This window comes from Hippocampus guttulatus, chromosome 12 (genome assembly GCF_054856545.1).
Source record: "Hippocampus guttulatus isolate MCC_2025c chromosome 12, RoL_Hgut_1.0, whole genome shotgun sequence".
Classification (NCBI taxonomy): Eukaryota; Metazoa; Chordata; class Actinopteri; order Syngnathiformes; family Syngnathidae; genus Hippocampus; species Hippocampus guttulatus.
The window spans coordinates 2,046,467-2,302,905 of NC_141272.1; the positions used below are offsets into that span (position 1 = coordinate 2,046,467).

General features: G+C 44.8%; 14 protein-coding genes and 1 non-coding gene across 30 annotated transcripts; 10 read left to right on the forward strand and 5 right to left on the reverse strand.

The window, feature by feature from the left end:
* Positions 1-21,700: 21,700 nt before the first annotated feature.
* Positions 21,701-42,914, reverse strand: cog6 (component of oligomeric golgi complex 6). 2 transcript variants are annotated; one of them, XM_086124940.1, is made up of 19 exons: positions 42,710-42,914; positions 41,654-41,797; positions 41,509-41,580; positions 41,349-41,407; positions 34,705-34,816; positions 34,293-34,375; positions 34,101-34,171; positions 33,332-33,425; positions 32,402-32,530; positions 30,677-30,768; positions 29,909-29,973; positions 29,745-29,836; positions 29,533-29,650; positions 27,903-28,034; positions 27,645-27,812; positions 26,688-26,795; positions 25,222-25,275; positions 24,326-24,405; positions 21,701-23,463 (listed from the first exon to the last, which is right to left on the reverse strand). In XM_086124940.1, exons 1-19 carry the CDS (start codon positions 42,851-42,853, stop codon positions 23,316-23,318), a joined length of 1,965 nt encoding a protein of 654 aa, XP_085981066.1. In that variant the 5' UTR covers positions 42,854-42,914; the 3' UTR covers positions 21,701-23,315. The 2 variants fall into 2 exon arrangements, with proteins under 2 accessions (XP_085981066.1, XP_085981065.1); XM_086124939.1 differs by having other exon boundaries at positions 27,645-28,034.
* A 936-nt stretch (positions 42,915-43,850) lies between these two features.
* Positions 43,851-81,919, forward strand: LOC147196924 (LHFPL tetraspan subfamily member 6 protein). The gene is made up of 4 exons (XM_086126323.1): positions 43,851-44,184; positions 44,948-45,432; positions 79,249-79,347; positions 80,213-81,919. Exons 2-4 carry the CDS (start codon positions 45,048-45,050, stop codon positions 80,329-80,331), a joined length of 603 nt encoding a protein of 200 aa, XP_085982449.1. The 5' UTR covers positions 43,851-44,184; positions 44,948-45,047; the 3' UTR covers positions 80,332-81,919.
* A 4,516-nt stretch (positions 81,920-86,435) lies between these two features.
* Positions 86,436-86,508, reverse strand: trnak-uuu (transfer RNA lysine (anticodon UUU)). Its single transcript has one exon. It is a non-coding gene; the product is annotated as a tRNA-Lys (tRNA).
* An 18-nt stretch (positions 86,509-86,526) lies between these two features.
* Positions 86,527-91,031, forward strand: nek3 (NIMA related kinase 3). 2 transcript variants are annotated; one of them, XM_086126266.1, is made up of 12 exons: positions 86,527-86,645; positions 86,986-87,079; positions 87,393-87,490; positions 87,683-87,766; positions 87,886-87,953; positions 88,046-88,132; positions 88,471-88,525; positions 89,332-89,532; positions 89,643-89,748; positions 89,834-90,079; positions 90,394-90,517; positions 90,637-91,031. In XM_086126266.1, the coding sequence occupies exons 2-12, from the start codon at positions 87,037-87,039 to the stop codon at positions 90,698-90,700; spliced, it is 1,176 nt and encodes a 391-aa protein (XP_085982392.1). In that variant the 5' UTR covers positions 86,527-86,645; positions 86,986-87,036; the 3' UTR covers positions 90,701-91,031. The 2 variants fall into 2 exon arrangements, with proteins under 2 accessions (XP_085982392.1, XP_085982391.1); XM_086126265.1 differs by having other exon boundaries at positions 86,636-86,875.
* A 6,949-nt stretch (positions 91,032-97,980) lies between these two features.
* On the reverse strand, positions 97,981-100,810 carry LOC147196927 (lysophosphatidic acid receptor 6-like). Of its 2 annotated transcripts, XM_086125927.1 has the most exons (2): positions 98,945-100,810; positions 97,981-98,806 (listed from the first exon to the last, which is right to left on the reverse strand). In XM_086125927.1, the coding sequence occupies exons 1-2, from the start codon at positions 99,629-99,631 to the stop codon at positions 98,543-98,545; spliced, it is 951 nt and encodes a 316-aa protein (XP_085982053.1). In that variant the 5' UTR covers positions 99,632-100,810; the 3' UTR covers positions 97,981-98,542. The 2 variants fall into 2 exon arrangements, with proteins under 2 accessions (XP_085982053.1, XP_085982052.1); XM_086125926.1 differs by having other exon boundaries at positions 97,981-100,810.
* Positions 100,811-100,956: 146 nt separating this feature from the next.
* On the reverse strand, positions 100,957-119,318 carry rcbtb2 (regulator of chromosome condensation (RCC1) and BTB (POZ) domain containing protein 2). Of its 5 annotated transcripts, none has more exons than XR_015102510.1 (13): positions 111,921-112,326; positions 110,804-110,945; positions 109,530-109,680; positions 109,066-109,232; positions 108,825-108,983; positions 108,331-108,438; positions 108,116-108,258; positions 107,551-107,741; positions 106,593-106,719; positions 105,423-105,562; positions 105,215-105,345; positions 104,486-104,721; positions 100,957-102,069 (listed from the first exon to the last, which is right to left on the reverse strand). XR_015102510.1 is itself a non-coding variant. In XM_086125924.1 (12 exons), exons 2-12 carry the CDS (start codon positions 110,927-110,929, stop codon positions 104,581-104,583), a joined length of 1,584 nt encoding a protein of 527 aa, XP_085982050.1. In that variant the 5' UTR covers positions 110,930-110,945; positions 119,239-119,318; the 3' UTR covers positions 103,675-104,580. The 5 variants fall into 5 exon arrangements, 3 of the variants coding, with proteins under 3 accessions (XP_085982050.1, XP_085982051.1, XP_085982048.1); XR_015102509.1 differs by having other exon boundaries at positions 100,957-102,880; XM_086125924.1 differs by lacking the exons at positions 100,957-102,069; positions 111,921-112,326 and adding an exon at positions 119,239-119,318 and having other exon boundaries at positions 103,675-104,721.
* On the forward strand, positions 112,740-157,749 carry fndc3a (fibronectin type III domain containing 3A). Of its 6 annotated transcripts, none has more exons than XM_086125917.1 (27): positions 112,740-112,788; positions 113,258-113,395; positions 117,773-117,916; positions 130,844-130,919; positions 140,323-140,399; positions 140,874-141,120; positions 141,709-141,981; positions 143,252-143,310; positions 144,511-144,653; positions 144,820-144,879; positions 144,955-145,093; positions 145,786-145,839; positions 146,053-146,177; positions 146,860-147,034; positions 147,768-147,854; positions 148,464-148,602; positions 148,669-148,737; positions 148,824-148,942; positions 150,300-150,405; positions 151,363-151,538; positions 151,725-151,838; positions 152,064-152,213; positions 152,395-152,759; positions 153,077-153,289; positions 153,816-153,982; positions 154,117-154,241; positions 154,888-157,749. In XM_086125917.1, exons 3-27 carry the CDS (start codon positions 117,806-117,808, stop codon positions 155,242-155,244), a joined length of 3,726 nt encoding a protein of 1,241 aa, XP_085982043.1. In that variant the 5' UTR covers positions 112,740-112,788; positions 113,258-113,395; positions 117,773-117,805; the 3' UTR covers positions 155,245-157,749. The 6 variants fall into 6 exon arrangements, with proteins under 6 accessions (XP_085982043.1, XP_085982042.1, XP_085982045.1 ...); XM_086125916.1 differs by lacking the exon at positions 112,740-112,788 and adding an exon at positions 112,837-113,028; XM_086125919.1 differs by lacking the exons at positions 112,740-112,788; positions 113,258-113,395; positions 117,773-117,916 and adding an exon at positions 123,920-123,995.
* A 1,262-nt stretch (positions 157,750-159,011) lies between these two features.
* On the forward strand, positions 159,012-161,708 carry mlnr (motilin receptor). The gene is made up of 2 exons (XM_086124924.1): positions 159,012-159,795; positions 161,042-161,708. The coding sequence occupies exons 1-2, from the start codon at positions 159,012-159,014 to the stop codon at positions 161,383-161,385; spliced, it is 1,128 nt and encodes a 375-aa protein (XP_085981050.1). The 3' UTR covers positions 161,386-161,708.
* Positions 161,709-165,472: 3,764 nt separating this feature from the next.
* LOC147196931 (capZ-interacting protein) lies at positions 165,473-176,324 on the forward strand. Of its 2 annotated transcripts, XM_086124925.1 has the most exons (6): positions 165,473-165,629; positions 171,502-171,585; positions 171,665-171,730; positions 172,129-172,209; positions 173,038-173,289; positions 174,666-176,324. In XM_086124925.1, exons 1-6 carry the CDS (start codon positions 165,624-165,626, stop codon positions 174,996-174,998), a joined length of 822 nt encoding a protein of 273 aa, XP_085981051.1. In that variant the 5' UTR covers positions 165,473-165,623; the 3' UTR covers positions 174,999-176,324. The 2 variants fall into 2 exon arrangements, with proteins under 2 accessions (XP_085981051.1, XP_085981052.1); XM_086124926.1 differs by lacking the exon at positions 171,502-171,585.
* A 203-nt stretch (positions 176,325-176,527) lies between these two features.
* Positions 176,528-182,441, forward strand: c15h3orf52 (chromosome 15 C3orf52 homolog). 2 transcript variants are annotated; one of them, XM_086124928.1, is made up of 8 exons: positions 176,528-176,849; positions 177,784-177,855; positions 178,132-178,200; positions 178,486-178,618; positions 178,827-178,987; positions 180,255-180,325; positions 180,480-180,689; positions 181,497-182,441. In XM_086124928.1, exons 1-7 carry the CDS (start codon positions 176,787-176,789, stop codon positions 180,673-180,675), a joined length of 765 nt encoding a protein of 254 aa, XP_085981054.1. In that variant the 5' UTR covers positions 176,528-176,786; the 3' UTR covers positions 180,676-180,689; positions 181,497-182,441. The 2 variants fall into 2 exon arrangements, with proteins under 2 accessions (XP_085981054.1, XP_085981053.1); XM_086124927.1 differs by having other exon boundaries at positions 180,480-182,441.
* A 451-nt stretch (positions 182,442-182,892) lies between these two features.
* On the forward strand, positions 182,893-185,701 carry guca1c (guanylate cyclase activator 1C). The gene is made up of 4 exons (XM_086124930.1): positions 182,893-183,341; positions 183,415-183,564; positions 184,221-184,308; positions 184,599-185,701. The coding sequence occupies exons 1-4, from the start codon at positions 183,147-183,149 to the stop codon at positions 184,730-184,732; spliced, it is 567 nt and encodes a 188-aa protein (XP_085981056.1). The 5' UTR covers positions 182,893-183,146; the 3' UTR covers positions 184,733-185,701.
* A 610-nt stretch (positions 185,702-186,311) lies between these two features.
* Positions 186,312-187,224, reverse strand: ndufc2 (NADH:ubiquinone oxidoreductase subunit C2). Its single transcript, XM_086125504.1, has 3 exons — positions 186,994-187,224; positions 186,653-186,796; positions 186,312-186,431 (listed from the first exon to the last, which is right to left on the reverse strand). The coding sequence occupies exons 1-3, from the start codon at positions 187,130-187,132 to the stop codon at positions 186,382-186,384; spliced, it is 333 nt and encodes a 110-aa protein (XP_085981630.1). The 5' UTR covers positions 187,133-187,224; the 3' UTR covers positions 186,312-186,381.
* A 770-nt stretch (positions 187,225-187,994) lies between these two features.
* On the forward strand, positions 187,995-193,112 carry rab30 (RAB30, member RAS oncogene family). The gene is made up of 4 exons (XM_086125762.1): positions 187,995-188,172; positions 189,061-189,159; positions 189,666-189,933; positions 191,176-193,112. The coding sequence occupies exons 2-4, from the start codon at positions 189,067-189,069 to the stop codon at positions 191,424-191,426; spliced, it is 612 nt and encodes a 203-aa protein (XP_085981888.1). The 5' UTR covers positions 187,995-188,172; positions 189,061-189,066; the 3' UTR covers positions 191,427-193,112.
* A 647-nt stretch (positions 193,113-193,759) lies between these two features.
* prcp (prolylcarboxypeptidase (angiotensinase C)) lies at positions 193,760-201,900 on the forward strand. 2 transcript variants are annotated; one of them, XM_086126360.1, is made up of 9 exons: positions 193,760-194,003; positions 196,823-196,963; positions 197,156-197,257; positions 197,508-197,689; positions 197,775-197,932; positions 198,276-198,448; positions 200,323-200,490; positions 200,660-200,847; positions 201,395-201,900. In XM_086126360.1, the coding sequence occupies exons 1-9, from the start codon at positions 193,824-193,826 to the stop codon at positions 201,618-201,620; spliced, it is 1,518 nt and encodes a 505-aa protein (XP_085982486.1). In that variant the 5' UTR covers positions 193,760-193,823; the 3' UTR covers positions 201,621-201,900. The 2 variants fall into 2 exon arrangements, with proteins under 2 accessions (XP_085982486.1, XP_085982487.1); XM_086126361.1 differs by lacking the exon at positions 196,823-196,963.
* Positions 201,901-206,816: 4,916 nt separating this feature from the next.
* On the forward strand, positions 206,817-209,119 carry fam181b (family with sequence similarity 181 member B). Its single transcript, XM_086125555.1, has one exon. It carries the CDS (start codon positions 206,898-206,900, stop codon positions 207,783-207,785), a length of 888 nt encoding a protein of 295 aa, XP_085981681.1. The 5' UTR covers positions 206,817-206,897; the 3' UTR covers positions 207,786-209,119.
* The last annotated feature ends 47,320 nt before the right edge of the window (positions 209,120-256,439 follow it).

A 256,439-nucleotide genomic window follows, 5' to 3' on the forward strand; every position in this document is an offset into this window, starting at 1 on the left:
AAAGCGCCGCAAACGCCTCCACTTGCTCGCAATCATCCCGCAGCTCAATTCGATAATCATGAGGGGTGCTTGAAGGTGTTCCCTTGACTGAACTGTGATGCGAAGGGTGCGCGAGAATCACTACTTCAAGCATTTCAATGTTTTGTTTTGGGGTTTTTTTCCGAGGATTTCAACACAAGACTTAAAAGCGCACAATTGAATCACTCTTGAAACGGGGGTTGTGTAACATTGAAGTTTGGATATTTTGATCCTGAATTGCTTTTTCAACTCAAGTTTTACAATGGTACACAGGACTAAAATTATCTGGTCATTGTGCAGAGAAATGAAATTTTATGAACCCTATTTGTCAATGTTAAGTATAATATACAAAAAAACGACCATGTATAGTAAGGCGTTTTAAGCCGAAAATAACGGCCATGTATATATAGTAAGGCGTTTTTAGCCGAAAAAAGGGACCATGAAGAGTAAGGTGTTTTAGCCGAAAAAAAACGACCATGTATAGTAAGGCATTTTTAGCCGGAAAAAAAAACGACCACGTATAGTAAGGCATTTTGACCCCAAAAAAACGACCATGTATAGTAGGGCGTTTTGTGCCGAAAAAAAGGACCATGAAGAGTAAGGTGTTTTAGCCGAAAAAAAACGACCATGTATAGTAAGGCGTTTTTAGCCGAAAAAAACCAGACCACGTATAGTAAGGCGTTTTTAGCCGGAAAAAAAACGACCACGTATAGTAAGGTGTTTTTAGCCGAAAAAAAACGACCACGCATAGTAAGGCGTTTTTGGCCGAAAAAAAAGACAATGTATAGTAAGGCGTTTTTGGCCGAAAAAAAAACGACCATGTGTAATAGGGCGTTTTTAGCCGAAAAAAACCCCCAACACTTATAGTAAGGTGTTTTTAACCGAAAAAAATTACCATGTATAGCAAGGCATTTTTAGCCGAAAAAATGACCATATATATAGTAAGGCGTTTTAACCCGAAAATAACCTCCATGTATAGAAAGGCGTTTTAACCCGAAAAAAACGACCATGTTTAGTAAGGCGCTTTTAGCCGAAAAAAAGGACCATGAATAGTAAGGCGTTTTTGGCCGAAAAAAACGACCATGTATAGGAAGGTGTTTTTGGCCGGAAAAAATGACCATGTATAGTAAGGTATTTTTTGACAAGAAAAAACGACCATGTGTAGTAAGGCGTTTTTCGACGAAAAAACAACCAATAATAGTAAGGTGTTTTGAGCCGAAAAAACGACCATGTATAGTAAGGCGTCTTTAGCCGAAAAAAACGACCATGTATAGTAAGGCGTTTTTGGCTGAAAAAAACGACCATGTATAAGTAAGGCGTTTTATGCCGAAAAAAACGACCATGTATAGTAAGGCGTTTAGTGCCGAAAAAAACGACCATGTATAGTAAGGCGTTTTTAGAAGAAAAAAACGACCATATATATACAGCAAGGCGTTTTGACCCGAAAAAAACGACCATGTATAGTAAGGCGTTTTGTGCCGAAAAAAACGACTATGTATGGCAAGGCGTTTTTGGCCGAAAAAAACGACCATGTATAGTAAGGCGTTTTGTGCCGAAAAAAAACGACCATGTATAGTAAGGCGTTTTTGGCCGAAAAAATTACCATGTATAGTAAGGCGTTTTTGGCCGACAAAAAAATGACCACGTATAGTAAGTCGTTTTGTGCCGATAAAAATGACCATGTATAGTAAGGCGTTTTTGGCCGAAAAAATTACCATGTATAGTAAGGCGTTTTTGGCCGACAAAAAAATGACCACGTATAGTAAGTCGTTTTGTGCCGATAAAAATGACCATGTATAGTAAGGCGTTTTTTGCCGAAAAAAACGACCATGTATAGTAAGGCGTTTTGTGCCGAAAAAAACGACCACGTATAGTAAGGCGTTTTTGGCCGAAAAAAACGACCATGTATAGTAAGGCGTTTTTAGACGAAAAAAGACGACCATGTATAGTACGGCGTTTTTGGCCGAAAAAAACGACCATGTATAGTAAGGCGTTTTGACCTGAAAAAAACCACCAAAGCGCTTTACTATACATGGTCGTTTTTTTCGGCACAAAACGCCTTACTATACATAGTAGTTTTTTTCGGCCAAAAACGCCTTACTATACATGGTCGTTTTTTTCAGCCAAAAACGCCTTACTATACATGGTCGTTTTTTTCGGCCATAAACGCCTTACTATACATGGTCGTTTTTTTCGGCATAAAACGCCTTACTTATACATGGTCGTTTTTTTCGGCCAAAAACGCCTTACTATACATGGTCGTTTTTTTCGGCTAAAGACGCCTTACTATACATGGTCGTTTTTTTAAGGTCAAAACGCCTTACTATACATGGTCGTTTTTTTCGGCCAAAAACGCCTACTATACATGGTCGTTTTTTTCCAGCCATAAACGCCTTACTATACATGGTCGTTTTTTTTCCGGCACAAAACGCCTTATTATACATGGTCGTTTTTTTCGGGTCAAAACGCCTTACTATACATGGTCGTTTTTTTCGGCCAAAAACGCCTTACTTATACATGGTCGTTTTTTTCGGGTCAAAACGCCTTACTATACATGGTCGTTTTTTTCGGCCAAAAACGCCTTACTTATACATGGTCGTTTTTTTCGGGTCAAAACGCCTTACTATACATGGTCGTTTTTTTCGGCCAAAAACGCCTTAATATACATGGTCGTTTTTTTTTCGGCACAAAACGCCTTACATGGTCGTTTTTTTCGGCCAAAAACGCCTTACTATACATGGTCGTTTTTTTTCGGCCAAAAACGACTTACTATACATGGTCGTTTTTTTTTCGGCACAAAACGCCTTACTATACATGGTCGTTTTTTTCGGCCAAAAACGCCTGACTATACGTGGTCGTTTTTTTCGTCTAAAAACGTCTTACTATACATGGTCGTTTTTTTCGGCTAAAAACGCCTTACTATATACATAGTCGTTGTTTTTCGTCTAAAAACGCCTTACCATACATATGGTCGTTTTTTTCGTCTAAAAACGTCTTACTATACATGGTCGTTTTTTCCAGCTAAAAAGGCCTTACGATACATGGTCGATTATTTTGGGCTAAAACATCTTTTCTACATGGACAACTGTCACTGGGAACTTGAGAAGCCTATCCCAGCTTTAGGCCATTGGGAAACGACATAAATGCTGCCACTGGACGGGGTTTGAACCCGCGCTGCCTGGACGGAAAGCCAGCGTGTATACCTCTACACCACCAGTGACTGTGAGTTGCTTTGCACGATAGGCATATTTGACATGCACTCTGGAGGGTTTGCAGGAAAAAGTAACTGTTTGGTGTTGTTTTTCTCACGTCACTGAGCTGGGTTTGAACTGGAGTTGCCTGGACGGAACGTCGGCGTGTAATCCACTACACCACCAGTGACTGTGATTTGCTGTGCATGATAGGCATATTTGACATGTACTTTGGAGGGTTTGCAGGAAAAACGCCTTAGTAGACATACTCGTTTTTTTTTTCAGCTAAAAATGCCTTAATATACAATACAGTACATAGTAGTTTTTTTCGGCTAAAAAGGCCTTACTATACATGATTGTTTTTTTCCGGCTAAAAATTCCTTACTATACATGGTCGATTTTTTCCGGCTAAAAACGCCTTACTATACATGGTCTTTTTTTTTCGGCTCAAAACGGCTTACTATACATGGGTCGTTTTTTTCGGCTAAAAACGCTTTGCTAAAAACGGCATACACATTTGGTCATTTTTTTCGACTAAAACGCCTGACTATAAATGGTCGTTTTTTTTCGGCTAAAAACGGCTTACCATGGGTCGTTTTTTTCGTCTAAAAACGCCGTACTATACATGGTAATTTTTTTCGGCTAAAAACGGCTTACATATTTGGTCATTTTTTTCGGCTAAAAACGCCTGACTATAAATGGTCGTTTTTTTTCGGCTAAAAACGGCTTACCATGGGTCGTTTTTTTCGTCTAAAAATGCCGTACTATACATGGTCATTTTTTTCGGCTAAAAACGGCTTACTATACATGGTCGTTTTTTTCGGCTAAAAACGGCTTACTATACATGGTCGTTTTTTTGGGCTAAAAACGGCTTACTATACATGGTCGTTTTTTTGGGCTCAAAATGCCTTACTATACATGTTTTTTTTTTCGGCTAAAAACGCCTTACTATACATGGTCGTTTTTTTTTTCCAGCTAAAAACACCTTACGATACATGGTCGTTTTTTTCGGCTGAAAACGCCTTACTATATATATGGTCGTTTTTTTTTTCGGCTAAACACACCTTTCTGTACATGGTTGTTTTTTTCCGGCTAAAAACGCCTTACTATACATCACTGGTGTCAAACTCATTTCACATGGTGGGCCACATACGGCCTCGGTAGACGTCAAGTGGGCCGGACCATTAAAATTATACCATACTTTGCTATAAACAACCAAAACAACATGTCTTTCCTTTGTTTTGGTATAAAGAAGCACAAGAACATTTGGAAAAGGTTTCAATTTAATGAACATATCTTTTACAAAACATTTCATGAAGCACCTTACATTTCTTTCAACAAATGTGCAATTTACTTTTATCATTCACATATATGCATTGCAACTGATCCCCTTGATTGTACAAACTTTAACAAGTAATTGGTATTGAAAAATTGCCAAGGACCGGCTCGAGGAACACATCACTGGTGTGGAAGCATGCCAGAGCCATATGCGATCCTTATGTTCCCTCCCCGATCCGACTGCGAGCGAGGCCGAGTCAGGACACAGCGTGAGAACGTGCCGTGTCATTGAGTTTGCGTGCGTGCGTGTGAGTTTGGATGTTCGCGTGCCTCGTTGGACAACATAAAAGCTGTTTGCCTTTTTATTCCCTTAAGTCAATATTTGTAACGCAAGGTTTTATTCAGTCATTCAAAGAGCCAAACATCTTGCAATGTGCATGCCAGGCCAGTAGTTGGCGACGAAAGACATGCTTGGAGAGCAGCGCAATAACAACAAGAGTGAATGGAGGCGTGCAAATCAACAGCAAAAGTTGAGGTATTCACAGTACATCTCCACTCAATGCTGTCTGAACTGTAGACTCCAATTTGATGCGTGACCATGCTCGTAACTCAAAAGAATCATATCTCAATTCATCTTTCCCCCTTACATTGAAATGGATGGACATGACCGAGTCGAATTTAAAAATACTGGGGAAAAAAGAAAAAAACAAAACAGCAAATAGGTGAACCCACGGGTGCCAAAGCAAGTCCAATGTACTCCACTCCAGAGCCAATAAAACGGCATAAAAAGTTGTAACACTTTTTCTGACAAAAAGGACACTCTGCAGTATTGTACTTTATAACATTCATCCAAATAGCAGAATGTAATAGATAGCTCAAACGGTTTGGTCACCACAGCAATGTTGTTCAAACACGGAGCGGGCTACGTTCTAACAACAGGGAGCACGTCCGTTTGATATTTGTACGGAAATATTTCTAGCATCCTTATTGTTTTATATTAATTATATACATTTGGAGTTACTAGTGCACTTGTCGGTTCAAAATTTTGAGACAATAACTGGTAACAATGTCATCAACAATAGACTGATATGATGCTGAACAGCATGAACGCTAACATGGCACAAGCGCGCATGCCGTGCAAGCGTGCATGTGTGTGTGTGTGTGTGTGTTTGTGTGTGTGTGTTCTGTGTCTCCAGGGTGGTGCAACTCTGACACAAATAAGTCTCAGAGAGACTTGGCACCCCAAAGACATGGTTCATGTCAGCACTGTTTACCAGCCTCACTTGTAGTGTTGATATTGTTCATTCCTATTGGTTTAGATACTGGTCTGGTTTGCCATGAAAATGACCTTATTATTATGACTGATATGTATTAGTAACTACCGACAATGTTTGCGCAGCCACACACACAGACAAACAAAAAAAAAAATCTAGTTCACTGTGGAAACGATGGGACAAAAGGTTGTGGGACTACGGTGGAACCCTGAGGCATACCAAGAGGCAGTATATTTCCTTACCTTCCCATTTATTATGTCTTATGTTTTGACATACGTTTATAACGATACAGAGCCCATTTTTTCCTCCTACTGTAGCTACAACGATACTACGTTTCCCAGACTCTCTCTTCTTTTCGTTGTTGTTGTAAACACAAGTTTCCGTATTTCTCCTCAAGCACGGAACGGGACTACTTTTGCCATCTCTACTCCAAGAGCGACGTGCCGTACCGAGGAGGGAGCGAGCGAGCTAAAGAGAAACAGATGGGACTTCCACCACTGTTGTGTAAGTTGGGAGGAGACGGACGGGCCAGCCGGGCAGGCGTTTGATTTGTGTCCTGACATGACCTCCAATAAAAGCACATTAACGTCACAATCTGGCTGTTATTTAGCCAGACAGCACGTAGATGGTGTGAATGAAGCGGGCTGTGGTTAAGTCTTCAAGTGGGGTCAGTGTTCTGTGTGAGTGTGGCCCCACAGAGGCCAAGGAGACGTTACAGGGGCACTCCAAATGCATGAAAGCCAGAACTCAAGATAAGGAAGGAGAAACCCGGGATAGCGCTGAGCCTATCGACAAAGAATGCTCAGGATCTTGTTGAAAAGGCAGTATTGTTGGTGTTCATACCAACGATTTTTAAAAATGGTAGAAAGGTTAAAAAAAAAAGTCACCAAAGTACTGCAATAAATCTATGACTGAATGACTTATTTATTCCATATAAACAGTAAAAAAGAGGGTGAAAAGTCAAAGTGCATCAAATAATGCTAATTTAGAAAAAAATTAAAATATTTCAATAAGTGTTCCAATAAATGATTAATCAAGAAAATGGTGACCCAAAATGATGAAAACATTTTCTGATTTAAATTAAATTAAAACAAGCTAATAATAAACTAAATAAATACAACTTCAAGAGCGAAAATGGAAATTCAAATATAAGAAAAAAAGAAATCAGATGACTCACAAAATAAATCAATGCAAGTAAAAAGTATTTCTCATCTAAAATAACAACAACAACACGTCATATCGGATGAATTCAAATTTCCATCAAACCAATAGAAATAAAAAGCAACCGTACGATTCATCTGACAAACTTAAAATCCAAGACCAAACATCCGAGCGCGTATCTCATCATCTCAATTCAAAGTGGAGCCGAAATCGTCTTTGAAACACCGTCAATGCCTGCCCCATCTGCAGTTAAGTAAAACAAACGGCCCTTGGATCCTCCAACTGACATTGAGAAGGAGACTAATTGACACCACGTGGAGCAGTTTTCCTCCTCGTCGTGGTCCGCGTTCAACCGCCGGAGCGGAAAAGCCAAGCCGAGCGGATGCCTGAGCCCTGACGCTCCGAGCCGTGAACTTGACAACCTGCTCTCGTCCCATGACTGTGCCGCACGCACACACAAACAACACAAGGCCTTTGAACAGCAACAGCAACAGCAAAAAAAAAAAAAAAACCCCAGAATCTTTAAATTCAAACACACAAGCCACAGGCCCGCCTTTGTGTTGCTCGAAGCTGTTACGACACGCAACGGCCTTCTATTTATGGCAGCCGGCTTGCGTGATTTACACCCAAAATGCCCCGGCGAGGCTTTGCGGTGAGCTGCGACTGGCACGCGACTCCTGCTACGCTCCTCAGCGCGTACGTGGGGAGCGGCCAGAAGCAAGGAGCGGCGCATCGCAGGACAAACAAGGTGAAAGGCTCACAGGATGTAAACACAGCCGTGAGGAAGGCAACAAAGAGCGAGCGCGACGCGGCGAGGAGGAGGAATGCAAACATGGCGTCAACGTGAGGTGAAGGCCACGTTTGGAGACTCGCGCAAGACTCTTTCAAAGGGGGGGCGGGGGGGGGGGGATGGCGTGTGATGGAAAACCAGCTTTTTCATGGTTTGCGCAGTCGGGGGGTTGTACAAGCGAGTCAAGCTGAATTGGATTTGTACAGCGCCAAGTCACAGCAGAAGTCATGTCAGGGCACCCTATGCATTTAGTAGCCACAATATATATACTATATATATATATATATATATACTTCCATTCAAAGATTTCCATGAAGCACGTCTTGTGTTGACAATAAACGCTGAGGTAATCAATCGAATGATCGCACAACACCTTCATAACGCCCACTTGCCGGTCACAACATTCGGTACGCCACCTCATGACAGCCAATAATACGTTCAGCCTTTGCAAAGACAAGACAGTAACTACTCGTCGTCCCGCAACATCATTTTTGAGTGTTGCTGGGCTAATTTAGTGCTGTGAGTGAACACACACTCGTGCACAAACACACACAAATACAAACACACACACAGATGCATATTCATCCGTTACTTGTGTTGCAACAAGTCATCAGCGTTGCGTATCAATGGCAGAGGAAAAAGGTACAAAGTCTCCCACGCCAGCCGTGTGGCCCTCATGCGCCTATTCAAAAGCTCGATTAGATGTCATAACGTGCTTGTTTACCTTTTTTTTTTTTCTTTTAGCATGCAGGGAGGGGAACATATGGGTTACCTGAGCCTTGCTTGAGTCATCTGCATCTAGCACGCTTATGTGTGTCGGCAGGACATTTGAAAACAACACCTACGACAACAACATCATCGTCAGCATCATCATCATCATCATCAACACGCCTGACAAACATCAACAAAGCGGCACGTGCTGGATGAGTTCCCCTTTATCCTGACCCCATTGTTGTCGTGTCCGACATTTGGCATTCGCTCGAAAAACACGCGCCTCGGCTTTGTTTGTCAGGATCTGGGATTTCCCTGGCACAAAAGACAGGGCGCTGTGATGTCACCGAGCGATGTCACGCTGGAAGGATGTGGATGAAAGTCATGATGAAAGTGTTGTCGGTCGCATCAGATGACACCTTTTGCGACGTTTCTTGTCCTCGGCGAAGAATGACTAATATTACTGACGCACTGAGAATCCAAGAGAGGAGCATTTGAAGACTAAGTCTTTGAGGTGTACTCAATTAGAAAAAGGTTGGAAAGGAATTGCAAGTCACCGTATTGGGTTTGCAATTGACATTTTCTTCAGTCTCACGTCCATTAGAATTGGGATTTGCGTGTCCCATTAAAACGACGGCGCCAAGTTACAATGCGTGCAGAGTTACTTGGCAGCGCGCGCGTCATATCACGCACTCTCTGGTGAATGAAGAAGATTGTTTACTACGATTTTGATCCCCCTCCTCCCGCGCTTGCATTTACTTCGTTCATGTGCGGGAGAGTGGGAATGCTGGGCGGGGCGCTTTTGACTCACTTGAAGTCTAGACTGTGAGCGGAGAGACTTTTTTAATTCATTCCATTCGTGTGTGGTTTCTGTTTTCATTTTTATTGTTTGGCTCACCCGCCTTGAAAGGATGACACATTTGAATAGTTCTCTTTTCTTCTGCCATGATTGCAATTCTTTCATGATGATTATTTACTATTACCGCCGTGGGCGTTAGTTCACGCGAACAAACGAAAGCGCGGTGGGATTAAAGCAGCGGGCTATTGTGGCCAAATCCTGTGAGTCGCGTCGAAAGTATGTGAAACTAAGGGAGGTCGCCATGGCAACCGCAGCGCGAGTGGGTGGTAACGCCACACCTGCACGACAACAGTGGAGATTGACGTACGCAAGCGAGAATGGGAGTGACAAATGCGCTCGGGTCACTTTATTAGGTACACCCAAGGAGATCCCATCCAACCTCCAAATATGAAAAAGCGCTCTCAGTGCAAACGGCGATAAACATGTCGCCAACGTAATGCTTCAAAAGCAAAAGTACTGCTGAAGTCAGGCAGACAATTTTTCTTTTTTTAATTTGAAGGAAAATAGCGGCATCACACTAGCGTCCGATAATCCAACTACAGATCGACACGATAAAACTCACACTAACACACACGCACACAAAAAGATCCCATGTTCAAAACAAAACCCCCGTTTTAGCACCAATAGCCGCGTCATGCGGGCATTGTAAGATCGCAATAATAGCAGTAGAAAGAACAAGTCCAAAGAATAATTTGTCAAGAGTGCATAATCTGCCGCGTCGCGGGCTGAACTCTGGAAGACGAGACATTTTAGAGGACAAATAGCAGCACTGTGACGACGTCACACGACCCCACCACATTAACCGCGGTGGTCTGTTAGCTTGACGCGAAGCTGTCATGCAAAAAAAACAAAACAAAACGTTGACATGCTAACGGGAATTAGCATAGTTGTTACGGCGCACGAACCAAAATTACTTTCGGCCTTTCAGGCTCATTTTTGGGGATGTTCAAGCACCCCTAATTGAAATCCCAGCAGCCCAAAAAGCTTTTCTGTTTTCCAAAACACTTTGATCAGTGCCAAACACTTTGTGTTTGTTTTAAGTGACATTTGGGGATGGCACTGCATCAGGGCTTCAGCCCCATCGCAAACCTGTGTCGCCCAAGATGAGCCTCTCCACATTTTATTTTATACTCTAAAATATATAGATTAAGTTTTCTAAGCCCCCCCCCCCCATGAAACTAAACACTCACTCGATCAAACTCCTAAAAATGGCCCCTCCCACAAGACTTGTGCACTTTCTCCTGTTGTAATTGAATTTGCCGGTTTCTCTTGTGTGTCCCGTTATTGACTCGGAGTGGAACAAGAGGGGCTTGCCGGCCCCACGCTGGCTGGCTGTAGGCGGGAGGAAGAGGTGCAGGGGTGGCCGTGGGGAGGCGGGGTGAGGGGAGGTGTGGGGGGGGGGGGCATGCTGGTAATTCGGGGACAGGCCGGGGGCGCGGTGCCAGCGAATTAGAGAGGCGGCCCGCAGGACACGTTTTAATTTGCGCTGCCATGTGCACAGGCATGCGCCTCGGCTCGTCTCATTAGGCCGGCCGCCGTCTTCTGAGAAACACAGAGGAGTCAAGACAGCCCAGTGCCAGTCAAACGCTCACTCCACATATTACGCGCCTGCTTTATTTACTTAGCGGTATTTCGTGCTAACGTCAGGTGTGTTTTAGAGCCGTTTGTTAGTGAGTGAGGAGGAGCGCAAAAATAAAATAAATCTATTCAGTGCTTTTTTGGTAACTTTGTGAAGGCTTCGGGTAAGAGCAAAGAGAGAATCCATTAAATTCCGGGGCAGGTCTAGTGACGGTAATTTGTTTTTGTTTGTTACTTGTTTTGTTTTGTATTTTTTTAATTACATTTTAAATCATGTATCTGTCCATCCATCACCTCATCCATTTTCTGAACCGCTTTATCCTCACGAGGGGCACGGGTGTGCTGAAGCCTATCCAAGCTGACTGTGGGCAGCAGCCGGGGTACAATCTGAAGCGGTTGCCGGCCAATCACGGGACACACAGAGACAAACGACGGTTTGTGCTCACAACCACACCTCAGGCCAATTTCGAGTGTTCCATTAACCTGCCATTCATGTTTTTGGAATGGGTCAGCTAACCGGAGTACCCGCAGAAAAGCCACGCAGGCACGGGGAGAACAGGCAAACTCCACACAGGAAGGCCGGAGCCTGGATTCAAACCCACAACCTCTGCACTATGAGCTGGGACATGCTAAGTCGACCACTGTTGATGCATCTGACATCAATATTGAATCAAGATTGAATCAACGTTAGTATTCAATGTTGACGCAGATCTGGAAAAGTGCGGCCAGCATTTATTGGTCAACATATTATGAATCTTCTTATTATTATTATTGCACTGTGTTATCGGCCGCATAGAACAACAGCGGTCATGAAGCTGCGCGAGCTGAGGCGCGATGCCCGGCTGGAAGCAGGTTAGCGCTAGCGTGTCATCCGTCAACTAATTGGGCTACATTAACTTCTCCGTCTGCGATGATCATCTCATCATCGCGTAGATGATGGAGAGGATGGCGAGGCCTGCTCGGGTCCGGCGGGAAGCGCCGCCACGTCTCCGCTGACTCGGCCGGGAGGGAGAACGCCTCGTCGTCTCCGTGGCGACAGATTTGTGCCATGAATCCATGAGCCAGAAGATTTCGCTTTTTTTATTTGGAACAATTTTGCTTCCGATTCTACCCTTTTTCTTTTTTTTTGTAAAGGCTACTGAGAACTTCATCAATCAAAATAAAGACAATAAGTCACACGCTATATCGTGACAGTGATTATGAGAGTGTCGTGAATATCGTGTAGAGGGAACGAACTGCTGTTCCTTAGCGCGGGGGATGCTAATTAGTACTCAGAGTCCCACGGGAAGACAAAAGCGAGTCCAAAAGGACGTGCTCGCTGTGTCTTACTTCATGTAAGAGGTTTTGGTTCCGGCTGGAGTTAAGTTGAGGATATTGGCTTGAGCCGAAAATAATTGCATGAATAATATAGCGGTGTCTGGTTAGCTTCATGCTAACAAACGAGGCAAAAATGCCATAGACAAGCTAATGATCAGCATTGTCTTGCAGTGTTCAAACATTTTAAGCGAGGCATATTTGAATACAGTGGAGCATGTAGATTGATGAATGAATCGTATTACTGCGGCTTACTGGGGAGTGACTACGGCCATGGACAACCGTATGTTGGACTGTATTTTAATAGCCGCAAGAGACCAATGCGCACACTCTCCAAATAGCACAACCGTGTCCGTTGAATTGAAACAAAAATGTGGCCAAAACTGTTCTTCGTAATTGTTCCCTTGGGGGCGGGGCGGAACAAATTCATGTCATATTCATTGACATCAATGGGAAAAGATGGGGTGCTTTCAGTTCCAAGTGTGGTCAAAGTGCCGCTTTAGTTCCAAAAAGAAGACCAGAGTCACTCCTGAGGGACACTTGGTGTGGGCGGTTTTCCTTCATGCGAGAGTCTAATGAGCCTCACTGTTGTTAAATGTGGGCTGCGAGCTTCATCCAAGATGTCTGCCGCGGAGTCAGCGGTGACCACCTGGCCAACCCCCCGCCCACCACCCTACGGGAGCTCCTCCAGCTCCACCCGTCAATCACCGGCCTGACACAACACAGCCTGCTGGGCAGCCTGCGCCGGGGCCGGCGCGGCGGGAGGTCTGCGGACACCTGCGACCCGTGATGGGAAACAGACCGGCTTCAAGGTGGCGAGATGTTTTGCTTTCCACCTGCTCGTGACACCGGATCCGCGTCAAAGCCTCAAACCTCAAACCTCGGGGCCCGACTCCCACGCTAGCAGCTCTGCCTTTCCCTCACACGCTGTGCTGCGACAGCCGGCGGCGATGCCCAGACGTCGGGCTCGCTTTCCCCGCTCATGCCCGCGGCTCCATCGGAACATTTCTTTGACATTTGGGGGACTTTGCTTGCGTATGCTTCTGCATCCTTGCTTCGAGACTGGATGAATTCAAATGAAAGGGAAAAAAAAAAGTGCCACACAGACAAAAATAAAAACAACAACAACAACAAGCACCATGGAGACAAAAATGGAGCCACCAATTTATATTAACTTGTAACTCACACTTGGAGATGCTCGTTCTTGCGTTTTTCGTAAAGACTAAGGGGTTGGAGGGTTAGCTCATTCACTCCCAATGACGTATTTAGACGTCTTTTCAGACTCGCGGGGAGCTGTTTTAATTGGGAGTGGGATTTGCTTTACTGTATTTTCTGTGGGTGTGGGATGCAACGGGGGAGGAAAATCCACTTCCGGCTTCTACCGTTGGGTAGCTCATTCGTCATGGATTTGGGTGAAGTTATGGAAAGGTCAGGATTCAGGTTTCTGATTGAGAGAATTGAATAAATAAGGATAAGCGTTATAGACATTGGATGGATGGATGGTAATGTTCAGGATCGGGTAAGGGCTGGGGTTAGGGGATAGTGATAGATGCTAAATAGTTACCCCAAATAATTCTCAAGATTTTTTTTTTTTAACTCATTCAGCACCAGCCAATTCTAGACACAAGTCTGAAAAGACGTTTAAAAACGTCTTTGGGAGTGAATGAGTTAATCGTGCTGCTTTTGAAGCTTCTAGCTTGAAGTTGCTATGTCAAACGGACTTTAGGGCCTACACGCGCACACACTTGGCTGGTGGTGTCTCAGGTGTTACAGTTAATCTTGGTGTCATCCCAGGCGAGGCTGCAGGCGCAAGAAAACAGGCCTGACCTGTAACGGTGGGACGGCGCTTGGACAAGTCCAGACAAGGCCCCTCGTTCTGTCGCCTTGACGCTCTCGCGGGGGAGAAAGCGCAATGAGGCTCCCTCGGGTGCTCCAGCCGGGGAGCAGGTGCAAGCAAGGCTGAGAACACCGCCGGGACTCCCACAGCTCATCACGAGCCGGTCGGCGGGTTGAGGAAGTCAAATGCTGCAAGCAGCGTCGTGTCAAAGACTTAAGTCACGCGACGATTCTTGACATAAGGCAGAGTTGATTCAAATCGACGTGTTTTGAAACTAGGAATGAATTCCATGTTCAAGGCAAGCGGGAATTTCTGATCTCCGATGGGGATATGAGTCAATTCCTGAACATTTCCCATTTCCTTCTCCTTCGCTCTCATTCTTTTCCCATTTCCTGATATTCAATCTGATTTGGTTCCTCATTCCTACCGTTCATTTTTTCCCCTCCAAAAATATGATCGTATGACTAGTCAAATCTTATAGTTGTGGTTCGAACGCAAGAGTTCAAGAAGTCACGACTGTATGTCACGGTATGAGGCGTCATGGTAATTTTGCTCCTTCTCTGAGACATTTTGGCATGCTGAGAACTGACAGACAGATGGGCGATGAGGCACACGAATGTCACGTAACCGCTTTGCTGAACAAGAGCAAAAAGTACAGTGGCCCGAAAGAGACAAATGGGGGTGGGGGGGGCATTTTTTCTGAGCTTGGGAGTCCGTTTGTAGTGACCAAGACCAAGTGGGGGTTTTTGTTTGTTTGTTTGTTTGTTTGTTTCGGACATTGTGCATTTTTGCCGAGCAGTCATGTTGAGTCGGATTAAAGGAAAACGAGAACATACGAACGCTCTCCAGGCAATCGAGAAGAAGAAAAAATATGATAAATAAATAAAACGGTGACAGCAGATGCAGTCTTGAGTGGTCTGTTTCGCTGACTCATGGTTGGTCGCCGCCCACAAACTAAAACTCGGACTCTTGTTTCCACGGCAACCATCATTTAGACACTCCAAACCAACAATTGGCCACTTGCCCTCACGATGCGATCGACAAACTTTTGGCCAGTTGCCTCGGAGGCGCGATTCTGTCAGATTCGGTCGCCGATCCGAAACTGAGTCGCCGCTAGTTGACGTGTTAGCATTTTAGCTAGTCGTCGGTCAGTTAGTTTAAAGTAAACCGTGTCTAGGAGTATTAAAGGAGACACCATCTTCCAGATGAATGAATTTTCACAGCCTCGTGCTTTTGTACATTTCTCTCAACATTGTTAATGACAAGAAAGGTGGCACGAACATGATCAGCATTTGTCTGCATGCGCCCACTGCGACTTTGCTGGACGTGAAACAAAAAAAGAAAAACGGCAGCAGTGGCGAGCGCGCGCATAAACACGGTCATCCATCACCCGACGTTAAAAACAAATCAAGTTTTTATGACGGCCTTTCAGGTTTTTATCTGACTTCCCACTCGGTGGGCTTCCTGGTTCCTTAATCAACGCGGGGGCAACGACGCACGACGGACGCTCCGGAGAAAGTCGCGACCTTTGGCTCGCATGAATGGCAGGAAACGTCTGCGCGGCGAGGCCGCCGTGCCATTCGCCACATGAGAGCGCGGCACAAAGCGAGAGAGTCGATTGCGCCGTTTGATATCGAAGTGAAGCGCAGAAGCCCCCGCGAGGACCCCCCGTGCGTCTCTCAAGAGCCCCCTGCAGGCGGCCGGCTTGTTGGGACAGCTGCTGGCACGGCTCTCCGCGGGCTGCCTGATTCATTTTCTCAGTCAACAGCACAAACTTGCACGGCGGCCACAATGCAGTCAGGCGTGACTCACGGGCCCATTTGGACGTTTGGGCAATGACCGCGCACACCCACGCGCATGCACACGCACGCACGCATGCGGGCACATACAAAGAAGAGAGTGACCATGTCATCATCTGCCATTGTTTTCCTCTGTCACTTTTCTTTAAAATAAATAAATAAACCATATAAATAATCATTTTCATCGACATTCGTTTGATATAATTACTTGGTGACTTAGTTAGTTAGTCAGTCAGCAAGTTAGTTAGTTGGTTCATAATAATAGGCAACTGAATATGACGCTAGGATTTCAGTTGAGTGTTATTGTCGTCGGTTCGTCTCAATTAGTATTTTGCCGAGTTGTTGTGTGGTAATCGAGTTACTCATTTAGTCAGCTACTTACTTGGCAAATTGGTCAGTTAGTCTATACTAGGTGATTGAGTTGGTCGATCAGTTAGTTGGCTAGTTAGCAACAGTAGGCGACTTAATATTAGGAATAGTTTAGTTCATATTTTAGTCCACTTTTAGTCAATTTGATCATCAATGAGTAATCAATTACTAGACATTGAAGACTAGAAAGCAGTAGAGGGGCCTAGTTAGTTAGCTAGCTAATGACAGTCAGTCATTATTTAGTCAGTTGTTTGGTGAGCTGGTTTTTATTTATTGTTAGTGCTGGTTAGTCAGCTACTTATTTTGGATTGGATTGGATTTAATTGGTAAGTGAGATAGAAATTAGTACCTAGTCATCAGTCAGTCAGTTTTGTTACTTAGTAGTTGACCAATTGCTTATTAGTTAGTCTGTGATTCAGTTGGTTGTTCAGTCTGCTGGATAGTTTGCAAGTTGGTTGGCTAGCTAGTTTGTTTGGCAGTTGTTTTTTTTACCCTTCCAGTGAGCTGATTGTTTGTTAGTTAATAAGTGAGTAAGTTGGTTGTTAGTGGGTCAGTCAGTCAGTTAGTCATTACTTTTCTTTTGTGAATCAATTTGTTTATTTGGCCTATATTTAGTCAGTTAGGTAGTTGTAGTAGGTGGGTTAGTTAGTTGGTCAGTCAGTGGATTAGTTTGGTCGGTACATGAGTTACTTCATCTTTAATTGGTTGGTTAGTCCTTTGTCATCGGTTGGTTTTCAATTCTTCTATTAGTTATTCACGGAGTTGGTTACTTTTGAGGTCATTGAGTCGATTGGCGGGTGGGTGGCTGGGTCGGTAGGTTGGTTGAGAGTCACTCCAGAGTACAACGAAAAAAAGATGTTTTGGGGAACAAACGTGTCCCCATGACACCGAGACGGTGGACATGTGACACACGTGTGCTGAGCCTTGAAATAGAACGAAAGAAATCTTAATCTGCCGTGGGCGTCACCACATGACACAAGTGTTGCGCAACGACGACGAGAAGAGAAGTGAAAGACTGTGGCGTGAATCACAGCACCAGTGACCTACTTTTGATTGTAAACAGTCCCGCTCAAACTTTACAAGTGTTACTAAAAAAATTAAAAAAAATTACGATGGGCACATAATGTACCGTATATAAATAGTACACAAAAGGATGCGTTTCAACAATGTAGACAACGATGAAGAATTTGTACCGGACGGCATTTGATTACCCAAGTGTACCGAAGTTGTCGTCCACAAACAGTTGTGACAGGATGAGAAATACAAACACAATTCCTCTTGGTGTACTTGAATTATTGCTCCAATAGTTCTTTTGACATGTTTGAAAAAGCAGGTCAATGAGCAGGCCAGATGGGCGTCGATGCGGGGACTTCTGAGGGGCTCCGCACAATGTTTCGCGAGAGGGCCTTTCCTGAGAAGTACATACAGTAATGCTACTTTCTTTTTTTTTGTTTTATTTGGAATCATTATGCGTCATCGGGATATTAGTCAGCCCCCACCATCGATGAACTGCGGCGGCGATTAATTATGGGGGTCCAGATTTTGGTGGCCAGGCAGAACCGTCTCAATTGGCGTCGCCGGTTCTGCCTCGATGGGTCTGATGTTGGCCCGCACTGACTTGACCACATTATTGCCACTCCCATTAAAATAATAATAATAATAATGATAATGATAGTAACACCCAGCACACGACTATGATGCTAAAAAGAAGCGTGCAGGCTCGTTGGTGACTCACACTTTCCATTTGCATCAATGACGACGACGACGACGCTACGGGCGCGGGCGGGAGTGGCTACGTGCTGACTCAGAGCTACGCAAACGGCTCGGCTCATCATAAAGCTCATGAAGCCCCTTTGGAAACGCAGCAACGCCTCGAGGGGCTTCCTCTGACTTTGGAGACGCCAAACAATCTCTTCATCAATAACGCCAACTTTTGAATGACACGCTACGACCTATTCACTGAACAATGTCCTTATCGTTGTGCTTGCGGGTTGTGACAAGAGACACGTTGTGACACGTTGCTGACACGAAAAACGACATAACCGATTCCGAGACGAGAAGTCATCGGAATCATATTCATGTCGTCGAAACGTGACAGAAACCAGTAAAAAAAAACGGCATTGAACTTTCATTATTGTTAGACACGCCATATTTCAAAATATATATTACCGCGTGTTATTTGCACAGCTCTCGCGGTCGGAACGGGTTGTGCGGGCGTGTCTCAATCAATTGGCCGCCCAGTGAGCAAGTCAACAAGGTAAGATGAACCATTTGGAAGCACCCCGTGATGAATATTAGAGTATTACTCAAATCATGAGGATTATTCTTGCCCGTTGCCAATCGTGTACTTGGTACGCGTGCAAGTTTACGGGAAGGAAGCTCCTTCGGCAACGTCGGCCAAAATGGTTGCCAAATGTTTGAAATTTGGTGCATTTCGGGCCGGTGCCTGGCAAAAGGTTGCCAGGACTCAGTACCTGGAACATTTCACCCCAATGAAAAAACAAAGACGGATCATGAAACCGCAGCCTCTCCTATGAGCACAAATCAGGCGGGAACGTGTCCCACGTTCTGAAAAGACACAAAAAATAGTGACGCAAGTGCTGAGTCATGCAGGCTCTTCCAAATGATGGAACAATGCAAACCTTTATGGAACCTTTCACAAGTCGCTATCCAGGGAAATTCCGTACTTCATGCGACCGCACTCTAAGTGTGTGTGTGTGTGTGCGTGCGTGTAGTCAGCATGCAGGCGCGCGTCACGTGGTGAGCGAGGTGAAGGGCTATTAGGGCAAAGGCGACTGCTGCGCCGGGTTACTCAGTAACCTGCACGCTCGTCTTCACATCCCAACCGTACCAAACACACTAACACATCAACACACACACGCATCACACGGAAGCGCACGCGCACACACCGCAGTGCAGTGCAGCTGCACGGGTGAAGCAATCATTTTGACCTCGAATGTGTTTCTTTTAAGGGAGCACCAAGGAAGAGGTATTGCCAGATGTGCGACCCCAAAAACAAATATGGACGCTTGTCACCCAAATGAGGCCTTCCACAACTCGGCCATCCGCGCACAACACTTGGGTGTCAAAGTGGACGTGAGATGCTGCCGTTTTGGCTAGCAAACTCTTTCCGGTCACAGCACCGACGAGCGGATGCTTTCTTCCGCCGGGTTTATTTGAGGGAGGCGTTCATTTCCCCAAGTGGACGCTGTCTTTTTTTTTTTTTCGAGTAAGCGTCAGTGTCCGCGTAATGAGTAATGATTGACAAGCGCGCGGCATGACTCACATGCTTGTTAGCGGTCATGTTCTTGTTCCTGACTGGGGTCCAAACTCCACGAAAATATGACAGTTTGTCCAAAGCCAAGCCGTGCACATGTCACGGCTGGCTAAACAACAACAATTAGCATTGGAGTGATGCGGGCTGAGGGAGGATGAGGGGGGCTTGTACAAAGTGTTCCTGACAAAAAAAAAATTTGGGGGGGGGGGGGGGGTTAGAGAAGCCGACACAATGATACACATGTTATGGCCACGCTCGCCAATTCCCACGTTGCTAGTGGCGGCGCCATTCGGAAAGGAGCACGCCATATTGTTGCCACCTGACTTTAAAAAGTGAATTTCGGTTTATATTTCATTACTATCAGATTTTTGTTCACCATCAAAAAAAAAAAAAAGAAGTTTGGGACAAGAATTGATAAGAATTTAGCGATTCCAATCCCATTGCCAGTTCTCATCCGGGGTGGCAATGAAACGGAATGAACGTAAACGGAACTATCCGACGAGCAGTTTCTAGAAATGTAATTACAGTGGATCTCTGCAATTCACGGAGAGGGAGTGATTAACGAAAATACGCATTTAACTGACGGAGAAAAAAAAGACAATCATTTGAAATACGTTTCTCATTTGGACGAGAAAGTCCCTGATCCAAATGAGAAAGTTTCTCGTCCTAACGAGATCACTTTTTGTTCTCTTCTATTAACGTGTAGGCGTTCTTCTTCTGCTGTTACCCCTTCTTCTTCTACACTGCTGCGGTCAAGGAGAAGAAGAAGGTGGTCTCGGTGTCAATGCGAAACAAGCTCGAGGGAAACAAACTACAGTCGTATTGGGTTTCCCGACTTGTGTTGAATAAAAACATCATAAAAGATCAGATAAAGGCTCATTTTCTGTTTTTCAAGCTCCAATTTTGAAAGAACGGGAGAAAACTCAACCCCTTTCACTGGAGACAACACTGCCTCCTAGCGGACAGAGGAGTCTCTCCAATGCGGGAATGTTGAGGCGCAACGTTTGTTCAAAAATAAAAACAAAAACTCAAGGAATTTGAATTTCAATTAGAACTTAGGGTGCATATTTTTGATACAGATTCGTTTTTTCAATGTTTTTCTTTACAATTTTTGATGGTACAGAATTAGAAATGAGAGGGTTAAGATCTTGAGATTAAAACACAAACAACAAGAAATTGAATTTAAATTTGACACCGATTTTATGATGAAAAATAAAGTGTGAGAAATGTGATGGTAAAAAAAAAAAAAATCTAAGGATATCATCGGTCAAACCACCTGATTTTGGAATCAATTCAGATGCTTCAGATCCCCTTTTACACGACGATAAAACGTTGCAGGGGAGAGGTCTGAAAAGTTACATCTGGCAACTGGTCTCAAATTTGCGTTTGATTGAGGGAAGTTGGCAGGGTGCTCCATCATTGGCTTTGACAGGCCGGCCAGCCAATCGGCGCTGTGCAAACAGCGACCTGGCCACCGCAACTTTGTTTTTATGGGGCCACCTGGACATGCATCTGGTCCGGCCGAGGGTGCAGATGGACGTGCATTAATAGACCGGCCGTCGCTTGCGTCCAAGCACACTTCGAAAAAATATATGTATATAATAATAATAATAATAATAATAAAGAGGACCGATTGTGGCGGTCTCAAGTTCCCAGCGTTCCTCTTCCGAACAGGCGCCTGTTACATAACGTCCTCCGCTGAGAAAGGGGCCGTTGACACGGGGTAACCTTTGCCCGATAACAAAAGCAACTTGGACAAATAATTAACATGCAAAAAAGGGGGAAAAGTGGGCGGAGATGGGGGCGGGGCGGCGGGTGTGTTCATAATTGCGATTGTTATGTAAAAATGAATCACACTGCATGAGCAAAGACATGAAGAGAGCGTTACAGATGTTTTCATTCATGGCACAAACAACACGGCAAGAGAACCCAGTCAGGCTTTTGGCGCTGCGCTATCATAATGTTTAAATATCTTTCTTTTTTTCAAATGACGGTAAATTACATCGAACGGCCAACACCGTGAGAGTGGCCTGTTGGTGGTAAATGTGGGCTAAAAATCCAGATTTATATAAAGACCAGTAAAATGAATCAAAAGGCATCTGTTGCATACCAAATTAAAAATTCAGTGGAAAATGTGTACATGTTATGAAGAAAGTGGATTAAAATAAAATCTATTCGGGATAAATTACAATGAAATGGGGTGGTGGGGTGGGAAGATAAATTAAATGATGATAAACAAACAAACAAAAAAATTATATATTTTATATATGTATGTATATATATATATACACATCACACATATTCCACAATTAATACAATTATTGATAGTCTCAAAAAGAATTGAAATAATTCAGTCATTTATCCATCCAACAAAAAAAATAAGCATATTGCAAATATTAAAAACGAGGAAAAAGGAAATCCACCTGTACAACGAATTGCCAACGTCATCCTGCCGCATGTTGCGGCCCGTAGTGGGACTCACGTGCCCGCAAAACAAATCCTTGTTGGCTGTTCTGATTGTTTTGTGGTCAAGAAACGGGGTGGCGATAAAATATTTTCTCGGGTTTCTCTATACGGTGGATTGTCCCCCCGATGACAGGACAGGACGATAGAGAGCATCGGCCATGGTAACGGGGCGCTTTATTCTGGCCGGTTAACGGAACTAGCGTGTCTATTTAAAGGAACGGCGTGCCGATGCCGAGGCATTCCGCGTCATCCCAGAAGGCCGGCGAGATGCGACCAGCGTCCGCTGAACTGCAGTGACCCCGGCAGGGCTCCCTGCTACCATGCCTGATGTCATGACCTGATGCTGCATATGTGTGTGTGTGTGTGTGTGTGCCACCGACATGCTATCAGACGCAGTCGTGTCAGCACGGTGGTGCAAACTTCTCTGCGAGCTGCAAGATGCCACACAAACGTTGTGATATTTGGACTGTACGCTATGCCAGACAATTTATTCGGTCCAGTTTAACAAAGATGCTCACTTTTTGATTGTACCCCTCCCACACACACACACACACACACACACACACACACACACACACACACACACACACACACACACCCGCCCCCAAATCAATAAATACCGGTACCCGTAATAAGTCTTTTTTTTTTTAAATAAGATTTATACACATGAGTAAAAAACTTGTCAAAAATGTCAATATTTTAATATATTGAGATGTCACGCACATCATACAGGTTAACTTCGGCCTCGAGAGTCACAAGAGGTGCTGAAAGCGGTGGCCATTAGCTTCCACACAAAGTGCGGTGAAGGCACAGGGGCCGAACGGAGAGTATGCAGGGCTCTGCTATACACACACACACACACACACACACACACACACACACACACGCACACACACACACGCACAAAATTCCTTGAATAAACCACCAATAACTGTTAAATTAAAATTAAGACACTAAGGGGGAAAATACCCGTGAATAGGTGAATTTGTTGTGATGTCATGAGATTTTTTTTCCATGTCAAATATCTGCCTCTGCTCAAGTGAGTGGAAAAAAAAAACACGAGAGGAATAAAATTGATCTACGGCAAATGTCGAAGAATGACAAAAAAAAAAAAAAAAGTACTTTGTGATGGGGCATAAACATCTGTTTTGTATCCGATCCAATCATCTAAATAAAAATTAAAAAAAAACTCTTGGTGACATATTAATGCAATGACAATATTGGTGAGCCGTCCACAGACAAGACATGGGAGGTGACTCACCGGCCGCAGAACCCCACCTAAAGCGGGCCACACGTGTCCACGCCAGTGTTATGATTACCCATGACGACGCGCTGGAAATAACCCGCAGCGGGACCGGACGGACCGGTGGGGACCAGGCAGCGGGCGCGTCTCTCACAGCAGCAAGGCCCGGACCTGCTGCGGGGATCTGGGAAGGAGGCGCTCGGGGTCTTTGTAGGCGTTGGCCGGGCCGTTGAGCGCCGCGTGCACCTCGCCGTATGCCCGGCACACCAGCTCGGTGGACTGCGAGAAGATCTGCTCCCTGCCACGGGAGAACACGGCATTTCGTCAGCGTTCGCACTTTTACAAACTCGAAAATGCCTTGAGGATTTGCATTTTCACAGATTTGTACAAATTGATTTTTTGTGTGTGCGTGTGTTGGGTTTTTGTTGGTCTTCCCCTTCCCACCCATTCTCATTTTGTCCTTTTCACAAAAAGAATCATGAATCTTTATCAGCGCGAGTTGAAAACGTTTTATTATTCCCCCCTCGCCTCTCCAAAGTATTTTACTGGGCGCCAATGAAACTGGATTTTTGCTCATTGCCGGCCATCGCGGGAGTCCGCTCTATTTCCAAAATTCCCCGTCGTAAATTCCCATGGAGGTTTATTGGAGACTTTACGGAAATTTACCAGAAATCCTCCACCCCCTCGCAACCTCAATACGTTCGCCATCTTGCTGGAGAAGAACAACCAAAAAGAAAAAAAAAAAAAAAAAGAAAAGCCCCATTTACGTTATTTGTGCTTTCGTGTGTTGATCAGCTCGGACGTGCGCGCCATCGAGACGATTTCAGGGAACCGCCGACGTGAGTGAGAAATGGACCAGAAGCTAATTAATGGCGTCCTGCCCATTAGGCCCGCGGCGTCCATTAATAGAGAACATTAACCTGAGGCACAGAGTGCTCCTCTCGCCGGCCGTACTTGCCGGTAAACGTGACTCACAGCACGCGGCGGCTGGATGGAGGCAGCTAAAAGCATATGTGCGCGCGCGCGCCGCCTCGGCCAGGCAAACACCAAACGACCCGGCGGCTTCGCCGCTTCCGCGCGGCCGATGAAAAGTCGCCGCGGCGTCGAGTGGAGTGTTTTGCTGGCAGCGTACGCCGCGCCAGGGTGGGCATCGCACTCACTTGATGGCGGCGCTGAGCAGGAAGTTGAGCTGAGGCATCGCCAGGCTGTCGGGTGACGACAGGTAGCGGTCGAACTGGACCTGTTGACGGAAGGACGACAGACGCCATTTTAGGGTTTGTGCAAGTCTTCCGGGGACAGACTCGTCCTTGAGATTTTGGTTGGATCGCTACCAAAGCTGCGAAGACCGGACGGCGAAGAATGTTTTGTTTGAGCCATCGCATGAGGCCCGCACATTGGTGACCCACGCAAAATTTCTTGCTGCCGACGTGGAGTCGTTGTAAAATCCAGCCCCTTATAGCTTGTTACCTTGAGCAACGTGGAATTTGGTCGGCATGTCTAGCGTAAGGAAAACCACCAAAAAGGCTCAAGGAGCCATGCCCTAAATGACGTACGAAATGCTAAGCTAGCACCTCTTTGTTCGCGCGCCATTTTCCTTCAAACGGTGCACAGCAGAGAGAGAAAGGGGAGAAAAAAAAATATCCAGTACCTCCATAAGCAAACAAAATTTCAGTCAAATTCAAAAATCAAATAAAAATTCAGAACCCGACGCCAAATGAATTCAGCAACACGGAATTTGGTAGGCATGTCTATCCGATGTAGCCCCGCCCCAAAAAATTCTCAAGAGGCCATACCCCGAAGATGCAAAGAACGTGGCCACAAACAGCGTCTCTGTAGCATGCAATTAGAATTATTTTTAGAAATCCTGCCACCTTAAATCCAACGGTCCTTCCACTCACCATGAAAACTGATCCAGAGCTGTGAAAAAGTATTTACCCCCTTCCTGATTTTTGTGTTCTTTGCGCAAGGGGACAAATACTTTCTCACGGCACGCTCACTCAGCTTCTCCTTCCGGTTTTGCTGCTGATGACGAAGGTTCCTCATGAAATGTACTCACCATGGCCGCTTTCACTGAGGAGACGTCCATGCCGGGCACGAGGGACAGAGGACCCTGACGACAACACAAAACAATACTTGTTACGCCAAGTTAAAAAAAATCACAACATGACTGGCTTATCACATGGCGGTTGTCAAGACAGGCGTTTTGTTTTGAACGTAGCAGCCTCGAGGGTCAGCCTCGAATACAGTCCGGGTACTTGGAGACAGAACATTTGACAGAAGCACTGCATGTTGCAACACGATTTACCGTACGGTATATTTGTAATTTGAGTCTGAATACGAATTTTCAGGTTGAGATGAGTTGGCCGATCTGGACCACATTGGGATGAAACTTGCTTTGGCTTGAGATGTTCCAACCTTGCATCCCTGCAGCACTTTCCATTCAGGAAATGATATAAAATTCTAAGATTATTGATGTCTTTATTTGGGGACGGGGGGGGGCGGTGTCGGTTTTTGGGGGGAAGCAGATTACTTAACTGTATAGCTATGAAAATAAAATGAAAGGGAAGAAACATAAAATGTGCATGATTAAAATACCCCCCAAAAAAGAAAAAAAATCGGAATTCTTATTAGTAAAATAATGACAATAATTCTGTTATATTCATACAATTTAAAAAAAGTTTTTTAAAAAAAGGCTAATTTGTCCAAAATAAATATTAATGCATAAAAATAAAATATTTGTATCATTCAAATTATTTTTTATTAAGGTTAATTAATAAATTTAAAAAAAAACAAATAAAACAGAGACTTATTATCATTCAAAAAAACTGTTACATATAAATAATAATAAATAAAAATAGCATTTGAGGACGTTTTAGCAAGTGCTCGGCATTTGGAGCAACGACATAATCAACAGCCGCCTTCTCCTCCTCCCCGATGAAAGAAAATGACAGGGCGGAAACTTTTTACAGATAGTGAATGTCAACCTTGAAGGCCGGGAATAGACGCTGTGCCGTGCAGACGCAGACACACAGACTTGATCTCCTCAAACACACGCTGGACTATTTCAGGCGAGGCCACCCGGGGAGATGATGACGCTTGGCGACCGAGTTTCGTGCCGGGGAGCGCCGCTTCTGTCCCGGCGTGACCTGCGTCGTCACGACACGTGACCGCAACCACGGCCGCCTTCCGTGGCCGTCGGTCTGCAGTGGGCGGAGACTGCCGGATGCTTGACTTGTGTTCATAGCATCGGAAAGAAAAGCATACAAGCGCGGATGCGGGCCATATGGTCACCGTGGCGACGGCATCGTAAACAACAACGCTCGCCACGGAGGTGTTCGTGGAAATAAGTGGAATTTCAAATATCTCCGACGCGCCGCTAGTTCCAATGGCGGGTTTTGGGGATATAACCACACTGATAATCCATTTGCACAAGTGCGCACACCCTCTTACACTGCCCTAGCCTCACTGACGTCCAATGAAAAATGTGCCCTGCAGTGTGAGAAGAGGAGTGTGTTCTGGGACCTGCTTGGCGTCGTGCTGCTGGACACAGTTGTAGATGTAGCTGAGGCCCGCTCTGGTCAGCACGTAAGAGGCCTGCTCGTTGATCAGCGTGTCAAGGTGAGCCTCGATCTGCGGAAGCGGAATAAGAAGCAGAGCGGGGTGAGTGGTTGAACCAACAACGAGGTGCCATTGTGAGCAAATGGTACTGGTGCCTAATGGAGTGTCGCCGGAGCCGCGTTGCATGACACAAAGGATGTGATCCAATTAGACGGATAGATGGACTGCCGTAACACGAGCTCATCATGAATGGCAAAAGATATGAATGCATCTTGGTTAGTTTTTTTTTTTTCGGTTCCAAATTAGGGTCCACAGAGCTGTAGCTTGGAGGGCCACGAAATCATTTGCTGATGATTTTCAGAAAGTACATACCAATAAAGACAGGTGTGCAACAAGCCCCCCCCCCCCAATCAAGATCATTTCATTTTCTAATAACAATATAATGTCATCGTTTTTCCTTAAAATGCGACATCTGGAATATTTTCTTCAAATACTTACAAAATACAGAAGAAAGATAGAATAAAAAGTTCATTGTTCCGTTTGAACTCTCCTATTGCCATAGGCAGCTCATGTTGTCGGTGGGTGTAAATAGAACCATTTACTTATTTATTTGGGACATCAATCGAGTACAAATGTATCCGCGCGAGTATGCTGCAGTTAGTGCAGTCGCTCTCTTGTCTCTCTCCCTCTGCTCGGCGTAACTGCTCACCCCTCCCCTCGATGCTCAATCGAGAAAGAGGAAAAAAAAGTTGCTGACCTCCAACTTCAAATGGTCGCCTTGTATCGTGAGCTCCACAACGAGCAAATCATATTAAAGAAAAGTCAAAGCTCATGACCGGCGACAAGACAGTTTCAGCGCTGATTGAAACCTTGATTTTTTTTTAAAACCGCGGTCAACACCGGCGATGGGTCGATGCCTACCTGGAACTCAAGCATCTCCAGCCTCTTATCCGTGAACTCAAAAAGCGCCAGCGTGGTCTTCATAACGTACAGCGAGTTGACCATGTAGGTGGCCATGTCGGCCGTGCCCAGGTTACTGGCCGAGACCGTGCACAGCTGCAGGAGAGGGTCCAAAATGCACGAGAGCACCTGAGGGCGGGCGAGAAGGGGAGCACGCGAACCATGAAGTTGATCACGGAACAGGAAGGGACGGCGGGTGAAACCGACAAAATTGTTTACTTGGGCAAAGTCGGCCTGGCGAGCACCCACGGGGACCACGGAGGAGTCGTGAGAGGCCAGAACCTCCCTGAGGAGGGCCAACGTCTGGGTGAGGGAAGTGGTGGGGCCCAGGTCGGGAGGGGGGAGCTCCACCTCCAAAAAAAAACCAGGATCCTGAAATGTCTTCGGACACGTCACTCGAAGGGAAAATAAATGATTCAGAAATAGTCAGCCACATGGCTCCAGGTGAACTTCTTTTGGCCCTCTCTAAACTTTTAAATGGCCATGACCCAACTGCTCAGCGCTTCTCTGCGCAGCCTCTTGTTGTGCAAAAAGTACAAAAGCATTGGACGTGCACTCCAAAGTTCAGAGAAGGTCAAATGAAGATCACATGTAAAAAAAGTGAGAGCACCTCTTAGGTTCCTCCTGAAATTTTGCACGGCCGAACGTCTCTTTGAAAATTGCGCCTCACGGAAAAATGGACTTTTTCATTTCTGCTCCACAAAACACTTGCGTCTCTGCGCCTGGCCGCCCGTCAAGTATGTAATTGAACAACCGAATCGATATCTTGTGAGCCGCTCATATCTGAGAATGAGTCTGTGAGCGAGCCATTCAGAATTTTGCCGAACTGTTGCCGCCACAGTTCAATTCCTTGACCTCATATATTGTTTCTCTGAAGACGATCTGACATTTTCAACAAACGGCAACATTGTGCACAAATGATCCCAAGAACGGAGGCTGCAAATGTGCGTCCTCCTCCGAGTTTTTTTTTTCCCCCCCTCCGGGTGTCCCAATACTTTTCTCTACATCTCAGTAAATCCGGTAGTCAGTTGTGCTTCAAATGAAAAGGGCCGTGATTAAATCTTCTCGCGGAAAAAAAAAAAAAAGGAGGCGGGCAATCTTTTGTGCGCCTAATGGCCGTCATTATGAGAAGAGCGCGTTCCCGGCTGCGGCTGCAATCGACACTGAAACCCGGAGGGGGCCATCTATCGGATTAGCAGCGGGGCCAGCGGGCTCATCGGCCTCGTGGCTATCGATCGGGAGCCGGCTGGACCCCCCCCCCACCGCTACGTGGAAGAGCGCGTGCCGCCGTGCATTTGGACGGCAATTTAACCAGAACGCCAAGGTGTACGCTGTGTTTTTTGGGTGGTCAGCAAGGGCCACGCGGACGCGGCGGGGCTAAATGTTTTCAAGAGGTCCAGAAATAGACAAAGTCCATGGAGGAGGGGGTGATACGCAATCTCTGCACGATCCCTACGGCAGAAAACAACAAAATCTCAACAACACGGATGGGACCTTGTGTGACTTATAAAAAAAAACAACAAAAAAAAACTTTTCAATGAAGCGTACGTTCGTGTTTTGTAAACACTGATGACAATTTAGCCTTCAGCGAACCTTACGCTCCAGTTTCCCGTGAACCTGAGGGGGATTTCGACTCTTCTATGAATCTATTGTACGCTATTTTACGCAGTGGTTAAGTAATTGATTTCCCTGCGATGACGACTAGAAAGAGCCCAAGAGCTGGCAAAGGGCTTATTATGGATTACATCCTTTAATTCGTGAGATAAAATGGTGACAAATCTGTTTTATGCGCCGTGTAATTTCCCCTCGGGGAGGCCAAACGGAGGCCCTCCTTCTTGAATTAGCCTACTTTGTCCATGAGTCTGCTTGCGTGAAGGCTCAAGCTGTTGAAGAACATCTTTTTGCTGAGCGTGTGCATCTCCTCGATGGTCATGAGCAAAGCGGCCGCGCCGGTTCCCACGATGGAGCTGCCAACACACGCGAATTCGACAGGGGGGGGGGGGGGGGGGGCGTGAAGCCGTGACAAAAGGCCGAGAGGAGACAACGGACGCGGCGACAGACCTGATGGTGTGGTGGTAGAACTTGAGCAGGTTGGACAGCTTGTAAAGCAGCACCGCGCCCGGCTCGGCCACGATGACCTGCTCTATCCGAACCTGGAAAGCGTGCGAAGGCGTCGGAACATGAACGGCAATAAGGAGACATTCGGGACTATTTTAGCTGCTCACTTTCAGAGGGCGACACACTCCTTCCGTGATGTGTCCGACCACCTCCTGCATGTTGTCCTCCGCATCTGGACAAAAAAAAAAAAAGGCGCTGCATTTAAAACCACTTCAAATGCGATTTCTGACCACACATTTAGAGTAATGTAGCCCTTCATTTGGAGTCCTGGCTTTCAATGTTCATTTTTTAAATGTGTCCACCAGATGGCGCTGTATCTCCCCATTCAAAGCATGCAGCAACAAAATTGAACCGTTTACTGTTTTCGCCAACTAATTCAGCAATGATAAAAAATCTCCCCTATAATTTGTATCTGATATTTTCTTTTCGACTAAAGAAAGGAAAACAATACATATATTTTACATTATTTACTCTCCCCCAATAAAAAGTGGATTTGTGTAAATTTACTAGCCTTTAAAGAAAACAAACATGCTGTTAGATTGACTAACAAAGTGGAACAAATAGCGTACATTTACCACCAACTTGGGGGAAGTTGACACGTTTTTTAATTCAAATGAATTAACCGTTTCACAGAAATTATTTTACTTTTTTTCTCCCCCGAACAAAAGTGGATTTGTGGAAACCAAACCGGCCTTTGACAGATTTCAAAACTAAAACAAAATTAATATTTCCCATACCCTGGTTATTTCTAGCCGTAGTGGAAATCAAAGAGTGCCTTATTGAAGTGGAAAAGCAAACTCGCGTGAATTACTTTTCGACAGAGTTTTGGGAAACGGGACAGTTTTGGAAGGGTGATATTTCACCCGTCGGCGTACCCTGCAGAGTGACCTTCTTGAGCAGCGCTTCCAGGTGCTCCCTCTCGGAGGCGGTGGCTTGGTGCAGCCAGGCCAGCATGTCGCCCAAGTACCTACGAGAACGGATCATGTGAATTCAATCCCTCCTGGCCGGCGGGAGGCTAATTTTAACACGTCGGGAACACAAGCGCCCGCAATCATGGGCCATCATGTTTCATTTCCCCTCCAAAGACAACAGCGCTGTATTGCTTGTTATATAATGCTCGCAAAAACAACGGGGGTGAAGGAGATTGACTGTGTGTGAGTGTGCGCGCGTGTGTGCTTGCGTGCATGCGGTGAACACGGTGAGAAACAACTCAATGTTCTCAGAATCGCTGATGCCTCCGACTGACTCCTAACTGAAGACCATTCCGCAGACCATTCCGAGAAAATCTCCCGGGAGGACGGCGCTGCGGCTAATAAGGACATGCGTTGATCCAATATCCGCCATGTGAGAGTCATTCGCCGTCAAAAGGTGGAAGCCGAACCGTCCAAACGGTCATCGCACCGACTTTACCGTTAATTTGGGGAGAACTTGGGTCAAGACGGCCTACTTAATCCAACATATCAAACATGCTGTCACTAGCATGAGTACAATTGCTGTAGGACTTATTTCTTGCACATTTCAACACAAATATTCACAGCGTGCTTCGCAGAAAGATAATCAACCAAATTCAAATGAATGATATGTCACAATCATCTATCGTTACACTAACAACATGGCAACGGGACCGCGGATGGACATATCAATGGACTATCATTTGGAACCCCGTGGCTGAAACCAGAGGGCGGCCATCTTAGGTTGTCACTGTTACGATCAAACTTATTGGTCCAACTTAATGCCACAGAGACAGAAAATAAAGTGATAACAGCACGGCGATAGCAAGGTATTCATGTCAAGTGGGCTTAGCGTTGGCAACGCAAGATGGCCGCCGGCCGCTCCACTCCTCACTGGGTGTGTGCGCTTATGATGACTCGGACTACACACGCTCACCTTGATTGCCAAGTTTAATTCATGACGTGACCGCAGCGCTTGCATCTCAAATCAATGTTCCCCATTCAAAAGTATGGAAATGCAATGAATCCATTCCAGCCCCTATGACGCAACATTATTTTTTGCTGCGTGATTATTGACAAGAAAATCACTACTATACAGTATAGAATCAGCAACAACAAAAAAACTGTTTTTCCTTAATTGTGACATTTTCTTCACTTCATCCATATTGTTTTTTTTCTTGCCTTTTCCACTGGCCTATGCTCACTCTCACTAGCCTCCACATCTTTCCAAGGACAGAGGTTGGCAGCTGCAAAATCATTTGAATGCCTTTGGCTGGCCTTCTAACCTTTAGTTTGAGTAACAGTGCCCATCGTGGAGGTGCTACGCTTTGCCAAGCCTAGATTCAATCAACACCATCGACAGTTGGAAATGTTTTCCAATATCTGCAGGAAAAATGAACAATGCAAGCAAAAAAAAACAAACAAACAAAAAAAAAAACAGCCCAACTAAGACTTGTACTTTCATTGCCAAGTAACCACATGAACTGATGGTGGTGGCCTGACGCGTTGAGGTTCATTGCCGCCATCTACTGGCGAAGTGTGAGAGCTCACTGGTAAATAAAATAAAACTCCACCAAAGCTCTTGTAAGGCAAGATGCCACAGTTCAAACGCAAAATGGATGGAAGTTGGGGTTTGAATTGCCACGTCACCTCATCGGGTCATGCGAGTGCATCTCAATGGGACGGGGGGTCCCGCCCGGCCCCCCGCGCGTCAGGGCATCGATGAAGCCACGCACCACCGCGCTCCTGCGCGCCGTCCCAAGCTCATCCAGGGTGTACCTGCGGGCAAAAGGGATACAAAGGCCGTGTGGGAAGCGGTGGTGTTTTTCTACGCTGGAGGTCAGTTGTGAAACAAATCAGGCGCCCGAGCAGCGCTTCCACAAGGAAGCCGACGTCTCTGTGAGACTAAACACCAGATAGCGCGGAATCAAGAATCCAGGAAAGGCCCGTCTGTGAGCGTGACCTTGCACACAGTCAAGGAAAAAAAAAGGGGGGGGGGCGTTGAAAATAAAATAAAAATCAAATAAACACTGGATGGGCACGTGAAATGACGTTCAAGTCATAAGTCATCTTGAGTGCAGTAAGTAAACTGGATGGACAAGCAACACTAATGGACACCAAAGACCTTTTTGAAACCTTTCCAAGGACACTTTCAAGCACTTTTCCTAGAATTTCAAGTCCAATGGAGTACTTGACATCATTTCCTTGCAGATAAAAAGCAATTACGCCTTGGCCCTCAAAGCTATTTTTAACGGGGAGTAAATAATTTTATCATTCTATGATCAAATATGACATGTAAAACAGAGGTGCATTTATTGCCTGTGTGTGCAATAAATGTGTACACACACACAATGTTTTGTTAAATGAGCATAAAACTGCCTTCGACTTTACATGTTGCAGCAGCTCCCACCGAAAAGCAGTAAGAATTCCAACCAGTCATTCAAAGTCCTCAGCCGGTTGACATGTGGAGCTGCACTTCCCCCTAGTGCTGGTTTGAGACCCAGCAACACAGCCATCATGCAGTGCTTTTTTTGTGTGCGTGCGTGTGTGTGCGTGTGCGTGTGTGTGTGCGCGTGTTACTTGTAAAGGACAGGCCGGTCCTGTAGGGCCTCCATGGCTTGAGTCAATATGGGGCTGATATCGCACATCTCCTGGGTTAATCCTCTGCATTCATCTGAGGACAACGTACGGAAAATGCAACTTCATTCTCTTGTCTTCTTTTCCCTTTCTGTATTGTGCGCGTACGACATTTTTACATTGACTTCAAATGTGAACCCGAAGGCGTCCTTACAACGCTTGCACACCGGCTCGACATCGAGTGACACGCGCACACGTCACGCGGCAGCGCTAACAGAAGTAAATGTGGTCCGGCATGTAGCAGGGGCTCATCTTTTTCATCATCTCATATCGACAGAGCAGCGATACGGGAGGAGGTAGAAATATGTTGCGGAAACGAGGCGGCGCTTTCCAATCTCCTCGTTTCACGGCGTCCGCTGAAGATGACGTCACATCACTGCCGCGCGAAAAATAAATGTAAACGCTTGCGTCGCTGAATCCATTGGATCACCACAAAGATCAACATTGTGCTTCATGTTTCGAGTGGGATGAAAGTCAAATGCAAAGTCAACACTGTTACTCAGAACAATGCAGAGTCATGGAGCGTTATCGTCAGGAGTCTCCCTCCCAAGCACCCTCAATCGCCTGCATAGAGGGCGCGTGTTGGGCTTTTGATGACGCACTTACTCGCTTATTGTGGAACAGTGTCTACTCCGCGGATGGCCGCTGTTTTAAATTGCAATCAGGTATGAAGTATTCATGGCATCGCGAGGTCGCGGCTCGCCGGACTTACTCTGTGCCCAGCGGTAGAGTTGCTCGTACGCCGCCTCCTGCAACACGGCCATCTGCTCCATGATCTCCAGCCTACATGACATTTAGGTTACAATCGCACTTCAGCGGCAGTGCGGTGGAGTCAGCGGGGAGGAAAAAATAAATAAAAAATAATAATAATAATCACAAAATAAATAAACAGGCCGGCCGTTACCCTGCAGTCTGCTGGTTGGTCCGCAACAGTATTTTAACATCCTCGTGGATTTGCTTCACTCGACTCAGAGCTTTGAAGAAGTCCTGCAAAAATAAACCAACAAATAAATAAATAAAACAAAGCACGCATCGATCGAACGCGGACTAAAAACAAACTCGTGTACACATGCTGTATACCAATTTAACATCTTAACTGAATATTACAAATGTGCAACACTCAACACCACCAGTCGAGCATCCTTTCGGCATTAAAGTCGCCTCCAGATTGGCGAGTGTTCTGTTGCACGTTACGTCTACGGAGTCGGTGCCCGGGCCCAACTAGCTGCTGACCGCAGACGTTTGCGAACGGAAATATTAAACACAGCCCACAGCGCGGGACAATCCTCACTGAGAAGTCTAAAAATGAATCTTACCTCTGAAATGGGTGCGTCTCTGGCCCCGCGCAGTGTGCTCATCTCCTCACTGGACAGCTGGAACTTGGCCAGGAAGGCCTGCGCCACTTGGGCCCTTACCTCGAGACGGCGGCTAAAGGAGAAGTCGGATGCGTTTTCATTTAACACACTCGTTTCAGCTACAGTATTTCTAATCCACAGTCTCATTACACATCTTTAATCCAGACGCATTTCCCCTTCTCGCTCTCCCATTGTGAATTGCGATGAATGGCTTTCTTGCATTATTCAGAGTGTGCTTGCTTGCCTGCCAGGCTGTTAAATTGGCGCAAAATTACTAGCTTTCATCAACAAAAAAAAAAACAAATAGAGAACAGCTCAGAGTGTATGGTAGTGTCATCCATCCAGCAGGTGGCAGTCACACGCCTAAAAAAAATAAATGCGTGAGGTGGCAGGGACCCATAAATGACAGAGAGTGACAGAAAGAATTTAGTGGGTGGTGTTTGGAGAGCAGTGGCATTGTTATCATTGTGTCTCTGCAGGATGATAGTCTCCATGGTAACAGGCTGAATCACACTGGCAACTCGGGGTCAGGACTCCCTCCATCCAGATCCAACCGGGTTGGATCAGTAAATCACGATCCGCTTTTCAAAGTGGGGAGGGGAAGCCAGGTCACTCAACATTCATACTCAGGGACTGTCTGTGCTTCCATTTGTTGATCTATAAACTGCCCAAATAAGAAATCATGGAAATGGAATTTAAGAGCAACGCGGGTCAAACTTCATCACTTTTATATACTACCGAGCCACAGAAATGACATATATTGGGGATGGGGGGGTGTGTGTGTGTGAACAAAGCATAACAAATAACATGCACATAAAATGCTAATTTGTGTGCACAAAAGATTTAAAGCCAAGACCTGCATGAACAAAAACCATGTTCCACGTTGGAAGTCAATTTCCTGTTTCAATTCAACTTCCACGCTCCATCATTAACACTGTATACAGAGGCCCCCCCCCAAACAAAATGTGTGGGGAGAGAGGGAGGGGGGAACCCATTTGTTAACATGCTATTCTACTGCATTTTCTATGAGGTATGCATACAATATGCTAGACCAACATGTTCATTACTCAAATGTAGCCATGCGAGCATTTTTCAAAAGCAACTCCGTCTCAGCCATCCTTATCCTCACACGACACAAGCGACTTCTGTATATTTTTTTTAGATTCTTGAAATGCAAATGCGCAGAGATCTCAATGAATGATTCATTCCTTGGTGAAAAGCTGCACACAGGAACAGTAACAAAAACACCAGGTTCACAAGCCTGCGTCAGGTGTTGAGGAAAGAAAGTCTAAAATAAATGACTTTGTCTCGGCCTGGCTGGTCCGCATCTTCATTCCGTCTAGGTCTGCTGAGAGACACGTGTGAAAATTGACCGAAGGGGACACCAATCTCTCAAGAAAGTGAGAAGACCTAAAGCATTTCCCTGAGGATCTCCACTCCAAATTGTGTCTGATGATTAGGTTTGGAGCGTTGCAAAATCAGATTTGAGAACCACTCAAAACAACTACTGGAAGTGACAACTAAATGCAACCTGGAGTGGATCCCTAATTTTCACTCTTCTGGGAACACTTTGAACACGATACCAGAGTCTGTGGGAAATTTTGGCCAGTCATGGTGTGCTGTGAGACCTGATAGGTATTCTTACTAAAATGACAAGCACAATCCAGATTTTTTTTGAGAAAAGCTATGAGGACCTCAAACATTTCCCTGAGGGACTACACTCCGAACTACACTCCAGACACTGTCTGGCACCACGTTCTTGCAACAAGGGTGTTGAGTGTTTTATAAAACTACCGTGGACCTAAAGCATTTCCCTGAGGGGCGCCAATCTAAACTGAGACCAGCTGGGACTTAAGTATGGAAATTGGAAGTGCTGTTCTGCAAAAATCTTAGCGCAGGCCATTGAGCAAACTTGAGGCAGCAGATGTGTCAGTTTCGCTGAGCTTTACCCATACCACTGGACAAAAGTATTGGGACAGTCCACCTACAGGAACACAATTTGGAGTTGTTCCCTCCATCGGCAGGCTCACTACGAGACTTTTGGAGCGTGTCTGTGGAAAATTGAGCCCAGTTGTGAGGTCAGAGGTCAATCTTGTGAGACACGTGGGGCCCAAATGTCTTGGTATCATGAGGAATTAAGATTCGGTTGGTCCAAAACTATTCATCTTATATATAAATGATATCTGCAAGGTCTCAAAACAATTTAAATGTGTCCTATTTGCTGATGATACAACTTTCTACTGTTCTGGAATAAATCTGAAACAGCTCCTGACAACCGTAGAAAACGAATTAAACAAATTAAAAAACTGGTTCGACAGAAATAAATTGTCACTTAACCTGAAAAAATCGAAGTTAATTGTTTTTGGCACAAGACCAATCAAACACCAAGCTAAAATTATGGTAAACTCAATTGAGATAGAAAGAGCGTATGAAACCAAGTTTCTCGGATTAGTAATAGACTCAAAACTATGTTGGAAGCCACATATCGATAACGTAAAAAGAAAAATAGCCAAAACCGTAGGGATCCTCTACAAAACCAAGGAAGTGCTAAATAAGAGATCTTTGTATACATTATACACTTCATTATTATTACCATATATGACCTACTGTGTGGAAATATGGGGAAATGCCTGCAAAACAAACACACTCCCTATTCTCAACCTACAAAAAAAAGCAATTCGAATTATTAATAGATCAAAATATACGGAACCCACAAATCCACTATTTATCAAATTAAATACGATGAAATTTTATGACCTGGTTGACTTTAAAATCGCCCAATTAATGTACAAAGCACACAATAACCTGCTCTGCCAAAACATTCAGAAGTTTTTCGAAATTCGAGAAAGCAGCTATGATTTAAGAGGTACCAACTTATTCAAAAAACTCAAAACAAGAACAAACATCAAGCAAAGAAGTGTATCTATCAAAGGCGTTAATCTGTGGAATAATCTCGAAACGGACCTGAAAATGAGTAAATCGCTTGCTGAGTTCAAAAACAAATTCAAAAAAATAGTACAAACAACCTACATCAATCAGAGTTAAAATGATAAATTCAAAACATTAAATATAATGATAAATCAGAACTAAGTTGATAAATAGAGAAAGGTATATAAATATCCATTATGAATACAAGAGAAAATTGACACAAGAGTGTCAGGGTGTGGAAGTATATAATCCCGATACAAACCAAAAGTTGTAAAAATATCACGGTTAAGGGTAAAGTATGAGCCTTAATGGAGACTTCTTTCTTCTTACTTTTTTCTTTTCTGATTGATATAAAAATGATTTATTAGATACAATCACATAACGGGGTAGGACTAGATAAGTTTTTTACTTCTTCCTACTCCCTTGAACATAATAACTGTGTTGTATGAAGATTGATTTCTTTCTTTTTTTATCTACCTTATTTTCTGTCAAATTATTACTGTATATATGTTTTATGTTCAATAAACAAACCAAACCAACCAAACCAAAACCAGGGGACCTACCCCTGATTGATGAATTGATTGATAAATGGTTCCCCAAAGACTTTAGTGTGCAGTACCTTCCGGAGGTGAACCAGGAACACCATCATGCCAGTTGAGTGCCAAGTAATACACAGGATGAGCTCACCAAAGTTCCAGACTACTTCACGTGCAATCGCGATGTCACGTGACGCCGCGGCGATGACTTTCCACAATGCAATCCGACGAAGGGCAAACGACGGTTATTTTGCGGTCACTCTGTCTCATTTCGCCAGCTTGGGCGACAAGCCGATAGAGTTTATCTATCTTGGCGCGACAATGACTGAAGCTGTACCATACAACCCCATTAATGGCTCTGTCACACCGAAACGCTCACGTTACCGGTGCAGACTCAATCTCGCTAAGAGACCAGTTAATAGTACGGACCAGAACATAAGGAGTCCATTTTTTGGGGCGGGGCATGATTTTCATATGGCATGATGAAGGGTTTGTTATCCACTCAAATGGACAATCTGAGGATGTTAAGTCCAAGGAAACACCTCATTTTTTTGATTAATTTAAGTTTGAGTTTGAAATAATATTTAGGGGGATAATACTTTAGGTCGTTTTAGAGTTTAAACTATGAACAAAGGCAATTCTATTCTAAATGCTGTTTATGGAGGGGGGGGGGGCAACGGTTCACTGCAACAGGCCTCCTTTTCAAAGTGTGCAGCACACAATGGAGAAAATATTTGACTCGTTCGTCATTTCAGCTCCGACGCCTTTGGCTCAGCCTGCAGTCGTGTCGGGAGTCGCAGGGGCATGTTCCGCATGACGATGTGAATGTAAAAAAAAAAAAAAAAGAGCCGCGGTGCGGCCCAGGTGGTTTGTTTCATTGGTGCTGACAGTGTCTTTTGGCAAGGGGACGCACCTCCGTGTGTAAGGATGACAAAAGAACACCGGCGGGCAAACACAGCCCCCCCCCCACGCCCCTTTAGACTGGTGGCCCAGCGCCTTTGCTCGTGCAATCTGCCGCTCCTTTCCGTTTCATTAGAGCTGACAAATGACACGGTGCCGCCGGCTGATAAGATAGCCAGCTACTCTGGGGGGAGGTGACGGGGGACGGGCCTGCTGGGTAAACACGCATCGCCGGGATCCACGGAGCGGGTCGCGCTCTCCCCGGCCCGGCTCAGATTGAGAGATTATGCGGCAAAATCTAGCTATTATGCGGAAGAAAATGAGAACGGACGGCGGCGGTGGCGCGCACAACAAAAGTCACTCGCGACAAGGTCGAATTCCACCGCGTTGTCCTGTCTGGCTGGGAGGTTAGTGCAGCTTTCTGTATGAAAATGTTACAGAATGCGAAGATGCGGTGCCAAAAGGGTGGGAGGGAAATAAACTACAAATACGTTTCTCATATATTTCATCGTTATACTGTTTGCTTGACATTTGGTCGGGTTTGCCCTTTGACGGCGGCTCTTTGGGTTTACTCCAGAAGGGGCGCTAAGTGGAAGTGCTCCATGGATAGAACCCGAGCCGGACAGTCGGATGCGACGTTGGCCACTTGGGGCACCGTAATCATGTGCCCCACCATGGCCCTATCTCTTGCACTGCAACTTTTAACAGGTGTGTCATATAGCGCATCACCAAGTGCATCACAAAATCACGCAAGAGACACGAATGAAAACTTCACTTAGCATTGACTAGATACTATATATTCTGCTCATCTGGAAAAAAATAATATCCATATAGTTTAAACATACTTTCATTTTATGATGGGCATTTTGTTTGTATTTTTTGCATTCAAAAACAGTAATGTGGCGAGCATTAGCATCAACATTTTGTCGCGTCATATGGAGACTTCCACACAAAAAAGAAAGCTCTCCTTGCCCACAATGTGGGAGCATTACTGTACCCGAATTGCTGCATTTTTTTCTCACAATTTTTTTTTCCTACACGAAAAAAAAAAAAAAAAAGACGACTAAGTAACCGGTCATTAGTAGCTCAAGGTTCCACAGTATTCGCATGAAAATATGGTCAATCAGTCAAAATTCTGCAAAAAAAAAAAAAAAAACATTCTGTGTCTTTTTAATAAATTGAATTCTCTGAATTTTGCGACCCCGGTTAAGATAAAGGGCGTACTAGTAACCGACTTAAACCGAGATGAAATAATTGCTGGAATGGCTTTCTGAAGTCTAATCTTACGTCGGTATTTGTACTTCTACTTGAGTACACAGCGCGAGTAGCGTATTCCCACTGGCCATCTCAATTCGGTATCAAGCTACAGTCTGTATCCAAACTGAGCCTTCATCCCTCCTTTGATTGACATGTCCGTCCTTTTCGCTTTAGTCAAGCAGGCATTCGGGGAATTGCTGCTGCTGGTACATCACAGCGGCTGTCACCGCTGCCTTTTGTTGCCAAAAACCCGGACGCATTGCCGTCAAGGTCACTGAGCACGGAGGTCACAGCCACGCATGCAAATGAGGCCTGGCTGCAGCTTGCAGCCAACCGCAGGCAAGGTTAGAGCAGCTTTTGGTGGAAAAGATGGATCAAAGCCAGTCGTCTGCGCCATTTGTTGGTGCCACGCTAGCTTTTACAGGCAAAGAATAGCTGACGAATGAATGGTGAACAAACAGGTAACCTGACAAATGAACGCACAAGTGGAAAAAAAATAAGTGTGACGAATTAATAACAAACTACCATATTTTTCGGAATGTAACTCATAAATAAATACTTTCTTATGGTTTGGTTGGTCGTGCAATTTATAAGTCGAGGAAAGACTTTGACTTGGCATTCAGAAGATTCAATTAGACTTAAAATCGAATTGACACGGTAAGTCCTGCCAAGACAGCGTGACTTTTTTTTTTCTTCTTTTGAAACAAATGTCCTTGTTTTGGTGCCGTGCGCAGAAACCTGGCAACCTACCAGTAGGCTAGGATACAGTGCAGAGGCCAACTCACTGGCAGATTCAAAAGATTATTACATTTGGAATCAGGGACAACCAAGGAGAAGGAGCGGTTGGCACATTTGACTTACAATTCTGAGGTGGAGATTGCTTTTTTTTTTTTACGGGCGACCAAGGTTACACGCAACACCTGCCACTATAATGAGAAGTGCTCTCGAAAATGGATGCACGGATAAGAATGAGTGAATGCTCACTTTTCTCCTTGAAGCTTGTTGGTTTTGACAATCAAGTCTTGAGTTTGCTCCTTAGCGGCCTGTCAAACAAACAAACAAAAAAAACAAGAGTCACAAATGCACATCATTTAAAAATGACTCATAATTGAACAAAATGCCAAATTGATGCATTTTACTGCACCTTTAACCTGCTGGTCATCTCCGCACAGCAGGTGCTCATGGCCTGAACGTCCTCGTGAACACTCTCGAGCTCCTGTGGAAAGAAATGAGGATTTTTTTTTTCCCCCCACTCCCAAAGCTTCAAACATATCCTAAGCATCTTTTACCTCCTTAACGTCTTTGAATATCTGCGCAAAGTCCTCGTTGATGGCCAGGCTCCTTCGCTCTATGTCACCGCGCAGGTTCCTGCGTGTACGCAGGCTGTTCTCAGTGAAGAACTCCGACAGGGCCGTAAGAGCCTCCAGCATCTCCTGCAAACGTGACACAAACACAGGATGATCCAAATGGAAAATGACAGACACTGACATAATTCACCAAACGTAATGTATGAATGCCTTAAAACACCCCATCAATTTTCCACAGCGCTTGTCCTCATTATGGTTGCGGGTGAGCTGTGGACTGGTCGCCAGGTCATGCAGACACAAGTAACCACAAATTATATATGATTAGTAGGATGGCGGGTGTGACACAATCAACTAATCCCTCGCGCTGCGGGCAATGACTGACACGGCGACTATGTGATGTCACCAAACAATTATAAAATGATGACCTCGAGTGACCAGAGTAAAATGACAGAAACAACTAATTGCTGATGTTGTGTGGAATGACTGACCTGTAGACTGCCGAGATGTTTCCCATGAGAAACGCATTACAGGTTTTGGTGCGAAAAATTAAGTACAACCGCGGTGTGAGTACATATAAAATACAAAACAAACTTTTCTGTTGTGTATTTTCGCGCGAAAGTGGCGTTACAAAATGTGGAAAGGTGACGCGTCGTATGCCCCAGTGAGCTTGCCGGACAACCGCAGTAGGTTCAGTGACGAGAGCATATTGGGGAAAGAAAATGACAATGTAACTCTGATGAACTGAACCAAACACGTTCACTAAAAGTACCGAAATTAACAAATGTTCAAGCAGAACTCAGATGGTCTGGAAAAAGTGACGCGATGGTCGTCTTACAACAATGAATGTGCTAACTAGCGATTTATCTTAAATGTTGCACAGTTTTATGACCAGTGGTGAATTGAAACTGAAAACCACACGATGTTCTGTTCCCATTGTGCGTACCGTAACCTCAGAAGCCCGCTCTTCAGACTATCCCTGCACTGCGAGCTCGCTTAGCAGTCGACCAGAAGCCATGTTGCATTGAGATTGACTGTTACCTTGTCATTGTCAAGACGAGTCTCCAAAATTTTATTCAGCTTCCTCGACAGCGGGTTGTTGGGCTGAGACGTCGCGTTTGTATTCTGTAACAAAGCAGCAGTAGAGGAGCTGTCGGCTGCTGATTCTACCTTAGCGTCAGCCATGGCACGTTATCGAGCGTCTTTCTTTCCACGTCAACTGCTTTTTTGTTTTGGTCCGTGCGGGATCAACGTCCGGTCGGTGTGAGGGGAAAAAAGGGTAAAAAGAAGAAACGTTCCGACGATGAATGATTTTGTGTCCCCTTTCAAAAGTGACAATTCGCTTTGTATTACCATACAGTGTCAAAAATATATTGTAGTTATTCTAATATTAAATCTATGCTTTTGAATGCCTAATATGTAAAAAAAAAAACGTTTTTGGAAAGCTAATTATACAAAGAAAATCTCATATGATTAAAATAATCTTATACAATTTCCTGGATTTGACGATACCACCGTTAAACAATAAAAATATTTTCCATAATGATTTTATCCATCCATCCATCTTCTACCGCAGCAGCTTTAGCAGGGAAGCCCAGACTTCCCTCTCCCTAGCTACTTCTTCCAACTCTCCCGAGGCGTTCCCAGGCCAGCTGGGTGACATAGTCTCTCCAGCGTGTCCTGGGTCGTCCTCGGGGTCTCCTCCCGGTGGGACATGCCCGGAACACCTCACCAAGCAGGTGTTCAGGAGGCATCCGAATCAGATGCCCAAGCCACCTCATCTGGCTCCTCTCGATGTGGAGGACACTTTCAATTTTGCAAAAATACATTCAATTAATCCAGATAATCCAAAACAGATTACCATTCCTGAATTGATTTCTATTTTTTAATCTGCAAGTGGCCACATGCTGAGTTAATCTGAACCCAAAATTTTGCTGGTATTTCTATTCAATCCAAATGACTAGATGGATTGTTTATTAATAATATATAATGCTGTGACATAACAGAGAGGTAATCCACTGTGCTTTATACAAAGAAGATTGAAGTATTAAGGATACAATGCCGCAATAACGGCAACGCCGTTCTTTTGAACAAAACAAGGGTGGGAATGGAGACCAAAAGTGCATTTCACGAAGTGTCCTTGAACGCCTCGTGGCGCGTTCAGTGACCGCTCGTTGCGGCGGGCCCGGCCCCTGGGTGGGGATTAGCGTGATTGATGGTCACATCGAGAGGCGCGTACGTTCGCTCGCTCCCCCGCTATCTCCGCGCATTTGTCACTCGGTCCTGCGTCTCTTCCCCACGCGAACACGCAGCCGTGCATTTTAATCGGTCACCCGCTCGTCGTCCGACGTATCGATGAGGACGAAGTGACCTGTGCAAATCTTCGAAGGAATTTCTTTTTTTTCTTTCTTTTTTCCGTGGATTGTGGAAAAGTTTCCAGCGACAGCAGCTGGAGTCCGCGGCTGGGGAAGAAGCCGCTGCGAGAGGCGCACTTGATTCCGGAGCTCTCGCAATATGTAAGCCGAAAGAAGTCTTTTTCAAATCTTTATTATTAACATTCCAACGGTGTGAGCACTGCGATAAATCAGCGCTGAATCACTTCCCGCAGGGGATGGTATGTGTGTGTGCGTGTGTGTGTGCGTTGCGCGGCAGCTCGAAGAGAACGTCCACTTAATACATTGTAAACTGTTTTTTTTTAATGCAACTTTCAGGTCAACAAACATCTTATTTTCGTTTTGCGAACACTGGAGAGAATGTTGGAATATTTCAAGTTGTGCTTTCACGGCGGATTGTTTTGAGTTTACCAAGCTTGCTTGCACTCATAAAGTGAATGTGTGAACAATAATGGTGACGTTTCTTTAGAATTGATGGCAGAGAAGGAGAATATCGGAAATTGTTGGGTACTATTCTAATACGTATTGAATGCAAGAGCGGAAGTATCAATATTAAAAATAAATATAACCGCGGAGAAATACTTTTTTGAAAGCCTGACAAAAAGTAACACACACACACACACACACATAAATAAGTACAAGTATATTTTATCTGATGTTCATTTCGTAAACGTAGCCGAGAGAGAGGGAGGGCTGCGCTGCTGTGGGAGTGCTCACAGCCAAATTTAATCTTGGCCAATTAAAGCATCTCATCACATTCCCTGTAAATGTCACATACTTAAGTCTTGACATGGCGGAGCACATACCTGCACTGTGAAGTCGGCACTTGGATCCGGTCGCGTAGAGAAGCCATATAAAACTGCTTTTTTCTCCTTCTCGCTGTCAGGAGGTGAAGACGTCTCACCTAAGCGACGCGCCATCTTCCCTCAACGCCTCCCTCCCGCAACTCGGTCCCGGCACCAGTTTGCCCTTGCGTCTGACCCCGCATGGCGTCCAGTCTGACGTGCGCCGGCGCGGTGTGGGCGCTGCTGTCCCTGCTGTGCGCCGCCGCGTCCTGCGTGGGCTTCTTCATGCCCTACTGGCTCCTGGGCATGCAGATGGACAAGCCGGTGTCTTTCGGGACCTTCCGTCGCTGTTCGTACCCCGTGCGCGATGAGGAGCGCCAGGCCACCGTCATGCTGGAGCAGTGCGGCCGTTACGCCTCCTTCCACGGCATCCCCAGCCTGGAGTGGCGCATCTGCACGCTGGTGACGGGCGTGGGCTGCGGCCTCCTCCTCTTGGTGGCGCTGACCGCTCTAATGGGCTGCTGCATCTCCGAGCTCATCTCGCGTACGATTGGTCGCGTGGCCGGGGGCATTCAGTTCGTCGGAGGTAAGTGTGTAGGGATCGAGACACTTTGAATTGTTTTTCTCCGATGCTGGCGGAAGAAACGGAAAGGAAATTCTATTTGGAAATTTTTGGACAAAAGCGTTGGGACTCAGTCATTGATGACTGGGCATGTACAGTAGACTGACCAATGACAAGTGACATGTCCAACCAATCAAAGGTGCGCCTTGGTCAGTCTACGTTTCAGTCATCCCTTGAAGCCTCAGTGATTGGTCTATCGGTCTGCGTAAAATGTCTTTCATTCCACATACCACCAGTGATGGGGGGTTTTTTTTCACCTTTCATTCGTCAGTCTACACATCAGTCATTATAAGTAGCACCGGTGTTGATTGATAACAGACCATTGACATGCGATCGATCACTGCTGCTAAGTCTAATGATTGACATGTTGACTAAATACTGACTGAGTTGCATACCTGTCAACTTTTCGGAGCGCCAACCTGTATAAACTACCAAAAAAAATCCTTATAAAGAGCAAAAAATCCTTATAACATACCAAAGAGTTTTATGTGTCAAAATAACGGCAGAAAAAACCCCACAAAATGTTCAATGATATTTATTGTAGATCTCCATAATACAATGTCTGGTTAATGTCTAATCATCATTCTACTTAGTGGCATTACTGTGTTCAGAGTTGTATTCCTTCGTTACTTTTTTCACCAACGGAAATTTTCAGAATCCGTATGATTTGTGCGATACGGCCATATACGTAAGATTCACCACAAAATCCGTATGAACTATGGCTAAACCGTATGAGTTGACAGGTATGGAGTTGTGGACTGACAAATGACAGACATTTAGATAGGCCAATGACTGGCATGTGGAGTGACCAATGCCCACCTGTAGACTGACCATTGTGTTTGTAAAAAAATATACATATATATTAAATCCCAATCACAGTATTGAGTTTAAAAAAAATCGCAATGATCTTATTTTCCCAAATTGTCGAGTCCTCTTGTGTACTATTGCGCCATGAATGACATGTAGACGCACCAATGCGCTGAGTTTCGCTCGCATCGCGTGCCTCAAAAGCAGCTGACTTGTCACTCGCTGTGTTTTTTTCGCCGCTATGTGCATGTGCCGCAGACGTGCCGGCCTGGCGCTCGTTCAAAAATGTTGTTTAGACTTCAAGTGGTGTGCAGAAGCGTCATGTGGGAAAGCAAGACCACGCCCGCGCCTTCGGAGGCCTCACTTGAGCTCTCCTGCCATGAAAGCATCTTTTTTTGCCAGTTTGATCATTGCCCGCCCGCTCCTGCGTGCGCTTTTGTTGACGTCTGTCGGGCGTCTTCATGCACGCGTGTGCCAGCGGCACCCGAGGGCCGGCCTTCAGCCAGGGCTTTGTGGCCTACTTTAAGATGCCGAAAGCCCTCTCATTAACCGGGCGACGCTGGCATTCTTGCGGCGGGCCAGCGCTGCTATTTGCAATCCCCGTCGCGCTGCTCGGCTTGGAAAAGTGACAGCCGGGCAGGTTGCGGGCGGATTTGACGGAGCCTGCGGATGGGGATGAGGATAAGGACCACCGTTTAAAAAAAAAAAAGACTTGCTTGCATCACCCGAGCGCAACAACAAATCACACTCTTGACTCAGTAACATGAAATAGCAAAAGGAGTAGGTGACACGATTGCGTTGATTGACATGCGGACTGACCAATGAAAAGCGCTCACGCCGAAGAAAATGGCGGACGAGGCGCCGGTCAGACTGCTTTAGACAAGGGTTGAACTACTTTTGTTTGTGAACTGTTTTCATTGTAGTTAGCTCTTTTTATCCTTTTTAATTCAGTTGGTTTTAATTCATTTTTAGAAGCAGGTTTGTTAGTTTTGATGAGTTTTTTGAAAATGCTTGATTTTAGTTGACAACAGTAGCATAATACGGACCACGCAAGCTCATGAATGATGATTGACAAGAGACAAAAACAGTGCTACAATTGCAGTTCGTTTTATAAAGGTACGATGTTTCAGTCGATTTTAATTATTATTATTATTTTTTTTAAACTTAAACGAAAATGTTTTTTCAACTCTAATAACCTTGCTGTAGATGAGAAAAGTAAATGAAATGGAACCTCGCTTTCATGTGAGGAAAGCTCGTTTCAAGATCAAAACTTGCTATTTTCAGTGAGCGGATTAAAAAAAAAAAAAGCAATTTGCCGCTCTTCTTTTTTTTTTTTTTTTTTGCAAATTTTCCTAAATCCAGTCACGCTCGATGGCCGAATGGTTCCAGTACAAAAGTGCGAGTTGGGTGGGGGTGTGGGAGTGGGGTGATGGCGGCGAGTGCGCTCAGATCTTTGAAAAGCAGATGTCTCACAAGGGCTAATTGGAAGTGACACAATCGGGAAGCTTGGCATTGTGCTGGCGCAGACGCGGAGGATGCCGGGAAAGCCGACGATTGGAACGCTCTGTGCGATGAGAACGGCTGTGGGACAGTTTGCGTGGGTGGCGTTGAAGAAAAGATCATTTCAATTTTTTTTTTTTTGTATCCAATCTCATTAATACAATGAGAGCTATTGTTGCCAATGTTGTTGTTTTGCGCCGCGGCTCTTTTTCTTTTCACTATTGACGCAAAGGCCAAAATGTACCATTGAGTGTGTTCCGCCTCGCCGATCAAAACTCCAATGACAGACTTAAAAAAGATTCCTGACATGGATTAGGTTGTTAGGGATTTGGATCCGCTGGCTCCCCCCCCCCCCCCCCCCCCTTCGTAGTTCTCCCCATCCAGCCTGGCCTCATTGGGAGCTTTTTTTCCCACCCCCCGTGGCTTCTTTAATTGTGTCCTGTTTGTGTCTCTACTCTCTATTTGCTTCTAATGACTAAACTTGAGTGCAGTGTCAGGAAGTGTTAGGAGGAAAGGTGGCAAAATGCTTGCACTGCTCAAATGTGACCAGCAGGGGCGCTGCTGCTCCTGCCTCTCCTTCATCGTGGAGGGCCGGGCTCGAGCCATCCGCGCACAACTCGATCCATAAATCATATGGCGATGATGAAGGCGAACGTGTCGGCTGACCAATAAGAACTCATTTATGTAATCGACCAATCGCCGGACCGTTTCTAGTGATTGACACGAAGACAGGCCATCGGTGACGTAACCAACCAATTACTACCGCTGCGTGGATGGACTCAATGAAGCAAATTAGGAAGACGCTAACTCCGAAATCGGAGGGGATTGCTTCAATTGAGGCTTTAGGAAACAGATGGCGCTTGAGGAGTTTTGTGGAGGCACCCGTTGGCGCTGGGTTTTAGCATAGATGAACGAGACGTAAAACAAAAAGTGTGCTATGGGAGGGTTTTTAAAGGGCTGCTTGAGTCATTGAGATGGCTGCAAGCCAATCAGCTGCATTTTAAAAGAGAGTAAGAAGCTACTTGAAAAATAGTGGAGGAGCGCCAGCATCACTGCGGTCCACCTTGAAATCGGTTTTGTGGTGGCAGAAGTACTCACATTCTATATTCCCTATTTTGACAACGTCTGAGGAGGAAAAAGCACAGATAGAGCGGTTACAAAAAGTCTACACACCCCTCTTCAAAGTCCCGGTTTTTGTGCCCCCACCCAAAAAAGGGGGGAACGAAGATAAATCATTTCAAAACGACTAGAACAGCTGAACTTTATTTTGGTTGGGCACCACTACTTTAAACGCTCACCAAAGAGGTTGAAAACGTCACAAATACAAACTACAGATATCGACTTGCAATTACTGGTAACAAAAGTCAAGTTGTGAGAAAATAAATATTCAGTTACCTTCAAAGTATTTGTAGTTTTTCCATTTTCCGACCACTAGTTTTCAGGCCTCCATTAAAAAAAAAAAAAAAAAGTGTTGTGTTGTGTCAAGGCGGCTTGCATTTTACACAGCCGCAGCGTCCTTGAAGCCCAAATGACAGGCTATGACAGGATGCAGACAGGAAGTTGTGTGACATACACCTCCCGCAGCCATGTAAAAAAAAAAAAAGGAGTTTGGAGCCACATATTTATGTATGCGGCGTAAATTTTGGGTTGTAACTCTAATTTTGTCTCTCTGGGGAAAATTGAGAGCCCCCACCAGGCGGGCAAGGAGGATTTATTATAGATGAGAGGCATTTAATGTGTATTAAATTACATGTGACCGCCGGGTTGTGACGGTTCCCGCATGAAATACGAGCAGCGGACGTGGCGTCGCGCGTGCGTGCGACATTTTGTCACACAGGAGACGCTAATGTGGTCTTATCTTGTGGGTTTGCAGCCCTCATTGGTTACGTTTCCAATTTTGGGGCAAGTTTTGCATCCCAATGGGCATCGGATGTCAATGACAGCATCGATATGGCATCAGGATCCGTGCAGACACGTCGGCACGTCACAGATGGAACGCCTACATTGTGCCTTGCACGCTCTCGTTGCCGAGGGCTCTTTGGCACGCCAAAACCTTGTCCTGTTTTTCACGGCATACCGGCACAGCCGGCCTCTTTTGTCCTTGTGCGAGCGCTTCCAGCTGGAGGGCGCCAGTGGCGTTCCGACGCCCCCGAGCATCCTAACGTGCATTCAGTCCTTTTCGATAAAGAGCGTATCGTTCCTACCTTTTGCCAAGCCACCCTTCTCTTAGTTACTGTCGCTAAGACGGACGAGCTCGTAGGAACTCAATTTGACCTTCTTGTACTCAACTGACGACGCATTTTGTGCTCAATTTGTTGCTCGCCAACACAGAGTTTGAACCCCCGCCAAGGTTAGAATGTCATCAGCGGGTTTTAATGGAGATCCAAAGCAACTGGAAGAGTCACAGAAAGGCATCAGGAACGGACATCCTTGGAAATGTTTCTGAATCAAACGCCTGTCGTGAATTTTGTCATTCAACTCCTTGTTAGAGGATGGCACGGTGTGCACCGGAAATGTTGACATTCAAACGTTGAGAGAAGGTCAAATGAAGTTCGCCCGGAAAGGCTGGAGCCCATTTTAGTCTGACCCTGATGATTTCATCAAGCCCAACGTCACCAACGATTGGTTAGAAGCGTATCAAACGGATGCAAGATGATTGCTCGTTCAAACAGATTGCTGAGCAGTTGCCCGATACAAAGTGCAACCAAGAGAGCTTCCTTGTTTACGCGGCTAGCAACATCGCGTTAGCATGGAAGCGCCGATCGAACATTCATAGCGCGACGTTAGCATTTTGAGCTAACCGCAGCATTATTTTATGGCTAGCACTTTGGAGCACTTGACGACTACCTCACCCTCAATTTGACGAAAGAATATTCAGCGTTTATTTCACCCTAATTAACCGCACACCGCAGTCGACTACACATTCAATAGTGCAACGCCGGAGTTAGTGTTAGGACCTCTGTCTGTGCTGCGCTGTGATCCCGCCTCCTCTCCTCTTCGTGAGAGACGAGTAAATACACTCTGAGGTGCCGCGTTCTTATATCGACAAACACTTGTATCATTTGTATTCCTCCTCACCGCTGATGTGATGATGATGGAGCGCTTGGCCTCATCGTCCATGCGCGCGTGAGAGGGAAAAAAAGCGATGAGACAGCGGCAGAGCCCAGAGCCAAAGAGAGAGCGAGAGCGCCCGTCCCGCGGACTTCTAAGTAGAGCTTTTTGGCAACATTTCCTGACTCGCTCAGGGTTATAAAGTGGACGCCGCTTCCGTTTAGAGATGGATGATGGCCCCGGCGGGCCCTGCGCAGTCCTGTTCTACCCTGTACTGCAGTGGCTCTCAAACTGGTCCCTGATCTCCCACGGGGGTCTCTGAGCTGGATCATGCAGGTCTGATAAAAGGCACTTCCTACGGGGTACATGTAGTAGTTCTGTTTATTTGCCGTTCGGGATAACAGAGGATCCTAATCACAGGGATGGCAATGGCTAGTGATGAAAAAAGCGGAAAGGGGCGTGGCCTGGACGGGGCGACCAATCACAACAAGTAAGACATCATACACGTCCAATCGCAGGGCTGTTTACAATCGGAAGATGGAAAGACTGATCGGGAGAGCTCGTGAAAACTCGACGATAAGGTACCTGACCCCCCCCTAAAATTTTCTCAACGGATTTAGACGATTCACAAAAACGATCAATTTAAGAAATAAAACGGTGGATTTCCGCGTATCCGCGGAAAATTGCCATCCCTGTAATCAAACTTCTCCCCCTGTAAGAAATCCATGGACCCAAAAAGTTATTTTTCTTTTCAGAGCAGTTTTACAAATCAAAGACTTCATTTGAGGAGCAATTTTCTAAATTTGTGGAGCGTTTTTTTTTTTTTTTTGCAGGTCAATCCCAGGAACCCAATAACAAGACAATGATATTTTTTTTGGTATAATGAACAGTTTTTTGATTGCATTCTGTATTGCAGAAAATGTTTTTTCTCTAGAAGCAAAGCTATATCGATTTAAAAAAAAGTTGAGCTCTCCTCCCTGTAAAATGGACTCAATCATTTAACCACGAAACGCGCTAGCTGCTAACTAAGTTAACTTAGCAATTAGCTTGTCTTCTCCATCTTTTCTTGTCATCCCTTTATAAGAACGGTAATTATCACAAAAGTGTCTTATTTCACCGGCAATGATTCCTGACTTCGGAGTGACTCCGCCACGAGTTTCGCCGCAGCAGTAGCCAGCCGAAGTTTGTTGCTAGCTAGCGGGTGCAGCATCTGTCGCGCCCAACTGCTCGAGCTCTTGCTCCACTTTTAACGCGTGTATGTGAGCTCAGTGACTTTCACAGCATCCTGTCCTTCTTTGAGCTTCCACAGTGTGATTCCCGATGGCCTTTGCGCTATTTCACCCCCCACTTTGTCTTCACATTGAGGCGCTGTCCAGTCACCCAGAGAGGACTCGGATGCAGACAGAGAGAGAGGGGGGGAAGCTTGCCATCAACGGGGATTTACTCATGTCAAACAGGAAGTCTGAGGGAACCAAATAGCTGACAGAAGTGTTATTTCAAGCGGGTCCTCTCTTAAGTCTGTCTGGACCGACTGATGCCCACGTGGAAACAAGACGGACAGGCTCATGAACGTCTGAGGACGCCGTTAAAGCGCAAATACTAGCCCGACCCACAACTTATGAGTCAATCCAATTTTTTTTTCCTCACAAAATGAAATTCATTGGTGAGGCAAGCAAACCGAACATAATTCACACATTACTTAGGATCGTTGTGGCCTCGAGCCATACGTCAAGCGATTTGTAGCCTTGCGCTCGGTTTAACGATGATAAATGAGACGGTTTGTTGAACGTGTTTGCGAGGTATGACGGCTAATTCGAAACATGCGCCTTAGTCGAAGATGGTGATCCCCAATCGGTGAGTCGCCGACAACTAGTCAATAGTGATGATGATGAGAAGAATAATTCAAGCTGGGGGCAGCGATAAATGAGCCTTCAGACTCCCGACAAGGCGAGGCAAGGCAGCTTTATTTCTCTCGCGCGTTTCATACAGCGGGCAACTCAATGTGCTTCACACGGGCAAAGACGCAACACCTCAAAGCATTTACAAACGGAACCATTCAGGACATGCAGAAACAAAGCAGAAGAGTAGGCAAAAGAAAAAAAACATTTGGGCAAGTTAGCGTCGGCCATCCGTCTGTCGAGGATACCGGCTTCCGATTGGGGGCTCGTTTGGGCCAATGGTGTCAAATTTGTTTTCATTCCAGGCCGGATCGTAGTTATGGTTGCCTGCGTGGGGCCGCTCATACGAGCCAAACTACATAAAGATATCCTCGTGGTTCAGTACATCATTCGGTTGTAAAATCGCGCTTCTTTCATATTGTGTACACGAAGGGAATAAAATGGAAAACACGCCGCTACGGTTTTGCGTAAACAGAACCAGAATTAATGCTTCATTTGGAATGAATCATCAACAGGATCAGTCTGAGGAAATTGAATTATTAGTTTGTGTACTTGTTCGGGAAATGAAGCAGACAAGCGCAACCGTTGGAATTATATGAGTTATTGTGCTATAAAAACACTAATAATGGCATTTGTTATTGCTTTAGCTTCATCTAAAGAGCCCGGGAGTGGCATTTTAAATGCCAGAGGTAATTTCATGTGTTCATCATAATTTTTGTTTTTTTAAAGGCGTCTTATTAATATTCACATCGTCGTGGTGCCACTGAAAATGAGTTTACAAATGAGATGTTGTGGCAACAGTAGGCGGCCACTCATGTTATCCTTTAGCCGGAAGCTGTGCTGCGGTGCGGTGGCTTACGGACACGTGACTGGACCACGAGGCGCATCTCGCCCCTTTGCTAATACTACAGTATATGTTCTCCGCAGAACCCATAAGAATCGCCTGATCGTATTCCGGTGCGGAACCTTGCCGCCGCATTTGACTGTTAGCGTTTTTATTGCTCGTTTTGTCAAGGAAAAATCGCAACCCAATTTCGTGAGCGAGATAAACCGGATCTGGTGCGTGGAGAGCCTCGAGTCCGACACCGGTCGCGGCAAAACACGGTTAGCGCGTCCGCAGCCTATTCCCTTCTGACTTGATGTAAACTTCCCTTTTCAGACTGAATAACGGCTGCGACAAGCAGGCCGGCATCAAGTTGTGACAGGCGTTGTTCCTTCATGAGGAATACCGCGCGGGGCGCTTGACAACATCTACATTTTTCATCTTCCATATCCATGTAATATTCATGCGTTAATATTTCATTCTCGAGGCCCACTGCGCTCGGTTGTTTATTGCTTCTTTGCTAAGAGACCAAAAGTGTACAAAAAAACCGCTCAACCAGTGTGGGTGAAATTGTTTCCATGCGTGGGGTCTTCAACTTGAAAGTAGCCCGCTAACTTGGATTGTGCCATAATCTATATCTTAGTAAGAAGAGGGATGAGAATGAGCCATTGAGGAAAAAAGAAAAGTAATTGTCGGATTGGAATTTGGCCATATGTGCTGTCTCATTTGGACCAAAGAAGATTTGACAGTTCATTCGGAGCGAAGCAAGGATCGCCCAGATGAGGTCCAGATACGGAGTAATCATTGCCCCTTTTTACAGTCTCGGAGGGGCCATTCCTTCAGCGCGACAGTTAATTATACCCCCGGTATTCCCGGCCAGGGGTGGAATGTGAGGGTCGGTGCTGCTTTTGTGCTCGGGTCAAATAGCGGGCCGGCGAAATGGAAGACGGGCTCAGCGGGGTTCTGCAAATATCGTGGGACGTTTAACCCCCAAACACGGTCGGATTCGTTTTAGCATGGCTGATTTTTTTTTGTTTTCTTTTTCGACTGTCAATTACGGTTAGATGAAATGGCTGAGCTCCCGTCGGAAGTATTAAGTGGGAAAATGATGCTCGGCGAGGCCGCGGTACTGTGGTGACTCTGTTGACGCTTAGACAAATCCAAGTTTGAGACGAAAGCAGAGGCTTTTAAAAGTCATCAACAGAGAATTCCATTTTACTGCATGAGGTGCGACGTTAGCCGTCCACCGGTGGAGTTTCTGGCATACGTCGGGAGTATAATTCAGCCTCAAGGTTCGGAGTCTGCCGATGGCTCAGCTCACGATCACATCGTTTGTTTGGACTATTGACTGGATTTTCACATGTGCCCGTCGGCGGCGCGCCCGAGAGGAATTCTGAGTCTGCCGGCGCTTCCGCAGCGCATGCTGAGAGGCCAATGACTCACTCACAGTAGCTCGCGCGTCCTGAGGAATGCTGGGAATTCGGGGTCGAGATATTGGACGCCCCCCCCCCCCACCCCCGCACCCACATTTCCTGCGCGCGGGGATTGCAATGAGCTCTCTTGCACAGATTTCTATTTCACGGCGGTGCCAGGTTGCTTTTTTTTTTTGTTATCTTGAACAACATCCTGACGTCTATATTTAGCTCAAAAGCGTTGTTTAGAGAGCCTTACGAGTTCATCCCGAGGAGTGACGCCGGCATCTCCGACTCGTTATTTGAAGCTGCATCAAAGACACCTCGGCGCTGTAATAAGTGCAACGTGAATCCTGTCATTAGCGCTCAGTGACAACCTTTGTCATTGTGCCGCACGGCGTTTATTTCTCAGGCGAGGAAAAGAGCGACAGGCTGAGCGAGTCGAGGGTATTTTTTGTGAGAAGGAGCTCTCTGGCGCGGGATCCCGGCTTTTGCGTATTCCTTTCCAGCTGGGTGGGCTCTTTCCATTTTAGCATCTGCTTTTTCTGCCTCACACGACCCAGAAGGAGGGCGGGTAAACAATCGAAGCCGTTCCCCAAAGGTCCCGCAGTGGTCAGCGGTGTGTTGAAACATCACCGCCTGCCGCCTCCTGTTTATTTTTTTCCCTCATCGCGAAGCGCACCGGTGATGTGATGTCAAGTACAAAGGCTTTGTTATTGTACACCAGTAGATTCTTTTGGTATCTGTCCTGTGCAACTCAACTCATCCGTGCGGACTAGGGCGTAACACAAAGTGGGACGGGAAGTATATTCCCCGGTATTTCCTAGCATCTCATACTCGCCTCCTACACGTCTTCTAAAGCTAAGTCATGTGTTGATGTGCCCTACAATACCCGCCATAGCGTACCCCTTTGCAACACTCGGGGATCTATTTTCCCGCCCAGCGCAAGTGTAGCGCCAAGTGCAGCCGAACTGTGCGCACGGGTGGAGTTTTTCTTTGCCGCAGGTAGAAATGGGCGTTTGCGCCGTTGTGGGAGTGAAGACAGCCGACTTGATTCCTGGCCAATTGAAGCGACTCCTCTCGTTTTCTTGCTTTTTAAAAAAAAAAAAAAAAAAGAGCTCATCACTATTTTCAGTGTCTGCATTGGATGAAACAATGTGGCAAAAAAAAAAAAAAAGATGTCTCAACAAAGAGAAATCAACCGTGGATGAGATTTTGAGTGATTTGAGATTTTGGGGTCTCATAAGGCAGAAAAAGACAGTAGCAACATGGAGGAACTTGTAGCAGAGAGCATTAAGAACGACAAGAGATTCATTGACATATTATCCATGGCCTCATTTCAGAAAATTGTTTGATGGCGTTGGCTTCAAAAATGATTTGTGGGCAATGTGTTGTGTCCTGAGCCAGCCTGAAAACCAGCAGCTCCGAGCATTCAAAAATTCAACATCTAAAAAAAAACAAAAACACACATTCAGCTAAAGGTGTATTTGTGGCTAATTTAGCATTTTTGCATAACGAAAATTAGCCAAACTATAGAAACATGATTTGCTAACTAGCTCAAACACCGACATGTGACATGTTACTTAATAAGACAAAAACTATTTTGTGTGTCGCGGACACATTTTTTTTTAAACAAATAATACTTCTACTTTAGTAACGACCGTGAGTACTCCGAAGTACAACCACTCAGCGCGAAGCCTGCGGTACCTTGTCGACTGGCCCTCCACTGAACCCCAAAGAGGAATTAGAAGCAATTCAGCTGCGACAGCGAGACATAAACAAAAAGGAGTAAGAGAGAGACAAGAAAAAAAAAGTCACGTGAGAAGTTGAGCATTTACAAGCGGGGTGGTCGACTCAACAGATGAATTCCCAACATAATTCTTCAGCTTGGTTACAAAGTCCAACTCTGAAACGAAGAAGGGGCCTGTGGCTGCCAAGCACCAAGCGTGACTATAAACAGCACTTAAGACATCCTGCAGCCATATTTGTATACACCCGACAAGCCAGTGCCCAAATATGGACCTGTTGTGCATGGGCGGAAGATGTTTGAAAGCCGTGAAATGGGACTGAAACAGTTGATGCAAGAAGTAGAAAGCACGTGAAATAGCTCAGATCTTGGTTTGTCGGGCTTTTCTTGTCCCCCCGCATCAAGCCCTGCCGACAGTTATTGATGCCCGCACCCAAAATGTTCATCATTGGATATCAGTGGTGCTCAAACTTTTTAAAAACACAGATGGGAAAAAAAAAAAGGAGCTCTCCATCTACCAAGGTACGAGATAGCGTACAGTGGTACCTCTACTGACAAAATTAATTGGTTCTGGAAGAAATGTCTTCACTAGAAAAATTTGAAAGTAGAGACGCGTTTTCCATGTAAATGCCCTAATCCGTTCCAAGCCCCACCAAAATTCAGATGAAAATGTTTTCTAATGCGTAAAAATGCATCAAAATATGTAACAAATACATGTTACGATTAAATTATTGCACAATAAATGAGCGTTGTGCATCATGTAAAAAACAAAAAATAGAGTAAAGAATAAAAATGACGGCCATATGAGTTTGAACTGCGTCCTCGTCGTTTTTGTTGCCCTCTTCAGTTCATGTTCTCTCTGTGAAGTGTTTTTTGCCCGATTCAAGGATGTTTGCTTTTGTCGGCTTTTAACAATCCTTCGAAAATGTCCAAGGCAAACATCAGCATAGTGAGCAATCGCCCGACGGCTGAACACTTTTTCTGGGTGATTGACATTTACGCACGAACTAAAAATGTAAATTGTGAAAAGTGATTCACTGCGTTTTATTTCTGTCATGTCACGCAGTGTATTGTTCAGACTTTCGACACAGTGACTTGAGGGCATCGCCTGCACTATTTTGGAGCGCCGCGGCAGCGCAACTCTTAGTTATAGTTAGCGAAGCCAAAGCGGCGCTTGATTTAGTGTGATTGCAGCCCGTGTAATCACACGTTGCAGGTAGAGCGGGAGCTGGAGACGCCTCCTGTGTGTGCGCGGCGAGCAAACTGAACTGATTAAATGCGAATGCTTCTCTATCTTTTGGGGACGAGACGGGCTAATGGGAACACCAATCTTAAGGGGGGGGGATTGCAAACCTTCCACAGCGTCCATCTGTCTGCTTTGCGTTTTCCACCCCAAACAAAATCCATTCCTTGGAAGGAATAAAAGTTTTTTTCTTTTTTGCTTTTTTTTTTAGGACCTTGGCTCTTTAATCGCGTCGGCCGCGTACCGATTACCTCAGGCCCCGCGAGAGCCTCGTAAAGAAGCAATTCAAAGAAATCAAATCAAGCCCAAAATCATTTCGACCACAAATGTTCATAATCTGTCATCAGAAGATTTGTTTGCTCAAGTATGTGGTTAAAACGGCCCAAGCATTTTCTTTTCAATTTTCACTTGACTTTCCAATTATGCACCTGTGACGCCGATGGTCTTGTGTCTTGTAGTATTTGTGAGTTGAACGTGTGCTCTTCAGGGGCGTGGCCTTGTAAGTGACGTCACGAGCGGGAGTCAGAGTCGCTCCCTGCCAGTGTTGCCATTTTCTATTTGTGTTTTTGAATGTTTTTCCCGCTCAATAAACATCAGAAAGGGCATCGGTGACTGCGGCTCTCCTTACCCACAAGGAAGGGCAACACACCACTCCTCCTTTTTTTTTTTTCTTAACAAAACTCGCTTGCAACACACATGTTAGCCCGCGACGGCTTGTAACTTGAAAACCCCGTAAGCAAAGGTCGCACCGCATTGACCAGAAGCCATTTGGCTGATGTTTGCGGTCTAGACAAGAAAGTTGTCAAACACAGCTTCAGCAAACAAGAAGGAGGAGGAGAAGAAGAGCAGATGCCGGCGCTTGGATTAGCGTACGCCATTCGACGTTCGTTTCCGGTGGAAGGAGCCCGTTTTCAAGCTCAGCAACTCTCGCTCTCTCTTACTCTCTGCACCATCAGCTCAACGCTCTAAAAATGTATTCGCGTCAGGCTCATAGCGCGAGGGCATTTTCTGACTGGGATTGGATTTCATGTCGGTGATGGCCAAGATGACTTTGCCTCCCATTAGCGGCTAATATTGTCTCGGAAATGTTCTTCAAATGTTCCGGAATTTTATATTGCACCGTTACGGTGTATAAGGAGAGCCATGTAGCCATGTAGCCATCCTTTTAAAAAAAATGCCTGCTAACGTGAATTAGAATATTTGATCCTTTGTTCTTTATGTCCCCCATCTACCCATCTGGACATGCTTATCTGCCTCTTTCTTTCTTTCGTTCTTTTGTTCTTCCTACAGCACCGACGTATACCTGCCAACCTACCTATCGAACTGCCTACATTTAGATGGACATCATTTTCCATGCCTCGGTTAGGGTTGCAATAGGTTTCAACTCATGCCAAAAAATGTGTTCCACAATTAGCTTTTCACTCATTTTAGGAGAAGAGCTTTTAGCAAAACTCGCTCTCTGTTTGTGTACATTCTTTCTCGCCTGGTGAAAGTTTAAGATGTGTTTTCAGCTGCCCCCCCCCCCAATGACCAGACTCTCTGCTGCCACCAGTTCTCTGATGAAGGGTTGACAGACAGAGGAGGGAGGGGGGAGCATGACACTGTAAGGGGTGGGGGGGGGGGGGGGGTAGCAACAGGAAAAGGGGGTAGGAGAGGGAGTAAGTGGACTACTCTGGAATCTGTGTTTACCAGCAAAGAAAGTGGGAGGGCTCGCTTCCAGCCCGGCATCATAAACCTGCAGCAATAGAGACGCTTAGCTATCGGACTCGCCATCTACTTAAAATAAGGGCCGGCCTGACGAAGATTACACACACACACGCACACACACACACACAGAGAAAGGCGGCGGAAGATGTGGTATCAATTCCTGGAGCAGTGCTAAATCAGGTTGCGCTTACTATAAATACACAAACAAGCAGACACAAGGCTGCGCACATGCGATTGTGGTCAACCTCGGAGCGTTGGTGCGCCATATTTTGCATTTTCCACTCAGAGAGTTTTCAAGACTAGCGGCATTAGAGGATGACCGTATTGTTTTGATCTGTGACCGTGCTCATAACTACAGAAATCACCTGTTCTGCTGCACTTAACGACATTTCCTTGACTTCACTCTCACTGTACTAAATCCTCTTCACTGTTTTTTTTTTGTTCTTAAAGGCCCATACGTTTATCGCGCACACAAGCAGTCCAATAGGTATTTCTATACATCTTCAAATACCTCTACATGTTAAAAATAATGCTGTTTTAGTTTGATTAAATGTGTTTCAAGCATGTGGAAGGGGCAAAACATATTTTTTTTAAGATTAGTACTCTTGCCATATTGTGGATTTTCACTTCTTGCAGTGAAGTCTGGAGTGTAGCCCAAGAAACAGGGGATGACTGTACAGCTCAGCTTGGTCCCTGTCGCTATCTGCCGTACAGTTGTCTCTTCAAGTTGTGATTCAATCTTGCCCGAGTTAGCTGCAGTGACGGGGCTTTCCTCAGAGGATCAATTAAGTCCTCGGAAAGCGCTAGACGCTAATAAGACGTGTAATGGAAGTCTCAGGGCTCCCTCGGGGAACCGCTGTTCAATTCATCACCGGCTGCTGTTTTATCAGCGACACATTACAAGTTGTAATCAGTCACACACGTCCGGGCGACGCGTCTGCTATCAATCACGCTGCGTACCGCCTCGAGTACACGCGTGTTCCTGCCAAATAAGTTGGAGGATGTCATGCGGCGAGGTGAGATGAATGCTGCCTGTCCGAGTATTATGGCTGGCACGGAGTTGGAGTGGCAGCTGTCAAGTCGATGGCAGGCTGTGGGGCCAGGTCCACGAGTGCGGTGTGTCCTCACTGTCGAGTCGTCCCCAGTGGGGGTTGTCGGACAAAATGCTCAGTGTCCTTCAAGAGACTGCGAAACTTAAATGGACCCTGGCCGAAAGAACATTAAACTGTCTTGATTGAGAGTAATTATTTAGTCGAGCGGGGAGAAGCGCTTGAGACATACGCCGCCATCTTGTTTTATTGCACGTATCAAGCGAGGTTTTTGATTGAACGGGTGCATTTGAAATATAATGATTTATTTGTCTGATTGGACCAATAGCGCTAGCAGTTAGCTCGCTAGCTAAACCTACACAGCAAAAAACTTCCCCGGATGCCACAATTTACAGAACAGCTCGTTGTCATTGTTTAAATTCCCAAACAAGGAAGTGACACTGCCCCAGAAGCCTATTAGCTTGTGAGCTCGCTGATGGCTAGCACCGCTCGTTCCGGCATTTCAAGCCAGGAGACGATATATCCCGCTCAACGGAGTCTTTACTGTCTATATTTTAGCTCCCCAAATATATAGGAATGTGTCGGCATAAGAAAGATGCTCAAAAAAAATCGCATCCATATTTTAGCAGGGTGTGTCTTCACACATTCAGCAGACACGCCCACAGCACGAACCCCAGGAAGGTTAGCAAAGTGCTACAGCGGAAGCTAGATGGGATCCTATTGAAACAATCAAATGAACACATATCACAGTGGAGACAATTTTGCAATCGACAATTTTTTTTAAAATCCTTCAAATTTGGTAATGCTCAACAAGCAATTACCAATTCTGAGAATTGGCTGATACAGAGAGAGTGGAAGAGTCACTGAAAGACATAGAAGTGTTCGGCCTGGGAAATGCGACTCACAAAAACACTTGCTGTGAATTTTGCCATTCAGCGTTGTGCAAAGCAAAGCACTAAAATATTGGACAGTTGGGCATTTGAGAAGGTCAAATTCATTTCAGCTGTAAAGGTCAAAGTGCGCATTCAGTTAATCCTGAAATGTCACCACGAAGCCCAACATCCCAAACTTTTTCGGCGGTAGTGTTATGCGGAACGGATTCGGCTGATGCCAAGTTAAGTCATGTCCGATCCTTGTTATTCCAGTCGTGCCTTTCACGCTCAAGGTTGCATTCTCAATGTCGCTGTCGCTGCTTCCCCGCATGAGCGTTCGCTTGTTTCCAGCACACGCCACAACTCGTAAACTGTTGCCTTTTGTTGCCGTGATAAATTAGTGCCTGAAAAGATCCGCACTGAGTGGTTGGAACGCATTCCCATTTGGAATAAATCTGCAGCAGTTAACAAGGGGTTACCTTTGCAGTCGTAGGGACCAAGCCCGCCTGGAAATAGCGAAAAGCGAAATTTTACAATTGACCATGTCAGGGGTCTGCAAACTGTGGCTCAAGAGCCGCATGTGGCTCTCTGTCATTTGAAATTACATCGATGGTGAAGACGATGGTGCTTTAGGAACATATAAATACATTTTGAGAGGTTTTTTTTTTTTTTTTTACTGCTTAAAATATGTGTCACAAGCGCTGAAATACAACACCCGGCGGCAAGATTTATTCCAGTCGGTAATCATCGGTTCTGTGCTACGTGAAGGATTACTAACAACCGTGGCTCGCAGATTACGATCATGGAAGAAAATGAAGGGGATGTCCGCGCAAAAATCACATTCTAACCAGGTCAAAGGAAGATTCATTGTAATTGGCTGTTATTTTGCAAATACGTTTGACATCGGTGAGTCAAGTAATCCTTTCGAAGTGTAGTTCAAAGCAATGCTTTATAATTCCAGTTGACAGCTGACTGCATGCAGCACAGGCGTTAAAATGACGGGCGCGGGTGAATAATTGAAGTTTGGCTTTCATGTGAATGAATGAAGAGGAGGAAGACTCAAAGTAAATGGTGATGATGTTATTTCAATGGAAGTTTCAACCAGGCCAAAAATGGCTTTTTTGAGGATCTTAAATTGTCAAGCCCTGGATTAAATTATTAATTTAGGCAATTATCAACTTTTTTTCTTAGTAGAGGGGTTTGAATTACTGTCAGCTTGCTGAATAGCAAGGGTTAACTGTACTTGCTAGATTCCCGGTTCTATTGTGTGTGTGTGGGGGGGGGGGGGGGGGTGAAGCTGTTTGGAAAGGGAAAAACATTAACTCAGGTGTGCAGTGCATGTGTGTGTGTGTGTGTGTGCGTGTGCGCTAGACCAACCGCTTGCAATGCACCTCAACCCCCAGACTGAATGTGTTTTCGTCGCTGAGGTGAAGAGGACCAGCGGTAGGCTTTTTGCACTTCGCCAACAACTTGCCACCATCACTCAGGCCTCGTCGTAAAGCCGTCGCGCACCTGACTCGGCGTCTCGCCTTGTTGTCTTTCATGTGAACAACAGGCGCCCGTAACCGTCGTCACGGCCAACTGTCCCCCGAATTATCCAGTGAACCTGGCGGGAAATGAGGCGAGCGGTGGCAACGGCAGTTTTTTTTTCATTTTTTTTTTTTTTTTGCTCTGCTTCCCACATAACCCCCCCCCCCCCCTTCCACCTCCTACCCGGAGTTGTAACGTCAACGAAATGGCTCCTGGGTTGCTCTGGGATTGCTTTTCCAGCTGTCAGCCGGGTTCCCCGCGGACATCTTTCTCTTTTTTCACAACTTCCGGAACAATCTGAAATTCGTTTTAATAATGGATTGCAAGGCGACTGTTGTGCAGGGGTTCCCAACCGACGGTCTCACGGAATGCTTCCCATTTGGTCAATTTCCAAATTTCCACAATTTAACTTCTCAAGTAAATTTACCGTAAATGTCACAGAAATGTTACACCCTTTTGCAACCCGAATTTTAAAAAAAATTAGAAATGAGTAAGTGGTTTTATAAAATATATTTATGAGGTTACAACAAGAACTGTACCCCTGTGTGACTTTAAGGGGGCGTGGCCAATCGAGTGAGCCTCAGACTTCCTTGACGCCAATTATTCCTCGATTATTAGCCAAAACTACAAATAAGTCCAACAGCTGCCAGTAGGGAGATTCAAAGCGCCGAAAGAGGCAAATTCACGAATAGCAAGCCGCAATGATGTTGGACTTGCAAGTGTTTTTCTTCCTCCTTTGGGCTTGCCCTGGCTTTCTCCGCGTTCATTTTGGATTCCTGAAGTGTTTTGTGGGACCGCATGGCAGTGCTGTGTGAGTCCTCGCGAGTTGGCCTTGCCAGATGGTGTTGGGAGAGGAGCAAATGCCCGGGGGAGGAGGCCGCCGTATGGTGGCAGGAAACGCTCTGACATGACTCCGGCAGGGAAACAAGACAGACCCGAACGCACACGGGGCATCCTCAACATTATGTCATAAATAAATAAATAAAAAGAAATAAAACTGCCAAAGAGAGCTTGAATAATGAGTGGAGCGCAGACCTATTTTTTGTCGGGTTCTTTTTGGTCACAAGAACAACCTAAGAAGACCTCAGGAGGCTTTTTTTTTTTGACAATATGTGTGAAATTAGCCATTGTTTGAACTTTTATAATGATCATAACATCCATGCTAAATTTAGTTAACCCGTTAGGCATGATACGTTAGCGTCAGACTTTTGTGAGATGTGTGTGACTGCAAACACACACACACACACACACACACACACACACACACATACCTGTATATATATACAACATGGCACCAGGGTTATAAAGAAGTTTAGTTCCCACAATCAGCCTCCTCTACAGTTGCCACCGAGTCTTTTAGCGATATCAAAACTCAGCTCCTATTTGACATTTAGTGACATTTCTACACTGTTCTCTGTCACAGCGCTGAAAAGAATGATTGTGCTCTGAGGATTGATGAGCACCTACAAGGGTGGGGGCGGGGGGGATTGCAATGATGGGGCGCGCTGGAAGGGATGGGGAATAGCTGTCTCTTTGCTGTATTTTGTGACCTTTCCGCAACGACGCTGAGGATTTGTGTGCCATCTGCAGCCCCGTGGGTATCGTCTAATCCCGCCGCCGTCGCTGTAAACCTTTCCACCTTATCTTGCTCGCGCACTCTCTGGTGTGTGACACGTCTACCTGCCCGTTGCGACGTCAACAAATACGTACCGGGTCGATAAAGAGTTTTAGCCGAGATCGAGCGAGGCCGGACGCGGGTGTGAGGGCGTGGATATGAAACAGATACGCATCACTCGGGAACAACCTCCTTTTGACCCGCGCATGAATACGGCCCATTGTCGCCGAGGTATTGCTTTCCTGCAGTTGGGAAAAAAATTGCAGATTCAGCTGAAGGATTCCTCGGGTGGATGAACTGGGAAGTTCTTTGTCCTTTCCAACGTGGGCGCCTTCTATTTGACTTGCATTTATTAGCAATGCCCGTTTCTTTTTAAGCTTTTTGAAAAGCAGATGAAATGAAATAAATTCATACCGGTAGTAGTTATACTTGTAACTCGGACTTGATGTTTTTTTTTTGTTTTTTGTTTTATTGCAGCTCAGTTTCAATAGGCGATACCACAAAAAGATTGTTTTCCCAGACACAAAAAAAAAAAACCCTTATCTGATTTTCAAATGTGCGTTACACTCGGGTCCAAGTGGCAGCATTTTGACCTAATGTCATTTTTGAGAAATCTTTTCACATCGCTACATATAATCTTTATCCTCTGCAATAAATGACTACTCTTACTGCGGCTTACTGAGAATCTGTGACCGTCTCCGCGTTTATCCATTCCTCTGTATTATAGTGCGCCCAGAGGACCAAGAAGAACCAGCACGGTTTCCATTGAATTGAAGCAAAAGGAAATCTCTTCAATGATGTCACGTATGTTTTTATAAAGTGCAATTCTAGAGTCCTATTTTTCTTGCCGAAGAGCACATTCTAAACATTTTTGTTGACTGGAAGGGCCGTAATGGCATTTCCATCCCTTTCAACTGGGGAAAGATGATTTGACATGATCGCGGTCACGGAACGAATGAAGCTCTCAGTCAATGTAACACCGCATACGGAAATGTCAACATTGATTTTAAGTGGCTCGCCATTGCCGTTGTGTCCCTCCTATTCCTATTTGCACAGAAATATCATTGACGGTTTCTGCCGCCTTCAAAGTATACTCGAGTGGCCAGTTGAGAAGGCAGGGCGGCCTTTCCCCAAGATCATCTCCTGCTTTGACAACATTCATTTTCCCGAGTGCGGAGCGAGTCGATGGCGTAGGATGATGGAATTGTCATTGAGGACACGGCGCACGTTTCTCTCTGGACTGCTGCTTGCGAGAGCACACCCGTATCTTTATTGTCATATTTCTTTATTGGTAATTAGTTTTATTGCGCGAGCGGTGCAGGCTGCGTCTCCCCTCGCCCGTGACGAGGATGCGAGGAGGAAATTGGGAGGCGTAAAATGGAGAATGCGCCGGTGACGTCTCCGTCGGCGGAGGAAGTCACTCCGGTTAGATGTGGGCGTTCAACTTAGATATTAAAAAAATAATAATAAATAGATGTAAAATAGATAGATATGCTTTACAACTGGTTGAGAGCGTGAGAGCAATGTGATAAACAGCAAAGGGAGGTGCAACACATAGACATAAGTAAGTTGCAGTTTATTGGTCGCTTTCGCAGAGGATAAAGAATCTATGCCTGTAACCGTTTTTCTCCTCGGTTTGTGTTCAAATATGAGTTGGTCATGACAGTGGTCCCCAACCACTGATCAACAACAACAAAATATGGTTGCCGGTCCGTGAAAAGTGTAGTTATCTCAACCGGCCCGTGACACAAAAAAGGTTGGGGACCACTGCGTTGTTGACATTGCGACAGTGATGCTGTCCGTTCGCTCGTTTGAGGCATTTTGCATTGTTTATGAGAATTTCGTAAAGTAGACTTGTTTCGATTCATGAAACTGCTTCAGTGTCGTCGAAATCTTGGCAGCTCCGTGGTTGTTTTAAATACAAAATGTGTCATTCGTTGTTTTAGAATCCTTGACAAAATTCCCAAATTTAATGGGTGCTGCCTCCCCCCCCCCCCCTCCCCAATCTCACATTCAACACTTTCCATTTAAATTAATTCGGCTCTTCTGCATTGACTTGCAATTTCTCCAGCAATGGAATTCCCTTGGTAGATAAATGTCCAATGTTGAATAATCATCACTTCGTTCGTTTTCAGTCTCAGCACAGCAGGAAGCTCCGAGGCTGATGGACAGCGTAGCACCGGGAGGAATTCCAAGTCAATCCGATTTGTAGGCCGGGGCCCCCGTAATGCAGTATTTTCCCTTCCCCTATGATTTACTGCTTCAAATCTTTCAAGCGCAACTTTCTTTTCCTGTTTCTATTAATCTGGCTGAAGTGTGCTGATGCATGGCCGGCTCGGCCAGGCTGCACCGAATCTCACCTCCCTGGCGTAGGAACCGTTTAGCGCCTTTCCAGCCGTTCCCCATCCCCACCCCCAACATTCATTCATCTCATTTTTACGGTGGATGCTCTTCAGGCAAAGTCTGATCCCATTTATATCTTTTTATAGCTCACCAGGAGGAGGGAAAACCTCCTGTTTGCCCAGTGAATTGTGGCTGAAAGTCAAGCTCTCGCGTAGCTTCGCACAAAGCCATCCGTCCGACAATAGAGCGCTTCACGTCGCCACATCACTACCCCCGCCAAGGACGTGCTGACCTTCAGCTTTAGGTTGGTAGGGAGTGGACGGGGTGGTGGGGGAGGCGGGGCGTCGACCCACTAAGGCTGAACCTCTCCTCAATCAAGCGCTCCCATGTTGCCAGACAGCCGCCATTGTTCCTTAATAAATTTACGGCATACAAATGAGGCAGCCTTCGTCCCGGGAGGGGGCACGACACGGGCGAGGAATGTAGATTGTAGAACATGTGCATATGCATTTTATTTATTTATTTATTTTTATTCTCGCATAAATGAAAGGAAAATGTCTCAGAATGTTCTCAAAGGTGGGGGTGAGGGATCTTGAATGGATTCTTCTTGGCTCATACCCAATGAGGAGGGAATGAAATTTCTTTAAAATCGGTCGGTCAGCGTTTCGGACAACACCAAACTGTCCAAAAAGCCTATCAGGTGTTCCCCCATTATATCGCAGATTTTTTAGGCGCTTTTTTTCAATGTTTTATTTTTTTCCAGGTGGCACTGATGACGACTTGTAGACATACAGCATAATTAAGAGCAAGATGAACAGGCAGATAAGACTCCCCCCCCCTACCCCCTTAGCCAGAGTTATATTCGTAGTTACCACTAAGCAGAGATGATATGCGCCAACGAGTACTGTCGTATGCGCCGTTTGTATGTGATGCGGCGCCGAGTGCGGTTGTTTGAAGGTTCCTCATCGCCGTAACGTCCATGCGAATTTCAGTTCGCCTCGTGTACGGCGTTTCCCATGACATGCTAGCATTCCTCTTAGCGGATGTCAAATGTTCGCCTTAAGATAGTGTGAGATGATTTTTTTTTCCCCGCTTGTACGAATGCCTAAATAGGCTGAATGTACCTTCCGCCATCTTGTGGAAGACCATTTACTGTTGATGCTTGTCACTATGTCACTGGCATAGAGAGAAGAACAAAGCCACCTAATTTGTTATGAAAAAATGTTCACGTCAATGCTAATTGCAAGACAATTGATTATTTAATGTACCACCAATCATTTACAACGATAAAAATGACTAGTTTTCTGCCATAATGTAGTGATCAGTTAAGCGAAGAGCTAGCCTAGCTTCTTCTATTTCTTCCGCTTCGACAACGACTTCTACTTTGGAGTTTCTGGCAGTCTGGCTGCCCGGTGGCACCACGTTGCCTCTCACGGGTCAGTCTGAGTCCTACGAAAGATCGACGAATGAATTAATAGCGCGCGCGTGTCATTCAGATTTCTGTTTTGTGACTGAAACTGTCACGCCATTTGTGTCAGGGAAATGGGAATGTTTCGACCTGCCGCCGTCGTTAAACGGCCGACCCAGTGCTGCCGCCGAGGTGCCCGTTTATCCTGCTAACATACCGTAAATCTTTCAGCACCACTGGCCTGAGGTTGTACGTAGTGACATTCATCTTGACCCAACAGACACTTCATCTGTCACCTAAGTCCCGCTAGGTCCACGGACACGGTTTTACGGCTCAATCAAAGGAGGCGGTGGCAGAATGCCCGACGGTGACCCTTTCGCGTATCTATCTCTCTTTCTCTCTCGCTCTCAGAGAGAGAAAGAGCGAGAGAGAGAGATAGAAAGAATGGTGGTTGACTTCACTGTGGACATTCATTTATGTAAAGAAGTTTTACTTTTTGCAGGAGACACGTTCCACTTAGCTTACTAAGTGTGAATGATTGCAAACTTTGGACATTCTGTGACTTTTATGTATTCATTCTTTTGGCTCATTGCTACGTAAATCTGGAATAAATGAAGAAAGCAAAATCGATGAATGGGGCAAAAGATCCGCAATACAAAATTCCTTTTGTGCAGTTTAAAAATTCAAGTGACAGCGAGAGCGCAAAAATTGAACCGTAAAATGGAAGGATGAAAAGGATGAAAGTACTCGACATGGAAATTGACGGGAAAAAAATGGGAAACGGGAAGTAGGCCCTTGGATTTAGGGTGCGTAAAATCCAGCCTTTGTTATCCAAGTAGTGCTCTCGAGCACATCAGCGGCTCAAAGTTAATTTTGCCATTTTTCACAGCGATACCACGCCGAGTCTTAATTCACCGGCGCTTGGGTTTAACCGGGTTTTATCTTTCATTTTAAGCAGCAGACTCCTTCACGTTCATGAATACTGATGAATTGTCACGAAGGTGCTTTTTGCACAGGACTCATAAAACCTGAGGTTGCGCGTGGGTGGGGGTGCGCTTATTTGGTGTAATTGAGTTAGATTGTTGATTCTTGTGATCCTGATGCGAGTCTGCTCCGTCTGCAAATTTAAAGTGGAATTCCGCCGCAAATTACCCGTCGCACGCTGGTTGAGTCCGATGGGTAATACGTTCTAATCCTGTGCAAATTGACTTTATTTGTAAGGTACAGTTTGGCCCGCTTCTTTTAAGGATGTGGTGTACTAAAGCGAAAGGTTGATGGAGGAGGCTCGCGATTCTTCAAAATTGTATCTGGCACACTGAATTTACATCCGAGTCAACAACGATCGAAAGACATTAGGTGGGTACAAAAATGGTGCCGTGTATTTTCAAAGTTATATTTCACATTCTTTCAGTTATTATTGAAACTTACTGTCGACTTTCTCCATGAGCCACTACTTTCTGGTAATGTACTGCCCTCTAGTGGTTTGGAGTGTACAACATGAACCATATTAGCTATTTGAACATCGTTCGTCACATTAATGGGGCTGGAGAAAACCAGCCAGTTTGAACCGAGAGAATTTGTTTCAGTGAACCCGAGTGCGTTTGGCTTTTTCTTTGGCGGTTTTGGTGATTTTTTTGTGATCCCACCTCATGATTTCCGATGGTTTTTACTGAATTTGAATCTGTTCAATTTTGTACAGTATTTACACTAATGTATAACACTGTAAAGGCCCATTTAAAAAAAAAAAAAAAAAAAAGTAAAAACGGGTTTCCACGATAACGTGAAGATTTCCACCATAGAGGAGGATGTTCCTCTCTTGCTCTTCTCTGCAATATAGCAGAGAAGAGCAAAAATCTGCGGAATTGAAGCCAACTCAAAATGATTAGTAATTGCCTCGCGATGCCACATGAAGGGGCCAAAGCACTACGTATGTCTAAATGAACGCGTGAATACTCACAACCTGACACCAAGATGCCAGCAGATGGCGCAAAAACAATGAAGAGGCGAGTATCGGCGAGTACCAGATGTTAAGTTTTAAAGCAAAATCCACAAATAGTCCAATTTGCGAATGCCGAAATGTGAATCGGCGGATGTAAACTGCTTCGTTTATATGCAGTCGGAGGCAGTTTTTACTATGAGCGGAGTTGATTTATTTTCCGATTTTGTGGAGTGTGAAGTACAAAAATGCTTTTTTTCCCCCCCCTGAAAGTCAAATTCATTCATGGCTTTAATGGAAGCCATATGCGTGTGGGAGGCGGCGGTGTTCCGTCTGTACTCTCTGAAGTGCCATTGGCTCAAAACGGTTCTTTGATGAAAAATTCTTCTCTGATTAGGAGAATTGTGTGCCGTCGCACAGCTGTTCTACTATTCTCGTAGCGTTGGGAATTTTCCCCGAGGTTTGGTGCTGGGGGGGGGGGGGGGGGGAGAATGGAAAGAGCAGACATTCATCTCAAACAATCTGGGGCGTTGCCTATGTAACTACTTCTACATTCATCAGTCTTTTTTTTTTTTTTTTTTTTTTGCTCTCCTGATCTTTTTGTCAGTTTGCCTCCAGGCTTTAAACACTTTGCAGAACATGTCTATCAAAACAACTTATCCTAACACGCAGCCTGTAATCGGACTTTGAGAGGAACATATCACCCGAGGTGGGGTGCACTTTCACATACTAATTTATCATCTCACAGCTCACGGAATAAACTCTCATCTGGATAGCTTCCAACGGTGGACTTAAGTAGGTTGTTTCCACACTTCTCGACTTACGTTAGTATTTCTGTAATGACGTTATGCTTCTACTCCCCGCATTTGAAAACAGATTAACGTACTGAATACTCCTGACTTTGTCGATATAGCCACGTCGAATAAAGTCAATTGCAGTTGAGATGTTGATTGATTAAGATCAAGAAAGGAGGAGATTCAGAGAAAATAAGATTTCCCATGTTTGGTCTTATTTAGGACAATTGCTGTCGGCTCTAAGAACGATTTGTGAGGAATGTGTTGTCTGTTGGATCTCGTGCGAGCTAAAAAAAAAAATCCTCATCTTGTGGTCAGGGAAAAAAAAAAACTCAAGAAACACATGTGACCCTAATGAGGACAAGCACTGTAGAAAAAGAATGGATGGAGGAGGACAGATCCCAAGCAGCTTGGGGTTTTTTTTTCCTCATCTACAAATTGTCCCATTTGACAGCCAAAAAATAAATAAATCAGGATTGTGTCACTTTAACTAAGCAGTGTGAATTGAGTCAACAAAAATAAACCTCGCTTCAGTGAATGAATGACAATGAATAATAATTTGCGATTGGCTACAAATGCTAAAAAACTGAGTATACACCCCCACCCTGCCCAAAAAAAAAAAAAAAAAAAAAAAGCAAATGGGCAAATTAGGTACTGTCAAGTTGATGGAATATGCGGGCATTCAATGTGCTTCTCAACTCAACTCACTCATGTCTCGGGTAATTCACAGCTCTAAAAAAAATAACACAACGGCATTTATTTCCGCTCTTTTCAAAGGCCGTTTTCGCGTCTGAGCATCAACAATGACAAAAGGTGAAATTGCAGAGTGAATTTCAATGAGCCTCCCCTTCTCGACTCCTGTTTGCTTTCAATCTTTTAACGTATCGAAGCAAAAAGAGCTCGTCATCCCCGAGTACACAGGATCAAGCAGATATTTGATTATGCGGTGTATCCGTTCGACACAATGCCGTCAGGCACACACGAGCGCACAGTTCGGTTCTGCTCAGGTTCTCCTTTTATGCTCCCCTATTGTGTTACTCTTGCATTAACTAACAGTTAACGGTTTTGTTTTTTTGGGCTGCACACCAAAGGTACTCCAATGTCGGAATAGCTGCACATGACTCCAAAAAAGATGATCTTGTAGCCTTATCTGATCCACTTCCCAATAACTGCAAGAAGCTAAAATGTCAACATTTTCAGTCTAAAATTGGCTTTTAATCTCCAGTCAGGAGTCAGGATGTATCTTAAAACATTTGGGAAAGACTGTCGTTCAGCTATCATCATGTATTGCAGGAAGGGCCACGTAGCTTTAATAGAATTCTTATTTTAACATGCGTGTGAAGAAGGTGGCTATTTTAGCAGGCTGGCTAAGAGGAAATGAGAAAAAAAAGAAAGGTTTAGTCCTCAGCTAAAAGCGTCTCTTAGTATTTCATATTTTCACGGGTGCTCAGAAGAAAGTTAAAGTAGTAAGCTAGCTCCAGAGGCGTTTAACCTTTGGGGTAAACGGAAAAGCACTTTTGCATTTAGTTTTTGAGAAAATGGCTAACACAGCGGGCTGGCTTTTGAAAAAGACAAAAAGGTTTAAGCCCATGTCTAGCATTGTTATATTGTTTTCGTTGTCTATGTGCAAATCAATAAATACAGATATAAGTGTTCATATCATAATGCGGGTGTTGATAGGAAGGCTAACGTAGCAGGCTAGCTACAGAGGAAAAAAAATTTGGTTTCCGCCAATGCAACATTGTACAACAACGAGCTGCTTTTAATAGCAAAAGCCATCATGTCAGCACACAACAAATATTTTGCAGTGCGCTCCAGTGTTTAGCACGTGTGTGTTCAGGGAATATCATGTTAGCGAGAGATGCGTAAGGCTTTGCCAACCCTTACTCCCCACCCGAGGGTAAAAAAAAAAAACAAAGGCTAGCCGGCGCGCCTGTGAAGTCAACACAGCACTTGAAACACAAGCCGTTATAAAACAAACCGACATGACTTTGTACGCTTGCTCGTAGGAGGATCCCTGAAGCACTACCGCATTGTCTTTTGAAAAAGAAGTTTGTGCCGTTGATAAGCTCCCGTGGTGACTCACACTCGCTGTCACCACCAATGCGTTTTGATGTCTGCGAAGGGGACATTGAAAGATTCACCACTTGTTCAGGGCGCGATTAACATGAAAAGTGGCTTTGATCCCCCCCCCGTCCCCACCTCCTTCCTTGCTTACAGAGTCTCGTTTACACCCATTTAAGCGGTCGATCCGGCTCATTTTTCGTGTCAATTTGCCACATGCCACTCATGACCTAATAATACTCGTAGGGAATTATGAACTTTATACAGAATTATGTTTCGGTGAATGACCATTTTTATTGTACCTTTATTTATCGGGGAGATTTAATTGAGAACAGATTCTCCAGGCTGCAGACAGCAGTGAATTGGTCTCCGTAAATTCAGTCAAGTTTTACGATTTCGAGATCCCCGCATGACTCTTCAAAGAGCAACAGGTGCATGTTTTTCATGAGGACAGCCAATGTCATGAAAGCTTGGTAACCGCGACTCGTGGCTGTTTTGATCCCCTCTGCGAGCGTTCTCCTCCGACGTCGTTCATGTTTGGGATTCCGACAGCGGCTTAGCGCGTGAGTGCGAACATTTACGAGCAAAGGGTGCGCATACATCATTTCAGCCGACAGCACACGGAGGAATTTCGCTTGGATCCTTCAGTTCTGCTTATTTAACGATACGTCTCTGGGAACGGAATGCGGACGGCGTCCAATTTGCGATTTTCGAATCTGAGGAGACACGCCCGAGGTCGCCGGGAGGCCCCGCTGGAAAAAGTGTAACGGACATAAAATATCTTCATCCTGCTGAACACGGTGTCTATTTTCAATGAGTTCCAGTTTGAAATTCGTTTTGCTCTTAAATGTTTCCGTCAATCACAAGCTAACATTGGGAAAATTGCACCGTGTCAATTTAAAACAAACACAGCCTAGCTTTTAGTCACAGCTTAAGGCTAATGCTAACATGCAATGGGAGGGGCCTATATATCCCATGAATCAAGTGACATTTGATCCTAGACGGTACAGCAAGACCTTTAGGCATTCGATATCACTGTAATCGCAGTCATGTGGACTTTATCCTCTGCAAGGAGCCATGATGACCTGAGATGTCCATACTGTACCAAAATCCACACTATCCATCAGTCTGTCTGCCTCTTATACTGCCCCCAGGTGGCCAAAGCAGACAGCACAAGAGGGCAATTTAAGAGAGTGCTTTTTTTTTTGTCACTGAAAATAGGTTTCCGACATTGAAATTGGGAAAAGGTTGGAACGAATGAATGGCATTTCCCTTCCTTTCAATAGAGGAAGGTGAGTTGCGATCATTTGGCCGCGACATAGCGCTGCCCCTGCAGTCATGCGCCTGCCAAGAAAATGCATTTGAAACCACCGTGTTTGCAGGTCTTCCTTGCACCACCCTCAAGACTTTCCAAACGTATACAGTATCCCTCTTGCTCAGTTTCTGCCCATGTGCTGCCCACAAAATTGCCGTTTCTGCTTAATTGCCGCCTAATGAACCAGAAGCTCGTTTTCCCGCTGTAAGTGGCGCATGCGTTAATTGGCGTCTACGGCGCGGAACTGCACTGACAATTGAGCGCTGCGATTAGATTCAAACGGCTCTTGACAGAATGCTTGTAGTGCCGACGCTGAAACAGATCAACATAACACACACGCACACACACACACACACACACTGCACGCTCGTGTCAGATGCCAGGCGACCGATATGTTGACACGCGATAAAACGAGCTGCTGAATGGCAGCATGTCAACAGCCAACAAACGAGCAGGGTGCCACGTTGGCTTTTTGACTCCAAAGTTACCGTCTGTCCATTGATTTTCTATCGGGCTTTTTTTCGACAGGGTGGCAGGTGAGCAGCACATAAAGTATGGACAAATAGGCATATTATTCCAGGAATTAGGTCCCATTGGTATATCAAAGCAAAAAGGCTTCTTTTTTTTTCTGGGGGCAGAAGTGCCCTTTCCAGAATAAAAGGCGTCATTTCCAGAAGAAAGTTGTGATCAGAACATTTTTAGAAAGGCAAAAGATTCACTCCATCAACAAATTTGATCGATTTCCATGATTTCTTTGGGGGATTTTTTTTTTTTTTTTTTGTCAATTTGTCAACAAATTTTACAATTGGATTTAGTTGTTGGTACCAATGGATTAACGGGAAAGTTTGAGCAGAGCGTGCTCATTGATCTGATCATTTGTTACATTCCTTGCGAGAACACTTCAGTCAGGCCCGGGACAACGACCTCGAGAAGTGTTGCGACGCTCGTACGTTGATTCGCTTCCCACTTGTAAATCCCTCTATTCTCCGCATTCCCGCTCAGCCTCCGATCCGACGCCGGGAGCGCGTCTTCTAGATCCCCGAAAACAGACAGAATACTCGGCACGGGCGCGGTAAGCCTCAGTGAGCGCGTAGGCCGATTCAAGCGCGAGCGAGCTGCCCGCGGGAATTAAAGCGGCATTTGAAAAAGGCGGGGAAACGCGTCTCCGCTCGAGGCCCGTCAAGAGGTTTCAGACCACGCCTTCTCTTCCCGGGAGTTATCTTGTAGCATTCCGTTTGCGACCAAAATGGGAAATCTCCCAAACGACTGCGATCTATTCGGTCATGTCTCCAAATGGTCTGCGGCTTAGCGGCAAATCCTGACCTTGAAAGGTATTGTTTTGACGCTAAGAAGTGTGTCACTTCTTGGCTTCTTGTGCAATGTGAAAAAGAGACTCTTCCCTCCCCCCCCCCTGCCCCCCCCAAAAAAGTAGCAAGTCATTCAGTCAGTTGTTTGGATCGACAGTTGCTGGTCAGCTAGTTAGTTTGTTAGCTCAATAGTTCGGTTCCTTATCTGACGACACGAACTGGGCAGCGCAACTTTTCTTTCGGTCACAAACGATTAGTTGGTTAGTTTGTTACTTTGATCAAAAGATGGTTAAGTTAGTTCGTTCATCCAATCAATAATTCAGTAAATTATTTTGTTGACCCATAAATTATTCGCTAGCTCAATGAATTAGATGAATTGTCCATTCATCGGTCGGTTAGTTAATTAATAAGCCAGTAAATTACTTACTAGTTAGTCGGTCAGTCAGTCGGTCAGTTATTTTTTTAGCTTGAGGGCGGGGTGGGGGGTGGGGGGGGGATCACTTTTTCCAATTGCTACCCAGAGCCAGTGCTCACTTTGCAAGGTATTGTCGGGGTATGCAAAGAATTGCCTTGCTTCTCGACCTCGCGCTGTGATCAAAACGGTGCCAGGCTGTGAAAAGGAGACTTTTTCATCAGGTCACCAAATAAAAGGATGAGGCATAAAGAAGCCAAGATGGGACAATGAACTTCCCCCGCGGGTTGAAATGTGACATGAAAAGCGAATCGATGGTGATGAAATGTGAGGCAAACGAAGAAAGATCCGTGTGTTCGGCAGGGATGGAGTCCATTTATGGAAGTCTCTCCCAGTTCACGCGGCGGGCTTTTCAGAGAAGCCATTAAGGCCGGAGATAGTCGCCCTGATAATGGAGATCAATTGAAACTCAATCTGACAAGAACTTGTCCGGCTTCTTGGCTTGACTTAGCAAGTGAGGGCCAGTCGCCGTGGCAACAGCGGGACTCTGAAACAGTCGGTAAATACGGAAAATCAAGCCGTAAAAACAAAGAAACCCGTTCAGGATGCGTGGCTCTTGACCTTGGCAGAAAGTGGAGGGTGTCGCGTTTGTCCTCGGGGATGGTGAGATCGTGCCACCAAAGCTCAACGCCTCTTTTGGATTCAGAGGAAGCACCTTTGACAAGGCGTGGCCGCCGAAAGAAAATAGGGCTGCCAGTTTCTATTTTGTCACCGAAAATATAAACAAACAACGGCTGGTGCAATCTTAAGCGGTTCATTTGTTCGTGAGTCAGTCAGCCAGTCAGTTAGTTGGTTGTTGTTTTTTTGGGGGGAGGGGGGTTAATTCACAAGATCAATCAGTTTGTTCAGTTAGTTGTTTCATTAGATAGTCCAGTTATATAGGTTTTCTTATATCTTACTGGACATAGATAGTCCAAGCACAAACCAGGAAGTAGTCTGTTCGATACCAAACGTTCAGCTCTATGAAGTTTAGCCTTGGAAGATGTTTATGCTCGACTGTGTGACAATCTAGTCGGTCTTTGTAAATGCTAAATGTTTGCAGACCAAAGGCCTTGTGTACCGCTGCGCTGTTTAAGGCGCAACAAACAAGCCACCAAGGTGTGGCGTTTGATTTGTCTTGTCAGAAGCCATCGCCCCTTCATGTGGCCTCATGTTGAAACCACGCAAGGGTAGCGCAGCCGCACCCTTTCTATTGTTTTGCGCCCTGAAATCAAAGCTAATCTTTTGAAGAGGGGGAAAAAAATAAAATAAAAAAATCACAGTATACTACTTGGAGTATTCCAAAGCCTCCCCCCCCCCTGCCCCTTCTTCTCGTGCGTGGTAAGGAAATTCAGTTGGATTATATGTGGCCCTGTCTCTCCCTTTTGCACTTGAAAGGGAATCCGTGATATTGTTAAATATTAATCGTGAATTCATTATCAGGCCGGCTGGCGGTGCCTTTCACTCTTTACGGTGGCAAATTTTAATCAAAACACAGTTTGATAATGTTATGTAACGCCACAGCATCTCACGGTGTGTGGGCGTGTGATTGTGAGTGTGTGTTTGCACTCTGTTGGCTGCTTGCGCAAGGATTTACATCCAATCCCCCTGCGTGTCACTTTTTCTGTGATGCTTGGCTCAAAGTTGAAATTTAGGAAGGAGAAGCGGTTAAGTTGTCACGCATTGGAAAAAAAAAATCCCTTGAACCTCTCTGATCCTGAGCTGCAATTATATCAGATTTTTTTTTTTTTTGATAACACTTTATAGACTCTGTGGATAAGTTTGCATACATGTTTCACCTCCAGGAAATATATCCACTCATAGGGGGCATAATATGGAAGAATGACTCCTTGTACAGTAAAAAAAAAAAAAAAAAAAAAAAACTATGTTGAGATAGTGGGTCTTCACTCTTCAACATGTTTCCAGCCTATATTGTATCAAAAACATTGTGTAGAAATTGTATGCTACACAAATGTAATTCGGCAGCTTGGTAATGGAGGATTCTCCACCATTTTTCCATTTTCAACTCACGTCGTCATCTCTCATTGCGTCGCCATAAACAAGGTGATAACAAGAATTTTGAGCTTCTGGGAGCGTCTTCATAAGAGCGTGTACATTGTCGAGGATTTGAATTCAAACTCAAAGGCAACGCATAAAGAGCGTGCATTTCCACACGCCTCCCAGGATGCTCGCCGCCCTCCCGAGGCTTGGGTTCTCGCTCATTACGGGAAAAGCTTTTTTAATTTATGAAGAAAAATCCACCAGCAGGTTCTTCCCTACGCGCCTTGACTAGTGATTACAGTCATCCTCAGCAAATGTTGTGGTTCACCATTTGCAAATTCACCGACGACAAAAGAGAATTAAACCTTGTATATTTCAACCAAAATATTGAATCGATCCATATCATTTCTCTCATGAAAGTCCAATTGCTTAGCGCTAACACGATAATGCGAAGCAGCATAAACAAGTTGACAGAATTCAGCATCGACGTGACAGCAATTAACAGCGTTCAAAAATCACAAGACTCGCTGAGCAGCAACGTATACAAACAGAGCAGACAATAATACTCAGACTCCGAAAAGAAAGCAATCTCCAGAGCTTAGTAGGGGACCTTCTCTGCCTCTTGTTCTTGTTTTTGATGACACTAAACCTCTTTCAGTACAGCTCGGTGCTGCTCAGCATGTAGTGGCACACAACTCTAAATTTTAGACTTTACGCAATTTGTACTTCCTGTGTGTGTGTGTGTGTGTTCTTGTTTTTTGTTTTTAAACTTTTTATCAAATATTCTGTGCGATCGTAGGCTGTAGTCTTGGTCTATCCCCCGGGCAGAGAAGGGGATTACGGTCCACCTTTTTCCACCAAGATCTTCCCGTTTATCACTAACCTGCGGTCTCCTCTCATTTTCTAGGCCTGCTCATTGGATCCGGCTGCGCGCTCTATCCGCTTGGATGGGACAGCGAGGAAGTGCAACAGACGTGCAGCAACAGCTCGGACCAGTTTCAGCTCGGTGAGATGATGCAACCGCTAGAAGAAAAAAATAAAAGAACAAAAAACACGCATAAACACCTTTGTGGTTGCTTCAATTCTTCTCCGAATTGAAGTAAACACAAAACAAACAACACAAGGCATTTATTGTCACAGTGGGTTCATTTCATGAGAATTCAAAAACGTAGGATGATAGCACAACGAAAGGTTATGCATCCTGAAAAAAAACGACTTTATTGGGTATTTTGAAGCTCATGCACTCATATCGTATTTCTGTAGTGCTCACCAGTGACGTGCTGATGCAATAGAAAACTTCAAAAGTGAAATCAAGTTTTTGCCATCAAGCATCGTCGAGCAACGGACCTGCTCCAGTCACAATTTTACAAATGAATCACTGCTCTGTATTAAATATAAAATGACGTTGGTAATGGTAACGCGTACTGTACCTTATGCATCTTCTTTAATTTTTTTTGTTGATGAAGGAACATTTACAATTACTGTACATCACTTCAGTGTGTCAATGCAATGAGGAAAGGCAGCCAAAAAAAAAAAACCCCCAAAAAAAGTTCTCAAAATGAAAATCTCCACCTTGACATTTCAATCGTTATTGAAATAGTTTTTTGTGAACACACGTCAAGTGATTGCAAAACTGACACGTATGATGGTGTTACCAGGGTGTTTAGAACATCACCTAGGTCGGAAATAACTTCAACTGCATTTGTTTTGTTTTTGAACACCGTCACACCACCTGCTCGTCGGTGTGCCGTTCTCCTGCGGGAATTCTACGCACTGTGTGAATTCGGATTCATTCATTCAAAATGGTTGTTCGGCGTACATCCCCCAAGTGCCGTCGTCAACAATTCAGCGTTCCGATGTTTTCTTTGCAGGCTCCTGCCAGATCGGCTGGGCCTATTACTGCACGGGGGCCGGGGCGGCGGGCGCCATGCTGCTGTGCACCTGGTTGTCATGTTTCGCCGGCAAGAAGCAGAAGCAGTACCCGTACTGAGGGTCCGAGGAGCCAGGCCTGCCGAGCGGCTCCCATGACACCGGCTGACGGCGCTACTGCGGCGCACAACGAGGGACAAACTGCAGGGACTCTTTCATAATGCAGCGCACACACGCGTGACACCGCTCCAAAAAGGTCATCGATACAGTGAACCACCTATATACTCGACGGACTTGTGTGCTGGAAGCGTGGGATCGGTTCTCCGCTCAGTGACGGACGGTGTGAACGTGGGTGTGTATGGTTGTTCGTCTCTATATGTGACTGACGGGCCGACCAGTTCAGGGGATGGTCCGTCTTTTGCCTAAAGTCAACTGGGATAGGCTCCAGCAACTCCCGCGACCCCGTTTGGGATAAACGGTGTTGAAAATGGATGGATGTGTGTGTGTGTGTGTGTGTGTGTGTAAATGTTGCATGTTGGTAACAAGGAACTATGTTGAACTGAGGGGAAGGACTTCATTTAGTCCACCCATTGTGTTGCCCAATGGGGGTTAAAAAAATGCTTTACCGCCATCTTGTGGCATCAATTGGGTATTTCGAACATTTTTGGGTCGGCACCGATTACTTGAGGATGTTGACTGTGGTCGCTATCCACCGTTAGTCGAGGTGGTTCACTGTATTCGTTTTTGGGTTGGAATTATAGGATGGACCTGAAGAGCACTGTCACATTTACAGATGAACCTCACATGACCGAGTTTGAACTTTTCAATTGTTCAACGTTTCAGAACGACAAGGAGCCGAAGTGAAAACGGGTCAAGGACGTCCACGTGCGGACCCCGTCGGGTCTCTCTGTGGCTCTGTTGTAACCTGCAGACAGCGGCGGTTTCTGGTCTGAGCGATATGTGCGGCCATGAGGGTTGAAGTGAGAGGTGATTGGATGTCAAGGAAGTCTGACATCTTTGTTGCTGGAAGATCTCTGGGGAAATAAAGGCAGCACGTCGTTGGTGCAAATGACAGAGTACGAAAAGGAATCGTCATTTTAGCTGCGTGGAAAAAGAGACGCTCACCATGAGCGGGCCACCAAGGGCAATGGACGTACAAAATTTTCAAAAATGTCAAGAAGGTCAAATTTAGTTCACCTGTCAAAGTTACAACGCAGTTGAGGTTCATTCTGAAATGTCACCCAAAAGCTCAAGATGCCCAACTTGTGGAGAAACACACACACACACACACACGCTCACGCACAGCTTTGAAATCTTCTCTTAATGTGTGGACCAACCATTTTGTGAGGCTTTATTTCACGTTTCTTTTCTCTTCAACCTGTTGCTATTTGTGTCTTGTGGTGAAGACGTCAATAAAAATACAAGTAATAATAATAAAAATAATGCTATATACGACTTCATTGTAACGTGAAGTGTTCCTGTATCCTCCTCGTCTGTCCCATCATTGCCTTAGACACCAAACCCCCAAAATGCAATAATCCCCCGACAAGCTTCTCCAGCTCCCCCCCCCCCTCGCCCAAAAGAAGGATGCAGACCTTATATGTTATGTATGATAATGTATTTTTTATCATAATAGCACGTTTTGTTTTGTTTTGTATTCACCTCCTCAAATTATTCTGTTTTTGTAAATAAATGTTTATGGAAAATGTTGTGTTGTGTGCTTTGTGGGAGTTCGGGTTCCAAAAAAGCTTTTTCGCATGACCTCCTGATCCTCTTCAGTACCCACGGGAGAAGCGCCCTCCCCCCCCCCACCCCCACTCTCTCCAATCGATAAGGAGAATAAGGACACGCGACGCACTCAGAATAACTTGTCTCGATGTACTCGATCCTGCGACCTTCACTCACATTTATTTGCCTTTCGATCAGCAGGATCCAGACGAAGCGCCTTCAACCGGCACGTGAATTGACCTGCGTTCAGACGGCGCGATGCTCACCGACTATTTTTAGACACACACGTATCCACACTCGAGAGATGCTAGTGCAAAGTCAGCTCATTTACATCTGCTTAGCATGCGTGTTTTACTCACAATGAGCGGCATCCCTCCCCCCCCCCGTCCCCCAACCTAAATAGTGTCGATCCCACCTTCCCCCTCTGCTCCGTTTCTGCTTGCGGATGTGGCTCTTCATCTTTATTCTCTGCTGATTAACCCCTGGTCACAGCGGATGCTTCATCAGCACCAGTTCCACACTTTCAGGGTGTCTTAAAGGAGAAATATTACGTGACACACTTTTTTTTTTTTTTTTTTTTTTTAAATCAGGTGCCATGTTTAACATGGAGGGGGCACGGTGGTTGACTGGTTAGCGCGCCGGCCTCATAGCGAGCGCAGAGGTGCAGGGTTTGATTCCGCCTCCGGCCTCCCTGTGTGGAGTCTGCATGTTCTCCCCCGAGCCTACGTGGCTTTTCTCCGGGTACTCCGGTTTCCTCCCACATTCTAAAAACATGCCTGGCAGGTTACTAGAACACTTGAAATTGTCTCTGGGTATGATTGTGAGTGCGAAAGGTCGTTTGTCTATGCGTGCCTTGAGATTGGCTGGCAACCAGCCGGCACCACAAGGTACAGGCGAGACCAGCTGCTCCCGGAAAACGCTCAGTGGAGAACAGAAAGTGCGGCATTTGAGGACAGCGCGCGTTATCTTTGGGCCACACTTGAAATGCGGTGAACTCATCCATGCTGCGCTTGGCCTAAGTACTGTTTTTATTTTTTATTATTAAATACTACATCTGCTTCGCTTTGAAACTGTGAGTGAAGCAGTCAAAACAGTCATCCAAGAAACAGGATGACTGACTGCTTGCCAATTGCCCGTTTTACACCGCTCGCAAACGCTGCCACTTGACTGCTTTTTCTGCCGTGTCGCTGTTCTGTAAAAACAGCAGCGGAATGGGATGGTGGAAGTTGACCGGGCAGTTTGGTATCAGAATTCCCCTACGCCGAGGCTGGTCGGCGAGTATGCAGCGATGATGAAATAAGTGTGGAGTTTTAAGACGGATTTTGTATTGATAATGTCGCACGATAGCACTAGCATCCATCAAAGGCTCGGCATCAGAGGCCGTTGGAGCCATCAGTTAATTCTTTCTAATTATGTTTTTCCCCCCAACAGGACTATGGCGAGGTAATTATTACCCCCAGCTAGTCTTTATGCTCCTTTGACAGCAGGCTGTGCGAACATATTGCATTATTTATACGGCTGTCGTTTCCGGCCTGATGAGAAGCCATTAAAGCAATCGTGGAAGCACTTGAGACGTCCGTTGCTGGGCGCTGCATAACCGGGGCGCTTGCACGACGAGAGGTGTTCGCCTTCTCTCTTCAGAAGAGGTTGATGAGCGCCTCAACTTGGTGACTTTCTCCCCCGCTTCGGATTGAGCTCGGAGCGGGTTCCTCACTATGCCACTGAACTGAGTTTGTTCGGACCTGTGCCGCCGAAATCACCGAGAACGGGTCGTTGGTTCCGTCGGAGACCAAGTTCAAGACGAGAACGCAAGTTCTTGAGAAACTGTGAGTCGATGCCGGAGAGCGGATGCTAAACTGAGACGGTACGGAATGAATTGAATCGTTGAAATGCGGAATGTGAGACTTGAAATCGGAACGGTTTGAAAATATATCTTAAATTGGAAATTTAAATCGAATCGTTTAGTATTAACTGGTGAAATGTAATTGTTGTAACACTCCAGGGGAGCGAGTTTGGGGGTTCATGTTATGTTGTTGCCCCCCCCCCCCCCGCCCCCCGAAAATACATTTGCACCAGAATTGCTGGTGTGGTAGTTGGGGAAAAGTAATAAAGGCGACAATTCCAAGAGCTCCTGGTGCTTGGGCCCTCATTACAACCGCGGTCGCAACAAAGTGGCCCCCCCGCGCTCCCACCAGAAGGAGGATTTATATCTTGTGTTATTGCAAGTCCACATTCCGGACATAAAGGGGCGCCTACGGATCTCTTGGGCCTTCGTCACACATTTGTTCCAACTTGGACTTGGTGGACTTCTTTGAAAAAGTACTCGTATGCTATCAGGCCACACTCCACCCACGCATAATGACGAAATTGAAAACCATTCGCGATTTTGCATCAGAGACTATTTTGTGGGTCTACTCATCATTGACAAGCTGACCAAATTTCATGCTGCTAAGCAATGTAACTTGCTCAAGTGACGGACTGAATTTTCCACAAACTTCATGAAGCTGTTTGTTCAGTCCAAAACCTTCTGAAAGTAACTCAAATTATGGACGACAACATGAAGAAAAAAAAATGTTTATAAAAATCAACGAATCTACAGATCATATAAGACTGAAAATATTGAGGCACTCGGAAGTTAAGGTAGCACTGTAACGTGAAGCCCAAAAAATGCTGATCTATTTGGCCTCAAAAAGGATGACGGTGAAGCAATTTTGAGTTCATAAAACGTAATACGTCATTCAAGACAGAATTTCACATCGCTTCCATATTAAAAGCAATGTACATGTCAACTGTCAATGTCAATTAAGTTTTCTAAAGGATTCATAGTTTCCACGTGCAGAGGCTCATCCATCATTCTATTAATCTGAATTTGAACAGTCTCGGTCTGAGAGTCAAGCCCCCTGTTCATACCCGATGGTAACAATTAATGAGATCTGGATTTTCATCTGATCAAATTTCCAGTCTCACACATTGCTGTCAAAGTCACACGCTTCCGCGATTTGACGCTTGGTTTACTCCAGGACTGGAGGACCCGAGTCACACTTGGAGACGGCCTAATAATATCCATTTGTGAAAAAAATTCAAAATCTGTTGTTCAAAATCATCTGTGGACCGCTATTCACTTTGGGTTTGATGGTGTGTCCATGCACTACATTCACACTGCGTACTTAGTTTATGAACAAATGCGTCCACCGCTTAAAAATGGTTACGGGGAAAGCATTTTTTCCTGTGGATGTTGCGTTGTTTAAACAATCAAAACCATGAGCTACACAGACAGAGAAACTATAACGATACTCACAAGTCATATCTTCTTTATCGTCTCTGCAAAACGACTACTATCACTGCAGCTTACCAGAGAATTTATAACCACTCTACTGCCCCCTGGTGGTTAATTCCGTATTTAATTATTGTACTACGGTATAGTTTTATCATTTTTTGCTATTCATGTCAGGATTTGGTGCTTACCTGTACCCCAGGTTGTCATGATAACAAAAGCTGGACTGGCCACTGGCCAAGCAGGCCTGGAAGAAGGCTGGCTCCTGATCCAGCCTGGAAGAAGGCCGAACATGTCCCCTTTACAGAAAAGAAGAAAACAACCTTTGAAGGGTAAAGTGATACACAGCCGCACCAGCAGCAAAGAAAATGAAGCAAATTATTACTGCAGGGATGAACAGGTGTTCTCGGGTCGCGGGAAAGCCATAAAACGGCGGCCTTTTCATGCTCAAATGATTCTTGGAAGTCGAGATTGGAACTTTGCATCCGGCCACTAAGTGTCATTCACGACACATTAAGCAACTTCACTGATGTGTTGGGATAATGAGTTTCGCCTTGTTTCACTCCTCCCATCTATTCTCTCCGAATCGCTGACTAAACAAAGAATACGGCCAACAATTAAAAAGTCCTCTAATTACATGCGAGTCCTAAACACAAACATCTCAACAAGAGGGGCTCTCACACATTTATGGTCCGGGGACTTCTTTTAGGGCAGGGGTGTCCAAAGTCGGTCCTCAGGGGCCGCCGTCCTGCCTGTTTTTCAGCTCTCTCGGAAGCAACACACCTGATTCAAATAATCAGGGTCGTTCTAATGCTGCTTCAGAGCTGGCTGATGAGCCACCAACTGAATCAGGTGTGTTGCAGCCAGGAGAGATGGAAAACGGGCAGGACGGCGGCCCCCGAGGACCAACTTTGGACACCCCTGTTTTATGGGGACCAGGGGTGGCGGGTCAGATTTTCGAAGCATCCCCTCATTATCCCAGCCAATGAAATATCCGTAAAGACCATGTGTACCACATTTACGATACGTATTACACAAGCACCTGTACTTCTATTTATATCGAGAGTGTGATTACTTTTTGCTACCTACGTAGCTACAAAGCCATCTTTCGTCGCCACGACGTTGCTGAACATTAACGCTTAAGTATATGATGAGATCATTCGTACTAATGGTTTTATCTAATGTATTTAAATACTGTACTTTATAGATTAAGAAAAACGAGCCGCCCGAACAGGGACTTGAACCCTGGACCCTCAGATTAAAAGTCTGATGCTCTACCGACTGAGCTATCCGGGCTCTGTCAATTCATACAGGCGGACGGTTTAAGACGTTGTGACGAGTCTGACAAGTGATGCTCTTCCGCCATCTTGAGGCCGGGCTGCAAGAAGCGGGGCAACGTCACATCTGACGTAATCAACAACACGGAAGTAGCGGTGAGCTGCATAACAACACTAATCGCCAATCATCGCTGAGATATTTAATACAAACCCCGTTTATTCTCGACAGTGAAATTATTCAATGCTGTGCTTTAACATTATTTACGTCTATGGAGAGTTATTCAGTGCACAAGGTCATCGGTGAAGGGTCTTTCGGTCGGGCTTTGTTAGTGCAGAGTAAAAATACTCAGGAGAAGTATGTGCTCAAGGAAATACGGTTGCCAAAGGTATACCAAAAAAACACGTACTGTATTTGTGTACAATAATCGTCTGGGTATTTTTGTGCTATAAAATCCTTGTATCTGTATCTAAATGAATTTCTGTTCGATGTTTGTAGAATGCGTCCAAACTGGAGAAGTCAAGAAGGGAAGCTGTGTTGTTGTCCACCATGAAGCATGAGAATATTGTGGCTTTCCACGAGGCATTTGAAGGTAGGCGGCGAAAATATTCATACTACTTTAGTAGAAGTACAGAAACTTGTGGGATTAAAATACAAAGTCTAATAAAAGCAAAAATACCGACTGGTTCCACTCTGTAGCTAATATACAATACATCTTTATTTATATAGCAATTGCCGCTGTAACAAAGCGCTTTACAAAAAAGTGAACATAAAATAACAAAATAACAATTTCCGATATTGCCTCATGTTCCATGCTGCATGCTCATTGCGCCCCACCACTGTAAGGTAATCATACCTCAGTTTTCCCGTTTTTTGTGTGCTCCATGTGATGCATGTTTGTGCAGCTGATGACCTCTTGTGTATTGTGATGGAGTACTGCAGCGGCGGAGATATGCTCCACAGGATCCGGCAACAGAAAACCAAGCAGTTCTGCATTGACAATGTAGGTCTCATTAAGTTCACACACAGTGAAAGCTTACCTTTCGCACTGGTGAAGGACCAAGCCCAACGCGAATGGTCCAATAAATAAATAGAAAATAAACCTCAGTAATGGACACCCCCACTTAAAAAAATTATAGAATTGCTTTAGTGTGTTTCTTATGCAATATAATGTCTTTTTTTCCCTCCCCTTTAGATCTTGAAATGGTTTGCTCAGATGTGTGCCGGTGCCAAGCATATCCACGACAAGCGCATTTTGCACCGAGATCTCAAGTCCAAGGTCATTATTTATTTATTTTTTGTCAATGTAACAGTGGAAGCGTACTGACGACGGCAACTAGAAAAATGTGACATTTTTGCAACGCAGCATTGACTGTTTTCAAATGTTTTTCTTTCCAGAACATTTTCCTGACAGGTAACGGCACAGTCAAGCTCGGCGACTTTGGTTCGGCGTGTGTTCTGAACTGGTAACTTTACTTGTCAATGACCAATCCTGGTCAACTTTACTTGTCAATGGCCAATCCTAGAATTAACCACAATTCTATTTTTCACACTGCAGTTCAAAGGCGTATGCTCGTACGTATGTTGGGACACCGTATTACGTCGCCCCGGAGATCTGGGAAAACAAGCCGTACAACAATAAGAGGTATCGATTTTTTTTGTTTTGTCAATAATCGTAATATTAATAGAGACCAATGTTTTGTGTTAATGTAGTACAGGAAAGTAAAAAAAAAATCAAATAATGAATAAATGAAAAGGTGTGACGCAACAAAATTGGATCCAAATAAATGTTTGCTTTGGGGAAAAAAGTCCAAGTGGGTCGTACTTTAATATTAAATACAACAGAACTGTATTTCACAAATATACAGTAAAAAAAAAAAGAAGCTACTATGAGGTTATGCACTGTTTAAACATTTAATTTCTCTTATGTGCCACTAGAGAGAGCCACACATTGAGAAATGAGTGTTGTGGTGTATTTTGCAGTGACGTGTGGTCTCTGGGCTGTGTCCTGTATGAACTGTGCACCTTGCGACATCCGGTAACTCCTTCTCACATCAACCTTCACATTCCTGTTTCATTTGCTTCATTGGTGTGAACTCCCGCATATTGGAGGTTTGGTATTCACAAGTTTGCCTCGTCTCTAATTTTATTTGGAAGCTACTCAGCATCAGTGACTTTCAGTGATTACTGGAGGACATGTTAAGAAAAAAAAAAGTACATTTATGAACACTGAACCAGGAATATGCTGGCTTTCACTCTACACCGGTGCCTTCACAGTATCAATCTGGCTCTTGCCCGGTTTGTGACTCAAGAGGGTTTTTATTTTTGAGATACAAGCTGTCGGCCCCTCCACAAAGTGAGAAGGACTGACTTTGGCAGATAGTGAGCAATTCTGAAAAAAAAAGGTTTTCAAGTTTTGTTTGTTTGTCTGTTTTTTTTTTAACATCACCTTTGGCTAAAAAGTACTTAATGCAAACAATGCAAAACATCATAGGGCTTAAGGTTGGATATTTGAACATATACAGTGGTGCAACACATGTCGACAGACAAAACCATTCTCACGCTCTAATTATGACATTATTGCATGGTTTTGTAAAGTGCAGTACTGTAGAGCACCAACTTTCTCACGAAAAAACATGTTTTTTTTCTTAGGAGGGTGGCAGGGATTGTTGGCAGTTGTATTAATTACGAGCAGAGTCAAGGAATGAATTAAAAATGTATCTTAAGGCAGCACTGTACATACTGTTTGCGATATTTCTGCAGCGCTGAACAATGTGTGAAAAGTCGCCAAGTCACAGGAAAGCGTTTAAAAAAAAAAAAAAAACTCACCCGGCCGATGTTCAGTTCCAGGCGCCCAGCTGGAAGTGTCTGATCCTGAAAGTGTGCCGCGGGGCGTACCCCCCGTTGCCCGGGCACCTGCCCCACGAGTTGCGGCTTCTGCTCAAGCAGATGTTCAAGACGGACCCCCGAGACCGACCGTCCCTGCGGACCATCCTGACCTCTCACTGCGCCTCCAGACTGCTGCGAGCGCATCTGTCCTCCCAGGTAAGCGTCCCGCGGCGCGGCGTGGTGTCGCAAGCAAGCCCCGTAACCTGTGACACCGCGCTGGTAGTTCAGATGGCTGTGCAGCCGAAGTGGAATTTTTCATGTCACAGGCGATCGAGGTGGAGGAACGAGGGAGGCGGTGGAATCCTGACGAGGGGAAGAAAGTGCTTCAACATCTGAGGGAGAAAAGCATCATCCAAAAGACAACATTGGAAGGTTAGCGTCCAAAAGATGGGGCATCTATTGGGGGGGCGGCCTTTATTTGAGGTAATGTGACACTTAACAGTGAGCCGTACCGCAGATGCAGAGCTTCACGGCGAAGACAGAGCACCCGTCCCTCGAAGGCGGTGGGCCGAGCCCTCCGAGACGGCGCTGCAGATGTTGGCCGACGCCAGCCTCCTGTCGAGCGATGACATTACGCCACGCCTTCCCGAGGAGGGCCGGCGGCGTAAAAGATGGCGGCGAGAGCCTCCAGAGAGGCTGCTGAATCTTCTGCGGAAAGTCGAGCTGAGTCCAAGCTTCAGCACCTTCGTGATCCACAAAGAAGGTCCGTGCCATTGCTCAGTAGGCCACGTCTTCGGTCCTCTAGGCGGCGGTAATGCACTATTTGGATTTATTTTTGCCACCCACGGCTCTTTCAGCATCTGCGGCTTCTACATTGGCCCTCGCGCAACCCTCCACAAAATCTGGTCTGTGGTTTTAGCGTAACCGCGGTACCTAAATGGCTCAACGGCAATAGCAGACGGCAAGCAAGACATAACCTCTGACCTCACATTTGGTGCTTAGCAGAGGTCAAAATGTACCAAATTAAGACATGTATGTGAACAAGAAAACATTTATGAAGCTGTATATTTTCATTAGGCGCCAGTCCTCTGGCGGGTGCCCTCTCTCAGCCCCCGGGCGACGACACAGACGGCCCCGAACAGGAAGTCGGCGCGGACGATGACGACGAACGCCTGCGGCCACGCTCCGATGACGACGACACGTAAGCGTTTATTGCTCCAATTGCGCCATGTCGCCAGCACGCGCGCGATGAAACGCAATACAAGAGATGAACGTGACCCGATCTAGAAATGAGGCTCAGTATCAATCTCTCCCCCGCAGGGATTTTGAGGAAGAATCTCCCTGTGACTGGATGGGCCATTTGGAGGAAGTGCTGAAACTGTGAAGGAAAATTTGTCCTCTTTTGTATTTTTTTTCTATAATTATTTATGTAAAATATTTATGATCTAATGTAAGAGAAAGTAATTTTAAAAAGTACACACATTTCTACTCCATTTAAAAAAATGATTGTGTATCAGTTTATTTAAAATCGTTTCATTGTGTTATTTTGTTTAGTTGAATTTGTGAAAAAATTCACACGTCACTGTCCTGGCACTGCCTGTTTTATATCTTGTTAATTGGCCATTTAAAATGTGAGTCATTCACATTTTAAGCATTTTTAAATCGAGCATCTGTTTTGTTATTTATATTTTGAATGAAAATATTGGTAATTCACAGCTAAACTCGTCCGACTTTTCATTTGTGTTCGTCAGCAACAAGCCAAATAGGAATGGCCGGGAAATTGTCTGCGAACATGTTCGCGTTTGATGTCGCTAGCACGTCCGCCTGCGAGCACACACACACACTCACTCACCACTCCCAGTTCACTCACTCGGGTCATCTGGAGGCTTCTGTTGGTGGGTTGGGGGAGCCGTACAGGAAGTATTATTCCCACAGCAGCGGGGTCTTTGTGAGGTCACGTCACTCCGAGTCCACCGCCGTGTTTTCATGTCCGCTTCCTACCCCCACCGCAACCTCTCTTTTAATGTACTGCAATTTAGACGAAAAGGCTTCTCTGTTTTGTCAGGATAAAAGGGTGACACGGTGTCACCCGGATGTTAGCAGCTGTTGCATAAACATACGCTCAAACACAAAGGGATCATTTCATTCATTCTTCATATTTTCACGTTGAAATGAATGATTGCAAATGCCATTCATCTGTTTCCATTCCAATCCATTATTGTCCGCCATTAAAACGATGCAGTAATAACAAAATGAACTACAATGTGAAGAATTAAAACAGTTCGTGCATCATCATTTCATGCTGCAATCCAATTCATTGTGCTGCTCCTTCTGGTGAGTTTGCCTTGTTCACTCGGGGGGGGGGTAATACAGAAGAAAACAATGCCGATTCCTATGTTTGGCAGAATAACATTCTGGCAAATGATTAATTAGCAGATTAATTTAAAAAATATGTATATTTCATGATTGTTGTACTGAAGCTGTGATTCTTTTGCATACCACTAGAGGGAGCCACACTTTTGAGATCACTGCAAGTGCATATTAATTCATTGCGTGTTTATGTAGTGATTTTTCAGTTGTTATCAGCACCCCTGACGGGAAGGGAAGGCAGTCAAACGACTTCCTTGCTTTGTCTTATCACATGAAAAGCTCGGCCAGTGACTTGACTGGACAAAGGTACAGGGACGGCCACTTCTGAAAGTGGAATCAAGTCAGGGAATGTGCATCTCTCCAGTAAGAGACGATTTGAGACATCCGATTCAAGGATGCGGAACAATTTGATGTGGTGTGATTACAATTCGATTTGATATGGCATGGCTCAGTTCCACGGGGTAGAATGCAATCAGTTTCTTATTTCCATCCATATGAATGAATTTGTCACGACTGTAAATGTGGCATTTATTGGAGTGATGCACCTCTCCAATAAAAGACGATTTGATACGCATCTCAAAAATCTTTTCAGTAGAACGATTTGTTTGATTCGACTTACATCTTTTAAATCTAAACTGATTTTCTCTTTTTAAATTGCTTTTTTTTATTACCCGAAATGTAATGAAAAATGAATAAAATCTCAGTTTACAATACAGTATTTCAAATATGTAAAACAACAACGTAGATATAATGGAAATAAAGAATTAAATGGATTTATTTTAAAATTAATATGACTCAGTATTTGCCCACCCTGGTTTTTTTTTTGTTTGTTTGTTTTCAAATGCAATCTTTAAATTACACATGTAAAATAATACATTGAAATCTATTTGCGCTTTGTAAAATAAGAATGAATTTGCTACCGGTTGGCCTAATTAATTCGATCTCATGAGCCACGCGCAGAATTCCTTGCCCAGAAACCAATGTGTTGCAGAATCATTAACTGAAGAAGGAAAAGGAGGAACTGCAGTGACTCGAATCATCAATTTATCGTATTGTGACATCGCGCTACTTTTATTTCCTCAATTTCAGAACTGGATGGCGACAAGTATCACATAAAAAAAAAAAGCTTTATCTGTGACATCAATTCACGGAGAAGAGATATTTCCTTTTTTGCTGTTGGAGCTGTTGGAGCAATACGCCTTATATTCTTGATATCCATCCTAAGATGCACTCGCACTAGTGGAACAGTTTAGCGCACTAGTGGAATGACTTCTCAGGCCCCCGCAGAGCTTGCTGATGACCTGAACGTTTGAATCAACTGTCTTGGAGGAGGGAAACATGTCGGACAGTGGCCCTCGAGGCCCGCAGTGTGACCCCCCTGCCCTCGTCGAACTAGCTTACCAATGTTTTTTTGTTTTTTTTCCCCACTACTAGTGTATAGTATACTTTACACTACAGCAAAGGCTTGTGTGTTGAAGTAGAACCTAATATCGTGGACCGGGACGGCCGTCTTTCTCGAGCTGGTTGCGAGTGGTGACTCAGCCGCAAAAGAGAAGTACACACGCCAAGGGTGGAGCACCACCTTCCTGTTCCGAACAAAGCACTTGAAAGACCAGAGTGGTCATTATTGCGTCTATTTCGGGCCCTCTTTTTCTCTGTGCCAACCGACGCGTTCTGATGGACTTTTACCTTAGGCGCCCGGCCGACGCCCGAGTATGAATGCCTGTGGATGTAGTGCAAATATATACGGCGTCCGTATCTTCCTAAATCAAGATTCCCCAACTTTGTCTGCGTGCAACCAAGAAACAGAAGCTGTCCGAGGCCTCTTCCGCTTTTAATCTTCGATGTCATTTTCATTCACACATTCGTGAAGGAAGTCACACAAACAGTAGGTGGGGAGGAAGTGAGGGCGGAATATTTCACGGTCAATTTTGTTACTCCTGTCTCGTGCTTCGATGGAGCAGGTGAACCTCCAGTCTTCCGGTTTGGAGTTTGAAGGACAGTACAATCTTTGATGCCGCATTGTGTGTGTGAAATTTTTTTGTGGCTTCCATGCATGAAAGAACCACCGCCATTGTGATATTTTTTTTCTTCTTTGCTGAGGTATTTTTGGTGTAAAAATGTGTCAGATGCCACAACTTTGTGGGTGATCAATGAATGAAAAAGATTCATTTAATGCGCCACTTTTTTGTGGGTTCAAGCAGTCTTTGACGCCACAATTTTGTGTGTGATCTAGACATGACAAAAAAATGAATTTGATGCTCTTATTTTTGGGGGTTTCTATATGTACAAAGATATTTTTTTGTGCAAAAGAACTGCCTTTGGTGCCACAATTTTGTGTGGGATCTATGAATTAAAAAAAAAATCGATGCACCAGTTTTTGTGGCTTCTTTGCGGAAACGTAACTGTCCTTTGATTAAAGGACTGCCTCTGATCCCACAATTTCTGTGGAATCTACACACGAAAGAACTTTTGATAAAGAACGATCTTTGATGTGATCATTTTTGTGGATAAGAACCGCCAAAATCAGCTTTTCTCCCCTCCTACATTCCAAAACCCTGATTTTCACTGAAATCGAAGAAATGTTTTTGGGTATGAATGTGAGCGATAATTCTTGCTTGTCCATACTTGCTGTGTGATTGGCTGATAATGAGTTCAGGGTGTCTGAAGCGTCTCTTGCCAAGACACCTGGGTGAGGCTACAGCTGACCCACCACTCTAATGAAGAGGGTCACTACAAAAAAAAAAAAAAGTATAGATGGGTATTTTTAGCTTGGCCAAGACAAACGCCAGGGCCACTTTGGTGACTTTTGAGCCTTGACAAGTCTTTTGTGTGGCCATCAGTCGCACCAGTGGCCTGTCGCCTCGGTTTAAGGACGGCCAAAGGATTACTGTCATCGAGTGAGCGGAGCCTCCGAGTGGAAAATACGTAGCTTGTCCACAAACTCGGAGCGGAACGTTTAAAGCTCACTCAGGCCCCAAGCGAAGACGGTCATTAAATGTTCATGTGAGGTCCAAGCGCGCCTCGCAAAATATTTCCCACACATTTCAGATGCTCCGACAGGACAAAATTCGATGCAAAAAATAATAAATAAATCCCAGGATGTATGCTTAACAGACCAGTTCTTTTTGAAAGACTCTCTTTGACGCGCCTGTTTTTGTTGTTGATGCAGGAGTCATTTTCCAGAAGCCGTCTTTGATACTGCAAATTTTCCCAGGCTACAATTTACAGTGTAAAACGAAAAGTCTGCTTTGTGTTTTGTCATGCTAAAGCTCAGGCGCTCTCAGAGCTTGATTATGTTCATTGAGATGGGGGTGAGGTGTGTGTGTGGGGGGGGGGGGGGGGTTGGGGTGGTCTGGGGTCATGTGACTGGTGCGTTTACTCACATACCTCATTTTGTTTATCAGCCCGGCGCTGCTTCTCAATTTGCTCGTAGCCTCGCGCTGGTCTTCAAAATCCATTTTTTGTCGTTGCGTTTGCCGCAACGTGTCTCTCGATTTGGCGCCGAAGTCAACTTTTCTGGCCTGCCGATACGAAACATGTTACAGTGCGATAATGAGTGAAAATGAGGTGGGGGAGCACACAGTCGAGAAGTGCTGTGTCTAGTGTCTCAAATGGACGTTGCTCGTATCAGCTTAATAGCAGACATTTCCTCCCAATGTAACTAGCTGAGCCACGAGGTGGGTGCGCGGGAGGGTTGGGGGGATATGCTTCATTATCCCCCACAGACCCCCGCCACTGTCATCCCGCTCCTCCAACTGAGCTCCCCCCCTTGATAATGTGCCATGGCAAATGACAAGTAGAATTTGTAGGCATCGGCTCTTTCCTTGAGTATTTGTGTTTCTCAAGATCCGTTTGATGCGATCATTTTACAGCATTTTTTTTTCAGGATTTGTAGGTGAAAATAACATTTTGGGTGTGGGTATTATGTTGCATCTTTTGATCTTACGGGATCTTAGTGGAAGAGCCATTTTTGATGTGCCAGTTTTCTGTGGTCTCTGTATGCAAGAAATGTCTTTGATGCTGCCATTTTGGGGGGATTTGCTGTGTGTGAAAAGAAGATTACAGAATCTTTGTGCAAGATTTTCTGTGATCTTTGTTTTCCTTTTTACGTAATCGCCCCTAACTGGATTCGCCCTCGTATTTAATAGTTGAACCATGACATTTGTACATAGCTGAAATTCCTGCCTTTTGCTGCCTTGAGCTCACAGGAAGTGGACTGGTAGATGGTACAGGCTGGCATAACCCTGATGGAGCTTGTCAGCCGACACACGGACGCTGTGTGAAAGCGTGCTAGCCTTGCATAGCCTTTTTCAAAACAAAAAACAACTAAACAAAGCAATACAAACCTCCCTTAAAAAAAGAGCAAGCAGAATGCGTGTCTGTGTCTTGTCAGGCGAAGGAGGGAGAGGTTAGACTGATTAGATAAGGTTTGTATACGCAAAAGAAGCTTTCTTTATTACCTCCCCCAAAGAAGATACAGTACCATTCGTGGGTTTGTCATGACATTTTTCCACAGCTGACATTTTGACAGATAGAAACAGCAAATTGTAGGATAGAGATTTTCTTAAAATGGTGCTTCTCAAACTGGGGTCTGCTGAGCTACAGCTTGGGAATCAGCAAAATAATTGGCAACAAATGTTAGGGTATTCAAATGGATGGATTATCTCGGCAAAGGGGAAGTGCTCACTGCAACCGATTTAGATTTTTAGACAACCTTTTGTCAACATCGAAAAGTCTTAAAGACCTTTGAGTTGTAACGTGACACTTGTTGGGTGGCAGGGTTCAGAGGGTAACTGTACCGCTAGCTTTCGACTTCAAAATCAGTACGGTACCCACACCAGCTGTGGCATCAGTTAACTCAGCTAACCGATTAGCAAAGCTTCATTCAGCTCAGTGGCCTTGTCAGCTTACTTGGCTCCACACTTAGCAGCTTCGGCTAAAGTAGTTGTAACATAATGTTAGCATTTAGGGGAAAAAAAGCTAGCAAGAAAAACACAGTAGCACAATGTTAGGATTTGGGGTAAATAGTGAGCAAAAACAACAGTTATTTTAAGGTATCGATCATACATTGCTTACCTTGGGGTATAACACTGATTTTTGTTATGGATTCACATTCACATGATGTGGACAACTGCATACCTTGACGGCTGCTCAGCCTCATCGCCTTTATCTGTTTTGTTTTTTTTGCATAAAAAACATGGGAAGTAAATGTAGTAGGCTAAGCTAGCTTGCTCCGGAGCTAGGTATCGTGTTTGGGACATAAGGTTAGCATTTTGGATAAGGAGGAGTTCAAGGACTTCAAATGACAAACGCGAGTAGCTTGCCTTGTCAGGTTGGATGGCTAGGTCTTCCATGGAGAGTGATCAACAGCAAGCTAACAACTTACCTTGGGATTTACTAGGCTGCGCCGACAACTAAAGAGCTCTACAGCCACACAGGATGATTGTGTAACGCATAATTAATCGAACAAAAAAATGTATCGAAAACAGTTTTGATGCGTGTTGGTAGGTAGAGTTAAGAGGGTAAGCATAAAGCTAGCTAGCGCTCAATCATTCAAAAGTTTAAAAAAAAGCAGCTAACCCTGCCCTAAAAAATGGTGTTACTGGTCAATATGACCAATTTTAAAGTTGAGAAAGAAATAAGAAGAAAATAAATGTACCCTTGAATCTGTCTGACGGCACTGATTAACTACTTTGCGTTTGAGAATTAGCAAAAGCCATCATAAGAAACAATCTCATATGGTGGGTTTCTATTCAAAGTATACAGCTTTCCGGGCTAGGTTTTGATCTATCCAGAGCTCATTTGTACTTTGTTCCTCCACCGGACCAAAAATCGCACATGACGTCAAAATCCTTTTGTTTGTTTTCACAACAGCACACGAGGCCTGCGCCCTTGACTCACCCTGAAGGTGGCACGTCATGGGAAATAAAGTCATACTCAGCCATCTGCTTTGCATTGTTCGAAGCAACATGAGTTGTAATCGTTTGGATGTTACTCAAAGGCCTCCTATAGTGGAAGAAAAGAGCCGAAGATAAACCTCAAAGACCCTCCATTGTTCCGCCTGATCCGCTCAAGGAGGTGCTTGTTGACATAGATACATTCGCCGACCACATCATTAGGTACACTTGCGCAGTTGAAATCTGCCTGTTTGAAGAAAACGTTCAGTTGATGAAAGCGTTAAGCCACGCGAACGACCACTTGGAAGTGCACTTTAAGTGTTTTAAAAGAAAATCAAGAAAATATAACTCTTTGGCGATGAACAACAAAAAATGATCAAACGTACTATTGCCCTTATTTTTGTAAAACGTAACATCATTTTTTATTTCTTTCAAAAAAACATTTACACACTCATTTTATACACAAGCACGCATACACGCCTTATTTAAAACGTCACCCAAACAAAGCGCGCTTCATTTCCAGTTGACAAAACTGAAATTGGAACGGAATCGACCAAACAGTTTCTATTCTTTGATGTGATGTGATAACGCGTGCAAGTGTACCTAAAAAAGTGTCCGCAAAGCGCATGTGGTTTCACTCGACTGCCGCACCAAACCTCCACACAGGAACTTGGCGCTCCCCGCCCGAGCGGAGCGAGACGCTTCACTTCCTCAATCTCAGAGGTGGGAGTAAAGCCTCGCACGGTATGTGCCGTCTCAAGATTTAACCTTCGACTTTCAAGCGAGTGAGTCCCAAGTTAGTGTGGCAAAAATCAAGCAAGTCCAAAAGTGTTCTGACTCCCTTCCAGCCGGCCGCACGTCAGCAAAATCCACAGCAGAAGGGTGGAGAGGGCCTCATAAATCCACAGCGGCGGTTTCCCTTGGATTGGATGTTGGATTTGAGAGCTCGTAGAGGGTCACACCGAGGACTCGTGCAGCATCTTGGCTTTGAGGTTCCTCAAGCTGCAGTGCAAGTTGGAGCTGGAGTCCGAGTGGAGCGCCTCGGTGAACTTGCCGTCGCACGGCCGCCCCGCCGGCGACTTTCTCTTGATGGAGTTCTGGATGGTCTCCGAGGTGAAGTAGTAGACGATGGGGTCAAAGCAGCAGTTGGAGACGGCGATGCACAGCGCCACCGGGTAGATGGTGCGCACCACCGACTCGGCGAAGCAGCCCTTCAGCGTCTTGGTGCGCACCAGCGAGTAGAAGACCAGGTTGACGTTGTAAGGGATGAAGCAGAAGCAGAAGGTGGTGAGGTGCACGGCGATCATGCGCAGGATCTTGGTCTTGTTCAGCTTGCCGCCGCCGCCGCCCCTGCTCACCTTGTGGGGGCGGCGCAGAGTCTGCAGCACCCTGACGGAGCAGCCCACGTTGAGCAGCAGCGGGATGACGAAGCCCACCGTCTCGATGAAGATGACCACCTTGGACAGGTGCGACTTCCACTGGCTGGAGGAAAAGTTCTCGAAGCAAAAGGTGGCGTTGGCGCGCTGCCGCTGCCGCGACGTGGTGTCCAGCAGGAAGCCCGTGGGCAGGCTGCCCGACAGCACCAGCGCCCACACGGCGGCGCACACCAGCTTGGCGTTGCGCTTGGTGCGCAGCGTCCGCGAGCGGAAGGGGTGCACGATGGCCAGGAAGCGATCCACGCTGATGCACGTCAGGAAGAGGATGCTGCCGTACATGTTGGTGTAGAAGAGCGACACGGACACCTTGCACAGCACGCTGCCGAAGGGCCAGCTCCGGTTGATGAAGTAGAAGACGCGCAGCGGCAGCGTGAAGACGAAGAGCAGATCGGACGCCACCAGGTTCATCATGTACGTGGTGGTCTCGTTGCGCAGCTTGAGCGAGCAGGTGAAGATGTAGATGGCCACCGCGTTGGTGATGAGGCCCACCACGAACACCACGCTAAACACCGTGCTGTACAGCGGGTACTTGAAGCCGTCGTTCTTGCTGCAGCTCCAGTTGCCCGCCGAGACGTTGCCCGATCCCGGCGGCGGGACGGTGTTTAACATCGTGGGACGCGGGAGAGCCGTTTCCACGCAAACAAGAGGCTACGTTGAGCAAATGTCCACAAGGTCTTTGATTGCGGGTACCGGCGCCGCCGTATGGGTTACATCGCCGATGCTCGGTTCTGACGATATCCCGTGTGAAAGAGTTTCCGAGGTGGTCCCAGAGACCTGAACCAAGAAGGCTGGGCAGGCTTCTACTTCTGTGCCTTTGGCAGGGTGGAGGGAGCTACTTTCTGCCGACGGTCAACCCGAAAAACGTGCAAGGTGGGACGGCAGCTGTGCCAAAGGGGGATTCCGCAACGCCAAGTTCATAGCAGTCACCGGCGCAAACGTCTCCGATGCTTGGCCCCGAGGTGCCAAATTTGCCAACCTCCGAGGAGAGGTGGCGGCTCGCGGATGTCAAGTTTAACACCGGAGAGTCTCACTTCTCCCCGTCAATTTAGTGCGACGCTTGAAAAGGGGCGAAAGGAGTCATAGCAGATCTCGAGGATAGCCCTTGTGACAAGGTGCCAAATTTTACTGGGAAGCACCGCACGGCGTCGGTTCCTGAGGATTCCAAATTTGCCAGCCCTCGAGGTAGTTCCCAAGTATTACGCAACATGCATTGTGCTGCAGTCTTAACGGTAACGTGCGCCAATTTGGGGTTAAAAAAAAAAAAAAAGGATGAAGTGGGCAGAACACCTGGTTCCGAGGATTCAAACCTCTGGACTTCCATCCAACGCGATGCCCATCCTAGCGGACGTGCTCTCGGTGAAGAGAGCCGTGGGGGGAGAGCCGCTGTCCCCCTTCCTGCCCCCCACCGCGCGCCTCGAGGCTGGGAAGTCGCACAAAGGGAAGGCTGGCATATCCCTCAAGATGAGAACAGAGAGCACCCAAATCGGGGCTTGTGTGTGTCTTGTATCCTCGTCCGCCTCTTCCCTCAAAAAAGAAAGAAAAAAAAATCGGAGCAAGTCACTGCGCTCGTGTAATTTTTTTCTACTCCGGCAGTTTTCAAGTAATCTCAGTGAGGAGCGGCGGCTGCTGCTGCTGGCCACTTCTCTTTTGTGCCGTTCGCTCTCTCTCTCTCGCGCGCGCTCACACTTTTGTACTTTGACTGGGCTGGGACTGGGTCCACTTCCCCGCCCTCCTGGACCCTCCCCCTCCTCTCCCTTTGTCTGCTCCCACGGGACTAACAACTGCTGCACACTCTTCTTTTATTTTTAATTTTATTTGACAGTGTTCTCACATTTGTTACCAAACTAATGTGGGGCGGGGGGTTGGCGGGGGGACTACAAAAATATGGAAGCCTGTGGAATGATATTGACTGATATGGAATGATACCGAAAGCATTCTGTTTTTGTGCTCAGGCCAAAGCCACGTCTAATGCCCGCGAGCATTTATTCGGGTACAATATTTTTGTACAATACACTTTAACTGAACATCATTGAAGTGCAGTTTTTTTTTTTTTTGCTGCTATACTTGAAGTGTTAATCGTCCCACGGTGTACTGAGGCAACCTGTCACGATTGTTTTCCCCCCAAAAAACAAGCTCCTGACACGCAAACATGCGCGGGCCGAACAAAAGCAAACAAACAAAAAACAAAAAAAAAAAGCGTGCCCTAAATCCCAAGACTGCTGAAGCGCCCACAATGGCAGGAAGCATGTCCGCCCGCCCGCCCCTCCCCTCCCTCGAGCTGCCCCGTCCCTCCTCAAGGCCAAGACTGAAGCCTCGAATGGCGAGCTATGTCAGGTGACATAGCTTCATCGGCATCATGTTGGAATTCCTGCGAATAACATGAAGGGATTGAATAGTTCCCACATTTAGCACGTTAGCGTGCAGTTGCGCGTTTGGCTTGCTTTGTAGAACAACCCCCCCCCCCCCGCCTCCAAGCCACCTGCCCCACCCATACATCTGTGCAAACAACCACGCTAACAGCTTTAAACTGTAACAACGGAAACATTTGTGGTTTTTGAAAGTTCACACATCGAGGCAAAAAAACCCAAAACAAAAAAACAAAACAGCAACAAAAAACAATAACCGAACAAACAGGAAATTTTGTCATAAACATGCCAGGCCGTATCATATTGGACCCCCTACCGGCAACCACAACATGAAATTAATTTTAAATAGCAAGGAACCAAATGAATCAAAATCGAGCCAGGGGAACTTCAAGGTCACAATCACTTCTTGTTAATGTTGCTAAAAAGTCCCCACATCCCTATTTTTTTTTTTTGTTTTTGTGTTTGTTTTGTCACTTTGTGTTTGTTGTTACGTCGTGTGTACCTGATGTGGACTTTTTTCAGCATTTTTTGGCCACGACATTCATCAAGGAGGAGACTCGGTGCTTGGTGGTTGCGCCTTCTCTGCAGCATGGGTATACCAGCACTGTTTTTGACTGGGAGGAATGTCGGCGCCATTTGACTGTCGTTGCTGGACAGTCCCGCGGCGCTTGTGTCTTGCGCCTGTAATGGGCAGCATTTTTTAACAGCCTCGCTTTGTTCAGCGGAGAGATCGGTGCTGTTGAACGGTCTGCGACTGGATGGATGTAAGTCTTGAGGAGCCGACGATGAGAAGAAAGGAGCGTTAGCGCGGAGCGCCGATGCGGATTTGGAAATGGGAGTCGCGGCTTGGAGTTTGAAGCGGATTACGTGGGACAGGAGAAGTGAACTCATCTCTTTTCGTCAATGGACGCTACAGCTTTGTTGTTTGCTTTCAAAACTTAGCTTGTAGCAGACGTGTGCACATTTTTCAGCATGACGTCTCTGATCCACTGGTGAAAGGACACTTTGATCCTCTCCTCTTTCATCTATAACTGCTTCAGACAACAAAGTGTATGCAGAATAGTGGTGAAGATTGCAGGACTGTTTGTTCCTATGTGTTGTGTTGTGTTATTTTTGTTATTTTGACTTCAAAATGGCGCCGCGAGAGTGGCTGCCTTTCCAGCAGCTCCTATATTTTGTTGTTCTACTTCTTCCTTTCATAACTTTGCTGCTGTGAATTGGGAATTTCTCCATTGCGAGACTAATAAAGGTTTTCTTATCTTATCTTATCTTATTCAAGTGCCAGGTTTGGGGTATTTGTTTTTTAAATAATAGATGGACTGATGCAAAGTGGAAAAGTGTTGTGTGGTCTGACGAGTCCGCATTTCAAATTGTGTGGGGAAATTGTGGACGTCGTGCGGGAAGTTGGAAAGCCAGCATCTGTGACGGCATGAGGCTGCGTTCGTGCCAACGGCATGGCTAACTCAAGACATCTACGGAGGCGCCAGTCATGCTGAAAAGGAGACACACGCGTTACGCTGTCAACCAAGCAACATCTTTTTTGAGCGCGACAATGCCAAACCACCTTCTGCACGTCACAACAGCGTAAAAGAGTGCCGGTCCAAGACTGGCCTGCCTGCAGTCCAGACCCGTTGAAAAATGTGTGGTGCATTATGAAGCGTATAAAATACGACAACAGAGACCGAGGACGTGTTGAACAGCTCAAGCTGTACGTCAAGCAAGAATGGGAAAGAAGCCCCCTGCATTGCTTCAACAATTAGTGTCCTCGGTTCCAAACGTTTATGAAGGTTGTTAAAAGGAAACGGTGATGTAACAGAGATAAAATGCTCGGTTAATGATTATGTACGAAAAACAATTGTGTCAGTTTGAACATGACATATTTTGGTCATGTCCTCAATGAAATACAGGTTGACCGTGATTTGCAAATCATTGCGTTCTGTTTTTTTATCTGTGATGTCCCGACTTCATTGGAATCGGGTTTGGGTTCAGAAGCAGCAGACTGCTGCTGCCTTGTGCTCTCTTGAGTTGATTACTTCAGATGACATTTCGCCTAGAAACACTTGAGACTTCCTCATCTCTGTGTCGAGGCGTGAGCGTGTTTGTGATGAGTTAACACATTGCGTGTGTGCGTGTGTCTGGGAATGAACGCAAGTGAAAGCAAAGTGCGAAGCCCTCAGCACCTTTTGGGTGCATGTTCAACCGAGTGGAAACATTTAAGGCGACGGTTCTTCCAATTGTTCTTGTTTGGAATTTTGGCCCAATGACGGCAAGAAAGGACACGTTCGATTATGGTTTTTGCTTGTCTTTTTTTTTAATATAGACTACGTGAGATAATAATAGTGCAACTCGTATAAAGTGTAACTATTCAGTAACATTTGCAGTCCTACCACGTGATTGTTTTTTCTTATTATTTTTTAAGTCAGCGTCACAAAACAAATTATACAATAATAAAATGCATGCGAGGTACATAACACAAAGGGTTGTAAAAAATACCCTGAAGGGCAAGGGAACCACCGTGACAAACAGTTGCGTGTGTGTAGGTGGACATCACACCATTAATAGCCCCTTTCACACAGCCGCCTTTGTCCGCTGACACGGAATGGCGAGGGGGGGAGGGTCTGCCGGAAAAGCTATGAATGCCTTGATTAATCTTGTTACGGCTCTGATGTGCCAACATGGCGCAGTGGCGTGCAAAGGATGGTTGCTGCACGGCCTTTTTCAACCCTTATAAATAAATACAGCAACGCCTTGAGATCCGAGCGCGCTTCATACGCCCGCCGTGAGCCGTCGGCGAAGCGCAAGGACGGACAACACATCAGGTCTGTTTCAGGGTCAAGATTCCCATGTTTGCAGCTTACGTGAGATTATTAGTATATATTTTTTTGGTTTGTTTAAAGTTAGAATAAAAACCCCGCTTTTGAGGCATATGTAGCAATGCAACCCCAAGCACAAGTTCTTGCCATCGTTTTTATCCGTTTTCCCGCCTCACAGGTGCACTCAAACCACAGTCAACTCAACGAGCAGACCACAAAGCAGAACCTTCGGTCTTTGTGGTCTTCACCTTTGGGGAAAAAAAATATGATAGTGCTTCGTTTACCTTGCTTGGTCTGTGTCGGACCGCCGTTGGAAAGCGAGTGAGGTCATCACAAGTGGGGGGGTGGGGCGGGGCGGGTATCAGGCTTTGTGGCGGGGTCAGTTTCTAAAGGCCCCATGGCGACTGGCTTTGCCGATAAAGTTTTTGAGCAGGTCGTGGTCCATCTCGGCGAAGGCCTGGGTCTGTGTGACTGATGTCAGGTGGTTGATGCAGAACTTGAAACAGAACTCCTCCAGGTCCTAAAACGATCAAGACGGCCCAGTCTGGTCAGCGGCAAGGAAAGCCCCGGTCACTCTGCTGAATTTCGGGCATCCTAAAAATGAGCCTCGAGCAGCTGAGGAGGAGGACTGAGGGGACGTCCGCACGGGAGCGAAGCTCAAGGATAAACAAGGGTAGATGTTGGTCTCCCCACAAAAAATGGGACAACAGCAACAGGAAAAAAATGAAAAGAAAATGTTTTCAACTGAGTTATACTCGTGATAGGTTACATTGATGGCGAAAAACCTTTGGAAAGGATTCCTCTCGGTCTCATCGATTTCTAATCACAAAAAAACAGCCATTTGAACAAGGATCGGCGATCCACTGTTCGTATGTATAAATATCAAGAAACAAAAGACAGTTTCTCCCCTCTCACGGATGCCCGCACTCCTCATTTCTCTCCTAACAACTTGAGTAATTTCCTTGACCGCGTCTAAAGGATCGACAGTGTGCGGGGGTCTTCCAGGAGCTCACCCGGGCTTCGTACTTGACGGCGGCCGAGAGCAGGGTGATGGCGTTCTCCTCCGAGATGCCCCTCTTGATGGTCTCCTGGCACAGCCTCTTGAGCCTGCTTTCCCGGTAGAAGGTGGCCAGGTCCAGCAGGCCTGCGAAAGCCGAGAGGAAGGAGCGCGTTTGACGCCGTTGGCTTGCCCGGTCGGTGCGCGCATTGCCAAGTCCTTACCCACAGCATCCTCTGGTGGCAGGTTGATGGAATCGGTGTAGAGATACTCCAGGAAGGCACGATACACCAGAAAGGGAAACTGGTGGATTTCGATGGTGTCCTCATCTGTTTCGTTTAGCAGCACGCGGAAATATTCACACCTGGAGAGAAATAATGCACAAAGAGTCATGTGTGTGGTTGGATTGTAGCTGTCAAAAAAAAAAACGGTGTGACTGTACGATTTAAGGAATCGGTGAAGCCTCAATGGAAAGGGAAAAAGTGGCGTTGCTAAAATTATGGGGGGAGAATACAATGTATAATATACATTTTTCAAAAATGATGCTTGTGTACAAGGCCAAAAAAAACCCCCCGACGTGCTGCTTGGATTAAAAAAAAAAGAAGAGAAAAACTACAACCAAAATAAAATTCAGATTTTAGTCATACATCCACATACAAATGTGGCCTGTATCCGTACAGCACAGGTAGCTGAAAAAACAACGACTTCCTCAGTTAAAGCTCAGCTCAAGCGCCTCACTGGGCACGAGATCTTTGCACCGCAGGTGTTTTTGAAGTGCAGCATATCCGTGTTACTCGGAGGCTGCCGCCACCACCGCCGAGGCAGCAGCAGCAGCAGACTGTCTGGCTCCTTCCGGCGGAGAAGAATGCAGATGCTCCGTGTGCAGAGAGCACCGTTATAAAAAGACCAATGTGGAAACAATACGTCTGCCTTGGCCTCTCCTTTTTGACACCGGCAGGAAATGCCGCTGCGGACACACGGCTTTTTTTTTTTAATGTTTGTTTTTGTTTTTTCAACCACCGCACACTGGGAAAACTTTTGACACTCTCAAATGAGCTAATCTCAGATTGATTATTATGACCCCTGCAAAATATAAGTGACAGCCAGAAAAAAAAAGATAACACTGACAAACGTATTGGGTCACAAGGGAAGAAATGCAATCTGTGTTAAAAAAAAAAAATGTTATAGCTGTGTAAAAAGGTTATTTAAAAAGACAAAGTGTCTGTGAGTATTTGTTGGGGTGGTTTTAATGGCTTACCATTTATCAAGCGTTCCCACATTGGTGTAGCACACAATTGTCCGAAATGTCTTGCTACTTCACACTGAGCGGGTCCTGATTGATTTTTTTTTGTGCGTGTCCAAACAGTGCTTTTGCTCATGTAACATAAATGTACCTTATTTTTAGCAGCGCTTTGTGCACATGAATGCACTTTCCGTCCACGAGGAACTTCAGATCGGAAATCTCAGGGCTGTCAAACTCCTTTTTTAGTGACTGTGCGACAGTCAGGTAGTCGTCGCCGTCTGTGGCAAATGGAGGGGCAGGGGGGGCAAGAGTAAAAATGAAACAAACCAAAAAAGGGTCCGTTAAGGTTTTTGAAATCCTGTCAACGACATAAATAACGGTTGTGAGCGTGACATGTCTGCGGTTGTGAACTTGCGACTGGAATCAAACGCTATGAGCAGGAAACAGACTTTCCTGTTTCCATTTCTTCGAATGCTTCCACTGTCACAGAAAAGAGACTGCTTGCATGACAGCATCGTGCCACAAAGCAACAAAGCTGTCATGAAAAGACTCCCTTCTGTCATGGTTTTTTTTTTCCACTTCATATTGATATGTAACGCATGCAGAAAATGGGAGGAAAAAGGTTTACTAATAGCCGGATCGAAAGGGAAAAGCACGTAATATTACAAAAAGAGAAATAAGTAGAATAATACCCACGTATACGGAGCACAGCGGCTTTTATTGATTTTTTTTTAGTACTCCACAGCTCCCCTATAGTTCGCAGTCAATGAATATAAACACCACAAACAAATGGGGGTGGGGGGGATATCAGAGGTTACCATGGCAACAACACTGACGCCAATTGTTTTTCGTCAACATGATGCCATTGTTGTTTTGAACACTTCTTTCGGGGCCAAATGGTAAAATATGGATCCATTTGGCATTGTCAATATGATAAATGGGCAAAATGATTGAGCCACGTCGATAAGGCTCATTGGGCGTACATGATTTTGGCAGGCCTCACACGCGGCTCTGCTAACTACACTTTTTGGGGAAAATAGCCATGCTTCGAAAGGCACCTTAGGGTGATTAACGGTGAGATTGACTCATAAATGCATCTGATGCCTTACCAACAGTTAGAAGGTGCCACGTGACGGCGGGCGTGGCGAAGCAGGCAAAGACGTCGTCGGTGCAGCTGAAATGCGTGACGTGCGGGTTGGTCACCACCTGCCCGCGACACTGTCCCCACATCAGCACCTGCCCGCTCTGCGTCTTGGCGGCGGACGTGTGGCTGGTGTGGCACGCCGCCACCTCCACGATCCTGTGAGGATCACGGCATTACAGCGCTGCCTTGAGATTAGAGTTTAAGAACTCGCGATACAGTTAACCAAAAAAAAAAAAAGTATCAGCTCAGCGGCGCAAAGTATCATGGTCTCTGGATTTCACAATGCTGTGGATCTTAAAGATTGGTGGCCAAAACATGGCTAATCCAAATTAACATGCACTCATAGAGTAACCAGCAGAGGGTGCTGGAACTGCACAAATGGAAAGAAAATACTTTGAGGCTCCGCTGTATTTTGTTCTTCAATTCAACTAACAAATTACCATGTCAAATGTAGATACTAAGCATTTCAAGGGTTCTATTAAAAATTCAAGCACTTACGTAATTACCATGGTGTGTGGGTGTTTACGCACCTCTCCTTGTCGGTGCTGATCGGCGTGGCGAGTGAGTAATTGTTTTTATTGCCGGTGCCCAGCTGGCCATAGGAGTTTGCTCCCCAGCTGTAAACAAAGCCATCGTCCGTGAGCGCTAACGTGTGCGCATAGCCGCAAGCCACCTGCAAGGCGGGAGAGAAAGGGCCTGGGTGGGCTTGCTGATTATCATTCAAAGGCAAATGTCTCACTCTTACCTGGACAACCTTGACTCCCTGAAGAGCTGCAACCCTGCACGGCGTCTGCTGGTTGCCGGTATTGCCCAGACCTAACTGACCGTTGCAGTTGTAGCCCCAACCGTAAATCTGCAACGTACACATACACACACACAAAGAAATGCTAAGAGTAATTCAACCATTGGCAATTCACGATTACGGAATTTGTCGACAGCCAAAGAAACAAATAAAAGACCGCCAGGTCTTGTTCATTATAATGTCTGGTGCCACAAAAAAATGCATCATGTGACTAAATGACAAAAAAGAAAACCTGGAATGTCTAAAAGCACCATTTTTGGCAATACAATGCCACAGTATTTGACAATGTTTTCCGCCAGATTTCACCATTTTCCCACCGCAGGTCAGCTCATGAAATTTTGAAAAAAATTATCACCTCAGCATGACTGATGGACCGACCCCTGAAAACATACAGTTACAAGTGGATTTGCCAATGAGAGCCCAAATCATCAAATTACCTCGCCGTTGTCCAACACAGCCATGGAGCACAGTTGCCCACAGGCTATGTTGACCACCACTTTGTTCTGCAGGCAACTGCTGACCCGGCGCGGCGTGGGTTGGTTGGCGGTGGACCCTGATCCCACCTGGCCTGAGTTGTTGTAGCCCCACGCGTACACCTGAAGACAGGGGTGACAAGTTTGCCGGCTTTAAAAAAAAAAGATAGTTGGAATGACGAAAAAGATAGTACGGGAATATTACCTCTCCTTCTGTGGTAAGGGCAATGGTGTGGTGGGAGCCACAGGCCACTTCGGTAACCCTCTTGTTCTGCAGGTTGGTGGAGACCAGGGCAGGGATCAGCCCATGGACGGTGGTCCCGTTGCCCAGCTGACTGTAGCCGTTGTGGCCCCATGCGTACACCTCGCCCTCTACGCAGAAAGAAGAGTTTCCTTTTTCCAGTCTGCTAGCTATCATTAGCTTTGTCGCGCACACATTCGTGTGCCATTATTCGGAGTCAATTAATGAGACGGTCATTAAGATCCAAGTATGGACAGAAAGTCATGTTTATTGACGTTGGCCCTTTAAGAGAGGTCCACATTTCCCACTGTGGAACTGAATAAGGAGAGTACCCTGCTCATGCTCGCACAAAGCAACAAAACGTCCACAATAATAACCGTTTAAGCCTTTCGCATGTATTTTTGTGACACAGTCAGGTTCCGGGTTACCCGAAGTGGCGATGACCACGTGCGGTCCGGTTCCGTAGCTAAGGGACACGATCTTCTTGCCGCAGAGGACATCGATCCTGCGCGGCTCGATGGTGCTCTGCAGGTCACCGAGGCCTAAGCAGCTGCTACAGTTGGTGCCCAGACCAAAGACCTGCGCGCAGACAAGAGGGCACCGCATTTCAAAATGCGGTGGTGTAATGAAGCAGATGTCGTGTGTGTGTGTGTGTCTTTTTGTGCTTGTTTATTAAACAGCAGAAAAGTTGCCGACTGTGGCTCTCCTTTCCCCACATGCAGAGGGCATTGAAGTAATTCAGTAAGATATAAAGTAAAATTTGCTATTAAAGGGGTAAAAGGTGTCCCTCGGCGGATATTTTGATCTGATTTGCCAGCAGAAATGTGAGATATGAGCGTTGAGGTAACTTCAAAATATGCAGCAGTTGAGCAGCGAGTGCGTGCTTGCTTCAAGCTGTTCACTGCCACTCCGACTTGATGTTTACTTGACTGAACCTACTACTAAAACTGAACCTAAAATCAAGAGAATCCCAGGTTTTGTATTTCACCATGCCACATGCAGGTAACTTTGCCTTAGGGAAGCCCACTCGCTTAATGCTAACCCACAACACAAAATTCCATTGAAGGCCTAATGAAACTAGCTTCAACGTTACAGTAGTCAAAAATCTTGAAGCAACACGTTTGAACACAAAGAGTGCAGCAACATACGCAGGAGTAGCAGGATTGCCTACTGGCTTCTCATGATGCACAAACGGATTAATTCTTTACATTTTATTTAATTATGTTTTTATTGTATGTGTCTATAGAATCGAATCCTGCTATTCAAGTGCTTTGTTGGCGTTCTTGTGGGGTGACTGGAACGGATTAACTGCATTTCCACAGTTTTGTGGGGAAGGGTGTCTTGAGTTAAGTGTATTCAGTTAAAAGGATGCTCACGGAGCAATTTCAACCAAGGCACCACACTTCTTTCCAAAAGGGCCAGTTGTATATTTGTTAAGTGTTTCACCATCTTCCACTTCAAAGCATTATAGTGCTGTGATTTATTTTCAAACAACATTGTTTATCAGGACAAAACAAATTAGCAAGGATGAGCCGGTCGCACCTCCACCCTCCTCCTGCTCTTTCTAGAATTAGGTCCTGGCGTCTAAAGATAGCGCCGTTCCATCTGCTTAACCTTCCTGCCTGGCCCCTGCACGTCGCATGCATGCATCTGACACCTGGCTCCACACAGAGCACACAAGGCAGAAACTCGCCGCTCTTACCTCGTCGTTGACAGTGACATAGAGGGCTTCGTTGGCGCCGCTTCCGAAAACGCACGCCTGCCGAATGAGGCCGAGTTCCTCAGGCGGGAGGAGGGCAAACACTGGCCACTTCCCCACGTCCAGCATGCCACTCGCGCAATCACTGTGGCACAAGTAAGGCATGTAAACAGCAAACAATTATGTTCCAGATAAACAGCTGCGATTTTTTGAGATTAAACTTGCAATAGCACAAACTTGAAATCATTATACAACGAACCGAGGAAATTCACTGACTAGCAAAAATCTGCAAGGAAAAACATAAAAAGGTTTGAGATGGTGGCAAAGTACAATTTGGAACTAAATGAAACTCTTCAACTCACATTACCATACTTGTCACAGCGAATGCAAGGAAAATTAATATGTGGCTCCTGCGCCTTCGGTGATATCTTGATATTTTCAATACAAATGTCAAATGTCTATGAACGAACAACTGATGGAGTTTTGGTTAATTCTCGACTCTTAATTTTTTCCTATGCATTGTACCTATTATAAAAAATTATGTACATTAATAAGTCATTATTTTTGCCTTATTCGCTCAATTTTACTCCTGTTGTATTACTTAACATTTGTCCATTGTTATTCAACTAAAATGAGTCTTTGTGGCTATTTTCTGATGAAAATAGCAATCTAATTTTCAATGTAGTTTTCAAATTTGTTATGCTGAGATTTACCGACAGTTTCCTGTCGCGACTGGAATCACTTAAGCAGTCAAAACGTTCTGAATATTTGTCAAGAAATAATCTCTAAAAGACCTGCTGAATAATGAAGCTCGTTCCAAGTACATCAAGTGATCTTTGAACATTTACGCACAAACCTACTTAGTTTACATATGTCACTAGCGAAGTTCAAACACCGTAACGTTTAACGTCATCAAGTTGTTCTGACGTTGGCAAAATATGAACGCTTTCCTTCGCTGAACCCATAGCAACACATGCTACACTTGTGAAAAAACAAAAGATTAATGCACTTTGCCAGTCGCAATAGTCAGTTCATTAGCTCGAGATGCTAAGATAAAACAACGTATTAAAAGGGCTAAGCTAATTAGCATCACGTGTGGTGTTGTTCACTTTACGGTTACCTTGCTTATTGGAGACACAAAATAACTAAAGTACTTGGTTTCTTGAGAGACGCCGTCTACAAGTTGGCCGCGGGGCTCGTAAAATTATCCTGGTGGTCACAAATTTAGCATGTCAAATGGGCGACGGGTTCATAGCGAAAGCAGTTTGTTAACAGCGCAATTTGCAAGTGCTACTACACATTAGATCGTCGGAGCTTCGTTAGCTTCTGCCCGGTAGTGTTACTTCCGGCATCATGAAGGGACGTTCAAAGACATTGCGAATTTTGCAGATGTAAACAATCGAATGTAAAACAATTACACGCCCATTTGAAAACAAAAACTAACAAACACAAAGTTAAAAAACTACAACTATCAACATGACCTATTTAGTTTCGTAATTGACGTATGTATCATGAGCTTACTTCCTTTGGATGCGGCCGAGTGCGTAATCGAGTGGTGCTACTTCCGGCTTCTAAACGTTACATTCATAGACATCAAGGGTTTTCTTGTTTTATGCCAGCGGTTGGCATGAAACTTTCAGGTGTAACATGACGGGGTGAACAAGATCTACCTACATTTAATTTGAAACATTTCAATCAATCTAAATAATTTTCAAAAATGATTCTACGTTATTTTTTTAATCTATTTTTCTTCTTGATTAGATTATCTCTCTCATAACAAACAAAACATAACTACATATGTAATTTCTGTCTTTTAATGTACACCTTCTGCAAGCCTGTTTAATCAAATTTCAGTTTCACTGAATTGGTTAGAATTCCTGACGTGAAAAGGTTTTTTCCCAGCCCAGTTTCAGCCGCTCGTCAGACTCGATTGACACTTGTCACAGTGAACCACCCCACACGTCTACAAAAGTTTCTTCCAAGAAAAGGTACCATGGAAAACGTCGGAATCGAGCTGATATGTTTGAGGACATTTGTACGTTTAGCGCTATTTAAACGGAGCCGTCAACGCTTCAATTTACTTTCTATATAAATTGGAGCTTCGCCATGATTTGCTGTAACGCGCATGCGCACAGAATCGGACCTTAAGCGATGGCGAAATTCCTGCTTTTTATACAAGGAAGACCAACCTGGGAAGCCAAGTTATCTCGATAGAATTGACCACTTGGGTGAGCCTTGACCCAATTAAACGGTCTTTCGGCTTCACTCGGAAGCCTTTTGAGACGAAAAAGAGAGAAGGGGTTTAAAAAAAAAAGAAGCTTCGTCTCGCTCACTATTAGCAACGTAGCATCAGACGGCTAACGTTAGCATGTCCCCCAACTCTTCTTATTTGGCTTGTTGTTTTGTAATCGCGAGCGCACACTTGTACAACTGTTGATGTTTTTTTCTTTCGTCCAGGTGGTGTGGGAGGGTTCGCACCGAGGGGGAAGTTGCTTCTCTTTGCAGCCCGCTGACGTGGACGGCAGAAGGAGAGAAAAAAAGGCGACAAATTTCAGTGCGGTGCATCGCTTTATCGTCCAACAACCGTCTGATTGAGTGAGTAACGTTAGCTGCTCTCTTTTGACATAACACACTTCCCCCATTTGCCATGAGTCATCGTTTAAAACAGCATTTGGAAATAAAATGACATATACAAACGGTTTGCACCTGCTAATGGTTCCCGCAGCCTGCGAATAAAAATATGACACCTGTAGCTAGAATAATCTTGGCAAAACAAGTACTCCTGTAGAAACACTGCGGCCGATAATTGCGAAAGATGCGAAACCGAAATTGTAAAACAATAAATAAATAAAAGGTTCATCAATGATGACAACACAAGTGTGGCGTCGACATATTAATGTATGTCTATACTATACTGTAAATCAGTAAGAAATTAAAGTAAAGTGCATATTATAACAGTAATGCAAACAAATCTGTGGCTTTAGCACTTCAACATATCCAATTTTTCATGTTGCGTGAAGCATGACATGCAAACAAGTGGACTGCACTTCTTAAACACTCAGCATATTTATCTTCATCAAAATAAGCACATGTAAATAGCCTACATTGAAAAACAAAAACATCCTGGCGATCTTCAGTAATGTCACACATGCTAAAGTAGGAAAAGTAAGACTAAGACTATACTGCTTATATGAAGCAACGTTTTCCAATTTCAACAACCAGCAGCCTGCGTTGAAAGCGGCGATGGCTGCACCTCATTGATTAAATGACGAGCAATAAACAATCAGTCTGTCTTCGTTTTCATTCATGAAATCAGACGTCACATCATATGGCCACCTACAGATGTATTTATCCTCGGAATATATGACAATTTATCAGGGCGCTTCCATTTTCAAATCTTTTTGGTGGAGAATGTGTCAGTAGTGCCCTATGTGCAAACCTCAGAAACACATCAGTCAAACCTTTATTGTACATGTGCGGCACACATTACACTGTTGTGGTTGCGCACACGACAGGTCGTCTATTAGCACAGGCATGACTTGTATTTATCAGCCTCTCTCTCTCTCTCTCTCTCTCTCTCTCTCTCTCTCTCTCTCTCTCTCTCTCTCTCTCTCTCTCTCTCTCTCTCTCTCTCTCTCTCTCTCTCTCTCTCTCTCTCTCTCTCTCACTCACACACATCATCACAATTACGAAAATGAAGTTGTTTGCTTTCAAGGTTACAGTAGTTGTATTATGAGAATAGAGTTGTCTATCTTTTAGATATAATGGTGTGTGTGTGTGTGTATGTATGTATATATATGTGTGTACATATAGATATAATTTATTTTTTTTAGGCTAATGTCAAAATAAGAAGACAGTTGGGGTGAGAATACACAGGGCTTGGCAAGACAAAGTGGCAAAAATAATTAAAAGTCATCAACTCAGGGAAAATTAATATTAGGGCCACACTAATAGGAAAAAAAAATTACAACTACTATTCTTTTAGGATAATGAATATTCTTATAAGTGTATATTTTCTAAGATTACAGATGTAATATTACCCGAATATACTGTAAGTCATATACTTTCAAGATAACGTGTCACATATATTTTTGTTAAAGGTCGTTCTGTTATAAGAAATAAAGTCTTAATTTCTTAAAATAAATAAATAAAATAAAGAGGAAAATGTGCATTTTCAAGAAAAGAGTCTAAAAATGTCTTATTTTTTTTCTAGATTCAGTTTGTAATATTCCGAGAAAAGTATTATTTTTCCAGGAAGCTATTTCTGACATTTTCTTTTTTTTTTTCCAGCTGTTAAGTTGTAAAATTACAAAAATGAACTTCTAGATTGTAGTCATGTTTTGCTAGACAATACTATATTTGCCCAAACAGTCATCTATGAAGTCACATTTAAAGATTAGGCATAAAATTATTTGAATGTTTTGTTTTCCAAAGTATTACAGGTTTTTTTTGTTTGTTTTTTAGATTATTCGCAATGTTATGAGGGAAATTTGATTTTTTTTTTTTTTTTTTTAAGGATTGAAAGCCATATTTTCTAAATGCAAACTCTCGTATATTCGAATAAAGTCTCAATATGATGGGAATAAAGTACGTGACAACTGTGTGGCACCAAACCTCATAGTTGCACTGAATAGCATTATAAGTAGGTGCATAACAGGTTTCAGCCAAACCCATCGAGTAGTACCTGAGAAGTAGCCTGAGCAGTGTAATTACGGCAATCTCTTACAAAATCCTTACCAACCTTTTTTTTTTTTTTTTTACATAATGGGTTCAAATGCAGTCCGTTTTGTATGGTGCCCTGAAAGACGCCCATCAATAAAATGAAATGTTTTTATGATTATTTTCACTTTCACACTGCGTGTTATGAAACTGAGAGCCACGTGTCACTTATTTCTGTCAGATGCAGTCCACACTCCTCAGTGATGATATACATTGATCACATTTTAATCAAGCTCTTGACATGCGAGGGGACATGCATTTCCTCTTTTAATTGCTAAAGCAGGGATGGAATCAAGTCACACAAGTAAATCTCAAGTTGTGGCATTCGAGTCTCAAGCAAGGCTCAAATCTTTTTGTCACTTAGCCTTTTTTTTTTTGTAAATGAACTAATTTCAAAACCACCCTTAGCCCATGCACTCTTTTTAACCTATTTAATTTTCAAATCATATTCATCCCATGTTCTGTTTTTAACAGATTTATGCCTCATTTTAAAACCAACTACTTTATTTACTCTTTGTAATCCATTGTTTCTAACTATATCGATTAACAAAATAGACGTGCGGCTTGAGAGTCGACACCTGAACGTCAGCCACCCTCAAATTTTTGCATCTGATCAAACTGGATAATCAATGCCTTTCTGTGAAATGTGCTTCTTTTTTTATGCGAAAATATATTTTTTACAAACTACGTTGATTTCTCTATTAGGCCTCTCGCACACCAACCGATGCAGATAGAGAGGCTAATGAAGAGCATTAGTGTCGCGGTGGAATAACCTGCAGGCTATGGATATTTGATTATGAACAGTGGAGCTCCACATGTGGGGAGACAATATAATAATACTCGCAGGCATACATTCTTGATCCTCTGAAGAACGACTGATATTACTGTGGCTTTCTGAGGGGTGATGTTCTTATCTTTACATCTGCATTTACTGCCCCCTGGAGGCCAAGTCACGCGCACCAAAATGAGCAGAATTGAATTGACACGCAAACCATTTACAATCGGGGGTGAGTGTGGTTGGCGGGGGTGTTGGAGCCTGGAGCGGATTAATGGCATTTCCATTAGTTTCCCTGGGTGAACATGATTTGAGACTCATGTGTCTTGAGTTGCCGCAGAACAAAAAAAATCCAACTTGGATCTCAAGGCACCACTCTGGTAAAGTAGCAATACGACATACAGTACCGCAACATGGTGTGGCAGTGGGTGGCCGGATCTGGCTCGGTACCCAGAAATGTAATTTTGCAACGTTGCGGCGCTGTTTACCTGTATTTCAAATCTCGAATCGCAGCGCAGTCAAAGCATGTCAAAGTGTTGGATTTCGGAGAAGGTGTCAGGTGTTGTATTGATTTTTGGACTGTTGCGTAACGTGAAAGAGTCGGCGGGCCAGCTGATTGCAGGCGTCGGGGGGCCAAAGAGGCGCTCTGCGGGCAGGCCTTCCGCCCACCCCTCGCATTTCAGTTCATTGACCGTCGCATTGTAAACGCAGCCGTGTCGTTTCAGCTTAAGACTGGGAGGGGCTAAAGCGAACAGATAAGCCAGATCACTGTGAGCTTTAGGAGCGCAGGCATACCGCACTGTAATTAGGTTCAAGGACGTACGATTCATCTCTCTCGCTGGCATTTTTTGGAAAAGTTTCACATCTTCTGTCCTCCACTGAAAGCCTGCTCATTGTTTTTTTTCCAGAATGAATCCTATTACCCATAATTCAAGTACCTTACCCGAGTGGTCTTGAGTTGGTGTGCAATCGCTCTCAGTTGAGCAATGTGTGCATTTCCTTCGGTACTTTTTCCAGGCTGATTGATTTGATCCTCTCAATGGAAAGTAGAAATGAGCCCTTGAGAACTAGAGTGGTCTAACTCCACAATCTTGTCTCTTTTTGCATTGACACCATAATTCTATTTTTGATACTATACCTGTAGAACATACCTTGACACCAGTCCTTAAACGATACGATGCAAACACCTAAAACATCATTAAAAGGAGTGGACTCAGAAGGCAATATATGCAACTTCAAATTTGTGATAATATTAACCCTAATATTGGGGAATGGAGAATGTGATGTATGTTTCCATTTGATGAAATAAAATGGAGACTTGACACGCAGCCACTCTGGAAGCAAAACAGTCAATGATGCGGTATCTACAGTTTTTATAGACGCGGTACTCTTTTCGGACCGCTGCATCATGCAACCTAACAAGTGACATGTCTGTGGCAGTAAATTCGCCCAAAGTAAACACTGCGCCTTTATTGCAGGAGACCCTCTCTAGTGGTGTGAATGTGGGAAACATGGCAGACCACACCCCGCCTCTGGAGTCCGGCCAGCTTCTCAGCCCTGAACTCCCCATCCTGGCATCACCTCCGCCTCCAGCCATGGTCAACGGGGAGGGCCCCCAGCAGGTACGCTCACGCCCATTTCACATCGTCGCTGAGGGTCCCCCATTTTGCCCCCTTTCTGCCCCTTTGAATACCACTGGATCTCATATGCGAGTAGGCGTATCCCTGGGGGTACAGTGCAGTGAAAAAGTATTTAAAATCCAAACCTACTTGTCCCTGTGTGAAAAAGTAATTGCCCCCTGAACCTAATAATGGGTTGTGCCACCCTTGGCAGCAATAACTGAAATCAAGTGTTTGCAATAATTGGTGATGAGTCTTTCACATCGCTGTGAAGGAATTTTGGCCCACTCTTCTTCGCAGAATTGCTTCAACTCCGCCATCTTGGAAGGTTTCATTTTCCACAAGATAATTACCAAAGCATTCGATAGCTGCTACTCAACTTTCTGCAATAAGTCAGTTTTCACACTGCCTGTATAAGTCGTCATGTTCCCTCATTTTTATATCCCCCGTGTCCGTCAACGTTGTTGGATGTCAGCATGGAAGAAGCCAGTTTGAGGCACTGCACTTATTTATAGAAGTGTCTGACGTCTTCTGCAATTTGAGGAAAGATGTCAATTTGCAGAATGTTGCACGCACAAAGTGTTTTATTCTAAATTGGGTCTGCAGTGTGGGTTGTAATGGGGTATATTAGGTTGGAAAATCTTCAGATTAGACGAACCTTCGTCACGTCTTCGTCAGTCTGATATTGAAGAAGTGTCATCATAGCATATACAGTACTCACTAATCAAATGAGAGCTGCTCAATTTGTCATCTTGTGAAACCTGACGCGCCCGGCCAATTGTTTCAGATGCTAAAAACATGCAGATTACTCAGAGTCACTCCTGAAACACCTCAACCGGATTTGATGACGAATTTCTCGAGAAGCAGATGTGCGTCTGATAACGAGCACAGCTCCCTGAGTGGGTATCGTATAATGTAGCTTTTTTTGGGGGGGAGGGGGTTGTTTTAAGTGCCAATTTAAGTGAGACTGAGTGGCCGTGATGTGAGGGCTGTCGTTATTGGCTGCTTTGATTTCTGCAACTTCCCAAATAGCGCGCGGTTCGCATACCCTACTGCTTTTTCCATCGTCACTTCCATCTTGTGCAATTTGTTCAGATAAGGCTCAATAATATTAGCCACGGTCCATGTGGCTTTCCAGCCGTCCTGTCATTTTCCACAGCGGGGAAAAAAAAAAAAAAGTCATGCCGCGCCGCGAGGGTGATCTCATGGAATTCGGCTGCCTTGTTGACGGAGAAAAATAAGAGGTCGCCCGATTGCCTGCGCACGTCACGCATCCGTGTGCTTAACGTTTTATGCCAGCCAGAGGAATAAAAACACGGTTTTACCTTCCCGCTTGACGTCATCGCCGCACCTCCTGTTCGGGCCAATTTGAGCCGCTGCGTGTGCATGACTGCTGAAGGGCACTGAAATGTGTTCTCATGTGGCGTAATAGCACGTATCTGATAACATGTCTGTGTTTGTCTTAACGTACAGTCACCTCCCTTAGATGCGTCAATATTTAAATCAATGATTGACAATGCGACAAACAAAACACCTTGACATATTTCCGGAAATAGTGGCCAGGGAGAATTAGTTCAATCAATAGCACTTATTTGGAATTATATCAAAGAAATAGCATTGGGATAGTGACGGAGCCCTGCGGACCCCCCCCCCCCCCCCCCCGCGCCCCCAAATTGCCTTCTGATGGCAATAAAAAAATTATATGCAGACATTGTCATTCTATCAGATGAGCTGCACATATCTGATGTGATCAATTCCGATCTGGGATTTACAGTAGACGTGTCACGACATTTTTATCACAGCAGCCATTTATTTCAAATTGACAGTCCAGAAAATGCCCAAATGTAAGTTATGATTCATTTAATGGTTTGGTCTGTCACAGCGTTGATCATTGTAAAAGCAGATGTTTGCGAATGTCTTATTTTGATTCAGCTCGGTCTCATTTCATGAAGGGCTACAGAAACCTGAACACGTTTACTGTTGAGAGGCTGAATTTTGAGAGGATTTTGACAGTTTTTTAAAATCCTGCAAGGTCTCAGAATGATTAATCGATGAGTTTTCTCATCGTTTAGGTGTCGATTAAGTGATTCATCCATGCACCTCGAGCTGTCGCAGTTACATAAGGGAACGTCACACTACAATTGAGACTGTTTTCTTGGCAAAACAGTCAAGTTGTTAAGATTCACACTTGGTGCCTATTTTTGTCCTGTTGACATTCAAGGCGGCATCTGTTTCAGGGATTAATGGGAGTGGGGCATTACTACTGGAGGAATTCCGGTAATTCCTAATCCAGTCGATTTATCGTAACCGTCACATTTTGTGTTTTAGGAGCTTTCCGCCAAAGGTCTGAGGTGTGTACATATCACGGCGACTGGACCCAGTGGGGTAGTTTGGGCCTGACAAAGCAGGGCAGGGCTGCCGTGACGCTGAAAATCTGTGACGGCTTCACAAAACCGACCCCTCCGCCGCCCCCACACCCCAACCCTCGCTGACCTTTTACTTTGACAAGCTGCAAGGACACTTCCTCCTCCGTTCTCCCGCATCCAGTCTAGGCTGCCGCGTATTTGCGCTCAACTGGAGCGGTGATTGTGAGTCAGGGAAGAAGCCACTGTCATGGGGTCATTACCTGGGATGATTAGAGATCACTTTGTTTACAGCGTGATTCACCGCTTCCGTCCATTAACTGTACCCCCAACCCCTGGAAGGTCTTCCTACGGTTGCTCGTGAAAGTGGCAACAGATGAATCTCTGTAAATTTTTAAACCTAGCTAATGGCTCGTGGACTCGGTTGCTTTGATTTAGTTGATGGTGTGTAGTTGACTGTATTTTTCAACCATTGTGCTAACGGCTTCTCATTCGACCCAAGGCTTGAAATAAATGGATTCGCTGCACAATTTCCATGTCAAAATTACCGTTTGGCTCCTTGAAACGGATTGAAAAGCAGAGAAAATTAGAAGGGGGTTTTTTTTGTTTTTTGTTTTCTTGACAGTTGAACTGCAGAGACGTTTCCAAAAAGATTGGCTTTTGCTTATGTCACATATTCGCCGGAAATAGGAGGCAAAAGCTATTTTAATTAATTTATTTTTGTCAGCCTGAGTGGCTCAATTTCAACCTGGATTATTTTTTTTGGGGGGGGGGGGGGGGGGGTTGTGTCCTCAGTCCGAACAGACAGGTCGCATCCATCCAACTCATCTTTATTTCATCCCTGCACTTTGAATATTTTATTCTTGAACACTATTCTTCTTGTCAAGTCGAAAATGACCTTGTAAATATCAGTGAAATTCAATTCAACTTAAAATATAACTTAGTCAATGAAAGTAAAGTAAAATAAGAATATATAAAAATCATGCCAATTGACAAGTAAGCAATAAAAATAACTCCCAGCTGTTGCTGCTGTGTGTGAGTTGGCCTCTTCGGGGCAGTGTGGTGCTGTGCATGAAAGGAGTACACGCTTAGAATGAGAAGAAGAAAATCTCAATAGAGCTTGATAAATAGAACTTTTTTAATAGAATAGGCTTTGGGTGTTATGTGTTCCCTGCAGTGTTTGTGTTTTGAATATTTGTTATTTGAACGAATATCCGTCCCGGAATTTTATGCCAATTACCCATTAGCGTATCAGTGGGGTTTTGGATTGACTTTAGCATTAGCATTGGCGATGTGTTTCAAATGAAGAATGTACTTATTTATTTTGTCATTAAACATCTTAAAGCACACTGAGGAGAGGACAGACTCGCATCTACGTCACACACGCTTACTGCTCAAGCAACGGTTCACTTTTGATGAATTGCCCAACCCTGGGTGTGAGTCAGGCTAGCATAATTGATCACATTTTAATTGTGACCATGGTTTTTCGCTGCCATGATTAAAGCGACCCGATTGTCGCTGTTAGTTGCACTTCAATTGCAGTCTGGGCGGCATAATCAAGCCTTTGTGCAACCACCAGGAGATCAAATGCACGGTGAAAGCTTCCTTTAGATGCCTAAGTAACCATCAAGCACACCCTGCAGTGGGAACCTTAAAGTCAGTCGGTGGCCTGATGAGCCCAAGTCAAGAGAGGAAAGTACAGCAAAAATGAGAGATTCAGGTGCCCCATGGTGCCTCGAAAGGGGTCAACGTCCACAGACTGGACTTTGTAAAGATACTCTCTCATGATACATTTAGTATTTATTCTTTCCGAGTTTACCCCCCTAGCATCTTATTTACTCAATGTTTATGGAATAAAAATATAGATGTTTTAATAATTATGATTACAGAAGTGCTCCAAATACTTGGTTCTCTTGTTGGCCGTCATCGTGCGGCATTAGTGTGTGTGAGAGTGGCGAGGGTGAGTCGGTGCGCATGTGGGAGAGCCCCCTATTTGGCACCTATTTTGTGGAGGTGGCCAGCGTGTGACTCAGCAGTGTTTTTTGGACACTCCCTTTTCTTGGCCATAGAGAGAGAGAGCCGGGACATTTTTCTCTATCACATTTTGGATCTGGTTTCAGGAAAGCCCAGAGACACCAATGTCCAAACAAAGCAAAATAAATGTTTTCGTTTGTTTGTGTGCAAGGAAGCTTTATTTCTGTAGCACATTTCATACAAGGGGCAACTTGTATGGCAGCGTCCCTAAAAGAATGTATAAACAGCATCTAATGACATTCAAAAGCGAAGTAGATAAAATTGCTCAATGAAGGTACATTGACAACATTTAAACACATTAGCACAAAACCTTTTGTGTGCACCATAGCAGCTAGCTACCATGTTTGCTTTCAACTCTAGGCTCCACGAATTGGTGCATGCTCTTTTTCACCATACAATTTTTCTCCGGAAATCTTTTAATGTTCCATGTAAATTTAAAGTTTTATTTTTTGTTAAATCCAGCTTCTTTCATATTGGGCAGCTAGCTAAAGTCAAGCCTCTCCTTTCTCAAGAGCGCTTTGAGTCATTCATGCCTTTGTCGCACCCCGGCTGGATGACTGTAACGCACTTTAGATTGCAATTAGCCAATCCTCCATTAAGCGTCTCCAGTTGGTCCATAATACTGCTGCTCACCTCTTGACTGGTACGCTTAAGTGGAAGCACATAACTTCTCCTCTGGCATCCCTTCACTGGCTCCCTATACATTATTTTTAAGATTCTATTACTGGTTTTCAAATCTTTAAATGGCCTCGCCCCACCTTATCTGTCTGAGCTCCTATGCACCTGCCTCAGATCTGCGGTCCAGACACTCTTAGAGGTACCCAGAACCAAGCGGAGGCTTCGAGAGGATGGAACCTTTTCCGTTGTGCCTCTCTTTGGAATGACACCCAGCTGAAAGTGAGGCAAGCCCCCTCACTGCCAATTTTTCTCTCTCTCTCTCTCTCAGAGGGAGAGATTTAATTATTCAAATTTGACCCGCTGATAAACTGCACATATCTTATTTCTGTGTAAAAATCAAGGACGTGGATTTTCACTTAACTGCCATGCGTGAGTCAAAACATTGACAGAAAATCTAAAAATAAATGCCAGAAGGATGCAAAGAGGTGACTTGATGAAAAATGTACCGCAAATGGGCATCACTGGACTTTGAGCCCAGTGTTAATAGCATGCTCATTTTGTCTAACGATGCATTAAACCGATGACTCGTCCCTCGCCACGCAGACTGACACAGTTTGACGTCCTTCATGCTCATTGATGGGAGCATCTCATCGGTGGTTTGTTGCTAAAAATATCTTTAATCTCGGGTTTTATAACACATCTCGGAAAGATTCTTCCTTTCCAATGATGTTATTCAATCATCTGTTTCCCAGGGATGATGAAATGGGTTTGAATCATCAATCCCCGCACACGCAAGACCGTGGCCGGTTTGTCCCGAAACTGGCAGGCTCGTTTATTTATTTATTTTTCCCCTACAAACACCCCCTGCCTCCCCCGTGGCATTTGGCTGGCTTCCTGTCCTCCAGCTGCCGTTGTCGCACCGGCGCACAGTAAACAATTAAAGAGGAACAAATGGTGAGAAACCTGAACTCTGAGTCAGAGGCGGCAGCGACACGTCAGCGACCAGAGCCATGAAATTATGCAGCGGTGGTTGTAAATCGAATGTGTGTCCCTCTCTGCGACCTGCGGTAAGCGTGTAGCAGGGGATAGGGTGGCAGGGGTGGGAGGTAATGAAATACAAATACTTCATGAACGTACGCAAGTCAATTTTTCTGCAATGTGTGTTGAACTTGAGTAGTCTTTTTTTTAAAGGTTTTTGCTTCTCCAGTTGAACACAGATATCTGGACATTCTACTCCCTACTAAATGGACTTATGGCTTTTTCCCCAACCTCTGCGGATCATAACATGATGTAAAAAAAAGGGGGGGGGGGAAGGGAAAAACAGGGACAGCACTGAGCGACATGGAGGAACACGAACCAGGTAGCAACAGTGCCAATAGCGAGACTGTTCCAAAGGACCAAGATATTTGTCATCTGTGGCCTTATTTAAGAGAATTGCCACATGTTGTCACCTTCAAGAATGACTGGCTGCAAATGCTTTGTGTTTCTCGCCAACCTAAAAATCACCAGCTTCTGGCATACAAAACTAATCAGAGAAAGGACATGCAGGTAAGGTGATTTTTTTTTTTCCCCCATCAGTTATCTGGAGCTAATTTTGCATTTATTATTTTTTATCTGTTTGCAAGCTTAGCAAAGCTATGGGAACGCGTTGCTTTGACGACCTCAAAGGCGTAGCCAACATTAGCTCTCCCCTGGTTATTTGTGGCATTGTGACAAGTTCTAAAAATGGCGATTCTGTTAATTCACAGTAAAAGCATGTTTTTTCCTTTTGTACTTAAATTACATTTCAGAGTCTGTCGTTTTTACTTTAGCTGTGGTGTCCCCTGATAGGGAAAGCCAAAAGTCAATTCTGTTTTTGCTTCCTTCTACCTCCCGCCTACAGTTGGCTCTATTTATTCATTTAAAATAAAATATAATCGATGCTCGAATGGTTGGGAAAAGTCACTAAATACACTGCCGGTATCTCTAAGTTGGCAAGACTGGAGACAAGCTGTTGCTCCGCCGACACTTGTACCCATCAAAATAAAAGCAGTGCGTGCATCAAGTTTTACTTTGAAGTCTGTATTGCTCGGGAAACGGCAATAAGGTTGAGTTGTTTTACTTCAGTTAGTTTAGCTTTATTTTAAAAAAGGTTTCTTTTGTGAACGATTATTTTATTTTTTTCCATTTGCTCGTCAGGGTTCGTAAAAGTTGCAAAGATGTTAGCCAGACAGTTTTTATTGTGGCCAAGAAATGTTGAACCTAAAATTTGCTGCGTTCACCGAGCCAGCGCCATGGAATTCATTGAAGGTTCGTCGTGTTCGACTGTTGGAGCTTGCGCACTGCATTGTTCCCACGAGCCATCGTTCATCTGCTTTCATGCTCGCTGCTCTCCTAAGTTAATTCTAACGGCCCGAAAATGAGAGCAGGAAGCTAACGCTGATCAGTGTGCAGCCATTTGTGTGAGGATTGAAGTAACCCTGCTGTTTCGGTTTCTCTCTTGAGCTCTACCTCGGCCAAATTCAGACGACAGTGCTCACTTCTTCAGTGGCTCCGTAATTGTTGTGCAGACACACTGATGAAAAGTTTAAAACTTTGTACTTCAAGTCTTTAATCAGAAAAAACAAGATGGGGGGGGGGGGGGGGGGGGACTACACTAGCTGATCCACTAGTGTAGGCCCCCTTTGACTTGTGGTGTCAGAACGGGTTGGAAACCAGACAGCTGGAACACTCGGCTAATTTGACTTGTGTTCAAGTGTAACCGCATATTAATGCCCCACCGCTACCAAAATTAATTAGGCTGACTTTTCTTCGCTTAGAGTCATCTGACGCCATAAGCTCATTGTGCTTGGATGCTCCTCATTGCAGCAGGGCGGCTATTTTTGTTTAATTCCTTTAAATCCGGCTTTGATCACTTCACGCGGAGTGAAATAAACAGCGGGACTCCCATTTAAATTCATGTGAATGAGCCGCTCGTGGATGCCAGCAGTATCGCCGTGCTTGTGTGTGCACGCGCTTGGGCTTGGCACGGGCTACTCCTGGCTGTCGCTTTAAGGTACGATGCGTTGAGGATGAATGAGGGCAGATGTTGTAGCAGGAGCTGGCTTGAATGCGACGCTCCACACGTGCCGTCTCATTCGACTGCCGCGACCTCGACATCCAAAGTTGATCAATCCGTTCCGTGCATGTGATTGACACCCAAGCCCTCCCAATTCTGAAGCGATGACCAAACCCAAGTCCTAACCTTCACATTTCAAATAAGTCCCAAGTTACTGTGGCAAAAATTTAAGACTCGAGTCTTCACTAAATCTTGAGCAAGTCAAGTCATTTGTTGGGTTAGGCAAGTCATGAGTCACGTCTTACTGTGTGTGTGTGTGTGTGTGTGTGTGTGTGTGTGTGTGTGTGTGTGTGTGGCTAATTGCTATGAATGTATTTACATAAATTTCATATTTAGTAGAAATTTAATTCACTCTAGTTAGGTTATGAATAATACATGGAAAAAGATGATGTACTAGTATATTAAGCAATTTAAAATACTTTATTATATTCTTTTCTTTAATCAATACTTACTGTCATATTAAAACAAGTATAATTGTTTTCACAATCAAAATGAACCTTTTTTTGTTGTTGTTTTTCCAAATTGGTCCCAAATTGTCAAACTAAAAAAAAAGTACTGAGCTGAAGTCACATCCGAAGCTGATCATTTTAGCTGATCTTTTTCTTTTTCTTTTTTTTTTTAAAACTGTTTATGGAAATGATTTGCATTGCATTCCGCAAAAAATAATCTAGAAGCCATTTTAAGGGTATGGTGAGTTTGGAAGAATATCAGTGCTTTGGGGCCAGATATCAAATTTATAAACTTGATTATTGTAGCGATCATCCCATGGAAGAATTGAAGAAGTAAAAATAGGTTTTGCATTACTAATCATCAAAATCGAAGGTGCGGGTATTGATGTTGTCCAATTGCGATCTTGCCACGCTATCCTATCTGTGACTTTGAATGTTTCTGGCTTTAAAAGGTCGGGCCTGGTCTGGTGAGTGACGTGGGAGTCAGCAAATGTAGAATGGGCTGTGTGTGTGTGTGTGTGTGTGTGTGTGTGTGTGTGTGTGTGTGTGTGTGTGTGTGTGTGTGTGTGTGTGTGTGTGTGTGTGTGCTAATTGCTATGAATGTATTTACATAAATTTCATATTTAGTAGAAATTTAATTCACTCTAGTTAGGTTATGAATAATACATGGAAAAAGATGATGTACTAGTATATTAAGCAATTTAAAATACTTTATTATATTCTTTTCTTTAATCAATACTTACTGTCATATTAAAACAAGTATAATTGTTTTCACAATCAAAATGAACCTTTTTTTGTTGTTGTTTTTCCAAATTGGTCCCAAATTGTCAAACTAAAAAAAAAGTACTGAGCTGAAGTCACATCCGAAGCTGATCATTTTAGCTGATCTTTTTCTTTTTCTTTTTTTTTTTTAAACTGTTTATGGAAATGATTTGCATTGCATTCCACAAAAAATAATTAACTTTGGGTGTGGAGAGTGAGGAGCGCAGAGGTGGAGAGTAAGAGAGCCAGTGTGTATAAGTCAGCCTCAGAAGCTACCGCGTCTCCTTCACCTTGTTGCCGGCGCCGTTGTGGGTTGTGGATTAAAGAAAAAAAAAGACAGAGAGAGAGAGAGGGTAGCTGAACAAAGGACTCTCCTTGCTGTTAGTTTGTCAACTCAGCCAACGGAGCACTATTGAAATGAAGCCCATTAGCGGGCACAGTTGGTGGTAAGTGCGCTGGCACGCTAGCGGAGACGAGACATCTTTAACAGAGTCAATCCAGCCTCCTTTCCTCCTCCCCTAGATACGCTGATAAGGTTTCCCAGCCATTATTTGAGCATCCGCCGCGGACGAGTGCTTATTTTGTTGAAGTGTGGTGGGGTGGGGGGGGGGCTGTGGATGTGGACGACAGGGAGGCAGGAGAGAGACTGAAGCGGCTTAGTGACTGTGAGATTTACGCCACTCCTACCGGGAAAGCCAAACCCTCCTTCACTCTGAAACCGCCGCTCACCTCCTCCTGGATATTATGCATGGAGGGAGTTGGTAGAAGTGCTACCAGCTTCGGCCCCCGCCAGGGGACCCCGGCGGATTTCTCACCCCCAACCCTCCCCCCTTATCTCCCCTCTTGACTGCGCCAAAAAAGCAACGCCTGGATGAGGAAAAAGCGATGCGGCCGACTGTAAGTAGCAGCTTTATTTTTGTGGGGGGGGGTGTCACCGTAGATTTCCTCAGGCCGACGCCACCTGACTGGGGCGCGCCTGCCCACTTTTGACTCAATTAGACCTCCCTTCATCGCTCGCCTACCTCCCCCTTAAGCCCCCCTCCTCCTTGCTGACGTGTGGGTGTGTATGAACCTACCAGACGGTCTGTGTGTGTGGGGGGGGGGGGCAGTGAAAGGTCTCTTTCCCCGTCACTGCTGAGCACATGAACGGGAAGCAGCGTTGGCAATGGAGGTGCTGATGATTCACGAGCAGCACGAGAACCGCAGCCTGAGCCCCGTGCTGGGGGACTGTCGCTTCTACGATAACGTCTTCCGCAAGAGTGAGGTAAACCAAAAAAAGCTTTTCGCATTCGCTCGAGTGAGTTTTAAAGTGGAGAGAATGATGACCCAGGGAGAGAGTGTATGGACATTTTATGAGGGTTATTTTGAGTTTAAAAAGGATTTATTGCTCTGGTATTTGTCTGCGGCAGCATTTGTCTGTGCCAGGGGTGGCAGTGAATACCATTCAAAGCTTTGTAGTCGTTTGTCAACACCCCGTGGTGTAGTGGTTTCCTCGCCCGACAGTGCTGAGTGGCTGTCTGACTGTGTATGCCCTGTGATTGACTGGCGACCGATCCACAGTGAACTCTCTGACGTCAACTGGGATAGGCTTCAGCTCCCTTGTGACCCATAACATATTCAAAGTTCACAGATCTCTCACTATTTGACCTATTCAAATTTGTGTGTGTGGGGGCAACCGATTCGCCACTATTTGTAGAAAATTTTGGGCATCTTGAATGATGACGAATCGACATCTCTCATGTGTCACTTTGAAACTTGGTATATTGGGGTGTTTCCAGGATGATGAGTGAAAGTTCTGGAGTCTTGACCGCCAGTGTGTGTTTTTGACCCGCTGAAATGTAATAATCTAGAAGCCATTTTAAGGGTATGGTGAGTTTGGAAGAATATCAGTGCTTTGGGGCCAGATATCAAATTTATAAACTTGATTATTGTAGCGATCATCCCATGGAAGAATTGAAGAAGTAAAAATAGGTTTTGCATTACTAATCATCAAAATCGAAGGTGAGGGTATTGATGTTGTCCAATTGCGATCTTGCCACGCTATCCTATCTGTGACTTTGAATGTTTCTGGCTTTAAAAGGTCGGGCCTGGTCTGGTGAGTGACGTGGGAGTCAGCAAATGTAGAATGGGCTGTTGCAAGCTCACTTTAACAGCTTGCTGTTAACTAGTGATGCACAATACGAAAACTTTCAAATGACACTGATAACCGATCTTTGCCTGCTTTGTGTGACCAATACTCATAACTGATGATTTTGTTTTTGGTTTTGGTTTTCCCCCCAATCCTGCTTCTTTGTCGTGGGTTCAGAGGATGATATCAAAAAAAGTGGTCAGTGACGTTTCAGATGCTTTGCTACTTTCTCATCTCTTGTCACTTCAGCTTGTGAGGCGATGAGCAATCGCAAACACTCAGATGCGTATTGTACCAATTGATAAAGTTGGTGGTGGGGACCCCCGCAAGCTAACTGTTAGGTTAGCTTGCTGTGCCATGTCTTCCTGGTGTGGGGATGACATGTTAAGACCACAGAAGGATTCATGAACTTAATTCATTAATGCATAGCAAGCAACATTCTGGTGTTGGTTGTTTGTTTGTTTTTTTAGGTTGTTTGTTTTTTTGAGGGGGGGGCTTCACCCTGAATGGCGGCTTTGATTGGTTTGCACATAATTTATCCATCCGCGGCACAAAGATGCCTTAGTGAGTGTTCATGAGGTGAGTTTCGTTGGCAAAGATTTTAGATCGAATGCAGTTAAAGGACCAACCATGTGATGTGAGAGTTCCATCAATAAATCCTAAAAATAAAAAAAAGCACGGCTGTCTTCTGGCTTGTTCACTGTCAGGAAATGGACTGTTTGTTTACCTCTGCACTCTGTTAAATAACTCTCAGCACTTTATGAGAGCTAATTTGTTGAAGAGATGACTCACTTCAACTGTTTGGAACTCCCAAGTCCTCCATGTGGTACTTTGATTTGCCACTTTTCAATGTTTCGAGGGAATGTATTGGTTGCCTGGTAGCAGATGTGTAAGCGTACCTTGAGTTCGAGTGCCTTCCTTTCAGCGTTTTACATGGCATCAGCCGTCGTCTGGTTGATTTGTAATCTTTTTTTTTCTCCAAAAATTGAAGTTAGTTGAGCCACGGTTCAAGTGGGGGGGGGGGGGGGGGGATGCTCTCATGCTCTCACATGTGGGCAAGGAGAGCATCAGACGTTTCGTGAAGGGGACGAATACAAAATAACACTTGCAAGGTTGCTACCGTAGGCCAGAACTCTCCCCAAGAAGCCTGCTCGTAAAATCGACTCGAGCTCCTGATGTTACTCACGCTAAGCCGCGGCCCTTCAGGTCGCACATGCTGCAGACAATTCCTACCATATGTACTGTAATTACACTTTATAAAACCAGTTATAAGCCATGGCACAGCTGTATTTTTTTTTTCCCGGCAGCATGTTGTGGAAGGAGCTTCTACCTGCTCTAATAGACTCGCGTTTACAAGTAAATTTCCATGTTTCTGGACGTCAAACAGGTCTTGCTTTGTGAGCAGCGGCAAGGGCGAGCCGGGGTGTTTTTCTTTGCCGTTGAGCTGAATGCTTTTCTCTCTCCCCCCTTCTCTCACAGGTAATCCTGGTGCAGGTAAACCCAGGTGAGGCCTTCACTATTCGACGAGAGGATGGTCAGTTTCAGTGTATCACAGGTAAGCGATGCGCTATACAAGTGTGTATCCGTAATGAGGATCTTTATGTTTGAAGTGATCCATTTTCACACAGCGATCCTGCACATTTGACACCGCGGAGAACAAGGCGTTTTTTACGCCAATGGCATTCACACAGAAATGTCGAACCAAGGTTAAATATCTCAAATCAAGACGAGGTCTGCTTGTTCTTTGTCTGGCAACCAGGCACATTTTCTTTTAATTTTTCACTTGCGTCAAGCATTTTTTTGAAACTTCAAAATAAGGCTACAACTCACTGTTCTTTTAATAATCTATCAATCACTCAGATTAAAAAGATGTTTTTGGATCCATCCCTTTCTTCAAAAACGGGACATTATTTCAAAAATGTTGATCGTTGTTTTCCAAAGTGAAAGCAAATGTTTTATTTTGATTCGGCACAAAGAAAGCTTTCATGAAAGACTGGAGAAATTGAAAAAAAATTCTGTTGAGGACCTTAAATTTGAAATTTAAAAAAAATCTATAAATTCATCGATGACCAAAAATAATATTAATTGGGTAATTGATTAATTGTTGCATCACTCCTCTCGATTACCTATATCAGTCTATTGAGTAAGTTTCCCATAAGAAATGAGCAGTTTCACTGACACGATGTTCCACATCTCATTACTTTTTTTTTTTTTCAAGCCCTATTTTTGCTGTGCAATTTTATCCCAACACTGCAGGATTGAATCTGATGCTACCTGAGAAGGTGTAAAAATTGCCACATTGACTTGATTCATCCCTCCCTTTTTTTATGAACAGCAGCAGGACCTTAAAATAAGGCAGAAAAACTGCAACTTTTGTGACCTCTACCGTCACACTGTTCTCTGAAAATGGAATCAACAAGGCAGACACCAACTGAGTCTGTTTCATCCGCCCGGCAATGTGCTGGTGCCATTCACAGTTTTGACGGTGCATTGTTTATTTATTTTTGAATACATCAATGAGGAGTATGAATGCTACCTACACAGAATGTGGCTAGTCAACCAGACAGTTTTCCACCAGCGGAGGTAATAGCAGTATGAAAAGTGACCTGACACCCGTATGTAAAGCTATTCGGCCATACTGGGACAGAAGTGGGAAGGTTAACTCCCAACACACTTTTCCCTCCTATTGTGTAAAAAGCAATTTGCGGTGTCAAGATCCTGCCTTGCTGGGTTCTGTGTAAACAGCCATAGTGGATGTTTATCTTCTGATATGCCTTTTTTTTTTTGTGGGATCGCTATGTAATAGATGCATCAGCTGCAGCTTGCGTTTGATGACTTGGTTGGCACCCGCTTTGGGAACCTTCCGGTTCAGTGCCTCGCACGTCATTGTCGACCGACAATGCTATTTCTTCTCTTGTGCGTAGCCTTCGCCAATACCTTGTGACACAAATGAATAAAGATGAGACCAAAAGCTTGTACAACAGGCCCCAGGCATGCCATGTTTGGATGACAAAGGACTTGAGGCAGTGGTCTAAAATGATGCGGAGGAAGCAAAAAAAAAATAATAATAAAATCTGTGCTTCGCTTCTCTCCCTCCATGCCCGACCGACTGTGCCGGTGGTGCACTGGCCGCCCATTACGAGCTGCATAAAGCGTCCTAATAGGGGCTGAGCATACATAGTGTCTCTTTCAGAGATTGGGGGGGGGGGGGGGCAGCGGCTGAAGAGTGCCTACTGTAGATCAGTGTGGCTGCTACTAACTGGTCTGTCACAGGGTGCACTCATCTTTGTGACGCGAATAGAAGGATGACTCACCGCTTGCGTCGCAGGAAAGCAGAAGAAGTGTGTGTGTGTTTGTGCATGCGTGCATGGGCTTCTGTTTGCTTGGTCTGTTTTTGCGTGTCCTCACTAGGGTTGCACGATTCGCGGGTCCTATAGTTAATACCGCGCCATAAAGATGCAACCATATGAGTAGCGGTGTCAAGAAAATGACTTTCAGTCAGGGAACTGTTTTTGCTTCTGATACAAACGGAATCAAAAGATAACGTTTTATAACGCACTGTCCTTAAATGATGTTGCCCCCCATGTATTGAGATCATACATACAGACAAGGTAGGAAATTCCCCAGTGTGGGACAAATAAAGGATATCTTATCTTATCTTATCTTAAATGGTTGGAATTTTTTTCCTTTAATTAACTTTTGACTTTGGAGAGCTATTAAATGTTACGTTTTACTAGAGGCAATGTGTGCTTGCTTGGTGCATATCCTCAATCTACATTCGATGTTTGTGTTGATGATAGCGAGTTACTTCCAAAATGTATTTGAATGGGTTACTAATTGCACAAAAAATAAAAGCAGCGTAGATTGAAGAATTGAAGAATCCAATTTCATCAAAATAATGAATGCAACACACTCAATTGACACCATAGGTAAGATAGCACATTTTGGTCGCCACTTCTAACTCGGGGGAAACCTTTTTCTTTTAAATTTAAAATGGCTTACTTTAACCAGGATCCCTGCTGTGGCCAAAGGTGTAATCCAGGTCAGTTTTTGCGCATGTTGGTGCTTTAGGCGGACCTTTGTTGCCGTGGACCAGCTGCACGGTTGCTAGCTAGGGCTAGCTGGGGAAACTCCAGCGCGAACTCCTTTCATTTATTACCCTGAGTGACAAGAGGAGTAAGAAGCTGACAGTGCATTAATGAAAGAGGCATAGTTGCACTGCCGCTACGGGTGAAGTTGACCGTAGTCCTTGGCATTTTATTTGGTGCTCATTAACTGGCGAAATATTCCCAGACGTCGTCGAGCTCGAAGGTAGCACACTCCAAAACTGCCAATGCACACTCCCCCGCATACTTTGGTCACGTACACGGAGCTCGCCGTTCCATTCAAGTCTGACCACAACAATATCCCAAGACTCAATCTGATCAGAGTGCAAAAATTATAGTTCATCAATCGCTTCCCCGCACCCATTCGAATCACCACCAATTTGTGCGCAGTCCTCGTCATTACAGTATTTGGGTTCCTCTGAGCCACTTACTAATCAGGCTGTCTTTCACACCACCCGGATTGATGTTTAGTCAGGCTCATAGCTGCCAATTCATGGCTGCAGCCTCTTTTGGCACTGTCAAGCCTGATATAGAGGTGTGGCGTCCTATCCGATTGGGTCCGTGTCCTCATCCTACCCACTTTGTCAGACACTTATGTATGTATGTATGTATGTGTGCATGTGTGTGCGCGCGTCCTGTTCACTCTGGTGCCAAAGCAGCGAGACACTTGGTATGGGTCCTGATGGCGCTGCAGATGCGCCGAGTCTGTTTTCCGTCTGAGAGATTTGAAGCGGTCCCCCCGTGGCTAAAAGAGAGCAGCCAGCCATACGCTGTTGAGTGTGTGATGCAAGTGTGCAGCCAGTCTGTCAGAAACATCCGCGGAGTCCGCCCAAGCCCTTTTAATCTGTGTAATCATTTTTTGTTATTGATTTTTTTTTAGTAGGCTCAACGGATTTTGACGACTAACGTATCCTTACTATTGCTCGTTTTCAAACGTCACGTTAATCCAACAAATTAAACCCAATGATTCCTTGATTTTATGAGATGAAATTGTTCCGTGACCAGGCATGGAACAAAATGTACTCGTATGAATAATCCATTTTCCTTATTGAAATGAATTGTAACGGCATAAATCTGTTCCGGCTTCCAACAAAAACAAACTTTTGTTTACATTGTTCATTCAGAAATAGAGCACTGTATTGTTTAAAAGACATTACAAAAGCTATGCCAATATATAAAACCGAGAGAGGCTAAATAGTTCAAAGAATGAATAGATGGGTTTTGTGAAGCGTAATTGCAGTATTTGTGTGAATGTGTGCTTTTTAAGGGGTGTGGCCGACAGAATGACATCAGGAACCGGAGTCTGGGCGGGGTTGTCGCCTTAGGCAGCTCCTTGCAAGTTTTTTGTGTGTGTGTCTGAAGCATGGTCATCGCTTAAATTGTGGCGCAAAAAATCGAGCCAACAAAAGCTCATGAATTTAGACTGGAGCACTGCTTTGAAATCAAATTCAGTCCTGTGGCCATCCCTGAGCATGCAATTTAAATGTGAAAAGTTTGTTGTTGTTGTTGTTTTTTTTTACATACAAATCTCTTTTGCAGTTTTAAATCTGCATCCTGAAAAACACTCTGGTTGTTCAGGTATATTTTTCTACCTCTCCACTGGTTGCGTAACAGACAACTCCCCCCACCCTCCCTCACCCCGATTTGAATCGTCCCAGGCCTCGGCATATCTGACACCGCCATTCCGGGTGCCGTTTTGCATTTTTATGAGATGTACCAGCATGTCAATTAACTCTCGTCTGGTTCAGTCAATGTAAGCAGCTGCTCTTGCAGCACAATTACTCCGAACTGCCATTTGTTTCATTGTTTCAGGCCTTCCTTCTGAGCAATTTTAAGTCCCAAGCCCACATCACTCTCTTTCACAAAGATTAAAAATGTATAGCAAAAAAGAACTTACACGGTGTTGTTGTCTTTTCTTTTCGGCTTAGGCCACAACTAATGCGGTGGCACAGACTGGCAAATGGAATGCCAGTTATCAGCTAGCAGTTACCTGAGATCACAGCAGACAACTCTGTCATCTGCTCTCACCCACCCCCCCCCCCCCCACGCATTTAGTTTAGTAATTCAGAATCACGTTTAATCCGCTGAATTCTGTACTGGTAGAATATTTGATTCTAAAGATGTTCGATACCTGCAGCCCGATTGCATGAGATGGCCTACGCCGTCAGGGTTGCACTCGTTTTCGGTTACGGCAGAGATGTAACATGCCGGCACGTCTCCCTTCACGCCTTGCGTCCTCAACCCGAGCTCGACACATTGCATACGGTTCAGGTAAGTGACCTCGCAAACGTCACAATGGCCACATTAGTGCGTAATTTTTATGCTCGCCACATCTCCCGCCTTCAATTTCAAGAAGGTGCTCACGTTCATTCACAGCTAACTCGGTGAGCGGCTCCAAGGATGACTGAGCTTGTGACTCATTCTCCCACTGCTCCGGGGGAGGCAGAAACAGTGAAGAAACCGATCATGTTTAAACATCTACTGTAAGTTTAGTCTTCAAGGAGTGTCCACCTTTATTTTTGTGTGGGCTTGTAAACGGCAACAACAAATGTGATGGGAGGGGGGATGGGGGGAACCTGGTCCCTATGGCAATGGCCTTCCTCTCATTGTGGTGCCGTCTGGCTTCGAGCGCTCCTGCTCTGTAATACGCACAAGCATGAAGGTTACTGTTAACGTCATCCACGCTGGCAAGACCGCAGGAGCCTCTGGAAAACATCGCAGACAAAGTCTGTCTTCCCAATTATCCACTCATTCCCTACTGATGAGTTACGATTGTGTATAGGGATCGTGTATAGCGGACTACATCGTTGGCGACAACGTATCGCATCTCTGTCAGCTGGTGGACCTCCCGTGTTTTTTGTTTTTTGTTTTTTCTTCAATTAAATTTGTTATCTTAAACCAGGGGTGTGGATTCGAACCAGGAAATCAGTTGTTTTGAGAGATGCGAGTGTTTTGAGTTGAAGACGAACCTTGGCTTGTTGTGTCCGCTATGAGGGCGATGAATAGAAACATTTAGGAACCTCGCACTTGGACAGTATTTGTAGGCGAGAGGGTCTCTCACATGATTTATTTTGTATATTTGAAAAATATATTTCTCAAAGTCCATGTTCTGCTTGGCATGTTTCTTTTCTCAAACCGCTAATTATCTCTGCATTTGATCCGAAACCAACCCACACTCTCCCGTCAATGATCATAGAATAAAGAAAGGTAGAAATGAACTCAATTCAATGAGGAAGTGCTTACCTCTAATTGGTATGGTTTTTGTTTTTTTGTTTTCATTGAAAGTCTCATGCTTAATCTTTGCTTTATCTAGTACTTTGCAATTAATAACCACTATCAGTTCATTTGTCTGTGTTCTCCCTGCTTTTTTTTTTTAATGTGCCTACGAAGTCAGTTTATTAACCGTGATTAATAAGCACCCTCGCTTGTGTCTTTATGGCGATATTAGGTGAAATCTCGACGCCTTTTTCGATGTTGCCCTCTTCAAGCGCAATAAATCGTGCTTCCCCCCTCCCCCATGTAATTGAGTGATTTGAGTCAGCACGATTTTCACGGAATATTTCAGTCTGCTAGATGCTGACTCCTTGATGAAAGTCTCTCGAGAATCCTGGTCAATTTCGCTTCTGACTTCTATCAAGCCAGTGGGGATGAGAACAGAAGCGTTTTCGAAATGAGTTAAACTGTTCAAAATTCTCTCTGTACCCAGCTCACACTCGGAAGGTTGGAGGGGAAGCTTTAAGGTTCGCCTGAACCCGTCCGTCCGTCTCCCACAGGTCAAACGGCTACTCATCTCGGCTCGGTGTCGGTCTGCGCTTTTGTGGGGGTGGACGAATGGGTTTTTACTCTCCCCTTCGCTGGAAGCCTGGCACTCTCCAGCCACGTCAGCGCAGCCAATGTTCCAGTTGATTTAGGGGGGGTGGGGAAGGATGGTGTGGCGGGGGGTGTTCCTTTCTGTCTGATCTGTCAGAAGTTGTGCGTCAGACTGATGCAAAGCAAGTACCTCCCACCATGTTTGTTAGCTTAAACAAATGCGGCCTGCCATTAAGCCGCCATTCTGTGCTGACGGAACAGCCATATAGAAAGCCGCTTGTCATAAACTGTACATCGTGTTTATCCAGCATCAGCTAATTTGAATGTTCTCATCAGTCCTCAGGCAGGTGCACCACAGAGCGCCATCTATTGGTCAATATAAAAAACAACAACAACAACTAAATTGCTCTGTAATGTGATTCCAATAAGAGCTGAGGGGGGGGGGGGATTCACCTTTCACTCAGGCTGGCTTGGCACGCTTTAAGGGGGGGGGGGGCTCAAAAAGCTCTCCCCCAACTCTGTCATACAAGTGTCTCGTCAGCTTACGCTTCTTAGCCGGTTATTCAACACGTACCCGCATGACATAATCGGGTGTGATGATGTTTAGCGTTCATGTTTTGAGAGGAGGGATTCCACATATCTTACACTGTTCTGAAAAAACAAATCTATTTTGAAGTGATCTGTCAGACATAATCGTCTGGTGTAATAGTAAGTCGTGGTTGTCTGCCGTGATTGTCAGTCCTACCGCCAGTCAGTGCCAACAGCTGATGCACGTGGTCGACAGTCGTCTGCCATAGTCAACCGTCATCGGTCATCGTCGACCTTTTGGTCGTGGTGTGCTGTCATGGTCGACCGTATTAGTAATCAGTTGTCTGCCAAAGTCATTCGTCGTAGTCATGCCCTGCCCTGCCCTCTGGTCTTAAGAGTCTTCGTAGCCATTTGTCGTCATCTGCCACAGTTAGTCCCAGTCAATCATCGCAGTCGTCGGTCATATCCGTCATTGTCGACTGCCGCTGTTGACGCTCTGCTTTCATCAGCCTGCCAGTTGTCAGGTGGTCAACCGTCTTGGTTGTTGCTCGTCTGCCATAATAATTAGTGATAGTCAATGGTCATGATCAGCCGCCTTGGTTGTCGCGTATGTCGTTGTCGGCCACCGTTTCTGTTGTTGTCGCTGGTGTACCATATTCAACAGCTATCAGCCGCAGTTTACCTTGAGGTAGTCGGCTGTTGTCACTTGTAGTTAACTATGTCAGTCATCTGCCATTGTCGCTCACAGCAGTCCTCTGCCATGATCATCCGTCATCTTTCATTGTTGTTAGTTTGTCGGTCGCAATTGTCTTTCGTCGTCGTTTCGACCTGGACCTCACTTTTTGTGTGGAACACCACTCAGTTTTTGTTTTTTTGTTTTTTTTGGGGGGGGGGGGGGGGTGACGCCTTTTGTTTGTAACATTACTGACAATGACACTTCCAGTTTTACACAACTTTATGGTTCATAATGTCGCATACTACAGGCAGACATAATTTTTTTATTTGTGTCCATGTGCATTTCTGCTGTGATGGCTTCATTGAACTCTGGACCTTTGTCACCCTGTCCCCTGCGTGTTTATCATTAAACTAATATTGAATGAGTGAAGCGGTCAGGCACTAAGTGCCTCCTTGAATGCTTCACGTTCATCATTATGGCAGTTGAGCCCACATGGGTTTGAACGAGTTTGGACCACGATACATTTTAAGATTCAAATATAGTCCAGGGGCAGTTCATGGAAGGGGAGAAAGCAGATATACGACAGAGTCTACCGGAGCATTCATCGGTGGGGGGACGCAATTGTCACAGAATGCAAGATCATCTTGAATACTGCTTAAGATGGGCCGAAACCATACAAGCCTCTTAAGGTGGAGTTTGATCCATGATTGTGAGCATATCAATGGGGAGGTGGTGCTGAGGCTTCGCAGTGATCTTTCAAAGGCAAGCCTCTGGACTTGCAGGGCCAGTCTGGTTGCCCGTTTGCTCGCTGCATACGCCAGCTCTAAAAAATGAAGACAACAAACTCCCCCACAAGCGGGTCACCGGAAGGTCAGTATGTGCTGGACCTCTCTGGACCTCTCGCATGACACGTGGCACGCTTGGGTCCCGAGTGTTTATGCCTTTCTGTGCGACTTGGCACTGAGGTTCTCTCACCCCGCTCTACAACTTAGCTTTCTGCTGAGCTGTCTCGAAGCTGCTGCACTCGGGCCACGGCCATGCAGGAAGCTTTGTTGTCTGTTCAGCACTTCGGTTAAGTGGTCATCTTGCAGTTTTGCCAGGAATTGGCTGGCTGGGGGGGGGGTCGAAAAATAAATATGTTTGACTCATCTGCGTCACTGGTATATAAAAAGAATAAAGAGCTATTTAATCTCCTGGCTGTATCTGTGAATTTGTATGTAGGCTTGTCATGATAATTACGATATTGACATCACGCTTCTTGAATAAAATGGGGTGGGGGGGGGGGGAATCATGGCCTTGATAAAAGGCCATGCATATTTTTTTTTTAACAAACGAAAGCAGTCAGTTCATGTGTCCCGTCGATTCAGAGGCATGCAGTTGTTTTTTTTGTTGTTGTTTCCCCCCCCCCCCCCCCCCCATTTGTAAATGAGGCCTAGCAGTGTATAGCAGTGCTAATGCTATCTGGCTAACAGTTGTCCTCTTTGGCGCTCTTTTTGTACTGTTACATTCCTTGTTCATGCACTAACTTTTTTTTTTTTTTTGGTTGGTTTTGTTTTGTTTTTGCAAACATTCGCTATACTCGCCAAGAACTTCAAGAAACGGACGACCGGCACCAGGTGCCTGTTCACGTTCTGGAATGCCACATAATTGAGTCAAATTGTACTCCTTGTAACAAGTTGCCAAAGAAAAAGCAACAATAAAAACAATTTGATCATGATGAAGAAAGCATGTGTAAAAAGATCCCCATGTGACTTTGCCGCCTGCGCTTTTAATGCACACAAAGGCCTGTGATTGTCTTTCGTTCTTTGATGTTGCCTTTTTCTTCTGCCTTTCTGTAGGTCCTGCTCAGGTTCCCATGATGTCTCCAAATGGTTCAGTGCCTCCAATCTATGTGCCTCCTGGATACATTTCACAGGTCAGCAACCTGTAGATCAATGAGAGTTTATCTGGTGTCCTGTGAGAAATTGTCCGGTTTCACTTAACTGTTCAAAAAAAAATAAGTAGGGATGTGTCGATCCCGATCATGTGATCGGAAATCAGGCCCAATCACATCATTCTCAGCTTAATGGACGATATTGCGATAGTTTCTATGAAAATATGCCATCTCGGTGATCAAAGTTATCCTGACAAGCCCAGCTCTATTATTGTATACGTTTTCCATCCTAGTGCCAACTAGCAAGTTGTTCAGGAGGATATTTGTGCGCTTGATATCAAAATGGTGTGTGCCAGTGGATGAACAAAGACATTTCGGTTTCTACTTTTTCGGCAGCGAATGCGGACAAACGCTACATGATGTCCAAAAACCACCAAGACCTCAAATAACCGCGTCATTAGTTGCAACTCGCCCAATCAATGGTGCACATTTTAACACCGCGTCGTCTCCTTTCAGATCATTGAGGAGAACGGAGTGCGGCGGGTGCTGGTGTTGCCACAGCAACCCGACTTCCACCCGGGCGGCCACTCACCTCTCCACCATGCTCCGCCGCCTCCCCACGCCCACCTGCCTGCCTTTATCCCGCACCCGGCCATGATGCCCCCGCCCCCTCAGCTGTACACGGGAATGGTGGGCGGGGTGACCGACATGAGCTCGCAGTATGTCTCCCAATATCACCCGGCTCACATCTACTCAGAGCAAGGTGAGACGCCGCCCCGTTTTGGTCTTCGCCTGGATGTGGGCGTGCAGCTCCGTCACTGAGGCGCATACGTCACATTCAACACTTTGATACAATTTGCTCTAATTGTGATTGGATTCCGTCTACGGATGATCCACTTCTCTCTCGTTGCCATGCGAGGTGATACGGTTCACCGAACAATACGATTTGCGCCAAATACGATACGATTCAGTGCAGTTAAGGTGCGGTTTATTTCAAAATATAACATTCTGTGATACGATCTGATGTGATACGACATTACTGACTTTAATTACGTTCACTCTAATTACAATACGATCAACTCCACTTATAAGGCATTCGATTATCTCCATTTACAAGGCATTCAGAAATGATTCACTCAGATTTAGATACGATTTTCTGTTCAGAATAAGATACGATTCACTCCAGTTTCAAAGTAATACACTGTACAATTCACTCCCGGTACAATGCCAATCCCGATATTGGATTCCCCTGACGACACACTTGAGAAAAATGGAATCAATATGCACACATTGTTGGCATGCATGTAAATATTGACTGGCCTGTTTTTTTTTTTTGTTTTGTTTTTTTTAGTCAACTCTGCAGATTCCCACACCCAACACAGCCGCCCGGCATTTGTCCATAGAGATGACAGAACGAGCAAAACATACGAGCGCCTCCAAAAGAAGCTGAAGGACCGTCAGGGAGGCAGTAGCGGGGTGCAGGTAAAGGACAGCCCTCCCCCTTCGCCGCAGAAGACGCCCGACGTCCACAACGGTGTGGGAGGCAAAGGGTCCGAGGCCGAGCTGCCCGCCGGCCATGTGTTGGACAAGCAAGCGGGTCGGGGCAAAAACGCAGAGGCTGAAGGTCAGTGGGTTAAAGACGTTGCCAACCCAAAGTACAGGACTCACACTCTTTACTTTTTGTTCAAAAAAAAGTTAAAAGTCAAAGTACTGATTCAACTCAAGTGAAAGTTACAGACTCTACATATAGATGTACAATACAACAGAAAAATTACTCTTTTACTGTCAATTATATGCAATAATTATTAATTAAAAATACATTATATAGTCTCTCTTTCTCCGTCTCTCTATATATATCTGTATACTGTACATATATAGATATAGATATTCAAGTGACTATTTGTACTTTGTTCCTTCTCACCCCTCGGAGGGGGTGGGGATTAAAAAAATGAGGCGATGGTTTACATTCGACTGTGGTGTTTGCGGATGTTTGGGAGTTTGTTGTGTTTAAGCGCTGAAAATAGAGCCTCATTAGGGGCGCAAGCAACGAGGCAGCCGACATTTTTCTTGATTACGTTCATTAATCATTAAGATTACGTTGCAACTTGTCCCGCTTGTACACACGCAGAAAATTACCGTCAGTTTGTGCAAGGTTAGAGGAAAAACATAATGGAAAATTGACTTGAATTGCGTGTACACAAACTGTTGTTTCTGTGGAGGGCCTGCCCATCTCGCAGTTGTGAAATGAAGTCAATCCCCTGAGCTGCCACTGACTGAAAATGTGACGGTGACATGAGAGTGCGGCTAATTCACATAATACTGCCACCCACTTTCCAAGGCTGCAATTTGGCAGCTCGTCAGGGCGAAGATCCGCGTGATCACGCTCTTTATTTCATTATCATTAGCCTTTTATGCTTGTGATTTTTTTGGGGGTTGTGTTCAGATAGTCTGCAGTGTGTTGAAAGCGCCAGTGGTGTTTTAAGGCGTGGCTTTGCCTCGGGGAAAAAAAATCTTTCTCTCGATCATAAAAATGATGTCATTGTTTTAGGTAGTTGTTAAATAGTGCAACATATATATCGCAATATGGACCCACATCTCATTTCGCAACACAAATCCATCACTCAATTTATGAACTCTTTTTGATTGAGCTTTGGTGTTTTAGCATTGGCTAAAATAAAAATGAAATAGATTACATTGCCCTTGATTAGTAGTTTCAAGTGTAAATCTACAAATCATGATCCCAAGACACTTAAGATTGTACAGTTGCAGATTTACTACACAGCATTTCCAAAAGACCATTGCAATGAGAAGCAAAAAAGATTTTTTTAATTCGATTTTTTTTTTTTTTTTTTTTTTTTTTTTGGTACATTTATAAATATTTTTTGGGTCCCCAGAGCTGGATGCAGCAACACAAGCCCTGCAAGCGCTGCTGAGCACCATCAGTAAACCGGTGGTACGTATGCCCTCCCTCCTCCCTCATGTTTTGCTCTGCCCTCAATTTGCTTGGATTTGCATGTTTTTATGTGACCATCAGCAGTACGTCCGCGAGAGAAGGCTAATGATGCAAATGCATGGCGTCATTAAACGTCCTATTAACACCGGCAATAAATTCCCGCCGACGCCCGACTAATGGAGTCCGACCTGCTGACGCGCACACTCGTGGGAATTTCCTGCTCCCTGATGTGTCGACATGAGGGGCTTCCTTTTAAGATGAATATGTGAAAATGACATGCTGCTCGTTTCATCGTTGCAAAATGCTACGATTCTTTCAAACACTGTGCAGGGAACACAGTTGTTAGGTGTTGCTGTTTTTCTTTACATCATAGTTTAAAACGCACGAGCAGTTAGCTTGGTGTGAACAGTAGCGTATGACTTCAGACTTTTTTTTTTCTCCAGGAAATTGAGTCTTGGGGGCTGGGGGTCCTTCTCGGGCAACAAAGCTAAAAAAGAGAAAATGACTGTTTTAGCTAGTGCTGGATGGGGGATTAGCACTGAAATAGAATTTCTTTGTAATGCACGTTTTATGAGGTCAATCTTCTGAGCTCCTTGTAAACGGAGCAGAAAGGAGTCCATTTCAAAATGACCAGATCCAACCCCAAGTCTCAGGCTGGATACAAAGAGGGATTTTTTTTTCTCTTTTCTTCGTCTCTTTGCCGCCACACAGGTTTGGTCAAAGGACCGTGATGCGAAACGGTGAGGTGTAATTGAGTAAGGTGGGCCCCCCCTGGGGTGCTCAGGGACTCGACCTGATACACGTCCTCCGGCTTTTTGTCAATGGGCCCCGTGGATGGAGCGCAGGCTATTTTTAAGTCTCCTCCAAAGAGACTAAATGCAATCGTGTGGCTGTCACAGTGCTTCTCTCTTCCAATTCTGGTCTGAAAGGTGGCCTCACGGTGTCGTTACAATATATAGACTGTGATACTTACCGGGCACTGCAGTACGCACGCTTGCAAAGTGTAGTCCGCCGTTTCCCAGCCTTTCTTGAGCGAAGGCACATATTTTACATTTGAAAATATACTGAGGATTATTCTATTGACTTCTGGGGTGAGTGAAGCTCATCGAGCTGTGAACCCTTGTAACAGACGCTGTTTACACACCTGCCTGCCGGATAACATGTTCTCACCGATGGCTCCTGTTGGTGTACATGTGGCAGGTGTCAGACATCCAGGCCCGGGCGGTCGAGGCCAGCTGGAGCGCTCCCAAAACGGAGGACGACAGCACCCCCACGGGGGCCCTCAGCTATGAGGTGTCTGTCTCATTTAGCGGCAAGGATGGCAAGTACAAGAGCATGTACTGGTGAGTGATGTCGCCACCCTTCATACAGGAGCGGCCCAGAATTCACGACTCGCTGAATTCCAAAATTCTCTTTCACGTATGGTTCGGAAAAACTTTTATTGGGAACGTGCTAAAGGTCCTTTACACACACACATTCTGACAGGGATTTATTTTCCTTTCATTTCAGTGGCGAGGAGCTAAGTACTACTCTAGAGAACCTTCGACCAGCAACAGACTATCACATCAGGTCAGCCATTAAGACTGTCTTGAAGATGGCCGAACATTTTGGCTAACCTGTGTTTGGGTCTCTCCCCGCCTTCAGGGTCCAGGCCATGTGTAACTGTTTACAGGGAAGCCCGTCAGAAGCCGTGAGCTTCACTACGCTAAGCTGTGAGCCGGAACCTCCCAATGCTCCCAAGAAAGCCAGCGGGACCAAGAACTCTCTCGTACTCCAGTGGAAGGTACCACGTTGATCAATTTTAATGGTGCGGGGACCGCCGAGGCATCCACGTCCAATTCGGTTGACTTTCTATAACAAATACTGTGTGGACAAACACGAGAAATAGTCAAAAAAAACAAAAGCAGTCGGGCTGAGCCTAACGTAGCAATTTAAATATCCACTCGGTGCTCAGTCTTGTTAAACAGCGCAAATGCATGTGCAAGAAGATAATGGCCATGTGCTGCAGAAGCAAGTGAACAGCATATGGAGAAACGACAGCTCTCTCCTGCGGTTGTTGTTGGGGCCCCATTTCGTGGGGTTCCTCTGTAATTAACGTTCCCATTGAGCCAGCGGGAAAAGGCTGCGCTTGTAAAGATGGCCTCCCAGGTGTGCCTGTCTGTGCGCGCACACGTGCGTCAGTGTATGTCTATCTACAAGCGCGTTTATAAAGAGCAAGTGTGTGTGTGTGTGTGTGTGTGTGTGCATGTATGTTTACGGGCTTTGCAAAAAAACAAGCACGCGTTCTCAGCAAACCTTCAGCGGATTAATTAAAGCAACTTAAAAAAAAAAAAAGCTACACACAGCTGGGTGCGTCTTGTCTGCTACGTTGTACCTCAAGAAGCCTGCAAGAGCCACAAGGGAACGTTGTTGTCCACGCTTGTCACACATGCATTGTGCCATCCTCATGTTTGTTTGCTTTTGTTTTTCCTATAGGCTCCCTGCGACAACGGTTCCAAAGTCCACAACTACATTCTTCAATGGGATGAGGTAATCGTGTTTCAGAATAACTGTTCAAATGCAACACACATTTATGATTGCGGTGCGAAAATGGTTTCTAGTCAAAGCAATGGCTTGTTTTTTTTGGTAGCGTCCATTTTCTGCACATTTTGTCCGTTAACGTCACGGTTGAGCTCAAGGCTACTTTCTTACTCCCACTTGTAGTTGTTCGTAATAGAAAAAAAAAATCATTTTGCTGTGTAGGGAAAGGGAAATGGCGTGTTTGAGCAGTGCTACTATGGACCTCAGAAGCAGTACAGAGTGGCCAAGCTTGCACCAGCCTCCAGATACTCCTTCCGCCTCGCGGCTAAAAATGATATGGGTGTCAGGTAGGTCATCTTCCTTATGTGGATTCCATCATTTCTGTGTTGATTCTCCCAAAAGAGAGAAAATAAAATGAATCAGAACTTCCAACAGTTTAACTCTGGTTAGCAAAGAACAGATTAGGAAATGTCCCAAAAAAATGGCACAGTTTGCATTCGTCGGGCTTGTTTTATCATCGGATTGGCGTGGAAGAGGGAGTCATCCAGCTTGTATGTCAAATTCAGGTTTGCAAACCACTCTAATGCCAAACAGATGCCTGTGATGGTTGCGTTGCAGCACACTGGATTTGAAATCAGCACAGCTTTTGTGTTGAAGATAAAGAATAGGCAGTGAATCTCAGCTCGCCGCGTTGATTGTGCGGCTCATAAATGCCAACACTTGAGTTGGACAAGTTTAGGCACCTCGCACTCCAATATGTGTGGTAGAAACGGAGTACGTGTCACGGTAGGAAAGAAAAGATGGTGCACTTCATGCCATGAATACGATTTTGCCATCAAAATCCATGTGTTTCAGTCTTGTTTTTGTTAAAAGCAAAAAATATAAATATATGAGCATCAGTAACTCTTCTTCTTGACGTTTCTCTGCATGATGTTAAAAATCTCCTTTTCTACTTATTTTGATGAAAACGACTCATGTTCTACCGTCCCATCTTCTTCCCGTCTCCCTCTCGTTCTTTCATTTTTGCAGTGAGTTCAGTGAATCTGTGGAGCTGTTCACCTCGTGCAGTGTGCCGTCGTCGCCCTTCCCTCCCGAGTTGGAGATGGCCGGCGTCACCTGGCTGAGAATTAAGTGGCTGCGCCCCAGCAGCTCGCCCAAGGAGGACGACGTCTGCTACATCCTGGAGATGGAGGAGGAAGGCTCGGTACGACGCCGTTTTTAACAATGCAGCCAGCTTGTCGCTATTCATGGCAGGGGGCCATCACTACCTCTTCCAATTAGTTGGTGTTTGCGCTACCCCACAGCAACCTTTCATTCATTCTTTAAAAAAAAAAAAAGAGAGAAAAAACAGCGACTTACTTATGTAAGTAATTGGCGCTTGCACAAAAACAGTTTCTAATTGCCTGTAGCATCCACAAGATAGCAGCAACTTTTCTTCCACTGATAAGCCACGGTACCGCGACAGAAATTGGTGTCGAGGAAGTATACTGAAGTGATACATGGTGACTGTTTTGATATTCACATATCAGGTAGCATCTGAGTTTAGCCTCAGTTGTTTAGCGGATGTTATCGCCGATGTTTCTGCTCAGAAATGTCTATTTAAAAGCCCAATTAATAAAAATTTTGAATAGGCGGTCCGGAAAACCTGGACTCACCCATTTTGAATATGCTTATATTTATATAATTATTGTTTTCAAAAAGTATATAAAGCAATTCATTTAGCACTGTCGCTAATGGGAATGTAATTGTATTTTATTTTTTAATTAATTCCCATGACATTTACAGCTTGGAGCAACTTCCTGGAAACGCGCACTTACAGCTCCCTTCCAGTCTGTCGCACCCCGCCAATCGTTTGTCTAACCGGTGTTGTTGTCTTGAAAGACTCGGCCGGCCGCCGCCGCGTCTCCCTCTGACGGCTGTCTTGTCGCGCTCCGCAGGGTTACGGCTTTCAGCCCAGCTACGACGGTGACGAGCTCTCCTGCTGCGTCAGAAACCTCCACAGGAGCACCAAGTACAAGTTCCGGGTAAGGGAGATGTGTGGTCGTCATAGTGCTGATGAGGAAGGGCGACTCAGGTGATCCCTCGTTGGAAGCGTGTGCATGTGGAGAGAGCGAGGCCGGCGCGAAGGTCTGTCAACAAGAGAGTGAGGGAACATGTGAGAGTGAATGAGTATGGGTGAGTGTGACAAAAGGTGAATCTGTGAAAGGGTTGTTTTGGGGGTTGGGTGCTTGGTGTGAGCCCGGGGCATAGAAGCTGCCGATGCCCCCGGCAGCATCTCTGTGAGTCATCCCAGTTTTGCCAGCATTTGTGGCAGCGGGCCACTAAACGGGAGCATCCTGCCGCTAGCTAGCCTGCTGCTCATCACCACCTTGTCAACAGCGTCCCGGGAAGTTGAGCGCATTGCTGCGCTCCTCGTTAGCATGAGCCCGTCATTTCATTTCAATGCCGTCCCACTTGCTTGGGTTGGCTCGTTTGAATTGCAAGTGTGCCGCATGTGGTTGGCGCTGTCATGACAACGCGATGCGCTTCATTGCTAACGTTGAGAAAGCCTTCACCTCCTCACAGTAGGAGCTCCGTAATCCTTTGCTCGTCTTTGCCTCGATGCCTCACTCCCACCCTGCTGTCCTGTCCAGGTGGCGGCGTATAACTCGGAAGGCAAGAGTAACCCCAGCCCGGTGGTGGAGTTCATCACCAATCCGGACAGACCCAGCTATCCCTCCAAGCCCGTCATCAAGGGCAAAGTTCTGCCCAACAGCTTCAAGATGGCCTGGGGTGCGCATCGCTTGGCAAAATGTGAACCCAGTCGGACACTATTCACGTTTGCCCTTTTTGTTTTAGAGCCCCCCAAAGAAAATGGCGGAGCGGATGTCACCAAGTATGTTGTGGAGATGTCGGAAGGTTTAAGCGGTGAGTAAAAAAAAAGCCTTTTCATTGGTGGCGATGTGGGGCTCCAACTCGGAGGTTTTCACATCATCTTATTTATGTATGCTCAGGTTTGTCGTGGGAGCCGGTGTATTCGGGCCCGGCCACGGAGCACCTGTGTGATGGTCTCAAGCCCGGCTGCACCTACCAGGCGAGAGTGCACTGTATGAGCGAGGGGGGGCAGAGCCCGGTGAGTCATTCATAGACGCACACCTTTTCACTCTCCCGGGTTTCCGTAGCTGCTTATTTCAATGGTGCAGCGGTGAGGAAAAATGGTTTGATGATTTGTAAGTCGGGACAGCTATTATTAGCGTTTCATGTGTGTAATTTAGTCTTGAAACGGGATTTACGACAGCGTTATTTTAATCTGTGCTGAGCTGTCTGGCAGCCTTTTGTCCAGATGGTCGTGAATGTATACACGCCTGGCCTTCTCAAACTACACAACATTTTTGTTCACGACATTGCTGCTGTCAGACTACCACATAAATATCGTTGCCTTGGACCGGGCGAGATGTCATAACTACAAGTCCGCCCCTCGACCAGACCCCGGCCAATATTTGCGTGCTTCCGTCGAGACTCAATCCGTTGGCGCAGGTCCGTCGGGATGCGTGACGAGCAGCTGTCGTCATGTTGACGGAGGCATTATGTGCATCTGCCTTATTTCTACGTTCAGAAAAGGCGAGGGGGAAAAAATATCCAAAAAGAAATTGAGGTAACAAATTGGTTGAATGACACGGCATTTGCTAATCAGCTACGAGCTTTGCAGTTAGCAAACGTAGCATGAGTTGAAATGCTACGAATGCTTTACTTTTTTTTGGGGGGGGGGGGTCACTTTTTAAATAGTTTACATTGTGCTTGTGTACACCATGTCCAGTCTCTCTATTGGTCAACGCCAAAGAACCAATCAACGTAGGACATGTCGCACTACGCGGCAAGACGAACAAAAATTCTGACATGCCAGACTTTTGTTGTTGTGGCTGTGTAAGTGTCCCGTTCAATAAACAGACAAGAGGTTCCACAGAAAAGACACCTGTCACGGGAAATTTGAGCCACACATTTCCAGAGACTACATTTGTTGCTTCCAGTGAACCGAGGCAAGAAAGTATGATCACAGCATTAGCATTCATCTTAATCTATTTCCAGGAAGCTAAGATAATGAAAATGTCCATTCATTCAGCCTGTTTTTGTTGAGTACTGCGACAACTCCTCATCAAGACTGAGTCTGCTAATTGATGAAACCTCCCAGGCTTTTTTTTCCCTTAATTAGTCTCCTCCGCAGATGCTCATCGTTAATTTGCGCATCGGCCGGTAGCGCGTGCATTTATTCATGAGTGGCCTTGCAAGGAAGCATGACTCACGATGGCAAGCGGCTGACATCACGCTTGCATGTTTGCCATGGCATTTCGTTTTGGGGAGAGGGGGTGGCAACAAAAAAAAAAAATTGTCTATGTCCTGAACCCTTGCTAATGATTTTGCTGTGCGAGTGCTGAATAAAAGGTTGGCATTTTGAATTTGTTATCATCAAATTGTTTGTTTCCCTACGCAAGCTGTCGGAGACCCTGCAGGTCCAGACTCCCGCAGTGCCCCCAGGGCCCTGCCAACCCCCCCGATTGGTGGGCAAGCCCAAAGCCCGCGAATTGCAGCTCCGCTGGGGTGAGTCACTTTCTTTTTGAGGCGTGGGATATAGTCTGCTCTTTCTTGACCTGTTGCATGAAGCACTGGTAACTCTCTGATGGGGGCAGCATGGCGGTCTTGTAACTGGCACATTTTGCCCCACAGTCTCGTGAATGATTTTTAAAGCAGTTTGGCGGTAATCTCGATTCGCGCACTTTAAAATTGATCTGTTGTGATTGTTTTGACCGCCCTCCCACTCCCGAACCTTTTCACCGCGCATGTGCAGACTCGATTCAGGAAGGCCGCCGCACGACACAGCCGTCAGTGCGGTTTTAAATATGACGTGGCGTTTACCGCCAGCGGAGCAGAGAAAAGGACACGGCGAGTTTTACAGTTTGAATGGAAACTACGAATCAACTTTTGTCACGGTCTGCGTCACCGACAACGGCAAGAGCTAGGCACTATTATCGCGCTGCCGTCTGCCTTGGCCGTGGAGGATTAATAGAGATGAAGTGGAGAGTTACGCTTTTCATCCTGAAGATGTAATACCATGAAAGCGGTCGGAATGGTAAACCGCATTCCACGTTGATTCATGTTCTGATCAATTACAGACCATCAAAGTGTGGAGAAGATTCACTTGTGCGATCATAAACCCCTGAGGAGGATCGGAAGGGCTCGGGAAATTGGGGGATTTTCTCAAATTCACACTTCATAGTTGGTGAAAAACAATAATTGAAATCGACGGTGTTAGCGAAATATTATTCACTGGAGAGGTTGAACAAATTAAAAAAAAACTGTATTGGAGAATTGCAACTGATTTCAAAAGCAGGACAAAGTGGCTCAAAGAAAACTCGAGGACTGCTTTCATGTGGTTGCGGAGCGTCTCGTGAATTGGTTTGCCTTCGGCCCACAAAAAGGCTTCCGGTGTCAATGTTTACAATTTCACCTTATTGTTGTTATTACACTGATTATGTTTCCATTTCTTTTTTTCTCCAGCTGCGCCTCAGGTGGACGGCGGCAGCCCGGTGACGTGCTACAGCGTGGAGCTGAGCGGGCCGCAGTCAGAGGAGAGCAGGGAGGTCTACCAAGGTCCTGAGCTGGACTGCTCCGTGGGGGGTTTGATGCCCGGCAGGACCTACGGCTTCCGGCTCAAGGCTGGAAACAAGGCCGGGGTCAGACACTATTTTATGCTTGCCTTTTATTTTGTGTGTCAAATGTATTTGCAATGGGTTCAAAAGGTGTCGGTGCAAGGTGTTTACATGGTGTGGAAGGGGTAAAACGTTTTAAAAAAAAAAAAAATTATACACAGATAAATTTAAAATGATGATTTAAAAAAATATATATATTTTTTTTAACAGTTTGGGCCACTCTCCGAACGCTATGACGTCACCACCGGCCCCGGGGCCCCCGAGCAGTGCAAAGCTCCTTCCATCACGTGCAAATCACCCAGCTGTGCTGTAGTCAGCTGGGAGGTAAGGCCACACAAATACCGTCCAACATGTTTCCCCACCAAGTAGTGGCCCCCCCGTGCATCTGTGATAAAAAGGCGCACAACTTCTTCCACTTCATACTCAAGTGTCCTTGATCTCATTTCGCCCTTCCAGGCCCCACCTTGCAACGGGGCTCCGGTGATAAAAAGGCGCACAACTTCTTCCACTTCATACTCAAGTGTCCTTGATCTCATTTCGCCCTTCCAGGCCCCACCTTGCAACGGGGCTCCGGTGACAGAGTTTCGTCTGGAGTGGGGGGCCGCTGAGGGCTCCATGCAAGTCTGCTACAGCGGAGCAGCCCTCGGCCACGAGATGAAGGGCCTGCTACCCGCCACCAATTACTTTTGCAGGGTACAGGTATGAGGAGAGAACATGTATGGCACAGATTTGGAACCTGAGAGCTCATCGGTAATGATTGCGAGTTGTTGCTTCATTGTGTGGAAAACCGTGACGTGGCAAACGGCAAGAAAAGCGTTAGAGAACTTCCCTTAAATTGTATCGCCATCTTGTGGACAAAAGTGGTTTTGCGTCTTCCCAGGCTCTGAACGTGGTGGGCGTGGGCTCTTTCAGCGAGGCGGTCTTGTGCCTGACCCCCTGCTCAGTCCCCGCCGCCGTCGGCAGCATCTGCGCGATGAAGGAGTCCGAGCTCACCAGGTTTGGCGTTCCTGACGAGGAGGAGGAGGAGGAGGAAGACGAGGAGGAAGATGAGGACGAATGCATCCGGCCACCGCCGCCGCCTCTCTACTCGCCATCCACCTGCGTGGGGATCTGCTGGGACCCCCCCTGCGACCACGGCTCGGAGATCACATCCTACCTGATCGACCTGGGCGAACGCCAGCCCGTCGCGGTCGGCCCCGTCACAAAGCACGTCATCCAGAACCTGCAACCCGACACCAGCTACAGGTACACCCGCTACTCTCTGGCTGCGGAATTTTTAGGTGGAGGCTTTTGAAGAGATTCATGACAAAACGATTAACGCGACGGGGAAATTTTCTTTATTTGGCAAATTCAATCTGCGGCTTGATCGCGGAATGATTATTTTAGCAGACTAAGCGTCAATGGTAAATATACCTCAAACTGTGATCCAGGAAGACATAAAGATCATTTCCAACCCATTCTACATTATCTTTTTTATTTTTTATATCTATTTTTTTTTTTTTTTGTCCAGTGAGGATTGGTTGCACAGAATGAAAATATCGGGACTGTGTTTTATCTTTCAGGATCCGAATCCAGGCCCTGAACTGCTTGGGCGCGGGGCCCTTTAGTCACACCTTTAAGCTGAAGACCAAGCCCCTGCCCCCGCAGCCCCCCCGCCTGGAGTGCACGGCCTTCAGCCACCACACCCTCAGGCTCAAGTGGGGCGACGGTCCAGCCAAAGCCGCCGCCTCAGACGCCCTCCAGTATCACCTGCAGATGGAGGACAAGAGCGGCAGGTCTGTCCGTTGTAACGCCGCATACCACGGCAGATTGACTGAAAACGGTTCCCAGGTGGCTTTCAGGACATATCTTGACTCCTCCGCCCCATGAATAATAATAACGGGTTGCAGATTTATCAGGGATGGCAATTTTCCGCGGATACGCGGAAATCCGCCGTTTTATTTCTTGAATTGATCATTTATGTGAATCGTCTAAATCCGTTGAGAAAATTTTAGGGGGGGGGGTCAGGTACCTTATCGTCGAGTTTTCACGAGCTCTCCCGATCAGTCTTTCCATCTTCCGATTGTAAACAGCCCTGCGATTGGACGTGTATGATGTCTTACTTGTTGTGATTGGTCGCCCCGTCCAGGCCACGCCCCTTTCCGCTTTTTTCATCACTAGCCATTGCCATCCCTGTTCATTCAAGAAGATGGCGACCTTGTGATCCTTTAGATGTAGTCCTTAGCCGTACCCCACGACCGCACATTCTGTTTTCGGCGAGCGTTGCCATTGTCATGCTCTTGATGCTTGTTGTCATTGCAGATTTATCTCCTTGTATGAAGGAACCTGCCACACCCACAAAGTGCAGAGGCTAAATGAGTCTACCTCGTACGCGTTCCGCATCCAGGCCTTGAACGAGGCGGGCTCGGGGCCCTTCTCTGCTGTTTACACCTTCACCACCCCGCGCTCTCCCCCGGCCCCCCTCAAAGGTAAGCTTTGCTCGCTCTCTGGCTGGCCGCCCTCATTTCCCGCGTGCAACATTTTCTCTTGTCACGTTCTTCTCTCAAATCGGATATCGCCGTGTCCGATTTTGACCTTTTGAACAAACCTTTCTCCGGCGTAGCCCCCAAGTTGGAGCGCGTGGATGACAGTTCCTGCGAGGTGAGCTGGGAGGCGCTGTTGCCCATGAAGGGCGACCCAGTCGCCTACGCTCTGCAGTTCATGATGGGGAACTCCGACTTCAAGCAGGTGCGCGCGCTCTTCCGCTCATCCTCACATTCGTCTCGCGCGCCGTGAGTTGTCCATTATGCAAAAGGCTGCCGTTCTCTGTGACGTATGGCCCAAGCGAGTGTCAAAGGGGATCAAATAAGCGAGCGGAAGTGGCATGTGTACATCTGGCTTTGCCTTCTCAGTGGATTCACGTGCGCAACGTTCCCCAGGGAGGCGTTGTATCTGTGGCGGTCAGAAGGAAAAGAATAATTCTTTTGTATTCATTATTTTGTATAATTTATTACTGTTTTCAAATGTCTTTAAAAATCGTTGTACTTGATCTGGTTTTGGCACTTACTTGTCATTTGTGAACTCTATTTGCAGGGATAGTAATTAGTAAGCCCGCAAAAGTAGTTTGCAATTAGCCCATCAATGCCTCAAAATGGCCACGAATCTCTTAAACTGGAGAATCGGTCACATCTTACATGTACACACTCATGAACCCATGTCACATAAATGTCTACGTCCAGTTGGCGAATTATTCGACAACTCTGTTCTGATCGTTGAGATTTACCAAATGTCATTCCTTTTTTTTAACTACTTTTGATATAACTCTTTATGGATTGAAATTCCTCAGTTAGCTTTGTGGTTGTCGCTAACCGGTCTCCCGGTCCTTCCTGGGCAGGCGTACAAAGGTCCCGGCACGTGCTTCACCGTGCAGCACCTGCACCCCAACAGCGACTACCGCTTCCGGGTGTGCGCCATCCGCCAGTGCCAGGATGCGCCCGAGCTGAGCGGGCCCTACAGCCCCACCGTGACGCTCGCCGTCCAGCGGGGGGGAGACGGCCCCGCCTCGGCGTCGTCCTCCTCCTCATCCAGGTCCACGTCCTCGTCCGCCTCCTCGCCGACTTCCTCCTCCTCGATGTCCGGGCGGGCCGGACGCAGCCTGACGGACGAGCAGTGCGCCTTCCTGCTCCTCATGGTGTTCGCCGTCATCGCCATCCTCATCGCGTTCGTCATCCAGTACTTTGTCATCAAATGAGCGCCCCCAACAGGGCACCACGGTTATTACAGCTTTACTCTCCACCCTCCCACCCTTTCACACTTTCCTCCTCTTTCCGCTCCACCACTGGCAGGGCGAGCAGGGAGCTTCTTGTCACACACAGTATGCACATCGTTCATTGCTCCGCAAAAAATTGGGTGAAATAATGCACAAATAACCTTCAAGGTAACTTAATTTGGCCTCGAAGCTTGAAAATTTGGGTCCACTTTACGCCTCTCTGTGACTGCTCCCATCTCTGTGTTGCTGCTGAGGCCGCTGACGTTCGACCGGGATTGTCAAACACATCAGTTGTTTGCATCATTGTCTGATTATCTCAAGGTATGGTGAAACATTCAGAGTTGCCCCGGTACTTGTTGTTGTTCCAGTGTTTGAACTACAAAGGCAGTTGGAAATCACACGGCATGGAACATAAGCGATGACATACCGGTGGGAAATTGGTGGGGGAACATTTTCAATTTTCATCCAGACTTTTTGCCCCAAATCAAAAGAACAAATCCATTTAGTCAGAAACATGAAGTAGACGCTGTCGATTGTAGAGGGGCAGCACTAATTATCAAAAAAATGGATACCTATTGTGATAATTGTTTCTTTGCATTAATCTTGTGATTATTGCCTAGCTGTCGTTTACTTGGCTTTATGTCATGAAACTATACCAATTTTTTTTTTAATTCCATTAATTGATGGAATTTTTTTCTAGAATAATCAATTCTAAAACTACTGGATAGCTTAATTGATTTGCTTCAGTGGGTCACAAAAAATATATATCATGTGACAGAGACTGGAGGAGGAACAGAAAGGCACTAGGGGGACGTTTCAAACACTTAACAATGCAGTGGTTGTCAAATTTTGTTTCATAAAAAAATTTAAATCAAAAATACCAACATCAATCGCAATCACACTGAAATAAATGCAAAAATGTATTGAACTTTAAAGTTCAACGCAACTGAACTGACAATCACTGTAGTCCATTTTCATTTTCGGCTCATCATAAAAAGCCCAACCTCCCCAACTTTTTGCGAGTACGGTTTAGATTTGCAGTTGTTTCCACTTTGCATCTTTTTTTTTTTTCTTTTTTTTTTGGGGTGGGTGTAGTATCCGCGTGACCTGCCTGGTGAGTTTGCACAGTGAAGGCTTGAGGACCACATGAAGGGACTTTTAACTAAATCCTCCCCAAATCTATCCAAAACAAAAATCCATATTGTAGGAAGATGATTGAGCACTTTCGGTTTTTCTTTTCGTTCATGTGGCGAATGTTGAAGGATGTAAAAACGTGAGCAGAGAAATCCTATTTTTGTACAGCGACGGCGGCAGAGGATGACAACAAAAAAAAATGGCTTGGGTTTCAAACGTGAGAGAAAAATAGAAAGCAAACAACAAATCCAACTATTTTTTACTCCCGTGATCATGATAATGTAGCTTAATTTTACAATGGCGCAGCAGCTGCTTGACTACGGAAATCTTGTTCAGCACAAAAGATGTTCGCTTCCCTTTTGTTGTTTCCTTGATGGGTTTTTTTTGTTTTTTTGCACCTTAGGGAAAGGAAAACAAAAACCTTGGCTGACTGCATCCAGGTTGGCATTTTACGCCACTAACACTTTTTAAAAAATTAATTAATTAAAAAGTCGGCATCGCTGAAATAACTGAGCAAAAAAGGAATAAAGAGAAAAAAAAATAAAAAGGTGTGGTTTCCGAGGCCTTATTGGGGAAGACTTAATTTCATGTTGAGGTTTCGTTTTTGTTTTTTAATTCTTTTTTTGGTTTGTTTGCTACCTTTTATTTTCCATCAGTAAAGAGAAGAAACACCGTAGTTGTTAGTGCGTGTTTCGTTTGACTTTTTTTTTGTTGTTGTTTTTACTTTTGGCTCATCCAGGGTTACGTGTGAAGTATATATATAAATATATATAATCTATTTTTTATATCATGTGATAATATAAGTCGAGAAGAATAACGATTTGCCGCGTGCACCCCATCCGTCACGTTATTTTGATTTCTGTGTAATCAAAAACATTTCAGGCTATTCTTGTCTTCATTCCGAAATTTGCAACTATATTACTAAAATAAAAAAGAAATCCACCAGTACCTTGCAAAAAAAAAAAAAGATTTAGTCCTCAGACGTTCTCTCTCGCCGTCTATCGTTTGATAGCAACTTGTGGCATTCAAACATCACCTGATCAATTTGGAGAAATGAAAGCAAAAATGACCCCCCCCCCCAAGAAATATATTTAAATATATGCACATCGATGGAGAAACAACCATTTTTATGTTATTTTAACCTTTGCAGTTATACCTCATTGAGCATACATTCCAAAAATGGCAATTTGTTATACGATACATACTTAGCTAACGAGACATATCACTTTCCAAATGTTGATTATGTGGGCGGGGAAATGGAATGGAATCATAGAAATGTATTTAACGTGTATATGTATAGTCATGATATCTACAACAAATTCCATGCACAATAAAAGATTTATTATTCTTAAATGTGTCTTTTTTTTTTTGTCTTGATACGAAAGGCTTGACTACTGGCATTTTCCACTTTCACCGCTTGGTCGACCCATGACCTCTCCAGTGTTTTTCGGACCATAAGGTGCACTTAAAAGGGAAGCTTTCGTCCCTCCCTGAGTAGCAGAAGCTCACCTTCTGGGAAGCTTCAGTGTGGTTTCATGAGCATAGCCGTCTTGGAAATGGGAATTGGCCCAGTGTTGCACTGATGAATCAGGATGAGTGCCAAGTGTAATCATTTCAAACTAAACCTTGATTTATATATGAATTTCACTCAAATATATACCTTTTATAACCATTTCGATGACAAAAAGGATAAATCGTCAAAAAGAGCTTTATTCCGTATCCTTCAAGTGCGCTGAATTATGTTTTGTAGTGTGGAAAAAGAGTGTCCTAGTAAGCTGATTTAGTATAGTCTCCTCCTACACGCGCTTGTTAACTTCCTCCCGTTGTCATCATTCAATTAGGGGACAAGCTCCCCTTTCGGAGGAGGTGGAGGAGGAGCTGCTCTTCGCTCTTGCCGCCAGATCATCCATATCGTCGTTTGTGGCCGGACTGCAAGTCGAGATTTTACAGGTAAAGCCGAATCTTACGCCAGGATTTATTATTAGTTTATTTGTAAAGGCAGATTTGCATTGACGGATGTCACCGTGAAGATTGTGAAGGTGTACCTAATGAAGTGTCCTGTTTTGCCAGGGTAAAAAAAATACCAAATGGTGTGTGTGGTCAGTGGGTACTTTTATTTGTATTTTCCTCGTTATTATTCATACTATTGTCATATTGTGCTTGGGTCATTATTTATATGTTAGTATTTTTTTTCATGTAACATTCATTGTTTCATTTTTATACATTTATACATTTCATTTTTTCCAATTTTTATGATTTTTTTTAATTTTGCATTTTTTTGAACGATGTTTCTATGAGATTTTCATTCATATTATTCATGTTTCTTTTTTTTTTGACTATTTTAATTTTTTTATTTATCTGTATTTTTATTTTTTTTCTTAAAGGTAGAATTTTTATTTACACACCTAAATGTACAAAAATGTTTACTTGGGTGCTAGAGGTTACAGGTCACATTAATGACCAATGGTATTTGAAAGAGGGTGTGTAGACTTTCGAGATCTGAAACTCAAAGAAATTGCTGATTTTGCAGCATTACGTTTTTTTCTTAGTTTTTTTTTTTTGGTCACGGCATTGCACCTCAGTCATGTATTTTCTTGCATACGTCAGAAGTGAGGATGCCCTGGACCAGACCCCAGGTGGAGCTCCAGTCAGCCGAGACGTCCGACCCTCCGGGCGGCGTCGGCGATGTGGGTGACCACCACTACGAGGGCTCCCTGTTCCCCACCTCCACGCTGATACCCGTGACGGTGATCTGCGTGGCCATCTTGGTGGTGGGCGTGGCCGGCAACACCATGACCATCCTCATCATCCAGCACTTCAAGGACATGAAGACCACCACCAACCTGTACCTGTCCAGCATGGCCGTGTCGGACTTGCTCATCTTTTTGTGCCTGCCCTTCGACCTCTACCGCCTGTGGAAGTACGTCCCGTGGCTGTTCGGCGAGGCCGTGTGCTTGCTCTACCACTACGTTTTCGAGGGCTGCACGTCGGCCACCATTTTGCACATCGCTGCCCTGAGCGTGGAGCGCTACTTGGCCATCAGCTTCCCGCTTCGCACGAAGGTCCTGGTGACCAAACGCCGCGTCCACTACATCATTGCCGCCCTGTGGGGTTTCGCCCTGGCCTCTTCCACGCCCACGCTCTTCCTGGTGGGCGTGGAGTACGACAACGGGACGGGGGCGCGCGGCGGCCAGTGCAAGCACACGGACGACGCCATCCACTCGGGCCGGCTCCACATCATGCTGTGGGTGTCCACCGGCTACTTCCTGTGCCCCATGTTCTGCCTGGTCTTTCTCTACGGCTCCATCGGGCTCAAGCTGTGGAGGAGCCGGGCCGACCTGAGGGGACCCGGCGCGCTGGCCAGGGAACGCTCGCACAGGCAGACCGTCAAGATTCTTGGTGAGCGGATACGCTCGAGAATTCGCCCCTACAGACGGAATGGCGTATTCCTAAAAGACAAATACTGAGTGAATGTGATACTTTGTGACCTTGTTTTTTTTTTTGGGGGGGGGGGGGGTTTCAACAAATCCTCCATGTTGGTGGCAGACTAATATAAATTAGGTTGATGATCGCAGCCGATTTCAATCTCAAATTTGTGTAAGTATATTGTATAAACACAAAATAGGGTTTCAAATGGAGGGCTAAGGTACCAAATTAGGTTCCAGGACAGGGTTGGTGTTTCAAAATAGGGTTTCAAGACATGGTCACGGCTTCAAATGATGGTTTGAAGTCATAGATAGGGTATCAAACAAGAGTTTGGGTGTCAGAGTAGGGTTCCTAGACAGTGTTCGGGTTTCAAGCCAGAGGTGATGTTTCAAAAGGTGGTTCGGTTTGTTGGCTGTTATTGCTGTTGTTGTTGGTCTCCACAAGTAATTTGTCAACCTTTGTCTTCGTGTCTCCCCGCTTCCACTTTGTCCTGTCACACACACACTGATTGATGTGCACGAGTATGAGCGCGCGCGCTAATTGTTCTCCGTAGAAGCAACGTGACGGCATCTTTATGCCTTTGTTTTGTTCTTCTCATATTGTCATGGCCTCATGCAAGAATATTGATGGCGTCTGATCGTCCAATTAGATCGCCCCGCACGAATGAGCATCGATCAACGCTAACGACGATTTTCACTCCGCTCTAATCTTGTCCGTGCTCGTTACGCTCGCGTAACGCCACTTGGGCAGTAAATCTCTTTCAAGGAACGTTTGCGGCTTGAAGAAAGGTTTTCACACAGCCGCGTGGCAAAGGTAAACAAAAATCTGATAACCACACTCAAAAACCACACCCTCTGTGAATCGGATTTTTTTTTCTTGATAACGTTTTTAAAATAAGCATTAACACATTACAACATCGGACAAAGATAATAATTTTCAAACATTTCCACTCAGAAATATTGGCTGTAAAAAAATCGAACGTTTTTTGGGGGGGTACACATTAATACAGTACAACACGAGACAAAGATATCTACATTCAAGCCCTGCCCCCCCCCCCAAAAAATACCTGCAAAAAAAATGATTTTTTGGGTTATTTTTTTTATTTTTTATTTTTGCCGATGTCAAAAGAAGTCGTTAATATCCGCCATGTAAATCGATGAATTGGGCCGACTCGATAACCAAACCTCCCGTTTCCTGTGTGTGCCCCCCGCCCCCCTAGTGGTGGTGGTGTTGGCCTTCATCATCTGCTGGCTTCCCTACCACATCGGCCGTAACCTGTTCGCCCAGGTGGACGACTATGACACGGCCATGCTGAGCCAGAACTTCAACATGGCCTCCATGGTGCTTTGCTACCTGAGCGCCTCCATCAACCCGGTGGTCTACAACCTGATGTCGCGCAAGTACCGCTCCGCCGCCAAGCGCCTCTTCCTCCTACACTGGCAGCCCGGGCCTTCTCCGGACCGCCAACGCGGTCACCAGACCCAGCTGAGCACCGCCGACCCCGTCGAGAGCCTGACCGGATCCGCCGCACAACGTCTCCGCCTTGCCGCCATTGAGCGTTGAATGAGACGTCGGCGGAAGGTCCGCTCCCAGAAGGTTCACTGCTTAAAGTAGACAAAATAAAAAAAACAGAGCTGAACGCTGCTGTTTCGGATGTGGTAAGATTGAAGATGGCGCCGCCTACATTGGCGATTTACTTTCGCTTATAAATTTAAAAAAATAGATAACTAACAGTGATTTTACCAAAGGAAAAAAAGAAACCACTCCATTTTAAATCTAAAATGCAATGTTTAATATTTTAATATTGTCTTGATAGGACTTGAATTCGTTCCATGACCACTCGTATCTCCAGTCATTTCTCTTTTTCCCATTGAAATGAAAGGAAATGCCATCAAGCCCCACCAATAAAACAAAATTATTCTAACATCCATTTTAAAGAGCCTTAGCCACCTGGAGGCACTATAAGACAGAGAAATGAATATACTGCTCACCAGCTCATCAGTACAGCATTAATATTAGTCATCCTTTGCAGAGGATAAAGAACACGACTGAGTACTGTTATTGTCCTTCTACGTGTGTTGCTGCAATGTTTGTGTTCAATGTGTTGCTTTCAAGGTTTATTGTGCCGCAACACAGATGCTAATTAGCATCAAGTTAGCAGACTGAAAGGCTAAGCTATGTGGTTGTTTTAAGTACATAAAGTGGTTTGGTTTTAGGTTTAGTTTGACAGTAAACGTCAGGTGGAAATGGCAATAAACAGCTTGAGACCTGTTTTTTGAAATATGTGTTGACTGTTTGCCAAACTGCTGCGTTTTGTAAAGTGACATGAGGTGAGCAATCTGCTTGTATCTCAAGTCTGCTCTCAACAACTTTTCAAATAGCATTTTGACTGACTATAAATAGCAGAAAAAAATGTTAGCTAGCCAGATCCAAACAAAAATAAATCATAAAATTGAGTAGGTGAAATTTGTACAAATGGTCAATCACAATGAGCGGATTCATGTAGTCATCATATCGGTTAGCATGTTAGCATGTGACAAGCCTAAGACAAAAGGACGGTCGTATTTTCATCTGCAAGCGCTTTCATTGTGACTCAAACACCAGAAAAAAAAATAAGAATATATTTTTATCGTATTGTTAGCTAACTGTCCGCATGTTAGCATGTGATAAAAGTCAGTCAATCGGACTGTACCATTTTTAAGTCTGGCTGTGACTTAAACGTAAAACTACAAAAATACATTCCTAAAAGTAGATTTAAAATTTTGTGGCGTGACATGTTTGTTCATTAGCAGTTTGTATGTCAGTTTGTAACAAATGTAAATCAACGGAATCTTTTATTCTGTGGCTGGGAGTTCACTTCTATTGTGACTGGAATACAAAAGTACATTATTTTAAGAGTTTGAGAATAAATGTGATGCAATGTGTGTAAGACAAAAGGACTTTTGACGCGGGCAAGTGGTTTCATTGTGACTCCGACACCAGGGGAAAAAAAGGGATATCTTTTTATCGTGATGTTAACTAGCTGTTCAGATGTTAGCATGTGATAAGAAAAGAGTGTAGTATAAACAATGGTAGCATTTTTAATTGTGGAACGAGAAAAGGTTTTATTGTGACTCAAACACCCAAAACAATGGATGAAAAATGATCCAAATGTTAGCACGGTGCAAATGGACCGTACCATCTTTGATTCTAAGGCGGGGGTAAAAGTTTGATCTTGATATGAACACCCAAAACAAAAAAATGTTGACTTGAATGGTCTGCATTTGTTTTTGATTTAGCACTCCATATGTTAGCATTTGACAAAGGTAAAAGTCAACTGGACCATATTTTCATTTTGCGAGTGTCTGGTGTTCGCTTGAATGTCATTAGATTGTGGACCTAATATTTTGGCACTGGAGTCTGACGCTGTCTCTACATGTTGATGTGATACATGATTTTACACCCATTCTTAATTGTTCGAATGACAAGTCGAAGTTGTCTGCATTTGGGTCGATTACAATATTCCTGTCCGCTGCATTTGCAAGATGACGTTTTAATGAAGAATGACATTGTGTTCATGCTGTGATAGGTTTGCTTTAAAATAAATCGGATATAAAGATTAGCGTGTGCATGTGCGTGTATAAAGTAGTCCCTATGAAACAAAGCAAGTTGTGTAAGTCAAGATGGCGTATACGAGCGCGTGTGGCAGTGCCAGCTGAGCCCCCGAGGTCCTCTTGGGCCCGCCACGTACGTGCCTGGAACGGCACATAATGTGACACGGTGATTATATTACCGAGGCCCTGACTCCCATCCACATCACCATATTCAAAGTAATGGCCCCTCTAAGTGCATTTGGGCGGCGGTTAAATGATGTCAGCCTGTCAGCGCAGGACCGGCTCCACACCAGTGGGAGCAAAAGTCCTCCACTTTTTCCGAGACATTCTGGCAAAGCAAGTGCATTTTTTTTTTCCTTTTTCACCTGAAAAGTGAAGCAGTGGGTCTCAAATGTTTTACACCAAGTGCCACCATCTTCACTGATTGTGAAATACTGTAGCGTAGTAGGCCAAAGTGTTCATCAAAAAAAAAAAAGAGCCTGAGGCTTTATTTGTGAGGATGATTAGCAACCTATATCTTAAATGTGGGACAAATAGAAGAGGTGTGCTTAAAAATGATTACTTTAAGCATAAGTTCAATATAAAGAAATAAATAATTTGGTCCGTTCCGGATTCGAAGAAAAAAAGCGTCATTACAACGTTACGCCCAGTTTGACCCTTTAATTTAGTCATTCTTTCATCCACCACCAGAGGGAACCCATAAACCACATTTTGAGAATTCTTTACAAGGAGATGGTGATGTAAGTTTAATACATATCCAGTGTAAGACAAGTGAATAATAAAATTAACACCATTCATTTTAATTGAATTAATATTCCAATACAAACCAGGAAAATTAACTTGATATTTAATTGCCGTCCAAGACATGAAAGGTAAACAATACTAATTATTAAGATGTTTATTAAATGAAGGACTGTGAAATACACAACAAATAAAAACATTAAATTAAATGCACATCCCATCAAGGTGTATATAGAAAAATAAAAAACACAGCCAATTATCAAAACATAAACTAACAAGACAGATGAACAAAATGGAGATCGATCACGCTTTCGTGAGAATCTTCGCCACGCATCACCACACATGCACAGGAGACAGAATATTTCCACGCCGGCTCCTCCTGGCAGGCCACCGTGGGTGCGCCTTCCCTTCCCAGAGGAGCTGGCATGATGAGTCGAAGGTCACGAACTCCCGAATTGATTGACAAGTGGCCAGACCTGCTCTTGTGTTTGTTCATGTGACCAAAAGCGTTGTCGTGCCAGTGTGAAAAAAAAATCAAATCAAATTAAATAAACTACAGGCTCCCAATTAGACAGGTAAATTAAATTCAATCAAAGTAAACACAAAGCAGCTAAATCAAATAAAATGGAAGCGGAAATAATCAAAACACCTCTTGATGATTCGATTTTATCTAAATGAGTCAGACACTCATACATGTGCTTGTGCAGGAGTTTTTTGCCTCACTCAAATTATCCTCAAATGAGGGTAGTTCGAGCGTGGGTTTTTTTTCTCCCCCTCTCCCTCCCTTGTTTCTTTCTGACTTTCGGGTTGAGTGAACGCTGGCGCGTTTTGGCTGCCGCTGCTCAACCCGTATTGTTTTGTGTTTTTTGTTATTGTAAAGTGTCCTTGGGTGTCTTGAAAGGCGCTTATAAATAAAATCTATTATTATTATTATTATTATTATAAAATATGAATGAATAATGATAAAACCCATCAGTCAATCAAGGATCAACGTCAGAAACTTTCAGCCCTTTCAGACTTGAATTTGCCCTCATGATCACTAGAGGGCGCACACGTAAACTTCTGTTGCGGCCTGCCTGCAGCTGGTTAACTAATTGTGATTCAATGAATAAATTAGTCTTTTTTCGGAGGTGTCCTTCAAAGTTGACCAATGTTTAGAAAGGCAACAAGTCGGAAGTGGAAGCTTGTTAATTTTATTTTGAAATAGAATCAAGGGAAGTAGTGTTACCTAAGGTGGCTAACTTGGTGGCTTTCCAAAAACAAGCGTGAGTAAAAGTCGTCTTCCTCCTCCTCCTCTTCCTCCTCCTCGTCCACGGGGCTCATTTGTGTCCGGATATAAACACACAGCTGCACTCTGCTTGTCACATGCACTATTTTTTAAAACAAATAGACCTCACGAAATAAGTCACAAATAAGAAGAGAAAGAAGAATAAAGAAGGCACCATCGCGCGAGGAGCATTCTCCAGGATGGAGGTAATTTTCCTGTCCTTAAGGATTTTTTTTTCTTCATTAACGCCATTTTCTTTCATGTTATTTTTATTACTGTTTTACAGTGCTCGAAGTTGAAAAATATTTGGAGTCAAGGGAAGAGTCAAGCAAAATTAATGAACATATGTTCTATTTTTAAGATTTTACCTCAGCCTTACAGGCTCCAGCTGACTTTTCTGTCGTGTATTTGTTTATTCGTCTTTTTTTGTTTGTTTTTAACGATGAAAACAATCTTAAAACTTGATTTTGATTGAAATGTTGATGTGTAAATAAAGTCAGAAAACATGTGAGATCAAAACTATAAATCTTTTGTTCTTTTGCCCAAGATTGCTTAACTGAACTTGTGTCCCTTTTATGTTTAATAGTTGATTTTCCATGAAATAGAGATTTGTAAAAGACTTTTTAGAAAATGTCAAAAGATTAAGAGTAGATCTAAATGGAGATCATATTTTCGACGCGAACACCGCTTCAGTCCAAGCTAGCTGAATGTAACTGGGGTGTCTTTTTTTTTTCAATTCAGAAAGTCGAATTTGATTGAAATGTACAGGAAAAAGGTTGACATTTTTAAAAATGAATTTATATCTACCTATCTATATCTATCTATATACATATAAAAAACACATTTTTAAAAGCAGAATTTTAAGTTATATTTTCTACAATGGCGCTGTTGAAGCGTGATCTACCTAAAACCAGCTTGTATTATTTTATTTTATTTTTTAAAGGCAACTTGTTTGTCATGCCACATTTCTCCTCCAGGGACGCGAGTGGAATCAGTGCAAAGCTCATGCTTAGGAAATTTGCTTTGAACAGTTTGTGTTTGGAGCTAAATTACTCGCTTGCCACTAAAAGCAACCTTGGACTTTTTTTTAAAGATATTGTCAACATTTACGTCATTCTTATTATTAAGTGCAAAAGTTCAAAAACATTGTGTCAAATAAACAACTATCCACATTAGCCTGTAGACATTTACATAACTAGCTGGCTATTTTTTTGTTGTTAACAGTCAACTATTTAACTAGCTAGCCCCGTTAGCCTGTAAACACTCACTCAAATAACTAGCTAAACATTAGCTTTTAAACCTGTATGAATGAACTCGCTAGCCACTTTAGCCTGTCAGCATTCATTTAAATCAATTAGCTAATACTGTATGCTTTATTACTTTCTTCAGGTATTTATTGAAACGTCAAGTACACTTAGTGCATATATGTTTAAGATGGACTTCCTGGGGCTGTACTTGGTTAAACAGTATTTGACTTTTTCTTTCCTTCTTGTTGGGTTACTCCTCTGTGGTATTTCCCTGGCGGCTTTTTTAGCAGCCTCCTCCCTGTAACAGCAAAACAAGCCCTTCTTTTCCTTTTTTTAAATTAAAAGTTATTCCCAAATGTTTCATGTGTGTCATGAGGGGCCGGCCGGCACCACCCTGCGGCTGGGGAGCCAGCACAGCCTCTGATTGGGACACCGGATTCTTGGGAGTTAGTGAATAATGTTGACACTGCTGGGCAAATAAAGTACATTCCTTATGTAACGTTGCGTCATGAGAAGTCATTTGACTTGTTTTGGACCCGGCGACATCGTAGTAGAGCTGATTGGCGGCGGATCTTGCATCTGTTTACAGGGTGGATGCCTGTACTGTAATAGGAAACAGACACACCGCATCGGCACCAGATGAAAGGGGAATTTTGGGGGGTGAACACAGCTATCTATCCAAAAATTCAATATCGATCTTTTTTTTTCTTCTCTTTATCAAAGTACAACACGAATATTTTTTAAAAGGAATGTGCTAAATTCTAAGTTTTTCTTTTTTTTTGAGGAAGTTATGTCTTTTTTTTTGGACAGTGCAACATCAGTTTTTTTTTTCATTTCTGGAAACTGGAAATTCAACACGAATAGTTTTTCTTTTTTGGAACGTGCTGCGTCGTAGTCAGTCTTTTTGTTTTAGAAGTTGCAACGTCAATAGTTGTCTTCTTTTTAGGAAAGTGCTACAAAGATATCTTTTTCGGAACTCACAAAATTGATTGTTAGATTTATAGAAAAGTGCAACGACTGGCCAAAAGTACATAGCTTGGCCTTTTTCTTTTTTTTTTTTGTTGAAACATTTAGATTAAAACAACTCTTTCCTGGTTTGCAATACGAGTTACTTTGGATGCTTAGTGGTTTTTGAATGAAGTTTGAGAGCCCTACTGTATGTTCAAGTGGTGATTGACAAACATCATGTCACGTTTTCCTGTCAACGCCAACTCCTGCTTCAAAAAAGTATCCTGCAAACCACATTAACTTTCTCTTTGGACCATAGGGGAGGGCCAAAGAACAGTTGAGCACTGTGACTGGATTTGCGCTGGACTAAAAGGAGGTGAGGGGCGGGGGGGGGGGGCTCGTTACTTCCCCGCTGCTATAGTGTTTTTGAGGAGAATCCTGCATCCTGCTGGTGCGCTACTCAAGTTGGATTCTGGCTCAGTGTGAAGCTTTTCCAAAAGTGTGATGATGTCAGTGGAGTTTTTAATGGGGCTGTTTTTGCAAAAGCTCTGCAGCCTTTGCAGATGTGCCATCGCAACGTTTTGGTTCATTTTGATGCCTTGTTAAGTACCATTCATTGGCAGGCCCCTTAAAAGGGTCCTAATAAGCTATACATGCCGCAAGATGGCGGAAAAGCACAACTTTTCTCTAAATGAAGCTCCTCACCTCACATTCCTTTGCTAATAGGAAAGCAGTAATTAGTGTCCAGGAAGTCTGGTGACATGATATATCTCAACTGCTCCAAGTTCCTAAGCGATTTTGCTGCATTTCTCTGTTGAGTGGCTTTTATTTTTACTGGTTATGAAGGCAACAGACTTTATTTATTTGTTGCTATTTGTAAAACCTAAACAAAGGCAAAGACGCTTTGTAAGTTCTATCGACAACCGAGGCCAAACTAAATTCTTTCCTGACATATAAAGATCTTCAACACACTTCTGAGACACCAATTACTACTTTCCCATTGGCCTCTTGTGGCATTGTAGTCATACAGACAAAGTCAAGAGGTCAACAGATAGGTTAGGTAACAAAAATTGGTGGATTTGTAGCTAGCGCTTTACTACTCCATGCTTGTGACACTGCCATCTACAGGCGTGGCATATGTATTACAGCATTTATTTCCCCCCCCCCCTTTTTTTTTTTTTTTGGTTCAGTTTTTGTAGTCAACTGGGACTCCCATTTTCCTCAGTCGTTGTGTCAACCTACCCTCAAAATGAACACGTAATGTGTTTTCTTATCCTGCTATCAGCGAAGAGTCAGACTCGGAGCCTCGCAAGTTTCCGTGTAAAAGCAGCTATGGCGTTCAGAGATAGCCGCGGTGGGAACCACGGAGCGGTGGATAAGGAGGCCCGAAAGGAGGAGACCCAAAGAGGCCACGTCCAGTGACGACATGCAGAGTCAGCTCATAAAAGCTAATCTTTCAGGTTGCCGTGGTGCTGAGAAGCAGCGCCAGGAAGAGGAAATGTTGTTATCGCCACTTTATCGCCGGCTTCCTTAGGCAGCCGCAACTCAAAATGGGTCAACCAGCCCCTGGCCGTTGCCTTTTTTGGTCGGCAGGAGTTCAAAAACGTACAATCAGTGCCTCTCTTCGGTGGTGTGACCACAAAGTGAGATTGTCAAAAATCGTCTTGACCGTTTACGACCACCGTACTTTGTTGGAAGCCTTGAGCCAGGCATGTTATTTTCGATGATATTATCCATTTGCTTTCGACTTAGGTAGCTGGGATCTCTTGGGATTCTTGCAAAAGCCGCAGCCACAGACAATAGCCGGCTTTGTGTGGTCCTCTGCCGGGTCATACGGGAAAAACCTCACACGCACGTCGATAGAACAAAACGCCTCCCGCCGGGGATTCAACCGTCAACTCGTGATGAACAAAGCTTACCCAAACGTGTCCCATGAGCAGCGGCTCCATTTGGAAAGTGACTTGGAGCAGAAACAGATGAAAACATGGACATGGCTTGCTGGAGTTTATGACTTTGAAAGTAATATTCATGTACCCCTGCAGCACAAATTTGGACTGAAATGACAGTTGGTGGTTCTTGAAGCGTGTTCCAAAGTGCTGCATATGACAGGAAGCACAGTCAAACTGCAACGTGATGTGAGAGATTTTTCCATTACGCAAATAATTTTTTTTTTCCGACTGTGTCAATCATTTTATATTGTGTCCGATCAGATGCCAGTTCGACTGCGGCCTTATAAAATAAATATGGCGTTGCAGCCCCCTGTTTTCAGACCACCAGTTGACGTGAGATTATGTGGACATGTCACAGGATCTACCAAAAAAAAAAAAGTTTCAAGGACCCGTGCCCAAAATTGAACTGGTGCTGTCACAGTTTTTGATGTGTTTTAGGGAGCCCCGCAGTCGACTTGTCTGTCCTAACAAGAAAAAGTCAGACTCAAATGTCTGAAGGGCCTTGCTTGGCATTGAACAGGAAGTTGGCCATTTTGGTTTGAAGCGGCCATTTTGGGGGAATTCCATGCCTTGTAATCGACAAATTGCTACGTAGGGAAATTGCCCAAATGAGCCTCAATAGGAAGCAGATTTCCCCGACAGTTCAATAGTGAAGCTTTTTTTGCCCAATGGCAGCTAATATGGGCGGAGCAAGGCGCGCGATGATATGCTGTGACGTATTCACCGGATTTGGGAAAGTCTCAACGTTTGAACTGGCTTGTACCTTTTCCCATGGTTTCCTGATATAAATGTGCTTTGTTGTTGGGTAGATTTTTCGTATGTTCCATTCCAGATGTGCTGCGGCCCATCTGGGGACCCCGATGTCCCAGGGGCCAGACAAGGACGGCGGGGGGGGGGGGCTTCGGCAGCAGAGCGGCAATTCGGGCCGCCAGGCTTTGTTCCGGGGGCTTTTTCCCAGGCCTGTCCTGGCCCCAGAAATAGTTTGTCGCACTCTCTCAGTCAACCGCAAATTCCCACTCGGTCTCCACATAGTGTACATGTAGCCGATTGCTAAATATGGCTTGCGCTGGCATGTGCTGGGGAAGACAAAAGTATGTGATCAAACGTGGGGATGTGGTGAAAAACAATAATGACACATCCAGACAAGCTAAGATCATCACAGATCAGGAATGAGTGTCTTAAATCAGATCAATAGCAAGAGTAGCACAAACAGTATTGATTTTGAATGGTCTCGGCGGCCCCGGGATTCTCACTGATAGTCCGTCCGCTGGTTGTGTTTGGTGTTGTTGTTTGATTTTTATCTTAGAAAAGCTCTTCTGTCTATTTTCTGTTCAATTTGACAAAAGTTGAACAAAAGTACAGTGATTTATTTTGTGTGTGTTTGGAAAGCGTTAAAGAGCTTAGAGGGCTGGGTGGTCCCGTAGCGTTTTTCTGGGCCGTGCTTCAGGGCGTCGGCGGCTGACGTTCTGATGTCAGGCACTCGGGCGGTGGTGAGGTCATGCTGACAACATGACCGAGGGAAGGAAAAAAAAAAAGGGGAAAATAAAGTTTGCCATTAAAATGTGTGTATCGAGCTTAGGCAACGGTTTGTGTGTACGTTGCCAGGGGTTATGCCTGAAAGTACGTGCGGGCAGGGAGGGGAGGCAAGCGCTCTCACCTAAGAATTGGAGGCGGCTGCCTGCCCTGAGTTGGGCGGCGGGAGGGAAGGAGGGAGGGTTATGTCCATTCGACTTCCTGTGGACGTCAGAAGTCCCCAGAGAAATGCTGACATTATTCTGGGCTCTGGGGTGTATTTAAAATCTGTGACACGCCATGTAAGAAAATGTTATTATATTGGGATGGCAGCCATTTGTTTCAGGCTGCCCCCATTGTAAGGCTCTTGGAAGGACAATAATCAATCATGCAAATGTTTCTTGACTTTGCTCCCCAACAAGGATTCTTCATCCAAGCTATCGGTGGCCGAGCTAGCCGGCAGGTTCAAAGGTCATATACTGCCCATGCCCGCTGCGCACGATGAGGTTAGACCAGTTAAGAGATCATTTATAATGGCTCTACATCGGTTTGCATTGTCATTTTTTTTCTCCTCTTGTTTTACAGTCACCCTTTCGACGAAAACCTCCATGTTCGCTGAGGTTTCCCATCCGGAACGATGATGTGCAACATGTGAGTTATTCTTATGGCTTTCATAACTGCCATCTTAAAACTTTTAAATACTTTCCAAATAACATTTGTCGCTTACATACTGTTCGGGTCAAATTTGGCCCGTTTTTACACCATTAAAAATCTTAAATCAGTAAGCGGAAAATAAGACGAGGATGATCATGATGTATCCTCGACACCAGGTATCGTTCTAGGTCCGACACCAGCCTTATTTTATAGATAAGATATCAGGTAGTCGTGCAGCTTCATTTATCAGACACCGATTCATCTGTAGTTCCTAACATAACAGAGACCATACCAGTTGACCCAATTAGTTGACTGTATTTAATAGCCCCATCGGCAGTTGACTTTTTGAATTAATCAATCCTCGCAGGGCTTTGACGATCGTATTTGTTTTCCAGACGAACGCCAGCGAAACGCTCTCCACGAGACCCGTTCAAATCAGGACGAAGAAGAGCTCCGCCTTCATCGAGAGACTTCAGGTACTGCACTGCTGCCACCCGCTGGTCAAGCATCGCCACTACAGTATGTAAGGGCAGGCTTGCGAGGGGCTATGGGTGACGTCTTGAGGGACACTTGTCCCTGTTGAGCTCAGATTAACGAGCTCATAATGGGATCACGGCCCGCGGGGCCTCGAGCGAGGGTGGAAATCTCGAAGCGTTGTCACACGCGCCCTGTCAGCCATGGGACAAAAGGGCTGCCGCTTCTCCCTTTTTTTCTTCTCGCCGGTGCAGGTAGGACGGGCGTGGGAATTGAGTTTGCTCCTTTTATTCACTCAATGTATGTTATAGAGTAGGAGTGCGCGATTGATTTTGATTGCAAAGCGCACTGTGGCTGGAGTTTCCCCTCAGACGGACTTTGTGTCAGTGAAAATCATGTACAGCGACTGAACGTGTAGTTAGCCCATCATATGATTCTACCTGTAAAAATGTACACTTGTGTTGACATATTTATACACCATATCACACAAGACATGTATATGCTATTTAATTACTTCCTATGTACTTTTGGTTGGGCGCAGTCTTAGTTACCTTGCATTTGTGGCTTGTGCAGTCACATTTCATTTCATCTAATCTAACATACAGTGTACTGTAGACAACAAACCCAGATTGTTATTTTTCTATCTATACACTTCCAACTACACGCAGTATGTTGAAGTATTCTGTAGTTTAAAAATGGGACAGCACGGGGCAATGTTCATTTTTGTGAATTCTGGTCGGAGAGCCAGTTGAGGCACAGTGGAATGAGGATGCCAAGTGTTCTCCTCGCTACCCCCACTCCCGGCCCCCCCCCCCCCCCCGCCCCCATAGGCCAACCTCACTTTGTCACCAACCGCCCTGCTGCCGTCGCCCAAGGGCCCTGAGGTAAACCGGCAGCCTGATTCGCCGGTGCCGCCCTCCGCTCCCTCCGCCGCCGCCGCCACCACGACCTCGCCGAGCCCCACCTTGCAACCCACCCAGCTGTACGTGGAGGAGGAGGAGGAGGAGGAGGGGGAGGATCAGGAGGAACCCGTCAGCTTTGACAGCCCTCCTGAAGGGGCCTCGCTGCCCAGCTTCCACAAGGTGACAACACCCCGCCCGCCTAAACGTTTTGTCAACACTGTCAATAAGGCTGCACCGATTAGTTGCGCTGGTCGATGTAGCTGTTTTTGTGCTGGGACTGTTTGTTTGGAAGCCATCTTGTGGCCTCTTGGTGCCAAGGATCTATGTCGAAGTGAGTGGAGGAGCTCTGGATAGACAGGCCTAAATCTCTTGTGGCTTCTATTACACAGTACATTTCTCGAAGAGGGTGGGGGGTTGCAGCAAATACACTACTTGTATATTTTTGCTATTGGTGACAGCTAGCTGTCCCACAGTGACATCGGCCTTCTCATTGGTCGGTCAGAGCAAATTTTATTTTATTTTGAATTGTTTTTTAAAATATTTTTCTCGTGTTATATAAATATTGATTTTAAATGACTTTGCATGCCAGAAGATGAATGAGGCACAATCGCATATTTTTAGACACAACTGATTGTCTGTACACATGATCAGGATGATATAATCAAGGTTAGGCGATTTATCTGATTTTATTTTACTTAGCGCTAGATTAAATCCGATTAATCCTCACTGCAGGCCCAAAAGCGCGGTCTCCCACTGTTCGATTTGGTAACTAATGAATCGCCCCGTGTATTTTTACGCCACACGTGTACTACTACTTGTATTTTCTGCTGTCACCTTGACACGGATATGCTGGTTAGGTTATTTGCAGAGCAAGCCGTGACGTCACACGGCGCCCATGGCGTGTTCCTTCAGCAGGTGTCGCGCGCCTCAGATTAGCCATTCAAGATGTAATCCGATTTGCATTTAGTGTTACTCCGGGTGAGAAATTTCTCACACTCGCAAGAGACCTTCTGCCAGTGAATACGTTTATGTGAAAAAATGGATTGCAATGGTGAGTGATTTTTCTTTAGTGGAGTGGCAAGGGGTGTAGAGGTATGGCAAAATTGCCTTCCTTTAAGGGAAATGCAACATGAGATTGTCTTTTTGAGGAACGTGTGACATCGTGAGTCTGTTTTAGCTTTACGCTCGATGGTCGCCTCCGTGGCAACGAGAGGCGCGCATACACACTCATATGATCACACAAATGCAAGACGCAATCCTATCTATTGGCTTCCCCTCCCCAATCCCTCCACTTCCTCTATTATGGCGCACCTGCAGATGGGATGTGGTGGCACCCTGATGGCTTGCGAAGCCTGCCCTCTGCAGGAGGGCCAAAATGTCCCTCAGCTGACACCCCTTCATCCATTGTAATTCAGATTTATGTCAAAAATGTATATGATAAAATGAAATAGAGGGCCCCGAGATCAAGATTTGGTCAGGGCCCGACAGAGGAGTGGGCCACCACCCAATCCTTCATTCGCAGTTGAGTAAAGTTACCTTTTCTTCACTTCTGCCAGACTCGTGCTCGGCTGTCGTTCAAGAGGCGTCCGCCCACGAGACAACACAGGAGGTCGGCGGGGGAGGAGGCGGCAGCGCTCTTCGGCAGCATCCCGTCGCCAAGTGAACTGCACTCGCCCCAAACCAACGGAGACGCCATTTTACAATGCCCGGACCGGGTCCTTCGGAAAGAAGGCAAGGGAGATGACTGGGAGGAGCAGCAGGAGGACAAGGATGAGGAGGAGGAGCAGGGGAAGCGAGCAAACAACCCCCAAGAGGAAGAAGAGGAGACGCGGGAGGAGGAAATGTGGCCGTGGCACACGGATGGAGGGGATCCCGATGATCTCCATTGATCTGTGAACAATGATAATGACCGCTGAAAAACGCACAGATTTTGGAATATTTAACTGCTTTGACTCATAGGGACAACTCGCGGGTTACGTCGCCCTCAGCTGGCCATTTTTAGAACATGTCCTCGTGTGTACGCATGGATGGACAAGACGCGTCGCTGTCGAGTCTTAGCTTAGGCAAGAACACAACGGAGCGTTAAGGCCACCCTGAAAGTATCAGAAAAAAATGGCATGGACAGATGAATGTTTAATCGGTCAATTTTACGAGAAAAAAAAATCAATTTTTTGAGATTTTGTCAAAAAACTAATTGTATATTTCCAGGTTTGAAGTGTAATTTCTCAAAAATATATCATTTTAGTCTCTTAATATTACAACTCTAAACTTGAAAAATCTGCAAGTTTTTTATGTAAAAGTAGACAACAATTTTTTACAACGTTAATATCAGAACTTTTTTTTACATTAACTCTTGAATATATGCAAATTTATTCTCTTTGTCATACAACTTCATTTTTTGTATTATTATTACTTTCTTTTTTGTAAAAGTACACCACTTTTTTTCTTGAAAACTTTTATTTTAATGAGAACTTTATTTTGACAGTATTACAAATCAAATTTAAAAACATATAGAACTTTTTCTTGAAAATATTTTGTTGTAATATGGTGTTATTCTCATAATATTATCAGTGTAATCCCTAAAATAGAGTATATGATTATAATCTCGAAAACTATCTCAAGGCTATAGCCGAATTTCCAACTTTATTGACTTTAATCTTGAAAGCATACTTTTTTTTTTTGAAAATACGTGACTATTTATTGAAAATATGAGATTCTGTAATTCATATTAGAACTTCAATTTCAAATATGATTTTTCTTAAAAAATATATAAACTTTAGTCTTGTAATATTACAAATTCAATCTGGAAACGATACGTGTTTTTGTAAAATTGACCCTTTGATTTTGTAGTGTCATTTCGTTGTCTTTTCAGTCTGGCTTTAATGTTCCTTCATGAAGAAAATTCATTTGCAGAGATGTATTTTTTTGGGGGGGAAAAATATTTTGGAATTATATTGAATACATATTTTAGCAGACAAAAAAAATGAGTGACTGCATCACAAAAACAATCACCAGTGTTTCCTTGTTATTTTTCTGTCTGTTGTTTACTGCTTGTCTTTTATTTTAATGCATATCAGTCTGGACTCCGGTACGGGTCATGCACAATAATAAACAGTTTCTTGTTTGTTTTACAGATAATCTGTCTTTTAAGTATATGCTACATTCTGGCAGTAGACCACACTGAATCATTTGCTGCAATAAAGGTTTAACTTTTTTCTCCTTTATGAATAATTTACTTAGTAAAATATAAAAAAACATCCTGACGTTAAAAAGGCAAAAAAAAAAAATCAAAATTAAATCAAATTACCGTCATTTCACGCTTTGAAAAGCAACATGTTTCACTTCCGGAAAGGTGGCCAATCAGAGCGCTGAAGTGTTGAAATACGTGACGTCACGTTGACCGAAACCTGGTCCCTCCGCTCACACCTGTTTGTCACACGGCTGAGGTTGGTGGTCAGTGGTTGTACTTCGTGTTTTTTTTCGCCTGGCTTCGAAATTTGGCGTCTTTTCAATCGGAACCTAAACCAAGAGGTTTTGTACGTTCGTTTTATCTTTCGGCTTAGAATATTACGCCTACCCGCGAAAGGCAGGTTTGTCGTAGTCGGTACATTTCCGGGTTCGAACTCGTTTTTCTTTTGGTGTTGGTTTTATTTTTCCTCCTCCGATCTTTGGGCAAGATGACCACTGACGTTGAGATGCAAGCCTTCAAAACGAACGGCAGTGACGCCGTGGGACGGTCGGTGAGTAATTGCTCCATTATTCCCCCCTCCCAAAATGAGCCAAGTAAACACTTAAGCCCACTTCCAATCTCATAGGACGCGTATGACGTCAGAGTGTTTCCAGAGAGATGCTGCTGCTAATTGAGCTTTCTAATTAAAAGTATCATTTATTGGATTTTTCTACATGTCCTGTTTGATAAAACATTGCCGTAAAAATAAATCAAGAATATAGAACAAATATTGGAAAAACTTTTTTTCCCTCAAGTATAGGATTTATTTTATATAAGAAATCTAGATGAAGACTAGACAAAAGTTGTACTCTTGTCAAGTTAAGTCAAGTCAAGTACAACTTTATTGTCAAATGTGCTGTAATTTCTTCCCTCTCAAGACAACATACAACAAGAGGAGCCGCTGCGGGTGCCCGCACCGCCATTGAAAGAAAAGTTAACCTAAAATGACAAAATAATACAAGACATCACATTAGACAGAGACAAGCGTGCAATCTTAACCACTTTCCTGCATACACTTTGTTGTCTGACGCAATTATAGATGAAAGAGGAGCGAATCAAAGTGTCCTTTTCGCCAGTGGATCAAAGACGTCATGCTGACATGTGCACACGTCTGCTACAAGCTAAGCTTGAAAGCAACAAGAAGCTGTAGCATCCATTAACGAAAAAGAGATTGTCTCTCTTCTCCTGTCCCACGTGTCTTGTGAGAAAAAAAGTATATTTTTCTGAATTAAAACGTCGTTTCCTATTCAGTTTAAAGTGATACTTTTACGGGAATAAGTGAAAGTATCACTGATCTGTAAAAATAAACAGTTTTATTAAAAAAATATGTATCGTTATTCCCTTTACAATGTGACTTCATTTACAACTATAACCTTGAAAAATATTTCTCCTAATTTTGCAATGTGTGTGTGTGTGTGCGTGTGCGTGCGCGCGCGTGATGGCAGCTGACAACGGGCAATGGTGCCAATCACGCCTACAGATGCCGCGACGAGGGAAGCGTGCTGCTCAGCGCTCAGGTGGGCCGGACACAAGAAGTTGTCGCACATACAGGAAGTGGGCCAGCACAGGAAGTAGTCCGATACAGCACGCCCCCCCCCCCCCCCCCCCCCCCGCCCATGCTGAAAAATTCCCTATGAACTGTGCAGCAGATGTGAATTTTTTTTCTTGTGTTTGTGAAAAACATGATTCACCGTGGTGACCAAAAATCACTTGGTCATTTCGAAGAAAGGGGCGGTGCTTTTAAAGGACGTATGTGTGTGTGTGTTTATATACGTGTGTTTGTTTTGTTTCAGAGGAACGGTCACAGCGGTGAGACAATGCCTTCAGGATGTGTGACAGCTGAGGCTTTCGCAGGTTCTAAGGTCTGATTTCGATTCACATCCATATAAATGTCTGTCTGTCTGTGTCCGTTTGTTCTGATCAGTTGCAGATATTTATAATGTTTAGATGGGTCACCATGGCCTGCCCAAGTGTGTTTCCTGGTCATAGATTCTAGTGGTGAACAGCAGCATGACCAGTCAGAATTAAAAACGGGAGCAGAATCATAATAGTTTCAATGGTTTTGTTGTTGTTGTTTTGAAATTGGTATAAACGCGGGTTTCAAACGTGCTGTGTGATTGATGAAAGTGTGCGGGTGCTTTTGTCAGGAGAGTGCGGCGCACAAGGTGAAGCGGGAGCTGAGCGAGGCGGTGTGCGGCAAAGTGCGCCTGTGGATGCTGCTCGTCTTGCTGGCCGTCGTCATCGTCGCCGTGGTGCTCATCTCGCTGGGTGTGTGCTCAGGTAACACGCTCCAAAAGGCAAACTTCATCTCTCACATCCTCGCCAGACATAGAAAGGGGGGGAAAAAAAAAAAAACAGTGCTGCTGCCGCTACAGAAGGCTGCCAGTGGTGGAAAGAGCAAAAATGTGATGCTAACCATAAAACAGTGAACCCTGACCAATAACTGGATGTGGGCCGTGTGGCGCGTTCCCCCCCCGACCCCGCGCAGCAATTCACGAGGACACCGATGAGAAGTTCAACCGGTCGTCGTTCCGTGTTGCTCGCCTCTTCAACGGCAGCTTCAGTCTACCGGGCCTCACCTTCACCAAGGACCTGCTCAGCCTTTCGTCCAATCAGAGTAGAGCCCTCGCCGGCGACCTGCAAGGCAAGGTGAGGCCACCTCCAAAACTGAAGGGTTTTTTTGGCCCTCGTGGGATTTCCTTGATTTCCAGCACGGGTGACCAATCGGATTGCGCTGATGTCATCACTACAGAATATGCGGCTCAAATTTTGAATCTTGGAGTTTAGCTACTGGGTGCCATCTGAACATAATAATAATAATACATTTTATTTGTGGGCGCCTTTCTAGAAACTCAAGGACACCTTACAACAAGCAGTTAAAATCACAAACACAATGTTAAAAACAGCATCAAATAAAATAAGAAAAAATACAACAACAAAAATAAATAAATAAAAATAATGGCTTTATGGTCCGAGTGAGTAGGCTTGTCTAAACAGATGTGTTTTGAGGCTGGATTTGAAATGTGTTAATGAGTCCGTATTACGAAGGTCAGCGGGGAGTGTGTTCCAGAGTTGGGGAGCAGAGCGACTGAAGGCTCTGTTTCCCATGGTGACGAGGCGAGCAGGGGGGACAGAGAGGAGGAGAGAGGAGGAAGAACGAAGAGAGCGGACAGGTGTAGGAATATGGATGAGGTCAGATAGGTATGGAGGGGCTAGGTTATGGATGGATTTGAATGTGAGGAGCAGGATTTTATATTGAATGCCGTGTAAAATGGGGAGCCAGTGGAGATGTTGGAGGACAGGTGTAATATGGTTTATGTATGGTGTGAGTGTGATAATGCGGGCGGCTGAATTTTGGACCAGCTGAAGCTTATGGAGGGTTTTTTGAGGGAGACCGAGCAGGAGGGAATTACAGTAATCGAGTCGCGAGGTGACGAGGGTATGAACAAGTATAGCAGTGGACTGAGGAGTGAGAGAAGAGCGGAGCCGGTGGATGTTTCTAAGATGATAATATGCAGAACGAGTGATGTGGTTGACATCCGTAATTGATGTTATTTAATCAAAATCTTCAATGTTCAGAAGGATTTTTGTTAACGTGTTAGCAAAAGTAGGAGTTAGTTGTCCAGAAACTCAATAAGAAACTCCAACTTTATGACTTGTCAACACCCACACTTAAAGACTTGGAAACTCCATCGTATTATTTCAGCTGAATTACTGCTCCAACATCCAAACTTTGTTGTGTGAGAATCCTTCAAAAGCAATTTGCCATTTTCCTCAACCCGAGTCCTTGAGACTTGCCTTTTCAGCTTTAGCGCTAACACGCTAATGTGCGAATATGCTCGGAATGCGCCGGTGAACCCTTTGAGTCTTGGCGTGTCCCAACCTGATGACCTCCCCTCCTCCTTTTCCTCCAAAGCTGTCAGACGTGTACAGATCCTCGCCCGCGCTTGGACGCTACTTCTCCAAAGTGGAAATTTACGCTCTCCGGTAAGCATGGCGTCTCACCGCCACACACGCACACCCTCACCCCCGCTGACCAGTGATCGTACTCGGGAGTTTGGCGCCATACGAGTCATCCCTCTGGGGTGGGTTTCCCCTTCCTTATTGACTTGCTCGAGCTTCTGCTCTCCTCCTTCCCCAGGCCCGGCTCGGTGATCGCCGAGTACCAGCTGACGTTCGTCATGCCCGAGGAGCACCAGGAGCAGCTGAGGAACTTCACGCTGAGCCGGGAGATGGTGTACAACGTGCTCCGGCAGTCCCTCTACGACCAGGAGGGCCGCGGCGTCTCCCCCTTCTCGGCTTTGTACATCGACCCCGTTTCCCTCAAGTTGTCATGAGGTGGCGTCCGCAGGTGGGTCGTTTTGCGTCGCGGCTCTCCGATGACGTCACAAGTACGGGGGAAAACCCGCACAGTCACACAAATCATCTGACAAGATCAAGTATTAATGCGGGAATGTCATGTCATGATTCATGTTAGCGATGTCAAGTAGCTACGCCTGCCCAATGTCACATGATCCGTGGCAGCGGTCGGGGGGTGAGGTACTCCCGCGAGCGGTTGCCGCTCGATCATGGGGCGAACGTGCATGACGCTCACATGGGTGATTTAGAGTCTTCAAATCACCTGACGTGCAAGTTTGTGGGATTGGAACCCAGATCTCCTGACTGCGAGGCTGGCCTCCTCACCACTTCCCATCGCGCGGCCAATTTAAAATGCAAAATAAATCCAAATAAATTGATCTTTAAATGTTCGTAAATAGATGGATGCTTATTCATACAGATACGTATTTCCGTTTTCTAATCCCCAACCAACCTGCCGTGCATGTTTTTGGATTGTGGGAAGGAACCGGAGTGCCCAGAGAAAACCCACACAGGCACGGACGGGGAGAACATGCAAACTTCACATAGGAAGGCCTGAGCCGGAATCGAACCCGTGCACCACTTCCTTGTGAGGTGTACGTGCTAACCATTGTCCACCGTGCCGCCCCTTATTACGAAATGCAAAAACAAAAATGCTAAATTTAAGAAAAAAACCCAGAAGAGCATCAAAATGACTTTAAAATGTATATTTGTAGTTATAAATGTATGAAATCAATATCTTGTATTTATTTTACTTCAATTACTGAGCGTCAGACAACCTGATGGCATTTTGTGGTTTTAGGATTTGAACCCATTTTTGACTGTGAGGCCGAGGTGCCAACCGCGGTAGCCCCTGTGCTGCTCATGAAACATATTGAACAGTAAGTGTCAAATTCTCCGTCCGAAGCCACGTCACTACGAGAGACTCTGAGAGCAGACCAGTTTGTTTACGTGGACCTAATGAAATAGCCGCGGAGTGGACGTCGGGCACGTTTGACGTTCGTGTTTTTCTACGGATGAACAATAGAGGGCGCCCGTGTTCATTTTGCACGACTTCCTGACACTTTAAATAACTTTTGTTTTTAATTACTGTTGCTTACCAAACTTCACAAAATGGACTTGCATGTTATTCCTCTCCGAAGAATAACATGTCAGTAAGCTTTGAGATGTTGTTTTAAAAAAAACAATGTAAGATTAATATATATGTGCAATATGTTTCCTGTCCAATGACCGACAGTGTCCCAAGTTGTAACTTCTTTTTTTAAAGAATACTACAAATATAAAACTCAGAAAATGGAGATATATACATGCTACTCGTTGGACAGGAGTAACAGAAGTCCACATTTTGTGGAGTTTTCAAACATTAAAAAAACTTATGTCCCATTTTTGTGTGATTTTTTTTTCTTCATAAAATGTAGGCTTTGGTTCCTGTCCAGTGAGTAACCTGTAAAGTCCACATTTTGTCAGGTTATTTTTTACTATTAAAAAAAAGATTTTTAGTCAGCTTTGTCCTTTGCTATCCGGGCGTCAGTGGACAATGTGAGACTCTCGTCATGCCAAAACCAGCTTTCTTTTCCCGTCAACAAGTTTATCGGCGTCGCTAACCGGATTAAACCTGTTGGTGCCAAATTTTTGTGAACAAACATCCTGACACTATTTTTGTGTGTATTAATCAAATTACCTCATCGCTCTCCAGATCAATTGAGGTTGTCCTTGACACTTCCATTAAATGCCTTGTAAATGCTGACTTTGTTTGGCGTTCTATTTATTTGGGGGGGCGCGGCGGGGGTGTTACGACGATGACAACTTTGAGTGGAGTGCAATGTGTGTTTGTATTACGGCGAGTGAGCAGTCATCTCCTAAAGGAAAGAAACTACGCAACATCTGAACTTTCTTCGTTCATGTCATCAATTTTTCACGCAGAACAATGAAAACGCTCGAACTATTTTCTAAAAATGTGAAAAATAGAAGAGCGCACATACCTTTGCACGATTACGAAAACGGAATGTTTTTTTCGTCGTGCCTATGGGCGCATGGTGTTGCTCAAAAGCACTTCAACAGCAGACAGGAAGCAAACGAGCACCTCTAGTAGGGATTTGAGTTTGGCTTAGAATATAAAGGAAGCTGAATGCCAAACACGCAAGTGGCTTAAGTCCAAAAAGAAGGAGGCACATTCGAGGAATGTCATTTTGGGGAAGAGGTCAGCGTCTTAGGACTTGCCAGCTTCCAAAAACCGTGAACCCACCGCCACCCCACAACCCCCTTTATCGTGGCGTGGTCCCGAACTTCTAAGAAGTCGTGTTCCCGTTATCCCATTAAAGGGTTATGTCTGCTTTTGGCTCCTGCCAAGATCAAGTAGATTAAGTTCACCCTCGCGCAGACGGGAGTGTTTCAGATTGTCAGCTCGTCTATACCGCCGCAATCCTCGGAGCCTGCCTGCCTGCCTGCCGGCATGGGCGCCCACGGCTCCAACCTGGACGACATCCTGGAGGAGGACATGCACCACTGGTACACCAAGTTCATGAGGGAGTCGCCGTCGGGCCTCATCACGCTCTTCGAGTTGAAGACCATGCTGGAGATGAACGGCATGACGGAGGAGGCCAGCAGCTACGTGGACCAGGTCTTCTTCACCTTTGACATGGACGGGGTGAGACGAAGACCATGGAGATTGTGGGGTCGGGGGGGGGGTAACCCGAACTAAATTGTCAGGCCTTTTGCAGGACGGCTACATCGACTTTGTGGAGTACATCGCTGCCATCAGTCTTCTCCTTAAGGGAGAAGTCAACCAGAAGCTCAAGTGGTACTTTAAGCTTTTCGACCAGGACGGAAACGGCAAAATCGACAAAGATGAAATGGAGACCATCTTCAAGGTATGCCGTCTTCATTTATTGATAGATTTTTTTTTTTTCCTCCGCCGTTTCGATATTCCAAGAAGCATTGAGGCTTAGTGGAAGCGGGCTTAAGTGAATGGGAACTTGTCACACCGTCTAATCCAGGACTTAATTTTTAACAGCACTGAATTAGCATCTCACGCTATTGCTGTGCGTGACAAGGGAAGACGTTAAAAGTGCCGCAACTTGGAATTGGAATTTAGGTTTGCGCTTGCTGGACGGCCGCAAGACCATTCCGATGTGTATTAAAGAGGTGACGACAAAAGCGTTGCCGTTTGGAGTCAAATTCGGGGTGGACCTTGCCACTGTTGTGCCTGCAGTTCCCGTTGGCGCCTGCTGCAAGGCCATAGGACCGTGTCGATGTGCGTTTACAGTGAAAGCTGTCGAAGTGCTACAATTTAGAGTTCAAATCCCTTTTGGTTTTGCGCGTGCAGCATGACTCTTAGCACCTTGCCGATGTAAATTTGCTGTCGAAGTAGCATTTGGAGTTTGATTCATGGTAACACTCGTTGCACGGCCGTAAAACCGTCAAAATGTCCCAAAAGTGTTAGCGCACAGCTGTAAGACTGTGCCGATGCGGATGCTGTCCTGCGCTATGTCAAAGCTTGCTTCTGAGCATCCTCGCCTTCCAACAGGCCATTCAAGACATTACCAGGAGCTACGAAATTCCCCCCGAAGAGATCGTCACGCTCATCTATGAGAGGATCGACGTCAACGGGGAAGGTGAGATCACACACACCTCCAATGCTGAGAGACAGTCGGTCAGAATATTGGGAATTGGGAATCATTGACTGTCACGATAGCATTTACGCTGCTCTGGAGCATCAACGAATCTTGTGAAGACGGAGAGAAAAGCATTTGTACCGATGCCGTTTTTGGAAAATCAACAATATTCGGGTGAATGTTGAGAGACAATCGTTTTCATGCGCATCAAAGCTTCATACTAATGCCGAGATGTTAGCGTTCACGCTGCTAGTGAACGTCAAGTATTGATCTTGTGTTGGTCCGCGCAGGCGAGCTGACCCTGGAGGAGTTCATCAGCGGTGCTCGGGAGCACGCCGACATCATGGAGATGCTCACCAAGATGATGGACCTCACCCACGTACTGGAGATCATCATCATGGGACAGCGCAAGGACTCCAAATAAGGAGCCGGGCGGAACGCCGCCCAATTGAAAAGTGTACACTGCCCCCCGGTGGAGGGAGGCCCGGCTTCTCATGGGACAACGCCTTTTCGATTGGTAAATTCTGGAGGTTCCTTTGAGAAGCTGAGAAAATGGTGACCCGGGGACGCTGCCGGTCTGCTTTGCTACAATGTAGTCAATCAAGAGGCCTCAGAAGGAAGGAACCCGACTCGTTTGAAGCAAGGCCCATGTAGCTTAGGTAAAAGGTCAAAATGGGTTATTTTATTTCCACCGATCACAATTGACGACGGATCGTCTTCAAACTCGCATGGGTGGGATTCTTAGTGATTTTGCAGGGTGTCTGACACATGATGGCGAATTAGTCAAATATTGAATGTTTAAAAAAAAAAAATCCAGTTCACTGGCACCGTTTTCCACTCAGCTTCAAAATTTCAGGGCGCGGAAGCTGATTGCCATCATGCTTTTGATTGAAGGGAATCTCATTGATTTTGAATGCGGTCAGGCTGAGATGAAGGAATGAGTTGAAGGCATTTTAAAAAAATCAAATCAGGACACAGGCTCCATTTCTCTGAAACATTGATTTTGAAAGGTGTCGGAATTAAAAAAACTAGTTTAAAAGTTTTCAGAGTAGTTCTAAACACATTTGCTTTAAGAATTGACTGATATCAAGTTTATCTGCCGTTGGATATTCAAGAGGAATGATTGTTGTTGATCGGGGCAAGAACACGATTCTGAATGACATCTGACTCCAAATGGCCAAGAGAGTTGACGTCAGTTAATCAAAATTGGTGAAGTTTATGTTGTTTAGAGTGAGGATGTAGGTGACTGCTACAGTCCCGCAATGTATTAGATGGTGCAAGTTTTCCCAACGTTGTGGCCGCGGACTGTGTGTGATCCCGTGATCGTCTATGTGCTGTTTGTTTCTTCTGCTTGCTTTACAGTGTTGCCTTAATAAGACCGTTCTTCACACTGCATGTTTGCCGAGTGTTTTTTTCATGCTCTTCGTCCAGATGGGAAAAATAATTTTGTTCGACATAAGAGGACGCTCGGGAGAGTCTCAAGGACCCCATGAAGCACAATCCAACAGGATGTCAGCCATATTGTCTTGAACCCCAAATAGGCTGGAACAAACTCCTACTTGGGAATTCTTGCCTCCACAATCATTTTGCCGATAAAAGTATCCTGATAAATTTGTATTGTCGAGATCCTGAACATCACTCAATGGCGCCCCCTGGAAATTTTCAAATCTGCCCAAATGAGCTCCAATCAGAAACGGGTAAGTGAGAGCAGTCATTTCCAGCCACAGTCGAACCTCATCAGGCGCATGCACGTTTTTTTAAACAGGTGCTCTGACCTTGAAATAGAGTTGCACACTAACTTCATTTGTTCCAGGACAGTCCCGAGAACCATCTTTGTTCTCGCCACCTTTTCACACAAGTTGCCCTTTGAAGCAATCACGAAAAAGCAAAATTAGAATGGCTGTAAACGGGAAAAATAAGAAACAGAAGTATACAAAAAAAAAATGAAAAAGGCAAATTTCTTTTTTCTTTGAATAGTAAACACTGAAAAAGAGACGACTGGATTATGTTGTCATTAATTTTACTGAATTATGTACAGAAGAATATCGGACAGGAAAGATGTGACATGACAGCTCAGCGCACAGGAATGAAAGGCTCCACGATCTCGGCAAAGGTCTTCTTTTCTGGTGGGAAACACAAACAAAACATGCATTTAAGAAAACATCCATACCACTGAGGTGAACTAACAATTGTCATTGTAGAAAATTATATTTCAATTCTAATTCAGAAATGTTAAGACAAGAAGTTCACCCATATGACACCGTCCATTAAATGGCAACCAAACTTACTGTCATCGAATGAGAGCCAATAGAAACTTTGTCCGCAGCAAATCAAGTCAACTCACCCTTTGGTGCAAAGTCGTCCGGGTGCAGTTTCATGTACTCGTTCATCTCTCGGTCCAGTTTGGCGTGCACGTAATTTTCATATTTAGTCAGGTGGTAGCCGAGGAACCAGCCGATCGTCGTCAGAAGGACCTGTCGGTGAGCACCTGACAAGACATTTACATTCATACTTTGTTTTATTTCAATGTATATGAATATTTCACATGAAAACCAGATGGGGGAGAAAAGCTAAACATCACCCGCTTCAAACATTTACGTGAATAAATCGAATGACACAACTTAAGAGCAAGTCATACTTAGATCAATGGAACAGCCTGCAAGCTAAGACGCTCAGCATGCTAACCTGACTTTAGCGGCGGCCGGTGGTTGATGGCGTTGTGGAGCATGGCGGCGCACCAGCCCATGCCGCCCAGCCAAATCGAGTTGCGGTTGACGACGCCCGGCGGAGGGAGCCCCTTGCCCTCGTCCGGAATCCAGCCCATGGCCCGCAAAATTCAAAAGACGTCCTCCGGTGCTGTCTTGACCTCAGCGATGAGCAAACGGCGTCCAATAAACTTCCGTCTTCTGGAGGAAGTCAAGGAGTGACGTCACGTACAGCAGGAGGAAAGTCCGGCGGCAAACAAAGCTGATGAATTAATGATTGTGAATGAGAATGTTTTAAAATGGTATGTTTTAATTGAAAATAATTTACTTTTGTATTCATCGTAAAAATGCCGTATATTATTGAAAGATGCAGAATATTTTTTTTTACTGCATGGAATATTATTGAATTGTTTTTATCTTTTTATTTAGAAGGGTCAAATGAGTTTTAAGAGCTTACTTTTAATAATTATATTTATTGTTTCTTCTTATTAAGATCTTTGAGTTATTTATTATTATTGAAAAAACACTAGGTAAGATTAGTAATGTCATATTAATGTCAATGTAATGATCAGTATGTCTTGATATGAGCAACGTATCTTTTGTAGATTTAAGAAGCACAAGATAATTAACATATGTTTAAATTTTTAGGAGGGAGATTTAAAAAATAGCTGTAAATAAATATGTTAATAATTTATCTTTTTAATCAAATCATTGATTTTTTATTCCTTGTGATTCTTTTTCAAGAAGCAGGGGATTTGAAGAGTCAAAAGTTTTATTCTCATTTTTAATATTGTGGCAAAAGTGGGAATTTTATCAAATGAGAATTCTTGAATTTTTTAATATGTGATATGGCAATACGCATAGGTTTTCTTTATGAAGCACACGATTTGAAAAAAAGTTTATTTTCTGTCACTTTTATTAAATTGATGAGTTTGCAGTGCAGCGTTCCGTTAGGCGAAGACGTCATTGAAGTGCAGTCGTCCTCCTCCTCCCCCCTTCTCGTCCATCAGAAGGAGGACGCGCACACACACAGGAATTGGGACTACTTACTCCGCAGCCAGCCGTGCTGTACTGTTCCGTGTGTGGCCGCTTGATGAGGTGACCTATGCATCGCCAGTAGCCGTCAAAAGCGGGGACATCCCCTGTTCGTTCTTTTGAGGTAAATGTCAGTCGTGTGTTGTTTTCCTCCTCCATCGGGCAGTCTCTCCACAAAGGAAAAGACCCAAAATGGCCTGTATCGAGCCAAAATGGCTTCACTCGTAGGCTAGCTGCTCGTTAGCTGTCCTCGCCCAAACCTCATTAGAGATGATAACTGTCCAAATTTCACACATGTATCCGTTTGGATGGGCGAACGGAGAAATAGTGACTCGGAGGGCCGGTTAACAATGAAGCGGGGGAAAAAATGCTGTTCGTGTTCATTTTATTCGCATCTTTCCTCAACATGTTTTGTGTAACGTTAGTTTCACCTGCTGCATAATACACTGTACAACACTTGTTTCCTTGTCGATATAATACACTAGTACCTTGTCTTACGAGTTTAAGTTGTTCAGTGACCAAGGTCGTACCTCGACACACCAGTATTGATCTGTGGTTTCGCGACGAAGTTTATTCGTCGTATTTTGGGCTCAGGCCAAAGCAATCCAAGTATGAATTTGGCCCCACCTTGTGGAAACTTGGTGCCAAGAAACCACAGTGGGACAGCAATTGAGCCCTGCTGCCAAAATCTGCAGGTGATTGATGCCTGCCTCAAAAGGGTTGTCGTTGCACATAAATGCCGCAAGACGGCGGCAAACACAAAATTGCATTGCCTCATCCCCTCACTTCACCATGCAAGGATTGTACAAAGTGGCCTGAAAGCATTTTTTTAAATATTAGACATGGTCAGTATAATACAAACATGGATATTCATACATGGGGTGGGTCAAAATTAATGAGTCTTTCTTTGCTGAGAATAAACAATACGTGCTTGTGAGTATTATTACTAATAAAATGATCTTTAACTGACATAAATAGACAGTTGATAATTCCATTTTGTTTGTCTCTTAAGTTGAGCATGAGTATGGAGGATTATGACTACCTGTTCAAAATCGTTCTGATCGGGAACGCCGGAGTCGGGAAGACATGCCTCGTACGCCGCTTCACTCAGGTTGGTGTGAAAAAAAAAATATCAGTCATACACATAAAGCATTTAATACATTCTGTGTGTATGGATGTGAACCTTATTTTTATTATGCCCATTTTTTGTCGCACTTTTCCTTCCACACTTTTCCAACAATTCGAACCATTTCAGCTGCAACATATTCTCAAAAAAGACTACGTTTCCACATTTGATAAAATTCCCGTTTTTTGCCAGATTTGACACATTTCTCGACCGATTCGAACCATTTGGTCTCACATTCACGTTTGGCAAATTCTTACATTTTTGAGTTTTCCCACATTTTCCATGACCAAACTTCCAAATAAATGCTGATGTCCTTTGTCATTTCTTGACCGATTTTAAACCATTCCAACTTCAATGTCCCACATTGGCGCAATCAAAATTTATCAGGTATGAATGCAAATAATGTGTTGATGTGAAAAGCGAAATACAACTGAACTGTGCTTGGACAGTGATTCACTCGCCCACCTGAACTTTTTCGCCGCTTCATTCAGGGCCTTTTCCCGCCTGGACAGGGCGCAACAATCGGGGTGGATTTCATGATTAAGACGGTGGAGATTAAGGGGCAGAAGGTCAAGCTGCAGATATGGGACACTGCGGGCCAGGAGAGGTTCCGCTCCATCACTCAGAGTTACTACCGCAGTGCCAACGCCCTCATTCTCACCTACGACATCACCTGCGAGGACTCCTTCCGGTGCCTTCCCGAGTGGCTGCGGGAGATCGAGCAGTACGCCAACAACCAGGTGGTCACCGTCTTAGTCGGTGAGTGGCCTTTAGTTCGGAGGAGGTACGTCTCGGATTCTCAAGTCTATCGTCTGATGACAAAAGACAACACGTTGGGAGTCGGACAAGTTGAGTCAATTCACACTCGAACGGCGCGTGTGTATGTATGGTATCAATTCGGGGTGCTCGATACCACTTTTTTCAGACCTATACCAGTTCGAACCGTCACTCATTGAGTCCACACTGATACGGAGTACTTATATTTCTAGTGCTTTTGATATATCAAATTTCATTTTTCGCACTGGCAAAAAGGGTGAACAAAGACCGAGTCGCCGTTGTGTCAAACTGCCGCGGTATAGCTAGCGCCACCGACCGCCAATGTCAGATCTGGTTTTTCCCTTACATATCGGTCGGTGTCTGGTATCGGTCGCCTCCACGAGTACCGATACTGTAAAATAAGGCTGCAATCGGCACCGATACCGATCACTGGTATCTGCGCTCGCCCATCCTTAGTCTAAATGTTATGTATCATATGTTTTTTAATTTATTTTATTATTAGTTTTTTTTTTTGTAATTAATTAAAAAAAAATTTTTGGGCCGATGCTCATTCTGATATTTGACAGAATAGAAGTCCGATAACCCATTCATCGCCCGATTAATTCAAACATCTGTGTAATGGATACAATAACATCTTTTTAGATCCCTAAACACAATAAAAACATGAATTACGGAACATTTGATCATTTTACACTACTTTCTCCTTTAGTATGTATTTGAATGTCAAACAGAGGGAAAAAATGAGCTGATTATCCATCCATCCATCCATTTTCCGAACCGCTTGATCCTCACTAGGGTCGCGGGGGGTGCTGGAGCCTATCCCAGCCATCTCCGGGCAGTAGGCGGGGGACACCCTGAATCAGTTGCCAGCCAATCGCAGGGCACACAGAGACGAACAACCATCCACGCCCACACTCACACCTAGGGACAATTTAGAGCGCCCAATCAGCCTGACATGCATGTTTTTGGAATGTGGGAGGAAACCGGAGCACCCGGAGAAAACCCACGCAGGCCCGGGGAGAACATGCAAACTCCACACAGGGAGGCCGGAGCTGGAATCGAACCCGGTACCTCTGCACTGTGAAGCCGACGTGCTAACCACTGGACTACCGGGCCGCCCGAGCTGATTATTATTATTTTTTTAATATCATTATCTTAGTTTGATCTTATAATGCGTGGGGGGAAAATACTATGAATTGACAGATTTATTTTCGTGTCGGCCAGGTAACAAGATCGACCTGTCGGAGAAGCGCGAGGTGGCTCGGCAGCGTGCCGAGGACTTTGCGGAGGCGCAGCGCATGCTGTACCTGGAGACCTCCGCCAAGGAGTCGGACAACGTGGAGAAGCTCTTCCTGGACCTGGCCTCCCAGCTCATCCGCGAGGCCAAGCACAACAAGCTGGACGACAACGAGGCGGCCCCCGCGCCCGGCGAGGGCAAGACCATCAGCTACCTGAGCTGCTGCAGCCTCAACTAGCGCGGCGGAAGCGGATGCGCCGCTTCCTCTCCCGTCCTCGTGGCAAACGATCACGCCGCAAGTGTCGGTATTCACCAGCAGTGTTCGGAACGCTCGGCCAGGTGGCGTTCCGTTGCCGTTTTACGTTGCAGAATGTGCTTTCTTTCCTAATCCGTTGCACAATTGTCTTGCGCACATGGAGAGCCGTTACGGCGTTTGAGTGCATATCCTTCCCCGCCACGTACTAGTATTTCCTTTGCCCTCACAGGAAAGACCGCTCGGAACACTACTATTGTTGCCGCTACTGTCGGACATCTCTGCACACGAGCAGTACAGCTCAATGTTACTAGTGAGGCAAACCTGTGCGCTCGTTGACATCTGTGTGCTGCCGCTACTACTACTACTAGTGAAGTGCTTGACATTATCTAATGTGCATTTTTTTTTTTTTTTTGGCCTTATTAGTAACATGGCGTTTTCCTACGACAGTCGTCGCACCTGACGAGAGATGTCCGTGGTATCCTTGTACTAGTATGCTCTTTCCTCACGAGCAAGATAATTCAGCGTACTGGTAGGACGACTATGCGCAGTAGTCCAATAACTGAGTCTTACAAGTTTCGTTTTTTCGCTACTATTGCCCGACATGTGCTACTAGTGCACTGGAATGTTTTACTAGTGAGGTGTAAGAGTATATTAGTACATGGAGTTTAAGATGGATATCAAGGTATCGACTAAAAGGGTACTAGTGCGCTCCTTGGCCTCACTGATTAGACAATTCAGCGTACTACTAGAATGGCTGGTTGAACTAGTAACATACTTTTTTCTTCTCCGCTACTGCTTTCCACGACTGTTGTTTTACTATTATGCAAACGTGTTCCTACGAGTGAGGCCAAATAGCGTAACGAGTGCATGAACCTATAAATGGAGAACAAGGATGGCACACGAGTCGAACGACTAGGCCGCACTAGTAGATCGAAGTCTTACTAGGAAAATTATTTTCTGCCCTGTATGTTGCCCTACTAAATGCAAAGATGTCCTACAGCAGTGGGGGAAAAAATGTTACTCGTATGACAGTCGTTTTACCAATTGCCCTGAACTTTGTTACTGGTGAGCAAAGAAAATACACGAAATGGCTTTCCAGACGCCCTTGCGCCACGACAAACTGTGAAATATTTTGCCTCCTACTTGCTGCTACTGTTTGGTAACTGCCAGTGTGAATCAGCATTTTATTGCGTTTTTTTTTTTTTTTTTTTTTTTTTTTTTGGTACTCATTCTCTGGAACATTTTAATGGACTAATATTTGACGCCAAGCGAGGCGTTTAGTTTCGGTGACACGGCCTCCTGGTCGTATAGTTTGTGTACCGTTGTGTTTCATGCGCTTCCCACTATGTTTTTCTCCAGAACTGCGGTGTAGTGCTCATGTATTTATCACAAATGTAACGTACTGTACTGCACACATCGGCCGTATAACTGCACACTTCATTTTTGGTTACTGTTCCATTTTTGTTGTTGTACAAACTTAGCACTTTGCTTTTTATACTTTATCATTTCATTTTTAATATTATTTATAACGTTTTGATTCTTATTTGCCATTACTTCTTGTTAACCCATTGAGATTTGGTTAACGCAGTAGGAAAATACGACGCGGGGGTTTCTGTGTATAAAATATACTCTAAAGTACTCTGTATAATATTAAATAATCCAACTAAATGGTGTGTTTGTGTCTCTCTAGCTAGCTTCATGAGGTATTATTTGTACTTGTTACTTTGATTGTATTTTTTTTTTGTTTTATTTCTGTGGGTCTCAAATTTTTCAAACCAAATATCACCATTATGACTGTTGAAAAAAGGCAAAAATAAAGGATTTTGTAAGTAAGTTGAATTATAAATAATGCAGTTTAAAAATATGAAAGACAATAATTGTTTACTGCATGAATCCAGGCATGTTTCTAAAATAGGTTAACAATTAATAATAAATGAATGCTCTTCCGAGAAGAATTCCCTTCACTTGAGCTCTGAAGTTGTTAGTAGGCTTAAATAATTATTAAATGGGTGGTAGTTGATGTTCATTTTTAATTTCAAGCGCGACTTTATTTCACCATGTATTTTGTAAATGTATTTTCAGTGCGGTCACTGAATTTAATTTCGTCACGTGCTAGGCCGACGGCGAACTAAAGTGACGATGAAACGGGAACCAAATGCAGGTTTGGAAAACGCCGAGAGCAATCTAACACTGTTTTTTTATGCTGAATCGGTGTTCCCGTGATATTTGTTGATGCTTAATTTCGAACAAATCAGATGTTGACTGCCTCGCTGACAGCCCAGATTCACTTCCTCTTTCCTCCTCCTCCTTCAGAGTCTCATCCGGTCTTCTTTCCACAAAATGTGCTGACGGCGGGCGTCTTGACAGCGCAGCAGAAAGATGACGTTAGGAGCCGGGAAGGCTCTTTTGGACATAGCTGCACTCACCTTGTGTCTTCAGCTCTTGTGTTTTGTTGGCTCTTTACACGCTTTCAAAACTCAGCTGTTGCGCAGACACGGAGGTTTCTTTCACTCCACCGAGATCCCCGTCAGCTACGAAACTTTTTACTTGGACCAAAAGGTGAGTTGAACCTTTCTCCGTGTGCGCCGAATTCTTCGTTGTACTTTAAATATCTTCCGTGTGACGTGTCTTTGTGTTTTTATCAAAAGTTAACCGTGAAACATGAAGGGTGACCACTAAAATCGGAAATTACTATACGAGGTTTGGTTTGAAGGCTCATTACGCCGGTTAATCACAACATATCAGAGCATATCCCAGGCACCTTTCACACAATGCCTTTCATTGGCTGTGAGTATTTCTAAAAATATTTTTTGAAAAAGCTCTGCTAGTTTATCACACCGAACATCGATACAGTTATGAAACTTTTTTTCTTTGACTATGTACATTAAAGTACACCAAAATCTGACTTGCACTTTAAATGTTCAAAGTTCCAACATAAAGTTCCTTAATGTTGGAACATAATGGCTGGAATTAAAAGCTGCAATTAAACAGGTTTGCTTTGTGTGCTGAGAGGTGGTTCCGTTAATTAAAGACGAGAATGTGTCACACAGCTATCTGATTGGACGATTTTCCCGTGACGTCACCATAATGTTTTTGTAAACACAACAATTTTGGGTCAAGAAAACAATAACACACACTTCACGAATGAGTACTCATTTTAGTCTCTGATGAGTTTTACATCGGCTGTAATATGGTACAGCTGTGCCACAAAATCAGAGGGTAAAGAAAACAGGCAAAAGAAGAAGCTCATAGAATTCTTGTTTGAACAACACATTTGAACCACCCCCCCACCCCAATTGTATTTGGTGTTTCTATCGCTGCGCCACTTTCTCAATGCGCTTGATACTGTATTGTTGAGGTTGCACACGTGCTGTCTGCGCACTATAAAGTGTTTCCCCTCACTACTTCCTGTAGTAACGTTGAAAGCGCAATGTGTGTGTTGTTGTTGTTCCCCCTGGCTCGCTGCCGAAAAGTTGACCCAGGGGGCAAGGGGCGAGGGGGGTCGGTGGGGGGTGTTAAGTGAGCTTCCTTCAGGACTTGACTCCTACCTCATGTCGAGTTACATAAACAAATGCTTTCGTTTTCATGTCTTTACCACCGTTAGCATGCATAAATAGCTGTCGATGGCTGTGAATGAGTTTCCAAAAAGTGGGCTTCATAACTTTGAATGTGTTTAAAATGTATGAGACAGGGTATTTTCAGGCTTTACGTGCACAAAAAAAAAATCAGCAGGGGATCACTGGATCTACTTTTTGGTGACATTTAATTAGAGGTCTTCCTTGGGATTTTGGCAAACACTCATCTTGCTTTTTGCTTACACCTTCCACCTGCTCCAACCACCCACAGCATCCTTCCTCATCAGTGCTCCCATTAAGAACACTTCCTCCATCCTGATGCACATTGTCTTGTCCATGAGGCCATGACACATCTGATGCGATTTCCATTCGCACGAGCCACAAAAAGGGTCATCGGTCACGCCGTCTTCTTTTTCCCACACTGTTTGCGTGACAGCGGGGTCACATAGTCAGCGCGCTCATCTGAACGGGATATCCTTTGTGAGCGTCACACGACAAATGGGAGTGAAGCTGTAATTCTCATAATGGCCACACGGTGGCACTACCTCTCAGGCAACCAGCTGTGCGTGCTGAGTGAGTCAGTGTGTTCTCGGGCTTTTGAATTCTTCAAAACTAACTTGGTTGCGTCTCTTCGAAAGTAAAAAAAAACAAAAACAGCAACACGTGACAAGAAATTGGTTGGATGCGTCCGTCATAACAGTGTTATGTTACACAAAAAGTAAAATAATAATTTCGCCCACCACACCAGCTTTGATGAACACAAAATGGTTGGTCTTTCAAAAAGGCATGCACACAAACGTTTCAAGTACATATGTCTAAAATTGACCGGAAAGCGGCCATTTGGGTTTGAGGGCAGTTTCCAATGATTAAATTAGCAGTAAAACGGGCATTTCCAAATGTGTCTGTTCTCATTGTTAGTTTTGCTTTGGCGTCATCTAGTGGGTATTTTGCGCCAAGCGCATACGATGAAGTTAGTACTGTAGTTTCATTCAAACAAAAGGTGTGCTTTGCCACCACCTTGAGGCATCTAAATTAAATTTCAAACCTTTCGCGGGGGTTGTCAATCACTCACAGATTTTTGCTGCTCTATTATTATACCGTACATAAACAGTGTACCCCTAATGAAGGCCAAAGTGAACTTCTCCCATATGGAGAAATGATAGATTTGAGCAAACATTCATATTGGTCAGACAGTAGAAAAAAGGGATGCATTCAAACAACGGGAAACCCCCCCCCCCCCCCCCCGATGGCCGCAGCATTTTGTCATTTCGATTCTTTAAAATAAATGAGCTGAATGAAAAAGGCAAATATGAAACAATGTGACCTTTAAAAAAAAGGGCATTATTTGATGATTCAAAACAGCCCCCCCCCCCGCAAAAAAAGTGACCTTTTAAAGGACACACATCCACATTTAAAAGCTTTTGTTCACAGAATTACACTGCACATGACCCCACGGGAGTATGCCACCCTGCCAAAGTGCCCCCCCACCCCAACACTCTTATAGTACACGCTGCCAAGCCGAGGCTGAATGGATGCTTTGAATCTTTCTGCTGTCATTGCCTGCTAAAGTTACTGCCTCCTTTTGGGACTAAGGATGGTGCTTGGGAGCCAAATAAAAACATTCATTCTGGGAGTGTCTTGGATGTTTGACAACTGTGTGTCATACACAGTGGACTGAAGTAATTACGACTGAATTTATAAGTTTGGCTTATGTTGCACGGACCCCCACACCCACCCACCACCATAGACTATCCCGATGACCAAGGTTACATGACTAAATGTCCCCCCCCCACCCCCCCTCAGATTGATCATTTTGGCTTCGTAGAAGACGGCACTTTCAAACAGCGCTACCTTGTGGCCGACAAGCAATGGCGCTCGCCTGGTGGTCCCATTTTATTCTACACGGGCAACGAAGGTGACATCACCTGGTTCTGCAACAACACTGTAAGTTGGCCTGTCAAGTCATGTCATTCATACCTTTTTAGCCCACCTCAACATGTCTGCTCCATAATCATAATAATAATAATCATCAATCAATTGACTGCCCAAAAACACGCGAGTTGGGGCACATAACAATCCGGGTACAACTGTGAGAATGTAATTTGTAACTGACTGACTGTCCTTATTCTGGTCCAGGGCTTCATGTGGGATGTTGCGGAAGAGCTGGGTGCCATGTTGGTCTTTGCAGAACATCGCTACTATGGAGAGTCGATGCCATTTGGAGCGGACTCTTTCAGCGTGAGTCAGGATGCAAAAAAAGAAAACAAACAAAAAATAGTTCTTGCAGTTAATGTTGGCTTGGTGTTTAGCAGTTTTGTGCCGTCCTTGAATGGCTTTTTTGTCCTGCAGGAAAAGCCCTTTACACTGGAAAAAAAAATGCAGTTTGTGTTTGGGCACTGATGTTAAATTGCGGGCCCTTCCATCATTTAAGTTGCCCTTCCCCAATGTAGATAATAGCATGTCAACATGTACATTTATTTACCTGCAGGACAGCAAACATCTGAACTACCTGACGGCAGAGCAGGCCCTGGCAGATTTTGCCATCCTGATCCAGAATGTGAAGCTCAGCAGAGCCGGAGCCCAGCACAGCCCGGTCATCGCCATCGGCGGGTCATACGGGGGCATGCTGGCTGCCTGGTTCAGGATGAAATACCCCAACGTCGTTATCGGGTAAGGGCGGCAAATTGGATGGACATAAATTTGTTCCCATATCAGCCTAATTTTGACCTTTTTTTTTTTTTTTTTTTCTCCCCAGTGCTCTGGCCTCCTCCGCGCCAATATGGCAGTTCTCAGGTATGGTGCCATGCGGAGACTTCTACAAGGTAGTCACGCAGGACTTTGCCAAAAGTGGAAGCAACTGCGACACCAACATCCGAGCGTCGTGGGGGGCCATCAATAACCTCTCCGCCACTGGTAAGGCGGCCCCATACGGCTGGAGGAAACACGATGAAGAAAAAAAAACAAGCCAAATAGCTCATTTTAATGTTGGAACGATCACGTATTTGTTATTTGTACTCCGTAGAATTGTTTCCGTTTTTCCGCATATTTTATTAAGTATTTAAAATCAATGAGAGGTGCCACAAGGAATCAATTATTTGATAATTATTTTCACAATCAAGTAATCATTTTAACAACAGGATTGAAAATTGCCTCAACCCTCGGAATTCCAACGCTAAATATTCCCAGATTTCTGAAAGCAAACTTGGTGTGGAATCCAAATGAAAACATTTCCAAACATCTGCCTTCTGGTGCGCAGCGTCGGGTCTGGAGTGGTTGTCCGAGGAGTTCAGCTTGTGCGCGCCGCTCAAGACTGACAAGGACGTGTCGGACTTCAAGAGTTGGCTCCAGGAGACGTGGGTGAACCTGGCCATGGTGGACTACCCCTACAAGGCCGACTTTCTGCAGCCGCTGCCGCGGTGGCCCATCCAGGTACCGACGCAAAACAATGGCGGCGTGGGGTTGGCTTATTTTGGTGCTGGTGGACCAACCAGGGCATCTCTCCTGTTCTGCTAGCTGTAGCATTAGCGCTAGCATGACTTTTCAGACTGTATTGTCGTGTCGTGCTGTGTACGCATTAGCCTCATGTATATTGTGCAACTTTTTACACCAGTTACCATTTCAAAAAGTGCCATAAGAAGAATGTTGCTTTTTTTTTCCCTTCGTGTTTTCTACACAGTGCTACTATTGTCAACACGCGTTCACGTAGCTGTGTGTTACAAGAAGGCATCCAAATGCCTCCTTGTTGTTTCGCAGACTTGCTCTATGGCGGCCTGTAAATGCTTTTGTCACATAAAACGCGCTGGCGCCTGATTTGCATGTGAAATTCACCGGGATTTATGGCGACCATGTCGGAACAAGGGGAGGGGTTGCACGTTGGATTTAGCATCCCGATCCAATTAGAATGCAAAAAAAAAAAGTCCTTTGCTTTCTGTCCGTCAAAGCTTGAACTCAAAGTGCACTGCCCGAAAATACTCACTCGTTAACTGTAGGTGACTCATATCTAAGTAAGAACATATGCCTGTGAGTATTGTTTTATCCTCTGTCTGCATGTTTTGTCATAACACAGCAACATCAATGCTAGTTTTGTTAGCCTCTCTATGGTGTTTTACATTGAGAGTTAGCATTATGCTAGCAGACTTTTGCCAGTTTTGCGCTGTTTTGTTAAAAACTCAACTTGGAATTCTGTCAATAAACCACTTGCAGCCTTTTTGGATGAACGGTTCGCTACCAGCCAAACTGAAGCTTGTTGTGAAGTTTGCTGCCGCCATCTAGTGCTCGTCACTTACATTTATGCTCACAACTCAAGAAAATAAAACTGTCAGTTTACCATTGCTGAACCGCGAATGTTAGGCTTCACAGTCATGGCAAGGAGGAGTGAAAACATTTTTTGGGGGGGAAGTGGGGGGGGCACCCTGCATTTTAGCGTCAGCTTTTTTGTTGCTTTTGTTACTGTTTGCTAGTTGACCCCTCCCCAAAAACTGGGCCCTGTTGTTTTTGTCGCCCCGCGAGTGTTGTCACTGAGGCTTTTGTGCGACGACTCGATGGCGGTCGATGGATGAGGACGGCAGAGGACACGTCCAAGCGAAGATTTACACCATGGAAAAAAAAAAAAAAAAAAAAGAGCAGCGGAAGGGTGGGGGTGGCATCTTCTCCTTACTTTTCAGCCAGGATTAGCTTTATACATTCATCTCTGCCAACACCCCTAAGCCTTCAATGGCCCCTTCTCACACTGGCTCACATAATCACATTAGCTTTGTCATTAAAAAAAAAAAAGCTTCTCAGCCTAAAGCGCTTACGCCGCCCATAGGGGTCGCATACATTAGAGGAACCTCCCGATGACCGTTTAGCCTTCCTTCTGGAGAGACAGAGCCGTAGAAAAGCAGATAATACCTGTTGAGTGGGACGCCGGTGGGGGGGGGGGGGGGGGGGGTTAACGGGGAGTGCAGCGCGTGACGAGCTGAGGTGGAAACAAGAGGCATTGAGGTCAATTGGGAGAAATAACACAACCGCAGCTGTTTGCAGCAGAAAGGGACTGAGCGCCGCGAATAGCCAGAAACGCCAAGCGGTTCACACCCGGCCTGTCAATTCATCTATCAGACCCTGGGAAAGACCAAATAAAATGATTCTCTGAAAAATTGCCACGACCTGCGAAGCGAACACCCAAATTCAAAGATAATCGTGACAAAAGCTCATGTCAACCATTAAACCGACAACCGGTCCCCTGGAACTTCAGTCAACGGCCGCCATGGGGGGGGTGTTCGGTCGAGCGGAAAATTCTCTTCACGTTTTTTTGTGTTCTTCAGGTCGCCTGCAAGTATCTGGCCTTGGATTCGTCGGCGTCGGATCGGCAGCTCCTTCACGGCGTGTCCCAAGCGGCCAAGGTCTACTACAACTACACGGGAAGCTCCGCCTGTCTCAACACCTCCGAGACGGCCACAGGCAGCCTCGGTGTACTTGGCTGGGATTACCAGGTGAGGGGGGCGCAGATATTCACTCACAAGTATCCCAACTAGCGAGTTGCTGAAGTCACAATGATGATGATGATGATGATGATGATTTTTTTTTTCCCCGCCATCTATCGCTGCGGTTTGGGAGCGCAAAATTCGATGCCCCGTTAAACGAGAGGCTTCTCCTCCTCAGGCCTGCACGGAGATGGTGATGCCCATGTGCACCGACGGAGTTCGGGACATGTTCGAGCCCGCCGAGTGGAATTTCCAGGCCTACTCGGATGAATGCCTCGCCATGTTCGGCGTCAGGCCGCGAGCCGACTGGATGGGCGTGCTTTTCGGCGGGAAAGGGATCGCTCCGCACAGCAACATCATTTTCAGGTAAGCCCAGAAGAATCCATTTGGCGGAACTATTATTGACGCGCTACTGCAGACAAGTACAGAATTAGCGCAGGACGAGGCGGAATCAAGTCGAACCCGCCCGGCGCCGGATCTTGCCAGAGGCCAAGTTGCAAATGAACAGAGCAGCTCGGCTTCGATCGAGCAGACATAATGGCTCTTTATTGAATGGGACAAGAAGGCAAACACTCCCGTGCACAAAAAAGCACACTCGTGAGGAGCATCAAGCATATGTGGCAAATGGCCAGTTTCAGCTCAAGTCGGAGCTCATCAAGTTATTCGTTTGGCCATTTGAATCGGGTGTATTGGAGGAAAGAGGCATCTAAAACCGGCTGGATGGGGGCCCTCGAGGATCCGAGTTTGACACCTGTGGTGAAAAGAATAACTCTTACGTGCTCTTTGAAAGATTTTTATTTTTTTTAAATATTTATTTTACAGCAATGCTTCTGGATTTAAAAAAAAAAAAAAAAAGGTATTTGTACTGAAATGTGACCCTGTCCTAAAGTCCGATCTACTTGCGGTGTCCCAGTAACGGCGGTCTGGACCCATGGTCTTCTGGCGGGGTGACGCACAACGTGTCCGAGTCCCTGGTGTCCATCATGATTCCGGACGGCGCGCATCACCTGGACCTGCGCTACGCCAATGATCTGGACCCGCCTTCCGTACGGGAGGCCCGCAAGTTGGAGCTGAGCTATTTTTGGAAGTGGATCAGACAGGCCGCTAAAAAGCATCAAAGCGGGGCAAAGTCGGGCTGAAACCCTCCAAAATGAGATGTTTCCGTTTTTTATTATTATATTTTTACACATTTGAATGAAAGCTTTTATAAATCGCCCGCAGTCCCCTCTTTGTGGACTCCCACAGCGTGGCAACAAATTTTGTTCTTGTACCCTCAACCTGAATCAATTCTGCACGTGCGCCGTCACGAGATGCAACCGTCCAATGCATGAAAAGGGACGGCGGGGCACTCAAAATGATCACGATTCAGCATTTGCAAGTCTTGAAGCATGTGAATTAAAACAAAAAGAAAAGATTTAAGACGAAGAATGTTTTATTCATCAGTTTTTATTGCCCTTTTTTTTTTTTTTTGTAAAGCCATGACCTCACCCTCTCTGCCTCTAATTGGCTGGTACTCGCTGATCTTGCTAATTAGATTGGCTCATGAGTCTTCATAAAGTTAAACAATCGGAGGCAGAGTCGGGCCAGTCATGCCGAAGAAAATATTGCCATCTACGTATCTCCATTTGAGGAAGGTGGGAAGTTGGACTTTTCCGACCTCCGTCAAGGAAGAGTGCACTTAAAATAAAAATAATTTAAAAAACAAAACAGTGAACATTGAGAGTATACCCACTTCTCCATGGAACACTACACCACTCATAGTTACCCTGATAATGATGCCCATTTTGGTCCGGTCTGTTTTCTTTGCATTTTGATGTGCTTTTAATAGGAGGCTTGGGCAGATCTTTGTAAGATTTGAAGCCTCCAGAGCGAGCGGTAACAATGGCAACGAAATTTAATAAAAGTCCACAGTCGGAGGAGGCCAATAACGCCACTGGCAGGAGGTTATTGCCATCTGACCCCGTCCTGCGGGATCCCTCTCCCCGGTGACCTTTCACTCACCCACTGCTTGTATGTTTCCCCTGCTAGCAATCATATTGATCCAGCTCCCCAAGGGTGGTGGGGGGCGGAGGGGCTCGAGGTGGTGATTGAGCTTTAAAAGTGAGGCCGGTATGGAGTTTATTGTTGTAAAATCCTCTCCCATGGTCTGTATCAGAGAAAAAAAAAAAACCCTGTCTCATTCCACCAACTGTTTTGCATCCACATTCCACAGAATTCAAAATTGAAAAGATTCACAAAATTCAGGAAACATTCCTAGTATTTCCATTCCAGTTAATGATACATTTAAAAATAAAGGAAGAAATTAAAAAAAAAAAATCGGAATATCCCGGGAACTTCATTCATCTTCATTCCCAGTAGCGACATATACTATTTTTATGTTCGTTAGAAGCCAATCTGTATCTTGTACCTCTTGATGCCCGTAGGATGTGAAACGGAACGTTTTTTTATTTTTTTTTATTTTATTTTTTTAAATATTCGAACTACACGACGAGTGAGCCTGTTATCATTCGGCGCCCGACACCTTTGCAGCAGTACTGTAAAGCGAAAACTCTTTATTTTAGGACCGCACGGACAAGTTAGCTTGCGAGCATTTAGCACGTACATGAATGAACTTGGCTTTTTTTTCCCCAAATGGTAACCGCTGCGCTTGAGGGTTTTCCGCAGCGGCGCATACATTGACGACGCTTCGCTCACACGGGGTAAGAAACCGATCAGTCAATGCTTAATTTTTCGACTATGCGGACGCGTTAGCCTGTTAGCATTTAGCTGCTACTTTCATTTGCTTCAAAATGTCTTTAAAACCGTGTCACCAACCTTTTTGAAACTGAGAGCTACTTCTTGGCTATTGATGAGCACAAAGGGCTACTAGTTTGATACATTTTATTGATACTAGTTTGATTTTTTAAAAATTCGGTCGACTCAAAAATTTCTACCTCAAAGTGGGGGGTCAATACGATTTTCAGAGTCAAGGCATTCTTTAGTGACAGTCCTAGTCATTATTAATAATTCATGACAGTTTTTTTATGTGAAGACAGTGATCAGATTCATGATTTCTCACAATAATTAGGAAAAGATAAATAGCAACGTACAACACTTTATTTCTGTTCATCTCATTCACTTGTTTGCATTTTCAAACAATTCTCTAATCCGAGAAAATCACAATGTCCCATCTCTGGTCAGCTATTTTTGGATTAGGCTCGCGGGCTATTCATGAGCTCCTTGAGGGCTACCCGATGCCTGCGGGCATGACATTGGTGACCCCTGCTCTCGAAGAAGCTGACATGATGCAGATGGGCGACAAGTCCGGCGTTGGTTCGTTGCATTAAAGAAAAAAAAAAAGGCAAAAGAAGGGGGGGGGGGGAACCTGGACTTGTCGCTGCCTTGTCACGAGCTGCGCTGACTTTTCAGACGCCAAGATCTACTGCCCGGCGCGGGGGAGGACCATCGGGATCCCCGCCACCCAAAGGCCCTCCTTAAAAAGTTTTCTCAGGACTCGAAGGGGTCGTTTATTCCGCTGGCGTCAGGCAGTGGCCATCAATCAAAGGTGTTGTTTAGTATTCACCGGAGGCCAAATGCGGGAGTGCGTTGCGGTTAGTGGGGGGGACCACACAGACACATACACTATGTAGGAAGAAATTAAAGCTTGGGGGTGTCTCATTGAAGAAGGGAGCTCCTGAATAAGTGAATTCTCAGATACTAAATTTAAAATGACTTGCGCACTTATTATAGGAAATGAAGGAATTCGAGCTCTAGCTCAGAGAAGTTGTTTTAAAATGAAATACAAAAACATGATTTGCCCTGAGAAATAAGAGGAACGGGAATTTGAACCTCCCCAAAGGATTAAAAAAAAAAAAAAAAAAAAAAGGTCTCCCTTCCACAACAAAGGCAATCCCGCTCGCTAACCTTGTGCCCTTTCAGCCTTTATGCAACAATGGGAGCTTGTTTCCGGTATGTGTGCGTCATGCACCACCAATGTCAATGACTCCCCCCACTGCAAACCCCGCAAAAGCCCCGTCCGTCCACGGCAAAACGATTGGGAAGATGGAGGTGCTTTGGCAGGGGCGACCCGGATGCTAACCTCCGCGATCAAAGTGACGCCATTCTGTCACATCATGCCGTCAAATGGATTTAAATGAGCGTAAAGTGGCAGCAGCACCATGCATGGTGCTTTTTATTCAGTGCAATATTAGAATTGGCCTGACAAACTCTTCCCACCATTAGTGGCAACTCTGTGTATTGGGCAAAAAAAAAAGGCTGTCGTCAAAGTGTGTACTAATGAAGAAATGAATAGCATATATTTCCTTGAAGCCTTTTTTTTTTGACTGACACATGCCTATATTTTTATTGGTCAAAGCCGAAGCTATGTTAAACTCCAGGAATTCCGCCTAGCAATAAAGAGTGGCATAAGAGCACAGCTGAAGCCCGACATATTTGTGATTTGGCATTTGCGGCTGATATTTTTTTCTTTGAAGGATATCCCCGCCACTATTTGCGGAAAATCTTTTTGCGATTTTTGTGCACGAGCAAAATCCATGTCTTGTATAAAAATATTGCTTCGCTGCCATCCGATGGCATCTTGGTACCGAGTAACTATATTGAACTGAGTGGAGGAGCTTCATATCAGCAGGCCATGGGCTTGTCTCATAGAAAAAGATTGCCATCTTGTGGCACCTATAGTCACTTACAATCCTATAGAAGTGGGCGTCAGTTCCACGCCGATTGACGCTGTAACAGGCATTGGCTGTATTTTTGTGGCACTACATTCTCCCAAAACTGTTTCAAAGCATGTTTGACTTCTGAAGAAATAAAGCAAATCCCATAGGCATGTGAAAAAAAAAACCAAAAAGCAAAACTTTTAATGTGTCTAGAAGGGAAAAGATCAATTAAAATAGGAAAGTAAATTTTTTTTTGGGGGGGGGGGGAATCCCCACATCACACAGCCCCAGATCTAATTCGATCAGTATTATCACTTTCACTGTCACGCTTTTTTCTTCTTCTGTGCTTCAATTAGCATGAGAAAGAATGTTGGAACAGCCTTCCTCCATCCCTCCAACGCCAAAAACAGCTCACCTCAAGATGCGCCGTTTCCAAGAGGAGCCAGATGAATTATTCAACGAGCGACTGGCACAAAATAGTTAGAGTGCATCTTTAAAGCAGACGCAAAAAAAAAAAAAAAAAAAAAAAAAAAAAATCGCCACTGGCAAGCAACATGGCGGTCCCTTTCAGTGGCTGGCAAGGCGACTTCCTGTAAAGACACCCCCGCCGAGGCTTCATACGCGGGATTTCTGTCAAAGTCAGCCTGAGCACTCTTCTGGCTTGCGTTCCTTTTTTTGGGTTTTCTTTCTTTTTTTTTTTATTTATTTAACAGCTCCGGCAGCTTTTCCAGTTAAATGGACTGTTCCATTATTGGTGAAGCATTTTAGCGAGGGGCTGTGAGGTGCAATTTAATGAATCTCTGGCACAAAGCTCCCATTCACTGGGCCCGACGAAGAATGGGGGCTATTTAGACCCTGTAGGGCTTTATGTCAAAGGCAGCCCCATAATAGTTGTCAGGCCGGGGCAGAAATTCCCACTGGCCTGGGAATGCACCAGAAATCAACTTTATGTCACCGCTAGATTAAGACACAAGTAGCCACCAAAATGTTCGGGGCCAAATCGCCGCATCTGTTTGGGCGCTCGGATTTTCCCACGATGAGAGGCCTTGCTTCGTTACTGTATTGCAAAAGACGCTCAAGTTCTCCTCGGTAGTCCCAACGGAAAGATAGTCTGGTTTTGAAAAGGATGGCTTTTATTCATGCCGAGTCACACAGTTTTTCTTGAGAGAAATCTCACGTTGTAATTGTAAGCGGTTTACTTGGAATCTTCGATACCCAGATTGGGATTCGAGCGGTGTCTGAAAAGTTTTCCTTAGCGTTCCTTTTGGCTGCATCGGGATGAAATTCTGGTTTGGGGTTAAAAAAAGCAAATCAAGAAGGGTTTTTTTTTCATTTTTCCTGGGAATTCTAATTTGCCAAAAAGGGATAAAGAGCAGTCAAGTCCTCCCGTTGTATTTTTTTTTTTTTAAACACACGGTCATCCTTACAACTTTTACCAGGCGTGAGCGCACACAAACTCAAACGACAGGGGAGTGTTCCAAAGTGAGGTTATTGTCCTTTGCTCAGCATGGAATCTCAAACAAAAATCCCTCTGGGAATGCAGGTGGCCGCGGGACAAGCAAAGAGTTAAGTCCCGCACTCTTTGAAGGGCCAAGCGCCCCCCCCCTTTTTTTTTTTTTTTGACATCACGGGGTCCGGCCCCCTGAAAGATCCCCTCGTTCCGCTCGGCATCTCCTCACTTGTGCTCCGGAATGTCGAGCGGCATCAGGACGGCGGGGAAAATGATCTAAGGAACTCGGTCCGGATCGCGGCGGATGAGGAATGGCCGCCATCATGAACCCGCAGTTCATGAGTTTCTGTTTCCCGGGCTCGGCGATGGACGGGGGTCTCCTGGGTGAGCCGGAGAAGGAAGAGGACTACAAGGAGACCACCAGGGAGCTGCTGAGCTTCATGGACTCTGCCTCCAGTAACATCAAGTTGGCCTTGGACAAGCCGGTCAAGTCCAAGAGGAAAGTCAACCACCGCAAGTATCTGCAGAAGCAGATCAAGAGGTGCACCGGGATCGTCAACGTCACCGACGCGGCAGGGAAGGGCCACGGTTCCTCCGCCCCGGCGGGTAAGACCGTCCCCAAGCGCGACGGCGTCCAAGCCAGCTTGCAGAACCGCAGCCTGGCCGCCCTCTTCAGCCCCGCCAAGGAAATCCGCGGTGAGAAAGCCAGGAAGCCACCCCTGCGCCACCGCAACCTGCCGCCTTCCTTTTTCACAGAACCGGCCAACTGCTCCAAGGTCAACCCGGTGGCAGGAATGTCACTACGGGAACTGGAGCGAGCCAACCCGGAGGCGGCGGACTTCTTTGACCTTCTGGGACCCGACTATGTCGGCGTGGCAGCGGAGCAGGAACTCTACCAAAGTTTGCCCGGCCCAGACGCCGCCGCCGCCGCCGCCACCTCCTGTGACGGGCACCACTTCGTCGGGGGTCTTCCTTACCCGGAGTCGTGGACTAGCTGCTCACCGCCGCTTGCCAGGAAGCTCCCGACTCCCGCGCAGCCCCCGCTGTACTCCCACCCGGAGGCCGCCACCCCTGTGGGCGCAGAGGATAACGCCCTGTGCTCGTTAGCCTTCTCTAACTTTTTCACAGACTGCGCCGTACCTCAGGTCAACTACGACTTAACTTGTGACTACAACAGGACTCATTATTCATCTCTATGAGGAAAATAAAATTCTTGTCGAGGGGGGTTTTCATCTTTGTGACAGAGTTTCGTTCTTATGGCGACAAATTAGTTTGAAGACATTGTAGTATGTCACTAACCCGTGCTAAAGCAGAAGTTAAGTTATAATTACAGACACCATTTGTGTGCTAATCCATTTTAGATTCGAAATATAAAACAATCAAATGAAAAACAGTAAATACAGCCTTAACTGAGGGTGCTGCCTCGTACTCGGTTCTTGAAATGTTGGATGTGAGGACCCACTGTCATGGCAAAACTCAGGAATGATTGAGGGTGTACGGGGGTATTAAAAAGTAGCATGGGGGGGATGAGGAGTGCTCGGTTCAAGACGGGATTTTCCCCTGTCAATTTTGATCACCGAGCTGTAATCGGAGGAAAAATTCATGGTGGCGGCCATCATTGTCCCCTGATCTCCTATGGAGAACCTTCAGCGCATCATTCAAAGGAGGATCTATGAGGGCCGTCGGCGGGATAAAGGGGGCTCTTGATTTACCACAGTGACGACAAATTCACACTGAAGTTGGAAGGCGCCATAGTCTACCGTTAACATAGGCTCATAATTGCAATAAATATTTGGATGAAAACACCTCCATGGCCGTCGTTATAAAACAAATGAAAAAGAGTAAGTGGGTGCCTTCTTGACTCCATAAGCTAGTTAAGTGTGCACCATTTGTAACCTTGAAGTATCACGAATCGGGGACCCCAGTATTACATCAGAACAACAATGTGTAACTTCCTTCAAAACATCTCACTGGTGGACTAGTTTAAGAGTTGTCATGTACATGGGCCAGCCAGGGCGGCGCTTGTCTTGGCCAAGAACGTGATCTGTTAGCATCACTGCTAGCATTACAGTTGCGTGCTGTGTACAGACTTTGCCAACCTGATCAGACAATGTTTCTGTCAAAACCCAAAATATCAACATCTGCCACACAAATAATCCTTCAGCGCATTTCAAGAGGCTACTTGCGGTTAGGAGTTAGCATGAACGTTTGTGGGCTCGACTGCTTATGAAGTCATCCATTTTTGTAGGAACCTGTCCGAGGAGCCCTCGTGTCAGCAAAACTCTATCCCCGATTGTGCTTTTTAAATGGCCGCATGTTTGACAGGAAATATTTGCTCGGTTCTGATTTGGCTGCATAAATCACACACAATCAGATCGCCATAAACGTTTGCCATTTTGACGAACCTCTGATGCGGATCACTTTTAATTTTTCTTTAAGTGCTGACGATCAAAGCTAAAAAAGCAAAACAGAATAAAACAGGAAGAACTGTGTTAAATTCATTTGTAATCTATTTTACATGTAGTAAGTTGAAATAAAGCTGGTCTTTATTGCTCTGTAAACTGTGCCTGATTTTTTTTCTCCACTCGGCTGATAAAAGTGACAAACTACCAGGGGCAAAGTTCATCAGTCATAAAGCCATATTATATTTTAAGATGTGCCACAACTGTGCAGTTCATTTAAAGTCACCCCGCCACACATTTAAAAACAACATTAAATTTATTCAATTATTATATTAAGACACGCGTATAGCGTATATCTGTACGTACAAAAGACATTCCGGGCTGCTTGCATGCATTGATCCTCCACCACTGCCTGGAAAAGACCCCAAATAACCAATGAAAAATAAATAGTCTTCTAATGATGGTAATTAGGATGTAAAAGAATAAAGCAGTGCGTGTTAAACGACTATAACAGTGATTATGCAACTAAATGCAGATCTCATTTAATTTATGGGTGCCTTAAGTACGAGAAAGAGCATCGCTGATATGGGTAGATGACTGATGAATTCCTGAATGCACTTGAAATGATGACTTCTCCTGTTAAAGTCCTAATTCCACAGTTTGATACGGTGAACAAAATAATCATAATTATGAATGAATGCATCCATCCATGAATTTTCTAATTCTCTTTTCCTCACGTGCCTGCCATGCAAAATAAATGAGACGGAAGACCAAAACACAACTGGGAGAAGTCACCCGAGAATGTATGACGCCCCCTGCCATCTGCTTTGTGGAACTACAGCAAGAGGCTCAAAGGTGACGACAATAATCACGTTTAAGTTTTTATGTTCGTTTTGTAGCTTTAGAACATGTTAACGGATAATGAAAATTAATGAAAGAATTACGAGAAATAATTTTAAAAAAGTGCATTTGTTGTCATATTAATATGTATTTTTTTTTTATTTGAGCAACGAGCACAACTGCTAATTTTCTTTACAAAGTATACATACACCCTCAGAGGAACTGTTGTAAAAAGCCCCAAACACGTTTTTCCGCCCCAAAATATCTATAATTATAATAATCATAATATTTATAACAAGTAATTTTATATTTTACTAATAATAAAATAACAGAAAATACCCACGAGTTCTAATACTAGTACTTCCAATAATACTATAAATAGTAATAATAATATTGGTAATCATTTTAGAACTTGATATTTTCTTAATTATGGAACTCTAAAGAAGAAAAAGATAAAAACATAAAAAAAGGAAAATAATGAAAATGTGTATGGAAATTTAGAAAAATATAGATAAAATATAGAAAAAACGGAAGTGTCCACCAGATGGCAGTAAGATTCCATATCAGACCAGTCCGTATGGAGGTCGAAGGCCTGATGCGTCTGATTCACAATCACAGGAGATAACATCCGTGTATGTATAGCCCAGTGTGTGAGTGTATGTGTGTGTGTGTGTGTGTGTGTACAGACAGACTTGAACAAAACCGTTTCTCAGATGAATTCATGTTCTCGTCAGTTCGACATTCAACAGATGGCGTCCAGTCCTTTTCAGGTTTGTTTGGTCGCAGGCTGTCAGTTGCCCTTTAAAGACCTTCAGGTCTCGTCCTTGCGCCCTCCCAGAAATCAAGTTAGGCCTGGCCGTCATTAATATTCCTTTCGCGGCCCACTTTCTTATTTTGTCAGGCTGCTATCACAGCACGGAGAAAGTGTCTCACTGCTTCATTCCATTTCTTGCGCCTGCATTTCATGTCTGGCTGCCTTTCATTTGGGTGTGTTTTGGTCCTCGGGGGGGTGTTGCGGAGGACGCTCACCACTTTTGTTGGTGTGATAACGGTGACGACTTGAGTCACGTCCGCATCCGTGACGCCGAAAAAGTGAGTCACGATTCAAAGACGCACTCAGTTAGCCACTGGGCTACTTACTTCCTGGTTCAAGGAGGAGTTAACTATTGGATGCATGATGCCGTTTGAAAATTTTGGTGGAAAGTATTTTCCCGGATGATTTTTTTTTCTCCACATCTGTGAACATCTGATGGACGGATAATATTTGTATTCTTCTGTTTTTCATTTCGTTGGTCAGTTAGCTCGTTCCTTCATTCGTCCATGCATCAGTTAGCCAGCTTGCTAGCATTTGAGATGAATGTAAACAACCGAGATGGCCGATTCCGATAACTTGTCTGTTGTTCTGGGTCATCGCAACACATTTGGACCTCCAGCAAAACGTTTTCCATCATTTCCTCACTTTAGATAAATAAAGGATTATCTTGTATTTCATTCACTTCACCAATTAACTTCCTAACGGCTCACGGCATATCTTCATGCAGTCCATACAAATCACGTTGTGCGACGTGTTAGTTATTTTGAATAAAGTTCAAAGCGGAAAACAGCCGACTTCCCACCTTCCTCGAATGCAGCATTTGCTCTTTGAGCATCGAATGAATGAACACTTCCATCCCTCCCGCCCTCCGTCCGTCCGTCCGTCCGTTTGTTTGTCCATGGTGGCCGCTGTCCAGTCAAGTCTGGGTCACGCATGGGTGGAGTTGGGATACAAGACGTGTTTTCAAAAGTTTTTTTTCTGCACGTAGTTGGCCACGCTCCATTGGAGCAAAGGAGTTTGAAATAAAAAGGAATTCTGGGGCCCCACAGCCAAATAGAATCTTTTGGCAGGATGTTAATTCATCCCTGGAACATTCGAGTTGCTCGAAATCTTTCCTTTGAAACTGCCAGCGACCTGCTCACACATCAGGGACGGCCATTAGAGTTTTCTCTAAACCCACAAATCGGCGCCGGAAAAAAGAGACACATCTGGAGTTGGCCGCTGATTAATTTGTTTTTCCATTTAACCGCTAATATCTCCACCGGAGGAATGAGGACGCTTGGTTTGCCGGAGGCATCGCAGTTCAAATGCGTTTTTCATCTCGCGTCGTGTTAACGAGGACAATAAGACGGTTCCTGGAACAAATGATCGTTGTTGACGTGACATCCAGTCCGATTCCTCTTGTAAAAATACCTTCCGATAATCTTTTGTTTTGGTTCATTATGGTCTAGTCAGTGCAAGGATTTCCCAACCACTATGATCAGAAATCAACAAATGTCCTATGGGAAATGGTCCACTTCCGCTTAACTCTATCAATGTCAGCCATCTTCACGAAACAGAACGTCTTGATTGCCAGCCGATTTAGAGCATTGCGACTGGTCTTTCGAGACTCCCAAAAATATTATTTTATGAAAACAGAGAGAAACTACCAAAAGGAAGATTAGACTCTCTTCCTTCATCACAGAAAAAAAAAAGTTTGTCTCTACCGTATTGGATTTTCTTTTGTCATGTCATCAGCAATAAAACATAGGTTGGTTTCACAAACATCTGAACATGACTTCTTATAATACCAACAATGAAAATGTGCCTTTGATGACAAAATCATGTATTGACACCAATTTAACAATTTTACATGACCTACAAATTCCATTCTATTTAGTTGGAGTAGGAGTAGCGGTATTTAGTAGTGTGTGCGCGCGTGCCACGCGCATGTGTGTGTGTGTGTGTATACGCGCGTAAATGTATGTAAATTACGTAATTACTTCTAAATATACAAATAATCTCTGTCATCTTTTCTCTCTTTTGTGGCACTCTTGGTGGTAGATTTAACATGACAAACACTTTGGTCAATCACAAATTGCTTGCAGGGTCACATGTCCAATGATCCGCCTTTCTTTAGGAGCATACACATTGTTGTGACACACGATGAGTTCCTCAAAGAGAACCATCTGCTGGCCATAATTGTTGTTTTTGTTTTTGTTCTCCCGGCTTAATGATGCAATCACAGTTGGCCAAGACTTTTCTCCACACATTCCCATTAAAAAACAAAAAAACAAAAAAGTAGCTGCCGGCAATTGATGTCGACGGCGCTTCTCGTTAGGATCCCGATGAAGATTTCAGGTCATCGGCGCTCAGAGTTAATTGGTCACAAAATTGTTTACTTCCAACAAATTATGTACACGAAGCCCCCGTTTATGGTGCGGGATACGTTCCCCTGTTGAACGAAAATTGCATTTTGAGGAATTATATTTCTATTACTGTACTGAGCAGTCAGACCTGATACAACGTCACTGTAATTGCCATTTCCTCTTTTGTGATCACCATTCAATTTGATCCCTGCGTAATATTCAAGATGTCAAAACCAAATTCCCAAGGAGGTTTGTGCGGCTTATTTCTATCACTTGTGACTTGTCACTTGCAGGGTGCGAGAAACACAGCTGTCACCTCAGCCGACGCCCGGAGGTTGGCGTTGACTCGTCTGCACTCGTCGCTGTGATAGTGGCGACGTGATTGCAAAAGTCGTGCCTTTAAAATAGACGCGACCTTGCCAAATCATTGGCAAACGGGCCGGCCCGCTGGCGCCGGTGCGATGCGGTTATGAGCTCCAAATGTCTCCACGCGTGTAAAAAAAAAAAAAAAGTTAATTCCTCTCGGTAAAGGCCGGAGCGGCTGCTTCAGGAGATGTCTTCCAAAGATATATTCTATTATCGCAATCATTAAAAATGTTGCAGAAATGGACCGTTTGGAGAGAGAGCGCAAAATCAGTTTGAGTTGACCCGTTTGCCGCCTAAATTTGGTCCGTGGAAAAAATATGTATAGATTAACACTGGCATATCATTGGATATATCAGTAATGTACTGAACTCAGGGGCGTGGAGGCAATAGTTATCGATGAATTGGACAATCGATTCTTTTGTTGATTAAACGTTGGTCCTCAAGCGAGAGTCAAACCCTGAACCTCAGAACCTTTGAGGCAGATGCACAAGTCACTCAGACCGTCATGATGCCCCGAATAATACAACAACACTGAATATAAATATTTGAGCTCTTTAGCAAAAAAAAAAAAAAAAAAAAAAAAAAAAAAAAAATCATTTTTTTTCTGGCATCTAGAAATTAATTTTAAAAAACCTTTCCAAGTTTAGCAATCAGTGAATTCCCTGCTGCCAATGATGGGAAGGAGAATACTTTGTAGTATAACATGAGCCTCCTAAGAGAAGCATAATAAGCTTCAAGCTGAGGGGACATGAAGAAAAAAAACAAAAACCCCGTCATGGCTTGCCTCGCTCATAATTGCAGGAATGTTTCCTGCGGGAGCCAAGGACACCAGCCGGCCACGCTGATATCCGACTTATCAACGGCAAGAATCTAGGGGACGTCTATTTTGGTCGCCTCCGTCCCACAGCGAGGTTCGCCCCGTGTCGCTCAGCCCTCAAGTAGACGTTTGATGGAATGTGTTACCGCGGCGGCGCCGGCCTTTGATGCAGCCAAGAACAAACGATCACTTCACAATTCACTTTCATACATTTACACGGAAGAACGTCTGCGTCAAGGCGGGTGCTTTTTTATTTTTATTTTTCTGTCTTGGAGAGAAATTCTGCTTTTGGATTTGGGGATTCAACATGTCCGAATCGCAGCAAGTTTTGCAAGTAATTTAAAGGGCACGAGGGAAGTCAGCCGTGTTCAATCCCACAATGGCGCAAACGCCCATTTTGAACTGCGCCGGCGGCGGGCATTACGTAATTCATGACACAACTGGATCCGAATGTGGCTGGCGCGCTCCCACGCCATCACAAACTCCCTCTTCCTTCTATGTTTTCTTCTCAAATATATTCGTCATTTTTGACGAGAGGAAATCTTGACCTTGATTGTCCTTACCGGAACACCCCCCCCCCCCCCCCCCCCCACCTCCTGCAAGTGGAGGGTGCGTGACCCGCCTGGACTCTTCCATCATTTGTATGCGGCTTGTACCGTTTGCGTTTGGCGTCAATAGAAGGCATTAATGCGCCCTCATGTTGGGGATCAGACGCTGTCGGTGCGAGTTTTGATTTGATCAAGCTTTCCGCCAATTTGAGATGAAGCCTTATTGACGCGTCAATAAGCGACGCATCCGTGCATATTAATGAATGTAAATATTTATTTGTGTCTTCCAAATAAAAATAAATAAATAAAATTGGAGTGTTTTTTTTTCTTCTTTTCTTTCTAATGATCTCTTTCAACTCCATCCCTCAGTACGCGAAACAAGTCCAAGCGGCATAATCAAGCCTTTGCTGTGCATGCGTGTTTAAATGTCTGCGCTCAAGCGTTGAACTGCAATGATTGCGCTGCGCTCTCATGTTTAATGCTCTTTGTGTTTGTTTGCTTGCTTGTCGCGGGTGCGGTGTGGAGGGGTGGGGAGCACTGCCAACTAAATGCATCATTGCGCCCCACCCTCGGATGAATGTGATTGCTGCTAGTCGAACAGATGTACGCCATTTGTCTTCGTTTGGCCAATGAAGCGGTTTGATGGCGGCCGTTGGGAGGATTTCACCTGTTACGTCGCACATCTGTCCCGCGCGCCTTTCACCTTGCAGCAAGAGTTTTGGTTTCTTTCCAAGACGTGCACTCCTGATTGGGATCCCGAGTAAAGAGTATTAAAATATAATATCGTGTTTACAGTGAGTCAAGTGATCACGGTTATTAATAGGTACACTAGCGCACTCATGAAAGTCAAAATAGTTGGGTTCAAAATGTATCCAAAATTAGTGGACACAAACAAGACCAAAAAAAAAAGAAGATATTTATGTACATTTAATATCATACAAAAATGTTTTAAAAATGAAAACAAATCAAAATACAGTACATATGAGCAAATATTACAGAAAAAAACTGTAGAACATAAGGGCAAAAAATAGCAAACGATTACAAAATGACAGCAAAGTATAATCTCAAAAAAGTACACAAAATAAACAAATATTAAAATATTTGAAAAGAAAAAACATCCAAAAACAGTACAGGTTGAGGGAAAAATGTAAATATGTAAATAAAGTACAAAAATACCCCAAAGATGGACAAATAATAGATGAAATTGGTCAAGAAAAACGAGGAAAGAGAGAGTCTCCTCTTATTATTGACTGAAAAGTACTTGAGCGCACGTTTCCAACCACAGCTCAGGTTGTATCAATCGAGTCAAATATCATGAGCGAGAGTCTGCTCTTCGCTGACCTTTTCAGAACACATTATGATCGCCTCCGTGCGAAGAAGGTCGCCCCTTCAGCCAAGAGGAGGATACTAGATACGAACAGGTTGAAATATTGCTCGATAACGTGTTATTTCCATGTAGTCTCCGCATACGTGTCGTCTTTGAAAAGGGTGCGTTATTTCATAACGGTTTGGTTTTGCTGATCAAACTTTATTTGGCAACATCCTGTTTTACTTTGAAAAACCGCGTGACGATCATAGACTTAATAAGGTCGCTAACTCTATGAAGAATAACTAAACGACGGGTACCTGTCACCCGACGGACAAAATGGAAGAAAGGTTGACTTGTATTCAGTGTTTCCCCATTTATTACATGACTTTGCTGTGCACTTATGTCCCGACCAGAAGTTAGGTTTTTTTTCGTGAGCTGCACACAAAGTAACGTTCATTAGCACTTGCTGGCAGAAATTAATGGAGCACCAGGTCACCTGCCAGATCGTTGGATTGATAGAAACGCTGAGGATTACGATGGTCGGATGGAGAAACTGCCTATCAAGTGCAACAGATTGATGAAATAACCGTCAAATGATGAGAAGGACCGCCATCTTGATGGATGGACTCATTCATTCATTCAGAAAAAACGGCTGTGCTGGCTCGAATTGAGATGTGAATTTGCCGTAATAAAAACCGGGTTTGAGTCAGAACAAATCATAGCATATTGTCATGAAGGAATGTTTGAATGGCAACACTCGCGTTTCGGTATGTCTGCCGTATGTATTTGAGGGACTCTGGGGAGTGCATATGCGTCGTGTGAAAATGTGCTGACTTTGAGCGGGGCACCCAGAAGTGTTTCGTGTAGTCTGGGTATCGCTTAAAGAAAAAAAAACAACAACAACAAAAAGGAAAGATGCCAAGTTGTTGGCGGAGGAATTGTGTGTGTGTTGGGGGGTATGTAAATTAGCTAAACGTTGTTCATCCCAATCTGGCAAAATTGAAAACTGTTCACTCACATACATTTTTACAACTAGGCAATGAACAAAAGATGTATTTAAATGGTGTGATTTCACACTTAGTGGGTGGGCAGGCACCCCTCACCCCACAATTTTATTTGATGTATTTTGTGTGTTTTTTTTTTTACAAGCGATTAAAAAGCCCATTTAAATATAGCCCTTGAAGGTCGGCCTTGGATGCACAAAGTCGCAAGTGAAACCAGCAACGTGCCGAGAGAGTCGCGTTTGGCATAGGTACAAAAGAACCGTGTGGTAACTTTTGCAGCGTCGTGCCAGCTGGACTCGGACAGAAGCCTGCTGGGTTGCCCGACGGATGGGAGGGAAAAAGGGGAAAAAGAAGCAGGATGTTGGAATAAACCTGTGAGGAACCCCTGGAAAGCACAGCTGCACCATCACCAAAATGTCACGGCAACCAATTCAAATGAGGCGCACGTGACCGCCATCGCCATCTACAGCGGGCCTCCGCGGCTGTGCGCCACTTTAACCTGAACTTTCATAACGGCACGACCCCCCCACCCCCCTCCACTCCCCCGTCACCATTCTTCCCCCGTATGCAAATAAAAACGGCTTTAGCGCCTTAGCATTGCCTGGATGCAAAACGTGACATTTATGTGGTGGAGACTTAACCAAGCTCGCGCGTCGGCTCTCTAAGTAGCTGACATTAATGAAAAGGAGCTTTAAATGCACTGCGAGGGCCACGTCCGACATGTTTACTCCGTGCAATTTGTTTTATTTGGCGCTTTTGGAGGTTGTAATTACATTTGGCGAAATGTCAAGCTTCCGCAGAAAAGATTTTACCAGCCCGATGCATAATAACACATGGAAATGTTCTTTCACTCTTCTCCGGCTTATCGCACGCTTTCAAAGGCGATAATGAGATATATTCACATACTCGTACGTGCTACCTTGACATTTAGTGTTGGTGAGATAACACAGTGACACGTTGCTGGCTTTTCACGTTTGCCGTACATTATCTACGGCTAATATTTAAATTTGCACCTCTGATTTGAATATATTACAATAGTCTCATGCAGAGGCCTAATTCATATTGCGATATAAAAAGCCTCCAAAGTCGCTCTTCTGTAAAATGTGTAGTCTGACTTTTCCAACATTTTAACCTTCTCGGCGGAGACGTACTACTTCAGCGTACTTCCTCGACACCTTTGATGTGCTGCTTTCCTATTTAAAATGGCTTTTTGGCGCCATCCGTTGCCATGTTAGCGAGCAAGGCGGACAGATGGGACTGAAGTGAAGCATTGTGGGGAAAAATTAAAATACTGTCGGCGACTCTTCTTATATGCGAGTCTTCGTTTAGACTCCGGGATGCGTTTAGCCGCACTAGCTAGCCCGCCGAAGCTCGTTGCTAGCTAGCGCAAGCAGCGCGGAGCTTACGGGACAATGACGCCCCGCCCTGCAAAGCTTTGAACACTGAAAAGTGTTCAAATCTTCGATTCTCAGTGTTGCTATTCAGTGTGTTTAATTCAATGCCCAGCGTGTGAATTTTGACCCGCAAACTGTGAAGCGAAACCTGTATACCGTATAGCTAACATATCTGCAATGCAGTTGAGCTCCTGTAAGTGCTGCATTCTCCCCCCGGCTTGACGAGTTGTAGCGATGAGCCGTAAACCAATAAATATCACTCGGGCCTCCCAGGATTTAGCCTGATCACCGCGTTTCTCATTCCCTTCGCTTCAACCGACACCACCCGCGCTTGTGATTGATAGAAATTATACAGTCGTAGTAGGCACAGCCCGTTCCCGCCGCATCCGCCTGCAAAGGGGAAGCGTGGGTCACACAGGTTCGGATTGTTCCATAAAGTGCCACTCTGGTGGGGGGGGGGGGGGGGGTGATGAACACCAAATTGTGGATGCCATCTCTTCCCCCCCCTCACAAAAACAAGCAACCCTCCCCCCCCAAATAAATGACCCGAGAATTTAATGGGCCCCGTGCAAGTCTCTCCAAATGTGCTGCCCTCTGTTTGTTAGACACTCTGCGCTTCACCGTAGCTCCAACTCATTTCCATTCATCACCGCTACGGTTGTCCTTGGAGTGCTGTCCAAACTGAAAAACTGTCCGCACGTCTTCGCATTGTATTATTACAGAATGGCCTCCGCATTGGCTGACGGTTGACAAAAAAATTGTAGCATGAAGAGCTTTCGAAAGCCATAAAATGTTGGCATATTGCTTGATAAGTTTGAATAGCACGCAAGTTCGGTGTTGTATTATTATTATTGTTAAGAATTTGGTATTTTCCACCGGTAGTTTGAATTGTATTATTTTTCAGGATGTTGGAGACCACTTGTTTCAGACTCGTACCAGCACGCGTATTCACGATTTGAGCCCAAGTACCGATGCCTCGAGTACTCTTTATATACACTGTTTCATTTAACAGTTAACACTTGCCAAAATATTGAGAACAAAGATCTTTCTTTTGGACGCAAATGATGATTCACCGTTGTGTCATTCTGTTGCGGTATCGCGCCGACGACTGCCGAAGCGGACTTACTCGCATTCAGATTTTTCTCGTGTTATGCAACTGTGACTGGGAACCTCCGCAAGTACCCGATACCTTTAAATTAAAATAAGGCCGGTATCGGCCTGATACTTATACCTGGTATCGATACTCGCCCATCCCCAATTACATCAATGGACGTCGGCTCATGACGAAATAAAAATTTTGCCACACAACAAACTTGACATTTCAGAAACTGAAAGTGGTTACGAAAACGGCATCATCTTGATGCCGCGCTATTCGCGGAGCGACTGATGAAGCTCACAGCGTGGGCTAATAACAGCAAATAGCGTTTCCATGATGAAGCATGAGCTCGTGCTTATTTTCTGCTGTTCCTCCTCAGCCAAACGTCTTTTTATGTTTCTCGTGCTCACCTCAGGTGCGAACTTGTCAGTCAGAGTTTGGAGTATAAATACACTAGCGTGGTGCTATGCTGCACACTGAGCTTGAGCTGCTGAGGTCAGTTTGCTTCGCCTTACTCATCCACAATGTATTGATTTTTCTATTTGACGTGTCTGCACTCTGGCCAGTTATTTATTTATCTCCCCCCCGCCCCCCTTGGTGCCCATACACCTCAGCGCTCTTTTGTGTGAAGACGCTGGTGTACCGTGGTGCAGCGTTTTCCCAGGTGTGATGTTATAGCGTTAAAAAAATAAATAAAAATACAGGCTGTGATTAGAGGTGCCCTTGTATTGTAAGCAGCAGCAAGACAGGATGAGGACTCTTGACGCCAAAAATCCTGCAGTTTCCTTCTGTGGGGATTGATGATGCCTCGGGAATGGTGATTATTATTCTGACGAGTGAATCGCTCTTTTGGGCCTTCCGCGTGGCTGAAAATTCACAAATTATTTGCAGGTAACCTGGTGAAAACATGCGCGGAGGCGAGGGGGAGTGCTGAGGAAAAAAAAAATCGCCCTCGCGACAGCTTCAATGATAGCCACGTTCACCCAATTTCGTTTCTATCTTAATGGGATGTTCGGAAATGTCTCAAGGGCCATGTGGGGAGATGAACAAGAATTCGGTTTTTGGTTTTAAGTGGCTGCCTAACTGAACTCCAGTCAGGTATCCTAGATAGATATGCGATGCTAATGAGGCACATGAGGCTCATCAATAGTTAGCTAGCATGATAGCCTAAATAGCACGTTAGCACACTGTCGTGTCATCACACATGGGCAAACATACGCACACTAGCGCTTTGTATTGTCCAAGTTGTAAATAACAAAGAAGAGTACAATGGTACGTCTACGTACGAACGTCTCTTCATACGAAATTTTCAAGTTACGAAACACCTCAACGGGAAAATACTGACTCTTGTTTCGCAAATATTTTTTCAAGAAACCTCATAACATTTAGTCACGTCTGCCATGTTGGACTTGTTTTTCTTCCACCGATTGATTTCCTCAAGAAAGTCTCTTAGGTTTCACGAGTCGTCTCTTTGCCCGATTGAACCGAAGTCCCTCCTGATTTTTCTTCCTCCTGCTTTCTGTTTATCGTGTCTGTAGCAGAAGCAGCGGCGTCGGCGTAATGACGACCATTCATAAACTCATGGATCCGGTAAATGTTCCGTACGACAGCCGCGCTGCTTGGCCAGGAATTGGGTCGTCTATTTTAAATCTGCGATCGTGTTTGTTTGGGGGCAGACTCTTCGACCTCTACCGGCATTGGCGGACTCGTTTGCATCAGTCATTCACAAGCCCTTTTATGCGACTTGTCTGAACAGCTTTTTGTGTTTGGTATTAATGACAGCAGGCGGCAGGGTTGCTAACTGGTTAGAACGTCGGCCTCACAGTGCACCGGTGCAAGGTTTGATTGGCCTTCCTGTGTAGAGTTTGCATGTTCTCCCCGTGCCTGCGTGGCTTTTCTCCGGGTACTCCGGTTTCCTCCCACATTCCAAAAACATGCATGGCAGGTTAATGGAACACTACAAATTATCCCGAGATGTGATTGTGAGCGTGGAAGGTCTGTGTGGCCCAGAACTTGGCTCATAAGATCTATGCCATGAAGACAAAACTAGGGGTTTGATAACAAAGTTTCGTGTCGATGGAAAATTGTGAAGTACCAGGACAGGTATGCGAATTTTGAAAAGTAAAGTACTGACCTCATCATTAGTCTAATGATCCGATTGTGCCGACTCGGTGTCGCTGTGTGAAAGTGCATATTATCCCGTCTTTGCTGGATTCTGTGTAAAAGGCAAAGGAGGGTAAATGCCAGATTTTCTCTACCAGCTCCGCGCAGGCTACATTGTTGTGCTCACTCTTGAGTAAATGATGGACCGGTGCGTCGTCTGGATACTTGCTGAACGATGCGTTGGCTCTAATTATGACTCAATTATCTGAATTATCTATGCAGAAAATGTGACAATCTTCTCCGTCTTTGGCATTTCTGTCACGATCAGACGCTTTGTAATTTGAGCGGGGTTTTTGGGGCCCGCACACGGATCGTTGCTCCCGGCTGATTAAATGCTGATAGGAGGGACTATAAATCAAAGGCAACCCACCCGGCTAATTAGCTGCTGTAAGCATTACAACCGCTAAACAACTAGCGGAGGTGCTTTCGCTGACATAATCAACTTATTTGCGCCGGAATGGAGCAGACCCCGCTGGAGGGAAGCTCGGAGCCTTACCACAAATGAAACTCGTCGCGGGGGTCGTTCCCAAGGGCAAACGCCAAAAGAACGGCTCATTTCAATTAACGAACGGCCCGGGCTTAATTCTAACGCGTCTTTTATATCAATTAATAAACCTCGACAGCGGCATGACATCACGGCCCAAACTATGAAGGACATGCTTTGACTTAATTTAATCACAGCAATCCGCCGCGACATTGTGCAAATACAAAACAAGTCCGTTCCCTTTTGTGGGGGTTGGGGAGGGGGGGGGGGGCGCCACCGGGGAGACAGACACGCAGAGATAATCCTCAAAAACTGCACTGAAAAAAGAAAAAGAAAAAAAGAAAGGTCGATTGTCTTCGTCGAGTAAAGATTGCGGCCTGAAAAGGTTCACCTTGAGTACGCGGTTATTATGTTGGCCCTGATATGGCTTCCTGATACTAATCGGCGTGTTCCGTCCGCGATTTAAGGCAGGGAAAGAAATGTGCTGATGAGAGGTCCGCAAAATAAATGAAGCTTATCACCTAATGGCATCTTCTCGGCCCACCCGGTGACTCGGAAAGCCCTTGCAAAATGTCACGGGCGGGCCGGGTTCACGTGCGAGGTAATTAGAGAAGACGTCGTCGTCCGTCGTCGTTGCTGTGGGGGGGGGGGAAAGAAAAACGTTTCGAAATAACTGCATAGACAGTTGAACCTCGTTACAACGTACCTTGAGCGACGTTATCTTCACGTTATGACGGTAGTTCGCTGTAACCAGTCCCAATCAACTCGGTGATGAACCTCCCTCGGGCCTCGCGAATGCGATTGTTGTCCAAATCTGCCGTCTTTTTGGACCGCAGCGAAGTAGGCAATCGCTCATTTTGAGTCCTGGCGCAGGTGAAATGTAAGTAAACTCTGAATGCGAGAGGCAGATGTTTGCGAGCGGGTGCCAACGTCGACGCGTGAGCGACTCATTAAGCCAGACGAGCAGCGGCCTCAGTGTGCCCCCCCCCCCCCCCCGCCCCCACCCACCCCACCGTGCCACGGCCTCGGTGCTGGCTTCCTGACTGGCATCGGGGAAGCAGCCAGCTGGGATGCTTCCTGTTTCATTATGGCTGCGAAGAGTAGGAGGAAAAAAACAAAACAAAAGAAAAACATAACACTTTTTCGAAACTAATCACCCATACTTTGAAAAAGCACGACATGGTAAGGAATTGACGATTCATTCATTCATTCATTCTTGAACATGGAAGCGAAAAGACAAAAAAATTGAATAATAATTGGGTTTTTAAAATAAAAAACAAAGTGTCGTTTTTTTTTTTTACATTTCAATCTAAGGCACAGATAAAAATACAAAAATTGAAAAACGAGCCCCAAAGGTTTTTAGTCAATGAAACTGTTTATTGTTTCTATTGATCAATAAATAAAACAAACATACATGTTTTTTCTATTTCCCATGATTTCAAAAATGGCCAAAGCTTAATCACTCTGTTCAACAAATTTTTACTTTTTTTTTTTATTTTAATCATGGAGTCCAGAAATATTTTTAGATTATTTTTTTGTTTTAAATTCTGAATCTGCCCTCATTTTTGTCCTCTTCACACATCAGGTTTTCATAATAATCATAACGATGTATTTACTAATGTTTCTGAATTAAGGTTCAGGAGAGTCAGTCGGCTTTCATGGAAGACGACAGAAATCTTGCGGTTGAGAGGTTGAAATCCTCAGGATTTCAACCTTTTAGATAAAACGTCTTCAAACGATTTATCGATTGTCAAAAAGAATTCTCCATTAATTTGATAATCGCTTCATTGTCGTATAATCGTGGCATCTCCAGAGAGAGAGAGAACGAATGTAGCGTCACAGTTTCCAGGAAGCAGCGCATAATGAAAAAAAAAAAATGAAGCAACAATTACCGTAATGAGACTTATTGAAGCGGCGAGGTAGCAGACAAGCCGTGTGCATCTGCTCGCCGCATCTGGCCGCACGGGGCTCGGCATCCAGCCGGGCCGACGGCGTTTACACCCGCTACCGACGCACGAATGACTTGCCAAGGAAAGTTGCGTTGGCGAACGCACAATGAATACCGACCGAGGCGGCAACCGAGTCAAATGAGCGAATCGAGCTGATTGGCTGCGATTGCATGTTGCTCCGTGGCATCCTTTTCCTTTGCCATTTTCCTTAGTTTTTTTTTTATTTAATTTTTTTTTTTTTGGATTTTCTTCCCACAATGAAATTTTATTGACCGCAAAGCGCAGCCTAATCTTGTCATTACCTCCACCACGGGGATTAGATTGTTTGTCTGACTGTTAGCTGGATGATACAAACTCCACCAAAACATTTGCACCAAACACTTTGACGTGCTCTATTGTTGCGGTTTTTTTTTTTCTTCTTCTTCACATTTTAGTTTAACAGGGCAGCACAAAGAAATGCCGGGTTTGAATTTCGGCATGGGTCTTCCTGTGTGGGTTTGGAATTCTTGTTTTTTAGCGCTTCGTCACACATCCCAAGCGCACTCGGATTTGGTTCATTGAAGATTCTAAATGGTCGGATTTTAGACCCCCCGGGACTGAGCAATTACCACCCACCTGGGTCGTCATGGCAACCAAAAGCATTCTCATTAGCCCAAGCAGTAGAAGGAGCCGTGCGGACAGCGGCGTATTTCACTTTTGATATGCTTTTAATGCTCAAACACGTTTGTGGTCGGGATGTTTTTTATTTTTTATTTTTTTTCCCCCCGTCATACTAGAAGAGTTTGTGTTGGACAAAGCTTGCCTAAAAGTGACATGTTTGTTGCCCTGATCTCCAACTACCAAGTGCATTTTCCTCTGATACTAAATGTTCAGGTATTTGCAGAAGTCATGATCTCTCCTTTTGATCTTTCAACTGGACTGGTTTTAACTGTCGCGTGCTTTCATGGTGCTACAAGTAATTAAAAAACAAAAAACGAACTCCCCCTCTTGTGAATTTGACCGCAGTCTCACGTTGCCGTCAGTCGTCATCATCAGGCAGGCAAATGATTTCCCCGTCTGCACCGTCACCTGAATAACGAACCGAATTGATCTCCATTGTGTCGCCGCCTAACGGATTGCGTTGCGCAGCCGATGATCACGACGGCTGTGACATTTCTGATTTTATTCATTTCACGTCACGCCTATTCCCGATACGCCCACAATATTGACTCGTCAAGGCGCCCGGCGGGGCCTTTGTCATCAGCGGGTGGGATTAAGCGGCACGGCCTAGATAAAACGTACCGTAAGGCGGGCCTCGTCTTCAAGCGGTTCCAAGACGGATGGCCACAGCCGCGGTCTGGATGGAATGCCTCCATTGGGCCATTTGGCCTGGTGGAGCCCATCAATCAGGGTGGCACCAAAGGTCTAGGCCGAGGCGGTGTAATGATGCAAGCAGCATGTGGCCAAGCCATCCCTGGCTACTGAGGTGGAAGGGTGTGCCCCCGTCCAGCGCTCCTTTCGCTTCCCCCGCCGCCATCATCCATCATAACGCCCGGCTAGATTTGCGTTGTACTACAGATTTCTTTTTTTTTTTTTCCTTTCAGGTTCGCTTTGACGAGATCTGCTCCAATAGGTAATCCGTAAATGGCCTGATCAAAAAAGACATACCTTTTTAATGATCATACGTTTAAACGCCTCATTAGGGAAAAAGTTGACGAAACACCAGAAATGGACTCGATGATAAATGAGCCGGATTAATTGTAACACCTTTTCAAGTTCCGAACACGCAGTCCCGCCTCTTCCGCGGCGATACTGCAACATTTCGAAAAGGCTAGCCGGCGTGCGTTTGATTGTTGGATTGAAGACTTGCTAACAAGAAGCATTTTGGCAGAAAGTAAACAATTCTTAAATTTTTTTTTAATAAAATAAAAAAAGAGGCCAAGTGTTTGTTTCAAGCTGGTATTGCCACTCGCGATTGAACTAAACTTCAAAACTAAACATTAAAAAGAGAGAATGACAGTCGACTTTGAGTACGAAAGCCAACCACATAATTTAGGAGCGCTCGCTAGCTTAATGCTAACATGAAGTGAAAAGCGAGCGCGCAGGGCGGAATCAGGTTGCTTTGGGGTCGAATCTGTTTCGATGCGTAGCTGATGTAACGAAGGAGCCACGTCACCGTCGAATGAGTTTTTTCGCTCCGATTCTGTGCTCTTGCAGCATAGCCACAGAGTGTTTGAATTTCTGTTCACAGCGTCAAGGCCAACCCCGGAAAACCTGCCATTAGCAATGTTTTTACGCACCGCGTGCTTAACTCGCAAAGGGCAGCCTTCGGAAGCTTCCGCTTGCCCTATTAAAGGACATATTTTATTTCACATCATGAGCTTTATAACCCTCACGCAAACATATTATGGCACTGGCCCAAGCAAGTCTTGCAAGCCCCATAAAAAAGGTCTCGTCAGTACAAATGTAAAGCTAATGCTCGGTCTGGACTCGGCCGGCGGAAGGTCATTTGCTAGAAAGCGTGCGGTGCAAAAAAGCGATGCTTTTAAAGATGTCTGCGGCAGAGTTTCCGAGGCGCTGAAATACATCTGCGGCAACGTAATGGCCTTCTGGAAGGGAAATCCGGGCCGGGTTCCGCCACGAGATGGGACCGTATGAAAGCAGGCCCGGGTCTTTTGTTGCGCGTGTGTGTGTTTGCGTGCGAGGGGTTTGTTGAATGCTGTTGCTTCGCTGGCAACACTTGACCCACGAGTTCTGCCTCAGGCACAACAATGCAATTATTTTGGTTTTGGGTTTATTGCATCGTAAATTCACTTCAGGGTCATCGGGGTAAATGACAAGTCGTTCATGAATCCCCGCTCTTGACCGCGCGAGACCTTTTGCTGTGTGGATTTGCACCAATGCGATAATGGAGGAAGCCGAATCAACTCGGCGTTTTCCCATTTTGCCTATGTAATCAATGTAGGGGGAGGAGAAAAAATAAATAAATAAAAACATTGCGCTTGAATGGCTGATAATTGCTTTTTGTTCCGGGCTGATTAGTAAAAGATAACGGAGGCAGAGCCTTTTTGATGGAATCCTCAAATTGGATTTTAGCGCTGGGATTTGAGCGGCTTTATTTATCATTTCACATTCCTGCGCGACCTCGTCGGGATTATTCCCGGGCGTCATTAAGACATGTGCTTTTTATTAATTTCATATGGATTGTTGCCATTCACATTCACACGCAATGAAAAGACTCCCTCCAATCTGCACAAAGCCCCCCCCCCCTAAAATCCTCGATTGAGCGGCAGTGTCGCCGCCGCCGCCGCTGTTTAAAAAAAAAATAAATAAAAATTTCCGGTGTCACGTCTTGTTAAGCTTCATCCTTATTTCGGCATTTAATCAACCGAACCTCCTAATTGAACAATGCGTTATTAGGAGCCACTTTAATTACGCCAACAATGTACAGTAACTTTGTTTTAATTAAAAACACACCAGCACAGCCCCAATGGGGAGTCGGCCTCGTCGAGCGTGTGCAAAAGCAATCCCGGCGCGCTTATTACACGTTCACCGCCGCCGATTTGAGGGAAAAGTTTACGGTGACCTTGGAAACGAGTGAACGATGACATGCAAATTAAAACGCTTTTGCTTCTTTCCTGTTTTTACACCGACGTCCCGCCATTAAAAAGAAAAAAAATTGCGGCCGCAGGAATTGTCGGGTTAATAGGCGCCTTTTTACAAAGCGCGCCGAGGGTGTGACGTCCTTTTCGCCAAGAGAGCCTGCGATGATTATAAAGACGTAATGAGGTTCCAGCACATTACATGCACCTCACTGTGTCATTAGGTCCCGTCAAGCGCAGAAACACTCATTTCGCTAATACGAACAAACCATTCTTCATTGGCCAGGGTGGGCCGACGCAGCCGGCCGCGCGGCCAGAGTGGCCGAAGCCTCGTAGGTGGCGCTCTTGCGGCGCTGTCGGGGTGACGGACGGCAAGTTGATGTTTCAGTAACCCTTCAGATAGAAAAGTCAATCCAAGTTTGAGCATTGCTATGACGTCCCATTCGTCCTCCTTTTTTTATGTTGCTTTGAGGTCATTTTGTGTCAAATCAAATCCGTCAGTAATACAGGAAATGTTTTTTTTTTTTTTTTACATAAACAAAACATCTGCTTTAAGATTTGAATTTACAGACAAATGATGCAGCTTGTGTAGTTTACGATGAACAATGATGACTTACGATTGCGTGCAAAACGATAGATGAATTGTGTTGATGCTTTATGCTCCTCTCTGTTTTAAGTGCTTTGCCGCCCAACGTCCAAATTCCTTTTCGGATGCTTTCACGCCGTTCACCGTACTGAGATAGCATTTTCTAAATGTACCCGTACTTTGTCATCCACTGCCGGTCAAATCAAGCCGTCCGACGTGGCGTCACTAAATAGCCAAAACGTTTGCCAACCCAGCCTCCTTGGTACGGATTTGTACCGTCATTTTTGAATGACAAATGCCGTACGAGGCATCATTTACCTCGACAGGCCCATTTGCCAGCCGGCTATTACCGTACATCTGTGCAGGTCGCGAAGCCCCATTATACGACGCGGTGGCAAGTAGCAATTATTTAAAAAGGGCTAATCCACGAATGATTAGAACGCAAACATCTTTCTTTGGCACTCATTCCCCAGATCAGAGGCAGGTTGATTATACCTGCGCATGCTATTCCATACAGCCCCTCCTCACGCTTATTGCGGACAGCACTTTGCACGAATAGAACACCGTCAGATGAAACTCGTGGAAATCGAGCCGGAATAGGGTTGGAGGCTTCACGGGTAAGTACTTAATATCCTTTGATGGGTGGCGGGTCGCATTGTTGCGCTGGGAACGAGATTCACATTTCAAATGAATAGAAGGCACGTGGGCGGGCTTTTTTTTGGGGGGGGGGGGGGGGTGAGCAGCCTCCACGTGGCAGGTGGCACGGGCCCACGGCACTGGCGCAGGAACGACTGGCAGGCGCGTAGCTCCCTTGATTCCACAGAGTGATGTTTTAATGACTCGGCGTCTCGTGTGAGGTGAACACTTTGCAAGCTGGGCAACAAGTATTTGCATGATAATGGCTGATTATGTGCTCGTGACAGAAAATACATGGGAAAAAAAGCCTTGACGGGGGTGAGGGGGGCGGCGTAATTTATAGAGTGTGACATCACAACATAGTCGGTTCAAGACCACATCTTTTCCTACATAGGAGTAAATGTGGGTTCGTTGTATTGGGAAAAAAAAAAAAAAAGTCGGCTTGTACGTGGAATGTCCGTGAACGGTGATGGCGCTATGAGGAGATTCTCTCCACACGCACGCACGCACGCACACGCCTGAATGAATCATTCAACATATTTGCCGGGGTGGACCACATTAAACATCAAGGTTGAAACTGAAGGTTGCTTTTCTGCTATGCTTGATCGAGGTTGCATTTAACTTTTTTTTTTTTTTTTCCTGTCCATTGGTTGTTATTTTTTACCCCGTCTCCGGGGCTCTGATCGAGACAAAGTCTCATATTTCTGTGGGTCGGCGCAACCCGCATAATCACATGTGTGCCTACATTATGCGCGCAACTGCATTCGAAATGGCCATCCAATGAGAGGGGCCATCATAACCTTAATAGCCCGTTCCTGAAGTACCATTAAAAAGGCATCACACAAATGTAAGTGCCAGCCAGCGGAACCCCATTCGGACACATTTCACACACTTTCTGTTGATGTACAGCTGGACACGTAGGCTTTTGTCCCACCTTTGCCAGCTACTTCAAGAATCCACATTAAAACAATGATTGCGGTCAACTAAATTTACAAACGTTGAGTTGTAACGTGATTATAGCGTCGCATGGCATAACATTGCGGGTTTTTTTTCCCTCCTGCATTAGAGCCACCCGCAGTTCAAGTTTACCGTCAAACTAAACGTCAAACTAAGGAGGAATACGTGTGTATTTAAAACCACGTAGTGTCGCTCCCATTTCGCTAGCTTCATGCTAATGCTAACCGACCGTGGGAAACGCCTACATAGCGCTTTAAACAACTGATATTTGAACCCAAACGGTGGAGCAACACATTTAGACATTCAATCTCACCATACTCTCAATTAGAGAGGATTTTTTTTTTCTTTTGCGAGGAGCTGAGAAGAGCTCAGATGTCTAAACTGTACAGACATCTAGCAGGATATCTGAAAATGATGATGAAAATGTGAGTTACGAGTGTGGTCACTGAATAAATTGAGCTCTTTTCTCAAGGGCACAACTGCGCAGCAAACACCGTAACCGTATCGTGGATCCTTAAGCAGAGCTGCTCATGCTGTAATTTGCCACTATTTTCATTTTCATCTCTGTTGTTCACAAAACGAGGCCACCCCCCCCCCCCCCCCACCCCCCAGCACATTAAATTAATGAGAAATGCGCCCTCCTTTGAATTATTGCCAGTTTTCCACATTGATAACGAACAAGAAACTTGATCCTAAATCACTGGACTATAAATCCCTTGCGCTTCATTTATAGGCTCTGTGATTTATGACGTGAGTAACATATGTGGAACTTTGTGTTAGGTGCACGGCATGTGAGAACCACACAAAGCAGATGTGGGAGGGTGTCATAAAAAAATTCGAGAACACTCATAGACGCCCGCCTGTAGTCGGTGCGCAATTGACACCCTCCCCTGTGTAAGTGGAGTGCAGTTCGCATGGACACGAGTGAGGCTAAGTACTTGTGTGTGTGTGTGTGGAGAGAGGGGGCGGGGGGCATGTGGGCGAACTAATTATCTTTCTGTGAAGCCGCCACAAAAAAAAGGTCTTTGGTATCAATGTGTGCCTCCAGGCTTCCACCATCACTGTGAGAGTTTCTCCATGGAACAATCCAATTCATTTGCAATTCCACGAGCTACACTAACCCCTGCGAGGGGAAAAATGATTTTAGTTAAGGGCAAACAAGAATCATCATGATTAACGTTCCATCAACATAGCACAGAAAAAAAAAACGTGGTAGTCACGTTTGAAATCAACAAAATAAGTTGGACGTGTAGCGCAGCGTTTTTTATTTTATGTTTAGTTTGACGGAAAACTTTAACTGTGAATGGCAATAAACAATTTGAAGCCCCCCCCCCCCCCCGCCCACTTTTTGGGGGTGGGGGGGACATTCACTTATTGACTGACAAAATCTGCCACTGCCATATGATACAGCGCTGCGGTCGCAGCATACCAGACCCGAGCACAAAATAACATAGCGCTCTCAAAATAATGAGCGTAGCGTCGGTTGAAATAATCAAACTTTAAAGGTGGTTGAAAGTTTTCCTCACACCGTCAACACAAATATTTACCCTGTTGCCACTTTCGACCGGGGCCAAGTCCTTTTAAACTCTTCATTCTGTCGTCTGCGAATCCGTTCCAGCTTTTCCGAATCGTCTGTTCTGCAGTATCAATTTACCGTCTCTTCAGTCGATATGCTTTTCCGTTTTCCTTCAAAATAAAACTTCCGCTTAACAAGAAGTCAAAAGTAAAGGTCTAATATTGCAACCATTTGGCCAATAAACAGGATTATTTTTACCGTTGATGCACGAAGTACGTTTCCACCACCGAAACGTGTCACATGTTCTATCGAAGTAAATTTCAGTCGGCACGCATATTATTACAAACCTGCCGCCATTCCACCTTATTTCTGGATAAGACAGAGGAAGGTTTGGTCACGCTGCTCAATCAGGTTTCTGATTCCCGCGATAAAAGAGGCGTCCTCCATCTCAAAGGCACCTCGCCACTCTAATGCGTCCGCTTTGGCGAATCGCATGCGCGCCGGGGCCCGGCTTAATTCTGGCTGCTTGTGGGGTTTTTTTTTTTGGGTTTTGTATATTTTGTATTTTTTTTTTGGTGTTGTTTTTATGGAGCCCCGTCACCGCGAGGCACACGCCGGCCCCGCAGACTTGTCTGAGCGCGCCGATTGTCATGTCAAAAGTGACAAGGTGCTGATTTGCCCGCCTGGCACTGAGCGATTGGACATCCTGTTGACAAATGGGCAGCGGAACAAAACTGGCAGGATGCTGGGGGAGACAAAATTCCTCCAAGGCCGCGATGTTTGCTTCTCTCTTATCACAGCCGCTTGAAATTCCGGAATTTACTGATAAAAGAATACTTTCGTTCGCAGCGGCGTAGCCGCAATATTCATTTCACTGCGTATGCGCCACGTACACCACCGGGGGCTCCGTTTTCTTGATTTGCAGCGGTCACAAGACAGAACGAAGACTTAAAGGAGACCGAGTTTGCTCTTTTCATTCAAAACGCATTTAAAGGAACATTTATGGCCAAAAACTATGACAACCAACAACTGCCATGAATAGCTAAATTCTGCAGCGATCTGCCAGGCTTCTCGTTCCGTCCCGCCCCCATGTTGGTTATTGCGGTCGTGTCTGTGTTCTTCTGAACGGGTTCTAAACTGGGAAGTAAATTCCTTGTGTGTTTCTTGCATACTTGCTCAATAAATCGGATTCTGATTCTGATAAATGACATTCAGGCAAACATGTTTGTAATTGCCCATGGCTGCAACAAGACAGCGGCGTAGCACTTTTTTTTTTTTTTTTTTTTGGACATAGCTAAGGCCTGACTGAATTAAGCAGGTGAGGGGTTATAGAGTTTCTTAAAGAGTTTCATAATCTAAAAAAAAGTATCAGATTTGAATAAATGGTGCTGTTTTTTACATTCTGCCAGTTTAAAGGTGACCACTGTTTTTTATTAGTGATGCACTTGAAGGGTATAAAGGGCTCTGGATTTAGACGGATGTGTTGGCATGTCACAAACAGGAAATGGCTGCGACGGCTGTTTTTCACCGCTCAAAATACACCCACACAACAGCACAAATCCCAATAAGGTTATTTTTAAAAAAATCTCTGCAGTATGTACAATATGTGATATTTGCTAGCAGTGAAATCTCTTGAACTGGCTCGGTGGAAGAGAAGGATTGTGGACACAAGGACTCCATTGTGAGCTTGAACGCCGCAGAAACCTATTGTACTCTGTGACGAATAATTATATGAGAACAAGCTCTCCTTTTCAACTCGGCAAGGTCAAAGGAAGGCCAAACGTTGCACGGTGCGCGCGGCCGCGGCGCGCCGGGTATGGAGGCTACGTAAATGTCAGACGGTCTGAGGGAGGGGGAGTGGAACTAAGTGGGTCAGCACATGTCATTACAGGGCTATGCATGTAAAAGGATTAGCGGCATAAGATGCAGATTGCACTTCTGCAACGCACGGCCGCTGGTGCCCTTCCATTGGTATTGAACTCAACCCCCCCGCCGGCCCCCCCACGAGGCTTTCAAAATGTCAGCGCACTACGAAAAACCTTTGGGGTCGTTTTCACAACACCGTGTACGGTCCTCGGTCCTACGGGCTGTATTTTCCTGGTTAATATTTTACAAATCTTCCCGCTAGAGACTTAGAACGACCGGCAGTACTTGCTGCATGATGACGCCCATTCGGAAAAGCAGAGTCGAATTCAATTGAAACGGTGAACCGGCGCCTTTTCGTCGCTCCTTGACCTGATGACGTCATCCGACAGAAGGAAAAGTGGCAGAAAGGTTCGAACGCTTTGCGGAGAGGTGCCCGCCTTTGATTGGGGCTCAACTGGGCCAGTTCCTTCGTTAAAGAAAGAACGCTTTAATTCGCCCCAAATAGCCGTTCTCAAGCAACATGGCCGACCTCCTGTTCAATTTCAGCCATAGGTCCTGAAGACCGATGTATCGTCGTGACGATAGATATGTTTGCCCTATTTCCTGTGTACCCGGGGCGCGTTTCTTTTTGAACTTTCCAGGGAGACTCACTAAGTGAGTTTTGCGTAGGTCGTGTTCAGCGCCACAAAAATACAGAAACCATGAGCCAAAAAAAAAAAAAAAAATAGGAGTTTTGAGGGAGTGTTTCTTTTTCATAATTGCATGTCTCCGTACCCGCTCCCAAATATCTCCTCCATTCCTGGAGCATATCCTCCTCGGTCCAAAATAAACCCCAACAACAGAACGAAATAGCGCCTCTGGGTCGATTTTATCTATTTCTTTTTTTGAAAGTGAGGAGGTAGTGATGCATCTCCCCTGTGTCATGGTCTGTCCCTGTGTTCTCAAAAAGCCTTTTAAAAATAAGTATAATAGTTTGATATGGAGGCTTCAGTTGCCCCCCCCCAAGTCAAAATCAATGGCAGCTATTGGCGAAAGATGCTCATGGGTGAATGAAGGGGGCAACGGCAGTTTGGGAACATAGAAACAGCTGCGAGGTGCAAGTGAAGTCACACCTTTCGAAGGAGCCAAAAACACACACACCCCATTTCCCGTCACAACCAAAATTCAATTCCACCTACTGAAAAATAAAAAATAATAAACAGAAGAGCTCCCGTCAATCGCTGGTCTCATGGCATAGAACCAATTACCTGAAGATATGTCTCGGGTCCTGAAATCTCATCGCCTGCCTTCTCAAAATTTTGGGGGGGTCCGGGGAGACATTTTTTTCAAGGGCGCCCTCATCATCATAACACCAATTCAAAATCACGACCGCACGTATTCGCAAATGCTATAGGAATGACAAAAGTTGCCTACTTTTGAGGAAATATGAAAAAAATATTTAATCTTACGAAAGTAACGTCGGATTTTACCAAGATAAGGAGGCAATATTTTGATATTATTCACCTTTTGGTATTTTTTTCAGTGGATTCGTATTTTTGTCCTCTAACATCCTAATGTGCCACAAGAGGGCGCCAGAGCTCGAGCTAATGATACCGCTCACCTGTTTAAGGCCTTTCTTTGTTTGTCAGGGGGGAGCTCATTTGAACCCGGCTTCTTTGTGAAATTTCCAGAGAGATTTAGCGTATTTTTTTTTTGTCCTGCTGAAATCATCTACTGATTTTGAAATGTCAAAGTGAACCATTTTTGGCACGTGCCGACAAAATATAATGGGGATGTTTGTATTCATTTCCATTAGCATGTTAGCATTTGGCAGATATCCAACAGGACTGTACCATTTTTGTTTGTTTCTTTTACGATGAGGGCGAGTTGTTTTGCTGAAACTCAAACAGAAATGAAAATAGCAATACTATATTACTATATTCTGAGAATTGACAGCTTGTCCCATCTGGAATTGAATAAATAAATGTCCCTTGCCACTCTAGCATGAAAAGGGTCTTCGTTTTCCAGGCATTTTTACTGCTGCTACAAGACACCAATGTGACATGCAAAAAAATATTGCACTGTCTTATTATAACAAATCCAATATGTCAGCGAGTTCCTCGCTTTTGGCATGTGTAGTCTTGCTGGCTGTCGCGACAACAGCCCAAGATTCCCACATTCCCCCCCCTAGCAAACGATAGCAATCGACTTTGAGACCCACACCAGTCGCGACGCAGCTGCAGTGTGCAGTATAAAATATCTCCTACTGTACAGGAGAAATTTGACACCCAACTCTTTGGTATCAGCACGGCTGTCGGGCCGCCGCTGTCACTCAAACGCGGGAGGTATTCATGGGAAACATTCTCCATCCTCAAGTAGAGTAGATGTTAGTGGAACATCCAGTGAATCTTGCTATTCGACAGTAAAAAAAAAAAGGCAAATAATTGATGTCCACCTGAAAAGAAGTTTGACGACAAAGCATTAAAAACGAAGAGGATCCTACAGCACCAACACCATACATCTAGCATGTACACAATCAGGAACCCATGTTACATAATTGTATCCAGTAGTTAACCCCTCCCCGTGTCCGCATTCCTGACCGAGACGTAGTGGATTGTAGGTGGATATACTTCCAGATTCCTCCCCCGGCTATGAATTCATTGTGCAGATACAGTATCTGCAACGGTTGTCAATCACAGGCTGCAGCATGTGGTTTAAATCACAGCCCAAGTGTCGAAAAAGTCTGCTTTTTCATTGGAAAAGTCAGCCGCTCACAAGAAAAATGACCCCGCGGCCGCTGCGACGACTTAACAGGTAATCGTTTCACTTTCCGACGACACAAAAGCGACGGCGGCAGCTGACAGTGACAGCGGGATTTACACCCCGCCACCGATATGTACATCACCCTGCATCAGATCGCCTTCGACAGACTGATACGCCGGCCGGCGATCTGACAGAAGTGCGCTTTTTTTTTTCCCCCTTTGAGACGGCGTATCTCTTTTCGTCTTTCCGACTCGCTCGTGGAAGGACGGCACTCTGAAATTCAGGCAGATGGGCCAGTTGGCTCTCGGCGTCAAGAGGGAAGCTCGCGGCGACTTTGAGTGGTCCCAAGTAAAACACTCAAAGGTGATCGAAATAAGGTGCTAAACTAAAGTGGAACCAACACAATCAAATCGATCTTAACTATTGAAATGAATTGAAATGTCATTAATCCGTTCCAGCCCTGCAAAAAAAAATATTTTGTTAGATGTTATTAATAAATACAATCGGGGTTTGGGTTTTGTCTTCGGCTTAGCTTTGGGATGGAGCGCTAGGGCTAGCGTTAGTTTCGGGCAGGAGTCAGCAACAAGGTGCCCCCCCCCCCCCCCCCCCCCAAGTATCACGACTCATCTATGGCCCGCAGCCCTTCACCTTCATCGGTACCCGAGAAGCAGCTCTCAATTTCATTTCGAGTTGCAGCGTGATGCCTTTTGAAACGTGTTTTGGGCTCGGCCAATCAAAACGAAGCGAGGGTCCAGACTAATGCAGCTCTCACTGAGGTGAGCCTCGTAACCCCCCCCCCCCCCCCACCCGCAATAAAGTGAGGCATCACATCTGAAAGCGCCGCCGTCCGTACACACTGATCTGTCAACTCATGCGTCACTGTCACTGGTGTTCTGTGCGCTGTCGCATTTCTGTCTTGTCGGAAATACTTCAATCACGCCGCGTCCCCCCCCCCCCCCCCCCCCGGAGAAAATAGCACTTTCTCGAACCCCCGACAAAGAGGAGGAGGAAAGCAGCAGGCCGGCTCGCTTTTTCCCATCGCAGCCAGCAGCTCATCCATCAGTTTGAGCAGCAGTGGCACCTTCCGTGTCCTTATTAAGACCACTTTTCATCAATACCCCCCCCCCCCCCCAAAACATGGCGTTCGACATCTTAGCATGCAAATTGTAAGGCAGAAAATCAGAAGTCGCACATCAACAGATCCACCGGCAATTGTTTCTGACCTTTTAGATTGAAAACCTGACTGGCATTCGTGTTTGTAGCCCCACATCTAGTTTGGAATTTGACTGCAACAATTTGGGCCAAAGACGGTATGTCTGACTTCAGTGTAAAAATAGGATTAAATATGCATATTTGTGCGCGTGCGTGAGCGTGTGTTGATCATTGCGGCACTTCCCACCTCTAGGGGGAGCCCTATTATTCCTTCGTACTGATTAAAATGAAAAAAACGAATCACGCAAAAAGTTCGACACCCTTGTGGACGCACAATTTGGGAGAAAATATGCCTTGAAAGTGACACAACATCATTGGCATGCCGGTAAGCCTTTTTAAATTTTGTATTTTTGAGCATTTTGTAATTCAACTTGATTGTAATAGTAATGAAAAGGACAAGCTCTACTTGGGCTTTTTGTGCCGCTTTTTCCAAAAATGTGGATCACCGTCATGTCATTGAGCTGAAGGTCTTGGTTGATGTGTGAGAACTCCAGCGAAGTTGGCAAGTGATGAACTCATCTTCGGTGATCTTCTTATCGGTGGCCAGTAATCATCGAGTGTGGCTGCTGTGCTGCGATTCTTTAAAAAAAAAAAAAAAAAAAGTTGCTGTTGCATTGTCATTCTGCTCTCGTACTGTTTTGTGCCGATGATGGTTGATGGTACCGTCCAGCGAAAAGTCAACTTGTTTGTGAGAGGAAAGGGCAGCTAGCGAAAGGCGATGGCAGAGAATGTCAAATAAATATACATACGAGGTGAGGACAAGCAATTGAGATGATGGATGGATGTGATGACTTGGGGAAAAAAAGGAAGGCTTTAAATAAGTTTGCTTTGAATGCATTTAAACTTATTCAAACGTGCTGTCGAGCACATATTTAAACACCAAAAAAAAAAGCAGTCAGAAAATGCATAGCAAATACGGAATGCAAATGAAATGGAAACGTATTGTAAAGGTTGTCCAAATTCCTTCAAATACCCCCCCCCCCCCACATGCTTGAATCACATCAAAATTTATTTCCACATACTTTGTAAAATGCATTTCACTCTCTTTCAATCCAACAAGATGGGAGATGTTGAAAAGAAAAATCAACAAGAAGTACCGCGACAATTGAACTTGCGATGCAAACGCCGCGCTCACCGGTTGAGCTGCGTGCGCTATGGCCGATGGAGCTAGCTGTTAGCCGCTAACCTGTTCTCCTCAGCGACCAATCAGAACAGCCTTTGGGAGTCAGGACACCCACTATTAGCTCGCGAGAAAAAATGCATATGAATGTTCAGGGCATCCGTCTGCTTTTGGCAGTAAATAAAGCGGGCAGGAAGGGCCGATGGATGTCGTATTCTCACGACTTTGCACACTAATGTGCTTCGTATTCAATTGTAACCGTCCTTGAGGCTCCGAGACTCATTTTACAGCTGTTAGAATAAAAGAATTTTTGCCATGTCTAAGGGCCAGTCTGAACAATTGGTGCCATGACCCGGATCATCGATTGAAGTCAACGCACCCGATAAAGAAGACATGAACATTTAAACTACATATATCAGGGAAGTTTTGTCATCTTGGGGTACTCACTCGGAGCAAATCAACTAAATTATTGCTCCTCGGAAGCCGTTTTCCATCCATTTTGACGCACCGCGCTGTCCTCGCATAGTATCAAGAAACGTCCCATTCTCCGTATATTCCGTCGCCGTCCTCTCCCGATAATCATGCAGAGTCACAACTGGAGCGCCGCCGTCTCCACATCGCCGGCAGCAGCTTAGTCACTTTTCATCTTCCTCCGGGATTAAGTGTTTGGCGGCTTTATTTACATTAAATATTCCCCCGCGCCGTCGCCACGTCTCGCTTTTTGCTGGGTAAACAAGGAAGACTTTGACTCTCCTTGTGGCCTTCATGAGCCAATGAGAATTAAAAAAAAAAAAATCAAGTTAATTAAAAGTACTTTCTACTGGGAAAAGTGGCTTACTGTATGCTGTTTACATGCTTGAGGGAGTCCTTTCTGCACAAGTTCCTTATCGGCTCACACATCCGAGCCGCAATAAAAGGATGGGGGGGGGGGTTTGTTTTCTTCCCCTCCCTGCCCCCCCAACTAATTACAACCATTAAATCTCGGCATTAAATCACCTTTCATCATCTCCTCCCTTCAAGCCGCCACTTTGTGTTCGTAATAATTTCACTGGCACCAAAATACATCGCCGCCCTCATTTGACAACCACAATCCTTGAATTCTTTAATCTCACACTCGCACGCAGACAATCGCTCGGATGGTATTTGAAATGATGTTTAACCATGTGACGGGTGTAGTCGCCTAACAAACACGGACGCTTGCGTGAATAGCATCGTGTTTGACCAGCAGAGCAAAATCTTGTCCAAAACCATCAGAAAGAGCTTTTTTTTTTTTCCTCCCGAATGCACATATTTGTCCCCAGTGTAAATACAGGTGGGATACATAAAAACATCCCTTTTGTTAGGATGCATCACTTTCTTGTCGTGGGGAAACAGTCAGCAGGGGACTTCGGCCAATATGAATTTGACTGTGTTTTATTATTGTATGTAGTTTTTTGTTTAAATGTATTTTACAAACGTTTTTATTGTTCATTTGATTTAATTTTATTTGATGCGGAATTTATCAGATTATTTCAATTGTTTTTAATTTTAAAGCTTTTTCTTTATATTTTTAAAATCGTTTTCATAGTTTTTCTTTACTTTGTACATATTCAGTTTTTATCGTGAGTTAATTGTATATTTCCAGATTTTTTATTTGAAAGTATTTAAAGTATTTAAGTATTTAAAAAAGAGTTCAGTTTATTTACCGTGACTGTTTTACTCTTCATTTTATTTTAGAATGCTTAATTCATTTAATTTAAATCTGTCATTTTTTTATTTTATTTGATAGTTTTACGTATATTTTTAAGTGAAATTTTATATCTGTTTATTCATTTTATATGCAATATATTTACTTTATTATATATTATATTATATATATTTTTTAAAATAGTGTTTTTTTTATTTGACCAATACTGTATAATATATATTCTTTTTCCATTTCTTATACTTATATTGGTATTTGATTGAGTGATATATTTTTATTTGTATATCTTATCATATTTTAGAGTTTTTACTCAACTATTTTCCTTTTTATTTATTTTATATTTAATAGCTTACGTACATTCCACTGTGGCCATCTTAAATCCTTTTGGAAACTGTCTGGGCAACGTCGAAAGTGACATCCCCCCCCCCCCCCCCCCCCCCACCTTTCATCTGTCATAACATTGGTTTATCATTCCATGTCGGAGGGACAGCTGAAGGAGTCGACTTGCCTGAGCTCACGCTTGTCAAATAACAAAACAAGTTTCCAATTAAGAAAGCATCCCTCTTGCTAACTGTGCATTGATCAGGCAGATGGATCGTCACGCTGACAAAACGTAGCAGTGAAGAGACGAGCCGGTGTCGCCGAGTGTCAGCCGGTTGGTAAAAGCGCGGCGCGGTGACGGACGGGCCTTAATCCGAGCGTGTGCTTAACCTTCGCCGCGCAGCCCCTTGTTTATTGGCAACGGCTTCAGAGCAAAGACCCCCTCCTTGCCCCCCCCCCCCCCCCCTCAACGCTCAACCCCGCCGCCCCCTCATGAACATGCGAGCAAATTGAAAAAGGCATACGTAATGAGATTTGCGCTGGAATTCTGAAAGAGAGGCTTTTGTGTCTTTTCATTAGCGCGTCAATTGGCTCCACGCGCCAACAATGTAATTAATAACGTCGTCGGGTTTGCGTATCGGGAGAGAACCGCCGGCGAGAGAGGATTGTCACGGCTTCGGGGCTTTATGCTATTTCACGCTGTCTTTCCTCATTATTTCGATGGTGACGGAATATATTGTTTGTGAAGTGACAAGGTAGAAAAGCTCCCCCTCAAACATGGCAAGTTAGCAGTTCGTCCATGTCAAACCCGTGCGCTTTAGATTGAGTTTTTCCCGGCTGATTTTTGAACATCTGACTGGTTTACAAAACTTTTTTTAGCTTTACAAACGAGCGAAAAATTGGCAAAAATTGCCACATTTTCCCTTTTTGTTGTTGTTGTTTTTTGAAAAAAATTTTTTTTTTAGCCAATTAATCTATTTATGTTGATGGAAGGGATGTTTGAGCATCATTGTCTTCATCTTACCGAGTAAAAAAAATCGGACAATTTTTGTCCATTTTAAAAAGCGGACTAATCGGTCGGGCCGTATTTACCAATTAAGCGTTTCTGTGAAATTGAACAATTTCCCCTGGCCCACAATACTGGTTTGGAATCACTGTCCTGATGGTAAGCTTCATTACTGTTGGCAATGCTGCAACCCCCCCCCCCCCTCCGCCCCCCACCCCTCCGCCCCTTAGCGACTTTCCCTTTGTCCCGTCAGGTGTAGATCATCGCTGCGTTGTCATCAGCGGCGAGAGATTTTTCGCTCTTTGAACGTTGGCCCGCATGCCGCAGATGATGCGGCATGCGAGCCTCTTCTCATCTTCCTCAAGGTCATTGTCGACGGCGCTCGGCTTCCACGTCGCGATATGCATCTGCGCGGCCTATAATGGATGCCGTTACGCATACGCTGTCGCTCGCATGCTTTGAGGCCAAAGCCGCAGCGCGGGAGGTCGGCGGCGGCGGCGCTCGAGCTTTTTGCGACGGCTGTACACCCGTCGGTGACGTATGACACGCGCATGTTTGCCCAAACAAAACAAATATTTCAAACTTTTCAAACATTTTTTTTCCATTCATTCTGTTGATAATCGTGGACAATGAAGCAAAGCTACCGTTGGGCTGTTGCGGCATTCTCCAGTTCAGTGGGTCGGCAAGCCACGGGCCCGGAACCGCGTGCGGCTCTTTGGTTTTTGTGCTTTATTTGGGACCATTGGGCAGGTTGATTCTCAGTTTTACAATTCAGCTCCTCATGTTGTCATGTTACAGCGCGCATGAAAGGCTTATTCATTAGAATAGACGAGTTTAGACTAGAAGATGATATTGCAAGGAAAAGGTTTGACTTGTGATGGGCCCTTGATCTCCGTTTTATCGCGTCGCCTTCAAATCACAACGGCGCCACTTGCGGTGTCAACACAGGCGCCGCGTATTTGATGGACTTTCACTTCAATCCGCTCGGCCGTTTCGGACGTTGGCCGGAGCGCGCCTTTCACCCCCGCTGGCAGGAGTTGTAATCGATTGCCTTTGTGGCGAACGGTAGTCGGCTGTAATTGATCAACTGGCGCGCCGACTTTCCGGCGAGGCATCGGGAAACGTCGGCGTCAAAGCGCGAGTGCCAACCGCGTCTGGCGGGAAAGGCGCTTTGCGCCGCAACTCGTCGCCGATGGTGCCAAAGTGAAAGAAGAGCTCAATTATCGGCGTCGTCTTCATGCCAGAGCGGGCGGGATTCAACGTTTATTATTTGGCACTGTGGATTCGCTCGCGTTGCCGCTCGCGTTCTGGCAGGGTGTCAGAACGGAGCTCGCTTTGTCGTAATAACTCATTTGATCGTGATGTCTCCTGCTCGCTGTGATAAATTTTTGTTTTTCGGCATAAATGATTATTTCCGCAATATTGCAGGAGGGGAGAGGCGCCAACAATTCGTCGGGTGCGGTTTTGTACACACGGACTGTTTCAATCATTCAATCAGTTGGGAAGTATCAAACTTTTTTGAAAATTCCCCCGTTTTCTTCTTTTTGCGTTTTTTTCTTATCCGTATTTTTTTTTACCTATTGCAGGTGCTTCTGAAACGTACGTCCCATCATAAATGGTGATTCGCTGTATTTCCAAAGCCTGTATTGGCAATATCCGACCATTTGACGCGGATCAACATGTTTGTCCTTGAAGTAGATTTATTCTGTCCATCAATCAATGGATATATTTGGATTTATTTATACATATTTTTTGCCCTTAGTATCGGTGACTAGTATCGGCAGCCTCCATTCGTACCCGATACCTTAAAATAAGGCAGCTTGACACCGATAGCTGGTATCAAGAAATTCCAATCGCAAGTCGCACACTGAGACAAACAAGCATTCAGACTTGCAATCACACCCGTGGACAGTTTAGATTCTTGAACGAACGCGCCTTGCATGTTTTTGGGAATGTGCTGACCTCGTCTAATTGTCGTCTATTCGAATTCGGAGCAGTATGAACCAGCAAGTCTGCCATTTTGGTTTGATGCCCCGTTTGGGTGGTTTTTGGGCATTTGCGTGTGGCTGCAGCGTGGTGAAGGAATGCGGGAATTTTCCAATTTGGAAACTTTCCAAGGGAATTTATGGCAAGTGATGGGAATCGCAAGCTGATTTCACTCGGGTCACGATTGAATCGACTCGGTCTTGACAAACTCATCGGTCATGTTTTTGCTTGCCAATGCCACCGTTTTTGTCCGTGTATGACCGAACAAAATGCTTTGTTCTTTCAAATGTATTCTTGAAGGTAATACCTTTCCCTTGAATTAGTCTCAAATGTACTGCAACTTTTGCCACACTAGCCGCCCCTAAAATACGGTAATTCGGATCCCGCCGAGCCTGTGATTTCCCTCGAACTCTGCCCACTCACATCAAATCCGAAAGTAGTAAATATTCATGAATATTTGATGAAAGCCGACGCTGTGAACAATCTCATCCAACAAAATGGTGAACAGCTTGACGGAAAGGGAAAAGACCGAACAATAATTAATGATTAAATATTAATAAAAAAGAAAAAAACCCGCATTTCCCCAAACATCCGCGCTTTGATTTAACCAATCCTAACATGACATTAATGGCCACTTAAGCGATTTCCCTGACAAACAACCGTTTTAATATTATAATCGCTAAGCTGTCCAGCTTGCTCTTTGTACATCATCACATTTTACCCTTAATTATATCAATAAATCAAGCGTGTGCTTCATTTCCTTTTTTCGCTAACGGTGACCGAGATCCAAATGATCCTCCATCAATCATCCGGGACACCGTAATGAAAAGTAAAAGCAGAGTGTCATGTCTGCAATCTGCAAATCAAAGCCCACAATCCCCCCCCCCCCACCCCCCGCCCCCGATCATCGGCAATATTTGAAAGTGAACAAATTAATACGTGAATACTGTTGTTGTTTTGACACATTCACAACAACAACAACAAGAAAAAGCAAAACAACACCTCGTCGGGGTCCGTCACCTGCCGCCTACTGGCGCCGAGTAATTGCAAGCGTCGAGGAGAAGTTTGTTGGTGGCCGCTGCGCTCCGGTAAACACTTATTGGATCAGCTGGCGCGCTTTGCGTTTTTTTTTTTTTTTTTTTTTTACATTAGCATCTGTTGGGACGTCCCTAAGACAACTGCGGCGGCGAATTTGCGCCGAGGATCCTCAGCCTTCACGCCATCGTCGCCTTCCCACGAAAATCCTCATAAGTGTGCTCGACACGAGACAATGCGAGCCGAGGGGCGCGTGAACTGGAGATTGTTGGCTGGTAAGGGGGACATGATTACAAACAATCCTCCTAAATTTTTTTTTTTTCTTTTTATGCGTCAAGGAGTTGTTTTCGCATCCGGCAAAGTCAGTCGAGGTCGGCAAGGCCTTCTCCGCTGGCCTCAACGTAATCACAAGCACTGAAGTAGCTAAATTCTCATACAGCGGGGCCCTGAGATCACCCAAAACACTCAAATCATCTTCCCTCATTCAAATGAATTGAATTGAAATGCCGTTGATCCGTTACAGCTCCCCACAAAAAGAACACCAAATCTTTTGCTGTTTTTAATGAGTAAAATAGAGCCATGGCATAATTAAACGGAAAGTAAAGAATTAAGCATGCGTCGCGTGGGGGCAAGTATAATGCAGACGAACAGATTGGACCGAGACCTCAGTAAATTGTTGTAATGTTAGTAGCTATCTGAGAGGATAAAGAATATATGCCCGCGAGTATGATTGTATTATCTGTCAACATGTGTTGCTGCGCCATTTGTGTTCAAATCACCACGGCTTCAAGGGTTGTAGCTCATACGCCATTCGGTAGCCCAGCTATGGCGTTTTGCTTGGCAGCATTAAGCTAAATGGGGTGGGGGGGGCAAAGTGATGAATCCGCTGATGGTTTTTAAATGCGCCAATATTTACACTTTTAAAATTGTCCATTTTTTTTTTTTTTTGTATTTGCAGCAAGGCTCTGTTGGGAGTTTTTTAATGTTGTTGCCAACATTTGATGAATATTGATTCTGGCTTGCCCCACATTATTGTCTTCATTCAATTGAGAGATTGCCCCATTTTGAAATGTGCTTTTCGGGTGTCTGACCCGTTACCAAGTTTGGCCAAATCCTTATTTGCCTCCTCATTTTCTCTTTTTCTTAGTTGGTTATTGTTGGTTGTACATATATATATATATATATATATTTAAATGCATTAAAATGCAGCGTACGTGCACCAGATGCCGTTTTATTTGCAAAATTCAGTATGTGCCAGAGCGCGGCTCGAAAAATTTGTGCGATAAATCTGCCAAACTTTTTATTATATATATTTTTTGACCCGTGTGAACGTCAACGCGATTTATCCGTATTGAACCGCCCGCGGACGCATTAAAATTCTGTCTCATCAGCATCTGGTGGAATTGATGTTCAGATGTGGTCGCAGTTACGGCGCGGGACTGCTGGAAATGTCGTAAATCATCCAGCGCTGTGTCGACGTGTCAATAGCTGCTGCTTTGAAAGTCGATCGCACGGAAGCAAAGCGAGGGTTGAGGCTCCTCGAAATGCTGTCGTTCAACTTCGGCTCGGAGGAGATGACGACTTGGCGTACGACTCGGCAGACTTGACTCGAGTCGCGTTAGACCGGCGTGGATCATCGTTTATTGAGCCAAAAATGTCACCAAATGTATCCGCTATTTACGAAACATTCAGCTTTCTCGTGATATGTCAGGAGGAACTTTAAAAAAAAAAAAAAAAAATTGCCCTAACCTTTACCGGTGAACTTGATTTGACTTTCGGTATTTTTTTTTTTCAACTTGTTGTTCTCGAACAAGGAGACAAATCATGATGACTTCAATTTCTACAAGCATAGTTTGATCATGTGACCCAGAGCATAGTGCCTGTAGGACAAGGGCTTTTTTTAAATGCAAATTATTATGATTATTTTTTAATGAGTGGGCTCGGGCCTCCCTATGTGGAGTTTGCATGTTCTCCCCGTGCCTGCGTGGGTTCTCCGGGTAGTCCGGTGAACGGCCCCATTCCAAAAACATGCGCGGCAGGTTAATGGAGAACTCGAAATTGACCCTAGGTGGGAGTGTGAATGCGGATGGTTGTTCTTGCAACCGGTTCAGGGTGTCCCCCGCCTACTGCCCAAAGATAGGCTCTGGCACCCCCCGCGACTCTCGTGAGGATAAAGCGGATCGGAATACGAATGAATAATTAATGGGATGTCCGAAATGCGGACAGCTCATTAACATAATTTATAGACGGGTATATATATATTTTTTCAATGACAAAAATGGACACGCGGGTTGCAACGATATCTTTTTTTAGGCATCATTTGATGAAAGGAGGTAGCCGGAGAGCCAGAGTCTATTGTGGCCGCCACTGCATCGGATGACGATGCGTCACACGTAGGTCGAGCGCATCGCGTGATTTGCTTTCTCGGAATTGTCGATGAGCAAAGCGAGTGCGCTCTCTCCTCGGCGGCGGCGGCATCATCCACAAAAGCCGACTCTGCCTTCCGCCGTGCTCTTAATTCCTTTCATGCGTCACGCGCATTGTCCATAATTACCCTGTGACACGAGGGTCCCGGACCCACTCTGTCTGTAAATGTCATGCCGCCTGAAAGCAGCCGCTGATTGAATGTTGAGTCTGTAATATCGTGGCGGGACGTGGAGGCTTTGCCGCGCAAGGTCCTGTTGTCCTTGCGGCGTGCGCAGACCGCCGTGCGTGCTACTTGTCGAAGCGTTGGGAGTCATCTCCGTGCGATTGAGAATGAAATGCTTTGCGGCGGCACACCACCTGACGTTGGGACTCATTTTGTTGATACTGAAGATGCTGGGCGGAGGTTGTAAGCCGGAGGTGGGCGGAGTTTTGAATGTCCTTGTTATTGCTTGACCACCGGGGACATTTTCATCCTTTGTCGTGATTGGTCAAAATAAAAGTTTGGTTTGGCCCAATCAGCGCAAAGTGAACAACCCCGCCTTTCCCCAGCCGATCGCATTGGAGCGGTACTGTGGAGCGTCCGTATGGGCGAGTCACGTATTAAAGGCCACAAAACGAGCGATTCCCTATTTTCAAAGTGAACATTTTGCAAAATCAATGGAGACAAACATTTTCAACAACTTTCAATTAGTTTCACATCGTTTCAGTTCAGTGTCAGCTCTTCATTTCCGGACCCACCCGAAGCGAATGCGATGCTTCCGCAGCGGTTTCCATTTTGTGCCATTTCCTTTCCGTGTTTGACATATACGACGTGACACGTGCGTGCACAGCGGGCAGATAATACAAAAGTTCAGTGAAACGGGCAGCCAAGTGTTAAATTGAACTGATATGTATTCATGAGCTGCCAGCTGCGAAAGGTTATCCACGCAGGTGTCGGAGGGGGAGCGCGGCCGTGTGACCCCCCCACTCAAAAAACACAAATTATTTTTTTATATCCTGCCATGCTGTGAGAGTGAGACCTTCCCTACTGTGTGAAATGTGAGTGCTTGTTTAAAAAAAAAAAAAACGTGTATTCTTTTTAGTCCTACCCCAAGCTCAGGCAGGAGGACATATTTTGTGTCACCTCAGTGCAGTAGTACAATGGATGATGAAGACCTCCGCCAAGGCACAACAGTCCTGCCTGGGGGGGGGGGGGGGGATATTGCACTGTTATATTCCGGGGCTGCTTTACTACATCCGACACAGATGATATCTTGAGTCAGTGCAGCCTGCAATCGAATCTCAGCGATATGTCTTGCCCGTTGTAGGAAAGTTTTATGTTTTGGGGCTGCTTTGCTCCATCCAGCATTTGGTGTCGTGAATCTGTGCGGTTGTGTGATGACAATCTCAAGACGGTCAAGGCATTCTGGAGGGAAATGTGCTGCCCGGCGTCGGAACGCTTGAAACAATGGAAGAGTCTCGATTGTCTTCTGGGGTTGCTTTGCTACATCCTGCACTCTGCGTGTCTCGAATGTGTACTCATCTCATGACTGTCAAGTTTTTCTGGAGTAAAATGTAGTTCTTAATGTCAGTCATCTTGGGCAAAGCTCGCTTATGTTCTGGGGTCGCTTTGCTCCATCCGGCACTTCTTGAAGTGCTTTTGACCTCATTTCCATCGGCAGCTTGTGTCAGACATTCCAAACTTTTGGCCGTGTCGCGTTGACAGACAACAATAATCCCCGGGTGTTTGATGAAGTCAGAACAAGAGCCCTCTGTGGACCAGCAAATCCGATGTGGTCCAGTCTTGTTTGCGGGGGGGGCCTGCGATTATATAAAGGTTGAACAAACTAACCCCCTTTCCCCCTCTTAAAACATCACACAGGCCGCCTCAAAGGTTTGGCTTCGACAGGATCCCATGACATAATAGCGAATCATTTCAAACAACAAGCGACATGTTCACCTGCGTGTATTCAAAAAAAATTTTTTTTTTCAAAATAATGCAGCACACATGGCGAGACGGTTCATGGAAACAATTACACGCGCAATCATTGCTCCCAGGAACACCAAAGCCAGCTCGTTTGGTGTTGCGTTACAAGCTACCCGGCAGAGCCCCTCCGCCGGGCGCATGCGGGCCCGACTACTAATAGCCCGTTTGCGGGCGCAATTCATCTTGAAGTTATCAGCTGGCTTTCCAGGTAATACGAGAGCATTGGAATAAACATTTCCAGACAGCCTCATTGGCCGTGGGGGGGGGGGGGGGGGGGCGAGCCTTATTGATTAACAGTTCGAAACAAACTCAAGAAAGCAAGCCTGTCAGCAATGACTTCTTTTAAGGACGGTATATGTTTCAATGGACTACATGAGAGCAAATAATGCAATCGGTGTGTGTATATTTGTGTAGATTGCGTGGCCTACTGTCATTTTATTTTACCTTTTTTTTTTTTTGGGACAACTCAAACCAATCCAGCCACAAAAACGTCTCTGTCTTTTAATGACCTGATAATGCGTTATTTACACATATACATCCAAGAAATGTGCAAGTGATGCTGACTCACTGCATGGCTCGAGCTGACGTCATCCTTTTTTCATGATCGTGAGAGATATTTTCTACTGCCCACCGCGACGCATACTCCGTTTACGACGCACATCTTCTAGTGTGAGGCGCCTCAACTCATCCAACTGCCGACGCATTTTCGTCAAGGAACGTTGATTATTACCCTCCTCTTTTTTGTCTTCTACTCGAAAGCTGTGCTGGTCTCAAGCACAAAGTGCCCTGACACCGCCAGCTACTGGCGTCCGTTGGTCGTTTCAGCGGTTTGCAATCCTGAATTTCGCAGACAAGCTGGGCAGACGGAAATTAGTTCGAAAGCAATAATCTGCTGAAGAGCTTCTTCCTGAGGTTACCGTTTCCTCTTCACGGTCGCTGACAAATAATCCAAAAATACAATGGAGGTGGGGGATGGTGGGTGGGGGGGGGGTAATGTTATGCGGCTGTTATCGTCGCGGGCCACTTTAAATATCTGTTTATTTGGCCTGAAAAAAAAATCGAAAGAAAAAACAACAACTCCTCGCTTGTTTTATTAAGCCGCGCAAAGCCCGGTGACAAGGCTACAAAGTCGGAAGTCTTTGGAGAGGCGCGCGTGGAATGTAAGGCTTCGGATAGTCCCGCTGATATCGAGGGGTCAACACGACGTTTTCAATTTCAATAATTCATGAGCGTAATAAAGGCGATTCTCAAGGTGGAACTGCTGTCTTTTTTTTGGGGGGGGGGGTTGTTTTAGTTTTAGCTTTGCGGCGAACGGGGGTGACGAGCAAATATGGGATTTTATGAGATGAAATGTTTTATTGAGCCGTCCACGCGCCGGCAGAGACGTCGCCTTGTTATCTGCGACGGACGAATTAAGCGGCCCGGCACGTAATGAGATGAGATACCTCGGTTTGGGGAGACATCTTGCATTTCTTCTTTATTTATCAATCATGCATGAGGTTGCGGAGATAAGACCAAGGTCGCAGCGTCCCCCGGGGTGCCGGGACTCCAATTAAGGCCGTCGCGCCCATCTGCCTCTTCTGCCCTCCTTCATTGTCGCCGCAAAGCCAAGATAAATGTAATTTAATTTGACGTCTTCCTTTTTTTTTTGGCATTTGGTTTGGAGAGAAAATACACGTGGTCATAAACCTGTTGACTGTTGGACGTCATTCTCGTCTTTTGCTCGATTCTCGCAGTACCACTGTATATTATTTTCAGGACAGAAGAAGCTTAATCCTAATAATTCTTCTATTTTCAAGCACAGACGTAACAAAAACAGTCATACGAAAAAAAATAATGACAATTAAAACATTAATAATCAAATAATGTCTATATACATTTTTTAATATAATGTTATTTTCTGTTAATATGACCCAAGTGAAGATAAGCCCTTCAGAAAATATGAATAATATACAAATATTTAGGATTATTTTTCGAGTGGAATTAATGAAATCCTAAAGTGTTTTTTTTTTTTTTTTGTATCATGTATTTTTCCAAATGCACCACCCTTAAAATGTAACAGGCGGTTTTAATCCGTGTTTTCCGTCAGTATTGTTTTGCTAATCACTGCGTGTTTTCTTTTTCCAAATGATAAATTTCATTCCATTCTTGCCGCTTGACATTCTGTGAACACGTCGCTCGTGTTACCAAGTGGCGCTGGGCGAGGACTTCTAGGCGCTTATTACCCCGTGTCGTGTAAACGGAGCGCTCCGAGGACGGGGCCACCCGGCCCCGCGGGCCACGCGTCCATTTGCGGCGACGGGCGGCGCAAAGCTCAAATAGTTCTCGACTTTCCTACGACGTGATCGGCGTGCCTGAGCGCCGACAGCCAGCCAGACGGTTTTGAGCGGACGCTAATGCGCAGACATTCGAAATATCCAATTACTTGGCAGATGTAGCTTGTGAGAGTGGCAGCCGGGATTGCAAACATACTAATGTGAACCCTTTATGGCTTTCTCTGGGAATTTAAGGCCCCCCCTGACAGGAAATGTCTGGATGTGCCACACACTTTATGTTGCTGCATTACAATACGCAGTGGATGAAAGTACAGACGAAGAAATAAATACATCCACCACAATTTAGCACAAAGCCTGAAATGATAAGTCATGAACTCAAGCACTAAGTCAAGCTAGCGTCTTGCGTTAGCTGTTAGCTAGCTGCGCCACACTTGCAGTTTTATCTGTGCCTCTTAATCTGTAATCAGGGGTTTCATTTTGTTGTGCTTCTACTTTGTGTTTTTGTTCCACATCCCGTTAAGAGAGCTAGTTAATTAGTCACTGACCGGCTTTTGTGTGCACAATGACTCCATTTTTTTTTTTTTTGCTGGTTAAAAACAAAACAAAACGGGAACACCGAGGGAAAATATACACTGCTAAATTAGCTCCTTGCATTCATCCCGTAGACAAAAGGCAGCATGTTATCCGTGTATTAATGCGCGTCGTCAACAGTTTTATTTTGGAAAGCTCCTACTTCCTCATGTTTCCTGCCCCCATTTGATTGAACTCTGCGGGGCTGCACAATCAGTCTCATTTCAATCGTGATCATGATTTTGCCCGCCATGATTCGATTAACCTGCTCAGCGTTGTTGTCAGTCGAGGCTACCGGCAGGTGTGCTCGGAATCTGCTTCTGTTCACTGTTAGTGTTTGTTTAATTAAGTGATAGAAAACGCTCTCTCTCTCTCTCTCTTTCTGGAAGCCACCTGTGAAGGATTACAATTTGTTCTAACTCTAGGTGGTAGGCTATCTTTACGTCGGGGGCAATGTTTACTTTCCCAGAGGCATGCAGTTGAGGAACGGTACTGCGCAAAAGAGAAAAATTTGTTTTGCGCCGAGCCTGCAAATAGTCAACCTGTATGATCGAGTTCAGCGAAGGATGACATTGAAACGCCATGTAAATTCCCACTGACAACCCAGACTAAACTAGCTCCTCCCCGACACACTTATCTTGTCTCTCAGTTGAGACGGATCACCTCAACATACTTCCTTGACACCAATTCCTAATTTTCATCTCACCCAGGACTTTGGCGCCCTCTTTTGTTAACTTTGAGAACTATGAAAGCCACTGGAATAGGCGATTTCTTTTTTGGTTTCCAGCAATTAGCTGGGGAGAAGTTCCATACAGTGTTGCTTCCGTCCTCAGAAAAAAAAAATGTTGCATTTTCTAAACTCCCCCCCCCCCAAAGTATTTTCGTCCATTTTCCAAACACGGCAAACAATCGTAATCCGTTTACAGCCGCGGCGATCGGCCTTTTAATAACCAGAATTGAATTGTTGCGAGTCTAATAACACGCCGGCGCATGGCGTCGACGTAAAATCAATGAAAGTTCAGAGGAGGCATTATGGCAGGAAATGTAGTGTGCAGCGCCTCAGGAAATGACAAGTAATTCTTATTAACACGAGTGGACTCATTTCATTACAAGTTGACCAACATCTGACGGATGGCTCGCTGCCGTTGGTGCGTACAGTGGAGATTTCCCCGCGGAGCCGCGCATTGGCCGCGTTCCGCTCTGAACGCCGTCTGCCCAACATTGTCAGACGCTCTCTCTTTTTGTGTGCGAGTGTTTCCCCTTCTTGAACGCCGGCTCTGATAATCACTGATTCGTCTGCGACCAAGCGCAGACGCTGCTGGTGATTATCCTAAACCGCTGGGAGGAGGAAATCTTGAGATGGATTTATGTTTCTCGGGAGATTAAGCTGTCACTGGGTCCGGGCTGAGTAAAATCTGCCACGGTACAGTACAGTTAAACCCAGTGGGGAAAAAAACATTGCAGCACAACGCTTTGGCTTCCGATTTTTTTTTTTTTTTCTTGAACAGCGGGTCCAAAATGAAGTTCAAAAATTCAGCTGTCACACTGCGTGACCGTGGATTTTACGGCAGCCATTATTTTCGGTTTCAAGTTGGGGTTTCAAAAGAGAGTTGGCCTTTCCCGGAAGGGCCCCGATGATTTTTAACACTGCTTCCAAAATTTGAGTTACTCGCCGTACAAGTTGGTGCCCCACTTCAGAACATCTGGTGCTCGCGTACCAATCATGGTCAATACCAAAATGAAACAAAGCTGTCAGATGTACACTATGTATCAATAAATAAAATGAAAGCACAATTCCATCAATGAACACAGAATTGGATGGACATGGCGGTGGTAACGGAATGCACCAAAAAGAAAATATGAATATGTACACCCATGAATGCTAATTGTAGTGACTCGCTAGTAGCTTCGTAAAATGGCCTAAAAAAAGGTGTGCCTTACATTTTTCATAGTAGATGGTTTGGTACGTGTTTCGATGGACGGCGTGTGACACGATTCAAGGATGCGACAATTTTAAAATGCATCAATTCGGATAGTCAAATGAGAACCGATTTTCCAATTCCAATCGGTTACACCCCTGACCGCACTCTCCTCGTGTTTATTCTTCCTCGCCTTTTGCACTCTGTGCATGTCTGGTCGATTTAATAAAGCGCAAACTCTCCGTGACCAACCAAGATACCGGCTGTATTCCCAATATTGTATTTGCCGTGGAAACTAATTAAAAGCCTTGCCATTTTTTTCCCTAGACCGCATTTAAGGTCTTTTTAACTCCCTCTGCAAACTAGCACAGCACCGACTTACATAATCTCCCGCAGACGAGCACATACATTGTGATTTAAACAGTCTGTGGCACTTTTGGCCCATTCTGATGAAAATTAACGTGATGTGGAAGTAATTTTCCTCTACCGAGGGACTCGATGAGAGTTTCCCAATCTGGCCCATCAATGTGATTTCCTTGTCTATTTTACAGCTGACTAATGTGCTTTTTCCACTTGTGGCTGCCAAAAAAAAAAAAAAAAAAAAACGGGAAAAAAGAAGAAAACTCATCAAACATATTTTGGGGAGCTTGCCGCTTGTATTCCGGAAATACACTCGTGGCGAGTGTTTGTGTATGGTGCTGCAGTAGGGACAAATAAGGTTAATATTCCAATTACCACGGGATAATTTGATCACCGTTGCAAATAGTGTTAGTGTCAGTCGTAATTTAAATGATGCATTCGTAAAACACTCCCTGATGTCCCTTCTATGACTCGTATTTGTTTTTGTCAGCAGTTTTTTTAGCATTTGCAAATTGTGCACTAGCATCATTATTGAAACAGAGCATAAATAATGGAGTGGTCAGGAACAGCTATTAGGCCTGGGGGGGAGGGGGCGATGTTATCACAACATATCAAACTTTAGATATCTTTAGCTTGTTCACTGCAGGTATGACGGTTCATATATATAGATATATACATATACAGTCAAACCTCAGTTTTCGAACGTCTCTGCTCTCGACTAAATCGGTTGTCGACCAACCATTTTGAGTTTTTTTATGCTAGCTCTAAATTGAATCTTGGTTAAAATTAGGTCGGTGTCAACAAAAGTTCAAGCTTTCATTAATCAATGTTTGAACCATCTTATAGCCTGGTTCCTTAAATGGCCGAAGCAGTTAACAAACGCCTTTTAATATAATGCTCTGGTTGGTTCATAAAAAAAGAAAAGATTGCAACGCTAGCTTACCGTCCCACCCCTAATAGTCTTGACATCCTGTTGTTGCCGAAACATTGTACGGGGGTATTTTTCATGATTGAAAACGTAACAAAAAAACTATACAGACCAGTGAAGTCGACTACGAGCAAAATAATGGAACAAATAAAAGTAAGTCACGGTACCACTGTACCTGCCAAAAACAGATAACTGAACAATGTGCTCGACGATGCTAGCACCATATTTGCACTTCATTACTTCCCGCAGCTGACAGACAGAAATGTGGACGTAATGACCTCAGACTACAGACGCGGCGCTAATATAAACGAGCCTCAAGGAGCCGCGTGAAAACGACGCGGCAGCTGCGTCTCGGGCAACAGAAGAATCAGTGTGTAACAGGAGTGGCGAATGAATAAAAATGTCGGTTAATATATCGTCAAAAGGCGTAGCCTAAAAACCAAACGGCGGGTCAGCTAATCCGGGGTTTTACGCCGCTGTTTTACTTTTATAGCCCCCAGATTATTTGTGTTCCACTGAGGTAGATTTAACCCGTCCTAAATCACAGCGTTTATTGTTCCAGCTGTTGGCCGGGAGTAGAAAAAGGTTGGCCTCACTTTGCGTCGTCTGTCTTCCTTGTGAAATGTTTTCTCAGCTGCTACGGCCTTACTGAGCCTCCTCAGACGCGGGACAAGAAGCAGAACTGCAGCCCTTCTCTCCCCCCTTCGTTGTTCTGTCAAAGCAAGACTCCCGGTTCTCACCCCGCGGGAATCCCTCACATCAGGAGTCTTAGGAAAGTGCTTTAAAGGGCTTGTTGTATTGTCCGTCGGAGGCCTAAATAGCCTGCCGCTCTCAAGTGACACATTTGATGAGACTGAAACCCTCCCACGACATCACCTTGTCCCTTGATCCTTCAATTCCAAAGAGGATAGGGGTTTTGATGTTTGAGGAATATCGTTTTTCGGCAAGGGTGTTCTTTTTCCTACGCCCCACACGGGAATGCTGACGGGCCCTCAAAGACGACCTTAAAATCCCTGTAATATTGACACTTCCAAAAGAGTCTGCCAAATTCGTATGATGAAAAAAAACCTAATGTAGACGAGATAAAATGAGGCTTAAAAATTGGGGGAAAAGGAAACTGTTCACCCTTCTTCTTGAATACCCCGAGACAATGCCACCTGGTTTATGCGGGGTTTTCCATGCCATGATGAGAGGCGCTTGCCACAAGCTAGCTTGCAAGCTTGCAAGCTAGCTTGTGGAGCACTTCATAGCAGACAAGTGAGCACAAACCTCCTGCTTTGCGTTCCAGCATGTCACGGTTGCCAGAGTACCACAAAATACTTAACAGTTGGAAATTCAAATAACAACACCAAGCTGTTCTGTAAATCTTAGCATCCTGCGAAGATGCATCTTCGGCGTATCTGTAGACATAGCTAGCTAGCTAGCCAGTCGGCTAGCTAACTGTACATGGTAGATGTAGAAATGCTAATGAGACGCTACTAAGGTGTGAAAGCTAGCTAGCTAAGTGCTCCTGGTCTCATCATTTGTACAGGCCCTCGCAACGTGACACTCTTGTTGCCAACATTTTACTAGAAGAGATGATTTGAGTATCTTCACTTCCAGACCCAAGCAGTGACAGTCACAAT

What these genes read in the sequence shown, in the direction of transcription:
- cog6 (XM_086124939.1), bottom strand. Translation starts at nt 42,853, where the DNA reads ATGGCTGACGCTAAGGTAGAATCAGCAGCCGACAGCTCCTCTACTGCT. An exon ending in GAGACGCACCCATTTCAGAG is followed by an intron (nt 34,376 to 34,704) that starts GTAAGATTCATT and finishes TTATTTTTGCAG; the next exon opens with GACTTCTTCAAAGCTCTGAG. An exon ending in GACCGGCCTGTCCTTTACAA is followed by an intron (nt 32,531 to 33,331) that starts GTAACACGCGCA and finishes TTTTGCCCGCAG; the next exon opens with GTACACCCTGGATGAGCTTG.
- guca1c (XM_086124930.1), top strand. Translation starts at nt 183,147, where the DNA reads ATGGGCGCCCACGGCTCCAACCTGGACGACATCCTGGAGGAGGACATG. An exon ending in TCACCTTTGACATGGACGGG is followed by an intron (nt 183,342 to 183,414) that starts GTGAGACGAAGA and finishes GGCCTTTTGCAG; the next exon opens with GACGGCTACATCGACTTTGT. An exon ending in GATCGACGTCAACGGGGAAG is followed by an intron (nt 184,309 to 184,598) that starts GTGAGATCACAC and finishes TGGTCCGCGCAG; the next exon opens with GCGAGCTGACCCTGGAGGAG.
- mlnr (XM_086124924.1), top strand. Translation starts at nt 159,012, where the DNA reads ATGCCCTGGACCAGACCCCAGGTGGAGCTCCAGTCAGCCGAGACGTCC. An exon ending in GCAGACCGTCAAGATTCTTG is followed by an intron (nt 159,796 to 161,041) that starts GTGAGCGGATAC and finishes CCGCCCCCCTAG; the next exon opens with TGGTGGTGGTGTTGGCCTTC.
- prcp (XM_086126360.1), top strand. Translation starts at nt 193,824, where the DNA reads ATGACGTTAGGAGCCGGGAAGGCTCTTTTGGACATAGCTGCACTCACC. An exon ending in TTGGAGCGGACTCTTTCAGC is followed by an intron (nt 197,258 to 197,507) that starts GTGAGTCAGGAT and finishes ATTTACCTGCAG; the next exon opens with GACAGCAAACATCTGAACTA. An exon ending in CAATAACCTCTCCGCCACTG is followed by an intron (nt 197,933 to 198,275) that starts GTAAGGCGGCCC and finishes TCTGGTGCGCAG; the next exon opens with CGTCGGGTCTGGAGTGGTTG.
- ndufc2 (XM_086125504.1), bottom strand. Translation starts at nt 187,132, where the DNA reads ATGGGCTGGATTCCGGACGAGGGCAAGGGGCTCCCTCCGCCGGGCGTC. An exon ending in CCGGCCGCCGCTAAAGTCAG is followed by an intron (nt 186,797 to 186,993) that starts GTTAGCATGCTG and finishes ATGTCTTGTCAG; the next exon opens with GTGCTCACCGACAGGTCCTT. An exon ending in GGACGACTTTGCACCAAAGG is followed by an intron (nt 186,432 to 186,652) that starts GTGAGTTGACTT and finishes GTTTCCCACCAG; the next exon opens with AAAAGAAGACCTTTGCCGAG.
- fam181b (XM_086125555.1), top strand. Translation starts at nt 206,898, where the DNA reads ATGGCCGCCATCATGAACCCGCAGTTCATGAGTTTCTGTTTCCCGGGC.
- rab30 (XM_086125762.1), top strand. Translation starts at nt 189,067, where the DNA reads ATGAGTATGGAGGATTATGACTACCTGTTCAAAATCGTTCTGATCGGG. An exon ending in TCGTACGCCGCTTCACTCAG is followed by an intron (nt 189,160 to 189,665) that starts GTTGGTGTGAAA and finishes CGCTTCATTCAG; the next exon opens with GGCCTTTTCCCGCCTGGACA. An exon ending in GGTGGTCACCGTCTTAGTCG is followed by an intron (nt 189,934 to 191,175) that starts GTGAGTGGCCTT and finishes CGTGTCGGCCAG; the next exon opens with GTAACAAGATCGACCTGTCG.
- fndc3a (XM_086125917.1), top strand. Translation starts at nt 117,806, where the DNA reads ATGGCAGACCACACCCCGCCTCTGGAGTCCGGCCAGCTTCTCAGCCCT. An exon ending in ACATTCTTCAATGGGATGAG is followed by an intron (nt 145,840 to 146,052) that starts GTAATCGTGTTT and finishes TTTGCTGTGTAG; the next exon opens with GGAAAGGGAAATGGCGTGTT. An exon ending in ATTACTTTTGCAGGGTACAG is followed by an intron (nt 152,214 to 152,394) that starts GTATGAGGAGAG and finishes GCGTCTTCCCAG; the next exon opens with GCTCTGAACGTGGTGGGCGT.
- rcbtb2 (XM_086125924.1), bottom strand. Translation starts at nt 110,929, where the DNA reads ATGCTGGACGTGGGGAAGTGGCCAGTGTTTGCCCTCCTCCCGCCTGAG. An exon ending in ATGTCACTGTCAACGACGAG is followed by an intron (nt 109,681 to 110,803) that starts GTAAGAGCGGCG and finishes GTCTGCGCGCAG; the next exon opens with GTCTTTGGTCTGGGCACCAA. An exon ending in CCCTTACCACAGAAGGAGAG is followed by an intron (nt 108,984 to 109,065) that starts GTAATATTCCCG and finishes CCCTGTCTTCAG; the next exon opens with GTGTACGCGTGGGGCTACAA.
- nek3 (XM_086126265.1), top strand. Translation starts at nt 86,759, where the DNA reads ATGGAGAGTTATTCAGTGCACAAGGTCATCGGTGAAGGGTCTTTCGGT. An exon ending in AGGAAATACGGTTGCCAAAG is followed by an intron (nt 86,876 to 86,985) that starts GTATACCAAAAA and finishes CGATGTTTGTAG; the next exon opens with AATGCGTCCAAACTGGAGAA. An exon ending in CTTCGTGATCCACAAAGAAG is followed by an intron (nt 90,080 to 90,393) that starts GTCCGTGCCATT and finishes TATTTTCATTAG; the next exon opens with GCGCCAGTCCTCTGGCGGGT.
- LOC147196931 (XM_086124925.1), top strand. An exon ending in GGAACGATGATGTGCAACAT is followed by an intron (nt 171,731 to 172,128) that starts GTGAGTTATTCT and finishes TTTGTTTTCCAG; the next exon opens with ACGAACGCCAGCGAAACGCT. An exon ending in CGCTGCCCAGCTTCCACAAG is followed by an intron (nt 173,290 to 174,665) that starts GTGACAACACCC and finishes CACTTCTGCCAG; the next exon opens with ACTCGTGCTCGGCTGTCGTT.
- c15h3orf52 (XM_086124927.1), top strand. Translation starts at nt 176,787, where the DNA reads ATGACCACTGACGTTGAGATGCAAGCCTTCAAAACGAACGGCAGTGAC. An exon ending in CTCGCTGGGTGTGTGCTCAG is followed by an intron (nt 178,619 to 178,826) that starts GTAACACGCTCC and finishes GACCCCGCGCAG; the next exon opens with CAATTCACGAGGACACCGAT. An exon ending in CCGGCGACCTGCAAGGCAAG is followed by an intron (nt 178,988 to 180,254) that starts GTGAGGCCACCT and finishes TTTCCTCCAAAG; the next exon opens with CTGTCAGACGTGTACAGATC.
- LOC147196924 (XM_086126323.1), top strand. Translation starts at nt 45,048, where the DNA reads ATGGCGTCCAGTCTGACGTGCGCCGGCGCGGTGTGGGCGCTGCTGTCC. An exon ending in GGGCATTCAGTTCGTCGGAG is followed by an intron (nt 45,433 to 79,248) that starts GTAAGTGTGTAG and finishes CTCATTTTCTAG; the next exon opens with GCCTGCTCATTGGATCCGGC. An exon ending in CTCGGACCAGTTTCAGCTCG is followed by an intron (nt 79,348 to 80,212) that starts GTGAGATGATGC and finishes TTTTCTTTGCAG; the next exon opens with GCTCCTGCCAGATCGGCTGG.
- LOC147196927 (XM_086125926.1), bottom strand. Translation starts at nt 99,631, where the DNA reads ATGTTAAACACCGTCCCGCCGCCGGGATCGGGCAACGTCTCGGCGGGC.